Below are 273,349 nucleotides of genomic sequence, written 5' to 3' on the forward strand. Positions count from 1 at the left end.
TTTATTTTCGTTACACTTACTTCTCGTATGTGCCAAATTGGAGTAAATTGCTAACCAAAAATATATTTACAAAAAAAAATTGAATTATTCAGTATCTTACGATTTTTTTTTTTTTTTTTTTTTTTTTTTTTAAAATAAGCAGAACGCATTTACATTCAGAAATAAGATTACATTTCAAATACAGTTATAATAGTCAAAGACCCAAAGTCAGTATGAAGTAATTTGCTTTACTACATGATACCCGTCACAATGATTATTATTCATCATCGTCGTCCCTATTAATTGTTATAGTTAATAAATATCTACTACAATTTTATTTATAGTGTTGTATGTCAGGTAACTTCTATATTACATTATTTATATTAGTATAATAACTAGCAGTTACCCACAGCTCTGCTCGCATAGAAATTGATTACTTTACAAAGTGAAATATGTATGCTGAAATAGTGTATAATCATTATATTACACCGTTTATAACCTTTTTGTAGATTGTTTTCCAGATATTCAAAAAAACTTCAGCTTTACATAACAAATCAGAAATACAATTAAAAACAAAAAGCCATTTAGAAGTTTTTACAATTAACAACTAAAGATTGCTATATTATTTAAGAGTTCGAGAGTAAAAAAATTAACCTAAGGATGGTTCGAGATCTTAACTGGATCATTAAACTGGTTAGACATTATAAGCTATCGGAAGATCAATATTCCGTGGTCACCAACCATCTTATATCAAATATTGAGGTTTAAAATTTACATTAAAACTTGACTAATTATTTAATTATTGAAGTTAAACTTCTTTACGCTTGACTTGTGGAGTAAGCTGGTGAATGCGTGAAGAGAGCGTTACGAAAAGTGTGAGAGAGGTGCGAGTACACATTTCACCTGACCTACACTAAGTCTAGCCCTGTCACAAAATTCTTTCTAAATAAACTCAAATCTTATTACGTTCTGTAGTACAAAAAACGCTGTTCGCTGTTCGCTGTGTGGCTACGCTAGTAAAAAATATAGCCACCCTTCTCTTCCTGTAGGTGTCGTTGGAGGCGACTAAGGGATAACACAGTTCCACTACCACCTTGGAACTTAAAAAGTCAACCGAAGGCGGGATAACCATCCGACTGCTGGCTTTGAAATACACAGACCGAAGACGGGCAGCAGCCTCTTCGGTGCGACAAACCCAGCCCTGCGGTCACCAACCCGCCTTCCCAGCGTGGTGACTATGGGCAAAACACATGGATTCACGTTCACATCTTCGGCGTGAACTTGTGGAGGCCTACGTCCAGCAATGGACTGTGAAAGGCTGAAATGATGGTGTTGATGATGAGTACAAAAAAATTAGAAACCTTCTAACTTTTAACTCCGTTACCGCTTTATAAAATTATGAACAGCATACTCTGTAGATTTAAACCGCCTAAAGCCGAATTGCATATCTGATAACAGATTATTTTTCCCAAATAATTTATGAGCTTGTTATTTATAATCTTCTTAAATATATTTTATAACGCGGTATAATCGAAATTGGTCTGTAATTGTTTACCAGAGATTTGTCACCGTCCTTATAAATAGGATGTATGACGGGTTTTATTACTATGTTTAAGTTTTTATTGAAATATTCCCCGTTTCCGAGATTAGTTAAATATGTATTTTAATGGAGGTATTAAAAATGTTTGCAATCTTGATCAATTTATTTGAAATTTCATCCCACCCTGTAGAAAAGTCTGTTTTTAAGTCACCAATACTCGACACAGCAAGAGATGGTCTCTTGATCCGTGTCCAAAAAATGAATTTAAAAATTTGATTGTGATCTGACGAGTACTTTTTAAAATATCCCTAATACAATGCGTATTGAATTGACTTTTGTTTGATGTATTGATGTACATTAATGTCGAGGTTCTTTGTCGTTTGCGATCAAACCCAACATACAGGATTTTAAAGTATTTTTTTACAAATTGTAAACTTAAATGCGTTTATGATAAATGAATGTTTGCAACTTTTGTTTCACCCTAAATTAATATTTTAATGTACTGTCAGCTACTAAGTAAACCTAAAATTTTGTTCGGGATGTGCTCATGGGTACACATAGCAGGGCAAGGCAAGGCATTTGACCCACCTTGACGAAGCTAATAATAGGATTTTTAGAATAATAATAGAAGTAACAAAATTAGGTATTCGTGTACTTAGGTAGTAACGTTCAAAATCAAAAGTACCACGCGAAACGTTCCAACAACAAAACAAATACCCATTGTAGTCGAGCTATTTTCCAACGAAGATTGAAGTTTCTCTGCTCGCTCAAACTAAAATTCTTAAGGAAAGTTTATGTAGATTTACCCTAAACCTCACCTTACCTAATTTTCTACTACTCATCGAGTATTTACAGTTTTCTTCTGCCTCACACTTAATAAAAGCGCTGGGTACGCTCATGAATGTACCTATAGGTACGTTTTACTTCACGGAACAGTAAAGAATTTTAATAATATCTGTGTTATAACCTCGTTTTATTTCATATTAATATACTTAAATATAACGTACTTCATACTACACAACAGTCTAGAAACGATAACCTCAGATAAAAGTAAGTACATTCTAAAGAGCACTTTATAAGCGCAGTTAGAAAACATCTCGTTAAGATAAGGGAATAAATAACTTTGTGTTTCATCTGTTCATACAGATAAATATTATGATTAATTAACTTCTAGTAAATTAATATTTTATCTTAAACATTTTGGTTGATAAAATATTCCTAAAAGTATCGAATATAAAGTAATTACGCTTTATTTTTTATTTAAACGTTTACGATGAAAGTTTTTATGAATACCACCGAAATAATAGTTGCCTAATAATACCTAACACCTACAATTTATTAATTTTTCGAAATGATTGTTACTGTTGGCCCGGCTCTACTGGCCTTTATAGCGTCACCGGTAAGAGGGACCAGGTACTATAGACACCGGTCACGTAGGAAGATGTGAACCCTTTTAGAGGGCTCGTCCTCAAGGTGTCTCCTAACGAGATCGCACATTGGCTTAGCACGTCGTCGGAATGGAGGAGGCGCTATACGGACCGCTGTGACGAGTTGTCAACGGTCGATGCGCCTAAAGGCTGTTTTACGATGAGGCAACAATATGCGGCATGCTACATATTGTGGCGTACGCCATCTTGTGGCATGCTACAAATTGCGGCAATCGGGGCATGTAGTAGAGTATTTTACACGGAGGTAACAGTTTTAAGCGTCGTGCTGTCAGTGTTTCTGGAAACTTTTGCCCATCTGCTCGACACAGCAGGGCTATTCTGTAAATAACCATTTCGATATCGAGCTTCACCTGAGTGACAGCGCTCACTTCGAAAGTGAACCCACTTGACCTTGGTTTGGAATTCTGTAAACATTCCGTACGCACAAGCGATGTGAAGTGAGTGTCGAATCGAAGAGCGGCAATTTAGAGCTGTGTTTATTTTATCGATATTCTTTTCTTATGACTTTATTTTAGAATATGTGCATGAAGTCAAGTGTCGAATCAAGTCTCGAATTGTGATGTATGAAGCGGTAAATCCCCTTACAGAATACCGAATTCATACTATTATATGTCAACGTTCTCACGCAAAAGGGTTCGACTCGTCGCCGCACTCACAAGTGTGGCGCTATGGGACTGTCGAGTTTCAATGAATACGAATTTGATATCTCACCGCGGATTCCGCTGTCGAGACACGAAAATGTTCTTACAGAATAGCACTACAGTACTGTGAAGTTATCGTGTTTTCGAAACAATTATCGTACGTACTCCCTAAAAAATTCAAATTCAAGGTTTTAAGTAAATTTACTGAACAACTATTTTCGAATTACAGTCGGCCAAAAAAAAAGTGCTGAACCATGCAGCAAAAAAATACTAAATAAATATGTAGGAAGAATATGTAGGAAGATAACACTGGTTAATTGCAATGTAAGGTAACACAAGATAGTTATTAGTTAACGGGGGGGAGATGAGCTTTTTAGCATTCGATGGATCCACCGTGCGTGTGCCGGAACCATCGTGTGGCAGAGGAAGAAACTCAGAGCAATTCCCAGGACAAGGTTTAAGGAGGCCCCCTTTTAAGCCCCCACAAATTAATTATTGAAAGATTCTAGGTTGAGCTACTAGCAGGCCTTAACCGCGGTTGCACCGGGCGTTTTATATAAGTCAGAATAACTCGAGTGATAGAATGAGTGAGTAGAGGTGTAGGTGGGTGTGGTAGGTGAGTATCGAACGATGTGCTAGGTGGCGTGATCGGTGCATCTATTGTTTATAAATTCCTTGCTAATTACGTACGACAGCGAAAGTTTCGACAAATATATATATTCAAAAAAAACATGTGGTGTCGTGGGTCACCAGATAGCAACGAAGTTCCTTATTATAAAATACTAATTTCAAGTTCTATTGAGGGATAAAGAAAATAATTTTTCGGCTATATATTTTTTATTGCGATCTTTTTATCGATAAAAAAAAAACTACTTAAAAATTATTTTATCACCTTTGTTTTATTTACAATCATTTATAAAAATATATAATAACTATCGAATGATATAATTATAATAGTAAACTGCAATAATAATAATAACTGTTAGCATTTAAATTTGTAATTCTGGCTATTATTAAAATATTGGATTTTGTGTCGATATTACCTACTCTAATTATTCGCTTAATATCAGAACAGTACAAGGATGGTGATGCCATCTTCCGAATCGTTAATACCTATTAATTTACAATTAGTCAGTCACTATCTTTGTTATCTGTTTTGCAGGGTAGTTACACAACAAATACTGTTATAGTTTATGTGAGCTTCTAATAATTTTATACGAGTGTATCGTTCTTATTTTGATTATTATTTGTTGAAATACCAGAAGAGCATAAAGATGAGGACACCATCTTCCGAATAGTTAATACTGATTTTCTGATTGGTCAGTCGCCATCTTTGTCATGTATCATTAAATTTACGTTGTACCAAAATTTTAGGAACCATTTCATTTAGTAGTTTTTTATATGTTTAAACACATACTGCTACATTGTTTTCAGATCTTTAGTCCTTGCAGTGCTTCTTGCTGCCAGCTCGTATACGAAGGAGATGACAGATATTGAAGCTTTGGCGTCATTACCAAAGCGATGCACCTACGAATACGCATACGATATGTATGGTGCGCATTGCGGTGGGTTGCGACTCAGCAAAATACCAAATCTTAAAGGAGGAATTGAGGTAAGTATGTTAAGAAAGTTTCTTCGTTTATTTTTTGTCCGAAGATGTTATTATGTGTACCAACCTACCAACTTGTGCTTGAAGACTCATTTTTGTCATTTTATCACATATGTAAAAACTTTAATTCTTTTATTATTATCACCTAGTTTTTCTATTTGGCCTAAAGGTTGACTGGTATGGACAGACAGACCGATATTTAACACAAGAAATTATGTGCGCGTTTCGTTTTCATTTATTTAGGCTCATAAAAAATAATAGTAAGTATAGTAGTTTGGATTATATTTGTACTTTTTCTTATGTTAATAACCATGCTATATAAGCTAGCTTCACACTATAAAAATCACGCAATATAAGTAACTAAGCCGATAAACATAATTCAATGAATATATAATATAAGTAGACAAGACAATTTTAAAGCAGCGCTATCTATGAGATTTTCCTGTAGATATGAAATGTAAAGGTATAATGGTATGTAAAAGTATAATGTAAAAGGTATAATCGTAGGTATTTTTGGTGCTGTATAGCGATCACGCAGACGACGTCGCGGGCAGCAGCTAGTAGATTAATATTGTTTTTCTTTACTGAATATCAAACATAGCCGTTATAAATTCATTAAAACCTTAATAATGTTCAAACTTATAATTTAAATTAATTGTAGTCGAATTTCGGCCACTGGGCGACCGCTAGTAAAAGTAATTTGTCATTGGTATATGAAGAGTCAATGAATCATTCAATCAATTTCACGGAATAAATTTATAATCATCTATATAAATAAAATCGTTAGGTCATTGACTTATCACGAAATCTAAAAAACCGCTCTAGACGCATAAAGAGGAAATTGAGCAGGGAGGTAGATTATAGTTAGTAGATATCCGCTAAGAACAGATTTTTTTCTTATAAGTATGTATGAAAGACCTTCATTTTTGTACTATGAGCTCGAATTTTGACGGAAAGATAGTTAATAATATAGTTATTATAGTTAGTACATGTTCTCTAAGAACAGATTTCGTGACGAGGACCTCATTAAAAACCCCTAAGGGCTCTCACAATTTCTTACAGAAGTCCTTATTCAAAAGCTTACAAATATCATAGAAAAGTAAAGATAAAATAGGTAATTAATCAAAATAGAGGTGAAGCTATTATGTGAATGTTCCCCGCTGGAACGGTCGGTATTCTTGATGTGATGTTAAAAAAAATGTTAATAAAAAATTACTACCCTTAAACTTTTACTTTTTTCATGAGTTTGGAATAGGTACAGTTATTTAAAAACGCAGAGTAAATGTTATTTACATTTATTATCATATGTTTTGATAAGAATCGCTCAGGTCAGAACAAATATAGAAAATTAGATTCAGAAAAAAATATTTCCTGTGTCGATTACGGGGAATCGAAGCCACAGTTGTTTACATGAAAGCACTTGTACGTATTTAGTACGCAGGAACCATGCTTTTTGAATTATCTAGTTTGGTTTGTTATTAATATAAATTCAAAAAATGAATTATTTATTCACGTATTTACATACTTACAATATCTATTCGAGTGTTTCATATAGCATAATGTTATTTGCTTTTAATATTGTTCATTATTGAGTCAATATTATTTATCGGGTACTTGTGCATTATTTTCAAGACGTAACGTATATTATTATATACGTATTTTAAAACAAAGTCTATATATCTAATCTAGATTTTATTATCTTATCCACATTTTTTATCTCATGCGCGACTTAATTAGCTCTTACATAGGTCGGTACATATCTTTTATGACAATACGATTATTTTTTAAATAAATCGTTGTTTTACTTATGATTATATTTTATCCGTGTTAAAAGATAGTAAGTTGTAGTTGTGATTTAGCTTAGATTTACCCCTAGACCAATGAAATCCATGTAAATTAGCACGCCTGTTTGAAGGGCTTACTCCAACTTGTCATACAACACAATTCTATCCATGAGAAGAAAAACAAGTAGTCCCTCTTTATAAAATTACATTTATTGATTTCAAACAGTACTTTAGTAAGTTATTGAACTTACATATTTATTAAAATGTAATTCTACTACGACTATATCTATAATCATTTAACTATACTATTTTTTTTTTCAGATTCTCGACTTTAGCGATAATAAGTTGCAAGAAATTCATGATGACACATTATCATACTACACGAGTATCAAACATTTATATCTATCAGAAAATCAGATATATTCAATCGACAAAGATGCTTTTGCGTATTTAACTTATCTGCAGACTCTCGACCTCTCGAAAAATGTCATTTTTCAACTACCAGAAACAATATTTCATTTGCCTTCGTTACGAAAGTTATATCTAAATGGGAATCCCCTGTTACACTTGAGTTTGAGTAGCATGGTAATAAGAAAACCTATAAAGGCACCCTTGCAACTCTTGGATTTATCTGAGTGTAAGATCAGAGAACTGCCAGATTTGGGTATACTTCCATACCTGATATTGTATAATATTTCTCACAATCCGTTGACGTCGCTTGATGCACAATCGTTCAGTGGCATGTGTAAACTAGCGAAGGTAGATCTGACGGAATCTATTAATAACATTCAAGTGTGCGATATGAGATTGAGTATCACCTGGTTTCAGGAGAAGCGAATATATTTCCAACTGGATAATTATGAAAAACTTAACTCTCGAGGTAAGTCTCATTAAACAAAAAACGGAACATTTTCAAATCTTGTAAAATTACCATTTTTTAAATAAAAATTAGAAGCATCGCAAACGCGTTACCGACCCAATCCCCAATCTCCCCAGGAGCTCTGGTCACCTTACTCACCAACAGGAACACAATACTGCTTGAAAACAGTATTATTTTGCTGTGATCTTCTGTAAGGTCGAGGTTATTACCCCAGTCAGGCTGCTCTATATTTTGAGCAGGAAGTTCCTGCTGTGCCCTACCTCAGTTCTAGTGTCTTGGTATAAATACAAGTATACCTATTTACTAAATTAATGTTGTACTGTGTGAGTGTGAGTCCCATCTTATATATAAAATTCTCGTGTCACAATATTAGTTACCATACGCACTCTTCCGAAACGGCTGGACCGATTTTTAAGAAATTTTGTGTGCATATCGGGTAGGTCTGAGAATCGTTTAACATTTATGTTTTATACCTTTAATTTATAAGGGGGAGATGAAGGGGGTTAATAACATATATGGCAAAACAACGTTTGCTTGGTCAGTTAGTAATATATAAAAAATTGTAGGTATGTGTTAGCTTCGACCCGCGTCTGGACTTTTCTCCTTAAGAACGATTACCGTGATAATTAAAAATTAGATTATTTTATAAAATTAATCAAATTATAATTCATTAAAAAAAATAAAACTCTAAAATCATATAAATCTATAGCCATAAGGCTTATAATTATGTCATGTTTCTACATGTATTTTTGAGTGCAATAAATATATATATTATATATATCAAAACATAAATTAGCGTTTACTATTCGTATCAGTAGATTAAATGTTAGTATACGCTGGTAAAAGCGCTCTAAAGCATCGTTCTCAGCGATACTGTACAGCGATGTTTCACGCGATTTTACTTCACATATTTTGTTCGTACCGCGCGCCTTATATATTTATATATCGTTATCGTTTAAAGTAGTAAACTCGAAAATTACAGAAAGAATATTGTCAAGTAACTATTATAACAAATTAAATGTTACTTATCCTATATTTATTAACTTGAAAAATAAATTTTAAATTTTACAGAATACGAAAACTGCCCCAGACCTGAGATACCAGAAAGTCTCAATGCTACATACAACCGATGTCGCATGGAATATACTGAGGTAAAATTAGATATAGATCAAGATCCCGCCACAGCAAGACCTTTATCATTTAATATAGGCTGAAAGTTTCTTACCGTCCGCTTCCAACACTGGTAGAAGCAAGGGCCAAATATGAATTTTGACTCATACTAGCTTTGCCAGATACCAGGCAAAGGTATAAAAAATGCCAACAAACTTTCGTCATTTCTTAAAGCGTAAATTGTTATTATTTTGTTTAAAATACTCTTAAAATCACGTCAACCATTGCTAGACACTCCGCATTGTGAAAACGGCTATCCAGACACCTACTAAACGTTTGTAACTTAACTTGCGTCATAATATAAAAGCCAAATTTCATATTTATTACTTAGCTATTTATTATGAGATATTTTCTCAGCAGCCAGACAGTTTTAACAGTTCCAACACCTGGCCAGACAAACATTTAGTTTGGCTGTAAGTGCAAGCGCGAAGCAAGCTGTGAGTGCCTACGTATAACGAGTAGATGGAAGTGGAATAGTGATTTGGATAAATTAAATAATTTGTTTAAATTTTTATTGATGATTTAAAATATTGTACGAAAAATAATAATTATAATCAATCATATTTCATAATGGATATTCATTTTTTTTTATTAAGCTTAAAGATTAAAGTTTATTTGTTGCTATACAGAATAATATAAATTGACTGACTCTCATATTTTGTAGCATGTGTAATTAAAACACTAATACATATCAATTATTTTTGTTACAACTTTTTTATTAAATTCCACGCGAACGAAGTCTGTGAATACATATGAATTTAGTAAAAAGCAGCTATTTTAATATTACTAACAGACCCTCCAATTTTATTTATTTGTATAGATATTCTCTAAATGATGCTGATTTAACAGATCATTTTGTTTCAGATACAAAACATTAAAACAGCACGTCGTACGTGGTTGACCATCGGTGGTGGCCTTGTCGGATTTCTTGTGGGTTTTGTTCTGCTTTTATATATTATGCATCGACACAATGTAGCTCAGACGAAGAAAATTACTAAAGAAGTGAAAAAAGTTTCACCTATTGACGAGAAAGCTGTAACTGCAGTACTCCTTAATAACAAATCTTGAGAATTGACGAAGTTTGAGGATTTGCTTCTATCTATTATTAACCTCATTTTGTATATTGTGCTATTATATTATATATAATATATATAATTATATAATATATATAATATAATATATATATTATATTATTATATTTATATTAATAATGGTTGTTTTGTAAAATTATATTGCGAATTTAGAAATTAAGAATTTAGTCGAGTAAATCAAGAAATTAGTTTTGTTGATGTCTCTAAATCAGGGCAATAGATCTCAAGAAGACAAGTTGTTCAGCCAAAGAAAATCTATGGCATTAATGGGACTTACCCTCGACAAAGTTAGGTTAGTTTTGATAAGCTCGCGTGGCTGAAGTCATTTTTTCGATACAGTAGGTATATGTGCCTACCACTAAATACGTTAATAATATAATATGCGTGTTAGTTGTCTAACACGTGAGCTCACTGTCACTTATTGTATATTTAAGTATCAATGGCTTATTACAGTGATGAGATGACCACTGGTGGGAAACATCCGAAGTGGTCCGCTAAGGCGAGATGCAAAGTAAGCGATTTTCACTATGCTATAACTACAATATACTATACCCCAAGAACAGTTGCAAAACGTACATTTTGACAAATGGTTCGTTATCATTAAAAGCTTAAGAACCACTGGCTTAGTAGGTAAGCTAAGCAGGTAGGTTTACTTTAATACAATTTAATTTTTTTTTTTTACACGCGTTTGATGACACATCTGGTTTATGTAGCAAAAATTTTATAGCTTCAATTTTACTAAAATATTCTACGAATGGCACTTTAACTGTTAAACTATAAAAAGATTTTTTAAATACCTTTATAATCAAATGACTATGTTTTAAAAATCTTAATGTTACCATAGATATTTATTTTATTGAAATACTAATTGCAAACAATTTTACTATTACGATGTTATTATAGCTATGTTATATACTAATAAATATGTTAAGAGGCGTCGAAAGGCTGATTAGATATACAATGAATAAAAGTTTTCTGGAGGTCCATTTTTTAAATTTTATGTTAATTTCATTTGACCATTTTCATAATAACTTATAAACGGTTCATTAAGATGTTCTTCACCCATTTGTAACAATTTTATTTAAACACTAAAGGTTTTCATTACAATTTTTGTTTAGAATGTTATTTTGAGAATAATAGGTACATTGTTATGTCGAAAGAATAAATAAGAATATATTGTTATTACTCTAGTTTAAGAAAATATATAACTAATTACTTGTCTATTAATTAAAACCTGCGGTTTGAGTGATGATTAGAGTGTTGGTGATTATATAATCATAAAAATATTACCAAAGATAGTGAATATGGTTAAGTTAAAAAATCACTACTAACCAGTTTATCAGGTAGCTTTTATAACTGAAACTAATTTCGAAATATTAAGATGACCAAAGTTGATTTTAAGTATTTAGAAATTTGTATCGTGATTCGTGAGTTTTTAGCTGTAGGTATGTAAGATTTTTAGAATAGATTAAAAATATTTTTATACAAATTGTAAGAATATAAATGTTGACTATCTTTTGCACTGTGATACAAAAATTACGAGACAGAATTAAATGTTTAAAACATACAGCAAAATGTTTCATTTAAAAATCTAATTTTGTCATGTTCGTTTTAGCCGACGTATAGACACCGCGCTGTTGTAGTGGTGGGTGTGTAGCGGGTTCGATTCTCGGGATGAATATTTGTATTCCTACAAATATTTCCTTCCGTTCTGGGTGCTTGTCCTTTTGGATCTTGGATCTGGTCCCGATTGCTATCATAAACGCCTAATATTGATCGTTATTACTCATAGTGGGAAATGCAAATATTCGCAAACTTAGCAATGGAGCAGCGTTGTGGATTAAACTCCGACACTTATCCTACAAAGAGAAACAAGCCAATGCCCAACAGTGGGTCGTTACAGGCTGAGTAAATCAATTTGAACCGAAGTGGTCAGAACGTGTTTCGTAACCAATTTCCATGCATAAAATCAGTATTAACTCGTTAACGTAACTCAATATAGAAAAAAAAAACTCAAACGCGCTCGGCCTACGTACTTACCTACCCTAAGAGTAACTAAAATAATTTTATTTTTGCTTTGTACATATTTGAGTATCTAAGAAACATGTTGTCTTGTTTATTAGTTTTCTTTCGTGTACTTATACAAAGTATTTTAAACAATGAAAAATATTTAGTTACAGATCTAATGCTGCTAGATGTTAGAAATTGTTAATTTTCTCTTCATTATAAATTCTTTTTTTTTTTTTTTTTTATAAATATTTACACAATACACACACGGTCGTCTGTTCCTAAAGTAAGCAACTTAATGCTTGTGTTATAGGTAACAGCCGACTGGTATATAGCTACATATTTTTTTTTTTCGATAAACATACTTATAAATAATACATATATAAATATATAAATAAATATGTATATTACACCCAGACTCGGGGTGGGAATCGAACCCACAACCCTCGGAGCAGAAAGCAGGGTCACTACAAACTGCGCCAACGGGCTAGTCTTTAATTAATTTTTAATTAATTACACTATTGCTTATATTTATCCATAGGTATATATTAAAAAATATAAGATATTAAAAAATTACGTTTTCAGTGGCTCTACCATTAATTAGGTACTTTCGCTTTACATCACCTACAATTTAAAATAAATAATATAATTGTTTGCAGTGCATTTATTACTGGCAATTTTATAACAAATAAGGGTCTTTTATGTGACGACGCGTTGGCGCAACAATCACAGCACTGGTTTGTGGCTGTTGCGCTGGCGGTTGCGGGTTTGATCCCCACACATGACAATTGACCATACTTTTTTTTTTGTTTGCCATGGTCTGGCTGTTTGTGCAGTTCTTGTGGGTCTCCCCAGAGAGGAATCCTCTCCCAGGAGAGCACGTTAAGCCGTCGGTCCCGGTTATCATGTACACCTGATAGTGATGTTGATAAATATATCCGCCAATTCGCATTGGAGGAGCGTGATGGATTAAGCTCTGATCTTTCTCCTACATAGGGAAAAGAAGCCTATGCCCAGAAGTGGGATATTACAGACTGAAGCGTAACGGTCTTTACTCTTTTGTGTAGAAAACTATTTAGTAGTTCGTGAAATCTGCTCAATTACATGTTTCTTTATAAATGCGGCAAGTGTAAGTATTGGTATTACATTAGATTTTAAAAAAAAGCTGTTCCTTGTGAATATATTTATACGAGCGAGTATACACGTGTATATTTGAAATGTTTTTAAGAATTGATGATTTAAATAAAAAACCAAATACCCTTTTAAAAGAATTAAGTATATTTAAATGAAATAAAACAAACTGAACTTAATGGTCACAAGCTAAAAATATAGAACAATGTATGCCTTTACACTGATTTTTAAACAAAAAAAAAAAGAACAATTATTTTGCACGTAAATAATTAAAACGACAGGATTGAGTAAAAACAGTTCCCTCAGGTGGCACGTTCAAGTGTCCCCTTCTACTATCTGCGAGGACGTGTTAATGCCAGCTTTAGGGTAATTCCGTTGATTGTTGTCCGAATATTGGGTGTCACAGTAGTTATCTCAAGTGTCTTTCTTCTCGCTGTCGTTTACAGATTTTCCAACGGCTGGCTGCGAATCCTTCTCCTTTGCTAGACGTTGCTTGCTAAATTTACCCATACCCGGTTGATAAATGACGAGACTCGGACGGTCCTGGAATTATATATAAATAAATAATTAATAAATATAAATAAACATATTATATTTTAACTAGCAAATACGTGCAGTTTAAATTATCATTACGTTTCCTAAAATTTTCCGATTTCCTCAATTTTATGTTCCTTAAGAACTTTCTACTTAAGTATTAGAAAATCTTAAAAAATAAATATTATGCTAATTGGTGAAGACGATCACGTGTTTTGCGCGTAGCGAAACATTTAGGAAGTAATTTTTATATATAAATGTATACATAGATTAGAATTTAAAAAAAATCTCTAATCCAAATACGTTTATCACAGAAATTGTATAAGCATTACATGAAGAGACATAAACTCCTAATCAAACAACTAATCATAAACATTTTACAAGCGAGAGACACCTAATACATTACATGGAGCACTCATACACAGGTCTAGTATTTTATATTCGAATATTTGGCTAATTTTACGTTGGAAAGTTATTAGGTAGCATCATTGCTCAATGAGAGGAACACATAATCAAACAGTTATTTAAACTGTATGGTGAAAATTTAAAAAGAGATAAAACACTTTTGATATTATTTGACCTTATACTATAAAACTAACCTTATTTCTTATTCTCCTTTCCGCGCGACGTTCTGAGCTCTCACTCTTTTCTTTTTCTTCTGAACCTTCTCTTTCACTTGATTTGCTTCTATCATCAAGAGAATTCTGCCTTTTGAGTATTGGCTCTTCTTTGAAAGGTATATCACCTGAATCCATACTATTTCTTCTTATTTTAGTGATTTCTACTGAATCATTTTTGGTGTCAAATTTGAATTTGGTTCGAATTGAGTCCTTATTTTTATTATCGTCATCCATTTTCACTTTACGATCCATATCCTCAATCAGTTTAGTCAAATCTTCAGTCTTCACTTGAGGTAATTGAGTGAATGGTTTGATATCATCATGATTTAAAGATTTTGATTTCCCTTCTGCAGACATTATTTTACTAATTACAGACTGCTTATCTGATTTTCCTTGTTCAACTTGTTTCAATCTCTCTTTCCTTGTGTCGCTATATTTTTTACTCTTCTGCTCGCGCGGAGGTTCCTTAAATTGATCACGCCTTTCTTTTTTCAGAAGCTTGTCATCATCACCTTCATCTTCTTTAGTCAAACACTCTTTTTTGTCTCCGTCTATTTTTTTCTTTTTATCAGCAAGATTTATACCAATTTTCCTTTGGTCTTTATATGTTTTTGATTCAAATACAGTAGCATCCTTATCAATAACTTTAGAGTCTTCATCTCTCAAATCATTACTTATCTTTTCCTTATCTCCATCCCGTGGCTTTATTTTCCTTACATCACTTTCAGCATCTTCTTCTTCCTGCAATGTTTAGTCTTGTTTAATATATATTTAAAAATACCAATACAAGTTCAAGAACATCATAAATTTACTACTTATTTATAAATTTTACAGAACTATTACTAAGGGCTACAATAATACAACCAGTCTATGACATAATATGAATAGCAAAATTCATATTACAGGTTTACATAATTAAGACTTTATTAAAACCTTTGAATGCGTGTCACCGCCACTTTTCAAAATTGTTTCCCTATTATTTTTTTTACTGCATTCACTACTAGTAGAAATAGTGAATGTATTATGTGTTTTTATGCTCAGTGCAGGATAAGAAATTTCCCAATCCGAATCAGTACTTGTTATTTCATCAGAGCCAATGTTTGAATTTGTGTCCATATTGATCACAGAAAATTCTTTACTTTTGTGATAAATTCTTTGTTCTCCGTACCAAAGATTTTGTCTTCTAAATTTATAGTTACATTCATCATAATTTTCATCATCGGATAATTCACCTGATCTCTGAATTTATTTAAATATATTATTATATTTGATTAACTATATAAGATATGTATCTACACTCATATTAAACTGAAGAGAGGTTCATGTGTTTAAACTAATTATTTCTTAGTGATCAAGATCAACAAGGAATAAATTTATTGAAGAAGGTTGTAAGCAATAAGACATCACATCAAAGTAAGTTTATCTAGTTTGATTATTATGAAACCATGGTGCCATACCTTTAATTTATTCCAAAATAAACAAACATTGATAACTACATTTTTATAATTAACAAATAGTTTACACCAGTAGGATGTGAATCCTATATTGGCGGTCCAGAAACATACTTATACAATCAGAAACACCGAGACCACAACAGACATATGTGTGGCGATTAAAACATTAGTCAAATTAATCACTGCTAGCACATACTCTTGGCTGTGACAACTGAGCTGTCAATAGAAGTTATTAATATCATATTCAGATAAACATAAAAAGTTATTAATGTACCTTTATAGGAAGATCTTTAGTTTTCCTTTCAATTCTCATCTTACGCTTATCATTTTCCCTCCTCCGACGTTCATCTCGTCCTCTTTTATCTAACTTTCGAGCGGCCAGATATTCTAATAAAGGTGTCGACTGTACTTTTTTGTCGTTTGCTGAAAAAAAGACAAAATAAATTTACTATGAGACGCATGCATAGTTATACAAATTTTTAATTAATTATTTTTATACACAATAGGCAAGTTATTATTGAACAAAATTTATATTAACCTTTATTTAAGTGATGAGAAAAGAAACCTTAAATTATCATAAGTTAGTCATAAGTTTGTACATTTATTTATATATTTTATATTAACACCAACAAGGCATACATACACTAACAAGATCAGAAAAAGAACGTATTTTTACAAGAATATTAAGTATAAGTGATGTCTTAATTATAGGTATTACAGACATTTCGGAAAAAGAAAACAGACGCACAATATACAAATAAAGTTATACATAAAAAATTCATATTAAATGAAATCACCAAAAAATTTTTTTTACTATATCTATACTAATATTATGAAGCTGAAGGAGTTTGTTTATTTATTTGTTTGTTTGAACGCGCTCAGGAACTACTAGTCCGATTTGAAAAATTCTTTCTGTGTTAGATAGCCCATTTACCGACGAAGGTTACAGGCTATATATCATTACGCTAAGATCAATAGGAGCGGAGCACTAATGAATAATGTTTCAAAATTGGGGGGTTTTTTCAAGTAACTTAATCAACGCGGACAAAATCGCGGGCATAAATCATAAAAATATAACACAGTTAAATTTAACATTAAAATTTACCACAACACACTGAAAAATTAATAAGGAATTCCAAGGACATTAATTAATAATCACAATATTAGTTAACAAAGCAATATTCATTCATATACACAATATATAATAACAATAAAAATCATCATCATGCTTAATCATGTAGCATAAATGAACCACAATACAAACATAATCAAGAAACATTGGAATTATAAAATTTTAACAAATTGTAATCAAATTTAAAAAAGATTGTATGAATAAAATATAATATAGATAATGTTATCAACGTGAATATTGAAACGGAGTGTATCATCGAGCGTAACTCCTAGATCACGTATTTAAGAGACTTCCGACAGTGCACTATTACCAATAAAACATGTTCTCGCAACAGATGTATTTTTCCTAGAATATCTTATAACGCGACATTTACCAATGTTTGAAATCATTCTGTTATCACACCTGCATAAAATCAAGATATTCAAATCCGCTTGGAGTAATTCAGCATCAGAGTCTCAGGTAACTTGTCGAAAGATTTTAAGATCATCGGCAAACAAATAACATCTTAAGTATTTAATGCAACTACTGACATCGTTGATGAAAATGTTAAACAGCAAGGGCCCAAGATTTGAGCCCTGGGGCACTCCTGAAATGGCTTAAAACGGATCAGATGTATAACCATCAACGACAACCGTAGAAGATCGCATAGTAAGATATGACTTGAACTAATCCAGTAACGGACCCGCTACACACATTACCTCACTTTTTCAAAATGAAAATGAAAATCAAAAAGAACTTTATCCAAATAGGCGTCCTTCGTCATTTTACAAATTAAAATTTTAACGTGTTTATTATTTTTGTAAAAGTAAAGCTGTGGTAGCTTTACTTCGGAATGTAGATTCTGCAGAGAAGAATCGGCAAGAAACTCCGCAGTTACTCTTTTGAAAATAATATACAAACTGTGTTTTAGTACAAAATTGTAATATCTTGTATGAAATACAGCATCGCACATCTTTATCAACTATGTAATCCTGCACCGAATAAATATATTTTATGTATTAATCTCTTTTTGATACAAACTTTAAATTTGAGTAAAAGGACTTACTTCAAGTCTGTATAAATTGTGTCAACGGAATTACCAGTATCAAGAATTTCAGTAATGGCTTCAACAAAGGAAACGAGGTTAGTGACTGTTGATCGGGCTTTCACAAACTCATGCTGTTTTAGAGCCACGAATTGTTTAAAGTGCCATGAAACAACAGGACAAATAAGCAACTCAAACCTAAGGAGGAAACAGATCATGGAGTTCCTGCGCACACTCTCCGAAGTGTATCCGATAAAAAACCGACAGGCCAGTCATACTACGCCGATTATGCAAGCTTTGCAGCTTTGGGGCGACCAAAGAACCATCACTGATGAGCCTCCTGGCTCGTCTCTCAATTAACTCAAGAAGCTCCAGCTGCTACTTGGCTGCGCCATCCCAAAGATGAGAGCAGTACTCCATGCGTGATCGAACTTGCGCTTGACATAAATTTAGAAGCTGTTCCAGAGTGAAGTACTGTCTCACCTTCGAGAGGACTGTTTGATGTTCTATGTATGAACCAAAATTGAGGGTGGATGACAAAGTAACGCAAAGAAGCTCCAGGTGGCCGGTTATGTGCCTGTGCACACCTCGGAAAAACGGAGTCAGATGGAAAAGACTTTAGCACAAGTCTATGACTATTTATTATATTATTATTTAGTTTATGATTATTTAGTGTCATGATTCCATATGTGTACGTAGTTTGATCCTCCAGATTTTTGGGCAAAAAACCTTTCCATCACAAATTCATACAAACTGGAAACCTAACTCTTAAGCCTTACGACAAGTTGCAGCATAAAGAATTTTCCCTTCAGACTTGAAATTTTCCACAACATTTATTGGAGTTTTGTTATCACTTCCAATTCCCAAATGGCCAGTAGTAGTAATCTTATCAGTTGCTGCTAAGGACTCATCACGCAGCCTAGGACTACTAATCTTAACTAGTGGAGATAGCTTGGTTGGCTGCACCCAGAGGATCATTCTCTTTCCTTATACCCTGTATTTGTGCAGAATGGATAGCATTATCAGATTTAACCTTGTCCATGTCCTGACTCGAAAATGACAATAATGCTTCATAGGATGCAATTGTGTTTTTAATTTTCTGAATTCTAGGATTCAAATCATTGTCAAAAATGTTATGCAGGTCTTTTCTAATTATTTCACGCACGCTGACAACTAGGAACTAGCTGACAAACCGGAACAAGTGGAGTGACCCTTCACACGCTGTGTGACAAACCCCACGTCAACTGGTGAACTGCAAACCACTATTTTTATTGGAATGTTCACCCCTTGGTTGTTTACACCTGCATCACATATCCACAACTTTCTGATTTCTAAACTCATTAAATTAAAGTCTTTCAGATATTCTTGTGCATACAATAGGTTATTTATCATTACATAGATGACATTGCAAAACAGGGGCATCATCCAGTGCGCCTGGGCATCCAGCGTGTTCAAAGTCCGACATGATCAGATTACAATAAAAAAATAATATGATGAAAATATTGCACAGAGTTGACATTTGAACCATGACCAATGTTTTCATTTCTGTCGTTATTCGAGCATTCAAACTGTTACACAATGAGTACTTTGCCGTAAAACGTACCTATTTTAGTGTTTATAATATGTAACAATTTTATTCAAGAGTTTATGCTTGTAATGAATAATATGTGGGTACTTGCATTTACACATATTTTTATAAACCTTAAAAGTTGTAATACGTATGTTCAACTCACTTTTACCTTTTGGGGTAAAGCTTTAGATTAGGTAAAACCGAATTTCGGGACCGTGGGGGGTTGGGGGGGGGGAGAGGGTGGGGAACGCTACCCCTGGTACCACTGTAACACCTCGGAACCCCATGGTTATGGAGATATCCATGGTTAAAGTTTTGAGGTTAGAAGAAGAATTTCGAAAGTTAGAGGAACGCTTGTCTCCGGCGCTGCGGGAAGTGCAGCCCTTCCGCCCTTGCGTGCGAAAGCACGCTAACTCATGCTCCGTTCCGCAGCGGAGGCTGATCGCCTTCGGCGACCAGCCTCAGCCGCTCCTCTACGCATTCGTTCGCGCGCTTTCGCACGGCGGGCGAGGGCTGCCCTCCCTCCCCGCCTCCGCGGCACAAAAAAAACACTCTAGGGGTAGGACAGACCAAGACCACGTGGACAGTGGGGTGCTCCGATTCGGTTTTGGGTATTTTTCGAATTTCTAAACCTATATTCTAGCACGCAATGTCACTAATTTTATTAGAATATTATGTCTGACGCGTTATTTTGTTTAAAAGTGTCGATTTGTCACACAATGCAAACGGTATGAGCTCAAAGCTTTTTCTAACCTCAAAACTTTAACCATGGATATCTCCATAACCATGGGGTTTTGAGGTGTGACAGTGTTACCTTGTATAGATTCCCCTACACCCTCCACCCTCCACACCCAAAAACCCCATAATTCGGTTTTTCTAATTCGGTTTTACCTAATCTAGATCTTAGCCTTTGAATAAGATTTGAGACTATTAGTCTCTATTGCTATTTACCACATTATTTCTATGCTACTTAGAAATATTATAACTTACTGTCATTTACAGGATATGAGTATTCAAGTTTTGGTTGATTCTCAGGTTCCTGGTCCTTAGTAAGGCTTTCTAAAAATTCCTGATATATAGGGTCACTTTCAATTGTACCACACTTAGGGTCTTTCTTTTTCTTCTTCTTAGGTATCCTTTGAAATGGTGCATATTCAACAATACCGACATATTCAACACCTGAAATAATTTTTATTAATATTAATTTCCGTATGGTAGAGAATAATGTAGAAGAAGTTTATAGAAACAATAATGACACAATTGATATTACCTCTTTCATCTAAAAAAACATATCCATCAAATTTATCTCTAAATAGATATATATCATCAACATTGACGAAATTAATATACGCTCTTGAATAAACGTTATTTCCTAGGGATGGGTCAGGTTTTGCAAAATAAAAATGATCATGTTCTGGTATTGGAGCAACCTGTTCTAAAAATGCTTCTTCAGTCATTGTAGGTGGTAAACGACGAAGTATTATCTGAAAGAAAAGAATAACTACAATACTAAACATTTTCAATAATTTATACAAAAATAATAATATTATGAGGATGTCATATTACTTTTGTCAGTGGCCGATGGGGTTTGGCCTTTTTATCCGTGTTTTTATTGATAAAAGTTTTACTGCCTGAATCAGACTGAGAATCTTTAACATCTTGGTCTTCAGTCATTGTTCTCCCTTTTATTTAATTGTTCAATTATTCGACATTACCAAAAAATCTCAGTTCAGTTCTTTGCTTAATGGCCAAAAAATCTCAATTCTATTCAATTTGTATGACACCAAAAAACTCTGTGTCGTTTTCATTGCGTGTTGATAAAATGACATAAGGAATGCTGACACTGACATTAGAAGTACAGATCTAGTACGATCTACACTTATTATTATTTATATGACTTATTAAAATAATACTTACACTTATCTGGGGGCACGGTAGTGCCCCCGCCAAGACGAACCAAAAAAAAAAAAAAAAAAACGAAAAGCACTACCTATCTTTTCTCGAAGTGCTTCGTCGTTTTTTTGAACCCTCATAACTTGGGTTTGGATTATACTAGATAAACAAAATTCTAGGGATATGATTTCAATAGTGAACTTATTAAACATATAAAGTTTCAATTGCATAGCTCTTATACTTTAGATTTTATTGATATCTAAAAAACCCCGATTTCGTCACTCACTGATGATCATCAAAATTCTTAGAGTACTTCCTGAAGTCCCAGAAAGCTGAAATTTGGTATGTAAGCTAGTATTAGTACATAAACAACAAAAAAATTCTAAAACTTGGAACTTTTACCCCCCAACCCCTTAAACTAGGGCATGGAAGTTTGTATGAGACTTCCGCAAATTTTGATGCTAGAGGTCTGAAAATTGAGGGACTCCTTGTTATTCGGCTGCCTGGTGACGGTAGCGAAACGGCCAAGACACATATTTTGACTAAGGTGTAGAGTTTGTGAAGTTAGGGCTTGTAGAGTTAGGGCGTGTAGAGTTAGAAGCTTGGCTCTACATGAGATCTGATAATTTTTTGACAGTGCGAGCCATGTGATCTCGTCTTGGCAACATTTTACATGAAAATGTTTTTGGCGGGATTATTAATGTTTCTACCAGGGCTTGGAATACCGTTAAAAATTCGGTAGGTAGCGTTTCTTTATCTTCGCAGACTTAAAGTAATTTATGGACTAAAGATAATTTAAATAAGGTTATTTTAAGGCCATAATACCTTTAATTTTTTTTCTCGATATTAACTCATGCGTCATAATTAACTTTACATTATTTAATATACCGTTAGCGATAATTGTTATCGTTACGGTCACTCGGGGTAACTTTGATTGACAAGGTAACTTTGACAGTCAAATCACAAAATTATTTTTTATTTTTTACGTGGTTCACATTTAGTGCATACAAATAAATTTATAAAATTTGTTTAAATCACAAACTTCGTTAATCAACTCTCTGAAAAAAAGAAGCTTATAAATGAAGTTTATGTCAAAAAGTTTGCTAAAAGTTCCGCGCTCAATTTTTGTATTTTTTTCAGTGGTAAACTTTTTAGATAACTCGATAATTTTCCTACTATCAAGATATGTAAAAACATAATCCATCCTTTAATATTTTTTACGTGGCATTGACGAAATCATCTGTACTCATTTGGCACTATTAATCCTAAAGAAGAAGAAGAAGAACCTATAATATGTCTATCTTAAAATCTTTTCTGTGTCAAAGTTACCCTTATGGGTACCCTTAGGGGTCCTTATAACTTTACAACAAAATTGCTAGTTTTTGATACATATTATGATTTTTATAGACGTTAAATAACTTGAAAGTATGAAAACCAACCTGAGAGCACATATTAAATTAACTCTTGTGTCTCATATTTAATATTGTCAAAGTTAGCTAAAAAAATATAGTAATAATATATTAAAGTTACCCCGATTGACAGTACCGTTAATTGCTATCTTTAAAGGAAACGAAATTATTATGCTCGTAAATTTTAATATGAAAGAGGTAGATTAAATTTGTAATTTAGGAACGTTTTATTGGTTTTGAAATTATTATTGAACGTGCCTTACTTTTTTATTTTAGTGTGCACATTTGTACTCTATTTTGGAATACAATGATGGAATATGAAATAAGCTCGTAAAGTTCGTTGTTTATTGTTATTGGACTACTTATTATTATTTATTTATCAAAATGATCTCTTGAAATAAGTTTTTTTTATTGCTAACGGAATTCGAGTATAGCGCAACAGTCACAAACTAGTATTATGGCCGTTGCGCAAACGTTTCATCTGTTCAATTATTATTACGTAACGCATTTATGTTTTACAATATAACCAATAACGATGAAACGACACTCAATATGACATTATCGTACTAATCTCTCACCATTAAAATTGGGCTTAGTTTCATGACCTTTAACAGACCGTGCTTCCCACAGTGCCAAATTAGCACAGATGATTTCGCCAATGCTACGTGTAACGAGGGCTTGGTAACGTTACCATTTCCTATTATAAAATATCGATCAATAGTGTTTAATAGATCTTACCTTTACCTTTTGTTACAACCCATTGTTTCATACCCGTCACACAATCCCGTCACAAATTCCATCTATTAAAATAAAATCACCCTGACCGGACGGAATTTTTATGGTCAGCTATACTGTTATTTAAAATTTGGAGACAATTTATAAAATAAAATAAAATGATACCTTCGAAATTATTTAATTAGTGATCCTATGAGCTTCGTTTTGACTCATTAAAACATGGATCGTCATAACTAAAATATGTTTTCTCATCTAAATTAAAAATATCTGAATATGTAAATAAATTTTTATCGTTCAGAGATGTCTAATGAATATTAAATAAAATTGAAACTTAACAAAATTATTAGACTAGTATGAAAAGCCAATAATCCTCAGTTGTTAATTTATACTGTGCGATAGCCGTAAACGTTTGTCTTTGTCATTTTAACACTTTTTGACTTTGATAGAGATTATAACCTCATCCTCATAATATTATCATTAAAATATATTCAAAATAAATTAAATACTAGATTAGTTAAAATAAGAAGTCATCATGTTTAACTGTGTATCTTTATGTAGAAATTTGAAACATCACAATGTTATGTTTTATACAAGAAATATTAGTACTTCAACAAATTTTTTTAACACAAACTCTGAATCTTCGAGCATATCTGAAAAGGGTAGCTTTGCGAAATCATTTGAAAAACAAACACAATTACTTCAAGAGCCAGAACAAAAACAAACCTTTGCTTCATTACTTCGGAATTCAAAACTTATCGATGTCAGTTTTTCTGTTATAATGTAATTTATACTTTGCTACCTAAATTTGTAATACCTTATAACTAGTATTATTTTCAGCTTGGAGATCCAGTAAATAAAATCGTTATAGGAAAAATATTTCATGTCGTAGAAGATGATTTATATATAGATTTTGGTTGGAAATTTCATTGTGTTTGCACGAGACCTACAAGCAGAAAAGATGAATATGTTAGAGGAGCAAGAGTTAGAATACAAATTAAAGATCTGGAGCTTTCGTCAAGGTTTCTCGGTTCCAGCACAGATCTTACGCTATTGGAGGCTGATTGTAAATTATTAGGTATTGTATCTTCACCTGTTAGAACAACCCCAAGTGAAAAAACAAATTAGTTAGTACAGTATGAATACTTAGTAAACAAAACAATAAAGAAATTAGCTTTTAGTGTTTTTTATTTTTATTTTTTATTTCTGGTAATATAAGAAAAGCAGTCATTAAGTCAATAACGATATATTAAATGAATTATGTTTCATTATAGAATATTTTATCCAATTGTGTGTCCACTTAAACATCGGCATTTATGGGTTCAATTGCCATTCTTAACTGAAGCGTGAAGATGTTTGTCGTAATTGTTATCAGATTTGATTGTGATCATTACCAACATTAGGGAAATTATCCGCTGCTCCACTATGGGCTGGCAGATATATTCCCTACTTCGAGAAGCAATCTCTATCAGGTGTATATGATAACAACTGAGACCGATAACCTGCTCTCTGAGGCACAGTGGGGAGACCCACAGAACAGACAGACAAACCAGATGAAATATCTGTACAAATACAAATATCCATCCCAAACAGGAATCAAAACTGCAAATTGCCAGTGATTTTAACGCATACATGGCACATGCACCACTAAAGCGGTAGTTGCACAGTGGAGCAGTGTGTAAGCTTATCCGATATGGACAAAGAAGCTTTTGATCACCAATGGGATGTTAGTCTGAGTATGGTCTTATGCAGAGTAATTATCCCAAGTATCAATATATAATAATAACTTCCTTTTAAATAGATAACATAATTATATGTACGGTGGCTGCTTGGATTAGTTTGTTTATTATTCTTCAACTAGCTGTAACCAATACTTCGTTCGCGTGGGAGATTCTATCTAAATACTCATTATTTTTAGCGGTGTGATCCTGATCCCATAGGAATTCTGGGACAAAAGGTATATGTTGCCATGTAACCTCCCTAATCTTATTATAGCTGTTTTAAAGACAGATGTACAGACAGACAGACAGGCAAACATTTAAAAACCTTTCTAATTTATCATGCAAATAAAAAAATATCTTTTTTTATACAACTAGGTCAGCAAAAAAGCGTATAGCTCACCTGATAGTAAGCAATTTCCGTAGCTTATAGACACCTGCAACACCAAAAGCATAGCAAGCACTTTGTACTGGTATTTCCCCAGTCGGGGTGCTCTAGAATTTGAGCAGTATATTTCCTGTTGTGCCGCCCTACCTCAGTTATTTCAGTATTATAATAACTATAAAAACTTGACAAAACAGTACATTTTTTGGTATGCAGAATGAAGTATTTTAATTTATTGTTTATTTACTATTTATATATTTTTTTTATAATTTAACCCTTTTGAGATTTAAGTTGTTTTTACTCGCAAAAATTGTCGTATTTAATAGAAAAACGTTTGGTTATTTCATATCTATCTGGGTACTCGCGCGCAGTAAACGCGTATATTTCGATAAAAAGTAGCCTATATGTGGCTCGACTACCTCGTCTATTTTCCAGGTATAGTCCCTTAAAAATTAGTTTAGCCATTCCGGAGATTAGCCCGGACAAACAGAAAGAAAGACAGACGGACAAAATTTTAAAATTGTTTGTGTTTTAGTGTCATGTAATATGCACTTGAAAAAACACAGTTACGTTAGTATTACGCTTCAGCCTGTAATATCTTACTGCTGGGTGTATGTCGCTTTCCCCGTGTAGGAGGAAGATCAGAGCTTAATTCAACACACTGTTCCAATGGGGGTTGGCGAATATATTCCCTACTATGAGTAACGATCGCTATCAGGTGTACGACGCGTTGGCGCAACGATCGCAGAGCTGGTTTGTAGCTGTTGCGCTGGTGGTTGCGGTTTCGATACCTGCGCGAATTTACTCGACCATTTTTTCGTCGACCTACGTTGTACTATAATACCGCATAACTTTTCACTGTGTGTATCGATTTTGATAATTCCTTATTTAATCGAAAGCTGATGCTTTGTTTTGTAGTCATTTAAATTTGATCGAGGTCTGATGACTACCTTTTAAGTAGTCTCTGATAACGCGTATTTGCTTACTATTTCTTCGTTACCCGACGTTGTTTTATTTATCGATGTAATTGAAGTCGGTTTTTCTTTCGTTTAGAGAGCAAAGAAATGCTAAAACTATTGTATCGCATAATTTCAGTAAAATCACGCCTACACACAGTGCTGGAGAAAATGATGTCCTCACTTGTTGTTCCACAAATTGGAAGTAACTTTTTTTTTGTACCACTAGCGTTGCAAGGCGATCCATCCTAAAATAAGTGGTCACGTAGGCTATGAACGTCTAGAAATATCGCGAGCACTTTGGGGACCCTATCCATCTCTGAGTAGTTCTGCTACCGTACTCACCAGAGGCAAAGAACAATATTTGATTCCAGCTTTATTTGGTTCTGATCTTGGTTGAGGTACTTCTCTAGTCGGGGTTCTACAGATTTTGAGCAAGATATTCCTACCTCAATACCTCCCTACCTCATCTGGAAATTGAAATATTCTTTCTTGTGTGTGAGTATAAAGGTCGGTTGTTAGATTTCGCTTGGAGATAGTTTGGACTATGATTTTCTTTCATGTGTTAAATTAACTCCGAAACAAGACTGATAGTGCCTAGTGCAAGCACAAAGTGTGTGATCTCAAATAATGTCTCGCAAAAATCTCGGAGTCTTCTTTATTCTACGAGCATAGACGAAATAATCTGTGCTATCTTGGGATTAGTGAAAGCCATTAATTTCAAATACTAATAATAATAATTAGGGGTGTTTTATATAAAACAAATTATTTCAGTTCAACAATTTAATTGACATACATAAATACAGACAAAAATACTTTTGTAATCTACCACACAGTTTCAATATTTTATTGTCACATCGAGATAAAACAGGTGTTACAGCATTTTACTTTATATTTAAACGTTAACAAGCTTAAATATAATTCAACTTTTTTAACGAGTTGCCGTTGTTGTGTTATTAAAATATGCGAAGGAAAGTTTTGGTTACGAATTACATAGAGGAACGTTGATTATGGAATGTTATAAATTCAAGACTTCGTTTCGATTTATAATTACTGTGATATTGCATTCAGTCTGTAACATCCCACTGCTGGGCAGAGGCCTCTTCTTCCACGTAGGAGAAGGATTGGAGATTAATCCACCACGCTGTTCCACTGCGGGTTGGCGGATTGTGACATTGTGATATATTCGTAAAAAAATTGTTTCCTTCTTTAAGTACATGAAAATTGAATGTAACCTTGAAAAAATAGTTTTAATTTTAAATGTTATCAACGAGTGTGAAGGTAACCAAAAACATCCCATGTAAGTATTCGAAAATATAGTTGCTAAATTTGTAAGGAAAATTAATCGTATTTTTAATTATTACTAGGGTATTGTCTGGTAGATAATCACAACTTAATATATACTTTAAATTACTGAGAAAAAAAGGAAAGTAAAAGTATGCTTAGTTTAATGCGACTTAAAAATATCACAGCCCCTATTCTTTTTATAACTTTCATTCTGTTAAATAAATATAATATTGCAAGTATCTTATAATTTAGATCAAAAATCATGAGATTCACGTCAATATTAGTATATCATACCTCATGAAGAGAAAGCTTTTTTTCTTATTATAGATGTTTTATACATCATAGAGAGTCGAATAATTATTTGGTAGAATAATTTATAGTAATTTGGTCAGCATAGCAAAATTTTTATTTAATGTTTTGGATATTAACGGCATCAGTTTTATGTTTATCCCTACTTGTACTTATATGTTTTGAATGTCATCTATCATAATCGTCGTTCTCACAAGTCACAAGAAATAGTTTGTTTACAGTTTTGAAACTAAACATAGATTTCATTTGATTAACAAGTTGTTTTGTCAACTCATGACAGAAAGGCACGATCTTGCCTGTTCGAGTGTCTATAGATTGTTTTTCTTACAATTAAGATATAATCCTGCTAATTGTTAACATACATACACTACAATAATATTTGAAGATTTAACACACCTACCTAATAAATAATAAGATTTAAATATTTACTGAATTTTGTCACCATTTCTGGACACTATTTCTTGTGTGCTAGGGTCTTTGACTTCTATATCTTCAGCCTCACGTTTTACGTCAAGAATCTCATCTACTCTATCAGTGCTTTGTTCGATTTGCTTGATCTGACTTGGATGGGTACGTTCCCATTCCTTTAAATACTGAACAACTGCTGTATGATTGAAAGTCTCAGCCTCGTTCAGAGGTCGACTTCCCCAGCGATCTTGTGGGTCATGGGGTACGCCGCATTGCGCCAGTAAAAAGTCTACACAAGATAGATGTCCTTCTGCAGCTGCAAGATGTAATGCTGTACGTCCATCGTAATCTGATAGAGTCATATCCATTCCAGATAAATGGTGCCTAAAACATCAAATCAATTATAATGTAACGAGGCATTATCAAACTACAAGAGAATCAATCTACGACAGCTTGCAACGGAAATAAAAAGGCATTTTTTATTAAATAAACGTAACTGCAAAATAAATCAATTGTTGTTCATAAAATTTATATGATATGAGTCAATACAACAGCGAAAAGTATATTAATTACATAGTGACTTGATTTAAAATAATGTGTATCTGGTGAGTTTTTGAAATGTAAAATTTAAATATGTGAAATCAGCTTAAATTAGATCGAGCTATGTTTAGCAATACGTGAAAATTGAAATTAATTTATTTAGCAGCAGTTTTACTTGAATAATAATTTCTATTCTGTTGATGAAGATTTTTCTTTCGTTTCTTGTTTAGATTCCTCGGGAGAATCCGAAGTACTGACAACACATACAAAATGATATATATTTTTTGTTTGAAGAATTTTTATTACATATTCTTGTTTACGTGATTTATTCAAAAGCTTTGGACATGTAATAAAATGTTTTGAAGACAAAAAATGATCAATGAATTACCTTCGTAGAGCGCTTAAATCTCCACTAGCGGCTGAGAACAAAAGGTTTACAATACTGAGACCCGTGGATTCGAATTTGTAACGACGAGGATCCTTTTTGTGACTTGCATAGCGAATATTATCATATTTATGGAAATTGAAACGCTTGATTAATTCCTGAAATATACCAATTAAAATTTGAGTAATTATAAACAATTAATGAATAAATTAACAAAAAGACAACATTATTTACATCGCAAAATTGGAGACCTCTGCAGCTATTTCCAAGAGGATCCAGTGGAGGAGACCATGTGCAAATGCCCATGACATTTGGAACAACAATGAGCATAGCGCCTGATACTCCTGACTTTGCTGGTAGACCTACTTTAAAGGCAAACTGGCCGGAATAGTCATACATTCCACAGCTATGCATTAATGACAAAACATTGCGAACGGAATCAGGACGAAGAACTTTTTCATCGGTGATTGGACAAATACCACCATTCGCCAGTGTAGCACCCATGATTGACATAATGTCACAGTTAGCTTCCATCGAACAGCACTGAAAAAGTTTTTCAAATCTGTAATATACGTATCATTTGAAAAAATCAATAATACATAGATTTTACCAAATAAAAATACCTGAAAGTAAAAGTCCATACATTCTCGCAGATTAGTTTTTTCTGGGTAGCATTTATGCTCCCGCATGTAAAATCCTAAAGCATAATTTCTATCCGCAGCTTCACGTTCAGATAAAAATACCGCGTTATTGAAACCCAATACTTCGTTCCCGGCGAGACGACTAAAGAATGACATAACGTAGTCGAATTTTTCTGCCAGAGTCATCTCTGGTTTATCTAACGTCTTCAATAACGAGCAAACCAAGATTGCACCGGCGTTAATCATAGGGTTGTGAGGTTTCACTGGAAGATGAATTAAGTCGGAAACATTTTTAATTTTTTTTTAAAGAGCAAGTACAGTACCAAGGTTTTTAAAAAATGGTGGTAAGATAGATTGTAAATAAACTTATGAATTTATTCATATACAAAACATTACACAACGATACATTTACAAAATATTAAAAAATATTTATAGTAATACTAGCTGACTCGGCAAACGTTGTCTTGCCGCTAAACGCTATTTAAAAATAGGGGTTGAACGTAGAGGGTTGAAAATTTAGGGTTGTATGTATTTTTTAATGTTGTATCATAAAAAAAATTAAAAAAAAAAAAATTTATTTAAAAATTAAAAAGAAAATTAGGGGTGGACTACCCTTAATATTTAGGGGGATGAAAAATAGATATTGTTCGATTCTCAGACCTACCCAATATGCATACAAAATTTTATGAGAATGGGTCAAGCCATTTCGGAGGAGTTTAACTACAAACACCGCGACACGAGAATTTTATATACTAAATTTTAATTTAGAAATCGATGTTAATTATAAAATCGTATCGTTCGTAGTGAGAACGACCATGACATTCGAGTGGGGAGAATGACAGACAGAATGACCGTGACCGTTTAATTTAAGTTTAAAATTAAGCGTTGGATTGTTGCTATGCTTTGAAATACGTAGGTATATATAATATATTATGTTGTAAATTTTTCCTTATATTAAAAGCGTTATAATAGCTTAAACTGAAAGAAATTAACCGTTTTAGAAACAAATAAAACATTTATATGTGAAGATTTTCATTTTATATTAAGTTAGAGACTTATTAAGTAATTTAATAATGCTATACAACAACAACAACACCAACCACTCTTGTAGTTTTGCGTGTAGTCGCCTAAAACACCGACTGTTTGCGGGTTCGATTCCCACTCGGGGTAGATATTTGTATTTGTATAAATATTTCTTTCCGGTTTAGGTGTCTGTCCATGTGGGTCTCCCCACCGTGCCTCGGAGTGTACGTTAAGCCGTCGGTCCCGGTTGTTATCATGTACACCTGATAGCGATCGTTACTCGTAGTAGGGAACTTATCCGCCAACTCTCAGTGGAGTGGCATGGTGGATTAAGCTCCAAACCTTCTTCTTCATGGAGAATGAGGCCTAGCAGTGGAATGCTAGTAGCTGAGTTGTTATAATGTATATAACGACTATATATATGTCGATATAATGTGTTATAATGTATTACAACTGTACAAACATATAATGTAACATACGCTTCAGCCTATAATATCCCACTACTGGGCATATGCCTCTTTCACCATGTAGGAGAAGGATCAGAGCTAATGTAATATAGGTAAGATACGGTAAAGTACGGTAAGTTTACGGTTAAAGTGACATTATTATCTCGATATAAATATACTACAATACCCACTGTTGTGATCTAAGACGAGTTCATTGAAGTTACGTCCGCTAGGCTCGGTGCCAATGTACTTATGCACCACGTCAGGGCCTAAAGTTTCGAGTGCCATCGCATATGTCAACGGTTTACTTGTAGACTGTAGAGTGAAAGGCACATTAACGTCACCTGTGAAACAAACGTGGGTTAAATAATTACGCAAATGTTTTTAAAAAATAGTAATTCATCTAAAAAGGTGTGTAATTTACCAATAGAAAAGCGTTGTCCATCGATAGTGCAAACACTAACGCCCCAACTTTCTGAGCTAGCTCGAGCTAATTGCGGAATGTAGCTAGCCACTTTACCATCCGTGTTGCTTTTAGCCGCCCAATACATTTCTTCAATATCTTTAATGAAATCTTGAAAATCTGGTATAACAAATTGACTGCGAAAAGCTCTCGTAATCAATACGATGTTAGGAGAAATGACTTCTTTAAACGTTTTCCTGTCTAATTTAAGTGTTTCTGGTGATCCGCTTTCAAAGTTTGATTCTTTGTGTACCTTGTACAAATTTTGCATGACTTCCTTCACCCTAGGATCGTTTTTTCTGATTCCAGTCGTTCTTAACGCCTATAATGTAAATTAGGTTAATTTTATTTCAATTTTAAATACACATATAATGTAGTACCTACAACAGTACTTACAGCTAGAAACTTTCCCACTGGAAGTAGTCCTGTATCTTCATTTTTAAACATGTCAAACAGAACATCATCTGCGTTTTTGTGTGAGCCTTCACGTACTCTAAACAATAAGAATAAAATCCACTTATTTAAATTAATGACCTGCATATGCATATAATTATAGTAACATGACATGCAATCATACAAGATATTTCAGCCAAGTAGCACAAAAACGATAATAAAGATTTGATTGATTAGTCACATAAACTACATTCATATTTACTGATTTAGATAGTGCAAAGTGATTTCGTCACAACTTATTTGTGCGTCAACTTATTGTCTCGAGATTAAAAGCGTCAGGCGGGTGTGTCGGAGACGTAGTAAATACCACGATAATAAGTCAACAATCACCTGACGTTGATATTTTTGGATAGCGACCAAGGCAGTAAAAAAAAACAAGGATAATTAGTGTAAAATATGCTAGAACAGTTTGAAAACATTCAACGTTTTCTTTTCTATTAATACATCAAACGCTGTAAATTATGCAGAATTTTTCAATTTAATTTTTTTATTTGCTTAATTTTTTTTTTTTACTTTGCATAACTAAAACAGCTAGCGTATTTCTAAAAATTAATTAAATATAGAGCGCTTATTTTTTTTTTTAATTATTCTACTTCGGACTAAAATGCAATGCCAGCGGGACGCTCAAACAAACAATTTACTGTGATTGTGCCCGTAAGCAATGCTTCAAAAAATGAAATTGTATTCCAGGATAAGACTTAATGATTATTTATTTTAAAATTTAATTAAAATTGTTATCATTATACAGTATCGTAATAATCGCCACAACTCTACAATTAATATTTAAGCTATACTCACTTACACTTAAACTAAAAACACAGCATCTCAACTACTACGAAAAAATTATAAGCAACACATTCTGTGGAAAAAAAACCAAACTGGAAATGTAATCAGCTTCAACTAAAATTTAAATTTGCCAATCTTGAACCACTCGTCCATTGCACCATGCTTGATGTCAGATCGTTTCAGCATGAGTTACTACTAATAAAAGCGTAGACGAAGCTTTAAAAACTACGACATAGTGCTTGGGAGTTGTAAAAATCTAAATCTATTGAATACGAAAAAACATTTTAAAATAAGCATGCAGTGTCCCGTGTTTGAAGGTACTCACGCTGGATCTAAGTTGTGCACGAATGAGTAGTGTCTGCACCATGAAATGGGAACAATAATGTTCTATTAGATGGTTACTATATTAAACACTGACTTCTTATATTTATAGACGGCGTTTCTATTTCAGGATTTATTATTCAGTCTTTTTATTACTCTTTATGGTGTGCACTTGAAATGTCAGGGGTGAATTGACAAGGCCTTTGCGCACGACGTATACGATAAAATTATTCCGTCCGAAGTCCCGACATTATTACAGATCAATAGAAGTTGATACGTGTGATTGAAACAATTGATTTTCAATAAAACACTTCTCACATTACTGTACATATATAAAATATCCTAACGTACTGTTCTGTTGAAAATTTTAAAACTATATTCAGACAGCTATGTAATATGCACATATCCTTACCTCATGTCGATAGACTGAGCGGCATAGAAATTCGGTGCTGAATTACGCCATTTCTGAAATAAAATTACATTTGAAACTTCTGACTAAAATAGATGATTAATTTTACCGGTCCGTTACAAGTTAAGATATCACGGTCACATAGCCCCAATATTTTAATGGAACGATTTAAAGCGTAACATAATGGACACTCACAGGTCTTTGTATAACATATACGGGTCTCACTTGACTATAATGTCGATAGCAGATGCATGTCGCCGGCTGTTTGTAAAGGGGGCTGATGGCAGCGAGCCTACGGAGCTGACGGCTATTCATATCGGCGGACGACGGGCTAAAATGAACAGATGAGTGTTCGTTCTACAGCCCACCTTCAACGCGCACGCGCTAACTGTCGCGCCGGCCCCTCGAGCGCTGCACGTTTATCTATCTAAGTAACGTTATTTACTTCGTCGGTGACGCGACGTTACGTGAAATGCAAACATTCGTGAAAATGTTAAATTTTATAATTTTATTTCGCTCTGAATTATGTGAATTCCCGTTACGTACTTGCGGAAATAATGGTGTATAATGTTAGTTATCTCATATTACAGTACTAACCAACGCAATTTTCAGCTTAGCTTAAGTACTTATACCTATCGCTTAGATTCTGCTGATTTTTTGAAATAAAATAAAAGCTATTCAGCGTGATGGTAACAGTAGACTTCTGTTATAATTATTTACGTACTTACATAATTGTCGTTGAGTGTCGTCATATTATCTTTCTTACATTTAGCAGATCGTTATGCAAATGAATAAAACAATCACTGTAATATCACGATTAAAATGTCGTCACAAGGATTTTACTTGAGTCATATCCGTACATTACTGTGAAATATACTCCTATTCGTGTGATTGAATTCAGGCGTGTCTTCGAGGAAAATTACAAATTTTAATTCAACAACTATATAATGAGATACTAAAAAACTTTGAATATATACAAAAATAAGTAACTAATTGCCTTAAAAACAATATAGAAACGGATGTAATGCCATTTGGGTCAATATTCATTGTAGTTATTATAATAAAGCTAAAATCTAGCCTTGATTTTAATCATGCGAAGCGATTAGTTTTAACAATATGCTGTATGCTAAACGATATATTTTTTGGTATAACCTTTTATAGTATTTCAACATTAAAATGTATGACCATGAAGACAATATTTTGTATTAATTTGGTACATGTAAGCATATAGAGGAAAAATATGCATTACCATATAAACAGGCAAAATCATGTTAATAATGAGAAACTCAAAAATCAAATGTATCATTTCAAAGTCTGACACATTGTTCATATATAGTTTTCGACAGAGTTAATCTATTTTTTGTATGATTTTTTAACGTAGTTTTGTAAGAAAGCGAATCAGTTGAATTGAAATTATTGTAACTTAATAAGTTGTTTAGTTCTCTTGTTAAATACTAAACTTAAAACGCCTATAAATTTATTTGAAATAATTTATTCGGCCAATAAGATTCCATAAAAATTATAATTGTATTTTTAATCTTAAAATTTTAGAACCAATCAATTATGTGGTTGATTACAATCTTGACTATACTTTCTATTTTATTTTTCAAGCCCTACGTTAAACCAATAATTGATTCGCTTCAGCCTGTAATATCCCACTACTGGGCATAGGCCTCTTTCCCCATGTACGAAAAGGATCAGAGCTTAATCCACCACGCTGCTCCAATGCGGGTTGGCAGATATATTCCCTACTACGAGTAACGATCGCTATTAGGTGTACATGATAACAACCGGGACCGACGGCTTAACGTGTTCTCCGAGGCACGGTGGGGAGACCCACAAGGACTGCACAAACACCCAGACCACGGCAAACACCTGTATGGCCAATACAAATGTTTGTCATGTGCGGGGATCGAACCCGTAACCCCCAGCGCAACAGGCACAATCCATAGCTGTGACCGTTGCGCCAACGCGGCGTAATAATTGATTCAGAACTCAGAATTTCAACATAGGCATATAAATATATTCTTTTAATAAATTTGTTTTATGACACAATCAGAAAAGTCAAAAAAGTTTACAAATAGGTCGAAAAAGTATACATCTAGGTATACAATTAATAAAATTGGAGTGTCTGTTTGCAATATTAAAATAACCGCTTTTTACTAAATATATATGGATGTATATACAGTACATATACCAAAATATTTTTTTTTACAATTGTTGTCTGTCTGTTCCGGCTAATCTCTGAAACGGTTCGACCGATTTTGACGGGACTTTCACTGGTGGATATCTGATGTAGTAAGAAGTAACTTAGGCTATTTTTATTTCAGAAATTTATTTATTTTATTACTCTGAGAACAGAACAAAAACTTTTTTGTTAAATTCCATGCAGACGAAGTCGCAGGCGCAGCTTTTACAAAAAAAAAATGTAGCTAAGTTGGGGAAAACAATAATTTTTAATTTAATTTATATAATATTATCAAAATTACACTCGGGCTTGCTTTTGTACGTTGTTAAATGCAATAATTTTGTGTTTGCTCGCGAACAAAAAATATCTGACCTCATTTACATCGACAAGTTTTACGATCTAGGTAGTTGATAAAACAGTCAATTTAATACATTGGAGCAGCGTGGTGGATTAAGCTCTGATCCTTCTCCTACACGGGGAAAGAGGCCTATGCCAAGTAGTAGGATACTACAGACTGAAGCGTGTTAATACATATTATTAGGGGTCACTCGAAAAGTACTCGCTATAAATCGACCAAATTTAATAAGACCACCCATAAAACTAATCAATAAATTAAATAGGAGCACATGACAAACATCAGCTTTCAATTAAAAAGGGGATTACCGAAGTCGGTAGGTACACCCAGTAAAAAGTTAAGAGTGTCATCATCATCATTACAGCCTATACAGTCCACTGCTGGACATAGGCCTCCACAAGTTTACGCCAAAAATAACGTGAACTCATGTGTTTTGCCCATAGTCACCACGCTGGGCAGGCGGGTTGGTGACCGCAGTATTGGCTTTGTCGCACCGAAGACGCTGCTGCCCGTCTTCGGCCTGTGTATTCCAAAGCCAGCAGTTGGATGGTTATCCCGCCATCGGTCGGCTTCTTAAGTTCCAAGATGGTTGTGGAACCTTAGTCGCCTCTTACGACACCCACGGGAAGAGAGGGTATACGTATATAAGTAATGATATTTAATTTTTGAGTTGAATATCGATGTAATGTTATAAAGTATCAAAATAAATTATATTTAATATAACATTAAGTCTAAAACATCTATAAAAATAAATAAAATTGGAGTGTCTGTTTGTAATATTAAAATAACCGCTCTTTACTAAATGCATGATTTATATGCGTTTTGAAAATATATATGCATATACCAAAGTAGCATTTTTTACAATTTTTGTCTGCTTGTCTGTCTGTCTGTTTGTTCCGGATAAAACGGCTGGACAGATTTTGACGGGACTTTCACTATAGCAGATAGCTTTTGTAATAAGGGGTAACTTAAGCTACTTTTATTATAGAAATTTATTTATTTTATAACTCTACAAACTGAACAATAACTTTTATGTTAAATTCCACTCGGGCGAAGTCGCGGGCACGGCTAGTTAATAATATAAAGCAAACAATCTATAATTTACCTCAAATTCATTACCACTTTCCATTACGAAATCTTCAAAACTGCACTTAGATTCCAAACGCATACGAAATTCGAAGTGATTATTAAAAAAAGAGGAGAATGAGACCAAGCTGTGCGAATCAGGCGCCGTCTTCGCTCAAACTGTACTGATCCATTATTTCAGCATGTCGCTTATAAATACTACTTCAAGGAGTGCCAAGAACTGCGTCGGGAATCAACTTATATTTAGATTGTATATGATTGTAATCATTTTGTTTGAAAGAAGTTTAGTTATTATGTTTTTAGGACATCTTTACCGGAGCATACAAATAATTGTACTTTCTAGAATTTAAAGACGAAAAATTCGTATTTTTTGGAAATAATATTTATAAAAAATATACTGAAATACGAATTATGCGTTGATAAAGGGCTCTCAATTTTTCAGTTAAACGACGATGTAAGTTACCTAAGGAGATCTCTTGTGTATAGGTTAGATAAATTGAAAGGTTATCCCAAAAAATCATTAAAGTTTTATAGTATATAATGAATATCATTAATATTTAGTAATTGATTTCCAGACATTATTAACTTGCTAACTAAATTGTTTTAATATTTATATTTTTCAAAAAAAAATATATATCAGAAGAGATTGTGTCGCACTCATTCTCAAAACATCCAAAAGCACAAAAAAGGTCAATTCAAAACTAAACACACATCCACTCACGCAATACCTGTTTTATTTGCACAAAAAGTACTAAATTATACGGTAAGTATCTTCGGTCTCTTTAATGAGCGTAACTTGATATTAAATTAGCTTTGTCATAAATAACGTTAGGAGACATTGACGTTGTGTAGGTACATAGGGTCATTGCGCCTGTTCGCGTCCACCGCCCAATTCGCGTCCATTTTACGGATCTCACTTTGAAAAGTCTCGAAATTAAGTATACTAAGACGCCAATAAGTCGAAAAATAATTACCGGCTAATACCTCAATGTATAAGAGGCACGTACGCATAGACAAAAGTTCTGTGCATCCAAGCAATCCTGGGTAAAAAAAAATAGTTAGTGAGGGCTGTTCAACAAGAGAGCGCGAAGGCACGGAATAATGAGAAGAAAATAGTGGGCAGCGGTTCGTTTGAAGGTGAGTCTTTTATTGTTTTATGTCTATTTTGGATACATAGCTGTTTCTAGGCGTTGGTTATGATAAAAGGAATTATAATAATTATGAATTTGCTTATTTTTTTTATAGTTAATAGTTAAAATAAGGTGGACGCAAACTGCTACACCGAATTTATAAAACTTCCACTTTGCGTCCGCAGTAGACGCAAACTATACCTAAAGGGATTAATAAGAAAACTAAATCGCGTCCATTTTTTAAATTAATTCTATAAGTTTAATACATAAAACTAAAAGTTTAATACCTATTCTACTTTGAATGAAATAAGTAATTTCTTTCTTATTTTTTTCTATTTAAGATGAGTTCTTTGCAGATAAGAAAGAAGAAGGAAAAAAGAACATACACAAAGGAAGATTTAAGGGAAGATTTCCATGAGATCCAAGAGAAGAAGAAATCGGTAAGACAAGCACCTATGCAAAAAATATGCTATTTCGATATTGGACAAAATCAGTGGGTGCAGACCAAGAGGGTACAAAACTTATCTACACAAAGAAATAAAATTGGAGTGTCTGTTTGTAATATTAAAATAACACCTTTTTACTAAATGTATATTGATTTATACACGGTACATATACCAAAATAAGCAATCTCTTTACTGTATGATGCCCTAATAAGAAGTCAGCTTGAGTATAATGCGGTAGTATGGTCTCCACATGAAGTCAAATACAGTCTCATACTGGAACGTGTTCAAAATAAATTCACCAGGTTTCTTTACCATAGTCTTTATGGCGTGTATCCCTTGATGTATCCAACATTGTTTGTATTGGGCATGGTTGGATACAACAAGTTGGAGACTAAGAGAGAGCTGGCTCTGGCAACTTATATTTTAAATTATTCCGCGTTGTTGTCAATAATCCAGGGGTACTGCAGTGGATAGGTTTGAGCGTACCCGATAGGTATCATCTACAACGAAGACAGCGACCGAGCTTATTTGCAGTACCCCACGGCAGAACCGAGCTAGTGCGCAACGGCCCCCTTGCTCGTTCAGTCAGAACGCTAAACTTGATGGCTGAAACACTAGAGACCTTTTTTCTTGTTCGTGGAATGAATTCGCAAAAGTTACTTTGTATATAATATGTTATGAGAAATGAATTTAATATTTTTATATTTATTATTGTTTTGTTTTTAGTATTATGTTCAAATCAGCCAATTATTTTTTAATTATAGTTTACATTTTTTTCCGTTCGCTTTTTGTCTCCTTTACTATGTCTAATGAATTGGGTTATGCCTGTAATATTAGATGTAAGAAAATAAATAAATAAATAAATAAATAAAAACATTTTTTAGAATTTTTGTCTGTCTGTCTGTTTGCTCCGGCTAATCACTGAAACGACTGGACTGATTTTGACGTTACCATCTAGATAGCTAATGAAATAAGGAGTAAATTAGGCTACTATTATTTTAGAAATTTATTTATTTTGTAATTCTACGAACAGAACAATATTTTTTTTATTATAATTATAATTATAATTCCACGCGGATGAAGTCGCGAGCACAGCTAGTACCAAATAAAACCAAGTAAAGAAGAAGAAAACAGCGGTATTATTAATATTTAATGCGAATGGAGATATGTGTGCACCTCGTATTTGGTTTCCATAATTATTATTAATCAAGGCTGATCTTTGTGGTGCTGTGTGCTTACGGCATCAAAGAATATAAACACCCCCTCTCTTCCCGTGGGTGTCGTAAGAGGCGATTAAGTTCCTCTACTACCTCGGAACTTAAAAAGCCGACCGATGGCGGGATATCCATCCAACTGCTGGCTTTGAAATACACAGGACGAAGACGGGCAGCAGCGTCTTCGGTACGATAATGCCAGACCTGTGGTCACCAACCCGTCAGCCCAGCGTGGTGACTATGAGCAAAACACAGGAGTGAACTTGTCAAGGCCTATGTCCAGTAGTCGACTGCGAAAGGCTGCTATGATTGTAATTGCAGGCTGATCTTTAGCTTGCTTACATTCCTTTAAAATTCACAGAACAGATAATTGTTGAATTTTAAAGGTGGAATTACTATTTACTGACTACATAGGGTGTACACAGGTTAATTTGTTTTTTAATTTTAAGTTCTATCAATGTTTAGAAGAATAAATAGGTGTATTATTTTCTTTATAGTGATTTATTAATGTTAATGTGTTGATTTTTAAATAACTATAATTCTTCAATAAATAAATTATTAAAATCCAATGTCTCTTTAGATTATCATAAAAATATCATCTCTTTATTCCTTTTCTAAGCTGGTGGACGCGAAGTGGTCCAGCGGGTGGACGCAAATTGGATTTTATGGACGCAAACTGGGTAAATCGCCTAATTCTGACGTTTGTATTTAAATAAAATAATAACAAGATGTTTCGAACAAAACTGAAAATTAATCTTTAAATAGACTATATAATGAACACAGTAAATAAATTTTTCATAGAAATTAGTGCGGGGACATTTTTATTTTCTTCTTCAAACTTGCCAACTGCACTAAGTGGACGCGAACAGGCGCAATGACCCTATAAGGAAGTTTTTTAAACGCTGCAAATTCGTATTTTGAGTTCATTGATTGAATTAAGTAAAACTACTGGAATATAATTTATAATTTATCTGTGTTTTTGTTTAACTTATAATGAGTAGGAAAAGCAAATATGAAAAGCAGAATTAGTAGTAGAAGTAGTAGGTGTATATCTATAATATAAAAATGAGTCGCTGAATGTGTTGCTAAGCGCAAAACTCGAGAACGGTTGGACCGATTTCGCTAATTCTTTTTTTTAAATATTCCTTGAAGTACGAGGATGGTTCTTACGGAGAGAAAAATTCTAAAAAAAAAAATTTTAAATTTCCTGAAAAAGTCTAAAAACAACACTTTTCTATACTCCCATACAAAAGATTTGTGATAATACTTAAAAGTCAATTTGAACTTTAATACCATACGATAAACTTTGTGTTAGGCGATACGAAGTTCGCCGGGTCAGCTAGTTGTAATATAATAATTGTCTGTATAAACTGTTATCTATATATTCTACAAAACATGGTATCTAGTCAATAATTAGTTCTATGATTTTGTTGATAAGAACATAAAAACTAAATAAAAAAATCGTAGACTTGGCAACAGTGGATGTGAAGACTGGAATATTGACTTGATAAGAGTGTAGCAAAGCATCGGATGATCTTAGGTATATCTATATTATATTGTTAAAAAAATGGATGATGTTTAATGGATCTGATTAGAGTTATTATACTAATGTCACATCTAGGGTACTGACTGGAGAAGTACCTTAACCTTATAGAAGACCGCATTTAATAATACTGCTCCCCAGTAATGCTGTGTTCCTTTGATATGTTAGGCAGCTATAGTTCCTCGAGGGAATTGGTGCTATGATCGAGTACGCGTTTGCTCTCCATAGGCTACGGTATCCACTTAACGTGAGTCGGTCTCGCGTTGGCTTATTAACCGCCGTTATAGATAATAATCAAAGAAATTAAATTTATGTATAAATAAATGTGCTAACTTACCTTCATCCAATCACTCCGCTCTAAAGTATAATACTATCAGGTTTGTTATTATTCAGTCAGTCAGTCAGTTTAGCCTGTCGCAGTCCACTGCTGGACATACGTCTCTCTAAGTTCACGCCAGAAATCCTACATAACTACATAACAATAAATTGAACACATTAAACCTACAAGAAGAAACCAATGCTTGGACCTTATAATCAGCAATTTTAATTGCGTAAATGCCGGCTCACACGCTCTCACGCTATCATTATCAGATCGCTTTAAGTACAGCTCAAACTTTGACAGTTACCTACTATAGAAGTTAATTCTAAATGTAAACCACCACCGATATACTCTAAATTCGGTTCTAATTTAAAAAAGTTTTTGGTTCCGACAATTTAGGGAAATTCCGTGATTGTCAGCCCTATCTTTTAGTAATGTTTTTGATGAAATCTGATTTTGACACTGAATTTAAGAAATTACACGAATTACTCATATTGTTCTTTAAATTATGCCTGTATATTCTGCCTTTTTGCCGACCTAGTTATATATATACATATGCCACAAAAACGAATGAAGTTAGAATATGTAAATAATAAAAAATGGAGCGAAGTTTGTGAATCATTACATAGTATAAAACAAAGTCGCTTCCCGCTGTCTCTATGCTTAGATCTTTAAAAATACGCAACGAATTTCGATGCGGTTTTCTTTACTAAATAGAGTGATTCTAAAGGAAAGCTTATATGTATAAGACATGCATAATATATTAGACGAACACAGATAGTGTTAGAAGTTTTTTTTTAATGAAACAAACACTACCATAATACAAGGAAAAAATCTTATACACCTGATACAAAAACCAATAAAGTTTCCAATAGTAAATAATTCATCAATGAGCTAAAAAGAACACATTAATAAGAAATAATCGATAAATTACACACTGAACATATAAATAATTCAAACAGTAGTAAATTGAATAATTAGGTAAACAAATACGAATAGAAACATTTTATATAATTATCAATTGAATAATAAATAATTAAAAAATAACAAATTCAGTTACATACAACATTAAAAATCAATCATACCAAATACAATACAATTATAATTAAGTTAATTTAAAACAAAATCAAACTAACCTACTAAAAATTTATGAATTATGTAAGTAATTAATAATTAATTAAAAATTTATTGCATATCGTAATTCACTCCTTAAAGATTGCACTGAACAAGTAGCAAAGTCAATGTGATGAAAACATAGGTTACAACCTACATTTTACATTCTCAGAAAGTAAAATTATTTTGGACATATTTGGTCCTAGTTTTAGGCACATAAAATAGGGATTGACTACGTGTGTTTTTTTTTGGGACATCTAAATAATATCTTACTTAGTAGATAAGGGGAATCAATTAAATTACGAAGTAACTTAAATAAAAATATTTGGTCTTTCTCTAATCGACGATTTTCTAAAGAAGAAATATACGGGGTATCTTGAAGATCCCGCGAAGCTTTGTAACTTAAAAATTTTATAAATTTATAATTAATTTTTTTGCAATTGAGCAACATGACATTTGTAAAATGGATTCCATACAGTTGAGCAGTATTCCAAAATAGATCTTACAAAAGAGTTATAAAGAAGAATGATTGTACCAACATTTTTAAAATCACGTCCCACTCTCAACACAAAGCCAAGCATTCGGAATGCTTTAGCAGTAACAAAATTAATATGTGACTTAAAAGTTAATTTGCTATCGATGTAAATACCCAAGTCTCGCCTTGGTAACTCGTGTTATAATCTCCTAAATAAGTCGATAATTAAAATTAATTGTGTTAGTCTTACGAGAAAAGGATATCACGTAGCATTTTTTTTATGTTCAGATACATGTAATTCATCATTATCATCATTACAGCCTATACAGTCCACTGTTGGACATAGGCCTCCACATGTTCACGCCAAAAACAACGTGAACTCATGTGTTTTGCTCATAGTCACCACGCTGGGCAGGCGGGTTGGTGACCGCAGGGCTGGCTTTGTCGCACCGAAGACACTACTGCCCATCTTCGGCCTGTGTATTTCAAAGCCAGCATTTGGATGGTTATCCCGCCACCGGTCGGCTTTTTAAGTTCCAAGGTGGTAGCGGAACTGTGTTATCCCTTAGTCGCCTCTTACGACACCCACGGGAAGAGAGGAGGTGGCTATATTCTTTAGTACCGTAGCCACACAGTACACATGGAATTCACTGAGCAGTAATCGCACAATTGTTTAAGTCATTCTGAAGTAGTAAGCAGTCAGAATTATTAGATACACACCTAAAAATTTTCATGTCATGTCAAGGATATCTTTTATCGCCTTTTAAACTTTTGATAGGAACCTATTGCGAAATTATGGAGTTAATAGTATCATAAAATAAATTAACAGCATCAGAGATATCACAGTTACTCAGCAAATGACACCAATCAATACCAGATATTACTTCATTTATTTCATTATAATTAGCATTTCGAAATAACCGTACCCTACGAGGAATGGAAAAAGTAGATCTATTAAAAGCAATAGTTAATTTCACATTAAGTGTAGGATGATGGACATCTTCTTTTGTTAGAGGAGAATCATTGCGACTCACAACACAGTGATAGTTGCTAATGACTAAATCAAAATATCGCCCATTTGCATTAGGGACACTATTAAATTGTTTTAGGTCTATAATATTTAAAAAACTGAACAAAGACTCAACTCCACTATCATCGAAGCTGCACATACTCATAAATTTCCTATCCCAAGTTCGAAATGTTAAAATTTCCAATTATGAAAAAAATATTATCGGGATGCATTAAAACTTCATTTGTAATATGTTCAAAACAGTCACTGAGAGATTCATGATGGAATCTACTGTGAGGAAAATAGCAACAATTGGTACAATAGGTTTCTAATTTGAGGTCGTAAAAACACCTTTTTTGCGCTTACATTGCAAATATTTAGTTTATATTTTATATTTAAACGGGGTTGCTAGTATTTTTTAAAATTGACAAATTACAAAAAGAGTAATTTGACAAATTTTACAAAATTTCTATTTAATAATAATTTAACATCTAATAATAAATTCTACTTATAGACTTATATTTTGACATACAATGATAATGTTCCATTTAATAAGTTTATATATTTTTTTCAATAATTTGACATAGAATAAGTAACATTTCATTTATTAATAATACTATTTTCGTGAATGAATATGACATTTTAAAAATAATATCTTCATTAAAAACACGAGAACAGAATTTGATTTAATAAATACATAACTTATAAAGTTTTAAAATTCCGCTCTTGACAATTCCCCGAACGCATTTAATTAACACCTCGTTAATACTGTAAAATATTTTTGATAACGTATGCTTTAAACAATTTCAGTTAGGCTTAGTGTATATAAATTACTATAAAGTCCATTTTTAAGTTTTGAAAAGCTTATTAGTTTCTTTTTACAAATTTCACGTAAATGGGTCCAGAATTTCTCAATACTAAATCCGACACGAATTGAAGATCAGTGGGTTTGGTCACTGGAATTAATTTGAAATTTCTCAAAATAGTTGAAACCGCCGATTTCAGCTCCATCATAGCGAATTTTTGACCTGTAATGTTAATTTTTTTTAAGTCTAAAAGCTTACACTGGTAATTTTTATTGCAATAATTATTAACTAAGCCGCATGTGATGAATAATGACTACTACTTGTAAGATTTAATTACCTAGGCTACGGATCTTTACTAAGTTTGACCTTTAACCACAAAGAAAACTAACTTTGTAAATGATAACACAAAGATTATTCTATTATGTGTTACTATTTCTTACTTTGTAACAGAAAACTTCTTTTCTATACAAACAATTGTGTTAGATCGTAAACGGAAAAAAAAACATTTCAATTACATCCAAAAGTAGTAATCAGCGTAAGTAGATGAAAAACTAGGGTACTAAATCTCAATCAAATTTTAATAGGACTACAAGACAAGCATCGCCTTTCGATCAAAACAAAAATCATCAAAATCGGTATATCCAGTGTAACTTTACACGGTATGCAGTATAACAGAACGTAGGTCGACGAAAAAATAGTCAAGTAAATACGCATTATTACATAAAACTCGAAAAATACTTGTTAGATCTCAATAACATTTAAATGGGACCAATGACAAATAAAAATTATCAAAATCGGTTCACCCTGTCAAAAGTTCTGAGGTAACACACATAAATGGCTGATGCTTTAGCGGTCGTGTCTTCTATCCCCACGGATGGCAAATTAAAGCAGGCTGGTGTCGTTTGTTTGTGTTGTGGATGTTTCAAATCTCACAATTCACATCCTACTATATTGAGTGTTGAGTATGGGCGTACTCATAATTTTGTAATGGTGAGGCAAAAAAATATATGTAAAATTCGATAATGGTAAATAAACGAATCAAATAACGCCATCTATCTGGCGTTATTAGAAATCTTCGTTACACTATTAGTAGGAACCCTATTGGTTCCGATAGATGGCGTTACGAGAAACGTAATGAGGTCATTCGCTCAGTAGATTTTACTACTCATATTTTTTTCATACTGGGGGCCTTATATGAAAATCGATTCCTGAGGAGTAGACTCCAATAAACTTCAAAAAGAAACATAACAGTACATATTAAATACCTATACAGTTTCGAGGGCCAGCACTGAATGGTATGTAAGCGTAATTGTGTCGCCCTACACTATTTTCGGGAAGGAAGCGATCAGGGTCAAATTTAAGAGCATTATCAAACAAATCCTCCTGCCGATGTAAATGAAAAATATGTATATGACAACTTGTTCCAGCTGGCACTTTATAACCACCTGAAAAAAAACATGAATGTTTTCGAATAAAAATTAAAAGTAGAATATTTATTAAAATTTATTCTATTAAATAATGAGTAAACATAAAGTAGTTTTGATGAAAAAGAAACAAAACAACCCCGTTTTATCATCATTTAAACTCGTCAATTATGTTTATATCATATGAAACAACTTTTTCGGATTTTATCAGGGTATATTAGGTTTTTTACATCCCGAAAAAGTTGTTTCATTATAATGAGTAAAATTGGAGTAAAAATTAGAAAACAATATGTTTACATAGTAATATATAGAACATACTTAAAATTGTTTCAGTTGGTATTTTTCGACTTATAAACGGCACCGGCGGATAAAGCCGAAGGGACTCTTTGATGCAACGTTCTAGATAACGCATTTTGCTCAGATCGTCCATGGTGGCTGGTCGAGTATCCTCTCCAAATATACTGATCAGTTCTTCCACAACTTTGGCCTGCCCGTTGTTTTAAATATTACTCTTAACATATTTGATAAGTGTCGTTGCATGTTTAACTTAGTAAAAAACCTTATTCTTCTTTTTTTTTCTTATCTTTATGTAATACTTGTACTAAAAAGTGTTTTGATAACTTTAATAATTTAATCCATAAAGAAAACAATTATGAATTACCTGAATTTCTTTTTCGTACGCTAATGACATCAAGCAATAATTTAATCCAGCCGCTGTTGTGTCGTGTCCCTAAAACAAAGTATGATATTAAAAGAATTATTTTTTATAAAAGTTAGAACACGGCTAGACTCTACAATGACCGTGTATGTATGATAGAAAAAGTAAAACATCGAAGCGAAATTGAGTTAGGGCACAGCAGAAAATATCCTACTCAAAATCTGGAACAGCCCGTCTGGGTAGAGTCTATAGGCTACGGTAACCGCTTTCTATCTGGTACGCTTAATTGTTTAACCTTAGTCGTACAAAGAAAAAATAAATAAAAATAAAGGAACATACCTCAAACATAAATGTATCCACTTCTTCTTGAATGCCAGCGTCATCAATAATTCCGTCTCGTTCATCCGAAATCAACAGATCTAACATAGCGTTCTTTCTTTTTGTACTCGTATTGCTGACATAGTAATCTTGCTTATTCGATTTCATATCGAAAGCATTATCAGTTTCAACCGTTCTTTTATTTATAACATTCATTTTCCTTTCCTTGATAATATTTTTAGTAAATTTACGAATAATCCCCAAACAGTTTTTTTGTTTTCTTCCTATTGTTGTTAGATTAAAAATGAAATCAGGATGCAGCAATATATTTCTAAACCTTTTTACTATTAGTGGTCCTAGTGCATAAATAGCGTTTTTATACGATTTTCCTGCACTAGTTATATCGTTATCCAATCTTGTTCCCATTGCAGTTTCTGCTCATAAAATATTATATTTACTTTTTTAGTTTACTTTATTAGTTGTTTTTTTAAAAACTGGTAGATTAAAATAACTTTCTTCTGGATCTCATTATAGATACCAAAAGCATCATTACAGGAAAATTTCTAATAATCTACGTGCAAATATATTACGTATATAAAAATACAATAAATTCTTAATTATTATTTACATCTTACCACATATAGTGTTCAGGGTGTATTCTGATATAATAGGAACAATGTCAATAGCTTCTCCGTTTGTCTTTTCCAGAACTTTTATTAGACGTACACTATTTTCTTCTAATGCTGGATAATACTTTTGTAAAACATTAAAATGAAAGGCTGGTGTTAGTATTTTCCTCCTATGTTGCCACTTTAAACCTAAAGATAATTAATAACAAAATATTACCTTGTTTTTAATTAGATAAAATTCACAGTATTCTATATAATAACTTTACCATTACTCAATAAAAGTCCTTCGTGGAGCCAAGGTTGCAAAAATTTATATACACTACTTTTCTCGTGATATTTCATACTTGAAACTATTACCTGAAATAATTTTTACTGCTCGTTATCCGTAAGCGTTGTACAATAGACTTTTTCTAAAAAGTTATACGATAGACTTGTTTTATTTATAGTACATTATTATTTATTACATTTAATACATTTAGAGTGTACAACTTTTAAACTAATTATATACAGATAATATTATAGTATTAATCATGTCCATTCGGAATGATGGCAAGAATGCTGGAAAAGCAGGACTTCTCTGTTAAATTGAATTTTCAATTCCCTGTGCAACAAATTAATCAGCCTTCCGGTCATCAGAGGCACTAAGACTAGACCGATTGGGATTAATTCTTATAGAATTTTGCTGATTTGCACATTTTTTTTTTGTCGAAGTGTTTCGATCTTGAACAGCCACAAAGATATAAATTAGATCCACAAGTTATATTGTTATTTTATGTGGGATCTGGCCCGCTGGACAAACGGTTAACGTAAGATTGCCGGTGGAGACTCGATGAGGACTGAAGAAGACCGGAATGTTTGGTAGGAACTTTGGGATCCCTATGTGGCCGTGGACTGCGATAGGCTGAAATTTTTTTTTATCTATATATAATATAATTACTTATTGATTCCATATATTTGATACTATAGCTTTTTCTCTAAAATACTTGAAATTCTCTCGTTCTGGTATGAAAACTTAGGACGTGATTCATAAATATTAGCTACTGCAAACAAATGTAGAGTGGTAGCCTGAATTCATCACACAACAACCATTACCGCCGTAAAGAAACACAAAGTTCCTGTAGAACCATAATAAATCACAATAAACTTCTGTACATGATTAAACAACTGCAGTTGTTACTTAATCCATTAATGGGCAATACAAGGGACGATAACAGTGAAACGTGCTTGTTTATATATTATGTTTAGAATATATTCGACAATCCTCAATAATTATGCCCAATGCTTCTAATTTCCATTTTATAGGAGAAATACTTCAGCTCCTAATTTCACTCTCGCATCTTCTCTCTCTCTAAATGCGTCAAAAAAGTATTAATTAGAAACTGATTAAAATTTTTAATTCATTGTTATATAGGAACACTATTCGATTTGGATTGTTTTTGAAATTTATTGTCTCAAAAATATATTTTAGAGAGCGTGTGGTAGATTTTTGTGTTCAGACAACAGTGAATGTACACTGAACAGTACTGATTTTTTTTTAATTTTGATACTTTTGTTATATTTTCAATACTCATTTTCTGGATGCATACATATTTTTTTCTGTATGACTACTACTACTTACTGATTACTACTAGTAAGAACGTAACATTGCTAACGTAAAATTGCTACTGCACTTCGACTTCATCTCGCATCCTCTCTTGTGTACCTTACGCTGTCGATAGACAGGATATAAATTTTGTATTTACTGAAAAAAAAATAAGTGTGGCGCCCGGTTTTATGTGCCACCCGGAACCATTACAACCCACCACCACCACACTGCGCCACTGCTCATAAAATAGTACTTTAATAAAATTGAATAGTTTTGCTCACTCTAAAGCGTAAAAGCAATAATAATTTTTCAAACAAAACATAAATATATATAACATAAATATATATATTTAAACAATAATCTACCACAAATCTACAGGTCAGTAGGACGTATCAAGTAAATTTGCATTTTACTTGGATATTGACATTATTAATAAAATCCAATAACTTTTGTAAAGTTGCTTTATAAAAAAGCTGAAAAATGTATATACAACTACCTTTTACCCGTGGCTTCGCTCGTAATGATTTTTTTTTAATAAAAAGTATCCTATGTTACTTCTAGTACCTCCAAGAATATGTATACAAAGTTACATGGTGATCGGTTAAGCAGTTTTCGCGTAAAAGCGTTACAAACAAACTTACATTTACATTTATAATATTAGTAGGGATTACGTCTTTGGAAACCTCGTACAGTATAATATTATATCTAATATTTTTAAACGAGCAATTCTTGTATATTCATTCTTGTATAATTTCAAACTCGAAAACTGCTCCAACGATTTTCATGAAATTTATTTATTTATTTTATACTTTATTGTACACCACAAATATATTACAAACAGAGCATAAAGATAGTAAATAGGAGGTTTCGGGGGCGATAAACCTATATAGCTAGGATATATTTTTAGAAAATGTTGTTTTATCCCTGTTTTTAGGCTATGAAAAAATGGTTACAATATCGTAAGAATAAGAAAGTAAATTTCGCGATTGTCAAGTTGTAATAGCTCAGGTGGGAAATTGGCCGATCGGAAACGACTGAGAAGACCACGGTTCAAATCCCCATGTCTCTAGGTCGATTTTTTTTCTAATTTCAGTCGTGATTTTTCATTTAAATAACCAGTTCATATTTTTTATTATTGTTGGTAAAATCGAAAAATATTATTCATATTTTATAAATGCTGTGTATGATATGTGCTGTGTGGCTACGGCACTAAACAATTTAGCCACCCCCTCTCTTCCCGTGGGCGTCGTAAGAGGCGACTAAGGGATAACAAGGTTCCACAACCATCTTGGAACTTAAGAAGCCGACCGATGGCGGGATAACCATCCAACTGCTGGCTTTGAAATACACAGGCCGAAGACGGGCAGCAGCGTCTTCGGTGCGACAAAGCCAGTACTGCGGTCACCAACCCGCCTGCCCAGCGTGGTGACTATGGGCAAAACACATGAGTTCACATTATTTTTGACGTAAACTTGTGGAGGCCTATGTCCAGCAGTGGACTGTATAGGCTGTAATGATGATGATAATGATTTTATAAATATGTAATTCGTATTTAAATATGATTTCCAGAAAACGCGAATTACTAAAAATACCGAGCTAAGCTTGGTCACCCAGGTACTTATATATTTATATAAAATATTTCCTACAGTTTAATTTTGCTATTATAGTGACGATACGTATCTTTTTAACCCCTGACGCAAAAAGAGGGGTGTTATAAGTTTGACGTATCTGTCTGTCTGTCTGTCTGTGGCTCCGTAGCTCGCGAACGGATGAAGCGATTTCAATTTAGTTTTTTTTTTTGTATGAAAGGTGAGTTACGGGCGAGTGTTTTTAGATATGTTTGATGAAAATCGGTTGAGTCGTTTAAAAGTTGTGGGGGTGAAAGTGGGGAAGAATAACCGAATGTCTGCAAATGTAATCTAGTGGGGTCTCAAATGAAAGCGCATCACATGCACATTACAAAATAATGTGTCCAATGAAAATCGGTTGAGCCCTGAAAAAACTCTGGGGGTAAAAGTGGGAAAAATACCCAATATCTGCAAATATATGTGGTGGGGAGAAAATGAAGATGGAAGTCCGAATGTCAGTAAATTTACCCAAGTACCAAATGAAATAGCATCATATGCACTTTACAAAATTAATAATAAAAATAAATGAAAAATATTAAAAAAAAATCGATTGAGCCGTTTGAAGTCAATGAGGATGGAAAACAGAATGTCTGTGAATGTATCCTAATGTTGTATCAAATGAAAGAGCACTGAAAAAGAATATTAATGACTTAACCGAGAGTGTCCTTAGTTACGTTTGATGAGAAAATTGGTGAAAAGCGGTTTTAAAGTTATGGTTATGCTGTCAGAAAATTGGGACATGGAAATACAATTGTCAAGTGAAAGTATCAATTACTACATCTCAGTATTTGTAATTATGCTAAAGATACAAAATCTACATTATAATAAGTGTACCTATAAAAAGTATAAAATAAAAAAAAATTAATTTAATTTTTTTCTTGTGAAAAATTCATTCTTCTACCTGTAACTGTTCCAAATATTTAGCATTGTTTGCTACGATACCCTAAAAACCTCCCTATTTGGTATTAGGTTCCTTTTTGTAAATACGATGTTTACTGCTACCACTTACATTACATAAAACTTATACCATAATGCATGCATAATGTATAAAATAATGTTAAAATTTTATTTAAATTGATTTTATTACCGCTCCGGTGTAGTGCGAGCAGTCGCCTAAAATACCGACGATTTGTGGTTTCGATTCTCGCTCGGGACGGATATTTGTATTTTTACTAATATCTCTTTCTGGTTTGGATGTCTGTCCTTGTGGGTCTCCCCACCGTGCCTCGGAGAACACGTTAAGCCGTCGATCCCGGCTGTCATCATAAATACCTGATAGCGATCATCACTCATAGTAGGGAACAAATCCGCCAACCCGCAGAGAAACAGCGTGGTGGATTAAGCTCCAATCCATTTTCTACTTGAAGAAAGAGGCTTATACGCAGCAGTAGAATGTTACAGGCTGGATGCAGATTTTACTAAATGAATGCCTACAAAGTACAAGACATATCAAGATCATGTACTCTCCCCTGGAATCGTCGTGATAAGGTAGAATAATAACGTAATCAGTTATGTTTGACATACATACTTATCAAATAGATGTGAGTTCAGAAAGTCAAGATTTTTCTTGATGAAGCCAAAATAATCTATATATTAATTAATACGTAAAGCAAAAACATTGTACACATTTTTACGAAAATTGCGTGGACTGAGTATTATGAAATTTCGTACACTTATAATTTATACAGAGAAGGAGCAATTCATTATGCATAAAAATATATTAAATCAATAAAAAAACATTACACACACTACCATGTATTTGACACACACACACACACACACACACACACAGACAGACACGCGCATAGTATATATTTTTTGTTGATTGTCAAAGTCTGTAGTCAAATTGAAAATCTTAAAAAAGGTTGTTTATTTTCATTATTTTTTCTTCTTTCGTTTTCTTTAATTTAAATTTTAAATTATGGTCGAATTTCGACCTCTGGGCGACTACTATTTAAAATAAAATCACAATAATAAGTCTAAAGATTATATTGTTATAAATTATGTTATTATTTACCTCGACGTCATCTGCATTGTAGATCATTACAGAACCATAAAAATATGCGCAGAACCGATGTATGCCTTTATATTTCGCAATCCACTTGTATGACAATGCAAATAATTCAACTATAAAATAGAGTTAGAAAAAAAATTAATGATTAAATATGTTGACCCAACTATAGGTTCACTGTTACAAAAATAATCTAAAAATTTAATCAATTGATTTTGATTAATAAACATAACCTATCTTAATATGTATAAATTACGCGTCACGTTGTTTGTCATCATCAAATCTTGGTGTCCTTATCATGATACAAAACTAGGGATATCTTCTTTCCAACAAAAAAAGAATTATCAAAATCGGTACATCCAGTAAAAAGATATGTGGTATAATACAACGTAGGTCGACGAAAAAAGCGTCAAGTAAAAACGCATTATTAGATATAACTCAAAAAGTTGTAGTTAGATCTCAAATAAATTTAAATGGGACCAATTGGCACACACCACCTTTCGATTAAAAAAAAATTGTCGAAATCGGTCCACACGGTCAAAAGTTCTGATGTAACATACATTAAAAAAAATACAGTCGAATTGAGAACTTCCTCCTTTTTTGGAAGTCGGTTAAAAACGGTGACATGAAGTTCGCCATGTCAGCTAGTAAAAAAGAAATTTAAAAAAAAGAATGAAACATACTTAGGTATATATTTTTATCGTTCCTCACACTTAATAGTAGCAGCTATAATTTTTCACTTCACGTCACTTTGGTTTTTACTACAAATACAAATACTTAAACTTTCTACATTACCTGGTGAAACTAAGACATCCAGAGAATTTCCGACAAAAAATTTAATTGGAGGTCCAGGAATAGCCAGCAATGTTTTCGCAAAAGTATTGTGATAAAATACATAATGAAGTAAACAAAAAATCACAATTACTAGTAAAATAAAAGTTAGCATTTTAACTCAATGAGCTAACAATACCGATGAACATAATTTATTTTAATAACCAGACACGTAAAGGTTAATTTTAAATCGTCCACACAGAACAGCTTTATACACTTAATGACTGTTGTAACTTGTACGGTAGGTATATTATGTATACAAAACCAGTTATGAGCTGATACGAATAAATAAATTATATATGAATAGGTATATTTATTTTTATTCTTAAAAGAATCTTGGTTAAAAATAATATCACATCAAACATTTTTTTTATTATTATTATTCTGCCTTTAGTTTAAATTATTTCTCAAATAACTCAAGAGATGGCACCACATATTCATCTTGTATTCAAAATAGGAATATCAAAGTCAACTCCAGCTGTATTTTTAACCGCTTCCAAAAATAGGAAGAGGTTCTCAATTCGATTGTATTTTAAATATTTCGATTGTATTTTAAACAATTCGATCGTATTTTTAAACGAAAAAATAGTCAAGTAAATACGCGTTATCTAAGATTACTCAAAAAGTAGTCATCAGATCTCGATGAAATTTAAATAGGACTACAAAACAAGCACCATCTTTCGATTAAAAGGTTAGAAGTTTGTATGAAAGTCCCATATTTTTGAAGTAAGAGACTTGAAACTTAAAATGTATACTCTATAGATGGTGAGGAGGTGTCCAAATAATGCATCGTAATCTATATAATTATATCTATCTATATATATAAAAGAGAAAGGTCACTCACTCATCACGAAATCTCCGAAACTATAACAGCTACAAACTTGAAATTTGGCAGGAAGGCTCCTTATAGGGTGTAAACATCCGCTAAGAACGGATTTTATGAAATTCGACCCCCAAGGGGATAAAACGGGGGTTGGAAGTTTGTGTGAATGTCCCATGTTTTTGAAGTAAGAGACTTGATATTTAAAATGTATCCCTTATAGATGATGAGAAGGTGTCCAAATAATGTGTCTTTAGAAATCCATTTCTTTTTGGGGTTAAAACGGGGGATGGTAGGTTTACTCACTCATCACGAAATCTCCGAAACTATAACACCTGCAAACTTGAAATTTGGCAGATAGGCTCCTTATAGGTCGTAGACATCCGTTAAGAACGGATATTACGAAATTCGATCCCTGAGGGAATAAAACGGGGGTCGGAAGTTTGTATGAAAGTCCTATGTTTTTGAAGTAAGAGACTTGAAATTTAAAATGTAAGCTTTAAAGCGTGTTTTTAAGCGTGCCTTTTAAAAAGTTACTAAGTGTGATAAGCATTTCAAGTGACTTAAATAAAAAAATAATTTGCGTTAAACATCTTAATAGTAATGCATATCTTCATAATCACGCGGACGTAGTCGCGGGCAACGGTTAGTGTATTATAAAAAAAAGTCCCCAAAAGTGTATGTGATCGATTCTCTCAAAACTACTGAACGGATTTTCATGCGGTTTCTTCAATGGAGAGAGGGCTTCAAAAGGAAAGTTTACGGAACGGCTAAGTCGATTTTGATGAGAGTTTTACTGAAAGTTTGCCGGGAAAACTTTGTGACACACTGATTTCAACGCGGGCGAAGCCGCGGGCACAGCAAGTATATATGAATTTTTCTATGTCGTTAGGAATGTTTAGTTGTCATTCATCATATTCTTGTCACATTCATTCGACACTTTTTTTTCTCTAAAATGTCTGCACGTGAGACCAACAAAATTTCATGGTTTCGTCATAAAGGTCACCTCACTCATAAAATGGTCTTGCAATATTTATGATTATTTTGTAGTAAGTATATTATTTTCAATTGTTTTAGAAATTAGCCGTTACATGCGACTTCACCTGCGTTGTTTGAGTCGAAATGAATTCGTTACGACTTCACTATAACTTCTAGATAGTGCACCAAAGAGAAAACTAACAGTAGACATATTTTAAGTGAAATCGCTAAAAGCAGAGAGAAGCACGACAGTGAAAAATACATCTAATTTGGTAAAACAAATTTTCCTTCATGTAAGAACTAACTCAGTCAGAAAAAAGCAAATAATCTAAAATATTTCAAAATTTCAAAGTTCCTATTTCATTTATAAAAACACCAATAATTAGTTCTACTAAATTACCTTTCATGTATGGAGAAGACAATAAGATTTGGTGTAGTGCTGAGTGTAGACGACTAAACACCGGCTTTTGCAGGTTCTATTTCCGTTCGGAATTGATAATTGTATTTGTACAAATATTTAATTTCTGTCTAGGTGTCAAACCTTCTTGCCTCGGAGAGCTATCGTTCCTGATTGTTATTATGTACACCTGATAGCGATCGTTACTCATATATGCGCCAACCCGCAGTGGACCAGCGTGGTTAATTAAACACTGAGCCTTCTCCTACATGGGTAAAGAAGTTATGCCCAGCAGTGGGATATTACAATGTTAAATGCTCTCTTACTAAATTTGCATTTTCAAATGTTCCTATACTACTTATATAGTCTACAAATTTTGCTAATTTACGCTGTAAGTACTAACGCTAAATAAATCAATATGTGTCCCGCCGAGCTGTTAGAAATGACCAAATGAGTACCCATAATGTTATTCAGTGATTTTTCACTGAATAGTGCGAGCATCGCGATAAATGTAGTTTGAGAAATGTATGCATAGGTAATAGAGATATTTGTAGTCTGAGCGTTTGTATATGCGCGTGTATGTTTTTAGACCTCCGACACTGATTTTTGATTCTATTTCATTCTCCATTGAGTGTAAAGCGTTTACTTATTATTATTGATTTATCGATTTCGCACCTATATCGTAACGAATGGTCAAGCTTATATAAATAAGAAACTTATCTAAAGCCGATTTACAAAAATAGGAGTTTTTAGAAATGATAGTTCAATTTGTCTATTAATATTATCTTATATATAATTAAATAATCTTTAAGTGTAAAATATCATTAATCTAAATATATTTAAGTTACACACGTTCGTCAGTCCCTACAGATTTAGTCACCATGCACAAGTAAAAACCACTGCAACCCATTGAGTAGAAAGCGGGATCACTACAAACTAAAAATAATGCATCAAAATATAATTTCCATGGAAAACTATCAATCTTACAGAAGTTTGAAGTCAAATTTAATTATTTTTTTATACATGATGAACAGGTGCCGTAATCGCTTGAGTGCTTAAAGAATATTTTCGTTGTTCAATTTTTACGTTCAAATTAAATGACTGCAAGAGTCGCTTAAATCTTTAATTGAACGTTTATAATAAAAAATAAAAAAAAAAACTAGCGATAATGTTGTTTTTATTTCGAAACGAAAACATTACGAAGCGGTCACAAATGTGTCACCGACTGTATTATTTATTACTATACTTAATGAGTTTGTAGTAATATTGTTTTGATAATTGTTAAATGTTTTTAGATGCTAATATTTCTATAACGCTTTACTAGTTCCATGGTTTGTAGTTTTTATTTAAAAAAATTAATTGACGTTTATATTTTTCTTTTAATATATTTGTTTATTGGTATACTGAAAAATAATGATTTTTTTTTAATTTAGAAATATATTTACAACACTGATTTTAAGTGTTATATGCTAGACACATTTTTGATGATTTTGAATCTTATATAATAAAAGGAATTTGAAAACAATAATGATAGATATTGGATTAATGTGTAATGTTTTTTTTCCGTAAATTTTACAGTTAAATATTAAAAATAACACAACAAATTTATTCTTACACAAGTATATTCACAAAATATGTCCCCAAAGATTACATATTATACTCGTAGGTTAGATAATTGTTTTGGTCGATAAGACTAGTATTTTAATTATGCTATTTTAATGAATTATAAAATTGTATTCACTAAGCATGTCTCTTTTCGAATTTTACATATATAGGATACTTTGACCGCAGTATCATATCCATATAAATAGTAACATCCTCTCGCCTAGTGACTGGCAAAACGCGGTATTCACGTAAAACTGCTAATATTGCAATTTTCATCTCTAACATAGCAAACTTCTGACCTGAAAACATAAAACTCTCTTTATATTTTTTTTTTTTTTGTTTAATTTATAAAAAAAAAGTTTTTTGTCTCGAGCAAACTATATTTTAAATTAAGTTATATATTGCAGTATATTAATTTTTTTTTTACGATAGTTGTTATGTTGTAAAAGTTGTGATGAAAATACAGTCATAAATAAGTAAGTACATTAAGTGGAATTTTAATATATTAAAATAATGACTGAAATTTACCTTAATTGAAGCTTTATGTAATAAGTAGTAGGGAGTAATTAGGGAGTAGAATCTAATGACCTTATGAATAGGATTTACGTATTTTTTTCCCTTTAACTTTACTTATTTAAATGATTATTATTGTTATTATTGTATTAATATCTTCATTGCGATATATCTAAATCCGTTACATCATAATTGATACATCTAATGATGTCATAATTAAATGAACTGTTACCTATACAATTCCTTGGTCCTGCGCTAAAAGGTATGTAACAGAATGGATGCCAAGTCGGCGGCTTCAGAAATCGCTCCGGTTTAAATTCCAAAGGATCTTCAAATTGATCGCCTCGTTGATGTAACATGCGTATTACAATAATATAATTAGTTCCAGGAGGACACAAATACTTTTCTGAAAATATTTAAAATATTTGTCTAATCTTAATGTATGTTTTTGTATACATCCATTTAATTGTCATATTTTCAACTATTACTTTGACCATCATTAAAATTTAATAATGAATTTATTCCATTTACAATTGTTTAAATGAAGGTTGTTTTTTTTGTTGGATAGTAAGCAAGTCATTAAAATCTACACGCATTGTTAAATTATAATTTAAAAATATTTACGTCACCTTAATTACGATTCTTTAATACGAATTGCATGAAAATAACAATTACGTGATAATGAATAAATCTTCAAAAGATAAACAACATTTTCGATAAAAACTTTGAATTCTTGACAAATAATATATTACGAATTGCTTCGCTTCAGCCTGTAATATAAGAGCTTAATCCACCACGCTGCTCCAATACGGGTTGGCGGATATATTACCTACTATGAGTAACGATCGCTATCAGGTGTACATGATAACAACCGGGACCGACGGCTTAACGTGCTCTCCGAGGCACGGTGGGGAGACCCACTAGGACTGCACAAACACCCAGACGACGGCAAACACCTGTATGGCCAATACAAATGTTTGTCATTTGCAGGGATCAAACCCGCGACTGCCAGCGCAACAGGTACAATCCATGGCTGTGACCGCTGCGCCAACGCGGCGTTACGGTGTGGATAAGCGTCTCCCAAAAAAAAAACAACAACTAAACAATAACAAAAGAAGCACATAAAACGGGGATCAGGGTTTGAATCCTGTGGCGAGGGTCCTAAAAACATGTTCTGTATAGGCTATGCAAATACTTATTTGTCATGTGCAGAGATCGAACCCAGTCGGGATCGAGTGCACCACAAAGTTTTGCCTCTACTGCACCAATATATTGTATGTAGAATTGCTTTCACTGTCTAACACGGATTAATTTTTGAAAGTAATCCGCTTCGTATAGGTACTACTACTGTTTGTATCTACGAATCAATTAACTTAAAAGTTATCTTACTGAATTGAACTGGCTCGTCGCTTCTTCTACTGATAAAGTGCACAGGTGGAAAGAGTCTTAATGTTTCCTTAATACAGGCTTCTAAGTATTTCATCTGTGACAAATCATCCATTGTTGGGTCGCGGTCAGAGGACATTAATACTTGATCATATTCTTCCACAACTTTATCCTATATAACAAACGTATATCTTTACATAAGGTATCAACTTATATATTTTCTTATGTGTAAATCCTCAAAATTTATTCGATCAAATGTAAAAGGTAAGCCGAATAATTTTAGAGCTATATACAAAATAGGCATATGCACAAGTAGGAAGTACTGTTTCTATTGTAAACGGTTTTTCATATTAAATGATAACTTGCAGAAACGGAACGGATTTTGGGGAGGGAATCTAGGGTTACAGCCTGGGGCCTCCACAAAAGAAGAACCCTCCACAAAAGAGAATTCTGAAAAAATTTTTCAAATTGCAACTATTAAACAAACTCTCTTAGACAATTTTTATTCGATGTTTTTATTCTTAAAGATAAAAAAGCGTTTTATATATTATCAAATAACTCCTGTAAAAGAAATTGTTCATTTAGTTTGAGAAATGGTAGGGGGTGGGAGAGCCTCCACTTCATTGTTGCCCCAATGCCTCCAGATGTCTAAATCCGGCCTCCGTAAGATCGTAATAAATTGTAATGTAAATATTTACATTATAAGTGCCTTGATTCAAAAAGCTAATTAATAATAAAATTAATTTTATGTGAACATGATACGTACCTGCACGTCTTTATGATTGGCTAACAACATAAAAGCATATTGTAGAGCTGTTTCAGTGGTGTCGTAACCCTGAAATAAAACAAATTATCTAATATATAAAATTTTCGTGTTTGTAGTTAAACTCCTCCGAAACAGCTTGACCGATTTTCTTGAAATTTTGTGTGCATATTGTGTAGGTCTGAGAATCGAGCAACATCTATTTTTCATCCCCCTAAATGTTAAGGGTAGTCCACCACTAATTTTTTTTTAATTTTATAGATAAATTATTTATTTTTTATTTTATTATATTTGGCGTTGAAAAATACATACAACGCTAAATTTTCACCCTTCTACCACAAACCCCTATTTTTAAATAGCGTTTAGCGGCAAGACGTTTGCCGAGTCAGCTAGTAGAAATATATAATGTTGATTGGAGATTTTAAACAAAAATAAATATAATACTAACCGCAAAAATAAATGTATCAACTTCCTCATGAATGCCTGAGCGGTCTATTAGACCTTCCTTTTCAGCTTCCAATAATAGGTCTAACATCGCCAATCTCTTCTTTTTAGTTAGAAATATATCATCGTCATTTTTTCCGTTTAATAAATCTGCGTTCATTTTTCGATCATGATAGGTCTCTATTCTCTTAGCAATTACTTTGTTTCGAAATGTTTTTATAAGATCAAGTAATTTTTTTTGATCACGCCCTATATTTGTTAGATTATAAATGATGTCAGGATGAAGCCAAATTCTTTGTGCTCTATAAAATAAATATGAACCCAGTTTATGTATTGCATTTTTGTACCTTTTTCCCACATCAGAGTCTTGGTTTTCAATGGCTGTACCCATTGCCGATTCTGCGATAGTAAATTTAACTTCGTTGAAAGTTTACATATAACATAGATATTTAAATAAATAAAAGTGTAAATAAAATGTGATTTGATAAATGTATTGTTAAGCGTAAAACTCGAGAGCTGGAAGACCAATTTAGAATAATTTTTTTAAACATTTCTTATACGTTATAATGATTTTTACGGTATAAAACACGTTGACATTCTCGTATATATATTTGAATGAAGTAGGACACATCAAAAAAATTTTCTGCTCGAAATATGGAGTAGGCCGACTGGGCTAGTACCTTGACATTACAGACGATAACAGCTAATTAAGACTGCTTTCAAGCACAGTTTTTTCTTGTTGGCGAGTAAGGTGACCAGAGCTCCTGGGGGGTATTGTGGATAGGGTCGGCAACGCGCTTGCGATGCTTCTGTGTCAATAAGATACGGTAATCGCTACCTCATGTGAGCCGTACGCTTGTTTGCCGACTTAGTTATGTAATAAAAAGTACACAATTGGTATTATTATGGAAACCGGCCAGTACTGAAAACCTAGTAACACTCTTATTTAAAAAAAAATCAAATCTATCTAACACTTAAAGATACCTCTACTCACCACATATTGAATATAATGTAAAATCAGTCACGTAAGGTCGAAGATCTGTTTTTAGTTCGTTTTCTTCATTTTTAAGTTTATTTACCAAATCTTTACTTTTCTCCAATAAAACAGGGTAGTAATGACGTAGAATGTTAAAATGAAAAGCCGGTGTGAGAATTTTTCTCCGTTGATGCCATTTTTCTCCTAATTTTTGCAAAAACAGAAATTATTATAAAAATCATTTGCCAGCTTATTTATCAAGTATCGTTAATTTGAGTTAGAGATAGTTAATAATTATTTAATGAATACCAATTACTTACATTTTATTCATTTTTATTTTTGTTCTCAAGTAAAATAATACAAAGTAATTAAAGATTTTTCTTATTTTTATCTCAATCTATACAAATAAATAAAATTGGAGTGACTGTTTGTAATATTATAATAACCGATTTTCACTAAATGCATATTATGGATGGACACGGTACATATACCAAAATAACATTTTTATGATTTTTGTCTGTCTGTCTGTTTGTTCCGGCTAATCTCTGAAACGGCTGGATCGATTTTGATGGGACTTCCACTGGCAGATAGATGATGTAATAAGGAGTAACTTAGGCTACTTTTACTTTAGAAATTAATTTATTCTATAACTATGCGAACTGAACAATAACTTTTTTGTTAAATTTCACGCAGACGAAGTTGCGGGCACAGATAGTATTAAATAAAATCATTTACCTCTCACATATTAAATAAAAAAAAATACTGGTACCTCCCTCCCTCATCCTGGTCCCTCTATACTTCTTTATAAATGATAAAGGAATTAATATCAATTACTCAAATTTCCCAAACATCAAACATAACGACATGAAACATGTACACGATAATGATGTAAAATGGTATGTTATTTTCTAGGCTAATGTATAATCGATACAAGATTCATTTATTTATTTTTAACTGACTTGAAAAAAAGGAAGAGGCTATTAATTCAACTGTATTTTTATGTGCGTTACCTCATACCTGTATACTGGAAATACAGGTTTGATGATTTTTTTTTTAATTTTAATTTATCAGTGAATGTATTCTTACTACCTAAATTTAAGACGTTTTTTTGCTGTCGTTTGCAAGCAAATACAATTATGGTATGGTATGGTATATTAATGGTATTATATGAAATAAAACACTTACCGTCACTTAGAGGTAATCCTTCATTTAGCCATGGTTTAAGGAATTTGTAAATAATACCTTTAGTATTGTATTTTGTACTATTCATCAAAATCTTAAATAATAATAAAGTAAATAGTTAAAGAGTAGAGTAAGGCTTATATAACTTTATTAAAATACTATTTACAGATAAGTGAAAACAAAAATCTTACCTCAGCATCTTCTGGGTTCGATATAAAAACAAATTTAAGTGGCCCCAGTTTTACCTTCATAAAATCTTTATACGTTTCGATCAACTTTTCCATATGTTTCATTGCGTCGACTAAAAAAAGGAATTTTTAACTTATTCTTGGAAAAACGATGTAACTAATAAATATTGTTTCATTCCTTGCAAGGTACACAAGTGGTCAATCAAACCTTTCATGGCAAAAAATTTCGTATGGCACATGGTAAACACATATATTTACTCAAATTATACTCGTAAAGCCTCTATTCTTCCCAAATCTTTCTACATACAAAAAATTAGGAAAACAGAGGCAGTAGCTTAAGTTCAGTTGTAAGCTTATCTTGAGCTTAAAGGTGTCATAAATTCGAATAAAAGACTAAGCGAAGCCTGCCAAATGCCACCAAGCTCAACTGAATTCTCTTATATATATGATATTATTTATAAATCTTCAAGAACGAAGGAGTATCAAGGTCACCAAGTAGCAATACAAGTTACAAAGAATAATAATTGTGTTTGCAGGCTAACGAAGAAAACCGCCTTCAATTATATCGATAAGTAATACAACGTAGGTAGACAAAAAAAATTTCGAGTACGCATTATCAAAGATAACTCCAAAAGTTGTAATCAGATCTCGATAAAATTTAAATGTGACCACATGATAAACATCGGCTTTCGATTAAATTAAAAATCATTAAAATCGGTACACCCAGTAAAAAGTTATGCGTCTTTTCGAGAGTTTCCCTCGATTTCTCTGGGATCCCATCATCAGGTCCTGGATTTCTTATCAGGGTACCAGACTAGGGATATCTCCTTTCCAACGAAACAAGAATTATCAAAATCGGTTCATAAACTACGAAGTTATCCCCGAACACATATATATATACGGTCGAATTGAGTAACCTCCTCCTTTTTTGAAGTCGGTTAAAAATATTCGACACGTGTATAAAAACACTGTATTATATAATGAAATACAATCGAACCTGAATTTAATAAGAAGTCAAAAGTATTTCCAAATAAAAATATTCCTTTTGGTCCCGGTAATTTTTCAAAATCTTCGTCCATTAATATTTGACGATATAAAATATACGCCAACGTTAGTAATAAAACAATACACAGTATCCAAAACATAATAACAAAGTAGTATCCAAAACGAAAATCACACAACAAACACACTCTGTTTGAATTTTAGTTATAAAATACGAGTCTATTAAGCGTACCAATTATTTTATACTATTAAGAATGACAACATATTTATGTAGGCAACACTAATATATATAATGGAACTGTTTTTTATAAAATTGTGATTGCTCATGTCATGTAATCATATGGTAATACATTTCAAAGAAATATAACTGTCAAAAATATTACATTTAATATTTGTTGACATTCAGGGTGTGAATAATTTTTTTTACTGTCGCGGGTTTGATTCCCGCTCGCAGCTAGTATAATATCGTTTGGTTTATATTATACTACAAAAAAAAAATAATAATAATACAAATTTTATAAGATATTATCAGAAGAACTAAAAAAAATAAAGGGATTTTTATGTAACTCCTAATAATACGAGCTTTTACTATAAAAAATAAATTCAAACACTGTTGAAAAGTATATAAATAATTTAATTCTAAGCACATTTACTATGTCAACAATAAGCTAAATGTATTTTATAACTGTTTTTATCGATTATATAAAACATTTGACACCCTCGACTACAATGTTTTAAATTATTCGATTAATGAATGTGGTATCAGAGACCCAATCTATCACTGGTTTATGAATTACCTATCCGATAGGACGCTTCGATTTTGAGTAAATTCTTTCGTTTAAACGGATTTAATAGGTGTTGTTTGATTGTTATCATGCCCTTGCTGACTCATTGTTTACTAAAAACTTTGAATGTATAACAAAATAGATTTTGTAAGAAATGTAAATCCAAACTCAAGTATTGTCACTCTGAAAATATAATTATAATTAATATTATAAACGCGAAAGTTTGTATGTATGGATGTATGGATGTATGGATTTTTTCTTCCTCTTTCACGCAAAACTACCGAATGGATTTTAATGAAAGCTTACAATAATATAGCTTAATTTAATAGGTGTTGTTTGTTCTTTATCATGCCCTTGATGACTCATTGTTTACTAAAAACTTTGAATGTATAACAAAATAGATTTTTTAAGAAATGTAAATACAAACATAAGTATTGTCACTCTAAAAATATAATATAATTATAATTAATATTATAAACGCGAAAGTTTGTATGTATGGATGAATGGATGTATGGATTTTTTGTTCCTCTTTCACGCAAAAACTACCGAATGGATTTTAATGAAAGTTTACAATAATATAGCTTACGCTTTAACCTGTAATATCCCACTACTGGGCATAGGCCTTTTCCCCATGTAGGAGAGGATCAGAGCTTAATCCACCACACTGCTCCAATGCGGGTTGGCGGATATATTCCCTACTATGAGTAACGATCGCTATCAGGTTTACATGATAACAACCGGGACCGACGGCTTAACGTGCTCTCCGAGGCACGGTGGGGAGACCCACAAGGACTGCACAAACATCCAGACCACGGCAAACACCTGTATGGCCAATACAAATATTTGTCATGTGCGGGGATCGAACCCGCAACCGCCAGCGCAACAGGTACAATCCATGGCTGTAACCGTTGCGCTAACGCGGCGTCATAAAAAATAATAATAGCCTATGTGTTATTCTAATGTATAAGATTAAAGGTAGTGTATGAATTATCCAAAATATAACTATAATTGTCAAGTAACTCAGAAAAAATCTGCCATCTGTGAGCTATTCTGGCGTGCGCTGCAAAAACTATAGAGTTGACATCCTTATAATGTATAAGAAAAATGTTTATCTTAATTATTCCTACAAAAAAGTCCGCGACAGCATATATCTATCTTTTATGAGTAAGCCCATATTACAAAAACAGTGAACCATAAATACAATAAAAATTGATAATATATTTCTAATGCACATTTGGTACCCTTCTTGAAGTTGTTCAGGATTATGTTTACCTGGGCCATACAATCCAACTAGGCCGCAACAACTTCGAGAAGGAGGCCGAAAGGAGGATTCAGTAGGGCTGGGCGGCGTTTGGCAGGCTTCGTCGAGTCTTCACTTCGAAGCTTCCGCAATGCTTGAAGATAAAAGTCTTTGAGAAATGCGTCCTGTCTGTGTTAACATACGGATCCGAGACGTGGACACTGACGAAGGGACTGATCCACAAGTTTAAAGTCGCACAACGTGCAATGGAACGAGCTATGCTTGGGGCTTCTCTCAAAGATAGGACTAGAAATGAGACTATTTGAGATAGAACGAAAGTAACCGACATAGCCCACAGAATTAGCAAGTTGAAGTGGCAGTGAGCTGATCATCTGTGTCGCAGGACCGATGGCCGTTGGAGCAGACGGGTCCTGGAGTGGAGACTGCGTCTTGGCAAACGCAGTGTGAGACGTCCTCCGACCCGTTGGACCGACGATCTACGTAAGATTGCCGGTGTAGGCTGGATGAGGATTGCAGAAAACCGGGATGTCTAACACGAAATTGGGGAAGCCTATGTCCAGCAGTGGACTCCAAAAAAGTAGTAAAAAATTGACGTTTATGTCTCAAAACCAATTTTGATGAATTTTGGTATAAGATAGATATTGAGAAGATAATAAGCTAGTAATCCTGCGCAGACGAAGTCGCGGGTACTAGCTAGTAAAATTAAAAAAGAATATGGTATTAGAATGTGACAACACTACAGTAAATTATTTACTATTTTAATTATTGTTATTGATTGCACACTATCTGTGCCATTATAACAAGAATTGATTTATATTATTATGTACATTTTTATTTATATGTATATAATGTGTATGTAAAAAATCCGAGCGCATTTTCGCGACCGAACTTTGTTGATAATTAGACAAATTTATAGTCAGCACAAAATTTGTAACATTTTTGAGTGAAAAAACAAAACAAAGTGTGTGTGTGCAACAGAGTTAAAACTTCGGAAAAGTCGTAGGAAGTTTTTATTTTTAAAAAATTGAGTCGCTGGTATTCGTTACGATTTGTAAAAAAAAATATTCACAGCCCGCTCAGCATATAAAGAATTATACCTATAGATATTTGAATAGTCATAGCGTTCACTGATATTACTTATATATTTTGAATCAGTAATTTTAATTATATATTTTTATGAAAAGGATAGTTGTAGCACAATTGTGTAAAAACTATGGAAAACAATTTTTAATTAACGTTTTTCAAATTTTACGTATATAGGATCTATTGGTCTTAAGATGATGTCGGCAGTGAAGACGACGTCCTTCGGCTTAGTAATGGGTAGCAAACGGTATTCACGAACTACAGCAGCTATAACCATCTTCATTTCCATCATAGCAAACTTTTGACCTGTTACATAAAAAAAAAAAGCATTACTATGATATTAGAAAAAAACAATAGACCCAACCGTTTATTAATAGTAAACTGTTTTTTTTTTATTTTTTTTATATCACTAGTTCGGCAACCAAGCGTACGGCTCACCTGATGGTAAGAGATTACCGTAGCTTATAAACGCCTTCAACACCAGAAGCATCGCAAGCGCGTTGCCGACCCAATCCCCAATCCCACCGGGAGCTCTGGTCACCTTACTCACCACAGGAACACAATACTGCTTGAGAGCAGTATTATTTAGCTGTGATCTTCTGTAAGGTCGAGGTACTACCCCAGTCGGACTGCTCCATATTTTGAGCAGGAAATTCCTGCTGTGCCCTACCTCAGTTTTCTATGTAATATCTATTATTAATCAGTAATAATACCATTTATTTCAAAAAATTACATCAACAAATCAAACAGGTAACCAAATGGATAAATGAAATAGTAAATTTTTGAAATTGAGACTGACAAAATCCAAACTAATATTATAAATGAAAAAGTGAAAGTGAAATTGTTTGTTTGTTTTTTCCACTTTCACGGATCAGCAGCTTGAACGATCGTCATTAAATTTGACAGCTTAGGTACCAAAAACCTTACGATTCTAACTAAAATTAGCAAAAGAATCACGAAAACATCACTAAAATTCACCAAAAGTTGATAATGTTACCTACTTATCTTTGTAATGTTAACTATAGGTTTTTACATTGTAACCTTATAAATTTTAGATATTACTTTCTCGCTTCAGCCTGCAATATCCCACTACTGGGCATAGGCCTCTTTCTCTATGTAGGAGAAGGATCAGAGCTTAATCCAACACGCTGCTCCAACGCGGGTTGGCGGATATATATATCCCTATTACGAGTAACGATCGCTATTAGGTGTACATGATAACAACCGGGACCGACGGTTTAACGTGCTCTCCGAGGCACGGTGGGGAGATCAACAAGTACTGCACAACCACGGCATACACCTATATGGCCAATACAAATGTTTGTCATGTGCGGGGATCGAACCCGCAACCGCCAACGCAACAGGTACAATCCATGGCTGTAACCGTTGCGCCAACGCGGCGTCAACGATATTAGTTTAACGTAAATAAAATAAAAATAAACATACATTAAATTTAAAAAAAGTGCCTTTTTACTGAGTGAACCGATTTCGATGATTGTCTTTTTAATCGAAAGATGATGGAAGTCATGCGATCCCATTTAAATGTCATTGCGCAGACCACGACAAACATCTATATGGCAAATACAAATATCTGTCGTGAGCGGGGATCGAACCCGCGACCGCCAGCGCAACGGTCAGTACGCTATAGTGCAGCGGTTACATCTCATTTTTTATTTAAAGAAAAACTTTTTGACTGATAGAATACTATTTACCTACAGTCGTACTACACAAATTTGGAGAGTTTACAGTAACAACACAACCCTACGTACTTTTTATATACACAGTAAGTAAAGCCTTATTACCTATACAGTTTCGAGGTCCAGCGCTGAATGGTATGTATGCAAAAGGATGCCACGTGGGTGCTCTCTGAAACCTCTCCGGCCGAAACCGGAGTGGCTCGGAAAACTGATCTTTACTTCTATGTAAATCAAAGATAAGAATAGAACAATCCGTTCCAGCCGGGCATTTGTAGTTTTCTAAAATAATACGTTCCTATTAAAAATAGTAATTAATATTACTGTTAACTCCCTAAAATTGCAATATTTTTCTAGTATATCTGGTTTCTGATAAAAATTCAGAAGAGACTAAGACAGTACTTTTTAGGTTGATCAAACTAGCCTGATGATTTCAGATTTGCTTATACAATTCTGTACAAAAGTTATGCTCACTCAATTGTAATTCTTGCTTGCAACTCCTAATAATGAAGTACACCGACGGATACAGCCTCAGCGTCTCTTTGATGCAACACTCTATATACTTCATCTCCGCCAGGTCGTTCATAGTAGGCTTCCGACCGGATGTGCCAAAAATTTGTTGGCACTCTTCGAATACTTTGTCCTAGAGCATTTTAAAAATTTAATGTAACTTTTTTTCTTTATCTGAACTAACACTTTCAGTGAAAACTCGTTTGTTTTATATAATAGAAAAGAAACAATTTTAGATGTATACTAGCTGACCCCGCAAACGTTTCTTTGCCATATATGTTATTAACCCGCTTAATCCCCCCCTTATAACTTAGGGGTATGAAAAATAGATGTTGGCCGATTCTCAGACCTACCCGATATGCCCACAAAATTTTATTAAAATCGGTCGAGCCGTTTCGGAGGAGTTCAATGTTATTATTGTATATTAGATTTGTTTCTTAAAACTTATATGAAAGGATGAAACTAAAAAAAATTGGAATAATTAAAATCTGTACTGAACTTGTATTTCTGGATTGTTGGCGAGCTCCATGAAAGCAAACTGAAGAGCCGTCGCGGTTGTATCGTGACCCTGAAATACAAGGCATTGACGTTTAATAAAAAGTCAAAACATGTGATTTGTAAATCATTATTCACAAACCTCAAACATAAACGTGTCAACTTCCTCATTGATACCCTCAACATCTATTTTCCCTTGTTCCTCTGTCTCTAGTAACAGATCCAACATCGCCAAACGTTTCTTTCCACCTAATAAATAGTAATCATTCTCTTGCTCATTCATAACCTCTTGGTACAAATTTTTGTAACTGCCACTTTTTCGTCTTTGATTAATTACATGATCACGAAATGATCCGATCTCTTTTAATAGTGTTTTTTGTTTCCGCCCAACGGTGCTCAAATTGAAAAATATCGTCGGATAAAGCCAAGTTCGCTGTCCTCTATGAACTAAGTATGACCCAAGAGTATGTATAGCATCTTTATATTTTGTCCCGTTATCCACTGCTTCTTTATCTAAAGCTGTACCCATTGCAGTTTCTGAAAGAGTGTTAGTAGTAATAGTTATTAAACTAAATTATATTTGTTAATTTTTTTATTCTTGATATGACAAAATATTTATCGGTCGATGGCTTTATATGACATGTATTTAGAAAAAAACGATTGCTATGGATCTTTCTTAGAGCAATAGATACCAAAATATATAGTTTTAGTAGTTTGTCTATCTGTATATTCTGATGCTCATTCATTGTGCAACCTGTTGGATGAAATTGGATGAAGTTCACGGTGACCTAGACTTCTAACATAAGATTTGGTGTAGGATTCATTGTGCTACATCCTCTAAACGTTTCTACTGTAGTGTTACTACTTCCTAAATACGCTTCAACCTGTAATATCCCACTACTAGGCATAGGCCTCTTTCCCCATGTAGGAGAAGGATTAGAGCTTAATCCACCACGCTGCTCCAATGTGGGTTGGCGGATATATTCCCTACTATGAGTAACGATAGCTATCAGGTATATATGATAACAACAGGGATTGGCGGTTTAACGTGCTTTCTGAGGCATGTGGGGAGACCGAGAAGGACTGCACAAATACCCAGACCACGGCAAATATCTATATGACAGATGCAAACGTTTGTCACGTGCGGGGATCGAACCCGCCAGCGCAACAGGTAGATACAATCCATGGCTGTAACCGTTGCGCCAACGCGGCGTCGTTTACTCTCTAAATAATTGCAGTGAAATCGACTGGTGTCCTTTCTATGAACATAAAGAGTAAATGACAATTTAGAAATTGTCTGTTCATTTGTGCGCACATCGAGTTCAATGAAACTTATTACAGATTACAGACCGATACAGCAATATTAACATTTTTTAACTATTTATATATTTTTTGTCAAATGTTACACTTAGCTAGTACCCGATACAGAACTTTTGGCATTTCACTGTAGGTCTGTATAACAAATAATAACCCGGAGGTCACTGCAAACGGCGTCACTGGGCTAGTAGTAGTAAGTAACACCAGAAGTATCGCAAGTGCGTTGCTAACCCTACCCTTAATTCTCCCCAGAAACACTTACTATCTTACTCACTACAGAAACACAAAAGCACTTGAGAAATTATAAATAGTATGTATATAATATTTAGCTATGATCTTCTCTAAGGTTAGGTATTTTCCACGATCGGCTACTCCAGAATATACACATCAGTTCGATTATTCCGATCTTAAATTTTCTTTGAAGTACCCGAGTCTATCATCTTATATATACAATTCTCGCGTCACAATGTTAGTTACAATACTCCTCCGCAGTGGCGTGCATAAAGTTTTTAAACACAACACTTTCTCGCAAATTTTTCCTAATTTATTTTAATTTTGTTGGGAATAGAGGCTTTTAGATAATTTCAAGAACAGACAAGTAAATTATTGGACACGTAAAGTGCATTTATACTAATAATGCAGGCATACAAATACACGTACAGCAACCAACTGATTCCTATTAGACTTGGGTAACTCATGAGTAAGTGATATTAATAAAACATCAAACAAATCAGTTACTGGATAGACACAGTGACCTCTAGGGCAGGCACTCTGATAATTTCGTTTGTGTCAATTAGTTACGAAATTGTATTCTTAATGAAAGTACTTGTTTATTTATTAATAAATGAAAAATTATAACGTCATTGTTATTTATGTGTTAAATCAATACGTCTGAACAATTTTTAATTTATCTGTACAATCGAATGTGTTGAATTTCGATGCACTATTTAATTTCATCAAACACACGTCTCCGTTACATATTTCACAAGTAAACTTATTCATCACTAATATATTAATATTTTCACTAATAACAAGAACGCACAAACGAAAAATTAAAAGTGAATTGTCATAATATTACTCTGTGGAATGTTGCGATTACGCGACCGTGTCAAAAATCATAATTATTAGTACAAACGGTATCGAATTCAAGACAATTTAATTTGACAGGTTATTCTTAGGCAGTGCCAGATTTCGTTGTTAAACCGACCAATTTTAAAAACATCATATGACGCGCTCGACATTATTAAATTATAGGAGTGTATAATGTCTTATTGTCATTGCTAACATTATTTGTTATGCGATTATAGGCAGAAGTTTCATAAAAGGCCCGTCGACGCTGCGCACGAAGCGCTGATATCGCATATATGACGGCGGGTTTTTTGAAACGGATTTAAATTGCATTATGATTTATGTCTTTTTCAAAAATATGTATTCAAAAATAATTTTGATGTTCATATTTTATATATCATTTTTAGTAAGATACCAGGGTAGGCAGTGCCTTTCTGCCTATATGAAATGCACGCTACGGCTCCTCCGAAACGGCTGAACCGCTTTTTATGAAATTTTGTTTGCATATGAGGTAGGTGTGAGAATCAGCTAACATCTATTTTTCATACCCTTAAGTTATAAGGCGGGGGTTAAGGGGGTTAATAACATATATGGCAAAATAACGTTTGTGGGGCCAGCTAGTATTTATATAATTATCATCTAAGTAAATAAGATATTAATATCTAACAATATAAAGGCTGACAAGGTGTTACTATTTTTATTTAGATCAGCGTCTTTTGATAAAGTAAAATATTTTTAACTAGCGACCCGCGCCGGCTTCGCACGGGTGCAATGCTGATACTAAATATACTACAGAATGTCTTTATTTATAGTGTGAAGCTAGCTTATGACATGGTTATTAACATAATAACAACAACATTCAAATATGCGTCGTTAGATTACACGTTGTTACAGAATGCGTTGAAGAAATAAAGGTTTACTGCTCGTTCTCCGTAGGCGATAGCGTGATAATATGTAGCCTATATGTTGACCCGACATCTTAATAATATTCGTGCCAAATTTGAAGTAAATCCATGGAGTACTTTTTGAGTTTATCCCGGACATACAGACAAACAGACAAAAATCCTAAAAACTATATTTTTGGCTTCGGTATCGATTGTACATCCACCCCAAGTATTCTTTAAAAAAAATATTCAATGTACAGTTTTGACTTTCCTACCATTTTATTATATGTATAGATACCACTCGAAAGAAGTCGCGATAAAGCTACATACAATAATGATAAAATGTACTTAACATTTTTTTTAAAGTTAGATCGGAATATATGAAAAATAAGTCGGCAAACTAGTTATTTCTTTCTTGACTGTTCATTAGTTATTTAAAAATCAGAAACAGGAAAAACTTAAAATAAATCTACGAACCTAACGTTGAATCACATAACATAATTCAAACAAATGTAATGTATTCAGAAGAGTAAAAAATCGTTATTTATGTTAAATGAATAAAATTGTAAAACTAATAAATGGCATTTAAGAATAATCGGTGATACCTGACAAAGAATTAGGCGAATTATTACTGTTTATTTATTCTTTTATACTTCATTTGAAAATCTTTTGAAAATCACCTCAACAAACTAAATAATGGTAGCCTACAAATTCGTTATTATTTATCTCAAAAATGTTTATGTAATGTTTGGAATTTTAGAAGCTCCTATAAAATTGGTTATACTATTAGTTCTGCCAATTTCTCCAGAAGATACTAAAGATAAGACATACACACAAAATATTTATATACACATCGGGACGTCGCTATTTACTTGTCTGGTATACACTAATAATTTAAATTATTTTTCTTAATATAAGTAGGCACTGAGCCGGTTACCGGGACTTTTATTAACATTTTATTTTTGCTTGAAATCTTGATATTTTAACAAACCTTACGAGTATATTTTGTGCGAACGCAAACGTCACGAAAGCATAGAATATTTTTCATCGTTATTAAGGACTTTAATTTGGCAATTTACTTAGATAAAAACTCTGTACGACTTATATACAATCGCTTCAGCCTGTAATATCCTACTGCTAGGCTTAAGCTTCTTTCCCCATGTACGAGAAGGATCGAAGCTTAATCCACTACGCTGCTCCAGTGCGGGTTGGCGGATATATTCCCTACTATGAGTAACGATCGCTATCAGATGTACATGATAACAAACGGGACCGACGGCTTAACGTGTTCTCCGAGGCACGGGGAGACCCACAAGGACTGCACAAACACCCAGACCACGGCAAACATCTGTATGTCCAATAAAAATAATTGTCATGTGCGGGGATCTAACCCGCAAGCGCCAGCGCAACAGCCACAAACTAATTAACATTAGTGCTTTTTCAACTACATAAAATACCTTTACACAAACTTTCACAGCTTACATCACAGCTTTAGACCATGCATTTAGAAAAAAAGTGCTTTAGACCACACGACTGAAGTAAGACTTCTTTAGTTGCCTATGAAACGTAATTATATCTATGAAACGTAACTCTCTCTATTTCTATCTTCACTAACTTATATGTATCTCCCTCTCAACTTCCGTTCGCCTCGCCTGATCACATTTTTCGTAACGCTCTCGTCACACATTCACCAGCTTACTCCCCAAGTCAAGTATGCATAAAAAAGTTTTAGATACGACAATTTGTCTTCTATTATTACAAGTTTAAGCTTAGCGATTAGATTTTATCTTTTATATGCATAAATAACCTTTTGCAAGCAGTTTCGTTTCGTTGCCTCTTTGTATCTGTAGAAGGCCTAAATAATTTTTCACGCTTCTAACTTTTGTAATTCGTTTTTAAAAACATCAATTGTCTTATACATCTAGGGCAGCAATCAAGCGTACCGCCAATTAAGTCTGAAAACAGATGTTATCTTACCTCCTAAGGAAATGTTTACGTTCAGGTCAAAGATATTTATTCTCATAAGAATTAACAATTCACTTATATGAGAAATACATTAGAAAGAATACATTTTTAAATATCTATAAGTTTACAATAATTCTAGCCGAGCGTGTCGGTAATAAACAAAGTTCATTATACAATATCGTTAAAAAAAAAACAAAAAGTGGGTAGAAACGCATTACATCAATGGTAAGACCGGTCACTATGCATTAAAAAAAAAAGCAACAAAAGCAGCAAGCGACGAAACACAAACAAATACATAGATCTTCAAATGTTAAACTAGATGCGGCCATGCGAAATATATATTTACTCGTATGTGTGTGATTTTAAAATTATATAATTAAGCTTTTTATTTATTAATTACTTTATTTGTTATTGAGATTTTGTAACCTATTTCCTAGTTATTTTAACGTTATTACTTTGATTTAAAGTGAGTGTCATTTTAAACATATAAATATGTAAATAATATTAAATTGACGTTTTTTTTTTTTTTTTTTTTTAATATTTTTTTTTCAGACTAAGAATTTTATTTTGATATTTTGTAGGTATATTTTTTTTTATGTATAAATCTGTAGTTCTTTTTTTTTATTGTTTTGCAACCTATTTCTTAATTATTATTATTTATTTATTTATTTCATTTACTTCCACTCATTATTTTAGATGATAATTTTTGTTTGTAGTTGTGATAATTGTTTTTATTATATTTTTAGATTTTGTAAATAATTTTTTAGCAAATTTTTTAAACTTCAGGATGCTTTTAGCTTCTTTAATAACTGTGGGCATTTTATTATATATTTGTACACTTTCATATGTAATGTTCCTTTTCCCGTAATTTGTTCTCGGTGGGCGTAGAACTAGGTCATTAGAACTTCTTAACATTTTTGTTTGTATATTTTTCTTTTTAGTAAAAGTTAAAGTGTAGTACATCTTTATTTATAATTTTTCTTATAAGTATGCAAAAATAGTATTTGTATGATTGTTCAATGTTAAGTATTTTCGTATCTTTATATATTTTAGTTGAAGGTGTTAGGAAATCGTAATGAAATAGTAATTTAACCAGTTTGTTTTGAGCGACTTGAAGAGTGTTAAGATTAGTTTTAGCAGCTGATCCCCAGATCTCTATCAAATAGTCTATGTGCGGCTTTGCCAAAGAGTTATAAATAAAGTGGCGTACTTTTTGTGGTAGACAGTGAACAATTCCGCGTAGTGCTCCAGTAAGTGATGTTAACTTTGATTTTACTTTTTCCAATTGTAATTTCCAAGTCAGTTGATTATCCAAAATTAGCCCTAGATACTTTTCACTAGTAACTCTTTTTATTTCAAAATCATCAATTTTCAAAGGTGCGAAATTAGGTATTATTTTATTTTTTGCTGTAAAAATGACATAGTTTGTTTTCGATAGGTTTATTGTTAGTAGGTTAGACTGAAACCACGTTTTTAATATATTAAGATCACCTTGCGCGTCTTGAATGATTGGTTCAATTTCGCCACCGAAATAAAACAGGCTTGTATCATCCGCATATAGTGATAGATCACCTTTGAGTCTCAATCTACTTAGGGAGTTAATATAAATTAGAAAGAGCAACGGGCCCAAAACTGACCCTTGTGGCACACCGCACGTTACGTTACCATGTATTTCCATGAATAAGTATTCGGGTTTGGTTCGCGTTAGTGGCTCTATACGGGGTACGTCGAAAAACGAATATTATTTAATGCCGGGTGAGTACGATATAGATTGCGGCGAGGGTAAAATTTTGGCGCAAAACTTTAGTGATAATACGATTCATTTAAGACAGGGTTCACTTGTTACACGAGCTGTTTGTACCGGAGATCACTTGAACATAAATTTATTAGACTTTGATAATTCTGAGACTAGCTTAACAATTAATTATGGTAAACAACTTAACGAGGATGAAGTTAACAGACTTAAAGGGGTACTTAAAAGTTATGATACACTTAATGGTAAGTGATTATCATAACTAATTTCTGCCTACAACGTCAGGAGCACTACGAGCGCTTTGCTGACCTTACCTCTGACTCCCCCCGGGAGTTTAATATTTTCAGCATTGCAAATAAATAGAGGTGGGGCGATAGATGGAATAGAAATATTACAGACATACAAAACAATAGACTTATACGATATTGTCTTTTTCGAGTTCAGTTTTCTAGGTAAAAAAAATTACTTACCACATATTGAATTCAATGTCATATTCGCTATAAAGGAATAAATCTTCGTTTTTGACTTTTTCGTCTCCGACTGAAGGTTTTCCACCAACCTTTCGCTGTTTTCCAACAATATAGAGCTAAAGTGGCGCAATATATTAAAATGAAACGCAGGAGTCAGTATTTTTCTTCGCTGATGCCATTTAGCTCCTTAATAAATGAAACATAATTAAATATTTTGAATAGTAGGTAGGAGTAATATTTATCGAATCAAACCTATTTTACCTTTGCTAAGGAGAAGCCCGTCGTTCAACCAAGGCCGCAGGAGAAAATACATGAAACCTTTGTCATTGTATTTCGTATTTGTTAAAACTGTCTGAAAGTAGAAATTATAACCTACTTGTTACTAAGCAGGTGTCGACTTGAAATAAAACACCCAAAAAAAATCTATAAAAATTTCCTAATTAATGCTATGTTCACATAAGTTTTATATTCTAATGATTTAAAACAAATGGTAACTTCAGTTATATAAAACTACACAAAGGTCCTCTTATAATTTTCAAATTACATGTTCTAAAAATTTCTGTAAGAGGCGAATAATTGGAGGGATGGTATGGATAGTTGAGTGATAACATAATATCCTTGCTTGTCTAAATTATCACTAATAATAAGTCGAATTACACTCGCCCAGAGATACTCGAGATCATATTTAAATAACAAAATATGTTTGGAAACTTACTATCACGAATACAAAAAATAGTGCCTGCTTTATATAGCTCTTACTCACCTCAACATCCTCAGGGTTATATATCAGGACAATCTTTAAATTAAATATTTTTAATTTATATAAATTCTTGTACTTATTTGCCAAATTGCGAAAGTATAGAAACAGTTGAGCTGAAAAAATATTGGATAAAATTACAAAATTTGTAAAATAAAATTAAAAGGTACCCCTTAGTACCTACAAGCGCCAAGGAAATATTGTGAACTCAAATTTTCCAACAACATAATTATATTATTCTACATGCATACTAAAGTTAGTGACGGTAAAATTTGAAAGCATCATAGGATATTTATTGCCTAATTGATTTACTCAAAATAGTAATAGTGAAAAGAGCTACAAAAATGAAATATCTTTTAAATTCTTTTAAGTCGAATTTATCTACATATGAAAATTTATTCTCCACTTGTACGGAAAACGTGCATTTCTTTATAGATACAATTACAATATACATACATACATACAATTCAAATCAAATACAAAATAACTTTATTCAAATGGGCTTTAAAAGCACTTAGAAATCATCATTTTGCAATTTAAAATTTCAAAGTGATTATTATTTTTAAAAGTGCAGCTATCACTGATTCAGAATGTAAATTCTGCAGAGAAGAACCAGAAAGAAACTTCGCAGTACACTTTAAAAAATAATATGTAAATTGTGTTTAGTGCAAAATTAGTAACATCGCGCATGAAATACAGCTTCACTAAGTCTACACATCTTTATCATCTTTGTAATCCTGCACCGAATAATTACATTTATCCCATCCAATAACCCAGAACAGAGTCGCTTACTTGACTTACGCTCACTGACATACATATCTAGGAAGCAAGCATATATAGGAAGAATTCATTAATAGATGATCAATGACATTCTTTTAAAAGCATATTAAGCATTTTAATAATCAAATCATATTCGCAAATACTCCATCGATATCCATATTTGTGTAGATAAAACCAAATATCATAATTAGCCTATAGTATCATAACTTGTATTTATTTCAATTTAAAAATAAGTTGAAATCAATAATACATAGAAATGAGCGTTCATTGTTGTCGTTGTCAAACATTGTGTCGTATACATTTCGGTTAAACACAATGCAATTGTTACTCTACCCACGCATTAATTATTATTGTTATTTGTTAACGTGTTATAACGTGTAACGAAAGAGACTGACATCTAACGTATAGACTATGCCTAGCTTAAAAAAAAAATGTAATGTAAAGGTATTAAGCTACATAAATAAATAAATTAATAAATGTATTACTTGGCGACAGAAAAATAATCCTTAACAGTCAAGAAATATTATCTAGTTATTTTATTTTAGATTGTCATTATTTAAAGGTGACCTTGTACATATTTATACTTTTAGGTATATAATTGTAAATGTGAATCTGATATTAAAACAAGATGCAAAATTACAAATTTATTTCTTTATCTGTTCAATTAATTTTGATTTCGAGAAGATAAATTTAATTTAATAAAACTGTTTCTTACCGAAGTCCTGAAAAAAGTCCATGCCGTTTTCGATTAAAAATGATCCTTTTGGTCCTGGAATCTTATCAAATTCTTCATCTTTATACAAATACTCAATTGAAAAATATAGCAGTAATAATAGCACTCCTAATAAAGTAAGAGTCAACAGCATTTTTTTAACTCTACGAATTATATTAAATTTTTTATTAATTGAGCTAATTTAAGAGCAAACTGGTCAACCTGCTCCAGCGACAGCGAATTAGATAATAAGTAATTATTGTAAACACACAAGTTGTTATCTCAGTAGCCATGATAATTATGTTTAGTTTCTTAAATCATCGAGTGTAGAATATTATATGTAGATTTTAATTAAATTATAATCTTTTATTTATTTATTAATTTATTATACGTATAGAATTGTATAAAATATTTCTCATTGAGACTCACGTATAATGGGTATACTTATTCCTAAATAATTGTGTTTGCTCACAAACGAAAAAAAACCGACTTCAATTACATCGACGAGTAATACAACGTAGATCGACGAAAAAATACTCAAGTAACTGCGCGTTATCAAAGATTACTCAGAAAGTAGTTATCAGATCTCAATGAAATTTATATGTGACCACATGACAAACATCAGCTTTCGATTAAATTAAAAATTATTAAAATCGGTACACCCAGTAAAAAGTTATTGCGGATTTTCAAGAAGTTCCCTTGATTTCTCTGGAATCCCATCATCAGATCCTGGTTTCCTTATCATGGTACTAAACTAAGGATATCTTCTTTCCAACAAAAAAAGAATTATCAAAATCGGTACACCCAGTAAAAAGTTATTGCGGATTTTCAAGAATTTCCATCAATTTCTCTGGGATTCCATCATCAGATCCTGGTTTCCTTATCATGATACCAAACTAGGGATATCTCCTTTCCAACAAAAAAAGAATTATCAAAATCGGTACATCCAGTAGAAAGTTATGCGGTATAATACAACTTAGGTCGACGAAAAAAGCGTCAAGTAAAAACGCATTATTAGATATAGCTCGAAAAGTAGTTGTTAGATCTCAAATAAATTTAAATGGGACCAATAGGCACACACTACCTTTCGATTAAAAAAAAAATTGTCGAAATCGGTCCACACGGTCAAAAGTTCTGATGTAACATACATAAATAAAATTAAAAAATACAGTCGAATTGAGAACCTCCTCCTTTTTTGGAAGTCGGTTAAAAAAGATTTATTCCAGCACACCTGAAAAAGAACGGGTGCAGACAGAAATTAAAGGAGGTAGGCATACAATAAGGAAATTTTAAATCATTAAAACACATATTTAGAAAAAGTCACCGACACACGAATTAATCTATAATATATATAAACGCGAAAGGTCACTCATCACGAAATCTCCGAAACTATAACACCTACAAACTTGAAATTTGGCAGGTAGGCTCCTTATAAGACGCAGGCATCCGCTAAGAACGGATTTTACGAAACTCGACCCCTAAGGGGGTAAAACGGGGGTTGGAAGTTTGTACGAAAGTCCGATGTTTTTGAAGTAAGAGACTTGAAATTTAAAATGTATGCTCCATAGATGGTGAAAAGGTGTCCAAATATTGTATATTTAGAAATCAACTAATTTTTGGGGTTAAAACGGGGGTTCGTAGGTTGACTCACTGATCACGAAATTTCCGAAACTATAATGCTTACAAACTTGAAATTTAGCAGGTAGGCTCCTTATAGGGCTTAATCTATTGCTAAGAATGGATTTGACGAAACTCGACCCCTAAGGGGGTAAAACGGGAGTTGGAAGTTTGTATGAAAGTCCCATGTTTTTGAAGTAAGAGACTTGAAATTTAAAATGTATGCTCTATAGATGATGAAAAGGTGCCCAAATAATGTTTCTTAGAAATCAACTCCCTTTTGGGGTTAAAACGGGGGATGTTACGTTGACCCACTCATCACGAAATCTCCGAAACTATAACAGCTACAAATTTGACATTTGGCTGGTAAGTTCCATATAAAGCGTAGTCATATGCTAAGAACTGATTTAACGTAACTCGACACATGAAGGGGTAAAACGGGGGTTGGAACTTTGTATGAAAGTCCTATGTTTTTGAAGTAAGAGATTTGAAATTTAAAATGTATGTATAGATAGTAAATAATTGTGTTTGCTCGCAAACGAAAAAAAAACCGACTTCAATTACATCGACGAGTAATACAACGTAGATCGACTAAAAAATAGTCAAGTAACAACGCATTATCAAAGATTACTCAAAAAGTAGTTATCAGATCTCGATGAAATTTAAATGTGACCACATGATAAATATTGGCTTTTGATTAAATTAAAAATCATCAAAATCGGTACACCTAATAAAAAGTCATTGTGGATTTTCAAGAAGTTCCCTCGATTTCTCTGGGATCCCATCATCAGATCCTGGTTTCCTTATCATGGTACTAAACTAGGGATATCTTCTTTCTAACAAAAAAAGAATTATCAAAATCGGTACATGCAGTAGAAAGTTATGCAGTATAATACAACGTAGGTCGACGAAAAAAGCGTCAAGTAAAAACGCATTATTAGATATAGCTCGAAAAGTAGTTGTTAGATCTCAAATAAATTTAAATGGGACCAATTGGCACACACCACCTTTCGATTAAAAGAAAATTTGTCGAAATCGTTCCACCCAGTCAAAAGTTCTGATGTAACCATAGATCAAGTAAAAAAAGGTAGATAACGCACCTAGAACAGAAAACTGAAGCCACTTTTTTAAAGATGTGTGAGTGAGTGAAGTGTTGACACCTTTTAAAAAAGTCCCAAAATTTTTATTAAACAATTAATTTAATATAGGTAAAATGGGTATGTGAAAATAAAAACCTGTTTATAGTTTTAAATAAATTTACTAAAAATAAAACAAAAAATCGGTAGAATAATAAAAAATATATTCGTAAGATAATCGTATGAATGGACACTTCCTATCCCCTCTGTTTATCTCTTTTCAATTTGCAGTCGGTTTTTTTTAACTATTTTTCTTAAACCTAGAATCCTTTATGTTGTATAAGTTTTTTAAATTTTTGTCGCTTAGAACTCAGAATCATCGTCATTGTTTGCATTTTACTAATATGATGTAGTTTTATGTTCAAATATTTTTCAATCACTAATCGTATTAAATTGACTTTATGCGCATGGCCAGCATAATCGTGGTCATTTTCTCAGTCTTACAGCCGCTACCCATTCACCTCTTATTAAAATATTCGTTGGAAACCTAAAACCATGAAATTTGATAGTAAAATATGGGTACCTAGTTTACTCAAAAATTGTAAAAAGTTAAAACATAAAACAAACGAGTTAATAATTCATAAATATATTTTGATTTTTTTATTTTCAATTTATGTAACATAAAATAACACGAGAAAAAAAACAATAACTGTGTCTACTTTTTACTTAATTATTTTTCTGATTGCGTACAATTTACTTACCCACATTTTGGGGTATTGAAAAAAAAGAACTACTGGCAACACTCCCGTGGTACGTCATTTCGTGACATTGAAATTATAAGTTCCGAATAACCTCAATATTATTTTGGAATAACAATAAATTTAAAGTTTTATATGTACTTACGTGTGAAACGATATTCCTTCAGATTTTTTGTTTACTTTGGTATTGTTTTTGCACCATTTAATCACACAAGACGGCATTTTATAAGCAAAGTTACTGTATGAAGCCTCGTGACATACTAACGAAAATGAGCGTAGTTTGATGCATATGTGTGCGTGAGCGCGTGTATTTACTTGAAGGAGCCGAGTTTTGTGGCTTCACTAACAACAAAGGCCGCGCATTATCTACTTTTTTTTACTATATCTATGGATGTAACATACATTAAAAAAAAATACAGTCGAATTGAGAACCTCCTCCTTTTTTGGTAGTCGTTTAAAAGGTATCCAAATAATGTATCTTTAGAAATCAACTCCTTTTTGGGATTAAAACGGGGGATGGTAGGTTGACTCACTCATCACGAAATCTCCGAAACTATAACAGTTATAAACTTAAAATTTGTCAGGTAGGTTTCTTATAAGGCGTAGACATCTGCTAAGAACTAATTTTACGAAACTCGACCCTTAAAAGGGTAAAACGGGGCTTGGGAGTTTATATAGTCCTATGTTTTTGAAGTAAGAGACTTGAAATTTAAAATGTATGCTCTATATATGGTGAGAAGGTGTTCAAATAATGCATTATAATCTATATATATAAAAGAGAAAGATCACTGACTCACTCATCACGAGAACTCAAAAACTGCTGGATGGTCCATTCATCCAGGATGGACAAAGATGAAATTTGGCAGGGAGGTAGATTATAATTAATAGACGTCCGCTAAGAACGGATTTTGCGATATTCCACCGCTAAGGGGGTTTAATTGGGGTTGATAGTTTGTATGAAACTTATACAGCAGGGTCGGTTTAAAGCAAAATAACCGCGTTGCAACCCTATGTGTTCAAGAAACATTTATATTGATCACTTATAAGTAGTACAAAAAAATATATTTTTTACAATATCCAACCTTTACGTTACTAGAATACTTTTTATTTACCCCTGTCTTCACGGAGTCACGGAGGAGCGTGCGTTACGCTATTCTGTGACATATAGTTACGTAGAACCATATTAAAAACTGAATTGCATGCAGTATAGTTAAACATATTTACACTACAATACTACATTATTACTACATTATTTCATACCACAATTCTGACGAATTCAACGAACCATTTTGTTAAACGCGACGCGCGCTTCACGCGCACGTAGTCGCGGGCAACAGTTAGTGTATTATAAAACAAAGTCCCCAAAAGTGTATGTGATCGATTCCCTCAAAATCTACGGAACGGATTTTCATGCGGTTTCATCAATGGAGAGAGGGCTTCAAGAGGAAGGCTCATGGAACAGCTAAACCGATTATGATGAGAGTTTCACTGGAAGTTTGCCGGAAAAACTTTGTGTCACACTGATTTCAACGCGGGCGAAGCCGCGGGCACAGCTAGTAATATATAAATATGCATACATATCCCTACACAATAAAAATTATGTTAAGGAAAAATACTGCTCTATTATTATTATTTTTTTGTACACATAGTTGTACAAATGCGTAAGGGTGACGGCAACGAATTGCACAGCCCAGCTGCGTGGGCGGTATAGGAATTAGAATCTCTTCTACTGGAACTGGAAGAGCTTGAAGGAATACGTAATAGAAGTCGGACGTTGGAAACTTATGTAACAATTTAATTTAAAAAATGAAAAGGAAATATGAAAAGGAATTAATAGCTGAATCGACGAAAAACAATAAACTATTTTGGAAAAACATAAAAAATATAACATACACAAATAATATCAAAAATCAGAATATGAAACTAATAAATATAAAACCTACGTCAACACAAGCGGCTAATGCAATTATTATATACATAAAATTTAATATTTATTTATTCAATATTATATATATACATAAAATTCAATCATGGCGCATTTAGTGACAAATAGTGAGCCTTAAGATACTTTTTGGTAAAGAGTGATTCAGCTTGTATTATAGAGGGAGGGAGAAAATTCTAAAGCTTAACAGTTGTTGCAGAGGAGTTAGAGTAAAACGAAAACGTGTGATGTGGAGTATTAAGAATGTTTCTTCATTGAGTTATATCAGATTCAAGATTTTGGATGAAATTTTGAACTGCTTCGTTGATTTCGTCGGCCAGAAGTGTGTGCGACCCAGTGTACGCACCGTCTTCAGCGCGTAGTCGGTCATCTCGTCCACATTACTAGTGGTTTCCAGCGAATCGTATCGGCTTTGGAGTTCCAGTTGGAACTGCTCGGAGCCACATATTATTTGGGGCAGCGTAGGTCGGAGAGTAAATTTAATCAAGCAGGCTCGCTCTTTTCAGAGGCATATATTTCAGAGTGTCCCGCAATAGGCTGTGGTCGATTCCAGTGTTAAACCTATTGATCCCTGAGACATCTCTGAATATATGCCTTTTATCTGCTATGATGAAATCTATCTCGTTCCTTGTCACAGTATCAGGGCTTTGCTATGTCTACTATACTACTATGAGATAGTTGAAATTTTTACAAATTATGTATTTCTTTTGCCGCTACAACAATTAATACTAAAAACAAAATAAAATAATTACTATAATACCATACTAAAAATACAATTTTGTGCCTATTTTTGCTCGAAATCAATAAATGGTAACAGGTAGGCACTTGCAATTTTCACAAAATACTTAATTTTATATTTACGTTAATAATAAAATAATAAAATTATAATAATAAAATATTTAAACAAAATTTTTTGTCTAAATATTTTACCTAGATAAGGGTACAAAACCCTTCGTGCGCGATTATGACTCGCATTTGGCTGGTTTTTTAAATATACATATCTTCCATGAGTAGATAGCTGCTACTTTCATTTTTATTATTTAATCATATTGATGATTATGAAAATGCTGTAATTTTAATTATACAATTTAAAACTACTTACCTGTTTTACAGTCGTTGCCTTTAGCTGTTTCAATTCAGAGTAAAATATTAAAACTAATAGGTAATCATTAGTTTTTATCAACTAACATATTAACATGTTAATAACGAGAAAGGGTACAAAAAATACTAAAAATTCACACATTAAATTAGGTACATTTGAAGTTTAAAACACATTCCATGATGATGATTTATTAGGTATAGAAATCTAGAATTTTAAGTGAAATTCAGGAGATAGTTTATATAACGCCTTTGCAATGCAATGATCTTCCAATTAAGGTTCTTTTTGCGATATTGCTATTTTGTCATATATCTGAGACTTTTATACAGCACATATGAGTTATAACGTCTTTACTTCCTTCTTCAACTAGCGTTTATATCATATAAATTGTTTAATACGTGACACAGAATGCCGGGTCAATTGGCATCACAAAAAAATTGGATAAAAAATTCGAATACTTCACAGCCACCCACCGTGCCTCGGAGAGCACGTTAAGCCGTCGGTCCCGGTTGTTATCATGTACACCTGATAACGATCGTTACTCATAGTAGAGAATATTTCCGCCAACCCGCATTGGAGCAGCGTGGTGGATTAAGCTCTGATCCTTCTCCTACATGGGGAAAGAGGCCTATGCCCAGTAGTGGGATATTACAGGCTGAAGCGATACAGCAACCATTGTCACGAGAAGACTGAGGTGGTCAGACGTCCTAACGTTACAAAGTTATTTAACTACCCTATATTACATCAATATTTTAATTAGTCCTTAACGCAGAAAGTTCTAACTGAGTCTTTAATCTGTAGCATATTGTGCTTGGTTTTTTTATTTACTTATTTTAATAATTTTATAAGTATCCGAAACGTCGAGCATTTAAAAAAACTTAATAAACCACCATAAAATCCGAAAAATTTGTTTCATTATAATGAGTGGAATTCGCGTAAACTTTAGAAAACAATAGGATTTGGATCAACTATTTTAATTTTTGTCGTATCCATTTTAATTTTGATAATTAATTTAAATTTGATTATTTTATTCCTAACTTTATTCTACCAGTTTTATTTTTATTCATTTAATTCTAGTTATATTCTTGTATTTATTTTAATTTTATTGCATTGATTTTTTTTCGTGTATCTATTTGACGTGTTTTTGAAATGAAATATTATCAAGTGCCTGGTGTTGTTATTGTGTATGTATTAGTGTCTATCTAGTTATGCGTGCATCCCAGCCCTCCATCTTAGATTAGTACTGAGCTTAGTGACTTTGCCACCGCGTGATTATTAGAATTAAGTACGGAGACAAAACATACATATTAATTAATTCTTGACTTTTGTTTTGAAGAGACATGAATGTATTAATATATTTTATTAGAGTCAGAAATCTAACAGCCTGCATATCGGCATAATGTTTCTCGTTTTATGTCTTTAATTTAAATATAAAATAGTTTTTAAAAACCCTTTTTAACCTACTTCCAAAAAAGGAGGAGGTTCTCAATTCGACTTTATTTTTTTTATGTATGTTACATCAGAACTTTTGACCGTGTGGACCGATTTCGACAATTTTTTTTTTAATCGAAAGGTGGTGTGTGCCAATTGGTCCCATTTAAATTTATTTGAGATCTAACAACTACTTTTCGAGTTATATCTAGTAATGCGTTTTTACTTGACGCTTTTTTCGTCGACCTACGTTGTATTATACCGCATAACTTTATACTGAGATGGATACTGGATCCCAGAGAAATCGAGGGAACTTCTTGAAAATCCGCAATAACTTTTTACTGGGTGTACAGATTTTAATAATTTTTAATTTAATCAAAAGCTGATGTTTGTCATGTGGTCACATATAAATTTTATTGAGATCTGATAACTACTTTTTGAGTAATCTTTGATAACGCGTAGTTACCTGACTATTTTTTCGTCGATCTACGTTGTATTACTCGTCGATGTAATTGAAGTCGGTTTTTGTTTCGTTTACGAGCAAACACAATTATTATTTATATACAAAGAGAAAGTTTGACTACCTTGTTGGCGCTTGATTATAAAAGAATAAATAAAATAAATAAATATATTTCGGATTCTGTTCCGTCTCTACGAAAAAAAATACCAAGCATACCTGTCTCCATCGCACACTGAGCGACTTTGAGCCTATGGAAAAGGCTGAAGGTAAAAGACCACATCTCAGCACTGTAGGTCATCACTGGGAACACACACTGATCAAACGCTTTTGACTTTAGGCACTGAGGTATACTGGACAAGAAAATATTTTGTAATTTCCCCAACACTGCACAACCGAGTTGGATTCTTCGAGTTACCTCTCTCTCAAAGTTGGACTTACCCATACGGATCAGTTGTCCTAGGTAAAGAAAGAAAAAAAGAAGAAAAGAAAACTTGTTGATTGGCAATTCACAGTTTACAAATGACAAAAGTGAACAGAAACATTAATAACAAAATGATACAATAAAAAAGAAAAAAGGGCAATGAAAACATACTTGTAGATAGCAATAGAAAAGAAAAAGCCAACAAGGTTACTGTGTCGCATTGTTTTTGACAGCAAAAATTTGCAGCCAAAAATATTGTTATTGTGGCCGAACCTATATCAGTAATATTACGGTATAATACAAAAGACAATGTGACAGACAACACAGATACAAATGAGAAGTAAAAGGTCGTAACAGATACTTACTATATACTTTATTATACTAGCTGAACTGGCGAACTTTGTATCGCCTTATTTTTTTTCTTAAATATAATAATTACATATATTAAAATAAAATATAGCCAATCTTTCAAGTTGGATCAAACTGCACACGGTGTGCATATTGGAATAAAATCGGTTTGTCGTTTAGGAGTCCATCGCAGACAACCAACGTGACGCGTAATTTATATATATATTACTAGCGACCCGCTATAAAATATAATTATAGCCTATGTCATTCACTGAAAAAATGATTAAAATCAATCCAGTAGTTTTGATTTATTCATTACTGCCCGTGGCCCGCACGCGTTAACTTTAGAGTAGAAGCCGGCCGGAACCGCCGCAAACGCTACGTACCGCAATTTTTAAATCTGTAATATCTTCGAAAATATTAATTTAAATCATATTCTGTAAGGGGCCATATAAATCTATATTAAATCAACGATGTATTTAAGGTATTTAAGGTATTTAATTGGGTAAGGATTAATGCTGTATTGGTTAAAATCGCTTTGAAAATTAGCCATTATTTGTCGTAAAAAGTAAATGACAAAAAAATGTTATTGTGGGATATCCATAAGACATAGACATATACCATAGCGGAGTTTTCTGTAGAACTTTTCAATATGTACAATACTTAGTACATTATTTTGATAAATCTCGTAGGGTTCAGGCTGCGTTTGCAATGTAAGCGGAAAAAATGTAATTTTTTACGACATCACATTAGAAACCTCAAAAATTAACATTATTTCTCCACTATTTAATGCACGTTATTATACATATAAACTTTCATCTTCAATTACTCTATCTATTAAAAAAAACCGCATCAAAATCCGTTGCGTAGTTTTAAAGATTTAAGCATACATAAGGACATAGGGACAGAGAAAGCGACTTTGTTTTATACTATGTAGTGAAGATATGCGAGTGTTTAAAGATAAGAAAAAAGTAAAAATAAGAAAATTGTAAATATATAAATGTAATTAATTGCATTAATAAATAAATGGAGTATAAACTAAATCACTACGTGACCAAATAAATATATAAAGATCCAAGGCCACAAGCCAACATCGCAAAAGGACTGTCAAATATAAAATAGAGGTTATAATACGCATAGGTAGAACTATTTGACATTATAGTTATTAGTCGACATTTATATCACGCTATTCAGCATGGTCGTGACGTGAATAAATTAAAGTCTTAGATGTATAATAAATTTTATTACACGGTTTGTGAATGAAAAAAAGAAAAAAAGAAAAATATTTATTGTTCACAGTTAAAAAAAAAAAAAAAAAAAAATGTAGTTTCACAGAGATTGCGAGCAATAGAGGTTCTCCTGAAGGGAACTGGGGTTAGGGTTGGCAACGCGCTTGCGATACTTCTGGTGTTGCAGACGTCTATAAGCTACAGTAATCGCTTACCATCAGTCGAGCCGTACGCTTGTTTGTCAACAGAATCAGACCAAGAATAAATATTTTCCAAGTTACTGTTAAACTTGAATGACACCACCAACTCGCTAACACTCTCACAGTCTTCCAGCAATTCCCATTTAACTGTGCTCAAGTTGCTACTAAATTGATCGATAGCGATGTCCCTCAGCAACCCGAGCGATTTACATGTGCTTCTAACTCTGGAATATGCTACACATCAACATGGCTCGCTGGAATGTCTGAGCATATCAAAGTCTTTCAGATTGCAGCTATGTGTGGTGAACTACGTAGATTCGGTATTAATTGCTTTAATGTATACGTAATTAATGTGTACGTAATACTCAAGTTTACTTTAAAAAATCCTGCTGTCTACGCAATCAAATGCTTTTGATAAGTCACGAAATACACCAATAGCATTTTGCGACCTCTACCATGCATGATATATATGTTTGAAAAGTGCACCAGCATCTGTCGTAGAGCGACCTGTAGCTAGCGTAACCATATTGTTCACTGTGAAAAATTCCATTAACTTGAAAATGGAAAAGAAGTTGATTTAGTATAATTTTTTCAAAAGTTTTAATTAAATACGGTAGGATCGATATGGTTCTATAATAACTAGGATCACTTCGATATCCTTTTTTAAAAAGTGGTAAAACTTTACTATATTTTAGCAAATCTGGAAATGAACCCAGTTTGATGATATTGTTAAAAGTTAAAGCTAAATACGGAGCGAGGTCATCAATGATAGTACTAGTTAATTTAACAGAAATATACTGATCATTTTTTTATATTAAGACTCTTAAATGCGTTTAGAATATCTAAAGAATCAACTTGCGAGAATGAAAAATCAACATTACATTTGTTAACGTCATTTTTAAGAAGTTGGGTAGAGTTTATTGATGATGAATTGAGTCGAGAAGTTAAGTCAATGGGTATTTTATCGAAAAAGGCTTCAAAGACGTTTTTTGTCATCCGAGGTTACAACTGCACCATTAATATTTAATTCAATCGGTATAGTTTGCTTATTACGTTTCCACAGACTATTAATTATATTCCATGTGCACTTGATTTTATCATTAGAATTAATAATTTTATCTTTGATATATTTTGATTTAGTAGCAATACAAACTAATCATATATCATATACGTACTTCCCGACCTTCTCCGAAACACGATGCATGTTATGATATAAGTATTATTCCGATCGGTTCAGTAATTTTTGCAGTATAGAGAACAAAAACCCGGCTCTCCATTTATTAGTATAGATATTATCGTAAAAGTAAAAAAAATGCATTGCTGTATTTAAGTAACATATTGGTGTGTTGATATCACATTGATAAAAAAATACATAAATATCCGCTCATGAATTATTATGATTAGCAGACTATGAAATATTACAGAAAAGTGTAAATGGTTGCAAAAGGTGTCCGATAAGATTTTAAGAGTCTTGCAATATCTTGATAAAATTACATTTTGACAGGTATATCTTGTCACCCAATTTTACACCCAATCATACTCTAAAATCAAGTATCATTAAATCACAAAGTAGAATTGAAATGTACATTATTTTTATAAAATTAATTAAGTATATATAATTGTAATTTATTAGAAAATATTTATAGAAATCAAGTACTAATAAGAGTATTAGACATATCATGATATAGCCACATTAATAAAATTTCAAAGCAATTAATGAAACCGGTTAAAGGAGAATGATGCGATTCCACACATTCTTGGGCCAAAATGTAATAAAATGAAAATTGTATAAATTAATGCATTTAGGCTTATTGATCCCTCGCTGAAAATTATCTATATTTTGGCTATCTGAGAGAGTGGAGTTATTAGACTTTTTGTAAAAGTGAGGTTATGTTACAATGTCTATAAAAAACCCGATCACTAAGTTCTTGTAGCATTAATGTTTGTTATATTTAGTAAAGACTGTTTGAAAACTCATTACAAATATTGATATACACTTGAAACCATAAATAAATATCAGGAATGGACTCGGAATGCATCGGAAAACAGTAAACACTAAACGAGTGACGGACACAGTATTACTGTTAGTAAGCTGTCAAAGCTGTCATTAAAAATATGATTTATTTTAAATCGATACGAAATCGATAATCATTTTGGTTTATCAAATATTAATTGATATTTTCGATATTAATGTAACTTTATTTAAATACACGTTATTGTTTACAGCTTTAATTATGCATCTAAATATCTTGAGTTAAATAACTAGTGCAAACATTTTCTTTTTGAATTCTGTAATCGATTATAGTGGAATCGATACCCAAATAATTTGATGAAAACTATCTTTCTCAATTTTCTCCGCTTCTAGATTCAGAATTGAGGTGATATTTTATATTTTTAAATAAAAAAATATGACCAATTTTTTAAACAATATCTCTACTCATTACATTTTGGCCCAAAAGTCGCATTCTCCTTTGCATTACACTTATTTTTCAACTAGCTTCACAAAAATGAGGAAGCTATCAATCAATTGTATTTTTTTATGTATGTTACCTCAGAACTTCTTACTGGATAGACTGATTTTAATTATTCTTTTTTTAATTGAAGCATTTAAATTTAATTGAGATCTGAGAAGAACTTTTTGAGTTATCTCTAAAAATGCGTATTTACTTACTACTACTTTTTTCGTATACATACGACGAATTACTTGTCGATGTCATTTCGGTTTTTTTTTTTCATTTGCGAGCAAACACTATAGATAGTATCACTCAAGATTACAAATAACGGTAAGTACTGCTTAAAATAGAAGTACTACACAACGTCACTAACAGTAAGCCGCAGTAAGTCGCCTTCGCTACACGACACAATGGCGACCGGCACAAAGGGATCTGCAACTATTATCGCCCTGTTAGCTATTACCCATTCGTAAGTACATAATTTGTTTATTTCAACAATCTAACACCATAATTCTTTTGTTATACCGTTTCAACGTTATACCGTTCAAACTTTTTTTGTATAAAACTAGTTTCATTACAAAATAAAAAAGTTGAAATACTAGTTTTTTTACAAGCGAGAAATTATGCGAAGTAGGTTTATAAAGTAAAAAATATTTAAGTAAAATTAGTTTTGTTACTATTTATTATTTTCGAAACATTTAATTATAGGCTTTTAATTTGTATTAAATTAAAATCCATAAAAATATATTAATTACAAAAAAAACTTAAATAATTCAATACACATAAAAAAAATTATGATATTAACAACATCCACTGTCGCTTGTTGCCCATGCCGTTTGTACTACATAAAATAATTGTTTTATTATCGCCGTGCGTTTTGTTTATTTACAATAGTTTAATTTTCACTTAAATTTTAAAACTACCATGATTACAAGAAAATGGAAATAAATCAATATTTTTAATATACACATACCGTTGTCTGTTCCAAAGGTAAGCATCTTAATGCTAGTATTAAAGGTAATGGTTTGAAAAAGCAGACATTGAACCGCAACCGACAATTTAGAAAATTTTAGTTTGTTCAGTAGTTCCTGAGTGTTTATACACGTATGTTAATATTATTTCTAATAAAAAAAGTATTAAAAAACTATTTAAATAAAAGATTTTATTCCGATACACTGAAAAGACGATACACTGCACTATTATAAATATTGCTAGATATACACGTGCGAATAATTCACACTAAATAAGTATAACAATTATCAGTTATTATACTTATCTAATACTATTAAACTAATACTATTAAACTTTAATAAGTAATACAATGTAGGTACACGAAAAAATAGTCAAGAAATACGCATTATCAAAGATTACTCCAAAAGTTGTAATCAGATCTCGATGAAATACGACCACATAATAAACATCGACTTTCGATTAAGTTAAAAATCATCAAAATCGGCACACCCTACTGGGTTAAGTTATGCGGATTTTCGAGAGTTTCCCTCGATTTCTCTGGCATCTCATCATCAGATCCTGGTTTCCTTATCATGGTACCACAACAGGGATATCTCCTTTCCAACAAAAAAAGAATTATCAAAATCTTTTCATAAACGACGAAGCTATCCCCGAACATACATTAAAAAAAATATTCATCCAAACCGGCAGCGAATCATTTTAATTCTCTTTTCTACTACTAATTCTTCACGATTTACTAAAAATACCTCGGAGCTCGGTCACCCAGGTACTTATACTTAAGAGTTGATTTGAAATTGAACAAATAATTTACTGACCGTCAATCGTGGCAGGATTGCTGTATATATACAGCGCCGCGTTGGCGCAAAGGTCACAGCACTGGTTTGTGGCTGTTGCGCTGGCGGTTGCGAGTTCGATCCCCGCACATAACAAACATTTGCATCGGTCATAGAGATATTTGCCGTGGTCTGGGTGTTTGTGCAGTCCTTGTCGGTCTCTCCACCGTGCCTTAAACCGCCAGTTCCGGTTGTTATCATGTATACCTGAACGATCGCTTCGTTACTCATAGTAGGGAATATATCCGCCAACCCACACATTGGAGCAGCGTGATGGATTAAGCTCTAATCTTTCTCCTACATGGGTAAAAAGGCCTATCCCCAGCAGTGGAGTATTACAGGCTGAAACGTAGGAATAACTCAAAAAGTACCCTTCCAATCTCGATCGAATTGAAATGGGACTATATGACAAACACCTACAATCGATTAAAAAAAATAATCATTAAAATCGGTGCATCCAGTTAAAAGGTTTGAGGTAACACACATTAAAAATACAATCGAATTGAGAACCACCTCCTTTTTTGAAGTCGGTACTTTTACCTACGATGCATCGAATTTGACGGTATCGATGTTTTCTTTTTTGTAAATCTCTATCCCAAATAATTGTGTTGTGTTAAAACGAAAAAAAACCGACTTCAATTACATCGACAAGTCCACGTAGATCGACGAAAAAATAGTCAAGCAACTACGCGTTATCAAAGATTATACAAAAAGTAGTTATCAGATCTCGATAAAATTTATATGTGACCAAATGATAAACATCAGCTTTCGATTAAATCAAAAATTATCAAAATTGGTACACTCAGTAAAAAGTTTATCGGATCGGATTTTCGAGAGTATCCCTCGATTTCTCTGAGATCCCATCATCAGATCCTGGTTCCCTTTCGAACAAAAAAAGAATTATAAAAATCGGTACATCCAGTAGAAAGTTATGCGGTAATAATACAACGTAGGTCGACGAAAAAAGCGTCAAGTATAAACGCATTATTAGATATAACTCGAAAAGTGGTTGTTAGATCTCAAATAAATTTAAATGGGACCAATTGACACACACTACCTTTCGATTAAAACAAAATTTGTCGTAATCGGTCTACCCGGTCAAAAGTTCTGATGTAACAACATACATTAAAAAAAAAATACAGTCGAATTAAGAACCTCCTCCTTTTTTGGAAGACGGTTAAAAATTAATTATTTACTACAACGTACCTACTGTTTTTTGTGATAGCACCATGTCAGACGATATTTTAGTACTTATTACACGTAAACTTAGCTTGTAAGTAATATTAGAACAAGAATAACGATGCATTTCATATCTTGTTACTAGAGGAATTGCGCAGTACACAAAATTTCCGGAAGGATTTACTTTTGGTGTAGCAACAGCTGCTCATCAAATTGAGGGTGCATGGAATGTCAGTGGTAAGTGAAATATACCTCATTTTATTTATGACAAAACGCACAGTATCAGTATCATATCACATACTTGAACCAGTCTGTCAATCAAATTTTTATCTTAGCTCAACTTAAAAAAGTAATCTTGGTACTTATCTTCGGTTCAATAAGTAAACAGGATGTTGTTACGAAATTATAATGTGATAATTTCTATATTTATCTTTAATCATAAAAAAAATCTTATAACATTCACACACGGTCGTCTGTTCCTAAGGTAAGCAACTTAATGCTTGTGTTATAAATAACAGCCGACTGCTCTACTTAGCATTTTTTTTTTTATGAATATACGTGGAAATAATAAATATATAAATACAAGTATTACACCCAGACTCAGGCGGGCATCGAACCCACTACCCGAGGAGCAGAAAGCAGGGCCACTACAAATAGTGCCAACGGACTAGTTGAATAAAATGTTCTTAAAAAAAGTGTTTTGAAACAGGAAAATCAGAAAATGTTTGGGATCGTTTGTCACACTCGAATCCCTGGATGATCGCTGATGGAACAAATGGAGACATTGCATGCGACTCTTATAACAAATATCAAGAGGACGTAGACGCACTCGCCTACCTCGGCGTGGACTTTTACAGGTTCTCTCTCTCCTGGGCAAGAATTCTGCCAAGCGGCCGTATTGATAACATAAATCCAGATGGAATTCGATACTACAATGACTTACTTAATGCTTTGGCCGAGAAGAATATTGAACCATTGGTAAAATGACATAACTTTGATTATGACTTTATATGTCCATAGCGTATTTACTTACAAATAACATTGCTTTATGGTTTTGCTTAAAAAAATCGTAAGTATGCCACATCTATTGTTGAACAAAATAGTAATCCTGTCCTTTTATGAAGGAAAATAGCTAGAGCTTAATACGTAGACGCCACTGCGAGTTATCTGATATATCTACATATCTCCTTTTCATGGAACTTTATATGTTTTTGCAGTAGTATTTTTTAACACTTATTTAATGTTTTTATGCAGGTCACCTTATTCCACTGGGATTTGCCGCAATCCCTTCAAGATCTTGGTGGATGGGCCAATCCTAAAATGATCGATTACTTCCGTGATTATGCCGACGTATGCTTCAGAGAATTTGGCGACAGAATAAAGTCTTGGATTACTATTAATGAGCCATACGAAATTTGTGAAGATGCTTATGGTGACGAAAAAAAAGCTCCAGCTATTTTAAGCCATGGTGTTGGAAACTATTTATGTAGTGACACACTTCTCAAGGCCCATGCTGAAGTGTACCATTTGTATAATGACACCTATAGGCCACAACAAAATGGAAGGATAATGATCTCAATCAACTCTATATGGTACGAGCCAGAAAACCCGGACAATGCCGAACAAGTTGCCCTTGCAGAAGTGGCGAACCAGTTCAAAGTATGTCAGAATATCATTAGATAAGGTGATGGTTTAACGCAGTGGCCATAGCCCATGGATGTTGCACTAACGGTCACGGTTTCGATCCCGCACATGACGTTTTATTATAGACCATACATGTGTTTATGCGATTGCATTACATACATGATATATTTATTCCGCTATTGTATAGTTTGAAGCGCTGATTGTTAAAGTTATAATTATCATTTATCTTCAGTACTTGTTGATTTTATACTAAGTTTTCTCCCTTTTATAGTTCGGATGGTTTGCGCATCCCATTTTCACTGAAAAAGGCGGATACCCAGATGTTATGGTCGAAAACGTAGCACAGCAAAGCCAAGTTGAAGGTCTTACTAAGCCTCGTCTGGAACAATTTGATAACTATTGGATCGAAAGAATTAAGGGTACTTCCGATTTTTTGGGTATTAATCACTATACGACACATTTGGTAACTGGACCAGGCGTAGACCCTACTGCTAGATCTCCTTCCTGGTTGAAAGATATTGGCGCGGTTACCTCATTAGAAGTCGGTGGTGACTCAGCTTCAGAGTGGCTACGAGTAAGTATTTTACGTTATGCCTGTTTTACTTATACGTTTTTATCCAATAAATAAAATAGTAATCATGAACTTGTTAAACGTCAGGTTGTTCCGACTGGTTTTGCAAACTTGCTACGTTGGTGTAAGAGCTCTTACAATGATCCACCAATTTATATCACCGAAAATGGATTTTCAGACCGTGGTACTTTAGAAGACTATGGACGCATTCAGTATTTTAATGTAAGTCTTTGCTCGTAAATAAACTACAAACACTTTCACAACAACTAAGTATTAATACGATGTCTTTATGCCGTTTTAGGACTACCTTTCAGCAATTCTGCAGGTGATTTACGAGGACAATGTCAAAGTCCTCGGTTATACTGTGTGGACTCTTATGGATAATTTTGAATGGCGCGCCGGGTTTTCGTAAGTACTTAAAGAAATTTACTTAAAAACATTTACGTAAACACTCAACATAACTTATAATTTAATATTATTTTATTGGCTCGACAAATTATCTAATAAGCTTTAACACATTTTACGCTGGTAAACTGTTAAACTATATTACTATTATTTTATTTCTTTTCTTAGTATTGCGTTATACAGTCGCATGTTTCTACCTAATTAGCTTTTTTTTAACGTGGGGAAAATCCATCATGGAGACCCTCCGGCGCGGGGGTGCCAGAGGGTTATGTCAGACTCCTACTGACTGAAAAAACCACCACGTATGAGCAGTCGTCCGCCTGGGTGGGGCGAGATGGGGTCGCGTTAGCATTCGCCACCTAATTAGCTATTAAGTAGCCTAGCTTATATATGACGCACCGCTCTATACCATATTTTATTGCATTTGTGATACATTAATGCATACTTATCCAAGTCTCATGCCTTTAGGTTAATTACTAAAGCAATTTTACAACCTGAACACCAAAGTGTCGAAACGTAGTGTAACTAACTTCCTAAGCTATAACATGCTACACGTTATCGGGAGAATCTCTCTATTTTAACCTTAATGCAGTGTCCTTATAAATAAATAAATATTTTATCATACACACACGGTCATCTGTTCCTATGGTACGCAACTTGATGCTTGTGTCAAAGGTAACAGCCAAGTATTATAGCTAAATACCTATATTTTTTTTAATTATACATAGACTTTTTACATATTATAAATATGAAAATAAAAATAAACTACAGACTCGGCGGGAATCATTACCAACGCACTTTATGCATAAACTATCCAAGTTAAAATGATATTAAATGGGTAAATATTTAAATAAATTACCGGTTCTTCACGATTTTCTTCACGCAGAAGTAAATCTTGTACACAATACTGATGATTGATAAAATTCTTCCTTATTTTGTTCCACTTCTCAGGGTCAATTTTAAAACAAAATTAAATACGTGCTTCAGTGTTCTTCGTTTCAACGAGCACTAATTCTTTTCTCATAAAAATAATCCCTTCGGCCATTAAATTCTCTATATTACACATTACTATCTGTTCAACATACACACAGTTATTTGTTACTAAATTATAAAACTTAATGCCTGCGTTTTAGATACCAATTGACTGAAACAGATATTTATCAACGGATCATATTTGTGCCAATGGGCCAATCTATTCACTTCACACAAACAGTCACTCCTGTAGACCTTACGAAACTAATTGAAACAAACCTTGGCATAAAATGTATAAATTACCTTTGAACCATGAAATATAAGCCTAATAATCATTATATTTCAGAGAACGCTTTGGTCTCTACTATGTGGACATTAACGACCCGGAGCGGCCGAGAACACCTAAACTGTCCGTCGAATACTACAAACAGCTGGTGGCTAACCGTGAACTACCTCAAGATGAACGCTTTAAAGATCCTGCTGTAAGTGTGAAGCAAACATTACACTGAACAATTTTATACTGTCATTTCGTAGTATTGAAAATGGTTTTTTTTCAAAGTCTTACTTATACTGCAACTTTAAATTTCTATAAAAGGCTTGACAAAAATTCATTTTCCAACAAACAGTAGTATATCGGGTATAAGATACTTTACTGCACAAAGGCTTAGAATTTCCTCCGAAATATAGATTTCATCCAGAAGTTTATCATCCAGACCTTTATAAAAAACTTCTAAACCTATTTTTAACTTGCGATCGTTTGTTTCTATCCATATATTGTTCATCAATTAAAAATGCTTACGATTCAGCCTGTAACATCCCACTGCTGGTATAGGCCCCATCCTCCAAAGATCGGAACTTGATTCAACACGCTGCTTCATTGCAGTGTGGTAGATATATTCGCATTCTATAAGTTACGAACGCTATCAGGTGTACATGATAATAACCGGGACCGACAGCTTAACGTGCTCTCCAAGGCACGGTGGGGAGACCCACAAGGATGGACGTACAAAGTAGAAAAAAATATTTGTAAAATATCTATCAAGAAAGGGAATCAAATCCGCAAACAGGTGATGTTTAAGCGCATACATGGCACGCAACCACAACAACAGAGCGGCTGTTAATGAACAATGTTTAATATACACTTAATTGTGTCAAATAACTAATATACTGCTAAATAATACTGCTTTATACCGCTTTAACTAATAATAAGCTGATGTAATTTTCTTTGATTAAAACGATAAAACAATGCATCTTTATCTAAACAAGAAATCACGCCATTTATATTTAATATTTTTATATCTAACATACAAACTAAACTAATTTTATTGGTGGATTATAAAAATGTTTTATAAATTTCTTCAAAAGCTGTAGACCCAGATTACGAACCCGTCGAACACGCGAATTTCAAGGCATTGTTAGTGAATATTGTCTGCGAGAACCGATTTTTTAGTTATAAAAATATTTCAATACTTATTATTTGTGTATATTATAATTATATACATTTTACATCTTCTAAACTATAGACAATGCGACTTATATTAGTCCAATACACTTAGTCGTCTTTCTACCCTTCCAAATCCTTCGATTTCATCACCTTTTACTTTTTCTGTATACGTTTTTAGTGATGTTGAGAAAAGTATGAATTCAAATGCCTAATTGCCTACCGCATTTTACTAGTCTCGATTCTATTAGCCGTAATATTACGGCCATATATATGGTCGTCCTTATTACAGATTCTATCCTGCCTGGCTTAATCAATATGTTCAACGAATCCTTTACTTCCAATACATTTAATACGTGCTAGAAAGATGTTGAAATTACTCATATACTAAAGAAACCATTCTACTGTGTTTTCTAATTTTCTTTCTATTGCAATCCTTATTGCAATATTTCTTTTTTTTGTGTCTAAAATTCTCGAACGTATTGTCCACCAGCAACTTTCATTATTCCTTGCCTAAAATAATCTCCATATAAAATAATTTACAATAAATATAAAATAATCTTTGTTAGTGGATATCTTGTCAAAGTCTTTAATGATATTACACTTGTAATTAAATATTATTCTAGTGAATATCGTTATTAATAGTTGGAATTTAGTAGTTATATTTTTACTTATATTTTGTACATTACATTGGACTTTTAGCATGATATACAAAGCTTTTAATTTCAACAGGTGAGGGGACGCAACTAAAGCATGGTAGAGTTAACAAAAAATACTTAATATGCATGTTATATTTATGAATAAAATTATTTATTAATATGTTTTTGTGTTTATTTTATCTTATATAAAAAAACCTCTGACTAGCAGATAGAAATAATACTTACATAATTTTTCATTAATTTGTTTAATTAATATGTATTAAGTAGCTCTTTTCAAATAATATTGTTTTTTTTTTTTGTTATACAGCTAAGATTCTTTTTGTTTTCCTACAGCTTACGAAAACCAAAAGAACAGAACTATAAGGAATTAAGCTGGTGATAAAAACGACACTGGATCTTAAACAAATAATTATTTGTTTCATATAAGAATATCAAATTATTTACAATGAAATTATGGCGAATTCGAACGATTACACTTTTCTCGTTATAAAATTGATTTATACTACAGAAAATATAATACTAGAGAAAAAGATTTGCATATGTAAGTCTGAAAATGAATGAACTGAATGGTTATGAGTCTCACAATCTTGTCCTAGTGACGTGCTGCCGGCGACACGCAAACGATTAGCAAACATGAAACGTTATCACTATGTCTTTTTAGTGAAAACATAGTATGTATTCTTTAACTTTAAGGAAAAAAATAAGCTGAAAATAATTTAAAAAAAAAACTTTGTTATGAAACATACATTCCAAATACAGAATCAACGCACCAGTAACTTTTTATTAATATTATCGAAAAGATTTCTAATTGATTTGGTCGATGTCCATCTTTGATCGTTTATGTTAGTATTTCTATACTTATATTATAAAGAGCAAAGATTTGATTGTTTTTTACATAGGCTATATTTTCAAAAATATTATTAAAAAAAATATTTTGAAATTTTTGTTAAAGTGCGAAGCCGGGGGGGATACTAGTTTTAAATAAAACGAAGTATTAATTTACATATAAAAACTTTATTATTTAGCTGTGATCTACTGTAAGTTCGAGGTACCTCTCCGAGTCGGGCTACATATTTCGAGCTCACAATATAAAACAAAATACTTCAAACGTAGTAGCATTTGTGAATTTTGACAATGTATTTCTTAATGTAAAGGTAATTTTAATGTTTCGTTCACCAAACATAAAGGTGTTTACGACACATAATAATAGGTATATAAAATATTACCATATAACTAAAAAACCCTTTATAAATTATACAGCGTCTTTGAATGTTGAACAATTAAAATGAATTGAATTTATTTAGGTCATCGTTTAACGTTTGAAGTCGCGTGAACGGACAAACGTCTAGAAAAACAATATTTTAAAGGCACAAAAAACATCATATATCTACAATTTGCCAGTTTCAATGGGTAAATCTAACTGAGGTAGGGCACAGCAGGAATTTCCTGCTCAAAATATGTAGCAGCCCGACTGGGGTAGTACCTCGACCTTACAGAAGATCACAGCTAAATAATACTGCTCTCAAGCAGTATTGTGTTCCTGTGGTGAGTAAGGTGACCAGGGCTCCTGGGGGGATTGGGGATTGGGTCGGCAACGCGCTTGCGATGCCTCTGGTGTTGCTGGCGTCTATAAGCTACGGTAATCTCTTACCATCAGGTGAGCCGTACGTTTGTTTGTCAACATTTTTTTTTTTTTATGTCACTAGGTCAACAAACAAGCTGACCTAGTGATATAAAAAATTAATTAAGAAACTGAAAGACTGACCTAGTTGTAATCGCCTGTAAAAATCCCATTGCTGAGTCTTTATATAGAAGAAGGACTGGGGTTTAAAACATCACGCTGCACCACTGTAGGTAATCGGTATTCCTTAATACAGGCAACGTTCGTTAATAACAACCGGACCTTACTTACGTTACGACCGTGCTTTACGTGATCTCCAAGACAACGTAATGAGACCCGTAAGGATACCACCACACTATAAATTAAAATATAATTGATTAAGTACAAATATCTGTTCTGAACGTAAATTTATCTCTTCATCATTTAAACTATCAAGTCTTCGCCATAAAGCGTAAAGTGTAAAAGGTATAAGTCAAGAAGTCGTGAGATTTTTTTTTTAATAGGTAAGTACAATGTTGATGTAGATTTCAAATATAAATAGCTTTAAAGTTATTCACAGCATAACCGTAGGAATACCACTACAAATTTAGAATGACAACTACTACAGGTAACTTTTGTTTGAATAGTAAGAAAGCATCCCGAATTCCCATGTAGGCTTCGTCTCCAATTTATCCAATCCTTATTTTTCTTTTAAGTACCTACCATCTATACAAATAAATAAAATTGGAGTCTCTGTTTGTAATATTAAAATAACTGCTTTTTACTAAATGCATATGGATGTATGTATACACGGTACATATTATACCCAACTTACATTTTTTATAATTTTTGTTTGTCTTTCTGTCTGTTTATTGCGGCTAATCTCCGAAAAAGCCGGACCGATTTTGACGAGACTTTCACTGACAGATGTAATGTAGTACTATTATTTTACTTTTATTTTAGTAATTTGTTTATTTTATAACTCACTTAGTTAATATCAACGTGTTTTATGAATAACAAAATTTTTTGCCGATTCTTCTCTGTAGAATCTGCATTCCAAACCGGTGCTAACTTTACTTTTGAAAACGATTAAAATTTTGATTTGTAAAATGAAGATTCGAAGGTGCTTTTGAAGCTTAGTTGATTTTTTTTTTCTTTTTTTATTTAGGACAACTTACAAAACATACACTAATAAATATCATTTACAGACGTGTTTTACAATATTTTGATAAGTGCTGCTTTATTCACAAATTGTCACAGCATACTATATTTAAACATTTAAAGCAAAGAAAAAAGAAAGTAAAAATATACTTTATACACTTAAAAAAAGGAAAAACAATAACAGAATGCTTATACGTAAAGAAAAAAAAAATAAACAAGATTCAAAATATTCTGTAAATCAAGGGCAACTACAATCGACTACCTACAAATAAATCCATTTCAAAGTAAAAATATCATTCAGAATTTATTCAAAATAATGTTTCTAAAATAATACGTTTAAAATTGCTGAGACCGATATGCAAGGTATCCAAGTCCTTATTGGTTTGAGACAAAAGGTTATAAGTATGTGTTATTCTGTTTACTGGAGAATGCTTTCCCAACTGGGTCTTTGTTTTAGGAATAAAAAATAGTGTTATATGTTTTCTAGGCATTCTAACAGGAATATTAAAGAAAATCAAAGCAAGAAGCTTGGGACAATCGATTGCGTTGTTCAAAATTTTCTGTAGAAAAGACATGTCCATGAATTGTCTCCGACCGGCCAACGGTAGCATTCGATACTCTCTCAACCTATTCGAGTAATCATTCCTATCAGAGGTATTGCCAAAACGGAAAGAAAAGAATTTCGTAATTTTTTTTGAACCCTTTCAACCCTATCAACGTGTACTTTGTAATGTGGTGACCAAACAATTGAACAGTATTCAAGTTTACTTCGGACGTAACTGTTGTAAAGAGTGATAGCTGTTGAGGTCTTACGAAATTCCTTTCCCCTTCTCATTACAAAACCGAGAGATTTTAAAGCTGCTTTAACGATATGGTTTGTGTTCTGTAAATTGCATTTTTGAATCTAAAATTACGCCGAGATCACGAACAGTGTAAACCCTTTTAATTGCAACATTAAATATTTTGTATTCGCTCTCTATAGCGCGCTTCTTCCTTGTGAATTTCATGTGGAGGCATTTATTTATATTTAATTTCATGCTGTTAGTTTTACACCAATCAACGAGAGAATCAATATCTTTTTGAAGTAGTGATACATCAGATTGAGAACTTATTGTGCGAATTAACTTCAGATCATCGGCATTGAGAAAATTTTTAGAATATTTAAATTTAGAGCATAAACTATCTATAAATATATTGAAAAACATGGGACCTAGAATAGACCCTTGTGGTACGCCCGAGTGCGCACAGAATGGTTCAGATTGGAATCCATCAATAACAACGCGTGACGGTCTCATTCGAAAGTATGAGCTACACCATTCCAATAGATTATCCGTTATGCCCAAGGATCTAAGTCTATCCAATAACATATTATGGTTGACTTTGTCAAAGGCCTTCGAAAAGTTTGTGTATATTGCGTCTATCTGCGCACCTTTATCTAAGTTCAGGATTATTTCATTGACATATGTTATTAAATTTGTATTCGTAGATCTTCCGGATATAAAACCATGCTGATGTATACTGAGATACGGCTTGACATAGGTAAAAAGTTTATGGTAAACTAGGGATTTGAAGACCTTTGACATAGCCGACAAAATAGAGATTGGGCGATAATTGTCTGCCAACTCCACTCTACCGCCCTTGTGAATAGGAACAATCCTGGCTTCCTTCCATTTTTCAGGAAAGATGCCTATTTTTAGAGATACGTTGTAGATGACATATAGAGGAAAAGACAGTACTGCAGCACAACGAACAAGAAAAACTGGAGGAATATCGTCAGGTCCAGAACCTTTACTAGTGTCAAGTCTTTTTAATTTCTTTTCAACATCTTCCTGCGATAGATAAATATTCCCTATGTATGTCTAAGGTTCATGTTATTCATGACTGATAATATTATTATCTTCGTATACAGAAGAAAACTGAGCAGCAAATAAGTTTGAAATGTCCCTCTTATTTTCGGCTATCAAATCACCTAATATCATTGTGTTTGGATATAAACTATTTCTATTGCGTGTATTTTTTATGTGAGTCCAAAAATATTTAGGGTTTTTAGAAATGGCGTCCTCGACAGATTCTATGTAATTGTTATAGCATTGTTTTATTAATCTATCATAGTCTTTTTTTAAGATATTTAAATTCAATTAAATCGAGAGGATTGTTGTATTTTTTTACTTTAATTCGGTATTTGTTTTTCCTTTTCAAGGCAGAAATTAGTTTGTAAGAGAACCAGGCCGGAAACAACGATTTTGATTTGTGTTTTTTTTTGGACATGAAGTTCGATAATATTTGAAAGTATTTGAAGAAAAAGTTTAAGCATATCATTAACATTGCTAAAAGAGACCCGAAATTCATATAACCAGTTTATATTATCAAGGGACATTATTATTTTATCATAATCCGCTTGAAAAAAATTGTATTTGTTCTTTGATGAATTACGAGAGGTGGACGACTTATGAGAAGTTTTGATACTTACCTCAATATTCAAAGCAGGATGCAAAGACTCAATTTTACGAATGGGTGACGTGCATTCTTCGACCTTGATGCTGTTATCATTTTTATTATAAAGTACCAAGTCAAGAAATTTATTTTTAATATTTTTACGCTATTAAATTGAAACAATGAATTGAAGTCCAAAAAATCAATAAACATGTTATTTAGAGCGCTATTATTGCTACTAATACAATTGACAGAATCCGACCAGATTAAATTAGGTAAATTAAAGTCACCAACCATTAAGACAGAACTGTTATCATTTCGAAAGAAAGGTATGGTACTGTTTACATTGTTAACAAATGTCTCAAGAAGTGACATATTTACAGGAGGTGGCAGATAGACAGTGCACACGTGTAAAGTCTGTCTACATCTGCCGATCCCCATCTGTATCGAGACCCATAGATGATTTTAACATAAACCTCCGTTGATACCTAAAGAAAACAACGCCCTAATGTTATAAGTGATTCCATATTGACACAGCTGATTGTAATTTTATTATTTATAAAATGATTTTAACTAATACTTATTAGCTATTAGCTTCTTACACTATTAATTATAATTACGATATAAACCTTACTCGTATTTTGATTTTAAAAAATCGCCCATTACAGAATATGAAGTAATTATTTAGTTTCTGCCCCTACACGTAGGTGTGTAATTTTAGAGTACAATCTAAAAGTAAAAAAAAACAAGTAGAAATACTCGTCTACAATTAGTATTACTATAGCTGACCAGTACTGAATATTTAGTAAAATGCTTTTTTTATAATTGTATTTACTTGCAAACGAAAAAAAAAACAATTCTAATTACGTCAACAACTAATACAACGTAAGTAGACCCAAAATAGTCAAGTAAATCGGCGTTAAAAAATCGTATCGGTAATAATCGTAATCGGCGTCAAAGATTACTCAAAAAGTAGTTACCATGCCTGAATCAAATTTAAATTAGACCACAATAGATCAACTTTCGATTAAAACAATAATCATCAAAATTATTTATAAAGAATAAACTGCTTCTGCCCATTCTTCGCTGTAGTGGATAATGTAGCTCACTGCGTTACAGTATGCCAGGTCGAACAGATTGATACAGTATGCCAATCGAAGTAGTTTTACTGGATTCGGACAGATGGCGTTGCGTCAAAGTACGCACCGTCACATAAATACACGTCATCAAAGATTACTCAAAAATTACTTATGTTTGATAATGTTGGTATTTAGTCCCTATTGTACATTTTTGTGTAAATATTTTGAAATAAATAAAATTAAGTAAATAAATCATCTGTAATTAGTTTGTAATAGTTTAGTTACTAACAACTGTAGTTTTAGTTCCACATTAAATGTTTGTATTGTTTTAGGTTAAGATGTAACAATGAAAGTCTGACTATTTTGCCTGTTCAAAATTAAATTGAGACTGTTATCTCAACTGCACTGACCAATCAATCTCCTTCGTGTGTTTTCCACTCTACGTCACATTGGCGGAATCAACCGTGCTCCTCTGGCACAACTGAAGGCCATTAAACAAGTCATTCAATCAATCAATCAAAAGTACTCATTATATCTCGATCAAATTTAAATGGGACTGATGACTACTTTTGAATAATCTTTGATAACGCGTATTTACTTGATTATTTTTTTATCTACTTACGTTATTCGCATCTACTTGTATTACTTTTCGATTAATTAAAATAAATTATTTTTCTTTATTGTATCGGTTTATCTGCGTAACGGTTTTTGTTAGATTTGTAAATTAGGACACTGAATATCTTGAAACTTAGTTCGATGTCCGTGGGAGAGGAGATAAACTAAAGAGCAAGTGTATTTTTACGTTACAATGCATTTTCAAAGTCTATTAGTTCAGGAATTACAAACATCACGACACCCAAAATTAAGTCCAAAATAACCTGCAACGTACAAAAACCTTTAAAGTACCGGTGTCTTTTATACATTCTTTTTTTAATAAAGATGTACTTTAAAGACAGATCCGTTAATATTATAAGATCTTGTGTTTGGTATTTTAGAAGTTGACAGACATCAAATACCTTAGTAATAGCTCTCAACTTGGAAGCCGTAATGTACCTTTAACGTACGACTCAGCTTAAGAGGAAAGGGTACCGAAGAGACTTTTCAAAAATAGGTATTTGAATAAAATGTTTCTGTCGCGCTGCATGCCGCTACCGCGCCCCGCGCCATCTCCGCCCCGTTTTTTCTATGTGTGACTGTCGTGTGTTAGTGTGCGTGCGCCGGCTATTCAGCTATTAATTGTTGACGATATTTTAGTATTCGCATCTTTCGTTTGTGATTGACTACGAGTACATATAGCGCATAGTGCTATTTTTCTGAATTTGGCTTGTTTTATTGAATTTGTTCTGCATCGTATTGCTGTGACTCGGCTTACTATTATTGAATTTCGTAAACTACTTATTATTATGTTTTATTATTTTGACTTGGATACTCTTTGTGACTTGATACATGTCTATATTTTTGTGGGTAATTATCGAAATACTTGGTACTTTATTTATGAATTAGGTATGTACATGGTTGAGGTGTGTGTAAGAATGGGTAATGAAATACATACATAATTATAGTGTATACATGTAGTACATAGTATAAGTGTAAGTATAGTATATATATGTAATGTAGTACATACACAGTATAAAATGTTTGCCTTAGTACCTATATAATTTGTAATGTCTCATGTTTGTCGCAGTTATTAATACATAGGTATAGGTTATATATATTAATTAACATATAATTGCGGCGATATAACAATGGTTAAAAATAATATTATAATTAAAAAAAAACAAGAAAAGCCGCCTGCGTGAAGAATAACTATTAGAAAGTCAATTGAAAAAGCTGGAACAAGATAAAAATTCAATAATTACACAAAGATAGCTAAATAAATCACACCAATTTCAAACATTATGTACTGTACACTTACAAAAATCATGAAGGCGACTTTTTCAATTATTATTTTATTTATGTTTTTTTAGTTAGGCAAATTACGTAATCGATTGAATTTTTTTAAAAAGTGGTTGATTAACATGACATAACATAACAATACACTTTATTGAACACCAACAGAAAATAATAATACGTATTAAATTGATTTTTAACCGACTTCCAAAAAAGGAGGAGGTTCTTAATTCGACTGTATTTTCCTTTTTTTTATATATATATGTAACTTCAGAACTTTTGAGTGGGTGGACCGAGTTCGACTTGTACGCAAAGGAAAAAAAGCCGACTTCAATTACATCGACATGATGTAATACAACAAAGGTAGACGAAAATATAGTCAAGTAAATACGCGTTATTAAAGATTACTCAAAAATTTGTTATCAGATCTCGATGAAATTTAAATATGACTACACGATAATTATCAGCTTTCGATTAAATTAAAAATATGCGGTATAATACAACGTAGGTCGACGAAAATAGTCAAGTAAAAACGTAATATTTATATTACTCGAAAAGTTGTTGCTAGATCTCAAATAAACTCAAGTGAGACCAAATGACACACACCACCTTTCGATTAAAAAAAAATTGTAGAAATCGGTCCACTCAGTCAAAAGTTCTGAAGTAACATACATAAAAAATACAGTTAAATTGAGAGCTTCCTCCTTTTTTGGAAGTCGGTTAAAAATAGAAACCGAATTTACACGTCTATAGAATTCCTAAGTCGACAAGATTGAACAGTGAAAGATTTAGTATAAACGAAAGAGGAGTGAGAGGGAAATTCAAGAAGTAAGCTTTCCTCAGAACGAAAACTGCGTTCATTGGAATCACTAAGAAATTTAAATCGTCGTTTTAGATAAGCAGGTACAACAGGATTAAAAAGAATAGAGTAAAGTAAGTTGAGAATATACGTATTCCCGAAGTAGGGAATTGGGTGCCACTCAGGGCGTAACTACTGCCGTATCAGCCGTATCAATGATACGGGGCCCCCTATTTACAGGGCCCCTAAGGTGTGTAAGCAAAAATTAGTAAAATGTTATCCACAATGTCACTTAATCTTGTGCTTCCTGGAAAAAAGAATAAAAAAACTGTCATACATACCTATAGAGTTTTAACTTCAGAAATGACTGAAGTCTGAAAAGCAGTCCCCTTTTATCCGAGTCAAGCGTGCGCCCAATTGTTGATAACATTCTGTATCGTTTATTTCGGGATTCAGTTAATCATTATGAACAATGAATTAATCTTTTTTATATAAGAATGGGGCCCACAAGCAGACGAAGCCATCTGATTTATAACGGCTACCGTCGCCCATGGCCTTTAGAGAAAAGATGTAGATACTAGACGCTTTAAAACCCCCAAATTTTAGCAAGGTCATTCCACACTTTGAATGTACGCGGAAACATTGCGCACGAAGCTCGCACATTGGTTGCAAACCACTGGTGGATACAATTAGCACCACTAGACTTCTTGACATCGAAAGAATGCAGAACACGACAAACGACACTGCTCATAGTGCACATTACGCATCGCGTGTTCGCACCGTGGAACGCTCGGTGGTGCTTTTCCCTCATCGTCAAGAGTTGAATTCGACGCAAAAAGAGTGCAAAGAATTTCGCTTACTTTTTCGCATAATATGCCAGAGAGCCTTCAGGTTCGCGCAATGATGGAAGTGTAGACTAAAAAAAGTTACCTTCGACAGCTTTTGTAAGAAACAAAAGGCATGGGTTCCATTTGGAAAGCCCAATAGTCTCTCGCCAATTCTGCTGTGTTTGAACTTTGCCCTAGCGATTTACTACCTGTAAGACCTGGAGGCAGCATTGAATCTCTTCTTCAGGTTATGCGCCTGTGAATCCCCCATATAGATGCGGAAGATTCATAGGAATTCACTAATAGTATTGGCCTCACAGGATGAAGCGAACGATCCCCCGCATATATTGCTGCAGGTCAAGGCTAATAACTCTCCAGCTTGGAACTACAAGCTCTTTAAATTAGCTTAAAATCCGAAATTCAAAACATTCATTCCATTAAAGAACTCATGGAATTATTACTGATAAAATTCAATAGCCTTGCATCCAATTTTCCGGAGGTATTAACTTGATGTTTTTCAAAACTAAAACTGATAAAAAATTACCTGAGGATTTCGATGGAACAGGAACAGCTACAGCAGACTACACTCACTATTGTCTATTCTAGGAGGAAGTTATAACTTATAATCAACAAATATTTATTTTAATTCAATGCAAGCATTTTTTGTGAGAAATCTTTACCCATCATTTGCCTGCCCCCCCACTAATTTTAATACAGGGCCCCAAGGTTTCCGGGGTTCCAAGGAATGCTACGCTAGTGGGGCCACTTGAGTTTTTTACGCAATTCAGAAATATGATTCTATTTGCGAAGTCCAAATACGAATCGCATAGGTACATAGATTCGACCAAATTTAATAATCTGCTCCTCAGTAATGTCAAGATAACAGCTAAGCAATTTTTTACCAATGAAAAAAAAACAGAGGAGGTTCTAAAGTCGCTACGTACCTATATTTATTTATGTTTGACCATGCATAGCTTTTTACAGAGTATTCCGAAATTGATAAAAAAATATATTGGAAAGAGTAAACCCCGAAGTTGTTTTTCGCCTAGGAGGCGAGGAAGAAGCGCGGCTCGCAGCTTGCTTGGCATAGGCATGGGAAAGAGCAGTCCTAATTTTTTAAACTTTCTTATTGTATTTTTTATTAGTATTACGGTAATAATAATCATAATACACTTTTTTGAAATCCTTGTATTGAGCCCTTTCATTTGATACCAAAAACAAACAACACAGTTATTTACCATAATTATCATTGTTATTTGTTAGCAAAACCCTTCGTTAGTCCAGGTTTGCACAGTGTTACAATAAAAACAGCATATACAAATACGGTTTTATTGTAGTTATGAAAAGAGAAATTATTTAATTTTGTTAATACGAATTTTAGAAAATATCGACTAAAAATAACATCACTAGTGTATCGATATAATTGTCGACTATGAGGCATCACTTCGCTGGCGTATATACGTATTGCTTTGACCCTTCCCTCCCCCAGACCTATCCCCCAAAAAGCAAGAAAGGGACAACTGCAGCTCAGACCGTTTTAGGTATATAATTTTTGACCAAAACAGTGTTTCGTAGTCGACTGTTTTCTCCTCAAAACATGGCAATTTTTTTTAAATTTTTTTTTTTAGGAAATAAAAGAAGACTTCGGCTATGCCCCTATGTTTTCATTTTTTTGAAAATATGCATATATTTTTTTTAATGAGTGTCTGAAAATGTACAAAAAATTATGCAATATTTCGAGTTTTTGAAGTCTCCTAATTCCTATGATAATAAGAATATGAAAAAAATCAAAACATAGGGGCATGGTCATGGCAGCAAAGAGTTCTATGTCACAAAAATATTTGATCTAGTGTCATTATCCAGGGAGAAAACAGTCGACTACGTTTGTATGGAGAAAGACCCGGTACCCTTTCCTCTTAAGCTAGCATATTTACTTTGTCTTAAATGCTTAATTAAATACTAGCGTCTTATAAATATGCGACATAACCCGAAACAAAGCTCAAAGTCTCTGAGACTTGATAACCTAGAGGTTACCTATTATTTTATCTCTAATTACAAATTTAACTTACATATCAGACATTTGGTATTTTTGTTATCTTTATCAGGAGGTTATCACTTCGAATATATATTTTTAGTGTGTTACCTCATACATGGCGTTATACACACTTGGTATTCGGGTCACCTCATAACTTTATACTGGCTGTACCGGATTAGATAAGTTCTTTTTAACCCATAGCTGATGCTTATCATGTGGTCTCATTTAAATTTTAATGAGATCTGACGAGTAGTTTTTGAGTTATACTTAAATACCTAATGATGAATTTGATATATCAGCACTATTAGGAGCCATTAATCTTATAAATGAAAGCCGTGAATGATTGAATGAATTTTTCGGCTACCTATGCTCTATTACTTGACGATATAAATTGATGTTGACTACGTTGTGTTAATTTGTCGACGCGTTGGCGCAACAGTCACAGCACTGATTTGTGGCTGTTGCGCTGGCGGTTGCGGGTTCGAACCCGCACATGACAAACATATGTATTGGTGATACAGATATTAATGTCAAATGATTTGGTGACAAAAAATGTGAAATTCAGTAGGTAGGTTTGCACATAATTTAAAAAGAAATAATTAAATTTAATGTTGACATTCTCATTAACGGAATTCAATTACCAATTTACAACAACTAGTGGTAGCCAGTGTTCGAAATTCGACCATTTATTTATTTATTTTATTGATTTAATATATTTTTATGATTAATTTAAAAAAAATGTAGTATTCTCCAGTCCTTTTCTATAAGTGTGCGAAATTTCATACTCCCCCGTTCTTCTTGAAGCGAAGTGTTTTCGGTTCATAAACGACGAAGTAATCCGCGAACACACATTAAAAATATATCTACGGATGAATTGAGAAACCTTTACTTCTATGTAGCTCTAAAAATGACGATAGTTCCATAAAACTTTTCATCTCCACCTTTCAACCCTTTACACCCCTTTTTTCGCATTAAAAAGTAACCTATGTCCTTTCTCAGGCTCTATAGTATCTGTATAGACAGACAGAGTTACTTTCGTATTTATAATATTAGTAAAGACATTTACCTATAACAAATCATAATAGTTATATAAACATAAATATTGCCTTATTTATTATTTTTGTTACGTAGGAAATAGGTTATTTTGAAATTAGACACACAAAGAATTGATAATGAGTTCCAGAAATTGTGTAGAGGACCAAAATTACGATTATATTAGGAAACTAGCTGTGCCCACGACTTCGTCCGCGTGGAATTTTACAAAAATAATTCTTCAGTTCGCAGAGTTATAACTCTACTAATTTCTAAAATAAAAATAGCCTAAGTTATTCCTCACTACATCAGCTATCTACCAATCAAAGTTCTGTCAAAATTGGTCGAGCCGCTTCTAAGATTAGCCGGAATAAACAGACAGACGTGACATACATCCATATGCCATTAGTAAAAAGCCGTTATTTTAATATTACAAACAGACACTTCAATTTTATTTTATTGTATAGATATTTTTACTATCGTTTTTCAAATTTTACATATATAGGATCGATTGGTCTTAAGATGATGTCGGCAGTGAAGACGACGTCCTTCGGCTTAGTAATGGGTAGCAAACGGTATTCACGAACTACAGCAGCTATAACCATCTTCATTTCCATCATAGCAAACTTTTGACCTGTTATATTAAAAAAAATATTACAATGATGTTATAACAGGACAATAGACCTAAGCTTTTATAATTAGTAAACTATTTTCTATTTAAAATCTATTATCAGTCAGTAATGATACCATTTATTTCAAAAAATTACTTCAATAAATCAATTTTTTATTAATAGTAAACTGTTTTCTATGTAATATCTATTATTAATTAGTAATGATACCGTTTATTTCAAAAAATTACTTCAATAAATCAAACAGGTAACCAAATGGATAAATGAAATAGTAAAATTTTGGGGTGTAAGGAAGGAAAAATGTAAACAATGATTATTCAACCAGTACTAATATTATAATTGTGAAAGTGAGTTTGTTTTTGTTCAACTTTCACGCTCAGCGGGGTAACATGGATATCCGGAACGGACATAGGCTTTCGTCCAGGGAAAATACGTTACGAGCGCAACCGTCACCCTGCCGTCTTTCCTATGAACGTAAAGGCAAAAAGCTGATAATTTTAAGTCCTTACATATGCAATTGGCGTTTTGTCGTACTGGCTACTTTGATCTCAAATATTTCCTCTTCGGTTAAGAATTCAAAATTCAAATTTATACAGCTGTAGGCTACCTGACATTTATTATTCGTTTATGTATATTATATTAGTCTCTAGTTCGTCTGGAAAATCAATTGGATTGTATCAGTAATGCTATTTCTCAAATTGACAACTCTGATATATTGGTGGTTGGTGATTTTAATATTGGTCAAATTTCTTGGAACTTAATTCCTGATCAATTTGACTATACCTGTACTATACCCAATTGTGTGTCTACAAGTCTTACTCAGTGTTTTCTCGACTTTTTGGCCTTACATAACCTACAGCAGTTTAATGCTATTTTGAATGATGATAGTAAAATTTTAGACCTAATACTAAGTAATATGTCATGCGTGAAAACAGAACTCTCTCCTGTACCTTTGTCTAACGTGGATAAATTTCATCCCCCTTTAAATATTAGTATTGACTTTCCGATTTCACATTATTTAGAGAAAAAATACGTAACTAAGTATAATTTTTATAAAGCTAACTATATATCCATAAATAAAGAGATAGGCGACATACATTGGGAGGATACATTGGAGAACGCTGACACTGTCGACGAAATGGTTGTGATGTTTTACTCTATACTGAATGATATTATTAGCAAACATGTTCCAAAGGTACGAGCCAGCAGACGTGGACAGTATCCAATTTGGTACAATAAAAACTTAATAAATTTGTTGAAAGAAAAGGAAAAACTTCGCAAAAGGTACAAAAAGTATAAGAACCCTATTGACGGATACGAATTTTCATTGGCCAGGTCCAGATGTCATAATCAGATTAAAATATCGTATTCCATATATTTGGAAAATATTGAAAATTCTATTAATAATAATAACATTAAGGCATTTTGGTCCTTTATAACATCTAAACGTAAATCAAGGGGCCGAATACCATCCGAAATGCATTTAAATGGAACCACATATTCATCTCCCGTTTCTATTTGTGACGCTTTCGCTGATCAATTCTCACAGGTTTACAGAATCACAAGAGTGCCGTCTACCTTAAGTACTGCAAATTTACACACAGATATAAATAATCCGCATAACGCCCCTTGTCGTTGCATTTGTGATGTTACCATCAAACAAGATGCAATCGAAAAATTAATAAAAAAAATAAATAAAAATAAAAGCTCTGGCCCGGATCATATTCCGGCTATTTTTGTTGTAAACTGTGCGTCAAGTCTTTCCCGGCCCCTAAGCATTATTTTTAACAAATCCCTCTACAGTGGAATTTTTCCTTTAACATGGAAGAAAGCTAATGTCTCTCCAATCCCGAAAGGTGGGGATGCTAATAATATTCAAAACTACAGGCCTATTTCACTTTTACCCATTTTCGGTAAGTTGTTAGAGTCAGTTGTGTGTCCAATTTTAACCAATCATCTTAAACCTATATTAGTGTCGGAACAACATGGGTTTCGTGATAAAATGTCCACGATGACTAATCTCGCCACATACGTGACTGAAGTTACAGAAGCCATCGACAGAGGTGAACAAATTGATGCCATTTACGCTGATATTAGTAAGGCTTTTGATAGGGTAGACCATTCTTTACTTCTGAACAAATTAAGCCATGGGGGCATCCATGGAAACTTACTAAAATGGTTTTCATCATATCTGTCACCTAGGTTCCAAAAAGTTGTGGTTTGTGGCTATGAATCTAAGGAATTTGAAATAACATCTGGTGTTCCACAGGGCTCACATTTAGGTCCTATTCTTTTCTTGTTATTTATAAACGATTTGGCAAATGAAATTCGCCACTCAAATTTCTCTTTATTCGCGGATGATCTTAAAATTTTTAAAACGATTAAATGTGCATCTGACGCTGATTTGCTTCAAGAGGACTTGAGTCGTATTTCTGACTGGACATTAAATAATAAATTACCCCTTAATATTCAAAAGTGCAAGCATATTACATTCACTAAACAACGCAAACCTATTTTAACAAAATACCATGTCCAAAATGATTATTTAGACGTAGTCGATCAAATTCGGGATTTAGGAGTAATACTAGATAAAAAGTTATCCTTCACTGCTCACATTGATTCTATAGTCTCCAGGTCCTTTAAGATGCTAGGGTTTATATGGAGAAACTGTAAGAACTTTAAAAGTATATCTGCTCTAAAATGCACCTATAATGCCCTAGTTCGTTCCATCTTAGAATATTGTTCTAGTGTTTGGAACCCGCACTACCATTGTCATATTGGTCGAATTGAGTGTATACAGAAGAGATTTCTTTTCTACCTTGCGGTTCACCAAGGAAAAATAAGAGAACTGCATTCCTATGAGGATCGGTTAAAACACTTTAACATCACCACATTGGTCGATCGCCGTTGGATATCTGACCAAATCTTGTTGTACAAGATTTCTAGAGGCCTATTGGACTGTCCACGACTGTTGTCTCGGATTGGTTTTGTTGTTCCAAGGCGTAACTCTAGGATTGTTAACTTTAAGCCATTGTATGTCAAAGGATATAGAACCAACTTGGGCTTCAATAGCTTGTTGCCGAGAATCTGTCGGGATCATAACGTTTTTTATCAAAAAACAAAGATAGACATATTTCACAGTAGTTTTGGCGCATATAGAAAATTAGTCAAACATTTTAAAGCTCGTAACTTAACCTAAAAAATTATTCTCTAAACTTATCCTATAATTATTATTCTCTCGCTTTCATTATTTTGACTTAATGACTAAATGAGGAAGCTGTGTTTGCCTGTAATTGGATCTACATCCTAACATGACGATTTTTATATACTGTACTCTTAATACTATATTTGATGTATATCTGTTGGTAAACCATTAAATAAATAAAAATAAAAATAAAAATAAAAAATTAATTTGTATTACACATAAATTAACTTTTACTATTTAATTTATAAAATATTATTTTATATATATTTAATAAACAAGCATATCCGCACGATAGTATACGGCGTATTTGACATTACTTATCGTTCTGTCAAAAGTTAATAGTAAAAATTATTAGTTTTTTAATTTTTTTTTATTTTTATATTAAAGCCTTCCGTGGTCCTTAACCCTTAATTACTCGCATGGGGTCAAAGCATTTTCGGATTGAAAAAAGAAGCACTTGGCTCGCTAGCTTCATAACGCGCGTCTAAGTTTGTATTTTACCAGCAACCAAGTCACAGGAGTGGAAGGATGCGTCGCTGCACTCTTCAGTGGTGACCCCGTGCGAGTAATTACGTTACTTTTTTGAAAGAGGTAAGTTTTTTATTTTATGTATTTTTTTGTGAATAATGCATTATATTTGTATTATTGTATGTTCAGTGAATAAATGTTTGTTATAAATATGTTTTTTATATCTTTATACAATGAAATTATCAAAAGAATCCGTTTTACTACGAGTTTTGTCTTTTTGTCAGAGTTAGTCATGGATAGGAGAGAACAGGAAATTGCACAATGGTTGGTAGAGGATGAAGGAGATTCTGACGATGAAGAAGTTGGAGGGTCAGGTTTCTTATTTTCAAAAACCAAATAAAGCTGTTGTGTTGTTATCTTTTATGCATCATGTAACTCATATCGACCCAGCCTCAACTGACAAGCAGAGCCCTGAAATAATAACATTTTAAAACAGCACTAATGGAGGAATGGACACCAATAATCACTTGTGTGGTACATTCAACGTAGGGAGGTGAACCAAACGGTGGCCGTTAGCCATTTACTTCCACCAGATAAATGTTTCAGGCATAAATGCACTCATTGTACGTCGAGTAAATACCGAAAAATCCCGTACTCACACGAGGCGTAATTTCTTACGGCAAAAAACGATGACTTGAAGTCAGAGTAACTCCTAACAAGGTAAAAAAAACGTCTGATGGAAGTGCATGAGTTGGAAAGTCGCGTCCCGCCAACCACTGCAAAACGTGGACGTTGCAACAGCTGCCCGAGGAAATGCGATCGCAAAGTACCAACAAAATGCAATAAATGTAGAAGATTTGTTTGCTATGATCATTCTAACATATACTGTCAACAGTGTAACGAGAGTGATTCAGAGAGTTCCTAAAAATACGAGTATGTACAATGATCTCAGTATACCTAAGTACAAATTGTTGATTATTGATAATAATTTTCGTTTAACTTGTTTTTGTATAATTAGTTAGTAATTCATGTTATTACTTATAGATATTATAAAATAAACAAAGCACTTTAATAATAAAATAGTTTAATTTACTTATATATTTCAAAATATATTAAAAACTACTCATACTATTTGGGGTCATCTGTGACCCCATGCGAGCAGTAATGTAATTTTCTTTATGCGAGTAATTAAGGGTTAAGGAACATTAAAAAAATAAATTACGCGAATCGGTCGAGCCATTCTTGAGTTATGCGCTTAGCAACATACATTTTAACCATTCCGGTTCCGTACCGCATAAAGAAAAAAAACGGACAGAACTCTAATAGGATCACTTTGTTGTCCGTCTGTCTGTCAAGACCCTTTTTCGGGAACGCGTGGAGGCAACAATGCTGAAAATTATATCAAATACTTAAGTCTACTTCCCCTTGGAGCTGTGAAAAAATCAAACTTCTAACCTAACGCAATCAAAAGATACAGCCGTTTATGCTGCGAATTTTCGACAAGGGAATCATAACTACGTATACGGTGCGTCCCGTGAAAAATGAGTGTGCTTTAGACGACACGACCGAAGTAAAACTTCTTTAGTTCATGCCACTACAGTAATATACGAAACGTAACTAACTCTCTCTCCTTCTATCTTCACTAACTTATATCTCCCTCTCAACTTCCGTTCGCCTCGCCTGATAACACTTTTCATAACGCTCTCGTCACGCTTTCACCAGCTTATTCCCCAAGTCAAGCGTTTGTAAAGAAGTTTTACTTCAAAAATATTCTAATATACACAGTTAGTAAAGCCTTATTACCTATACAGTTTCGAGGTCCAGCGCTGAATGGTATGTATGCAAAAGGATGCCACGTGGGTGCTCTCTGAAACCTCTCCGGCCGAAACCGGAGTGGCTCGGAAAACTGATCTTTACTTCTATGTAAATCAAAGATAAGAATAGAACAATCCGTTCCAGCCGGGCATTTGTAGTTTTCTAAAATAATACGTTCCTCTTAAACATCTTAATTAATATTACTGTTAACTCCCTATAAATGCAATATTTTCTGGTATAATTGGTTTCTGATAAAAATTTAAAAAATGTAAAAGAAATAGAGAAGAGACAAATAAGACAGTACTTTTTAGGTTGATCAAACGATCCTGATGATTTCAGATTTACTTATACAATTCTGTACAAAAGTTATGCTCACTCAATTGTAATTCTTGCTTGCAACTTCTAATAATGAAGTACACCGACGGATACAGCCTCAGCGTCTCTTTGATGCAACACTCTATATACTTCATCTCCGCCAGGTCGTTCATCGTAGGCTTCCGACCAGATGTGCCGAAAATTTGTTGGCACTCTTCGAATACTTTGTCCTAGAGCATTTTAAAAATTTTATGTAACTTTTTTTCTTTATCTGAACTAACACTTTCAGTGAAAACTTATTTGTTTTATATAATAGAAAAGAAACAACTTTAGATGTATACTAGCTAACCCCGCAAACGTTTCTTTGTCATATATGTTATTAACCCGCTTAATCCCCCCCCCCCCTTATAACTTCGGGGTATGGAAAATAGATGTTGGCCGATTCTCAGACCTACCCGATATGCCCACAAAACTTTATTAAAATCGGTCGAGCCGTTTCGGAGGAGTTCAATGTTTAACACCATGACACGAGAATTTTATATATTAGATTTGTTTCTTAAAACTTCTATGAAAGGATGAAACTAAAAAAAAATTGAATAATCAAAATCTGTACTGAACTTGTATTTCTGGATTGTTAGCGAGCTCCATGAAAGCAAACTGAAGAGCCGTCGCCGTTGTATCGTGTCCCTGAAATACAAGGCATTGACGTTGTAATAAAAAGTCAAAACATGTGATGTGTAAATCATTATTCACAAACCTCAAACATAAACGTGTCAACTTCCTCATTGATACCCTCAACATCTATTTTCCCTTGTTCCTCTGTCTCTAGTAACAGATCCAACATCGCCAAACGTTTCTTTCCACCTAATAAATAGTAATCATTCTCTTGCTCATTCATAACCTCTTGGTACAAATTTTTGTAACTGCCACTTTTTCGTCTTTGATTAATTACATGATCACGAAATGATCCAATCTCTTTTAACAGTGTTTTTTGTTTCCGCCCAACGATGCTTAAATTGAAAAATATCGTCGGATAAAGCCAAAACCGCTGTCCTCTATAAAATAAGTATGACCCAAGAGTATGAATAGCATCTTTATATTTGGTTCCGATATCCGCCGCTTCTTTATCTAAAGCTGTACCCATTGCAGTTTCTAAAAGAGTGTTAGTAGTAATTAAACTAAATTATATTTGTTAATTTTTTTTATACTTGATATGACAAAATATTTATCAGCCAATGTCATAGTGTTAATACTTCCTAATAATAATAATAGTGAAATCGACTGGTGTCTTTTCTATAAACATAAAGACTAAATGACAATTTAGAAATTGTCTGTTCATTTGTGCGCACATCGAGTTAAATGAAACTTATTACAGATTGCAGACCGATACAGCAATATTAACATTTTTTTAACTATTTATATATATGTATTGTCAAATGTTAGCTAGTACCCGACACAACTGTTGGCATTTCACTGTAGGTCTGTATAACAAATAATACACCGGAGATGGGGTCACTGCAAACTGCGTCACTGGGCTAGTAGTAGTAAGTAACACCAGAAGTATCGTAAATGCGTTGCTTACCCTAACCTTAATTCTCCCCAGAAACACTTACTATCTTACTCACTACAGAAACACAAAAGTACTTGAGAACGGTATATTTAGCTGACACTTTCTGTAAGTTTGAGGTACTTCTCACGATCGGCTAGTCCAGAATATACACATAATATGATTATTTCGGTCTTAAATTTTCTTTAAAGTAGCCAAGTCTATCATATTTATACAATTATCATCTAAGTTAATTCGATATTAATATCTACCAATATAATAGTCTGACACGGTGTTTCTTTTTTTATTGAGATCGGCGTCTTTTGATGAAGAAAGAACTATAATGTGTGAATGGATAAAGATGTACAAAAGGCTGTGCAAGAAAAGAAGAAAGCGTGGTTGGATTGGTTAGCGACAAAAGCTAACCAAAAAGTTCAAAAGGCAACGGATGACGAGATAAAGGAAGCAAGAACAAAGTATAAAAGATTGAAATTAGCGGCGAGAGAAGTTGTGCCTAAAAAGAAAGAAGAACGAAAGGATGATTTTGATAGAAGGCTCACTGAAGATTTCCAGTCAAACATCAAGTTTTCTGGAAATCCATCAAAACTGCTAGAGGAAAAACCTCTACCTCAGAACTGAGTACAATCAGGAGTCAAGATGAGATCATTATAAAAGGAGAAGAATGTGTGCTAAAGAGATGGAAAGAGTATTTTGAAAGTTTGTTCGAAAGAGAGGAAGTGCAGGTACAACATACGGCACCTTCCATGGAAGAAAGTATAAATGGTGATGAAAGTGAGATAAGCATGGATGAAATAGTGAAAGCGTTGAAAAGTATGAGATTAGGTAAGGCTGCAAGGTATACCGTCGAAATGCTGAAGGCTGGACATGGCATAGTGGCTAGCCAACTGTACCGCCTTTTCAATTTGTGCCGGCGAAATGGGCAAGTACCGGGAGACTGGTGCAAAACCGTAATCGTCCCATTGTACAAGGGAAAAGGGTCACGGCAGGACTGCAGGAATTACCGCGGTATAAGCCTCCTCAGCGTCGTCGGTAAATTGTATGCAAAAGTGTTGATTGGGTTTGGGTTGTGAATGAAACAGACGATAAAGTATGGGATGTACAAGCGGGATTTAGAAAGGGAATGGGATGTGCGGATCAGATCTTTTCTTTGCGGCGCATAGCCGAAAAGTGTTTGGCTAACTACAAAAAAGTCTATTGCGCGTTCGTGGATTTAGAAAAGGCCTATGATAGAGTGATGAGAAATAAATTGTGGTCAGCATTGTCCGTGAATGGTGTGAGCAGTGTCCTCATACGAGCATTGTAATCTCTTTATAGGAATTCTAGTGCTTGTGTGAGGATAAATGGGGCATACACAGAATGGTTTAATATCGAATAAAAATAGGTAAAAAAACTTTTTAAGTTAAACGGTTTTATGTTAAACATACATTGCAATGTTTAAGATAAATGTACTAAAAACCAAAAAATAATAAAATAGATACAGTCGTGGGAATTATAAACATATGCATAGACTAGACTAAAATAAAACCGTGGGGCACGTCAATTGTCTACAAATTATCGACTTAATGTGCGATAGAAGAATCGTTTAATTCGTCGTTGGATTGATAAAACCTAAGTTATCCGCCATTTTGTAGAGGCCGCCATCTTGGATTTTAATTTTATATAGTACATTGATTATACTGGTTGAGCACTTTCATTTGATACCCATATTGATGGGATCGATAAAACCTACGTTATCCGCCATTTTGTAGCGGCCGCCATCTTGTATTTCAATTTTTTATAGTATATTGTATTCTGCTTGTTGAGCCCTTTCATTTGATACCCATATTGATGGGATTGATAAAACCTACGTTATCCGCCATTTTGTAGCGGCCGCCATCTTGGATTTCAATTTTTTATAGTATATTGTATTTTGCTTGTTGAGCCCTTTCATTTGATACCCATATTGATGGGATTAATAAAACATAAATTATCCGCCATTTTGTAGCGGCGGCCATCTTGAATTTATAATGATAATGAATAAACATAATTGTATTGTCACCAAAATCCAAAGTGTATACAAAATTTCAGATTAATCGGTTGACAGGAAGAGGGTGAAATTTGAATTACTAAATTTGACCCAAGAATAAATAATAAATAAATAAAAATAGGTAAAAAAACTTTTTAAGTTAAACGGTTTTATGTTAAACATACATTGCAATGTTTAAGATAAATGTACTAAAAACCAAAAAATAATAAAATAGATACAGTCGTGGGAATTATAAACATATGCATAGACTAGACTAAAATAAAACCGTGGGGCACGTCAATTGTCTACAATCGTTGATTAAAATGTTTGTTTTGTAATGTTACACTATAATTAGGCAGTTGTTCAACCGACAAAGATGGACGTGTGATAAGTAGGGCTAGAATGTGGAAACAAGCTAGCAAGCTCGATTATAAGCGAGTTTTAGGGTTTCATAGTGGTGAGCGAGTAGTACTTTTATCATATGTTTTGTCGATTAAAGACAAACTACGAGCAGTGAAACGATTCCTCGCCAGCCAGCAGTGTGAATGTCCAACGATAAACTAGTTGAAACATCTCTTTTATTTACATGGAGTGTATAACTATTGGAATTTCCATGAGCAAGAAAATAGTAAGTAATTTCCTCACCGTCTGCGGGCCAACTGCCTATTTTAACGACGAATTAAACGATTCTTCTATCGCACATTAAGTCGATAATTTGTAGACAATTGACGTGCCCCACGGTTTTATTTTAGTCTAGTCTATGCATATGTTTATAATTCCCACGACTGTATCTATTTTATTATTTTTTGGTTTTTAGTACATTTATCTTAAACATTGCAATGTATGTTTAACATAAAACCGTTTAACTTAAAAAGTTTTTTTACCTATTTTTATTTTCTAGTTTTTAGTTTTTATTTTGCATTCTGTTTAATTCATTTAGTGCTTCATTATTGCAAGGCCCATCTTAAATATTGAGGTTGTATAGTGCACTGTATTCTTCTTGTCAAGCCCTTTTATTTGATACCCATATTGGTGTGATTGATAAAAAATTGTTATCAGACATTTGGTAGCGGCGGCCAGCTTAGATTTCAATTTTGCATAGTAAATTGTATTCTACTTGTTGAGACCTTTCATTTGATACCCATGTTGATGGGATTGATAAAACCTAAGTTATCCGCCATTTTGTAGAGGCCGCCATCTTGGATTTTAATTTTATATAGTACATTGATTATACTGGTTGAGCACTTTCATTTGATACCCATATTGATGGGATCGATAAAACCTACGTTATCCGCCATTTTGTAGCGGCCGCCATCTTGTATTTCAATTTTTTATAGTATATTGTATTCTGCTTGTTGAGCCCTTTCATTTGATACCCATATTGATGGGATTGATAAAACCTACGTTATCCGCCATTTTGTAGCGGCCACCATCTTGGATTTCAATTTTTTATAGTATATTGTATTTTGCTTGTTGAGCCCTTTCATTTGATACCCATATTGATGGGATTAATAAAACATAAATTATCCGCCATTTTGTAGCGGCGGCCATCTTGAATTTATAATGATAATGAATAAACATAATTGTATTGTCACCAAAATCCAAAGTGTATACAAAATTTCAGATTAATCGGTTGACAGGAAGAGGGTGAAATTTGAATTACTAAATTTGACCCAAGAATAAATAATAAATAAAAAATAAAACAAACGGGGTGAGCTAAATAAAACCGTTTAAAAAATAAAACAAACGGGGTGAGCTAAATAAAACCGTTTAAAAATGTGTTAAACAGGGAAGTGTAGCGTCACCGTGGCTGTTTAATCTGTTCATGGACAATTGTTTGACAGATTTAAAAGAGAATGAAAATGGGGTAAAATGAATGAGTTACTCGTCAAATGTCTTCTCTATGCTGACGATCAAGTATTACTTGCGTCTTCGTCCGAGGAGTTGCAGGAGATGGTAACTGATATGAGAGGAGCTTTTGTAAGAAAGAGAATGAAGATGAATGTAAAGAAGACGAAAGTGATGGTGTTTGAAAGAGATGAGGCAGCGACAGACTGCAATATCGTAATTGGAGATGAAAAAATTGAACAGATCAATGAGTTAGTGTATATGGGTTCAAATTTTACAAGAGATAGAAAGTGTGGGAGTGTTATTGAAAAAAGAGTGAATGCAGGAAACAGGGTGAATGGAGATTTGCACTCCTTTATGAGCAGTCGGGAGGTGTCTAACAAGGCTCGTTTGGCTGTGCATGAGGGGGTGTTGTTCCGACACTCATGTATGGAAGTGAAAGTTGGGTATGGCAGAAGAAACATGAAAACAGAATAAATGCAGTTGAGATGATAGCAGGAAGTTTTTTTTTTTTTTTATGTCACTAGGTCGGCAAACAAGCGTACGGTTCACCTGATGGTAAGCGATTACCGTAGCTTATAGACGCCTGCAATACCGGAATCATTGCAAGCGCGTTGCCGACCCAATCCCCAATCCCCCCAGGAGCATGATAGGAGTTAAACTGAGTGACAGGATAAGAAATAGTGAGATAAGGAAACGTTGTGGTCTGAAAGAAGATGTAGTGACAAAAATTGAGAAAGGTATGCTCAGATGGTTTGGTCATGTCGAGAAAATGAGTGAAGAACGATTGACGAAAAAAGGCGAGTGTGGATGGAAGGGTTGAAGGGGCGGACGTTCCGAGACCAAATAAGGGTCGTCTTGAAAAAAGGCCAGATCAAGAGTACCCTAAACCGAAGAGAATGTATGAAAGGAATAATTGGACGAAGAAAGTGGACGAAGCGAAAGATCGTAAGGATTGTAAGGATCGTAGCAAGTGGAAAGAATTGGTCTCTGCCTACCCCTACGGGAAAGAGGCGTGATTATATTTATGTATGTATGTATGTCTTTTGATGAAAAAAATATTTTTAGCTAGCTGCCCGGACAGACTTCGTTCTGTCAAAAGTTAATAGTAAAATTAATTTTATTGTTCTTGTTCTTTTAGTATTAAAACCTTCCGTGTTCCTTAAAGAACATACAAAAAATAAATTAACCGAATTGGTCGAGCCATTCACGAGTTATGCGCTTAGCAACATTCATTTTTATTTATGTAGATTAATAATGATAAAATGTAGTTTACAATTATTTTAAAGTTTGACAGAAATATATGTAAAATAAGTCGGCAAACTAGTTATTTCTTTCTTGACTTTTTTTACATTTTATATAACTCAGAAACAGGAAAAACTGAACATAAATCTACGAACCTAACCTTGAATAATACAACCTCACTCAAACAAATTTAATGTATTCGGAAGAGGATAAAATAATCATTTTTAAATGCATAGAATCGATGATAATTATTAAAGAAATAGGTGAATTATTATTATTATTATTTTTGTTTTATATTACACGTGAAAAGCTTTCGCAAACCACCATAACAAACTAAATGATGGAAGCCTACACTTATGTACATTATTATTTATCGTAAAAATGTTTAAGTTAATGGTTGTTGGAATTTTAGAAGCTCACAAATTTTTTATTTTTTGTTTCTTGTATTTATATTTTTCTTAATATAGGTACCCGGATACCAGGTTTTTTATGAACATTTTATTTTTGCTTGAAATTTTGATATTTTGTACGAACGCAAATGTCACAGAACCAAAATATTTTTCGTCGTTATTAACGACTTAAATTTGACAATTTTATAAATACATAGATAAAAACTCTGTACGACTTACTTATACACAACAATAAATTATATTAACAGTAGAAAATATCAATAACTAACTTCTGACTGCAACTTAGTTCGCTTATAAACTTTGTTGCTATTTCATATGTTATGTTATGTTACGTCATCTTGTGTTATGTTATTTTATGTCATAGAAATCGTGCATTTACAAACTACATAACGTTGACATTAAAAATAGCAGATATACTAACTCTGCTTACACTGCCCTGAAGTGTGAAATTCAAAAGGTCTTTAAAGTTGTAAAAATATTACTTTGGTATATGTACCGTGTATACCACATGCATTTAGTAAAAAGCAGTTATTTTAATATTACAAACAGGCACTCCAATTTTATTTATTTGTATAGATAAGCCGTGGCTTTATTTCGGGGCATCTTTGTATCCGTCACTCACTTCAGCCTATCACAGTCCACTGATGGATATAGGCCTTCACAAGTTCGCGCCAAAAATGGCATGAACACATGCGTTTTGCCCATAGTCACCACGCTGGGCAGGCAAGTTAGTGACGTTGCTGTCCGTTTTGGCTTGTGTATTTCAAAGCCAACAGTTGGATGGTTATCCCGCCATCGGTCGGCTTTTTAAGTTCCAAGGTGGTAATGCAACTGTGTTATCCCTTAGTCGCCTCTTACGACACCCACGGGAAAAAAAGGGAGAGGCTATATTTTTTACTGATGTAACCTATTTCTTTGTATCCGTAGAAGACCAAAAATAATCTTTCACACTTCTATCTTTTGTAATTCGTTTTTAAAAACATCAATTGTCTTATACCTTTAGGGCAGCAAGCAAGCGTACTGCCTACTTAATGGTAAGTCATTACCATAACTAATTGATGCCTACAACGTCAGGAAAACTACAAGCGTTTTGCTGACCTTACCCCGACTCTCCCCAGGAGTTTAATATTTTCAGCATTGCAAATAAATAGAGGTGGGGCGATAGATGGAATATGGCATAGGTAAGTGTACACTTATACGATATTGTCTTTTTCGAGTTCAGTTTTCTAGGTTTCTCTTCTAAAAAAAAATTACTTACCACATATTGAATTCAATGTCATATTCGCTATAAAGGAATAAATCTTCGTTTTTGACTTTTTCGTCTCCGACTGAAGGTTTTCCACCAACCTTTCGCTGTTTTCGATCAACATAGAGCTGAAGTGGCGCAATATATTAAAATGAAACGCAGGAGTCAGTATTTTTCTTCGGTGATGCCATTTAGATCCTTTATAAATGAATAATAATTAAATATTTTGAATAGTAGGTAGTAGTAATATTTATCGAATGAAACCTATTTTACCTTTGCTAACGAGAAGCCCATCGTTCAACCAAGGCCGCAGGAAGAAATACATGAAACCTTTGTCATTGTATTTTGTATTTGTTAAAACTGTCTGAAAGTAGAAATTAATAACCTACTTGTTACTAAGCAGGTGTCGACTTGAAATAAAACACCCAAAAAAATCTATAAAAATTTCCTAATTAATGCTATGTTCACATAAGTTTTATATTCTAATGATTTAAAACAAATGGTAACTTCAGTTATATAAAACTACACAAAGTTATAATTTTTAAATTACATGTTCTAAAAATTTCTGTAAGAGGCGGATAATTGGAGGGATGGTATATAGTTGAGTCACGACATAATATCCTTGCTTGTCTAAATGATCACTATAATAAATCGTATTACACTCACCCAGAGATACTCGAGATCATATTTAAATAACAAAATATGTTAGACAAATTACTATCACGAATACAAAAAAAAAGTGCTTTTTTTATATAGCTCTTACTCACCTCAACATCCTCAGGGTTATATATCAGGACAAACTTGAAATTAAATAATTTTAATTTATATAAATCCTTGTATTTATTTGCTAAATTGCGAAAGTATACAAACAGTTGAGCTGGAAAAAATACAAAAAATTGTATAATAAAAATTACAGGTACCTTGGCGGCGCTTGCAGGTAAAAATTACCTGCAAGCGCCGCCAAGGTCCACGAGAAAATTGTAAACTCAAAATTTCCTACAACAAACATACTTATATCACGCTACATACATACTAGTATAAACCATAAAGTTAATGACAGGAAAATTTAAAAGCTTATAGGATATTTATTGCCAAATTGATTTTATTAACTCAAAATAGTAATAGTAAAAGGAGCTATGAAAATGAAATATCTTTCATATTAAGTCAAATTTATCTACATATGAAAATTTATTCTCCACTTGTACAAAAAACACGCATTTCTTTATTACAATATACATACCATTCAAATCAAATCAAACTAACATAATTTAAATAGGCTTAAAATTTTAAAATTAATGAATGTATGTTGATGAAGTTCTAACTTCTAAAAGTTAATCTACAATCGATTCGGAATGTAGATTCTGCAGAAATTAATCTGAATGTAGATTCTGCAGAAAAGAATCGGAAAAAAACTCCGCTCTTTTAAAAATAATAGGTAAACTGTGTTTTATAGTTCAAAATTAGTAGTAGGTATTTTGCATGATATACGGCTTCACTAAGTCCACACATCTTTATCATTTATGTAATCCTGCACCGAATAATGAGATTTATCTATTAATTTATTTTTAATAAACACTTTAAATTCATGTTGAAACAATTACAAAACTTTTATTATACATGCGAATATAATAACCCAGAACAGAGTCGTTTACTTGACTTACGCTCACTGATATGCATATCAATAACATGTTTCTTCACCATTTAGGTATGTATGCGTCTAAATAAAAACAAAAAAAAAAATATAAGAAACTGTCAAACTACTAAACAACGAAGAATTCATCAATAGATGATTAGTGAATTTCTTTTAAAAGACACTATTTTAATAATCAAATCACATTCGCTATACTCCATCGATATTCATATCGTATAATAATTATTTGTGTAGATAAAACCAAATGTGATAATTAGCCTTTAGTATGACAATAATTTTTGATTGCAAGAAGATAAATAGTTTACCAAAACTGTTTCTTACCAAAATCCTGAAAAAAGTCCAAGCCGTTTTCGATTAAAAATGTTCCTTTTGGTCCTGGAATCTTATCAAATTCTTCATCTTCATACAAATACTTAACTAAAAAATACAGCAGTAATAGGAACACTCCTAATAACGCAAGAGTCAACAGCATTTTTTTTAATTCTACGAATTATATTAAAGTTTTTATTAATTGAGATAATTTAAGAGCAAACTCGTCAACCTGCTCTAGCGACAGCGAATTAGATAATAATTAAGTAATTATTGTAAACACACAAGTTGTTATCTCAGTAGCCATGATAATTATATGCAGGTTTTTTTAATCATCGAGTGTGGAATATTATCTGTAGATTTTAATTAAATTATAATCTTTTATTTATTTATCAATTTATTATACGTACAGATTTGTATAAAATATTTCCCATTTTCTCAAAAAAAAAAAAAAACGGTTACAGACAAAAATTAAAGGAGGTAGGCGTACAATAAAGAAATATTAAATCATTGAAACATATATTTAGCAAAAGCTACTGACACACGAACTAACATACTATATATTAATATGTGAAGCAATGCATAAAAATACGTTCAATCAACTTTAACTTATATCTTGCTTATAACTATAGTGCTTTAAAGATCCTGTTGTAAGTGTGAAGCAAACATTACACTAAACAACTTTATATTTTCATTTCGTAGTATCGAAAATTATCATGTAGCATTTTGTTTTGTCCAAAAAATTGGAGTATTTTTCAAAGTCCAACTTCCAGTAATAGCAACTCTAAATGTCTATAAATAGGTCGACAGAGGTTTATTTTCCAATAAATAGAAGTATTTTGGGTATAAGATACTTTAGATTTCATCCAGAATTTTTCATTCGCCTTTCCAAAAAATTTCTAACCCAATTTTTATCTTGCGATCGTTGGTTTCAAATCGTGTATTCATAATCAATTGAAAATGCTTACGGTTCAGCCTGTAATATCCTACTGCGGGCATACAATACAATACATATACAATATTCTAATAAATAAAACTGTATTGGCCACAAACATTTTTACAAATACCCTAGTAACAAAACGCCTGCAAAATAAATTTAGCAATTACGCTAGATATTATTAGTGCTCTCTTAACACCGTTAGTTATTGTGTTGTCATCAGTGTTGCCAACGCAGTGTCAGGTTTTGGGGCTAAATGAAGTTCAAAAAGGACTCGATGGGGGCTAGATTTGGCCAAAAAAATCAAAATAGAAAAAGTTCGTTTTTTTATTGAAATCAAATAAAATCAGTAATTTTTTAACAATTATTTACTATTAATATTAATATTAAACAAAATAAATTTACAATACTACCGAATAAAATGCGGGAAACAACATTGAAACACAATGTGGGGAAACAACATTGAAGTACAACGTTGAAATACAATATGTGCCCGAACGAAAAACAAAAAACTTAGTCCATATTGTGAGTCAACTGAGTACAGGAGTCCGATATGCTATTCGCAGGAACAAATAGTACATTGTAATCTTATCACTAAAATGAAATGCAACAGCTCACGACCGAAAACGATTGTAGTTGAGTTCGCCAGCAAGAAAATCCGCGATGAGTTCCTAGCTGCCTCGATTAACTTCAACCGAAAAAAGACAAAACAAGAAAAGCTCAACAGCTCAAGCACCTTGGCTTCAATGGCAAAAAACCGCGATATACATCATTGGTCACTAGTCCCTCATGAATAAGATGCTACATATGATGCTAGAGAGAAAGGCTACAAGCACGTATAGGTGGAAAATGGCCGCATTTTTATGCGAAAGACGGATGGCTCCGATTACATTCTTGTTCGCGATTTAGACTCATTGAATAACCCTCAATAAGGGTACAGTACTCGTAATTAAAGAAATCAATGTTGGTATTTCGCATGAATCTGGCTATGAAATTTTAAAATTCAATTATTTATCGGTATATTATCAGAATGGACAATACCTGCGTACCAAAACATCAATACAGAATTAAGCTCTGATCCTTCTCCTACATGGGGAAAGAGACCTATGCCCAGCAGTGGGATTTTATAGGCTGAAGAGAGCAATATTTAGGAGAAATATTTTTGCTTATATTTTATACATTGTATTGCACTTTCAGCATGATAAACAAAGCTCTTAATTTCAACAGGTGAGGGGACGCAACTAAAAAATGGTAGAGTGAATAAAAAATACTTAATAATGTATGTTATACAACAAATAAATAAAATTGGAGTATCTGTTTGTAATATTAAAAGAACCGCTTTTTACCAAATGCATATGGATATGTATACACGATACATATACCAAAATAACATTATTAAAAAAAATTGTCTGTCTGTCTGTCTGTCCCGGCTAATCTCTGAAACGGCTGAACCGATTTTGACGGGACTTTCACTGGCAGATAACTGGTATCATCATTACAGCCTATACAGTCCACTGCTGGACATAGGCCTCCACAAGTTCACGCCAAAAATAACGTGAACTCATGTGTTTTGCCCATAGTCACCACGCTGGGCAGGTGGGTTGGTGACCGCAGTACGGGCTTTGTCGCACCGAAGACGCTGCTGCCCGTCTTCGGCCTGTGTATTTCAAAGCCAGCAGTTGGATGGTTATCCCGCCATCGGTCGACTTCTTAAGTTCCAAGGTGGTTGTGGAACCTTGTTATCCCTTAGTCGCCTCTTACGACACCCACGGGAAGAGAGGGGGTGGCTAAATTCTTTGGTGCCGTAGCCACACAGCACTGTGTGATAACTGGTATGGTAAGGAGTAACTTAGGCTACTTTTATTTTAGAAATTTATTAATTTTATAACTCTGCGAAGTGAACAATAACTTTTTGTTAAATTCCACGCGGACGAAATCGCGGGCACAGCTAGTTTATGAATATAATTATTTATTATAATATTTTTAGTAGTTATTTTATATTATATAACAAAACCTTTGAATAGCAGATAGAAATAATACATAATATTTCATTAATTCGTTAAGATTAATATGTACCTATAAAGTCACTTTTTTTATATAGGTAATACTGTTTTTTTTTTTTTTTTTTTGTTATAAAGCTAAGATTCTTTTTCTTTTTTTCTACAGCTTACGAGAGGCAAAAAAACAGAATTATAAGGAATAAAGCTGGTGATAAAAACGACACTGGATCCTAAACAAATATTTGTTTGTTTCATATAAGAATATCAAATTATTTACAATGAAATTATTGTGAATTGGCTAGAATGAGAATTACACTTTCATCGTTATAACAGTGATACACAGTTAGTTTATAAACTACAGAAAATGACTTGTTTATGTAAGTCTGAAAATGAATTAACTGAATGGTTATCGTGAATATAAAAAAATGTAGCTATACATGCCGCAGGACCGTTGGCCGTTGGAGCAAACGTGTCCTAGAGTGGAGACCGTGTCTTAGCAAACGCAGTGTAGGACGTTCTCCGGCCCGCTGGATCGACGATCTACGTAAGATTGCCAGTGTAGGCTGGATGAGGATTGCGAAAAACCGGGATTGCTGGCGCGAACTTAGGGAGGCCTATGTCCAGCAGCGAACTACAATAGGCTGATCTGACTGACTTTGACTGACTGAAAAATTAATTGAATTCGTTGTGTTATTGTTAACGTTAAAATTTGCGTGAACGGAATTAACGCTTATGAAAAATATATTTTTTACAAGCACAACACAAATCACACATCCACAATTTGACAGTTTTAATGAGTAAATTAAGAAACTGACAGACTGAACTAAGCTGAAATCGCCTGTATACATCCCATTGCTGAGTGAAAGCCTAGTCTTTATATAGAAGAAGGCTTAAAACACCGCGTAGGTAACCGGATTTTCTTACTCTAAGCAACGTTTTATTTATTTATAAAGTGCTCAAAACATTATTTGATACCGTAATTGAAATAAAACTTATTAGTAAGTTTATTCACGTAAATGGTACAAGATCGTTGTGTTTAATCCAAACATATGAGCTTAATATTTTTAACCGACTTCCAAAAAAGGAGAAGGTTCTTTTTTTAAATGTATTTTACATCAGAACTTTTGACCGGGTGGACCGATTTCGAAGTTTTTTTTTTATCGAAAGGTGGTGTGTGTCAATTGGTCCCATTTAAATTTATTTGAGATCTAACAACTACTTTTCGAGTTGTATCTAATAATGCGTTTTTACTTGACGCTTTTTTCGTCGACCTACGTTGTATTGTACCGCATAACTTTCTACAGGATATACCGATTTGGATAATTCTTTTTTTTTGTTAGAAAGGGGATATCCCTAGTTTAGTACCGTGATAAGGAAACCAAGATCTGATGATGGGATCCCAGAGAAATCGAGGGAAACTCTCGAAAATATGCAATAACTTTTTACTGGGTGTACCGATTTTGATAATTTTTAATTTAATCGAAAGCTGGTGTTTACCATGTGGTCACATATAAATTTTATCGAGATCTGATAACTACTTTTTGAGTAATATTTGATAACGTGTAGTTACTTGACTATTTTTTCGTCGATCCACGTTGTATTACTCGTCGATGTAATTAAGGTCGGTTTTTTTTTCGTTTGCGAGCAAACACAATTATTAACAAGCTGCTTTTCCCACTGAAATAAAATGAAATGAAAATATTTATTTCGCCATAAGCTACACATGTACACACACAATACACACTTAACGAACGTCAAAATCATCTAAATTAAAAAAATCTAAATAGGTTAAATAAGATAGATAGTAATGAATCTTAATGATTTTTAATCTATTTTACGTTTCCAAGCACGTCAATTTTTTACATCAATATCAAAATCACTTTTGGATACAAACTATAAAATTTAATGTCAAAAATACAAAATATGACGTAAAATGATAAAATAAACGAGTTTTTTTTATATATTACTACATACAATGAGCAAGAAAAGCTACATAAAAAATACAAATAGCCTAAACCACATGAAAAGTTCTCTTGAATAAGTTCATCAATGAAACCTTATCGTCGAACAAATAAAGTATTTATGCTACAAGTAAGTTTTTGATTATAATTAGACGATATAGAAGACTTCGCTGATATATGTATGTACGTGTATGTATGTACGTGTATGTATGTACATATATATATATTATTATTATTTTTTTAATTGTAAAAGTGTAAAAAGTAAAGTGTGTAAAATTAATTAAACATTTTTGAAAAATTAAAAATATATATTATAAGAAACTCTATAAGTAGACTGTTCATTAAGATTGATGTCTTTATTTAAAATAAAACAAAGAGCCTGTGTGAGAAAGCATACGCACTATTTATATATTTATTTTACCTATCTAACCATCAAATTTTTAAGCAAATACGTAAAGAGCAGAATTAGAGAATAATAAAATCCGAAAGTGTCCTTGAACCCACTTATTTGTAAGAACGTAAATAAAATTAAGTAATTAGGGTAGATGGTAACAATATAATTCTTTTAACAGTTACGTTCAACTAGTGGTCTTGGAAGAGTTCGTCTGCTAATTTTAGAGTTCGCTAAAGATGTTCGATCGCTATGGCGTTATGGAGCACCGTTTCCTACATTTTTAAAACTAATCGGAACTCTGTTGCTGAGCTTAATAGCCATTATGCCACTGCTGTATCCATTATTTGTCATGGTGATTACATTTTTCGTATACGAGAGCCTTTTTCTAAGGTAATTAAGTATTTTTTCGAAATTAACACTCTTAAAAAACCTTTAGGTATGGTAAGGTATTTTAATACCAAAATATTGCAATATGCATTAAGGAACAGATAAAATAATTATAAACCATAACTAAGTCTAACTAATTTTACTTTACGTTCAATCTATGAAGACATTTTCTTTAGGAAACATCGAACGATATTTATGTTTTAAAAAATCCATACATCTATACAAATAAAATTGGAGTGTCTGTTTGTAATATTAAAATAGCCGCTTTTTACTAAATCCATATAAATGTATTCACGGTATATATACCAAAATATCATTTTTTAAAATGTTTCTGTCCGTCTGTTTGTCTGTTTATTCCGGCTAATCTCTGAAACGGCTGGACCGTTTTAGACGGGACTATAACTGGCAGATAACTGATGTAATAAGAAATAACTTAGGCTACTTTTATTTTAGAAATTTATTTATTTTGTAACTTTGCGAACTGAACATAATTTGTTTAAATTTCAAGCAGACGAAGTCGAGGTCACAGCTAGTAATAAATAAGGCAAAACGTTAATATACTATAAACAAATTAAAGCATAAACACAGCACTTTATTATATCAAAATTAATACAAATATTTAACTATTATAATGGTACAGTTATTTTGCCTAATTCAATTATGGTATCGCTTTTATGGCAGCTGGTTAAACTATTATCGTAAACTATTATATTATTTTTTATCAAAATGAATAATATATTTGAAAAATTTAATAGATATATTATTTTTATCAAACATATTATTAAGAAATTTAGTAATAATAAAATACATTGAATGATGATTATTTATTCACTATTGAAATTTTACAAACATAAACCTACTGAATTTTTAAGACATTTTGGTCGTAAGTTTTGAAAGTAACACGGCCGCTTCTTCACAATTCCAGTTTTACCACTACATTTAAAAGTTTTGTTTTTGTAATAAATAGGTTTATGTTTTATATATAACATAGAACAGTTATCGAATTATTTTTGGAATCAGGTATACTAGCTGACCCCGCAAACGTTGTTTTGCCATATATGTTAATAACACCCCCTTAATCTCCCTTAGAATTAACTTAGGGGTATGAAAAATTAATGTTTGCAACAAAATTTCATAAAAATCTGTTCACACGTTTTGGAGGAGTATTTTAACTAACACACGAGGATTTTATATATAAGATTAGACATGGTTTTTGCAGGAATTACAGTGGCTCCAATACTCAATAAAAGCTTCTAGAAAACGTTTAAAAAAATTTATTAGAACCAATCATTTTTTAATGAATTTGAGTCTTTAGCTACTTGTTTACATTCCAGTTGGTGGCGAGACCAGCCTTGGCTCTTTCAACCAAAGAGCATCTTCCGAAGAATATCTTTCCTGGCATTTCAACCCTGTAGTCCCATAGAAATATGGAAGGTTAGAGAAGTTCTGACTAGAGGCATTCTTCTCATACATTCCCTTGCCACATCTGTGGACTACCTATGCGTGATGCAAGGACTGCTCGATGAGAGTTGATTTACCGTAATACATAGTAAGTAAACCAATAGCTACGCAGTGTATATTATATTAACATTTAATACAAGAATAGTGATATAATTCTGCATTTAGGATCATTGCTTTACCTATTTGTCACGATTTTTATTTTCGAAGATTTTAATGAGTCGACTAGTAGAATCGTGCCTCAGAACTTAAGGATGCGAAACTTATTATATTTTATATGTTAATATCTACTTTTCATTTCGCCTTTTATAGTACTTTGAATATACCAAAGAATGGTAAGCGTTTTTTTTGGTATCGCAGGGGAACCCATTTACGGGTGATATCCAGGACGCCCGGGTAGGCAGTCCTAGACCGTATGTCGGCTTCAGCACTTGGGGGTGCAGTACCGACCAAACCCCTGCGGGAGCCTTCAGCCGCTTTTATTGGAGGGTCCTGGATCTGCAGGCAACAGGATCCCTCCAGCGACCGGCTGGCCTCGGCGAAAAGGCCAGACTTCTCCTCCATGGGGCCTATCTGGCTCAGCTCTGAATAATCCCGACGACGCCGTGTCTAGCAGGACCGGGTTTCCATCCCGGCCCGACACGAGCACAGGGGCGTTACTGGAGGCGAATTAAGTAACGCCTCCTACGCACCCCCGTTCGTCTCCTGCGGACGGAGGCCTCGTCGGTGGCCTCCTCTCTCATCCGCTCGTCGTTCTCCTTCTGGAAATTACTATCTCGCAGAATCCATCGCCGTCCAGGACTCGTCATCGCCGAGCATCGCACTGATGACGCTAGGCAGTGACAAGTCCCCTTCGAGGACTGTCGTCAGATCGCGACGCAGTGCCGCCCATCTCAGGCACACCTCGAGGGTGTGCTGGGCAGAGTTCACCGCTGCGCCACAATCGTGACATCCAGTCGTCCGCTCCTTTTGGGCCGTTCGACACATGTATTCACCAAAGCAGCCGTGCCCGGTGAGAACTGTGGTAAGCGTTACTCAAGGGTGTTGGAAGTTGACTTTATGTGGACGAATGTACCTAATTAAATCTAAAGAGGCACTACTAATTATTCGTTTTTGAAGTAGACATAACCTCTCGCACTTTAGACTCGCTGGACTTGTTTTCTAGAGTCATAGACATATTAAATATAATAAATAAACTGCACAAATAGTCATATAAAAATAATAATTTCATTTCATTTCATATCACCTTGGAACTTAAAAAGTCGACTGATGGCGGGATAGCCATCCAACTGCTGGCTTTGAAATATACAGGCCGAAGACGGGCAGCAGCGTCTTCGGTGCGACAAAGCCAGCCCTGCGGTCACCAACCCAGTGCCCAGCGTGGTGACTATGGGCAACACACATGAGTTCACGCCATTTTTGGCACAAAATTGTGGAGGCCTATGTCCAGCTGTGGACTGTATTAGGCTGAAGTGTGTAAAGTGAAGGTCTACAATTCAAATATTACGGAAAAATTTATTTGTATTTATTATATCTATTATAAGTTAACTCGACTCAAACAGCTTTTGCCAAAATATAACATTATTTGTCTTTATTCGAATAAATAGTTGATATCTATTTCGTAATGTCCTCCATTCATTGATAGCCAAACATAATATTATTGTTTTTAACTTTTTTGTACTTTACAAATACACTTATGATGTCAATGATAATAATAATGTGATACTTATTACGCGATGACGATGTGTTTCGTAGTAGTGCTACGCACATATTTTGCGATAATATCGTAAATATAACAAACAAGTTGTTGAATGAATTTAATTTTGGATTTCATAAAAAAAATGTTGGAATTACTACAAAACAAGTGCGATAAGATACTAAGAGTCTTTCAGTAAGTTGTTATTTAACTTTAATTATTCCAATACTAGCTGTGCCCGCGACTACAACCGAAAATAAAATTGTAAAAAATGTTATTTTGGTATACCGTGTATACATCCATATGCATTTAGAAAAAAGCGGTTATTTTAATATTACAAACAGACACTCCAATTTTATTTATTTGTATACATTATTGCTCGGAAATGATAACGCAGATACGCAGATATAATAATTAATATTGTTTGCGTAAAACAAATTATAGTCTAGGAGGCGCCATCAGTTTTTTTTTCAGTTATAATAACAGACTGAATCTTTTTAAATAGGATTAGCTCTACTAGATTCTAAAGTTTTTCCTTGTGTAAATTCTCAATACAGGTAGCTATTGTGGTGTGCAGGCTTCAAATATGTCGAATCGGTGGGGTGTTGAAATTGTCTGAACAACAAAAAGTTTTTTATTTAAATATTGAGAAAATTAGATTATGAATTCTTAAAATTCTTTCATCCTACAAACGACTTCGTTCTTACTGGAGCGTCCTTCACTTCGATTATGTTGAAATAAATAGATCACAAAAATTATTTACTTTTTTCGCGTTGAAAATACTATCTGATAAATGTTAAATTTATTACTTACTCTTAAAAATTTACATTAAATTAAATTTACCTCGCCTGTTGAATGACCTCGCGGAGGTGATACGGTCGGCCACGGTCGGCGCAACACTCGTGGTTGGCCGTATACGAGCCCTGGTCGCCCTGAGAAAGACCGAGGCTCTGCTGTTCTATGGGCCTGGGGGGGGACTCCATCCAGGTACGCAGATTACTCTGGATGGGTTGCCGGTCCGGGTGGGGGCCCAGATGAGGTACCTGGGTCTCACCCTGGACGGGTGTGGGCGTCGTGGGCTTTCGGGGATCATTTTTCCCAGCAAGCCCCAAGAGTCGTGGGAGCCGCCGCCTCACTGGGGAGGCTACTGCCGAACGTGGATGGTTCGAGTGCCCATTGCCGTCGACTGTACTCCGGGGTCATCCGGAGTATGGCCATGTACGGGGCACCCGTCTGGGCGGACGCCCTCGGTCGCGCCAACAAGACCCTGCTGTGACATCCGCAGCGGGTCATCGCTACGAGGGCGATACGTAGTTACCGGATGGCGTCCTGGACGGTGGCGTCCGTGCTAGCCGGCAATCCGCCCTGGAAATTGCAAGCTGAGATCCTCGCCGAAATTTACCACTTCGTAGCGGCGAGAAGATCCCGGGGGGAGCCGCCGACGTTGGAGGAGATAGTACACATGCGAAGGCAGGCGCAGGATACCCTGTTGCGGCGGTGGACAGAGGACCTCTCCCCGCCGGTCCCCGGGTAGTGGACGGTTGACGCGGTCAGGCCGGTCCTTCGGAAGTGGGTGAGGCGGCAGTTTGGGCCGCTGACCTTCCGTTTGGTGCAGGTATTTTCCGGACACGGGTGCTTCGGTAAGTACCTGCACCAAATCACGAGACAGAAGGCGACTCCAGCCTGCCACAAGTTTGGGGTGCCAGAAGATACGGCGCTCCACACGCTGGAGGTGTGCGCCGCGTGGGACTCGCAACGGCGCGCGCTTTCGGCGGTCCTCGGACGGGATCTCTCACTGCCTAGCATCGTCGCTAAGCCATGCTCGACAGCAAGAGATCGTGGCAAGCGGCGGTCTCCTTCTGCGAAGAGGTAATGACGCAGAAGGAGGCCGCGGAGCGGGTCAGAGAGAACGATGTCTCCGCTGACCCACTCCGGCGCAGAGGGAGAAACTCAGAGCAGTTCCTAGGACTTGCGACCTAGGTGTAGGTTTAAGGAGGTCCTCTTTGAAATGCACATCAACGCTGTACAACGTGTAAATAAATATGTAATAATTAATTCGTTAACACAAATTAATTATTGATAGAGTCTAGGTTAAGCTACTAGCAGGATACAACAAGTGCACCGTGCCAAACCAGAGCCAAGACTGGCTTAGCCGCGGTTGCACCTATCGTTTTATACACGTCAGAATAACACGAGTAATATAATGAGTGAGGGTAGGTGACTATCGAACGCTGGCTAGGCTAGCGTGATCAGTGCATATGTTGTTTATAAATTCCTTGCTAATTGCGTACGACGGCGCAAGTGCCGACAAATATATATTGGTATGACTTCTTGATTGAACTTAACTTTCCTCTTATCCAAATGCATGCGGAGACCTCGTCGGGTCGAGATTCGTCGGGAGAACTCATTGAGGTCAACCCGCATTTGACCTAGCTCCTCCAGCTTCTCCTCAAAGAGGATAATATCGTCGGTGAAACGAAGGTGACAGATATATTCACCGTTGACATTCATGCCTCGTCCCCAAATCTAAGGTCTTAACCTCCATCGCGTTGGTAAATAATTTCGAGGACACTTCATCTCTTTGTCTCACTCCGCAACGAAGGAAAATGGGTCTCGTTTGTACGATATGATGTATGTGCGTCTCGTTGATACGACACGGCGACGATAAATTTCCAAATCCAAGACCAACAAATGATTGTGTATATACCACCCTGTCATTGGATATATTTAGTTTTCAATATTATAAGCAGGTGGCATATGGTGGTTTTGGCTGACGGTCATTTCATAGTCATACTGTGGATTTTGTTTACTTTTTTGTATACCAACAACCTTAAATTTGGAAAAGAATACGGAGAGTTTTTTCCTCCGGCTTTTTTCCTCTCAGCCAAAACTAGGCTCCGTTAGGTTAGATATATTGTTGTAAAAATTCATGCCGATGACATAATAGATAAGTGATGTTTGTCGAGACACTAGAGATTAATACAAAATAAAAAAAAAAAAATTATTGTATAACACCGGGTACATTACCTAAGTTTTTATATAATGTAAATAATGTTATTATCATAGCGATTTTGTAATTGTAGCTACCAAGACTTATTTATTTTTTGATACGTAAAATTTTTATTTATGGCAAAATACTTAAATATTTTCATTGGACTATAGCTTTGCGGTAGTGGCACTGAACGCGGCGCTAGCCCTGATATTATATATGGATACTTCCCACGGTATGGGGTAATTTAGTTTAAATAAAGGCAAGAATGACAGTCGATTCATATATATATATATATATTTGTGTGTGTGTTTGTGTGTGTGTGTGTGTGTACATATATAAGATGCGTAAGATTCCTCTGAATTATTATTAAGAATTTTAATTTGAATCTTGCTTAAAATGAATATCTTGTCGATTGTATTTTAAACAGGACAATCTAAGAAAATAAAAACCAAATTCGATTATAGTGCTATCACTATTTTGGAATTGTTACCACAATTGCCAGATATTAATCCAACACAAAATGTATAGGTATAAAAAAATCGACATCGCTCTAACAAAACTTAAATAGCTACATAGTCCTACAAATACTATACCACTACGGTACGTTTGTCTAGACTTATGCTTAAAAGTTGTCTGTTTTATTGTGACACTTTTTTGTGTAAATAATAAAAACTTATTTTTAAAATTTCAACGCCCCACCAATTCGTTATGTTTTATGCCAGCGCTATGTAATATCTACTTCTATCAAGAGTTTTCACAGAGGAAAGACGATGGTCGTCTTGTCGAACCGAACCTACTCACGAAGTTTCAGCCTATTATTAATCACTGGGAAAAAAAACAAGTGTCAGCTGCTGGACTAGTAAATATATAATTGTACTTTACTTGAAATGTTTATATAAATCTACTATTAGAACGTATATTAAGATAATCATGATAAAGCTATATTAATAATAATTTATCAAAACAAGTGATGAAATCAGTTAAATTCGCGCGACATTGATCTTTCAGATATTATCACTCTAGATTACAGCTAACGGAACGTACTTCTTAAAATAAAAGGACCACAAACCGTCAGGCTATCAACAGTAAGCTTCAAAAAGTTGCCTTCGCTACACGACACAATTGTGACCGTTACAATGGGATCTGCAACTACGAGTTTTATAACATTGTTAGCTATTACCAATTCGTAAGTACAAGTTATGTTTTTGTAACAATCTAATACCATGAATCATTTGTTAGACTAGAGGTTTTAATTGATATTTTTAAAAAATAATTTTGAGTTGACGTAAAAAAAAACTGGAATACCAATTATTATTTGTATGCGAAAAATTTATATGAAGACGAAAGTCGTCTAAGTAAAAATATTTATGTAAAATAAATTTTATTACTAGTTTTTTTATTTGCGTAAGTAATCGCAATCTAATCTAATTGATATACATTTAATTTTTAATTTGTATTAAATTATTATTAATAAAAATATCTCTTACAAAGTAAAGTGATTTAAAAATATATTATTAATATTAATTACCATCAATTCATTTATATTGTTAGTATGAGATACTTGATTTATCACATCGATTGTTCCTTTTGTCTATATAAAATTAATTCAACTAGCCCGTTGGCGCAGTTTGTAGTGCTTTGCTTTCTGCTCCGCGGGTTAAGGGTTCGATTCCCGCCTGAGTCTGGGTGTAATATTTGTATTTTATCTATTTATATATTAGCAAAAAAATATTTAGGTATAACAGTCGGCTGTTACCTATAACAAAAGCAGACGACCATGTGTGTACGTTATAAGATATTTATTTATTTATTTATTTAAAATTTTGCATGGCCTTTTATTAAAAACATAACAATTTAATTTGTCTTACGGTCTGTGAATGTGGGGTATATCGAAAGCGGGTATGTGTCATGTGGTTTAATTTAATTGAGATCTGATAAATACGACTACTTTTCGAGTTATCTCTACTAATATTATAAATGTGAGTGTAAGTTTGTTTGTTACGCTTTCACGCGAAAACTACTTAACCGATCATTATAATACTTTGTACACATATTCTTGGAGGTATTATAAGTAACATAGGATACTTTTTAACCGACCTCCTCCTTTTTGAAAATATATATATATATATATATCTAATATAAAATATATATATCTAATATATAAAGTTCTCGTGTCGCGGTGTTTGTAGTGAAACTCCTCCGAAACGGCTTGACCGGTTCTCATGAAATTTTGTGTGCATATTGGGTAGGTCTGAGAATCGAACATCTATTTTTCATCCCTCTAAATGTTAAGGGTAGTCAACCCCAAATTTTTTTTTTAATTTTTAGATTAATTATTTATTTTTTATTTTTTTATGATACAACATTAAAAAATACATACAACCCTTAATTTTCAAGCCTCTACGATCAACCCCTATATTTTATTTGTTAATTATAAACTTTAATTTTTTTGGCAAGATTTTTTTTGTCATGACTTAGAATTAAAAAAAATTATATTACTCTTAATTTTCCACCTCTCTACGATCAACCCCTATTTTTTGTGAAATTTTGTGTGCATATCGGGTAGGTCTGAGAATCAGCCAACTTCTGTTTTTCATACAGCTAACTTTTAACGGGGGAGGGGGGATTAAGGGGGGTTGATAACATATATGGCAAAACAACGTTTGCAGGGTTAGCTAGTATATATATAATTTTTTTTTATATGCATGTTCGGAGATAACTTCGTCGTTTATTAACTGAATTTGATAATGCTTTTTTTGTTGGAAAGGAGATATCCCAGGTGTAGTATTATGATAAGGAAACTACGATCTGATGATGGGATCCCAGAGAAATCGAGGGAAAGAGGGAAACCCTTGAAAATCCACATAAATATTTACTGGGTGTACTGATTTTGATGATTTTTAATTTAATCGAAAGCCGATGTTTATCATGTGGTCACATTTAAATTTCATCGAGATCTGATTACAACTTTTGGAGTAATCTTTGATAATGCGTATTTACTTGACTATTTTTTCGTCTATATGTAATAATTAATTTATATTAACGATGTCAAGAAGAAAAAGTTATAGTTCAAATAGCAAATTTAATATATATATCTACCATTTTTGGCCTATATATATCGACGAGCTCTATTATGAGTTATCAAAGTCTGTGTCCCGGCATTTTCGTTTTCGACTCCTAAAGTGGCAAGTGTGTCAATCTAGATTGCATATAGCGATATAAGTTTTTATCAGATTAAACATAGAAAAACCCCTTTCCCCAACAAGCGTTTTAGGTAAAAGTAAAACAAGCTATCCATACATTTGAATCTAATTCATGTACGATGATGTTGCGATGGTTCATGAAATTTAAAATAAATGTAATAGCCATATTCTGGCCAGTAAAAAAGATTTCAGACTTACGGGTTCATCACACAACATACAAATATCTATATTATCTTATTTAGCGTCTACAATATTAATTCCAAAAGGACATCACTGGCTTATGGAATCTATTTTATATTGCAGGCATAAAAAAAAATATTCCTAGTAGGTAATAATTTGACAGTTCAAATCTCTGAGTAAGTTAGAAGCTTATCGCGTTTAGCTTAACAGCTTAATGCCTATCAAATCAAATAATTTTTTGTCTGTAAAGTTTTTTTTTAATATATTTTTGGTCGGCAAACAAGCGTACGGCTCACCTGATGGTAAGCGATTGCCGTAGCCCATAGACGCCTGCAACACTAGAAACATCGTAAGTGCGTTGCCGACCCTATCCCCTATTCACCCCAGGAGCTCTGGTCACCTTACTCATCAACAGGAACACGACACTGCTTGAAAACAATATTCTTTAACTGTGATCTTTTGTAAGGTCGAAGTACTACCCCAGTCGGGCTGCTCCATATTTTGAGCAGGAAATTTCCTGCTGTGCCCTACCTCAGTTAAAAAGATTTAGGTACTAACGACATTACTTTGAAAAAATACGTTATACTAAAAAACCAATGAACCTATGAGGCTGATTTTTTTAGTATTCGGCTAAAGTGGTTACCTCATAAAAGACTTGAACATCAGTGTTCTGTTTGTCGCTAGCCAAAGCTTAGGATACCACAAATTTGATATGACGAACTGCTTTAATCATTGTTATTCTTGCTTCTCAGCGTGTGTCGCTGCTTTGTATAATATAACATCCAAAGTGATCGTTTAGAATTTTCTGTGGAGTACTCTAGGAGTCTATTTATGCGCCGACAGTAGATCAGAGTAAAGTCACCTAGAATTTGTATTTACCGTACATCAATAGAATCATCCTGAGTAGTACATGTTATATTAGTCTCCTCACTTTGAGATAATTTGTTCACAATCTCTTCTACAGCTATTCAATCTAAGTTATCAGAGTCTGAGCCTTTGTAATAATTTTATCAACCTAATTCAGGAAAGGGGGGTTTTCAATTCGACTGTATTTTATAGTTTTTTGTATATTACCTCATACTGGATCTTCTTACTGGTGGTATTTAAATAATTATTAATAGTTATTTCTTAGTGATTGTATTTTCTTGCGAACAAAAAAAATCCAACTTCAATTATATCGTCAAGTAATACAACGTAGTTAGTCATTTTTTCGACTACGTAGGTGGGTAGGTAGTCGAAAATATTGTCAATTAAATACGCATTATTAGCGATAACACAAAATCAATCTCATCAATATCTAAATCAAATTAAATTGTACCACATGAAAATAGCTAGTTTTCGATTAAAAAATAACCATCAAAATCGGTACACCCAGCAAACAGTTATGAGGTAAAACAAAAAAGCTCAGGTTATCTACTGACATAAAAAAATAACTTCTTAAACTATATGAAAAATAGGAAATTGTTATAAATTTAACATTATACCTACTTATATTATTATGACGTACGTATACTCCGATAAAAAGACTAATAATAGAACATTTTGATGATAAGTTTTGTGGCACAGAGATCAGTAGTTCACATATACATAAATATTTTTATATTTATGACGTCATTATAATGTGTACTACATAAAGTATGACTATGAAATCTTTATGACGTTTTTACAATGTGTACAAAATAAAGTATGACTATGAAATATTATTACGTATTACCGATTTCAAAATAATCTTTATATTTCATCTAAAGTAAATGTAATGATTTCAAGATATTTCATTTTAATATACTAAATTATAATGGCTATCACCTGATATCAATAGAGTCATGGTCAAACGAGATAAGGAATTTAGGAACTAAAGGGAACCATCGGCCGAGAACCTTGACGGCTATAAAAACAATATACACAGTATACACGTGTATATATTCTTACATAAGTGGTGATGTGTATATTTGTATGTAGTATGTATTGTATGATGTTATGAATATTATTTATTTAGCTTTTTATTTTTAAGAATCTGGATCGTAACTATATTACTGCATTTTCTTAGCCTGCTTTATTACATTAGTTATTATTACTATCATAGGTTGGCTGGAAGAGGTCTATTCTAGAGATAAGTCCACCGTTGCTAATTAAATTTGTATACAAATAACTGTATAAACATTTTAAGTGCAATAAAGAATATAATATATATTATTATAAAGCTTGTATTGTCTGTTAGCTTGTAAATGGATAGTTTACGTTAATCCGTACGCTCCACATTTAACAGTTAAACAATACGTCATCAGTTGAGTTGGCTTAAGATGTCAATTTTTTTTTTAAAAGGGTGAAATAGCAATTTAAAAATTATATTTTGTAAAAACTAAATTGATTTATAATAAGAAAATGTTTAAATAGAAATTAATAGCCAGCAAACATTTAAGAATTCAATCAACTTTTTAATCTTTCGTTTAATCACATAGATCTTAACCCAATTAAAAATATAAGTACAAATAAGAGGCAATATTTCACATAACAAGAAATGATAATTGTGTTTGCTAGCAAACCGACTTCAATTACATCGACAAGTAATACTACGTAAGCAGACGAAAAAAAAATTTACAAACGCACTAATTGCCACTACGATTTCCAAAGGATCCCCTCGATTTCTCCGGGATGCCATCATCAGATCCCGGTTTCCTTATTATGGTACCATTCTTGGGATATCCCCCTTCCAACAAGAAAAGAATCAGTAAAATTATATCATAAACGACGAAGTTATCCGCGAAAACACACACGTTATCTACGGTCGAATTGAGAAGCCTTCTTTTTTTTGAAGTCGGTCAAAACACCAAATAAGGATTAATGACTTGACCGAGAAACTTTTTGTTTTAATGATAGGGAAAAACAATAAATGAAAGTTACAATTACAATATTTATGAAAATGTAACTTTCATTTGTTTTTTTTTTTCCTTGTTGTGAAATTAGATACAATTTTTATACTAGGGTATGTCAACGAAAGGCAATTTATTTATTTTATACCAACGAACAATTAGAAGAATTAGATATATGGACGAATCATAGAAAAATTCAAAACGTTCGACTTATCAAACGATGCATCGAATGTAACTAATTAATTAATTATAATTAATTAATTAATATTATAAAGCTGAAGAGTTTGTTTGTTTGTTTTTTTTTTTGTTTGTTTGTTTGAACGCGCTAATCTCAGAAACTACTGGTCCGATTTGAAAAATTCTTTTAGTGTTAAATAGCCCATTTATCGAGGAAGGTTATAGGCTATATATCATCACGAAAGAAAAAACCCTTCTCCCTTCCATGGGTCACGTAATATGGGTCCGTTCCCTCATAGCAATTTTTTCTATTGTGCTAATTTTAGGTTTTAAAATTAAAGTATAAGTCCATCTCAATGGGACTAAATTATTGACTATAACGTACTACTTTTTGTTATAGCTCTATGTTTATCTATATTGTTATATAAAAAATATAAATTTACTTTTAATTTAAAATACAAGAACAAAAATAATATTAAGTATATCTTATACCTTGTTATCAGAGTAATTGCGCAGTACACAAAGTTTCCGCAAGATTTTACTTTCGGAGTAGCAACATCTGCTCCTCAAATTGAGGGTGCATGGAATGTCAGTGGTAAGTAAAACATAATTAATTTAATTTATAACATAATAAAGATCGAATTTTTATCTTTAGGTATACCATATTCAAAAATCAAATGAAAGTAATTTTTATACTTTATCTACATATAGACTCGCTCAAAACTACAAATAGAAACATAAAATAATAGTAAGATTTATGGCAAAAGTGGACTTATCTCTGAAAGAGATTTCTTCCAGTCAACCCGTGGTCATGAGTAAGTGTTTATATAGCGAGTCAAACAGTGCAAGAAGTATTTATTAAGAAGAAAAGAAAAAAAAAACACCCAGAAGTTAATAAATAAAAGATAATAAAATTTATATATATTTAAAAAATGAAATATACTACAAACTAAACAAATACATATAAAGATACATACCGAAATAAACACAAAAATAAATATACATAAATATACATATACATAAAAAAAACTTATACATACTCACTATAATATATAAGTAAATACAGACATATTCTATACAGATGATTACAGATGAACTAGTGAAAGCAAGTGTTTATTATAGTTTCAGTAAGCGAACAGCATGTTGTACATACTAACTGATATAGTAACTATAATTTTTGGTTCTACGTAGAGTCAAGTGTTCATAGTGATCTTAAAAGTTTATAAACTTGTTGGTAGCAATAATTTTTGTATCTTTACCTAAAGAAAGTCTCTTAAACAGGAAAATCAGAAAACGTTTGGGATCGTTTGACACACTCGCATCCTTGGGCGATCGCTGATGGAACAAATGGAGACATTGCATGCGACTCTTACAACAAATATCAAGAGGACGTAGACGCACTCGCCTACCTCGGCGTGGACTTTTACAGGTTCTCTCTCTCCTGGGCAAGAATTCTGCCCAGCGGCCGTATTGATAAAATAAACCCAGATGGAATTCGATACTACAATGACTTACTTAATGCTTTGGCAGAGAAGAAAATTGAACCATTGGTAAAATAACATAATTTTGATTTTGACTTTGTAAATAACAAATTATCTAACAAATATGTATTTGACCTGTTGACTTATAGATATTATTGCTGTATGGCCTTGCTCACTAGTCTCCTTGCGAGATGTGTTTCATTAAAATTTAATATATGTTCACAAGAATATCTATTTTTAGTAATAATTACAGTATCAACACGAGAAAGAATGACAGAATTGTAGCTGCAAGTTTCCAACTGCGCAAAGTAAACATTTCCTTTCTGGGCTATGATATTCGCATGTGCATTCAGTCTTCAACATCCCACTGTGGGGCATAGACTTCTTTTTCCTCTGCTTCTTTTTTCTACTGCTCATAACAAACGGGAACCACTGCTTAATGTGCTCTTTGAGGCATGGTGGGGGGACCCACAAGGACCGACATCAAAACCGGAAAGCAATATTTGTACAGATATCAATATCCATTCCGGGCGGGAATCGAACCCACAAACCGTCGGTGTTTTAGGCGACTACTCACACCACTACGCATGAGGGTTTGGCAAACGATTTCGCAATAGCCTGAAAATAAATTTAAGTTCCTGTTAAAAAGAAATTAATACCTAAAGCTTATTATTCGGTTCAGTATTATATTTATGATAAAGATAATTTAGTGACGCTGTATATCATGCAATCCAAATTCCGAATCGTTGTTAGCTTCACTTCAAATTATAATTAAAATTGTATGTATTATATTTGTAGACGAAGCGCAACGGGCACAGCACTGGTTGTGGCTGTTACGCTGGCGGATGCGAGTGCAATCCCCGAACATGACAAAATCTGTATTGGACATACAGATGTTTGCCGTCGTCTGGGTGTTTGTGCAATCCGTGTGGGTCTCCCCACCGTGCCTCGGAGAAGTCGGAGAGCACGTTAAGCCGTCGGTCCCGGTTGTTATCGTGTACACCTGATAGCGTTCGATACTCATAGTAGGGAATATATCCGCCAACCCGCATTAGAGCAGCGTGAGCATTTGAGGAAACGTACTGAGGAATCTAGCATCCTATATATAATATTTTAAAGGTATAAAACGGGTTTTATGTTTTTACTCAGGTCACTATATACCACTGGGATTTGCCGCAATCACTTCAAGATCTTGGCGGATGGGCCAATCCTAAAATGATAGATTACTTCCGTGATTACGCCAACTTATGCTTCAAAGTATTTGGTGACAGGGTCAAGTTCTGGGTCACTATTAATGAACCATACGAAATTTGTGAACAAGGTTATGGTGATGACAAAAAAGCTCCAGCTATTTTAAGCCATGGTGTTGGAAATTATTTATGTAGTGACACACTTCTCAAGGCCCATGCTGAAGTGTACCATTTGTATAATGACACCTATAGGCCACAACAGAAGGGAAAAATAATAATCACAATCAACTCTATATGGTACGAGCCACAAAACCCAGATAATGCCGAACAAGTTGCCCTTGCAGAAGTGGCCAACCAGTTCAAAGTATGTTATATTATTTTATTTTTGTATAACATAGATAAAAGGATGGTGTACAAGCGGTCAAAGATTCGATCCCCTTTTGACATTTTACATTATTTTTTGCCACACACGTTTTGGCGTTTATGTAGAGTGGGTTTTCAAACCCTTGACATAGATTTTCTTTCTTCTGATGGCGAAGATTTTTAAGCGTTACGTTTTCAAATTATTATTTATATTTATCTTCGGTACTTATTATTTTTCTAATACCCAGTTTTTCCCCTTTTTATAGTTTGGATGGTTTGCGCACCCTATTTTTACTGAAAAAGGTGGATACCCAGACGTTCTGATCAAAAACGTTGCGCAGCAAAGCCAAGTTGAAGGTCTGACTAAGCCCCGTCTGGAACAATTTGATAACTATTGGATCGAAAGAATTAAGGGTACCTCCGACTTTTTGGGTATTAATCACTATACGACACATTTGGTAACTGGACCCGGCGTAGACCCTACTGTAAAATCTCCTTCCTTGTGGAAAGATAGTGGAGCGGTTACCTCATTTAAATTCGGTGTTGAGTCAGCTTCAGAGTGGCTACGAGTAAGTATTTTAAGTTATGCCTGTTTTTCTCATATATTTCTATTCAATATATAAAATATTATTCATGAACTTATTAAACGTCAGGTTGTTCCGTCTGGCTTTGCAAACTTTCTACGTTGGTGTAAGAGCTCTTACAATGACCCACCAATTTATATCACCGAAAATGGAGTTTCTGACCGTGGTACTTTAGAAGATTATGGACGCATTCAGTATTTAAATGTAAGGCTTTGGATTTAAATAAACAACAAACACTTCACATCAACTACGTATTAACACGATGTCTTTATGCCGTTTTAGGACTACCTTTCAGCAATGCTGCGGGTTATTTACGAGGATAATGTCAGAATCTTCGGCTATACTGTGTGGAGTCTTATAGATAATTTTGAATGGCACTCCGGATTCACGTAAGTATTTAAAAAATAATAAATTTACCAATAACATTCACGTAAACTTTCTAGAGGGCTGAATCCGCAGCTAATTGTACTCCTACTAGGAAATAGTGTCTCGAGTTTCAGAAGTCACTACGTGCGGCAAAATAGGAATTTACAACTACTCTACAACTAACTTACAATTACTACTTACAATTTACTCTAGTTTCTACGTCACTAGCAATATGGTCCCAAAATTAATTCGCCGCTTCACTGTCCCACTTTAGCATTGAACCATGACAACAGTTAAGTGAGTCTTGGTAGTATCATGTATAGCCTTCGTTACATCCTCGAATAAGAACTCAACCTTTTTCATGTGAGCTGCTTGCTCGAAGTCGGCGCATATACCTGTAAATACTTGAGAGAGTATATCTCGGTCAATTTTAGTACAAGGTACGCTACCCGGGTTGAGACGCTTCAAATCTTCATCACGCTATAGGTACAGCAACCTTGTAGACCAGGAACCTTACTCCACCCTATGATTGTTTGCTTCCTTCCTTGAAGTAGAATATGTGGCCCGATTCCAAGATAACCGGATCCTCACCCTCTCGTCGAACTTCGGATAAATCTAGAATGTGCCACCTTATGTTACTTAAATCTACCTCAAGAATTGGGAGACTTTCGACCAATCTGCCATTTGTAGCTACGTCCTGGCGTTACCGGAATAGTATCATCAGTAACTGGAGCCTTCCTTTTTGTGACCATTGTTAATTCTATTATGCCGGCACCACACGAGTAGAACAAACTTAATTACCATAGAAAAGACTATCATGAGTCAGTGTTAAAAGATAGACATATGCTAACGCAGACTTTTTTTCACTTTTAATGGTTATCAATTCCGCCCTACGTGATTTTTGCGTAACTTTAACCGTTTATGCAGCGCACACAATGGAACCTTTCAAAAAAATCCTGATCTGTAACATTTTCTTATTAATACTCAGCTTATATTAACCATAGCTTGATATTATATTGCCTTGACGACGCGTTGGCGCAACGGTCACAGCACTGGTTGGTCGCTGTTGCGCTGGCGGTTGCGGGTTCGATCCCCGCACATGACAAACATTTGTATTGGCTATGCAGATGTTTGCCGTGGTCTGGGTGTTTGTGCAGTCCTTGTAGGACTCCCCACCTTGCCTCGGAGAACACGTTAAGCCGTCGGTCTCGGTTTTTATCATATACACCTGATAGCGATTGTTACTCATAATAGAGAATATGTCCGCCAACCCACATTGGAACAGTGTGGTGGATTAAGCTCTAGTCCTTCTCCTACATGGGGAAACAGGCCTATGCCCAGCAGTAAATTATTACAGACTAACACGTATAGCCTTCCTCTCTAAATAAATTACCCAACACAATAAGAATTCTTTCATTTGGCCTTCTTTAATTCTTTTATTACGATTAATTGAAACAAATCATGGCATAAAAACCGGCAGGACTATACACACAATGATATAGTTTCCTTTAACACGTGAAATATTAAACTAATAATAATCATCTCATTTTAGTGAACGCTTTGGTCTCTACTATGTGGACATTAACGACCCCGAGCGGCCGAGGACGGCTAAACTGTCCGCCGAATACTACAAACAGCTGATCGCTAATCGTGAACTACCACAAGATGACCGCTTCAAAAACCCTGCAGTGAGTGTGTAGTAAACTAAAATTTTATGTCATTTCGTAGTATTGAAAATGATCGTAGGTATAGCATTTTTTTTAACTGTCGAATCAAAACTGCAATATTTTTAAATTCTAACTTTAAGTACCTGTAACTCCATTGCTAACCGACTTCAAAAAAGGAGGAGGTTACTCAATTCGACCGTATATATACATATATTCGGGGATAACTTTGTCGTTTATGAACTGATTTTGATAATTCTTTTTTTGTTGGAAAGGAGGTATCCCAGGTGTGGTACCATAATAAGGAAACTAGGATCTGATGATGGGATCCCAGAGAAATCGAGGGACAGAGGGAATCCACATAACTTTTTACTGGGTGTACCGATTTTAATGATTTTTAATTTAAGCCGATGTTTATCATGTGGTCACATTTAAATTTCATCGAGATCTGATTACAACTTTTGGAGTAATCTTTGATAGTGCGTATTTACTTGACTATTTTTTCGTCTACCTACGTTGTATTACTTGTCGATATAATTGAAGTCGGTTTTTCTTCGTTTGCCTGCAAACACAATTATCTATAAATATATCGACAAACGTTTCTTCGAATAAACAGACGTTTTTGAAGGCTATAAAGCCAAAATATGAACCGAATTAGTACTCACAGGTACATCAACCCGTCAAACACGAGAATTATGTGTGACTGCCATAAATAGAAATTTTTCGCTCATATCTACGCTCTAGCGTAGATAGCAATTTATAATTTGTATTAAAGAGTAAAATTTTTACGTATATTTTATACATTGCCAGCTTTGGTCCTTCAGCATGATAAACGAATCTATTAATTTCAACAGGCGAGGGGACGCAGCTAAAGCATGGTAGAATTAACATCCGCCAACCCGCAGTGGAGCAGCGTGGTGGATTAAACTCCAATCCTTCTCCATAATGGAGATAAGAGGCCTATGCCCAGCAGTGGAATGTTACAGGCTGAATCGTATATTTAACAGAAAATACTTATTATGCAGGTCATATTTTTAAATAAAGTTATTTATTAATATTTTTAGTTTTATTTTTTCTGTATAACAAAACCTTTGAACAGTAAATAGAAATAATATATAATACCAAAAATTAATGCATATGACACCTATTTTTACGATTTAAGATTATTTTTATATAGCTAACGAAAGTCAAACTAAAAACTATAAGGAATTAAGCTTGTAATAAAAACGACAATGGATATTAAAACAAATATTTATTTAATTCATATAAGAATATCAAATTATTTACAATGAAATTATTGCAAATGAGTTGTAACAACAATTATAATTTCATTGTTATAACATTGATACACATGTTTTATATACACTACAGAGAAAACTTGCATGAGTCAGACTGAAAAGATATGTTTGTAAAATATATGCTATACTTAAGAAATAAAGCGTACTATAGATTACACTTAGAATATTGTTCAGAATATTATTCGGTTATGAGTCCCAGAGACCTGTCCTAGCGACGCGGCGCTGGCGACGCTCAAACGGTTAGCAAACATGGAATGTTTCTCATTATGACATGTCAGTGAGAACATAGTACGTATTCGTAGTTATTACGATAAGTCGACAACTTTAAGGAATGAAAGCAACAATCAAAAACTAAGTAAAAACAATAAAAGAAAACTTTGGTATGAAACATATATAAGAAATAACAACTAAAGCAAGAGTAATTTTTCATGAGCATTACTGAAATGATTATTAATTGATTAGGTCGACGTCAATCTTTGGTCATCTAAGTTAGTATTTTTTAATAAAACGAAAAAGTAACTTATATACAAAAATATGTCATATTTTATCCCTAAAATCTTAGAGGTGTCGACGTATCGTCAGTATAATAAATTTAACACAGTTAATTCCTACTATGTTTTCACGAATGTTTACATAATGTCGTGCATGTTTTGTTTATTACTTACAAATAAATACAAAATAGACGCAGCCACATTAAAATATAAACGACGCTACAGTCCATTACAAATTAATATCTAAAGGTAAAAAAGGATAAAGCAAATATAGAATAATGAACCGAACAATATAAAAAGTATCGATACATACATAGTACAAGAACAATACTGTGGTTTCAAAGAAAAATGAGATTAGTTATAAATTTGAAAAATGAAATTTTTGCTCTGATTTGTTCAAAATATTGTGTCTCAAGGCAAAAAGAAGTTAAGTCACTAATATATTGAACATTAAATAAATTACAATTTTAACATTTAAAAACTGCTTTCTTATAATTTGCATTGTGAAAAATTCAAATAATATTTATCCCCTTTTCCTTAATACCACAGAAACATAAAATAAAGTACGACGAATGATCCACAGAATACAAAATAAAATGTATTAAAAACCCAGCACCGTTACACCTAATTATAATAGTTACAGTTGCTATTTATATAGCAGAAAATTACAATAAATTCTTACAAGAATAAAGTACTTTTACTAATATGGCAAAGTTTTCAATGTAGTATTTTTAATTAAATTTCAAGGCCTAATTTCAACATTATTTGCAAATAATCTAACTGAATTCGTTCAAATTCTAAAGACTAGGTGGGCTAAAATGCAATTTTGAAAAATTTATTACGATTAAATTTATAAAAAGTATTGGAGGAAAGAAGATTATACATTTCAATAAAAGTAGTTTTAAAAATTTTAATTTTAGATTGGTTGTTGAGGCAGCAAAAAAATAATTGAACTGTTACAGCCAACCCACAAATGAACTAACACGCTCTTAAAATATAAAATACAGCTTAGAATATAAAAGCACTCCATTGCGGCATCTACATGAGTACTGTTTATTTTCTAATGGTTACTACCTAACGGCACCCATGCGCACGCAAATTACACCGAACATTTCGAACAAACATCTTATGTAATAATTAAACTTAAAAGTTGCCAAAATATCTAACTAGGTCACAATAACCTATAACTATCCTAACATAATCTCGTAAAATACACAAGGACGGTGTAAGTAGACAAAACACATTACTACAAAAAGTACATAAGTAGTTTTATTTGTTTCAGTATTAATACATATATCAGTAGTCCATTCATAAAAGTGTAGAATTATATCAACCTTAATTTTAACACAATAAATAAATTGTATAAAGGCACAATAAGGCACGTATAAGTCAAGATGTTATCACAATCTAATTTATATTAGTAAAATATACAAATCGTCCCCATCAGTAAACATCGAAATGTAGTTCATTAGAATATAGGATTTCCGATAGTCTAGTTTAAAGAATATGGGAAACCTCCCTCTCATGCATGTTTATTGCAATTTTACTTCTTTCATCTACGAAAGAAGGTTTGCAACGATTACTTCTGCTACATGAGCTCCGTTACCCAGAGTTAGAACTTCTTCTTACTTTAAGACTCGCCAATGAAATAGTCATTGCTGTAAATATCGTATTGTCCATTTTTTACATATATTTATATCAACTAAAATTAATTAAATTTATTAAAATAAATTTGTTTGAATAAGAATCTGTTTATATATGTATAAGTCGAGGTATATACTATTAAATAAAGAAAAATGTTACGATTTTGAATGAGTGGACGTTAAGATATATTTAATGCCCGAATATCTTCAGAAACGTTTAAGGTACACGATATTTGTATGTATTAACCAACGCATAATATGGTTATTTTAAACGAGCGAACGAGCCGTACAAATAAACACATTTATGGAATACTTATCATGGAGAACTTCGCATTCATATCTCATTCGATAAATGCCGAGATACGAAAGCCAATTCTGAACAATAAGAGAGCGTGGATCCCTTCGTATATGTGTACGCGATTAATGTTTACGAGTTTGAACAAAAATTACTCTAATCGACTCGGCCAGGTGACAAATATCGCATAAACTTCATACAAAGCACACATAATTCTCCCAACCACCCGATCATAATCACTTACATACGTTCCTATTAACTGTCATTGCTTAGTGAAATATACACCAATACCGTTCGGTCACCGACACTGATGGGATTGGTGTCGATAGTATGATGCGGTAAGTACTCTATGTTTAAAAAGTAATACATATTGTAGACTTTGTAAGCAGCTCCTACAGCCAAGTCAACACGTTTTCTGGCTTGCTGGGTGTCGAGTTTATCAGCGACTGCACGTCGTCCAGTAGTATATCGTTGGTGAATTCTCCCAACTGAAATATAATTTACAGTCTATTATTAATCTCATACAACATTTTAACCACATTAAACTAATATAGGAACTCTAGTAGAGAAGATTTATTTATAAATTATATTTAAAATATAAACCAAACGACGACATTCATACAAATAGTATACGCCGCGCCGGCGGCTAATGTGATTCGCTAGAGCATCACACAAAAGCACTATTTACTTGTAATGAAGGTACCAAGTCGTCGGTGTCGCCTAACGCGATGTCGGCGTCGATGGGGGCGCCGGCCTCGCTGGTGCAGTCCATGCGGTCGTCCATGCCGGCGAGGAAGTCTTCGGGAGTGTGCGGCATGGAGTAGGAGGGCTGCGAGACCGCCATGCCGAGCCCGCTGTCGGCCGACTCCTGCCGCTGGTGGTCCGCGAGGCCCGACAGGAAGGGGTCGAGCGGCAGCTCCGTGCCCGCGCCCGCGCCCGCGCTGCTCGCCAGCGACGACACGATCGACGACGACTGCCGCGCCATCAGTTCTTGCTGGAATTTTAACGCTCACTCATAAACTTCGTATTCGTATGATAATAAATTTCTTTCATTTAACACCACTGGGTACTTATTGCATAATGATGTTGAGAAATATATGAAACCAATTCAGGAAATATAAAGAACAACTATTTGTGTTTGTTGTTCTGTAAGAAATTCTTGTTTTTTTATATAAAAAAAAAAAGTTTATTTATTTTAATACATAGTCTTGCCCTTAAGTATTGTTACAAAGAAAAAACATTTTTTCTATTAAACGTAATATACGTGCTAATATGCTTGTAGTTCATATAGAGAATGAGTGCAGAATGTTAATTTCTTTTTATTATGCATAAAAAAATACATTAAATCAATAAAAAAACATTACACACTACTGTGTATATTTGACACTCTATATTAAATATATTTGACTATTGTCTTTACTAAATGTCAAACACAATAACTAATATGTTCAAACTTATAATTGAAATTAATTATGGTCGAATTTCGACCACTGGGCGACCACTAGTACATATAAAACCATTAAAAATATATAAAGCTTATTCGAAGTGGTCTCCATTGGCTGCATTACAGTCCTTTAAACGTCGAGGCCAGTTATCAATATAAGCACGCCCTCTTTCCTTGAGAAAATTCTTCACTGCCAATCGTATGCATTGTTTTAGGGATTCCAAATTATCAAGGCATTTAGAGAAAGCCATACTCTCTAAAACTGACCGTAAATCATAATCCAGCGGATTAAGATCGAGAGTAGATGACGGCCAGCCTTCAGCTCTGATGAAGTCCGGAACGTTGGTTTCTAACCAAGACTGGGTGGACCGAGCTTTATGACCCGGTGCAGAGTCTTGCTGAAAGAACCATTCTTGGTTATTGAACATGGTGTTGTTGAGTGGCTTAACTTCCGTCTCAAGAATGTTGTCTTGATACACTTGTGTTTGTCTTGATGTTTTGATACCTTTTTCACAAAAATATGGCTCAGCCACTCTTTCATAGCTAACACCCCACCAAACCATCACTGAAGTCGGATAATGGCCACGTTATACTCTGTGGACTAATTGGGAAGCTTGCTTTGAGCATAAATACGGTCATTTTGTTTGTTAAAATATTGCTCAACTGTAAAACACTTCTCATCCGTAAACAAAAATTTTCCGTGACCCTTTGCGTACCGCTTAAGTAGTTGTTTTGGTTTTACCACCGTATTATTTATAAATTATCAGTTAAGAAATGACCAATGTGTCTCTTATTGGCTGCAAGTCCTAAGTCACCTTTCAAAATATGCGACATGGTTCAAAAATTTTTGCTTTCGGACAGGACTTCTTCGAATTATTTCCCTTAATGCCTTGATCGCTTTTTTCGTACAAACACAACGTGTATGGCCATATCTTTTTCTGTCACAAGCATAGGAGGTTTCATTGTACCTATCAATAGCCCGGTACACAAAAATTTGACTAATAGCAAGCGTATGGAGTTTTTAAAAATTGTATTTAGCTCCATGCCCTACTTTGTGTAATGCAATCACAGCGATTCGGTTCTCTTTATCACAATGTATTGGCGCAAAAATAAGAAAACAAATGAACAATTATATAAAATCGACAGATTCCAAATTCAAATGTAATATTTTGTTTATTTTTCATTTTAACAGTATTTATGGCCATATTATGTATAAAAAAAGTGCTAATATACTCCAAATAAAGTTTACTAGGGAAGGTTACATGGTTTATAAAGTTCACACTGCTATTCAGCAGAGCAGGAACCTTAAATTATATCTCATATCTCAGCCGCCTCAGCCTGTAATATCCCACTACTGGACATAGGCCTCTTTCCCCATGTAGGAGAAGGATCAGAGCTTAATCCACCACGCTGCTCCAATGCGGGTTCGCCATATTCCATTCCATTTTGATTAGAAAAAAAAGACTTAAGAACGTTACAATCGCATTACGCTCATGTGTGGATATATCAGAAAAACGTATATCTACGAGTATTATTTTGTATCCCGACTAGCTCTAGCAATTAATAGCGCAAGCAATAATAAAGTACCTGGAGCCGTATCTCCTGCTGGCGTTGCTTGAGCCGCTCACGCTCGAGCTGGAGGGACTGCAGGCGCAACTTCTGCTGGCACACTTGTATTGAAGCGTTGGCCCAGCCACCGCCCGCCGCGCCCGTTGATGGGGTGCGCTGCAAGTGTTGCGCTGAAAATAGAAAGACACGTGTCATCCCACCGCGACCCACGAGCTTCATTTATACACATCCCTATCCTTAAATAAGTTAGAATACTTACGTATTCGAGGATCGAACCAAGACGTCGTCCGCGCGGCGTGGTTGATAAAGTATATTTCCCCCTCTGGCGTCGTGGCCTGTTCCCAGCCGTCTGGCAACGGCCCGAGGGGATCTGTCGTCGTGTTAGTGCTTGTACTCTTCGCTGCTGAAATTAATTAGACGCGTTTGAGTTTTGTAATTAATTGATATAATAATTCTTATTGACAAACGGTATGTAATTTACTCAACAGCGACTAGTTGCAAGCTAGCGGGGAAGAGTTAACTAGCCGCGTATTAGATTCTCGAAGGTAAATTATATGTAGCGACCATCACTACGTGAGATTGTGATATTAAGAATAGTATGATTATAGGAATAACCCTATTAGTAGGAATTAACAAGTGTCAACACTCATTTCCTCGAAGACTTTGTCAATGTACTATAAAGAGTAGTTTTAGTTGCAACCGCGAACACTTTCATTCTAACGATGTAAGGAGAATACAATGAATCACCACGTGCAACGGTTGCAAGGCCAACTCACCCTCGCACATTCACGATCATCTCGCGCTGAGAAGGTATGCAACACGTAACAAATATACGGCCATTCGTAAACAACGACCATTACATAATTAATACACATGGTATATATAGACAATACCGAAAATACAGTGCTAGTAAAAATATGAATTGGTATATAGATTAGAACATAATTATATCATATCGAAATTAATATTTCTTTAAAATAATTAATTCGATAATTTCTTATCCAAAAATGATATTTTAGTTAATGAAATATGTAATAATATTCGACACCATTATAATACAATAATAAATTCAAATACATTGCAGTAAAAATCATACATAAATATTTTAAGAACATTCGCCTACATCACGTACCTAATGTATAAATAATAGCCTTATGTGTAATTAACGATAATTTGTAGTAATTGTTACTCAACGCTGCACTATAACGAGCAATAATAATACTAAGTAAGGCAATATTCAGTGTATTTCGATTACTTTCAAAAAAATGCATAAATAAATGGGGGGGGGACACGTGAACATATAATGCATATTTATCGAATGTTGTATAATTAAGCTGGAATCACAGTAATGATAACGAGTGAAAGATGAAACATTTTATACAAAACATTAACTATAAAGCGTATTGTATCATGAGAAAACTATTTCATATTTGAAAGGTAATATTTTATCGCGACATCAGATTATAAAGAGGAATGCGCTTATAAAAACAGTATTCGCATGTCAGGTGATCTACATACTGGGATTGTTTGCGTATGTAATAAAATGTAGATAAGAGCGTCTCAACAGAAACTCCGTAACTTACTCTATTTAGATCTGGCAGAAGCGCACGCTGCTTTAAAACGTGACTAGAGCACGTATTGAGGTAAACTATCACAAGACAACGCATAAATAAGTCTCCACACGTGACAGTATGGCGTCTTTGATTTAGCTGTCCTTGTTCAGTGTTCGAAGGTGGTTTTGTTTTCGACATATTCAACGGAAATTAAAATTTATTGCAGAGAAAGATAAAGAATAGAGCAAAAACAATTGAAGTTTGTTTTTGTAAGTAGTCGTCTTGAGAATATGAGCCGTGTTTCATTTCATTGCTGCGCTTAAATAATCGTTATACCTTAATGCTATATAATATGTATTCGCGTTCTTTAGTTGTAGTGGGTTCCCGAGGCTTTCTTAGCAAATAACTAAAAATAGATGTGACTTCTTGCCAAAACGACTACGAAAGCAAACCTATTTTTCTTAATTATTTGGACAAAATAAAAAAAATTAAATATTACGTAAACTGTTTACGTGATTGTACGATTTGTAAGAATAAAAGCAAATTATATGCTCTAATTCTAGAGATTATAGTCCTAATATATAAAAAAACAAAAGTTTTAACGCAATTTGTACACCTAGTATAGCAGAAAACGACAAAACAATGATGAAAAAATAAGTAATAGTAGTATGTAAACCATTTAAAGGCAAACGTGTCGCAAGAGCGCTGAAAGCCGCTTGCTGGCGCCGTCAGGGCCGCTGCGCTGGCGCCGACACACCAATGTATTTTCCGAACACCTTTCAACGCTCGTCTCGCATCGACCGACGGAAACAACGCGTTAATTCCCGTCATAAAATCAGTTTTAGAATTCGGGTTATTTACTTGTTTTTATTTTAGTCCCATGATAATTTTAAACGTCTCTTTAAAGCCAATTAGATCACGTGGAAGCAAAATCGAGTAATACTTTTGCTTCTAAAACGTAATTACGTTACGCTCCTTGCACTTATTTTGCTTGAAAAAAGTAACGAGCGAGATAATAATTATCTGCACGATGCAGGATTAATATTAATTAGACGTACTTCACTAGATGATGCATCGCATTCAGCGTGTAACATCCCACAGCTTGGGCATAGGCCTCTTTCTCCATGAAGGAGAACTGGAGCAGGAGGTAATGCATAAGGAAGTAATATTATTTGAGTTTTTAATACATTATTACATATTATGTCGTTATTTAATTGAACTTGGTATTCATAAAAGTTATTACGTAATCCGATATACCGTACTACTTTGGTTTTTCATTATTTGGCTAAAATTATTCAATGTAATCTTATAAATATTATCTTGACTACAATAAATACTCTTATAAAACTAAAACCTTAAAAACCACAAGTAAAATTTGTTACGTTCTTTTAGTTAGTGCATACATATATTATAAGTTTTCTTGATGCTCAAAACTTAGCAATCACAAGTATCAATTGACACTTTTCATTAAGGGAAAGTGTGTACTTATGTACGCACGTAAAAAGTTATACTTCATTGGCTAATTAGCTTCACGTTGCTAACTTCTTCTCCGTTGACTAGCTAACTTCAGGGGTTGTCCGTTTTAAGTGATGGTGTGCGCGCGCATCGTAAAAAAATACCCTCATGATTTTTCCCTAACACGCTAAAAGAAGTATAACTTCAATAAGTTTTCCTTACTCTAATCTTTCATTTCGATAAATTAAAAAGGTACCTGGTGTCGCAGCAGCTATAGTCTGTGGTGCAGCTGACTGCGTGAGTAACGCTTCAGCGCTCTGGTGCTGGACTCCAGCTGTAACTGTCTGGGCTGCTAGAGTTTTACGAGGATCCTCCCACGTTGTCGTCTTTGTTATGTGACTACAAATGAAAAAAAAAAAAACAATTAGTCAAACCTACTTGCAACGAAAGCCTCAATTAAATCTCTACGCATTAAAAACTTTTCTATTTTACAGTTCTTTTGTTCATTCGTATTATTTATGGCATCTTTTGTTTATGTTTTTCATCAATTCTACCAAATGAACCTCATTTTGTACAACTTATGAGCAGCTGAAGTATTGCATAATATTAATGTGCTCCTTAAAATGGTTGTTCAGACGATCGAGACCAATCTTTAAAGACATTACCCAGATAAAAATTTGTATATAAAGTAGGTACATAATCTTACGAAGTCGAGTTTTTATCCGTTATAAAAAAGTACCACATTTGAAAAATGTAAGTTTAACACATCATTATTTAATTTTTATTAGTAACAACTAATAAGTCCTTGATTTATGTGAAGTGCGTTTAAAGAGTCGTTGACTTTATGATGGTGTGAAGTATATTGACAAAACAATAAACAAACCAACTTAACGAACAGCGAAAATACTACAATGTTCAAGGGATCACTAAAACAATGAGAGAAAAAAACAGAACATTTAGATTAAAACAAAGACAAATACTTTACAAACTGAAGGACAAAATATAAAGATCAACAATAACCATACAAATTAAAGCAACAACAAAAAATTGAAAAACATTATTGTTAATTTATTACTAAAGCAGTAAATATGTCAGTTAATGTACCTTCGTCAGTTTGTATATTGTCCATCAACTTAGGTAAGTTGTCTTTGTTTACAACGTAACCATAAAATTTTAAAAATTGTAACTTTCACCGAATAAGCAAGTTTTCAAAGGATCCAGTTATAAACATTGCTCATTTATACCTCATTTTGTCGAAACGAAATTGATATGTTGTTCTTTTAAATAGTTTTATTCACTTTCAATTATTTCTTATTTGGTTTTATAACAAAAATCGCTCTATTAAATGACCTTGTAAACTGAAAGTCCAAGCAATTCAAAGAATTACTAAAATTATATATTTAAAATCTTAATTCAAAGAATATTCGATTTTTTTTTCTAAGGCAGCGAGATAAGGTGTTACGTACATACATTATTTTTTTTCAAAAACGATTTTTTTCTTAATGTATATATTTAAGTACCCTCGTATAAAATTCAAGTCAACCCGGTGATTATTTTAGTGGTTACACGCATATTTTTAAAGACGTGTGCATTTGAAGGTAAAGACCGTAACCTTTACGCTTGCCTAGGACGCTGTCCCATTTATTGTATTTTACCTATGTAAAGTAACAATGCTGTGGGTGTCGTAAGAGGCGACTAAGGGATAACACAGTTCCACTACTACCTTAGCCGACCAATGGCCGGGTAAGCAACCAACTACTGGCTTTGAAATACACAGGCCGAAGACGGACAGCAGCGTCTTCGGTGCGACAAAGCCAGCCCTGCGGTCACCAACCCGCCTGCCCAGCGTGGTGACTATGGGCAAAACACATGAGTTTACGCCATTTTTGGCGTGAACTTATGGAGGCCTATGTCCAGTAGTGGACTGCGAAAAGCTGCTGTGATGATGATGATGAAAGTAAAAATACATTGTTATGGATAAGTCAAAAGGTATCTAGTCAGAACTCATTCAAATTTGAATGGGACTACATGTCAAGCACCAGCTTTCGATTTAAAAAAAAAAGTACAGTACAGTCGAATCTAAACCTAGTCCGTTTTTAAAGTCGGTTAAAAATTAAAGGCCTTTATTTTATCTTTTATTATTTATCTATTACTTCAGTTTAAAAAAATCGTGGATGTAGTAAAGTAACAAAACTTAATTTTTAATAACGGAGAGGCAAACGAACTAGATTTATGACAGGAACTTTTACTTTTGTGAACAAATAAGTACAGTTGCTCATTAAAATATCACGAAAGACGACCGGTCCTACGTACCTGCGTAGCACCGTAAGGTAGCCTCCGGGTGTTCAACGCAGGCAACTTACAATTAAAAGTCTGTTGGTAACAAGCATCATGCGAGTCAAGTCTCCCTACTTAGCGGTCGATGTAACCAATTTGTAGGTAAACCGGACGCGGTGTATGCGCTGTGCGACCTAGTAAATAAACAGTCAGTCCGTGATGAATGACTCTTTTACTTTCTTTCCTCAAAATTAAAGCATTCAAAACCAGAGTTCGCATATTTGGTTTATTATTTTTGTAAAAATTGTAAATTCGTTATTTAAAGGCATGTATAAAAACGCAAATCATATTAGAAAGCAAAGCGCAACTTAGAATGATAAATTTTTATTTATTTAAAAGAATAATAACCCAAAATTTGCACCTGAATAACATAATACCCAGTATACAATTAACTATCACCAAGCACATTAGATATAAAATACATTAAAAGAGAAATGTCTAAAAAGAGAAAGCACTTTTATTGAGACCTCCACATCTCTAGTAAAGAATAGTAATGAATAAAGGTTTATAACATAACAAAAACCAAAGATAAGGAAATTATTTAGCAATAGAAAGCGGACGAGGGCACGACCACGATGAATCGATTTGCTCGGAGCGTTAATGAACTTGGCCGCGCTATCAGCTGTTGTCGATGTCGCGCTAACAAACCGTATTTGCTATTATAAATTTGCACCTGCAACCATACTTTACTTTTTTTTATATTCTTGGCTTTATTGTTCTCTATTAGCAAAATTACCGATTAGTTTATATTTATTACAATAATTTTACATAGTAAAAGACTCGTTTGAGTTTGAAATTAAAGATATATTCGTTACATAATTATATTTTGCGTTAAAAGAAGAAAACATTACATAAATGTATATTGAATAAGTACATGCTAATTACTCTTATTATCTTATCCTACCATATATATTTTAAGCGAACACCAAAGAAGGAATCTCTAGTATATATCGGACCTATGTAATTTGTATTCATAGACCCAAGCAATCATCCCTTCACGTGGTATGATGATAATTATTATTGACGGCGACCACTAACTTGAAGAACAAATCATTGTTTGACGCAACATGTATAGAAAATATGGTACAAAAATAATAGGATAACAAAGAATGACCTTGAGTAAATCTATAAGTGAGATATTTCTTTTTTGTTTTATAACGTAATTTGATTTGGAGGACGTTGTAGACTATAAAATATTACGATTCAACGACTAAAAGGGCAGCAATAATATAAACACTGTCAACATAGGTACCTATTGTTAGAGCAGTGCAGGAAATCAATTCGTTTCGTAATTTAAGAGCATAATAATATCATATTATGAAGATATTACAAACTGCATAATAACGAACGTAATTAATATTCCATCTAAGAGTGATTATTGCGTTTCCACGAAGTAGTTGCTACCACAAGTATGTAAGTACAATTAATAATAATCATTTATAAATTATTCAATTTTACCTTTAACCAAATTATGTCATTTTATAATACGATAATTTATTTCTTTTTACGTGGTTTTGTCTTATTTAAAAGTATGTAAGACCTTATAAAACCCGTCTTTTGGAAAGAAGAATGTTTAATTGATTAATTGAAAACTCTTGTAACAACCCATGGTAAGATGAAAATCTCTTGATGGGTTGAATTGATTCGGAACTTGGACAAATAGGTTGGTTGGCTTAGATGGGAGAAAGCAAAATAGAGCTGGCCGTAAGAGAAACAGCTGACGCTAAGGTCCACGCCCGCATCACGCAGCGTCTGCCCTTGAGCTTTGTTTTTGTCACGAACGAAATACCAAACGACAACCCTTACACAACAACTTTTTTTCATAGAATCAGAATACTGCCAACGCCATCTAGTTTATTTAATACGAATTAGAGTCGGTAATTTTTTTTTTTACTATTGAGTGCTGTTATCGGCCTTTACAGCGTCATCGGGTGGGGTGGCCAAGTACTGAGACCTAGCCGTGAAAGAAAAGGGGAAGATCTTTAGGAGGGCTCGGGATGTCCGTTCGTCCTAAGGATGTCCCCTAGCGCGATCGCACCTCAGCTTAGGACGAAGTCGGTGTGGAGGAAGTTAATATTATTTTTGAAGCGTTGGTTATTGCAGTGATTTGTTATATTTCACCATCGCGATGTAGAATACTATCAGCGCCATCTAGTTTATTTAACCCTTAATTAGGCGCATTAAGAAAATCACACAATTAGTCGCATGGGGTCTCGAGTGACCCCAAAAACAAGATTGATAAAGGAGTGTATGAAATAAATAAAACAATGATTGGATTATATAAAATATTAGTGTTCTTTATTATCTTTAACTTTAATAAACACAAATATAGCTCTGACTTAAAATTTAAACAAAAAATGACAAACTTCTAACTACTCCTAAAACTACATAATTTTTGACTTAGCCGATTCGCTTATTTAAAAAAATAATAATAAGTCTCATTAGCCGATTATTTTTATCTGCAATCGACGCAGTATACTCAAAGTGTTGTTGCGAAACAAATTTACAACACTTATAACATTTGGTTGGCACTTTTTTGTCGTTCTTCCTAGGATACAATGAGCAACGTCCGCGCTTAGATATTGACTGATGCACCGTCTTTTTCATATCATGTGCTTCACGGAGCCATTTTTTTGCTGACGCAGGGACAGAAAGCTGCTAATACGATGCTTTTAGTGACTTTCTATAAGTGCTGCTGCCAATTTAAAAAAAAATCTGTCTTGCATGTGTAATATTCTTATTAGCATTCGATCTGAGTATGATAAATGCGTTGATGCCAGATAACTTTAGAAGATGACAAAATATAGCCAGATTTCTACTTCTCTTCCAAAATTATAACCAGTGCAAAGTTGTTCATTGTATTCGACATCACTTTTGCCACCGATGATTTAGATGATATAACTTGACTATCTGCGAACTCTTCAATTTTACTACCAGAATCATATGGGAACTATTCACAGCGTTGCCGTTTACTAATTTGTTTTCCGAAGCAGAACTAGCAACATCTTGCTCATCGTCGGCTACCTCCAGCCATTCCAATAACTGCCTATTATTAGCCACTTAAAAAATCAATAAACTGAAAATAAAAGAAAAAGTCTGTGAAAATAAACATAAAAATAGGTAAATTAAATAGCCGGTATATAAATACATATATACTAATATAAAAAATTACCAATTTACGAATATAAACGAAGTAAAAACATAAAAATAAAAACTTACCTCCGCAAAAAAAAAACACGTAAGTGGTCGCATGGGGTCCGCGCTCTAGAGAAAAGCGACCAGTGCATATGCTTAGATGTTCTGGAAGCGACTGATTTGCGTACCCTGAGGGAAGTTACGAAGCTAGAGTGAGCATGGGCGCGCTCAAATCTCTCAAAGATATATATTTTTCAATTTGAAATGGCCGTGACCCCATGCGCCTAATTAAGGGTTAATATGATGATAAAATACGCTATGCTAGACACTGTTTTTGTAAAGTTGTACTTTTTGGCGAAATCTCGTGTTTTTAATGTATAAATTGTTTTATGGTATGATAATACCGGCAACATAAATACTAAATTAGGTGCATAAGTTGTTTAAGTAATAATTTTTTTTAACTATCCCACTGCAACTCGGAATTTTTCGGGATCAAAAGTATTCTATATGTCGACCAAGGATATAGGCCACCATACCAAATTTCACTTAAATCGGTCCAGTTGCTTCTAAGATTAGTCCGTACAAACAGAAAGACAAACAGACAAAAAAAAAATTGAAAAAACATCTAAATTAGTTCTATTTCACTTCTTACATCCCCTGAGTCGGTTTTTAGCAATTTTTTTTTTCTTGTACAGAAATTCGACCTCTACAGATTTATTATATGTATAGACTAGCTGTGTCCGCGACTTCGTCCACGTGGAATTTAACAAAAAGTTATCGTAGTCATAAAATAAATAAATTTCTAAAATAAAAGTAGCCTAAGTTTTTCCAGCCGTTTCAGAGATTAGCCGGAACAGACAGACAAAAATTGCAAAAAAAAAATATTTTAGTATATGTACCGTTTATACATCAATATGCATTTAGTAAAAAGCGGTTATTTTAATATTACAAACACTCCCAAATTTTATTTATTTGTATAGACATAACATCCTTTTTTATCACATAACAACTTAAAACCATAATTACCATAGTAGCTCAAACAGTTAAACCCGCGCAGGATAAACCTATATTTTTAAAACTTTCAATAATTTTATGGTCAACCAACTTCCAAAAAATGAGGACGTTCTCAATTCGACTGTTTTTTTTTTAATGTATTCTCTATGTTACCTCAGAACATTTACTTGGAAGACCGATTTCAATGATTCTTGTTTTACTCGAAACCTGATACTTGTCTTGCAGTCCCATTTAAATTTGTACGAGATCTGATCACTGCTTTTTGAACAATCTTTGATAACGCGTATTTATTTGACTAATTTTTCGTCTACCTACGTTGTATTACTTGTCGATGTAATTAGTCGGTTAACAAAATTATATATTTACATTTTTTGCTCGATATAATTTTGTAACTTTACGAAAATGGTAATGACATCAAATTTTATTAAGTTGACGTAGATTGAACACGAGTATCGCATCAAATCTTCGTATCGGAAATGGCTGAATAGTATGCATTTTGCATGTCATTGTTGCCTGAATGTAAGTATAAATTTCCACGTTCAATTCATGCTTGAATAATATATAAACTACAATAACCAAATAGATAGACCTAGTACAAGTACCTAAATTAAAAAAAAAACTTAAGAAGTTTTTTCGAATAAATTACTCTTATTTTTCGAAAGCAATTAAAAAAAAAACAAGCCTAAGCCGGTTTGGAATTATTGCCACGGCCATGATACTCATAGCTAAGTAATGTTATAAGTAGTAGTATACATACTTAACTAACCTTAATATGAAAATACATAATATAAATGTTTGTGAAGACACTTGAAGCGAGGCTGGCCAGGGTGATAGTCGCGGTACGCGAGGTGTGGAGGGGTGTCCTGGTAATGCGGGGTGCGGGGCTCAAGCGTGTGAAATTACAGCGCAGCCTACCGCTACCGACGCGGCGCCCGCACCGATGCCCGTGTTGTGTTGCATAACGTCAGCCACACTGTTATACAAGCCTCGCTCGCGTCGTGTTTGTACACAATCATGACAATCACAATCACCCTGAGCGTAACTTAAGCGCTTCTCGGAAAACTCTTTACGCAGTTTACTTTGTACGCAGTTTACTCAAATCGCTATCAATTTTATCGATTCCTTTGATTGCGAAGTTAAATAAAATAATTATTTTTTAAGATCTCAATATATCAATACTGATTGTTAAAATGATGCACACACAACAAAGCATAATAATAGATTTATCAATAGCTTTCCAATTATAGATAACATAGTGCGCCAGATATAATGTGCATATACTTATATGACGTGTATACTTATACATAAAGAACAAGAATATAAAAAATCATCTACAACATAAGTATTAAAGTAACTTTCTGTTTACTTTGTGCAAATATTATCAATGAAAATTTGACTGTAATATTTTTATTTATTTACTTTACACTTTATATCTACACACAAAACAAAAAATAAAATAAACATGCTTGATATATTAAATGTAACAATTATTCTACTTGCAACTATCTATGTGCGGAGAGTTATAAAAACATAGTAAAAAGTTATGAAAATATAGTAAAATGCACCCCACGTTTTTTACTCTGAATTGAATTATTCTTTTAATAACTTAAATTTTATTATAAATTTTATTTTGAAGTAATTAATTATGACTGATTGTTCGATCTTTAACTACTGTAATATAAATTATAAACTCTTTGTAATTGGAAATTATTTTCTACTTTTTCATTCGATTAGCTATAAAAGCGTGGTTTATTTATTTATTTTTAACTATATTTCCTATTTAGATAATCGTCATAATTTAAATATTAGACAAGAAGGCTTTCGTGAACAGAACATATTATAACACAAATAAATATGCATCTCCCATGACATACGTGTAGAGAAATTAGAATATAAATAGATGTAATGAATAATCACCGAGTGACAAGGAGTATTAAGAAACAAAATGTCTTTCTCTCTTGAAGGCCTTCCACTCTTACACAATTGCGCTTGCAGTATCTCCATACTTGTAGGCTTGTTAGCGAACAAAGAGCGCCTATAATTTTTTTCCCTCTCAATATTATTAAATAATTTACATAAAATTTCTAAAAATTGTATGAATATTTTTAACTTGTAGTACCTATCAAATGTACAATGATGTAGCGAGCTTAACTCCACCGGGAGTACGGATCCGGGGCACAATACCTTTCAGCCAAATTCGAACGCCATATAATATGTCCAGCAATTTTTTGTTTTGCGGAACATTAGACCCTTCTGTGAGTAGCGCCCAAGGCATGAGGCCCTTGCCCCCCGTTTATGAAAGAATTGTTTATTTATGTAAATAAGTAATAACTTACAAAAATAAACAATTTAAAATGTTTACTATAACATTAAATTTACTCTCGTGATACATAAACAGTAAAACAATGTTTAATTAAAGCATATACTGTCTCATCTGACTGACTGATCTCTTACGATGGCGCTGAGTTATAGCGGATGCACGTCACGTCGGACGTACATCCTTATTCGTCTTAAACATTATTTTCCCCCTTTTACATGACTTACAATATATATTAAAAATAGATGAATAACATAATGTAACGTTGATTTTTCATTCTTGCAGGTTGATTCATTAGATATTCTAAAAGCATTTAAGAGTTTTATACTTAAAAAAATGATCTATGGGGCAATCCAGTTAAATTAAATAGTACTATCATTGATAGCCTCGCTTCGTACTTAGCTTTAATTTTTAACAATGCTATTAAAGTCTTTTCCAGATTTGTTAAAAGTTGTACCAATTTTTTAAAAAAGGGACATCGAAGGGATCCCAGTAATTATAGACCCATTTTAATCCTGCCGTTCTTAAGAAGGTTGTGTAGTGTGAAGGCTATTTTTAGTGCTTTTTTGGGGATTTTTTTTTGGACAAATCATTAAAATGAAAAAAAAATCTAAATGTACTTCATTTTTTAATATTTGAACAAAATTTTGTATTTTTTAAACTATATAATAAGTACGATAATATTTAACACAATCGGAGATACATCGTGCAAAAGGAACACATATGAAAAAAAGGTGCTCCACTGCAACAATGACTCCGACCGTTCTGCTTAAAAAAATATTTTTTAGGCTTTTGAAGAAAAAAAAAATTCTCGCATTTTTTGGGGGGCTATTTAGCTGGTTAAAGAAAACTAATGAAGCAATCTTAATTATTTTAGATCAACATATAGTTATATATGTATGTACTAAAAATGCTGTATAAATTTGAGCAAAAACATTAACTAGTTTTTGAAATATTACGGCAGCAGTTTGAAAAAAATCGTGTTTCGAAAATAACTCGTTGTGTTGTATATAATTCATAATAAATAAAAAAATGGTCTCACCATCAATTTGCTGTGTGGTTACGTCAGTAAAGAATATAGCCACCCACTCTCTTCCCGTGGATGTCGTAAGAGGCGAATAAGGGATAACAAAGTTCCAATACCACCTTGGAACTTAAAAAGTCGACCGATGGCGGGATGACCATCCAACTGCTGGCTTTGAAATACACAAACCAAAGACAGGCAGCAGCGTTTTCGGTGTGACAACACCAGCCCTGCGGTCACCAAACCACCTGCCCAGCATGGTGACTATGGACAACACACATGAGTTTAGGCAATTTTTGGCGTGAACTTGTGAAGCCTATATCCAGCAGTAGACTGCGATAGGCTGAAGTGGTGATGATGATGATGATGATGATGATGATGATGATGATGATGATGATGATGATGATGATGATGATGATGATGATGATGATGATGATGATGATGATGATGATGATGATGACGATGATGACGATGATGATGACGATGATGATGATGGTGATAGTGACGATGACGATGATGATGATGATGATAATGATGATGATGACCATCAATATGCCTGGACTATAGGAGGTCACAAAATGCTATCGGTGCATTTTGTGACTTATCATAGGCATTTGATTGCATGGACCACAAGATTGTATTAATTAAACTTGAGTATTACGGTGTTAATGTTTAATATATTTTAGCTATTTCCATAGTGTTATGTCTTACGGTTTGTTACTGTGGGCTTATTCTACAGATATTGAGACTGTATTTATTTAGCAAAAAGGGCTATTCGGCATATAATTATTATGATCTCGGAGCTTGAGTCTTCCTGCGGGATGTTTTTCATAAGACATATTTACAGTTGTGTCACATTATATTAATAACAATTATATATATTTACAAGAATATCAATTGTTTGGTAGATATAAATAGTAATAAAGGTAGTGTATACACGAAAAAGAATAACAAAATTGTAAGTTTCCGACTGGGCAAAGTAAACGTTTCCTTTCTGGTTATGGTATTCGCATATATAATTAAATCCCACAAACAATTTTGAAATTGTCTCAACATCAATTTAAAGTGTTTATTAAAAAGAAATTAATAGATAAAGCGTATTATTCGGTGCAAAATTACATCGTTGATAAAGATGAGTGGAGTTAGTGACGCTGTATTTCATGCAAGACATTGCTAATTTTGTACAACACACAGTTTATATATTATTTTCAACAGAGTAACTGCGGAGTTTCTTGCCGATTCTTTTCTGCAGAATCTACACTGCGAATAGGTGGTAGTTACACTTTTAAAAATAATAACCACTTTATAATTTTGATTTGTAAAAATGTCGATTCGAAAGTGCTTTTGAAGCCTCTTTGAATAAACTAATTTTTGATTTAGATTTTGCTAAGTACAATAAATAATACGATAAAAAGACCACCGCCTAACCTCGAAACAAAGCTTATTTATTTCTCCAGATTGATTACGTAACCGAATAAGTTGTTACAGCACATCATTTTGAGCCCCGGAAGATAAAAATAATCAGGACGAAACTTTCAATGTGGTTTAAGAAAAGTTATTTTACGAACTATGACGATACGACTTTATGTGTAAAATTGAATAATCTATAATTAGTACGAGAAAGAAAAATTTTGATTAATCGCGATAATTTTGGGAACTCATGTTTTGAAAATATCTTTTCGACTTAGCCTGGAAGATGGGCTATAATTGATATCGCTATGATTCATATGCGGAAAAGAGACTAAAAACATTCAGTAGTACAACAAATATCATTATAGAAGCGGGTTATCTAGTCGTACGTACTATAGAAATAAACCAAAAAAAAAAATGTTACTGTCTACATGGCAGAATTTTTTTGTTAATTCAAAATTTTATAATATAATTATTATTGCTTATATAAGGTAAAAAATATAAGTAATCCGTATGAAAACATAAATGAACTCTTTTTAAGTTATATAATGTCTTTTAGCGAGCAGATCAAACAAGTTGAAATGAACGATGATAGTACTTCGTAACAATCTGGTGGATAAATGAACCAATTCTGGCCGTGACTCATTCATTCACATGAATACGTTTTACTAACCAACAAAATTTATTTACGCTAACAGCATTGAGGATCATGTCAGAGTGGTGATATTCCATTAAACAAAAGCTACTTTATATATTACATCTTACAATTAAAAACAAATTCGTATAATTTCTACTTTACTTGTAAAAGGAAATATATTTAGCTAAACATTTAATAGCCGTATTTTGTTTTTAATTAATTTTTTGTTTCCAAATTTTGCTAACTTAATTATTAGAAAATTTAATCTACGTTATGCTTCGACATCTTCTACGAGATGGATCGTAGGTTTTTCACCGAGAGCAACATGGCGCAGACGGCATTCTAAATTTGAATCTCGGACGAGACGGCGCTCGCGTACGTAAATAAACGCACACACAAGTAATAATCAGTAAGACTATACAAACGACAGCTACGTGTAACACCATATTATACAAATTTTACCTAATTAATTTCTGTTAACTGTGAAGTGGTTATGTCATTTTAATTATGAGTTATGCTCAAACCTCTACTGGGTAAGGTTTATTTTTATAACTAGATATTGTCCTCTTTGCTCACAATTATAAACATATTATAGCAACCCACACAAACAGAAGTGGACGAAAACGGCTGAATGACGCATCGACTTCCGGCCGATGATTTTATTACGGGATCTACTGTTCCAGCAAACTGCATATATATTTTAACGTAGTTTCACAAGAATTATTTTCATAATTATTAAAATCAATTTACTATTAATTGTACTCATACTATGAATATTTAAGAATCTTTGTCGTCAATTTAAAAGGTGATGAACTTATAAATAAATGTGATGTATAAAAAAATCTTTTATTACTAAATTTATGCAATTTAAATTTTAGATTAGCCAAAATGTCCGCAAGATATTATGGAAATAGTTTAGTTAGTGAAGGTAAATAAAAAAGCGTTTTAATTTTTCTAATAAGTACTTAATGAATTTTAGTGGCAATGGGCTGGTCATCTGTGTCGCAGGACCGATGGCCGTTGAAGTAGACGGGTCCTAGAGTGGAGACCGCGTCTTGGCAAACGCAGTGTGGGACGTCCTCCGGCCCGTTGGACAGACGATCTACGTAAGATTGCCGGTGTAGGCTGGATGAGGATTGCGGAAGACCGGGATGTGTGGCGCGAACTTGGGGAGGCCTATGTCCAGCAGTGGACTGCGATAAGCTGAAGTGAAGTGAGAATATTATTGACATTTATTATCTGGATACGTCCATAGTACAAGCATACATTTATAAGAATATTTAACGAATTTATTATCTTGAAATAAATGTTTAACACATCCACGAGCAAACAAAAGGTTACATCTACGATTCTGTGGCGCCAGATCGCTCTTACTCGGGACAAAGGAGCGATTGATTTATTTATATCTCTGTTACAGCAGTATCAATACAAACTGTGTCTTAAATATATTTATACTAACGTTAACCATTTTTCGATCATCGTTATGCCATGAAAATGCGTATTCACTTATCTATACATATAATAAAATGGTAGGAAAATCAAAACTATACATTGAATATTTCTTTAAAAGAATACTTTTTTTTTTTTTTTTTTATAAAGTTATGTCCACAGGCTTAAAGTGCCCATGCTTTTGTTATTCCGATTTTAAGTTTTATTACTGATCGTTTACTTGTTACACTACTGCAGCTTACACTAAGAGACCTAATTATTCTATCTTAGTATCCCTAATGCAGACGTGAGTCCACCGACCAAAATTATGCTAAACTTAATTGATATCTTACATGCAAAAAGACATAGAATTATATTGCGCCTTACTTTAATTATTGTTGTCACTATTATAATAATTATTATTATCTATGTTTATATATACACTTACTTGCTATCTATAATATATGTACACTTATTGTCTAGCTAACGTATATGTACACTTATGGCCTACTTGGCCTACTTACAATATACACTTAACCTATGTTATTATTAGTAATTTTTTTTTTTTTTTTTTTTTTTTTTTTTTTTTTTTTTTTTTTTTTTTTTTTTTCTTACTCCTAAGTTTTTTCCTTATACAATTTATTCCTACAAGTAAGGTGTGCTACAATTTTAACATTTCGAGCACACCCTCAATGACGGCGGCATCCCTGTGGTGAATCGCCATCCTGAGGCTGTGCTCGAGGATATCTTTTTCAGAAGTTTCCGCTGCCTTCGTCACAAAGCGACCAATTGCGTCGTCACGGTCGTCGGTGTAATAGACACAGGTGTTGGTATGCCTAGTCACCGCGACTACAGCGTGCGAGACGCTGTCGTGAATCTTGAGCCTCCTTGTCTTCGTCTGGAGGACAACGACGTCCTCATAGGTCTGGCCCTGCGCCTCATGGATGGTTAAGACGCGCGATCCCTCACCAGACCCGTATCCCTGGTCAGTCAGCAATCTCTTCTCCTCTTGCGTAAAGACCAGGTACAAGGTCCGGTCCCTTCCTACAGGAATGCGCGCGCCCGTGAGGCTCTCCACTCGCAAAGATCGGATCTTTGTGCTTGAGCTGTACACGGTCTTGTAAACCTCACTGATGGCAAAGGCGACGTCTTTGGGGTTACGATGCGTGCATGACAACTCACATGAGATGGTTGTTAACAGGTTTGGTCTGCGGTACCGCATTTCGAACAGGTTGTCCCTGTCGATGTACGGCAGCTGATTTATATCTCCAATGAGGACTACCTTCTCTGCTCCCGATAGTCGGGCGGCCATTACTATGGCTCCGAAATGGTTCATGAGGGCTTCGTCCACCGTTAGGCGTTTGATTTTTGAGCCCTCACGGAAACCATTTACCAGCACGGATGCCATAGTGCGCACCTTTTGCTTGGCCTTGTTGCCATAGCGGTGCGCCAGTTTTTCCTTTAGGTCTTTGGCCGCCTCGACTGTGGTCGTAATCACGACCTCCGTGTCCTCATCGAAGTCCCTGACTATGCGAGTTGTCTTACCGCATCCCGGTACACCGTTTATCCACTCCAGCGATGGTAGCCCCCAGGTCACGGACGGTAAACCGGCTTCCCGGTCGCCCGAGATGGTTTTCGCCATCCGCAGCATCCGGTCGCCCAGCATTACTTTCGTGCATCTGGCCACTACCACCACCGGGTCCCCTTCAGGTGTGTCGAAGGTTTGAGACTCCTCGTCACTCCCCTCAGACTCGACCGCGCTCACAAAACCTGCTGTGGTGTTATATGCAGCCATATACCTACCCGACATCTTGCCCTTGAGTATTTGTCGGGTTTTGCTGTTGTATATGGCTGCTTCGGCTTCCTCGAGTTCCACCTCCAGTAGCCTTTGGTGATCGTACTGGTAGGCCTGCATGATCTTTTTGCAGGTGGCCAGGCTTACCTCGCGGTTTGCCTTTATTATGGCCAGGAACTCGATTAGGGCGTTCTCTGCATGTTGAAACGGTGTGGACGCAGGTCGAAGTCTTGGTGGTTCTACTTGTCCCATATCGGCCCTAGTTCGAGCGGCGAGTGACGCCTCCGGGTGCCTCGGACTGTCGTCTTTGGTGAACCCGCTCAGCGTCCCCGATAGTCGCTCTCCCTGTCCAGCCTTTTTGGGAGAGGGGTGATGCGGGAGCTTACCTTGTTTCGGGGAGATGGTTGCCTGGATAAAGGTCGCCAATGACATCGAGCTCGGCTTAGACTCAGGTGCGGCCCTTGCTTTGCGTTGTTCAACCTTCTGGTTCTCGATCTTTTGTTGTAGGCGCTCCGAGCCACTAGGTGCGGGTTCGCTGACAGTCGGCAATGCAGGGGATGAAGGTGTTTTGGATTTCGGTCTTAAGTAACCAAGATCCTCCCCCCTGTCTTCGTAAACAATGACCTCACTGTTCTTAGAAGCCATTAGGCAACCGTACCTATCCGATACGTTGCCTCTATCATAACCGACTCTCATCGAATCGACACTGATTCTTCCGGGGATTCCCCCGGGGATCTCGCCCAAGCGCTGTAGCCACAAGCTGGACTGCGCGAAGGCGGACGTCTCTCCCCATTCGAAAAGTGCGATCTCTTTGTTTTTCAACCGCAATAAACGATAGGTCGGGTCGCCCTCCTGCTCTTGCGCTAGCGCTGTGATTTTTGTGCGCTTTATGCTTGTCTTTTGGGTGCTACCGTTTATCAGTAAGGCGAGCCCCGGCGAAATCGCCAGCTGATTGCGTTCTTCAGAGCGACAGAAGCTTATTCCCATCCTCTCCGTTTCGCTGTCCATGAATAGAGCCACGCATCTGGTCCTAATACCAACTTCTCCACTTCCGTTCACTTCACTGGGCGAGGATTGTGTCATCCTGCTCTGAGTCGGTTGCGGAGGTGCGTTTTGGTTGGCTCTATTCCTGAACAGGTTCTGCAGTGAGGAAGACATGGTCCTAGTTATTTGGCCCAGAAGGGTGCGGCCAGGAGACATCCGCGGAGCCGTGATGTTGTCCTGCTGAGTTACTTGTTGGACACGGTTTTGTTCTATTTGTGTTTGTGTGTTGTGTGTCTGAGTGTGTGTTGTAAGAACGACGGTGTTGGCATTCTGCGTAGGTGTTAAAGCCGGTGGTGGAGAAAGCGTGTTGTTCCTCTTTGCGGCTGTATTGACGGCCTTTCTCGCGAATGTGAGGAAGGACGTTCTGCTAGTCTCGCTCTCCAGGATGGTATGGAGCGATGGCTGGTCTAATTTAATCTGGAGTTTGAGTTCCAGATCCAGCCTTTCCTTACTGAACCTCGGGCAGCTCAGTATAATATGCAGAACTGTCTCCTCACAATTCGGGTCGCAGACGCACGAAGGACTGTCAGTGATGTGGAATCTGTGAAGATACGCCGCAAATCCTCCGTGGCCGGTCAGAATTTGTGTGTCGACAGATGTTGGTGCCGATTTCCTTACCAGTCTGCGAGCGGTCTTTACATCCGGTAAGAATATTTTCGTGACCGAGCCAGTCTCCGAAGAATTGTATCTGTCTTGCCACACCCTGGCAGACGCTTCCCGTATCTGCCTTTTGACATACGAGAGTGGTACTCTGTCGTAGTCAGGTGCCGTCTTTTTCGTTAAAGCCGCCCTTTTGGCTAGTTCGTCCGCTCTCTCATTGCCCGGTGTTCCAACATGGGCCCTCAACCAAAAGAACCGTACTGTCTTATTCTCCTCCCGGAGCTGTCTGATTTGACTCTTCATTTCCACGGCCAGAGGGTGAGTTACTGAGGGGCTCCTCATCAGATCTAAAGATGACCTCGAGTCGCTCAGGATGTTGATGGAGCGTGACTTTGAGGTTTTTGCCATTTCCACTGCTCTGAAGAGTGCGTACATCTCGGATTGAAAGACAGTGTTGTGCGGCTCTAACCGAAAAGTGGAGTATCTTACTTCCCTGTCTTGATCCCAGCATGTGAGGGCAGCTCCTACTTTACCCTCTATTTTGCTTCCGTCGGTAAAGATGAGAGGTCCGACGATGCTGTGTTCCTCAAGGACTTCGGGGTTCAGACTCTCTAAGCGCTCGTACTCTGTTGGCATGAGTAGAGAAGGGTGGGGGTTTTGCATTGGTCCCACCCTGCGCTCCAGTTCTCTTCCCGGTGGAAGAAGGTCCGTGCTGTAACCTTTTTTTGTCTCAAAAAGTAAGGCCGCCTCTCGAACGCGAAGGTCTAACGGGAGTAAGCCTGTGAGGACTAGTGCCGATGTAAGCGACACCGTTCTGTACGCCCTGCACATTTTCAGTGCAAATCCTCTCTGCAGGGAGTTTAGTTGCTTTCGTATGGTTAACTTCTCTGCTGCAGAGGACCATACGCTCGCTGCGTACAGAACGATGGGCTCTATTACCGCCACATATATGGTCCGTACGATCTCTCCATTCAGACCCCAAGTTACTCTCGCCGCGCGCGCAAGCTGTTTATAAATGTCCGCAGCTTTTTTGCATACGGCGGATACGTGCGCGTTAAAAGTGAGCTTCGAGTCCAAAATGAGCCCCAGCAGTTTAATTTGATCTACAAGCCTCAGTCGGGTGCCGGACATATGGATTATGGGGGTATCGTATTTCAGCTTTTTAGTGAGCACCATCGCGTTGGTCTTATGCGCGGCGAAGCTCAGTTTGTTATGTATACCCCACTCTTGTACGGCAGCTAAGGTGGTTTCGGCTGAGGTCTGTAGGTTGCCGGATTTTTGGCTGGAGAAGACGAGGACCACGTCGTCCGCAAAGGCCTGGCAATACACTCCCATATCGCTGATCTTTCTCAGCAGCGAATCCAGTATGAGGTTCCAAAAGGTTGGCCCGCCAATGGATCCTTGGACGCAACCCTTCGTGGTCTCCTTCTCACTGGTCGCTCTGGCGTAGTTAACAATGACCTTTCGATCCTGGAGGTATGAGGCGACCATAGTAAATAGGTTTCTCGGGCAATGCTTGTCCACCAGCTGTTTTTTGAGAGCCGGCCACCATGCATTATCGAAAGCGCCCTCTATGTCAAGCGATACCAGAAGTACTATCTTCTTAGAGTCCATTTCCTGCCTGATATGCTTGACGAGATCGTAGAGGGCGTCTTCCGTTCCCCTCTGTGGCATGAATCCGTACTGGCTTCGGTGCAGCGTAGGGAAGAGCCTCCACTGAAGTCTACCTACCATCATTTTCTCAACTGTCTTTCCTAGGATCGACAGGAGTCCGATAGGTCTATAGGACTTCGGGTGAGTATAGTCCTCTTTGGCTGGTTTGCGGAGGATGCATACGTGGGCGACCTTCCACTGCTTGGGGAAGTAGGATAGCAATAGGCATTTGTTCGCCAAAGCTAGGAATAACTCCCTGTCGCAGTTTATTGCCGCCGCGCATATATCCGACGTCAACCCGTCTGGGCCTGGAGCTTTTTTGGGATTTTGGCTCAAAAGAACCTGTTCCAGCTCCGCGGCCGTAAACGGCGGGTCGTCGTCGGACAGATCTTCTAACTCCGCGGGAGTTTTGCTTTCTACGGCTTCTCGGATCTGTTTGTGATAGATGGTTTCGGTGTCTACAGAGTCGTCTGGGTAGAACGTTTTGGCCAGAAGTTTTGCCGACTGTTCTGGTGACAGCGTTTCGCCGGATTCGTTTCTTAGCAGTACGTCCTCGTGCCTACGAGAGGTCTTTCTGATAACTCTGTAGATACCGTCCCATACGCTTTCACGGTCCTGTGCCGTACAGAACTCCTTCCAGCTCCGAGTGGCTGCTTCGTCTGCTGCCTTTTTGTATTTCTCCTTGGCCCGTACGTACTCTTCGATGACGCCAGGCCTTCTGCAGGGTGCAGCGTTTCTTATGCGACGTTTGGCTCTTAATTGCTCCCTTTTCAGGGAGTCTAGCTCAGACGACCACCAGGGCGGTCGGGGGTCGCCTTTCCACGGTTTTATCCTCGGAATGGTCCTCTCACATGTGCGGTGAATAATCGTGACATATTTTGCGATCATTCCCTCCAGCTCATCCTTGTTCGAGACTTTATGGACGGCACTCAGAGTGACGCTTTCTTCTGCGAGGCTGGATGTTAGGGTCGCGGTGAAATCGGTCCATCTCGCTTTTTTAGTGTTGTATCTGCGCGTCGAGATTGGGACCAATGGTTTTAAGGGCCCCTCAGTGCGCAGTCTAAACGTTATGGCGTTGTGATCAGATGTGATCAGATTTCGTTCCACTTGCCAGGTTTCCAGTCTCGCGAGAAGTGACTGACTGGTTAGGGTCAAGTCCACGCAGCTCGAGTATAACCTGTCTCCTCTGTATGTCTCGAACGTGGGTACATCCCCATTGTTATGAATGTGGAGGTCCATTTCAGTGATAAATCCGTGGAGTTGTGCTCCTCGCTGGTCTTCGGAGCTGCTGCCCCACCAGTGACTCCAGGCGTTGACGTCACCGGCCACTATGTGATGGTGTGTGGGAAACTTCGCGGTAGCCGTTCTCACCTGTTTGAGATATGGTTCTATATCTTGGTCCCTTGGTTCGAAGTAGACGGACAGTATGCCAAGCTCGAGTCGGCCGGCCTTTACGAAGACGGCGGCCACGTTCTCGGTGACAATTTGGGGATCATGAATGACTTCCACGTTGTCACCGAACACGATAATCGCCGCCTTTACTGGTTTCTGGCGGCCCAGGGTGCACTGAATGATCTTCGTGCCTGGGTATTGTCTCATTTCGCCTGTTCTACCGGTATACGGTTCTTGTACTAGGGCGAAAGAGATCCCCTTTTTCTGGGCCACCTGAAGTAGTTCACTAGTTGCCAACTTTGAGCGCTGCAGGTTTGCTTGTATAAAGCGCATAGCGCATCCTGCACCGTCCGCCTCTTTGTTAGGGACCAAAACTTTGGCTCCCGGGTCGCCCTTAGCAATATTGCACCCGTGATCTCGCTATATTATCCCATTTTATTCGTTCTGGGCACTCCGCGCTGTATGCAGTGTGTCCCAGGTCATGACCAGATCTTTTGGCTCTGAGACAGTTTATACACTGGGGCAGGTCACTCTTCGCTTTCGAGGGGCAGTTCCCCCCCGTGTGTTCACCAGCGCAGTAATTGCAGGCGTCTTTGTCCTGTTTGCAGAGTGCTTTGGTATGTCCGAATCCAAGGCACCTCATGCACTGGATGAGGGGGGACTGATCCTCGACTGCGCATCTACCGAATCCTATATATATCTTGCCCCTGTCTATAAACTTTTTCCAGAGTACCGGGGAAAGCTCGATCACAGGGTGGCACTCGTGGGGGTTTCGGGCGCGCTTCCTAAACCGCACCTTCATTTTAAGTGCCTTCTCGTCTACTCCTTCGAGGATGTGGCCATTTTGGGCCTTGATGAGGTCTACTATCTCCTCGTTGGTGTAACTTGAAAGCACTCCCCGCACGCAAACCAGGGGGTCCTGGTTTGTGGGCTCCCGCACCGTCAAGTCTGCGTTCTTTTGGACTTGACCCCTTATTTTGACCATATCCTCTTTTGAGGCGCACCTCACTACAATTTTTTGGTCGCGAGCTTTCCGGACCCTTTCCATCCTTGCCCCGGACTTCGTTAGGTCCAGCGAGTCTTTGATTTTGTTTAGTACTTGCTCGCCAGTTTCCTGCGGGTTCCGGGACGAGATGATGAGAGTGTGGTTGGGTCTTTGCTCCGCACTCTCTTGTTTGGGTCGAGCTGCGACCTGGGCGTAGGTAGTCGGCGCCCGAGGAGCCAGTTTGGTGACGCCTTCTTTAATTGTATTGAGGGTCTCTTTGACTTCCCGAACCGCCATCTCTGTCTCCAGTGACGGTTTCTTTGGGGAGGTCGTGATCTTGTTCGAGTCCCTCAAGGTGCGCACCTCCGAGGACATGATCTCCACTTTTTCGTTAAGCGTTTCGAATAAAGGGGTCAGATCCAGTTCTGGGTGTGTTTGGGGATTGGATAGTTGAATGTTGGTAATTTTTGTTTGGTGTAAAATTTCTTCAATTTGGTTTTTCCACACCGTGTCCATATTTGATTGTGTGCGGCTTTCGTCGTCCAAAGCCAACGGAATGTTGTCTATTTTCGCAGTGAGAAGGGTTCTGGTCTCTGCTAAGTCACCCTTGAGCTTCTCTAGAAAGCTTGAGATCGAACCTATCTTTTTCCCCACCGCCTCTAGCGCCTCCTGAGACACGAAGTTGGTCTGTGGGGGCACTTCACTGCCGGCCTTGGCCAACGAAATTGCCCTCCAGATCTCATTTTGTTTCTCCTGGAGCTCCACTTGTATCTCCCGGAGTTCGCGTATCTGATGAAAGGGCTCAACCGTCTCGTAGCCCAGCCAGGAACGCACGGCTCGAGTCTCCCTTAATGACTCTGCAACGTCTGTCTGCACTGTTTGTATCCCCGAGAGGAGCGTCTTTTTCATTTCTGTGAGCTCCTTTGTATGGGCTCTTTCAACCCTCACTAGCTCTTGGGCGTGACGGGCGCGCTCCTTCTCGAGGGCACATTTATGCCGATTTCGTGAGTCCGAGAGCGACAGGACCGTTTCATACAACCCCTGTAGGCTCTCGTAGACGGTGATCTTTAACTCCCGTTTCATTTTTTCGGCACTCTCCAGTGCTTCCTTTCCGCGTTGCAGAAGTTTGTTGGCCACACCCGTGACCATGTCCATCTCAACGCCTGTGCCTCTCCTTGGAGTGGTATATAGCAGGGAGGTTCTCCTGCTGCTCGCCGATGCGAGCGAGCCCTCCGGGGACGCCTCGCCGTCCTCCAAATCCGACATTGGAGGCTCAGATGCTGTATCGGTATGGACCATTACTATTTCGGCCACGTTTTTATATTGTTGCTGTGTCAGTTGGTCGCTTGATGTCGACGGCAACGGATCAGCAGATGCGCCTGTTACGGTAGCAAGCTTTTTTAAGACTCTTTTCCGGAGCGACACCGATGACTTTGAGGTCACCGATGACGCCTCGGTTGTTTTCTTGGTGTTTTGGGTTGAAGACATTTTTTTTTTTTTTTTTTTTTTTTTTTTTTTTTTTTTTTTTCTACAACTTACTAACTACTATTTGTACTGTACTTAATACTACTTACAATTTAAGCTTAACAGTAATGTATACTAAGACTAATTTGGTCGGTCAGTTGGACTCACGTGGCGCAAGGTGTTACGTCGCCGATGTTGCAGTAGCACGAGGTCGCCGGTGTTGATGCTTCCCCGTGGAGTACCAAGCTCGATCTAGTGGTGACCGGTGGTGATGGTAGTTGGTGTGATGAATGTTAGTGTCCGCTCCTGAGGTTGTTAATCCGGGATTTCTGTTGGAGCCAAGTTTTCTCCGACTTTATTCGCGAGCTAATCCTCTTCAGAGCTGGTCCGAAGGTGGCCGGGCCGAGTCCTCGACAGATCGGTTGTCGTCGGTGGAGCGCCGGGTACGACAGACGCGTATCTATGCGGCGTACGTGATGTACGTGACGTACGTGCCTTCGTCTCTAAATAATGTTGTTACTAGGTCTTGACGGCGCCGGTCTGGCGGGCACGTGGATCCTATTCCTCTATAGAGAGGCTATATGTACCCACTCTGGATGATTATATACCTGGATCCAAGACCTATATAGAGACAACAAAGATGTCAAACGGCGGGCTTCTTTGGTGTCTCCGAACCGTCAATTTTTCAACTCCGTGCCTGCAGTTCTTCCGCTCTTTTCAGGGCTCTGAAGTTTTGATGGCAATATTTCGGGAACCAAGGACTCCACAGGCTTGCGAACACTTTTACTATTATGTTACAGCTTAAGCTGTTACGGTCACCACTTTTTTTACACGTGCGGCTCAAAAATCCTATTTTTAAGAATTTTTTTCACGGAGCCGATGTTGTTGATGCGAGTTTTAGACTTGTACTTTAAAAGAATACTTGGGGTACCTTTAAATTATGCTATGAATTTAATATATTTTAGGTTGGACAAAGTTACATATCTGTGCAACATCTCACTGAATCGACACAAGTCGTTACATGAGAATTTTTAATACATACGAGATATACATTGCAGAGAATAAAAAAAACATATTATAGAATTACAGCTCAAACAGAAACTGTTTGATTGTTTATTGTTTTTTTTTTTGTGTAGGTAATTTACTTTATAGTTGTATTTGTGCGATTGGTCAATACATTTTTAATTATGCAAACGTATCATCAATTTACATAATTATTTTTGTGTACCTATTATTGTGGTGAGCCATGTTTAGAACTGCTTACCCTATGTTTATCCCTCATCCGTAGTTCCCTCCCACTTTTCTTAATCCCTTACGGCTAACTTTTTCTACATAAGCTTGTTTTTGTAAAATACTACAGTATTTTTTTATAAACAAACTCCTTTAAAGTTCAAAAGTCAGGATACATAGTATAAAAGAAAATAAAATGTCGATATATTCACGAAAATCAAAGAAGAGACTTAAGTACTTTACAAATCTGGCGACTTTAATTCTATTAGTACTTCTTTAAGTGTTATTAATTGGACTGAAAGTCTGTATAATAAGTCGTTAGATGACGCTGTGAAATACTTTTAAGACACAATATACGATCTTCGTAATACCTATGTTCCTCATAAATTTCATCATCATCATCATCATTACAGCCTATACAATCCACTGCTGGACATAGGCCTCCACAAGTTTACGCCAAAAATAACGTGAACTCATGTGTTTTGCCCATAGTCACCACGCTGGGCAGGCGGGTTGGTGACCGCAGTACTACTGGCTTTGTCGCACCGAAGACGCTGCTGCCCGTCTTCGGCCTGTGTATTTCAAAGCCAGCAGTTGGATGGCTATCCCGCCACCAGTCGGCTTTTTAAGTTCCAAGGTGGTAGCGGAACTGTGTTATCCCTTAGTCGCCTCTTACGACACCCACGGGAAGAGAGGGGGTGGCTATATTCTTGAGTACCGTAGCCACACAGTAAATCCTCATAAATTTATCCAGCCGAATTCTTACCCTCCATGGTACAAGTTTGGCTCTTATTAACGTATTAAAAGAAAAACACAAATTTTTCCGAAACTTTAAACTTTATGGAAACCAAAGTGATTATTTATGTGACTTTTTCACTGCCATAACTACTAATCCTAGAGCTTTTTGGTCCTTTATTTATAACAATTTATGTACACTAGAATAGCAAAAGGAAATAGCTCTTATAAACAATGCTGATACAAAGGCACTACTTATCCCATGACGGAATCTCTTCCAGTAGTCCTGCCACAGGAAACTTATAAAACAGTCGCAATATTAGCGTGTACAATCTAAACATATTGAGAATAAAAATATAATATATAATAAATAGATAATTATACAATATGTAAATGCACATATACATAATAATGTATACACACTTAGATATAAATAATACGATACTTATACATACACGCATACACATATATGATACATAATATAATACATACGATAATATATTCCAATACGCATAAGTACACTTAATTAAACTGATTTTAGACTAGGATTGATTAAGGTAGAATTTTCTCACTCGATAGTGTTTTGCAATTCCAAAGTCTAACGGAATGTACAGTAAAGGAGTAAGAATAAAAATCGGTACGGTGGGTGGGCATCTGAAGAAGAGAACGTTTAAGAGATCTGCACGGAGAATCATCATCGTGAGACAAAGAAAAGCGGTCCCGTAGATACGAAGGAGAACGAGGATTAAAAAGTCTTAAAAAGGAAACAAAGTATTCTAAAATTTCTACGATGGCGGATAAGTAGCCATTGAAGCTGCTTACGAAAGTGACTTACATGATCATATTTTTTTAAGCCGAAAATGAAATGCAAGAATAAATTTTGTAGTCGCTCAAGCCTGTTAAGTAATTCTTCGGTGGCATCTAAACAAGTGACAATGGCGTAATCAATGATCGAATGTATGAGAGTTTGCACAAGAGCAACTTTAGTCTTGAAGGGTAAAAAATGTTATAGTGCTTTTAGAGAATTGAGCGAAAAGTATACCTTACGACATTTACATGACTTTATAAAGTATAATAGCAAAACATCTTCCACCTTTTCCCTCCTACATGTCTTATAATAGTGAAACTGCTTCCGCCGGTGACAAAATTTGTAATTTGTTTTCAAATTATTTCCATGCTAACTTTCTTGAATCTAGCCCGAAGTCCAACTTTACCTACCCCGTGACGCAGAAAATAAATAACTATAATATTGGAGACATTCATATCGATTATGACGAGCTCCTCAAGCTCCTGGAATCTATTAACTTAAATAAGGGTGCGGGCCCCGATGACATTCCTCCTGTAATGATTTTAAAATGTGCTAAAAGCGTTGTTACTCCTTTGAGTATACTTTTTAGACGATCGTTGGATGAAGACTATGTCCCAAACATATGGAAGCGTATTTAACTCTCATATATAAAAATGGCGATAAAACTAATATAAAAATTATGTGGTGTCATGGGACACCAGGTACGAACGAAGTTCCTTCGGATAGTATAGAAGCAACACAATTTGAAAAAAAAATGTTGACTTTTATGTATATTTTCTAGTTCTTGATTTTTTTTAATTTTGTTGATTGGTTTTTATTAAGTACGTAAAAGTATTTAGGACATTTAGTATTTTAAAAAATAACAAATACCGTAAAATAAAATAAATCAAACAAAATAATAATAATAATTCAAACTCTTAAGTGAAGTAAAAAAAACATGTCTTTATTTATTTTTGTCGACAGTATAAAATTACATAAATAATTTTAAAAAAAGTTTACTAGTAATATTTTAGTTTTACAAACTTCATATCATACAGTCGTGTGACTGATATTACGTCACTTCCGTTATATATTTTTCTTACGGTTTTAGTATCATATTTTTTTCAGTTCGATCGCCCAGCCAAATATAAGCCTGCCGTAAGGAACTTCGTTCCAAAAATTATAGAGCAATTTCAAAACTTTGTATTTTTGCCAAAATCTTTGAGAACATCGTTTATCAACAGGTTTATACTACAATTCAGGCTTGGTTCATTCGAGAACAGCATAGTTTTTTGAAGGGTCGCTCGACCAGATCTAATCTTCTTCTTACATATGACTATGTTAGCTCATCAATGGACTCGAGTGTACACGTCGACATAACATATATTAATATAAAAATTTAGATCCACGGGCTCAAAATGCCCATGCCTTTTGTTAAACATGCATTTATAAATATATTAATACCACAGGCGATTTGTCATACGAGCTACAGATCGACAGTCCCGTGACTGCCTAGTAAAACTAGGTCGTGGTCCGACGCTGACGGTTTTTTTTCCCTTACTCTTTGATCACTCATTATTCATTCATTCATAATTTCCGAACATTTTATTCATTTTCTTATCTACGAGTATGTCTATATCTACACTTATGTGCTACTTATCATATATGTACACTTATTTCCTAGTGGCCATATATTTATACTTATGTTCTACTTACAATATACACTTAGCCTATGTTACTGTTAGTAAGGGTTTTTTTTTAATATATTTATTTATATATAGTTAGTATTAATATTTATCTATTTATTATTTATTTCTGCTATTTACTTACATTCCGCTACATTAAATACACCTATATAATTATATATCTATATCTACTTTATTTTTACATCAAACGCCGCACTGTGTCACTAATTCATATACACGGACCCTACGCCTGCCCCCAGCATCTTGAGCAGAGCCCTTGCCAGCGACATATCACGCTTGTGGATAGTTCTTTTAAGGTTGTGCTCCAAGATTGTTTTCGTCGAGGCACCCAGTGCTCGGCTATCAAACCTGCCGATTGCGTCATCACCGTCGTCAGTTTAGTAGACACAGGTGTTAGTGTGTCTTGTCAACGCTACTACCGCATGAGGCACACTGTCGTGGATCTGTAGCCTCTCGGTCTTTGTCTGGACGATCATGACCTCACCGTAGGTTTGCCCTTGTACTTCATGAATTGTCATGACGATCCCTCTCCAGTGCCGTATCAGTGGTGTATCAGGATTTTTTTATCTTCTTGTGTATAGGACCAAGTATAGGGTGCCCATTTGAAGTTTTGTTATCGACGCGCCAGTGTATCCATTCATTCTGAGGAAGTGGATGGTGGGATTTGACGAGTAAATACGTATACCTCGCAGATGGCATATACAACGTCCATGGAACTCTGGTATGTGCAGGACAACTCACGTGAGATGTTGATTGTCAGATAAGGTCTACAGTACCTCATTTCGAACAGATTTTCTCAGTCTATATAAGGCAACTGGTTGACATCTCCAATGCGAACAACTTCGTTTGCCCCCGAAAGTCGTGCCGCCATTACTATAGCTCCAAAATGGTTCAGAAGAGCTTCGTCCACCGTTAAACGGTTACATTTCGTGCCCCTTTTGAATCCATTTGTTAAAATGGAGGCCATAGTACGTACCCTAGACCTGAATTTGTCGCCAAAGCGGCAGGCTAGTTTCTCTTTAAGATCTTTGGCAGCTTCGACGGTCGTCTTAACTACTACTTCTTCATTCTCATCGAAGTTTCTGACTATGTGTGTCGTTTTTCCGCACCCAGGTACCCCATTTATCCACTCCAGCTTTGGCAATTGCCAGCCCACGAGGCCCGCGTCGACATCAAGATGAAATGGTTTTTGCCATCTCAAGAATCCTGTCATCCACCATTACTCTCGTGCACTTGGCAACCACCAAAACCGGGTCCCTCACAGGTGTTAAAAATTTTGGTTACGTGTTTTCTCGCCCCACAGCCTCAACCGGGCCCAGGAAACCGCCCATGCCGCTATATGCTGCCATATATTTTCCTGACATGTGTCCTTTGATAATCTGGGACGTATCGTTATTATATATGGCTGCCTCTGCCTCACCGAGCAGCACCATTAGCAGATTTTCGCTAGCTCGCTATTCAACCAATGCGTTAACAGCATGGTCTAGCGGGCTCGATGCCGGTCTTAGCCTGGGTGGAATCACTTGTCCCTTATCGGCCCTAGTTCGAGGAGTTTTCGGCTTAACCGGTTTTCCTAGATGATCAACCCTTAAAAACTCCCTTACAGCCATAGCCTGTCGGTCAGTCGATGTTGAAGGTCGAGGCGCACGGCGAGACGAATTAAATGTCGTCTTTATTGGAGAGACCAATCTGTGGATGGAATTTGCAGTGCCACCAAGCAGATATCGGGAGTTTGCCTATTGTTATTGGTCATGGAAGTGGTGGTGTGTGATCTCTGTGCTGCTATTTTCAGTTGTAGGTGTTCGGATTCGCTCAGTGGCGACTCACTGAGAACCGGTCCCATAACTGGGAATGATGGCTTAATTTCTGCTTTCAAAACTCAGATATTCCCCCCTGTCTTCGTATACTATGATCTCGTGCCTTCCTGATGCTATTAGGCATCCATAGTAAATTGTTACGTCCCCTTTAAAGAAGCCGGTCCTCATGGCATCCACACTAATTTTTCGCGAGCCACTGTCTTGGCCTTCTCCACAGAGTTTTGAGAGTATTGTGCATGCCCACGCGAATGGGGCCTCCTCGCCCCGTTCGAACAGTACAATAATCTTTTCTTGTAGCTGCACGCATCGATAGCTCGAGCCAATCACTATCCGCAAGTGCAGAGTATCAATCTTGTCGCGCTTAATGCTTGTTTTTGCGGTACTCCCTTTTAAGAGCAGGGCGAGTCCCGGCTACACCGTCACTCGATCCGAACTCTCCGAGCGACAGAAGTTGATACCCATTTTTCTGCGGTGTCACTCATGAAAAGGGCTACACCCCGCGTCCTTATACTTGGTTCGCCACGTTCTCCTCCTTCTCTAATTAGCTCTTCAAACGTGGTGTACAGGATGGTGTGTTGAGACGTTGTCGGTGTTTTTGCCCTCCCAAGAAGTCTCCGCAGTATTTTAGGGTCAGCTCGCAGTGACCTCGCAGTTGGATTTTGGGGAATGCTGGATTGTGCAGCTGCTGCATTCTGTAGTGTGGGCTGTATTGTGTGGACGGTAAATAGGGCGGCGACCGAACCATTTGCCTTGGCAGCCATTTAAGCGACCATTCTCGCGAATTTGAGAAAAGGCGATCTTGTAGTCTCTCTAAGATGGTGTGGAAAATAAATTGGTCTAGTTTTATCTGTAGCTGGGTTTCCAATTCCAGTCTTCTTTGGCTAAGCCGTGGATATTCCAAAAGAATATGGGTCACCGTTTTCCGGCCGGCTATTTCTCTTTGCCATATTTTTGAACCATGTATCATCATGTTTTCATCATTCTCTTTGCTTATTGTATGCTGATGATGCTAAAATAATGAAACGTATTTGGATGGAAAATGGACGATTGTCGATTTCTGCAGGATGGCCTAAACAGATTCAATAATTATTGCCAAGTTGATAAATGAGACCTTAGGGTCTCGAAATGTCACATTATGAATTTAACTCGCAAATTAAACACTGTTAGATACAATTACACTCTAAGAGATCAAACAATGGTACATATAAATAAAATTAAAGACCTAGGTAAAGTTGTAGACTGTCAATTGTTATTCAATGAGCATGTCGAATATATCGTAAAAAAGGCCTCAAGGGCTAAGGTATTTGTTATCAGGTCTTGCAAATACTTTAGACCGCTTAAGCCTATAAAAATTCTATACTGCTCATACGTCCGGAACCCAGCATATAATACGTATGTAAATAGAATCGAATGTCTCCAGAAACGGTTTTTAAGATACTTGCAGTATAAATGTGGTGATAATTTGGTTGACTACAAAAGCAGATGTAAAAAATACCATTTCCTTCCCCCTGAGACTTCGTCGAAATGTCTCTGATTTAGTATATCTAAATTGTCAAAAATATTTTAGAAAACCCAGACTTACACAACAGAATTAAATTTAATGTACCCACTAGGTTCTTTCGTAATTTTGCATTTTATATCTCACCTTGTAATAGTAATTATCGTCGAAATTCCTTTATTTGTAGATCTATTACACGATTTAATGACTTTTTGTGCGATCATCGTGATGTTGATGTTTTTCTGATTAAACCTTACGCTATTAGACGATTGGTGACCAGGGAATATTTTTCTTCTGGTAGCTTATAATATCTAAGCAGTTTAATGATCCAGCTAAGTTCTCGAACCACCCTTAGTTTAATTTTGTTTTACTCTCAAACCGTTAAATAATATAGCACTCTTAATTTATTAATTGTAAAAAACTTCTAAATGTCTTTTAGTTTTTAATTGGATTTCTAATTTGTTATGTATAGCTGTAAGTTTTTCTGAATTAATAAAATAAAAATAAATAAAATAAAAAATAAGGCTGTACTCCAGGTCATCTGATAATAAATTATAAAAAAATATATAAATTTTATATACACTACAATAAAACAATGAATCAAATCATAACCTTTACCTTAACCTCGACTTCCTTTTAATAATAGAACAGTTCGTAATTTTACGGAAATTTACCTAATAATAAAAAAAATAGTTATTTAAAATGGCTCTATTACAATTTGATTAAGCATTGCCCATAAACAACTTCTTGTAGTCTATAACTGAACAAATGCGTAAATAAAATAAATGATTATTTACTATTCAAAAAATAATCTTTTTTTTTAATTATTGGACCATATTTTATTATCATGTTATTGTATAACAAAAAAAAAAAACTCATATTTTTTACCTAGATATTGACACATAATACTTATTCTACTTAACCATTAAACATTTGTTTAAAAAAAAAAGTATTTTCAAGTAGGTATATTTTTTTTCACAAAATTAGGTCACTAAGAAAATATGAATGTGGACACGCTTTTATAGCAATGTTCTACGACAATATTAAAGATTGTATTGTATATGTTACAGAATTTTCCTTTGAAAATTCCTCTTCATTAAAAAAGTATATAACGTTATAGGGTTATAGGATTCAAAAAACCAAGGTGCTTACCAAGACTTTATGCAAGAAGACTGTCGCTAATACTTTATTTTAAGAATAGATTCATAAAGACTAGTATTCTATCGCTATCTTTGCGATATAATCATATCTACAATAATTAAACAATACTACTAATCAGTCTTACATAAAGTTAACTAATATCATAGATATCGTTGTCATCTAATATTTTAAAAGTGTTATAGAGTCGTGTGAACAAAGTCAAAGTCGGTCGCTAGTGATAAATATAAATGTGTACGTGTAGTAGTGACTAGTGGACGGCAGGCAGCGTGACGAGGCAGTGCCAGTGCGAGCGGGCGCGGACTAGTCGGCCTTGCGGCTAGGTGGTCCGCCGCTCGCTGCCAGAGGTTAACAACATGTTTCCCATCTGACTTTAGAAAGTAACCAGATAACATGCTCGCGTTATCTTAGAGAAATAACGCACTCTTGTAAACTGAAGCGACTATCAACATCCTTCTCATCATTCCCAAATTACAAAACGACTTATATTGCAAAGTATTCTACTAGTTATTATATTCTATCTTATCTTTCTATATTATCTGAATGAATACTTAAGTGTATATTCGATAGAATAATTAACGATCTTAACATATTTACCACTTCTGAGATTACGAGACTTAATCGAATGCGAAATATCAAAGGTATTGGTTGCGTGGGACAAGGATGACGGAGAGTCGTGACTCGTGACCTGCCTTTGTGTTCACGAGCCGAGTAGACCCGGTAATATACAGCATCCGGGTTGACAGAACGTGTTATCTACAAAACAGACGAACGATTTCCAAAATGTAAATCTTGAATACTCTGTTTTACACCGGTTTTAAGGTCATTTAGAGAATATCTTTATTATTTAACTAACATATTTAAATAAGATTTACATCTGCTTAAATAAATATATGTACCTATAGATATTTGTAACCATAAAGTTACTTCATACATAATTTATACATAATAAATGCCCTTTTGACCTTTTTCTAGGGTGCCTATCCATAAATTAAAACTTTTGCTGCTAATCTTATTTATCATTCAATAGTAAGGATGATTTTTGTACAAAGAAACACTTGTAATTACTTTTATTTACGTTCAAAACAAATGAATTAGTATAAATGTTGAATACTTAATTGTCGGTCTCCATGTGTTTTTGTCTTTGACAACTATACATTTCCGTTATATTGACGCAGATAGGTAATTTAAATATTGAATCAGATAGTTTAAAAAATAATATCCGCTCACACGTTTTAATTTTTATTTTTAATTTAAAAATTAACATCCACGGGCTCAAAATGTCCATGCCTTTTGTTATACATGCATATTATAATAATAATACCACAGACGATTTTTCATTAAAACTACAAATCGACAGACCTGTCTGTGACTGTCTAGTAAAACTAGGACGTGATCCGATGCTGACGGTTTTTTTTTTCTTTACAATTATTCTTTGATGGAAAAGTATACAGATCATTCATTCATTCGTAGTTTCTGAACATATTATTATTTTTATTATCTATGTCTATATTTACACTTATTTGCTTATTATCATATATGTACACTTATTTCCTAGTTACCTGTGTACATTTATGTTCTACTTACAATATATACTTAACCTATGTTACTGTTACTGTTTTTTTTTTGTTATAAATTTATTTTATTTATTATTTATTTATTTCTGCTGTTGCATATTCACAGAAAGTATATTTGAATTACGACACAGTTTTGAATGTTTCCTAAAAAGTACTTTGAATAGAAAAACTAATGAGAAATTGTGATTGTGATGAAAACAATTATATATTAAGTGATCTATAGATAACATGATATTTCAACGGTATTGTACAGCTATTAAGGTAGATTGAGTCACTGAGAATCATATGGAGCTATGCCCTATAATTAGACGTTAATCAGAAAAAGGCAGAACACGGAGCATGTGTCCGGCGCCAACGGAAGCCGGTCTGGCACGAATAATTCATTGTGTATTACGCGCTACTCATTCATATGGCTTCCACTAGCCAGGTTGCGGATAGTGCGCCCATTCACAGTGAAGCAAACGCACAGGATGTTCTAATGGTTGTGACCACTTGTTCGGTGCTACTGCACCGGATTCGCAACTGTCAGGAACTAAACAGTTATGGCACTGTGGATGTTTGTTTTCCCTTTTTTTTTTTACTCTTCTTATAAGTTAATCGTACTGATTTATTTGTCATTTTGAATTGACTCTGATAAACAACATATATAGTGGAATCACTCCGACTTTTATATGTGGAACATGTTAGTTATTTAATAACAAATTAAAACGCAACAGGTTTAAAGCTAGAAAGAGTAGGCACATTGCAAGTTGCACCGCCGAGGCTACTGTCCTGCTGCGGCCGCGGACTTTGGACCCAAGTGTTTATATGCACGTCTCATTCCCTCTCACGAGCGACCGCTTTGTACCACTCGCTCCTCCCGCACCACCATCATTAACCTCACGTAGATTCGTTTCGATGTCTTTTTCTGTCTTTGGTAACCTGTCTTAAACAATATTTGCATGGAATCGAATTTTTTAATATTTACCGCCTTTAGTTTTAACTCTTGTGTGATTAAATATATACATATGTATATTAATTAAAAGTTATTTAAACTTCGACACTACTGTGATATATGAAAGATAAACATACAAATACTCTATCTAGATATAAATGACTATTACCCTTAATTATATATTTAAATTAATTTAAAACTTCGTTTTCCTGTTCACAAGAGTAACAAATCATTATTTCGCAAGGTACTGCAGCGAAGCATTTCCATCAGCTTGCAAGACTGGTTTACCTTTATGCCTTTCTAAATAAGTTTAGTATTTTAGATAAATCTATTCTTCGCTATTATAACGGAATAACTGAAAAATTAATACCAAATTTGGAAGGAAGGCGATTGCGAAAACGTGTGGGTGGTACCAATTTCTAATGCAAGATGTATAATGTCACACGTAATAGGTAATTTAAATATCACTTGCGCAAGATACAATTGTTGAATATATCAAGGTCGGGTGAAGTGTTTCGAGTGTTTCGACGCTCTTAGCTCCTATTGACACTAGATTTAGATTTACAGACCCTCTAACATTGATATTTCTTAGCGTCTATATCATAGGTTCGATACTACATTTTATTTAACACAACAGTGGCCGCAACACAGCCGCAACAGCTATCACCTTATTGTGACTAGCTCGTAGCTGCAGTTTATAGTGGCCCTGCTTTCTGCTCCGCGGGTTGTGGTTTCAATTCCCGAGTCTCGATGTAATATTTGTATTTATATATGTATCATTTCAGTGCACATTTCATCACATCATCACATCAGCCTTTCGCAGTCCACTACTGGACATAGGCCTCCATAAGTTCACGCCAAAAATGGCGTGCTCATGTGTTTTGCCCATAGTCACCACGCTGGGTAGTTGGGTTGATGACCGCAGGACTGACTGAGGCTTTGTATATTTATTTTAAAAAAAATATTTTGCTATATCAGCCGGCTATTACCTCTAACCAGGTTGCTTATTTTAGGAACACACGACTATGTGTTAATGTTATAAGATATTTATTTATTTATTATTTTTACTAGCTTTGTCTAGCGGTTAAAGCCGCAATAAAGCCTGTAGCCTTCCTCGGTAAATGGGCTATCTAATACAAAAATATTTTTTCAATTCGAACCAGTACTTCCTGAGATTGGCGAGTTTAAACAAACAAACTTTTCAGCTATAGATAGTATAATATATAAGATATTAAGAGTTATTCAGAACTATTTTACCGAAATCAAAAACTAATATAGCACAGTATTATGTTAATATTGTCGAGAAACCATTATTTAATTTATATTAATATATCGGAAATACATATTTGGACATAAATATTTAATGTAGTGAACGAGCCTCTTGGATAGCTATCGATAAACTATCGGAGATTACTGAATGATCACCGCTGGTTCTGAGAATTGCGGCAAGGCGCTCAAAAGGCGAAGCGAAGCCAAGAAAAAAATCAATCCCTTTGTTACTAACAACTCAGGTGTACCAAATAAAATAAAATAAGCTCAACACGAACTGACAGTGCACTAGCAGGGAGGCGCCGAACATAATTTATCGATAAAAATAATGAGGTGTGCTGTATTTTATCAGACACCCTTTTATATGGTTATTATTATTGTTTGCCATTTCTTAATTTTACTTTAAGATTTCAAAACCTATTTTAGAATACATATTGCTATTTAATATTTAAAAATAGTTATTTAATAAATCCAATGTCACAGACTAAAAAATATGATATTATACTATACTTGACTATACTATAAAACATATATGTAAAATTGCTTTGTATAAACAATGTTAAAATGTTTGTACTATAATTTATTATCTGCCATCTATACAATCCACAGTAAGATGAACGATGTCGATAATCGATAGTTGTGGACGGAGTTAAGTTCGGTCTTCGTACCGGCATAAAGAGTCCTGATGGAGAGACGATTACCGGGAGACGCGGGAAAGGGGGACGGGGACAGCGCTGGTAGGGACGATTCCAAGAAAATGAATCGAGCCTCGAAGGCAAGTTGCGGCAACATCACAGGAGGCAATCTTGTTAACTCCGCCAGGAGGTGAAAAATGGACGCATGGCGAATGCACCGCGAACGTTGTATTATACCTACTCATTTAAAACTTAGAGACCATCTATTTTGTTACTTATACTTATCGATTGTTTGAATTTATCACAGGAACTTTTCATTTCAATCTCATGCATTTTATTTACAAGGTCTTAATTATAAAATATACAAATGGTAATAATAATAGTGTTAAAATCGGTTAATTAGTTAATTGATACTCCTACAACTAAATTTAGAAGAATTTATCGATTTGAAACGAACGAATCTACAAACATCTCTTTGTAATTTAAATATTAGCACCACTGCTGGGCATAGGCCTCTTTCCCCATGTAGGAGACGGATCAGAGCTTAATCCACCACGCTGCTCCAATGCAGGTTAGCGGATATATTCCCTACTACAAGTAACTATCGCAATCACGTGTACATCATAACAACCGGGACCAACGGCTTAACGTGCTCTCCGGCGCACGGTGGGAAGACCCACAAAGACTGCACAAACACCCAGACCACGACAACTGCTACAGACTGCACTACGTGACTCGACTATGACGAAGCGTTGGCGCAACGGTTACAGCACTGGTTTGTGGCTGCTGCGCTAGCGGTTGCAGGTTCAATCCCCGTACATGACAAATATTTGTATTGGCCAATGGCCATACAGATGTGTGCCGTAGTCTGGATGTTTGTACCTGCACTTTATTCGCGTGGAAATAATTTTTGCTTTTTTTTTTCAAATAATAAAAAAATGTGGTGGTGGAGGACATTTGATTTCCAGTGAGAATGTAGTGGTAAGGTTGAGGAAGCTTTATTTTATAATAGCTTATCACCCAGGTACACATTTCATCCGTTCTCTTGTTAGAACTTTTCTTGCAGCATATCAATTATTTACTGAAACTCTTTGGGCATCCAACCGTAAATCTGACAATACTTGAAGAGAAATGAATTAGTAAATATCAAACTCAATTCTTAAGAAAGTGTCTGACTTAAGTGACGTGACGTGAGCTTTTTTATTTTCGCCTTAACGCCTAATCCTAATTAGGATCGTCAGGATTAAATGATTTTTCTTTTTAGGTTGGTTTATTTATAAAGGCGTGTTTTTTTTTTCAAACTATTTTTATAATATGGCCGCACATTTAAAACGTAATGATAAGCGCACAGTAAACGTGTTGCTTCATTTTTTGATAAAACAAGGGTTCTATTTTTAATGACATGCTGCAATTTTCATCAAGTGGAACGGCATTGTATTTGAAAAAATAATTTTAATTTTAAATAATTATTTCATTTTGAAATCAACTATCAATTATAAAATACCATAGAAATAGTGAGAAACTTTCACTTATCTATAATATATTTGAATTGTAAGAGCAGGTTTTGCTTTAATAGGACGTCCAAGCCTCTTTTTTCTTTGCTCAATGATATACTTGCATATAGTGATACGGTGCAAGGATATTTTTTTAAAGAATTGGGTAAGTTTTCTATTCATCCTGGCAATTATTATTAGCGTGAACGTGGGGTGCATTTTACTATATTTTCATATCTTTTTACTATGTTTTTACAACTCTCCGCACATAGATAGTTGCAAGTAGAATAATTGTTACATTTAATATATCAAGCACCCCACGCTTTTTACTCTGAATTGAATTATTCTCTTAATAACTTAAATTTTATTATAATTTTATTTTGAAGTAATTAATTATGATTGATTGTTCGACCTCCTACTATTGTAATATAAACTCTTGTAATTAAAAATTATTTTCTACTACGATTAGCTATAAAAGCGGGGTTTTTTAGTTTTATTAAACTATAATTTATTTTTTATTTTTTAGTTCGATTTTTCAATTAATTATTTGCGGACATGTGATAGTATTGAAATGCCTTACGAACTATTTCGTAATCTAGCCATTTCGTCTAAAGCTTCATTGTTGCATGGGGTTTTTCCTGTTAACTTAGAGGAATCAAGTTCTTTTTCAATCCGAATAGAATAACTATTCCGCGCGGAGCGAAACCGCGAACTTACGCCACGCAAAGCGGGCGGGAAACAGCTAGTAAGGAATAAACAAGGTAAAAATGCAACTAGCCTGAAAAAGTATCTGCCTCCGTTGTGCTGTGCCGAGTGCCCGAGCGAAAGAGTAAGTCTGAAATTGCAGGCATTCGAAGATCGCGCGCTAGCTTTATCTGTCTTACTTCTTCACAGAGGATCCACGAAAGAATTTATTAATCCTGGCGGTCCTTATAAGGATATTGGGAAACTGTTATTGAATTATTGTATTGTCATCGGTCCTTGTTACTTGTGCAAAGTTTCAAATTAACCAAACTTCTGGAAATTGGTAAAAATTATGCTCAAAGATTCCATTACATACATACATACATACAACACAAGCTAATAAAAGCGTGGTAAAAAAAAACAACTAACCTAAACCAACGAAATAAATTTCTAATTACAAAATAACAATTGCTGTGCCATATACCTTGTGTATTAGGTCTTTATCAGATTGACTAAAATCCACATGGCGATATTCACAATGTCGAGGCAATGTGATAAGGATAATATGTGTGTGGATAATAAGTGTATAAGATATTTATTTATTTATTTTATGAGATAAGGAAGTTCTAATTATTACTTGGGGTGTGACATCTATAAGAAATAGTGCTATATAAAAACATATATGAATATAATTTGCATAAGTATTTTCTCTCAAGCAAGTTTTGTGACAGGAAATATACGGTAAGAATAGTTATTTCTACAGCAACTATAGGTAATTTGCTGTGAAATCAGAATGTTTGTCAAGAAAATAGTTCATTTGTTTACAAAACAATTTTATAGTCTTAAATCTGAGAAAAATACGATAAACTAGTGATGCTCTTTGTCGAAATATTTGTAATGCTAGTTTTAATAATCAATTGGTTTACTTGCTATAAAATAATATATTTGATTTTTGATGTGCATTTTAAAATATCCATTTTTAAATTACAACTAGACAATTCAATTTTCTTGACATACTTTTTATTTCCTTTGTCGGAGAATTTAAAAAATCGATTGGACATCGTAAAAATGTAATGCGTCGTTGTCAAAAGTTATCTGTAGCATGATAGCATCGCATCGTGTTGGTGTGGCGGGTTCGCCATGCCGAAATAACCACATGCGTAGTGTTCAATGGACACGGCGCGGGGGGCGCGGGGGCGGACGTCGCGGCGCTCGCGCCAAAATTAGACGTAAACAAGACGAGGAACGAGGCGCCGCTGTCGACAACGAAACGCGTTGCTCTATAATACGAGTATGGCTTTTCTTTACAATTCTTCTGCTCCAGCTAATCAAATATCGTACGAAATAAATTGTAAAGTTTACTACACCTTTGAAAAAATCTGATCTTAAGCAAACGCCCATGTCATCTACACCTGTATGCGTCACGATTTTAAACCGATAAAAATTTTACCGGATGTCGTATAAATATAGAACTAATATTGCGTGTTACATGAAACCCAAAATGAAATAATAAATTGAGAATCGATTTAGATTGGAAAATTTAGGTCGTTCATACAATAATCATTGCTGAGAATTATATGGTATAGCGTGTCCGTACGATTGGAGCTGCCGGCTTTATTTTCTTCTCAGTTAAGATTCGAGATGACAGCGTCATTTCGTTTAACGATTATGCACCACTTGTGTGCGCGCGTTTTTTCAACTTCGCACGCAAGAAGCCTAATAACCGCTAAAAATAAATATATATACGCCTTAAATAAATACTTAATTTTTGGTTGTAAATTCGGTTTTTAAATAGACACATGATCTTTATTTATATTTTTTATTAATGAAAACTGCAAATACTGTTAAAGTATGAATGATCTCCTTCAAAGTACATTTAAATTATATCATAAATTTGTACAGTACTTTTAATTTTAGTTATCGTTTATATAAAAACTGTATTTATACTGTATTGCATAACTGTTATCTAATCAAATGTACTCGTAATTAGACCGAACGAAACTTGCAGAAAATCTATTTGAAAAAACTGATTCCAACGGAATACAGCAACGGAAACAAATAAAAACAAAATATAATTCATGAGGGGCATTTGGAAAATTCGTGTTCAAACTTGAGATACACTATTCTAATAGTACCTGCATAAAATCTTATACCGTGTACTTTTGCATTCATTGTGATATCTCACGCAACAATTTTGTACAAATGGAGATTTTAAAGTGGTCTTACATTATGATTAGTGATTTATTTGAATAACGGCTTAACACCACAGGGTATTAACAAGGAAATGTTGACCTCTTAAGATAAAATAACGCCATGATATACTATTATAAAAAAAAAAGTTTATGTCAGAGTTCAAACGTGGTTAAGAGAGTAATGGAGATGATCCGCGTAATGCCTACGACCCAAACAACCTATTACGTCAACGTCAACTCGAAAGCCATTGACCAGTACGGAGGCCATAGTGCGCACCTTAGATTTGGCTTTAACGCCATAGCGGTGCGCCAGCTTCTCCTTAAGTTCTTTGGCAGCCTCGACTGTGGTCGTGATGACGACTTCCTCGTCCTCATCGAATTCCCCGACTGTGTGAGTTGTCTTGCCACATCCTGGAACCCCATTTATCCATTCCAGTGATGGTAGCCCCCAGACCACGAAGGAGCCATCGGCGTCACGGTCCCCCGTGATGATTTGAGCCATCCGGAGTATCCGATCATCCAGCATCGCTCTCGTGCATCTGGCCACTACCACCACCGAGTCCCCTGGTGGTGTATTGAAAATCTGAAGCTCTTGTTCCTGCCCCTCAGACTCGACCGGGCTCACGAAGCCTGCTGCGTTGTTATATGCAGCCATATACCTTCCCGACATGTTTCCTTTGAGTACCTGTCGGGTGTCGTTGTTGTAAATGGCTGCTTCGACTTCATCGAGTTCCACCTCCAGTAACTTTAGGTGGTTGTACTGGTAGATCTGCATGATCTTATTGCATGTGGCCAGGTTCACCTCTCGGTTTGCCTTTGTTATGGCCAGGAACTCGGTAAAGGCATTTAGCGCGTGTTCAGACGGTGTGGACGCTGGTCGAAATCTTGGCGGTGTTACTTGCCCCATATCGGCCCTTGTTCGAACAGTTGGTGGCGCTTGCAGGTGCTTCGGACTGTCGTCCTCGGTGAACCTTTTCAACGCCTCAATTTGCCGCTCTCTTGTATCGACCTGATTGGGGGACAAGTGGGGTTGCAAGGTGGTTTGCCTCGTTTTGGGGAGATCGTCGATTGGATAAACTTCGCCATCGACATCAGACTCGGTTTCGGTGTGGCCTTTGTCAGATTGCTTAACTCAGCCTTTTGGGCCTCGACCTTTTTTTGTAGGCGCTCCGACCTGCTGGGTGTGGGCTCTTCAAAAGCCGGGGATGGGGGGGGGGGGTTAGATGTCCTCATCGTGGGTTTTAAGTAGCCTAGATCCTCCCCCCTGTCTTCGTATATAATGACCTCGTTGTTCAGTGAGGGCTTTAGACACCCGTACCTGTCTGGTACGTTGCCTTTGTCATATCCGACTCTCATTGAATCCACACTGATCCTTCCGGGGGCCCCTCCGGAGGCCTCGTCTAGCCGCTGTAGCCACAAGCTTGACTGCGCGAAGGCAGACCTTTCTCCTTCCTCGAAAAGCACGATTGTTTTATTTTTCAACCGCACCAGACGGTAAGTTATGTCGTCCTTCGGTTTTTGCGCAAGCGCCTCGATCTTAGAGCGCTTTATGCTTGTGTTTTGCGTGCTACCTGACATCACCAGGGCAAGCCCCGGCGAGACCACCAGACGATCCAGACGTTCGGAGCAACAAAAACTCATGCTGACTCTCTCCACTTCGCTGTCCATGAACAGAGCCACGCATCTGGTCTTTATTCCCACTTCACCGCTTCCTTTCCATTCTTTGAGCAAAGCCACTGGTGTTTTGCTGTGGGTAGGTTGCGGAGGTACGTTTTTATTGTCTCTCTTCTGGAACAAACTCTGCAGAGAAGACGGTATGGTCTGTGTTATTTGGCCCCACGGCGTTCGGGTATTCAAGGGCAGAGAGGCAGTTGCCCCAGGCTGGTAAACGGTATATGGGACACGGACCTGAACGGATGTCGGTGTATGTGTGATTGTGTTTATGTTGGTAGTTGTTGTGACGATACTGGCACTATGTGGTATAGATGCAGCCTGTGGTAGAGCGGTCGTGCTATTTCTTTTTGCAGCCAAGGAAGCGGCTTTTCTCGCGAATGCCAGGAAAGACATTTGGCCGTTTGTTTTCCAAGATGGTGTGGAGCGTGGTCTGGTCTAGTTTTGTCTGGAGTTTAAGTTCAAGATCCAGCCTTTCTCTGTCGAACCTCGGACATTTCAGCAGAATGTGCAGAACTGTCTCCTGACAGTTTGAGTCGCAGACGACGAGACACGAAGGGCTGTCCTTAAGGTGGAATCTGTGTAGATACGCCGCAAATCCTCCGTGACCGGTCAGTACTTGTGTGTCAACAGATGTTAGTGCCGATATTCTTACCAGTTTGCAAGCGGTCTTTACGTCTGGTAGAAAGATTTTCGTGATCGAACCAGTTACCGAAGAATTGTATCTTTCTTGCCACAACTCGACAGTCTCTTCACGTATCCGCCTTCTGACATACGACACTGGAACTTTGTCGTAGTCGGGTGTCGGGGTCGGGTCGGGTTTTCGTTAGGGCCGCCTTTTTCGCCAGTTCGTCCGCTCTTTCATTTCCCCGTGTACCGTTCTATTGTCTTCTCGGATTTGCCTGATGCGACTCTTCATCTCAATGTCCAGGGGTGGGTGACCGAAGGACTCCTTAATAGATCAGTACCTCATGCTGCTACTCCCCCTAAAGTATTACGATTGTAAAGGATTATTTGAAAGCCGAAGTCCAAAATAGAAGACATTTAGGGAAAGAGGGAAAATTTATTTCGAAAGAGAATGAGTTGAAAAATGTATCATTTCGTTTCTTGTTAGATTCCTTACAGATCAAAATCCTTTTATAAATCATAAATAAATAAATATTAATAATAAAATAAAATACAATGTTAACAGTTTATAACACGTTTGTGTTGCCATACTGTCACGTCTTCTTGCGGTCCACGGTAAATAATAGAAACATCTCCGCCTTTCGTTCCCAAACACTTATTTGAACTGAATAGCTGCTGAATGAACCGCAAAATTACTCTGTGCCAAAACATAAGCATTAGAAGTAAATTTAAGTAATAAAATAAAATTATATTTTCAAATGACTGAAATGGACTTACAATGAGAAAACGACTGATCTTACAATTTCTGTTATAAAAAATAATATATGTTATAATATATAATATATATAGCAAACAAGCGTAAGGCTCACCTGATGGTAAGCGATTACCATAGCTTATATTCTATTATATTATCTGCAACATCAGTAGCATCGCAAGCGCGTTGTCGATCCTATCCTCAATTCCCCCCAGGAGCTCTGGTCACCTTACTCACCAAGAGGAATACAACACTTCTTAAAAACAGTATTATTTAGCTGTGATCTTCTGTGAGTACGTTTCATTTGAATAAGGCTCGATAAAAACATCTCGATAAAAAATAATAGTTTAATTTAGTAGATATTAATGACAAATTGACATTAATACCTATGCTGGTAAAAATCGCCCTAGTATTTTTAACATCGCTGTAGCTTATATTATAATAGTCACGATCAAAACCATAGTTTTTAACATATCATACACTAGCCGACCCGTGCGCACTTCGTTGGGCGTTAATTATTTTTGTGATGCAATATATGTATGTATAGTAAAGTTGTCATCTCGGTCCTGTTTCCGACTTGATTTACATAATTATACAATTATTTTTCACTGGTTTTTTTTTTTTTGTTATAAATGTTATAATGTAGCTTTCTGTTATTGAAAGAATTTTCGTCGAAAAAGTTGATCGTATCAGTATTTGCAAAGATTACCCCCTACAAACAAACATACTTACAAATTTTACCTCTTTATAATATTAGTATAGATTAGCGCCTTCTTGTATAGAATTACATTTTATAATGGAATGGGTTATATGACATCATCGCGTAGATAGTCTTTAAAGTTCAACATCAGTAGATGACGTTGGGCCTAAAGCGCCCGTCAATGTACACACTTGACCCCTTTTGATCTTACAATTAGGCGTGGCAATACTCCCAGCATATCGAGATATGTACTACTTATAGTGACTAAGCATTGATATTGCAGAATATGGCATAATTATGGCGTATCACTGTAGCAACAGTAGGTTTCACCTGTCGCGCGAATTATTTTACATCCTACTTGATATTCCCGATAGTATGTGCTGCCAATATCTTATTTCCAACGGCTTTAACTGAGAGATATATCTCATTATACATTAGTTTTTCGAATTTTCGTTGTTACAGCAGGCAGTAACATTGAGAGTTAATAAATTTTATTTCCTTTGGAACAAACCATTCCTTAACATGCTTATCCCTATTTCTAGCTTATTTAAGTACCAATTAATGAATTTTATAAATGATGTAGAATTACTTAAAAAACGTTGGAAAACTTTGGGAACTTACCTACAAGTTTAGAAATTTCTATCATATTAAGGAATCTACTTAGCAGGCAGCTACTACTTTTAAGGTGACCAGAGCTCTTGGGGGGATTGGGGATTGGGTCGGCAACGCGCTTGCGATGCTTCTGGTGTTGCAGGAGTCTATAAGCCACGGTAATCGCTTACCATCAGGTGAGCCGTACGCTTGTTTGCCAACCTAGTGACAAAAAAAAAAAAACGGCACTTACTAGCAATTTTTGTGGACTTGAAAAGTTGAGGAACATCGTAATTTTAAATACTAGAAATACCTCACTTCACGGCAGATACTCTGGTATGAATTCTTACGTTACTACTAGATAATGCCTAATCTTTTAAACATTTTTAGAATTTAACAAGTACATACCAGCAAAAAGAAAGTTCTTTATATTATAAGAGATTTATAAAATATTTCAATAAAAAGAAAACATAAATATAATTGATATTTACCCATACTTTTACTCGGAAGGACTATTTATAAGATAATAATTATTAATTTCCGATTAAAAATAAATACAAAATTCAAAGTTATGAGTAATACTCGTACATAAATATTTCTTGAAATGATCTCGTTAAGAAATCTTCTGTCGATGTTAATGTGTTCTAAATAAAATTAATACGTTAATATTCGAATAGCTTCTTTTCATTTAAGATTTGAAATTGATTTTCAACCACAAAATTTATTATTTCATTATAATGGGAGCCCAAACTTATATCACATAAATATTACTTTAATTTTCGTTTCGTTACTTTATACTTGCCAGTTTTAAAATGTCTTTCTTAAACGTTTTGAACACGATTTTAAAAGTGATGTGTTGAAAAATATTGTACGTCGGTAAACCAATCTTGAAATCCGATTCTATAAAGTCAATATACAACTTTATACAAATATATAAGGTACTTTTGATAGTATACCATCTAGAATTCTACTGTGTAATAAAAATCATTAAATACTTTATAAACAGTCATTGATATACAAAATTACAAAAGATATCATAATTATTATACATAGCCTTGACCTAAATATTGTTAAAAAGAAAAGACATTTTTCTTCTATTGCACGTAACATTTATTTCTACTACAGTGTGTTAGTTTAATACATTAATATAAAGCCAATAAATATAAATGAAGTTTATTCGAAGTGGTCTCCATTGGCTGCAATATAGTTATCAATAGAAGCGCGGGCTCTTTCCATGGGAAAATTCTTCAAGCCAATCGTATGGATTGTTTTAGGGACTCCAAATTATCATTGCATTAAGAGCAAGCCATACTATCTAAAACTGACCATAAATCATAATCCAGCGCATTAAGATCGGGAGTAGATGACGGCCAGTCTTCAGCTCTGATAAAGTCCGGAATGTTGGTCTGAGTCAACCAAGACTGGGTGGATCGAGCTTTATGACCCGGTGCCGAGTCTTGCTGAAAGGACCATTCTTGGTTATTGAACATGGTGTTGTTAAGGGGCTTGTGGCGACATCTATCGCGCGAAATACGAACGACTACGAACTACGTAATTAGAGAAAACTGACGTATGCTACATCGCGCTATCAAAGTTTTCAAAGTGATTAAGTATATATACAAGATCCCGACAACAACCGTTGGGGCGGTAGCCCGCCAGACACAACACCCGTCTGGTTGGAGGATCCTCCCTTTTCGATGGCGGACGCGATTCTTCACACTAAACTTCCGTCTCAAGAACGTTGTTTGATACACTTGTGCCGATGTTTTGATACCTTTTTCACAAAAATATGGCTCAGTCACTCCTTCATAGCTAACATCCCACCATACCATCACTGAAGTCGGATAATGGCCACGTTGTACTCTGTTGACTAATTGGAAAGCTTCCTTAGAGCTTTGAGCATAAAAACGGTCATTTTTTGTTAAAATATTGCTCAACTGTAAAACATTTCTCATCCGTAAACAAAATTTCTGTGACCCTTTGCGAACCACTTAAATAGTTGTTTTGGTTTTACTACCCTATTCTTTTTTAAATTATCAGTTAAGAAATGACCAGTGCGTCTCTTTTAGGCTGCAAGTCCCAAGTCATCTTCTAAAATAAGCGACATGGTTCTAGGTGCTATCTTCATCTTCCGAGGTAAAATCTTTTGCTTTCGGGCAGGATTTTTTCGAATTCATTCCCTTACTGCTTTGATCGCCTTTTTCGTACGAACACTACGAGGACGGCTACATCTTTTCTCTCACAAACAGAAGAGGTTTCATTGTGCCTATCACTAAATAGCCCGGTACACAAAAATTTGACTAATACCAAGCGTGTGGAGTTTTATAAATTGTATTTAGCTCCATACCTACTTAGTGTAATGCAATCACAGCCTTTCGGCTCTCTTTATCACTCCACTTCATTTCAATATCACAAAATATTTTACAATGTATTGGCGCGAAAATGAGAAAACACAATGAACAATCATATAAAAATGACAGAATCCAAATTCAAATGTAATATTTTGTTTATTTTTAACATAGTCTAGGTATAGTTTTGTAACAGTATTTATGGCCAGCCTATGTACTCAGCTAATATATCACAAATATATTATTAGAAACACAAAGCATGCCATTTTCATCTAATTATATTATCAATGATAGATTTTTACATTGAAAGGCACATTCAACTTGTGTGTGGTGTGTGGTCTTTGAACACACCGTCTCAGGTTTATCGTTACAACAACTTGGTTGATCACAAGTATTATTGGAATACATTAATACCGATGACACAACACGATGAAAAACATCTGAGTCAACAAAACTCGATAACATGGCATACCAATGAAGATCTACCCTTGAAAAGACAGCTTAAGGAAACTAAATGTGATAGAAAACTTTGACCATCTTTCGTAAGAAAACATTTTCAGTATAGGTTTGTTACAAAATTGCTAATTTTATAATGATATTACGATAACACAAAGCAGACATAATACATACTTTGTTCGATAATCTAGTTTTTTGTATTACATTATGACAGAATCGAACTCTTTTAATAAGACTCCATATAACCATCTATCACTTGGCTTTTCTCTATAACATTAACGGCATAATATTTTTTACTATAGTATAAAGAAAGATAGTAAACATGCATACATACAAAAATGTATGTATGTATGTATGTAGGCATGTATGTATTTATGTGTGTATGTATGTATGCATGTGTGTATCTGTTTATGTATGTTTATATTTTTATAGTATTTATACATGAATTATTTGCTCATGTATATACTAAGAAACTAACGTTACTCTATATGTCTTCCCTTTTCTCCTTCTTTATTTGAATTTTACTGGTAATCGATTTTGCACAACTACAAACGTCTGCTCTTGTACGTCCTAAGATTGGCTGGTATATAGAGAATGCCGCCTTTAGTACAATTCTATAATGTATTTTGCAATAAAGTATTAATAAATAAATAATAAAGTATTAATTTCCCTCCGGCGTGGGGTAAGACAGGGGGATGTAATATCACCGAAACTGTTTACCACTGCGCTAGAGGATGTTTTTAAGACCTTGGATTGGGGGGAACGAGGCATCAACGTCAACGGTGAATTCATCTCTCACCTTCGTTTCGCCGACGATATTGTCTTCTTTGCGGAGACGCTGAATGAGTTAGGCCAAATGCTGGCCGGCCTAAACGAGTCCTCCCAACGGTGTCGGTCTCTGTATGAACTTGGATAAGACGAAAGTTATGTTTAACAATTAAGTCATACCGATACCGGTATCTGTCGATAGTACCTTTCTCGAAGTTGTTCGGGATTATATTTACCTAGGCCATACTATCCAACTAGGCCGCAACAACTTCGAGAAAGAGGCCGATAGAAGGATTCGGTTGGGCTGGACGGCGTTTGGCAGACTTCGTCGAGTCTTCACTTCGAAGATTCCGCAATGCTTGAAGACAAAAGTCTTCGAGCAATGCGTCCTGCCTTTTTTAACATACGGAGCAGAGACGTGGACACTGACGAAGGGACTGGTCCACAAGTTTAAAGTCGCTCAACGTGCAATGGAACGGGCTATGCTTGGGGTCTCTCTCAAAGATAGGATTAGAAATGAGACTATCCGCGAGAGAACGAAAGTAACCGACATAGCCCACAGAATTAGCAAGTTGAAGTGGCAGTGGACTGGCCATCTGTTTTGCAGGACCGATGGTCGTTGGAGCGGACGGGTCCTGGAGTGGAGAGCGCGTCTTGGCAAACGCAGTGTGGGACGTCCCGTTGGATCGACGATCTACGTAAGATTGGATTGCGGAAAACTGGGATGTTTGGCGCGAACTTGGGGGGACCTATGTCCAGCAGTGGACTGCAATAGGCTGAGCTGACAGACTGACTGACTGAAATAAATAATAAATAAACAAATAAAAAAAAACTAAAAGGTGAGTCCCCATACATGTTTGATCAATGTGTTTCCCGTAATTTAAAATATACAGCACTTTCGTACAATAAGGTAATATGCAACCGGTAATTTGCTAGTTCGAATCGTACACATATATTTATCATATTTTAGTATATAATATTGTTTTTGGTTCGGTCTTTTTTGTAAAGAGCTATCTTTGTTTTTTTATTCCTGGTACTTAATAGTTTCTGATTAATTCCGATAAAGACGATGTCTAGAGCCAACATCCAGTAATCAGAGCGTGGAAACTGAGTACCATGTTTTTGCTACAATAACTCGACAAATAATAATACGTCTTAACACTGAGGAACTAAGAACTAGATTGGTTTATGAACTGTACAAAATATGACTTAACGCTGTCGTACACGCAAAAGGATGCTTAAAGATTAAAAAATAATAACAAAAGTGCATTTGTTGACATATGTAGAACGACATTTAAACAACGTTTCTTTATTTACTTTGCGTAAACAATTTCTACATTTTGGATTTCTACATTTTGTGTAAAATTTAAATTGTATCTATTGCTGAGATTAGTAATAGTAGAATAAAGCAAGTTAATAAATAATATTTAGTTAAGGTAAGAGACTATTGTTATATTAGGTATTATTATAGACACTTTAAGGACAGCCAAACTTCAAAATAAGCGAATAAATTCTTCTTTTTCTTCAATTCAATTTGAACGCAAACGCGCACGTGTCACCCTGCTCACATTTTTTGTTGTAATTTGTACTATTTATTTTGTGTTACCCACACAGAGAATTCTAAACAATTTTTAATATCATACCAAAAATCAACCATTCCAGCGGTGATCGAACCTGCATCTCCGACTGACCGTGCCTTAGCCAATTAAGCTATATATGATATGATATTAAAAATTGTTTGTTGTAGATTGATTCTATTTTTAGCTTATGAATATACGAGTTTTAGAACACGTATCATAGATGAAATAGGGTGTCTTTAACATTAGTTGTGATGTTAGTTAAATGATATTTCTTAATAAAAAAGACTTTTTTTCGAAAGTGTCATCCTTTAAATCAATGTCGAGCATTAGTGCTTTTACTTTAAATAGCACGTTTTTTTTTTTTTTTTTTGTCAACCTCGCACTAAATTTCCGATCCAATTTTTTTTAAATAAAGTATAGTAAATTAATAAATAGTAATAAGTAATTTAATAAAGTATAGTAAGTAATATATCCCTTGCTGTTAATCACATAATGCTGGCAGATTCCGGTGGAGCTTCAAGCGCAATCTTGAAAGTACTTTTTTGGCTGATATCTCAGAAACTATACACTTTAGACGAAAAGTTATTGAAACTATTATTGTAAAGAATAAAATTTCGCATCTTATGTTTTGTAGATTTTTTTTGTAAACTTTTGTAAAACATTTAAGTTATTCTACCTAATCCGATAACTATTAAAACTATCTCTTCTACCGATTCATTACAATGGTCTCAGTAATCTGTACCCTAAAGTGCATAGTTTCCAAGATATCACGCAAAATGTTTTTTAAAGATGGCGTTTAAAGCTCCACTTGAATCTCTCAGAAATATGTGATTTTATATTTATTAAGTGATCCTAAAACCTTATAAAAATTGGATCAAAAATTTAGTGCGAGGTAAAATTCTATTTTTACTAGCCTATTAATAATATAATTACTATCGACGGTTTGTTTTCTAAGAAGACAAATTTGAATGAAAAACTTATCGGCCCCTTATCACAGGTGAAGATTGTAACATCAAAATATTGTTCTGCGTTAAATAAAACATGTTTTAATATTACGTGTAATTATTCGATATTATGAATTTATTAGTGAATGACGCCTGTCATTCATCAATAAATTATATAGTTGCATGAAATTTCCGTTTACAGACTTAAGGAAATAACAAAAAACTATTGCGTCAATAACTGTTCAACTTAATTAATAACCTCATTTACGCAATTAATTAAACTTTAAATTGATCATCGTTACGACAATACGACGACGCGCTATTAAAATATAAAAATACTTATATTGAGTTTAAAACCTTATTGTCGACAGAGTTCCGTTAGCTACCTGTCGCGTCCAAGTTTCTGGGAAGGCGATAGTATGCTTGCTGTATTTGAAACGTTATCGCTTTGAATATACTACGATAAGTTCACTTGCTGAGCATGTGACTACTTTACCGTACTTCTTAGTAATACTCGTAAAGTTAAATTAGTAAACTTTTTATAATTAGTTAATATCACTATCGCTATTTTACATTAAGACATTTAAATTAATTATATCTCCAACAAATGTATTTGTAATGGTTATAAAAATCCTTGTTTTAAAGTTTTAGGTTTAATGTATATACCTATTGGAATCTTAAAAAATCGGCAAATATCTACCAATTTAGTCACGTCGAAGGAAATTATTTTTGCTTTTACAGTTCAGCTTTAATAGCATAGAGTTGAACGAACTTATGTTTTTCGAAATAAGTTTGTACCTTTGTATTCAGAAGCGGAGGTTTCTCTGATTAAAGATTCAAAGGACGACACTTTAAAGGAAATATTGTTCGATGTCAAATAAATTTGTTAGTTTATGAACAACAAAATTTTATTTCGTGGCAATAACGACCCGGTAGGCTATTATCATATACAATTACATTACATGTCACGACTTAGTCTGTAACATCCCACTGATGGGCATAGGCTTCTTTCTCCATGCAGAAGGATCAGAGTTTAATATACCACGTTGCTCCACTGCGGATTGGCGGATATATTCCCTACTATGAGTGACGATCGCTATCAGATGAATATGATAACAACCGAGACCGACAGCTTAACGTGATCCCGAGGCACGGTGGGGAGACCCACAAGGACATACATCCAAACCAAATACAAATATGCATCCCGAGCGGGAACGAACCCGCAAAACCAACGCGGTTCTTTATAAAATTTTTAGACAAAAATAAAATAATTTTATAATTAAAAAAATATTTTTTTACAATCTAACGGACTAATAATACTTGGCATATTAATTATAAGTATCTTTATATTCCTGAATAATGTTAATGGGATTGAAGTGTAGCGCAGATAATATTTAAAAGAAGTTGAGGTCAAGAGTCATCTGTAACAGTGAGGTGTTACGCTAAAGCTACCGTCCTGATAGCGCCGCGTTGGGCGTCCGCCAAGGCAATTTGCATCGCTACCCATTTCGGAACATCGCCAAGTCTAGCCGAACAAAACCACAGAGAATTACCCTCCATTCCAATAATAATTAAAGCAAACATTTCACATCCGAGACACGCTGGCCGTTATGGAGCTTATAAAGCATCGGCCCAACTTGCAATTAAGAAACGATGCGAACGTCTATTTGCTGACACGGAAGAGATGCACCACTTGCAATGGTCCATCTCCGCGACGACGCGCGACTAAAGCTAAGCATCCATCTGAACTATACCTTATGTTATTTGCTTACAATAATATTTTTGATATGATAATAAAATTAACATTTACCGCAAGATAAAAACTACTTTATTAAGGAAAATAAAATGTTTTTCTCATCTTCATTATGACAACATCATATAACAAAGTCGTAAATTAAGATTTGTTTGAAACAATATTTCTAATTGTCAATGTGCTAAAATAAATGTTATTTTATTCAATTGTTTTTGATATATAATTACACGTTATGTCGGTAGAATTTATTTACGAGGTGGCAAAAGCTTTGATGTAGCATTGGCTGCCGTCCACCAACGAAACGAACGGCGTGGCATCGAGAGACGACGTGAAACTACCTCTGTTACCAAACAAACGAGATTATTATAGGCCTACAAACACACTGCTTATTATGTCACAATAAATTTACCGACATCATTAAGATGATTCATATATACTAACTAACATTTAGCAAACGCTAAAACTGATGACAAAGATATTATAGATGAGATGTCGCGTCCTTATTTATAAAAAACAAACAATACAATACCCAATGATGATGTATGATTATTTACGGCCTATATACATGTTTAGAATGATAAAAGTTCTTATACTATAAAAATAGTATTTAATGTAGATACTTAAGACTGCAGCAACAGAGAATCCCGCCCACGTTATACGATATGATCCTAGACTACGTAAGTGAGACGTAACCTAATAATGGCAACGGCGCCAGCCTTACAGCCATTACAGATTATAGTTATAATTAATGGGGATAAACACATGATTTCAGAGTTTCTGACTGTCTTCAAATCCACATTTTAAAACTCTTTGTCTATACTATAACTGAGTTGTTTAAATTTAATATCGTTATTTGATGAAACGAGTTTCATATGGTACTTATGATAATAGCTATTTTCCTAATCATCTTGAGTAATGCTCTTTCATTACACGATTTACACGATACTCACATAAAAATTACAAAGGACAAATTAAAGTACATGCTCATTTGTCCTGTTTTCTTCGTGATTCATTTTCGCTTAGTTTATCTTTTATTACAAAGTACTTTTTGACGTTAGATATACGATAAAGATAAAGTATACGATAAGATAGGATGACGACGACGTTGTGTTAGGATAGGGAATGTGATAATTATGAAAGGTTGTTTGACAGATATAAAGAAACATCGGACCTTTTTTTGGACCTCTAATTACTACTTATCGCGTTTAATACTAGCTGACCATTGCAACTTTACCTGCATTGATTTTAGCGATGACTGGATGCTTTTATGAGTCATGACGTGACTTTTGAGCCAAGTTACGGTAATTTATTTAAGTATCCTGAATAAAAGCTACAATTGTGTAGATAGCTCAAAGCAAGGAACACGTGAAATAACTTCCAAAGTTTTTCAAATGCTCAATTTCCGTTTAAAATTTATCTCGTGCTCGTTGGTGAATGAACATAATTATAATATCAATAGTGTGAAGCTTCCAAGAACATTTTTCTCTACAAATCATATTAAATCATATCATATTAAATTGTGTAGTGGAAATTAGTTTTTTTTTTTTTTTTTTTTTTGTTTTTTCTCTAGAAACCAAAATTAGGTAATAAAGTTGTTTGGCATATTAATCTTAAAAATTCTTGATTTTTGTAAACTACCTTCAATAAGTAGAAACGTTCCACTGTATTTACGTAAATGCAACAGTCAAGTGCTAAAGCTCATAGGATACCCAAGCATTCATGCTGTCTTTGGCGCTCTTAAAATAGTGTCATCTGTATTAATGCCAAGATTAAAAAAAAATGATATAGAGAACAGAAATGGCATAAGTAGAGAAATGGGAAATAAAAACTTTTTTTATATAAGTAGTGCCGAAGATCACGCGAAATGGACCCATTTAGATATAAAGAACAAAATATGAGGGAGAAAGAGTAGAAATATTATTATTTTTTTAAATCGAATATATTTACATGTCATTATATATTTTTCATAGCTAATATATTTGTAATACGTCCAAGACGAGAAAGTTTTGTTGTTTTTGCATCCTTTACTGTACATGCTTCATCAGTAAATTTTGGATGATATGACGTCATATTTATTGGTAACGTAAAAATAATTGCGGATTCAAGATTTTCCTCAATGAGATTGTTCAGAGGAGAACAAAAGTCCTTCTTGTCTTGATTATCAAGGTATGTAATTTTTTTCTTAGTCCATTTTTTTTTAACACTGTGTGACTTTTTATTATTAGGAGACCATGATTCAAGTTTTAATTTTAACTATTCATTATTAGCGCTCTTATTTTTTCATCCTTTAAAAATACAAAGATGTGTTATAAATCTGAATCATAACAATGAATCTTTAAAGACCAATATTAGTTTAGAAAGTCGTAATAAGTTGGCCTGTGGAAACCCTACTAATGCTTTCCCTAAGTGGATGTCTAGTGTAGTTAGTAGAATAAACCTACTTTATCAATGTAACGAGTGCACAATTTAGATGTAATCGAAGTTCATTTTAATTTTATGACTAGGTATTGTCATAGAAATATATAGGCAAAATCATCCTGTATTAAGTAAAAAGAATATTAATGAGTTGTAAGAAACATTAAAATAAACTGAAAGGTGAAACCTGAAACAAACTTTTATTGAAGAAAATAAAACGTCGATTTTGTGCGTTTTAACGAAAATTATGGAGTACCTAATATGTCACAACCATTCTTAACTTTATAAAAATGTAATAAATAAATAGGTAATTAAAAACTGATGACTTTGATATTTTATTATAAAATTCGCACAGAAATTTGTAGACAAAGGCCACCACCTCTGTGATTATGCTCGGCGACGGTAAACATAATTAAAATAGGTACTAATAAAAAAGTATAAATACTACCTACCTCTATGCTAGATCATTCATTGTATTGTGATATAAAAAAATTTGAACTTAGTACAATTCTCAAATGTACATATTACGTTTGTAAATAAACTTATTTTACCCTGCAAGATATTTTAGCAATACCTAGCTCAATGGAACAAATCGAGCCTTGTAAACAAAAATTTAGAATGAGTAAAACCGTATAAATTGGAGGAAAATAAAAATTACCTTATATTTTTTTAAACTTACTTGAGATAATATATCTGTCCCTCTGGCGTTCGAGCTTGTTCCCAACCAGCTGGTAGAGGACCAAGTTCATCCGGAATATGTGACCCCACATCGTAAGATCTTTGCTTAGCATGCTGATGTGGTAGCGGTGGTTGCTGACTTTGCTGTCCCGCTGCGTATGTTTGTTGCAAACTTGCCGGCGAAGAATGTGCTCGGGAGTGGGAAACAGGAGCAGCACCGGTGGCGGATGACGATCCAAATGCCGAATCAGCCGAGTTTTCTCGTGAGTGAGACACAGATGGCGATTTTGAACCGGTCGACGGCGGGTTAAAGAACGACTTTGGAAGCTGTCGCATACGCAGAGGCACCTGTAGCGGTCGTTTAGAGTCGGGCTTAAGCACTGTGTCGAATAATGATTGTAAAACCGAATCAGAATCCTGGTCTACGCGGAGGACCAGGTTCGATTTCTGTTCACCGTCCGAGTTAAGAGCCATGTTTGTGTCGGAACGAATAAATCTCGAAACCGACCTGGCCCACCGCTATGACACAACACTAGCACGCGACGGGTTGGCGCGACGCCACCCGACGTATTCGTAATATAGCGCTCGCTGCGCGACTGACGCATGCCCCGCCCGCACCGCTCGACTCTCGCTGCCTGCCCACGCGCACCCGCGCACCACCCGCTACACCCGCGCAGACCGGTCTTCGAGAACGATGCCCCTCAACCCGCTAAACTCACCTACCTCACCTACCTAACAACTATCCTTCACTTGCATTTACATTTTACACCGTCACTAAAGTTCAATAAAAAAATAACTTGTTGAAAAGTTTTATATTTATTTTCATACACCTGTTAAAAAGCAACATATCTAGCTAGCAGTAAAAGTTTTAACTTTTACGTTAACATCTTTCAAACTAAAGGTACATGTACTTAAATTAACCTAACTGGTCATACTAATTAGGTATATTGACAGTTTGATTGTACTAAATTTGACCATTATTTTTGTAACGGTATTATTTCTAGAACATTTAATCTTTTATGTTTGAGTTTAATTTAATGAGTATATATTTTGGTTCATAACTTATAAAAATATAATAATATTATCTACATATTTAGTTATAAAAGTTAATTAAAAATAATAACTATATTTGACGCAACAATAGTTTATCATCAAAATGAACAACTTCGTCGTCGGTACTTTTACATTTATGGTCATTTTTAAATCTAAGTAATAACGGTTATTATATTTTGTTACTGTAACTAGTATTGCCCGTAAAAATAATAAGTTGTAACATGCACGTTTTTTTTTTTTTTAATCTACTCTACTAGTGTCAAAAATGTGTCAAAAATAATTAAAATTGTTTCAATTAACAATACGATATTCATTTAACTACGATTATATCTAAGTACCACAAAAGTATTTTGTCCCTATCGATAAATTTTAAAGCGTATTAAAATAATTATCAGATAAAATAAATAAAATTGGAAGTAATCTTATTAAAAAGTAAAAAAAAGATTAAAACTTCTATATAACGTAATATGAGATCGTAAATTTTTTATTTTACTTCAAGTTTGTGAGACACACGAACATTACAATAATTCACTCAATAAATAACGTTGTTGATTTCTTTGTATATTAGTACGGGATAATGACTTGCAATGAAATCTAATTACACTTGCTATGTTTTACTTTCTACGAGCACAGACAAAATAATTTAATACTACGGTTAGCCCTTAAGAAAGCAAATATTTATATAGCGCCTTTGTTACACAAAGGTGAAAACTAAAGAGATGAAAATTTAAAATATGTAAAGATTTTATGTCTATTAATATACACTCAATAAATCTAAAACCTATTATTCGACTTTAGAGTATAATTGTCATCCTTTAAAGTTAAAATGTTCTCATGGTCATTTTCAGGTTTCCTCCTATGACTATATAATCGAATAAACGAACCCCAAAGAAAAGAAAGGCAATTCAATCAGCTGGCAAGGTAATTGCATCAGTTTTTTGGGATGCTCGTAGAATCGTAATAGTGGTATATTATTAAAATGACCAACCAATATTATTGCACTCTATTACGTCTATTGCATATATACTATTTGTTTGGTTTTACCCATTAGAAAAAAAGGTTCAGAATTACTAAGACAAGAAAGAAAATGTTTCACCAAAATAATGTAAGATTACGGTAACATGACTTCAACTCATAATCGTGGTTTTGAGCTGCTGCACCATCTGGCTTATGTGCCTGATTTAGCACATTCTGGCTCTTATATTTTTTCCTAACTTAAAAAAAAAACACCTCCGTGACCAAAATTCTCGTCACGTAAAGGTTATATTGAAAACCTTCAAGAATTATTTTTTTAACCCGGTATCAAAACTTTGCACTACAGACAGAAAAAATGCTTTGAAATAGGTGGACATTATGTTGAGAAATAAAAATAATTTTGTTTAAAATTTATTTTGTGTTATTGTTTGAGATTGCAAACATTTCAATTAAACCTCGTGGGCTCGTAGCTATTTATTGGGAGCTGCCACATCTAGATTATTTTTAATTTCCCGTGAGTAGTCGTAGAGTAAGAAATATTAATACAAAAAGAATTTAAAAACTGCCAACTATTTTTTTTAACATTTCCAACATAATATTAAAACTCAATGTTCATTATATATTTATAATATGTATATATATATATATATATATATATATATATATATATAAAATTAATTATTGATAAATGAATATTTTTCAACACTTTTTTTATTTTTAATCAAATAATTTAAGGTGAGCAATTTAAAAGGACAACGTTGTTGAATTGAGCTATTGAAAATCAATCGATTATTATGTTTTTTTTATTACAAGTATCATTATTTTGCAGGCTGGGGTGGGGTAGGTGTATACCTATTTGTATTTATCATTGACAGACAAAACCAATGAGTATCTCTATGCTCCATGGACAAAACACCCACCTTATAATATTTATTCTACTCTATGTTTTATTATTATACTCTTTGGAATATATAGTCATGTTTTTTTGGGGACTTTGGCGGGAACCTTGAAAAAGCGCGGTTGACTTTAAAATTTAATTTTAAAAATTTTCTGATAAGTGATTTTTTTTATAGCTAAAGTGTATTTAAAATATTGCTATTAGCTGCTGAAAAGCACAATAGCAATGGAGGTAAACGAGGGGGGCGGGTCTCACCCGCCCGCCTCAAAAAAACGGCCACGGCCTACGGATGAAGGAGGAGGCGTATCATCTGGCTGCGGTGATGAGCGAGATGCGTATTTACCGTACTACAAACCGAATTACAAAAGACTGTATCCGGAAAACTCACTAAACACAGATTTTAAAGTATATGTAGAATCCACAAATGACGATAGATTGGGTAACAAGAGCCCTATATACTTAAATCATATTTTCGCAATGGATGTAAAAGGTGTGACGGGTATTCAGAGGGTGAATGCAAATAAAATAGCAGTTATTTTTAAGCAATATAATACGGCCAATAACTTTATTAATAACACTACTTTCCTCACAAAATATAACATGAAGGCGTTCATACCGGCAGCGCAAATTGAAAAAACTGGCATCATTAGATTCGTTCCAGCGAATATATCTAACAAAGAACTTTACACAAGACTTTCTTCAATTTATGAAATAGTGGCAATAAGAAGGTTTTCAAAGAAAGTAGGACAAGAGCGCATTCCATTACAGACTGTAAGCATAACCTTTTTATCTAATGTACTGCCTAGTAATGTACAATATGATCTATTCTCGTACAGAGTTTTCGAATACATTCCACCATTATTACAGTGTTATAAGTGTTTTAAATTTAATCATTCAGCAAAGATTTGTAACGGTAAACAAAGATGTAGTATTTGCGGAGGTGAGCACTTGTATAAGGAATGTGATAAACCAACAGAAATCAGCTGCATAAATTGCAGTGGACCTCATCTTGCGATATCTAGATTATGTCCTATTAAAACAAAGAAGATTATCGAAAAGAAAAACAACATATCTTATGCAAGTGTCGCCTTTACAAAACAAGTCACCACAAATGAAACAGATTTCCCTCCACTCCCATCACCAAAATCACAACCTGTAAAAAGTAATGTTATTGTAAATAAGTCTGTAAATATCTCTGCAAATAAGTCTGTACAAGATGTAAATAAAGTTAAAACAGTCCATTCTAAAGACCTTAAAAGTCAAATAATTTCCAACAACGATGTACTTATGGCCCTAGTGCAGACGTTGGTGGAATTAGCCAATAAAGATGACAGTATACCTACTAATTTTAAAACTATTAAAGATGCATTATTAAAAAACTTAACATAATGGATTGTGTAGGGCCTAGTTCTACACAATCCAAGTTACGTATTGCGCAGTATAACATTCAAAGTGCAAATAGTAAAAAACCTTTATTGATACAATTTTTAAAACAACAAAATATTGATATTTGCCTTCTTAATGAGACATGGTTAAAAGATAATAATTTTAAAATACCAGGGTATAATATTTACAACATAAATTCAAACAATTCACATAATGGAGTTGCAATACTGATAAAACCATACCTTAAGTATAATATATTAAATACCAGATTTTATGAAGACATTCAAACAGTTGCTGTATCTGTATCAACAGGACATAGTAGTTTAACAATTCTCTGTGTATACTGTCCACCTTCAAGTGGGCGTATACGAATTAATAGACTCCGTTACATTATTAATGATCTACCAAAACCCATATTTATGAGTGGTGACTTTAATGCTCATCATATTGCATTTGGTTGTCAGTCAACGAAAGGTAGAGGTCAGGAGTTATTTAATTTAATTGATGACTTAGATTTGTGTATTTTAAATGATGGTAGACCTACAACTATAAATCGCCCTAGACAAACTTCTTCTGCCATTGATGTAAGCTTCATCAGTGGCAGCCTCGCACCACTATGTGAATGGTCTGTACATGATGATACAATGGGAAGTTACCATTATCCAACAATAACAGAGATTTTATTACATGTAGATAAATATCATCTCAATTCCCCTGTAGATAGGTTCATATATAAAAAAGCTGACTGGGCAACATACACAGCTCTTTCAAAAACAATGTTTAATGATCTCATACTTCAATCACATGATCCTATTTCAACCTATAATAATTTCTGTCTTCATTTAGATACTCTTAAAGAAATGTCAATTCCAAAGCTCACTAAAACAAACACTTTCATAAGCAGGCCACCATCTCCCTGGTGGAATAGTATATGTGAACAAAGTGTTATTGCTTCATATAATGCACTAAAACTATATAGAAAAGAGCCTACTATTGAAAATTATATTAATTACAAAAGAAAAGATGCCCAGAAAAAGAGAACAATTTCAGAACAGAAAAAAATTGGATGGAATAATTTATGTAACACTTTTAATAGAAATACTCACATAAGTAAAATTTGGAATTTATTAAAAATGTTTAAAGGCATAAGACCTAAGAATAAATCATAAACAAATGAGTTTATATCTCCACTCTTGGATAAATTATCAGATAATAGCAACTTAATTGAGGTAGATCAACTGAACGTTCTTTTTGAAATCAACAATCACAACCCAAATTCTAAATTTTTACTGGATCCATTTTCATGGTCTGAATTTTTAACAAGCTTGCACTCTAGACGAAATACAACTCCTGGCTTAGATGATTATCCTTACATAGTAATTAAAAAGTTAGATGTATCTGCCCAAAAGTTGTTTCTTAGCATCCTCAATTTGCTTTGGCGTAATAAATCTATTCCACAGTCATGGAAAACACAGTGTGTTGTCCCAATACTTAAGCCCGACAAATCTCCTGAGTTTGCTAGTTCTTATAGACCAATTTCCTTGTCATCCTGTCTTGGTAAAATATTCGAAAATATGGTGAAAGTCCGTCTTGACTGGTATGTTGAATCCAAGTGTTTCATTCCACATATACAATATGGCTTCCGTAGAGGGCGTAGTAGTGCAGACAGTTTCACCTCTTTAATCTCTGACCTGAAAAATGCAAAACATAGAAAATTAAACACTGTTTGCGTATTCCTAGATGTTCAAAGTGCTTTTGATAGTGTTGATCCTGGTATACTAGTTCAAATCATGTCTAGGTTGGGTGTGCCCGGGCACTTATGTAAGTGGATTTTTAATTTTTTGAACAACAGAACAATCTATGCTAGGCATAACAATATTTTATATGGACCCAAATGTGCCTCAAAAGGCACAATGCAGGGTGCCACGCTATCTCCACTACTATACAATATATACACAAGTGAAATTTGTAAATATGTAAATAATAAGAATGTAAATATTTTACAATTTGCTGATGACATTGTATTATATAGCAGTAATTACAACTTAGAGATTGCAATAGATAATATGAACAAATCCTTATTTCAACTATTACAATATTATAATGATCGTTTACATTTAAAAATTAACCCCTCTAAAAGTAGTGTTATGTTTTTTGGCAATGAAACCTCAAATTCGAATGTTATTTACAATAATGAAATTATAAATAGAGTCACTTCAAAGAAGTTTTTAGGAATAATACTGGACCCAAAACTAACTTTTGAAGAACATATTAAATATGTATCCAAAAATGCTCACACAGGACTAAATGTTATCAGATCACTTTGTGGCGTAACATGGGGTGCAGACCCTAAAATATTGTCAATATTGTATAAAAGTATTGTTAGAAGTCACTTAGATTATAGCTCACTCGCTTATATGAATAGTTCTCATGTAAATAAATTAGACATATTGCAGAATAAGGCTTTAAGAATAATATCTGGTGCTATGTGCTCAACTCCCATAAGGGCCATGGAAGTTGAGACAAAAGTGATGCCTTTGATTTTGAGGCGAATATTACTTGCTGAAAGATACTGTCTCAAACTAATAGCATCAAACAATACTCAAGTAATAAATAAAATTGTACCTTATATAGATAGAACACCAAGAAGACCATTAATAACAGCACAAGGTCTATTATGTGGTAATTCTCCAACACTGTCCGATATACTCCTGGAAATAGACAATAGCTTTTCTAAAATTAGAAAACAGTTTCCATGGCCATGTTACTCTTTCTCTTATCAATGTATTTCACATCCAATTAATATAGTTCAACAGACAATAAACAATAATTCAGAAATGCTTAAATTTTTGGAGGAAAATTCAATGTACTATGTTATCTACACTGATGGGAGCAAAGCAAGTGATTATGTACATGCTGCTCTATATGATCCACAAGCAAAATTTTCTTCAAGTTTTATTCTGCATGAACCCTGCTCTATATTTACGGCAGAGGCATATGCAGTGTATCAGGCATTAATGCGTATTCGCGAAATCAATAACATTAAATATTTTTTAATAATTTCTGATTCCTTGAGTTTGATAACAGCTTTAAGTACCCTCACAGTTAAATACAAGTCTAATTATATACTTTATTTCATTAAACAAATAATTCACCAATACCATAATAAAAATATTCAAATTTTCTTTCTATGGGTGCCTTCCCACAAAGGTATCTCTGGCAATGAAATGGCTGATAAAACTGCATCTGAAGGAGTTAATGCTGTTGACGTTAGAAATGCAATGAATGTTCCTATGTCCGATTACTTGCAATGTATTGACCAGAATACTCAAAAGTTGTGGTTAGAAATGTGGAAGAAAGATCAAGATACGAAAGGAAAATGGTATGGGAGCATACAAGAAAGTTTACCTGCAAGACCTTGGTATCATCGTATGCAAGATGCTACTAGAGACTTTATTACTATCATAAATAGACTACGTTTTGGTCATAATACTGCACCGTCACACCTTGCTCGACTCGGCATTATTGCGAATAAAACTTGTCCACATTGTAATTCAAGTGATGGAACTGTGGAACACATTATTTTCGATTGTCAAAAATTTTTGATTGACAGACTAGTGTTGGCCAGTGAACTTAGTGATGTTGAAAATAAGTGTCATTTATTGTCCCGCCCGCCGCCATTAAAACAATTATTACAAGACGAACATACTTACAAGCACATCTACAAATACATAAAGAATACAATTAAAACAATTTAATGAAATGTGCTCATAGCCGTATTATTACATATATGAAGAATAAGAGTTGACCTAAAGGTTATAGATACCAGGTCATAAAATCCCAAAAAAAAAAAAAAAAAATCATGTTTTTTGGTCTTTATTTTTATTTACCTCTATTATAACAGCTCGTTTTACCGCATTTATGTGATATTTCTTTTCGCAAAATTGAATCTTAAAGCTGTAGTTTATCATTGAAAGTGAAACATATCCTAATGGCTTATTCTACCTCGTGCTGTTAAAAGTCTAATCGTAACTTAGTTCTTAGTTGCAAGATAAACTTTATTCAGAATTCGTGAAACAGATCTTATCCTAAGTAGAATAAACTACAGTTTTTGCCTTATTTCTGCTACGCATAACTATACGTTTTTACAAAGGAATTATTTGAGTTTGCGCACTGGAGAAATAGCATACCTTTGAATATCAATAACAATGAAGTATACAGAATTAAACATCGCTATTTTAAAACGCGCATGCGTTGTAAACGTACTAAATAAAGAAGCAAAAAAATCATTACTAACAACCCATTTTACTAGATTCCTAGACAGCATTGTACCTAGAGTTACGGGATTCTACACTAAAACCAGCATAAAAAAGTATGTTTATATTGTTTGAACATGGCGGTGTCTTTAGAAACTTTTGAAAGATGCTGTCGACTTTGTGCAGAAGAACAAGAAGTAACAATAATGATATTTAGTGAAGAAGCTGAAGCTATGCTACTTCAAAATAAACTAAATAAATATCTACTGATTGAGGAAAGTTATATTTATTATATCTTTTATTTTCATTGTAAATTCGTTTAAATATTCTTATTCTATGAATATATGTTTTTTATTTATAGGTGGATGAAGATGACAGGCTACCAAAAAACATTTGCATAAAGTGTTGTTCTAAGTTACAAACTGTGTGCGAGTTTATTGACACAGCACGAAAAGCACAGGATGTTTTACAGAATAGGAGTCTTATTCTAGAACAAAATGTGGATAATATTAAAAATTCCAAAACCAAAATAAAAGAGGAGACGGATTGTAGTGATGAGATTAAATTTACTTCTATGGAAGTAAGCGTAGATCCTATGATGGTCTTACAAAGCTCCGAAGATTCTATATTACCTGATGTTGAAGATAATTCAGAATCCGTAGAACAAGATGTCACATACCTTCATGGAGTGGATGGTGAAGATGTAACTATAAAATTGATAAAGAAGGGAGACAAATCCTGCGATCCAAGTGACGATAAAAAAGATCTCTCAAAACCTTTTCAATGTAAAACTTGCAACCGAGGATTCTTTACTGAGTTAGCTTTAAAAAATCATTTCTGGACACATTATAATGATAATAGAGTTATCAAATCGCAAAAGTGTGCTACGTGTGGAGATACTTTTGAGTACAAAAGTGAACTAATGTTGCATTTAAAAAAACATAGGACTGCAGGAATGTGCAAAATATGTGGTAGAGTGTAAGTACTTTTTTCTTTATATATGAACACAAATATACCCAATATAGTGCAGTCATCCTTAAGGTGTGTACATATTTATGTTCTCATAAAACGTCAAAAATTGGCAATCTTTTTTTATTTATATAGATTTTACTATGACATAGTTTTGTTTTTGTCTGGGTGAACTATATACAGTAAACTCAAACTTATACTTAACAATCAGCTGCTTTATATTTAATACTAATATACTGATTGGGACTTTTTACAGCTAGGTTGAAACTGACAGTCCCATTATGCCCTTTACAACAATCAATAATTAAACTATTTTATTTGTTTAGATGCTTACAATGTTTTTTTTTTACATTTCTTTTTACATTCTTTTTTTTTACATTTTTTCTTGTTAGGAGAGAAGTAGCTCTATTTACCTAAATACTCCTAATATTCATTCTGATGTTTAATTGTCATCACTGTATATAAACATATATTTTGTTAGCATTATAATATTGAAATATATTTTATATTATTATTTATTACTGCAGGTATGTAAAATAAAATAACATTTAGACATCAGAGAATATTGTGAAATTGCATCACTTTTCTTCCAAGCTATCTCTCAAATACCGTATTTGTGAACTAGTATATATTATAAATGCATAAGTAGAATAATATTGTTTGAAATCAAAAATGATTAAAAATTTATTATGTCTTTACTTAATATTTGTATTGATTTATTTGGCTCATCAGTTTAAATTTCTTATTACAAATTAATTTACATTAATTCATAGTTAAATTTTTTAAAATATGTTTAATATCTATTTCTAGGTTCAGAACTGAAAGAAATCTAGCTGCACACTTAGCAGCGCATACATCCTCTAGCAGTAAATCATACACTTGCAAAGTTTGTGGACGATCCTACAATACAAGCAGTAATTTGAAAACTCACAGTGTAACTCATAGTAGTGAAAGGCCATACAAATGTCCCTATTGCAAGAAATGTTTCAAACGTAACCAAGATTTAAAGGTATTTATTATGTGTATTATTTACAACATATTTCATAATTGTTGTTCAATTTATATGCCACCTTTAGATGAATCATATAATTCAAAGATTTTGAAGCACTCCAGCTTTCTAGTTATATGACCTTTTATCTCAGTAGTTTTTGAACCAACCAATCAATAACTTAAACTATCAAGAGGTCAATGTTTAAAATACCTTCTTTGTATGAAAAAAAAAGGAATTAAAATGAAATCAGATTGTTATAAAATTACAACCATACATATTGACTTTAATCCATTATATCGTTATTATATTGGTAATGGCATAATGGATGAAAGACTGAGATATAATTATCGAGTGTAAAGGTACCGAGATACAGACAGAACAAATTATTTAAAAAAAAAACTAAAAATAATAATGTATTTTAGGTTTCTGTATCGATTATAGATACGGTCTTATATAGGTCATGCAACTAAGCACCATTTTCAATGATGAGATTGATGATGAGAGATTAGTACGTTAGTGACAACTTTTCGTTCGCGTCAACGTCGATGTACGTTACTGCTATCGATGTGCGTGAACGCACTGCGCACGCCGGTTGAGTGACGTCTCATTGCAATTGGTTATATTTCAAAACATAAATGTGTTACGTGTGATAGAAAAAGAGACAAAATGTAATTTTGTCTTCGTTGCACAGCATATCCATCGATCGTCATGCCTCTGGCGGCCGTAAATTGAAAAGAAAAGCGCAACCATTAAGCCGACGTATCCCCTACTACTGTAGTTGCACGACCTGTTTATAAGACCGTGATTATAAGGTACCTTCAAAAAATACACTATTTAGCATAGATCAAGTAAAAAATATAGATAACGCACTTAGAACAAAAAAGTGAAGCCACTTTTTTAAATATGTGTGAGTGAGTGAAGTGTTGACACTTTTTAAAAAAAGTCCCTAAAATTTTTATTAAACAATTAATTTAATATAGGTAAAATGGGTATGTGAAAATAAAAACCTGTTTATAGTTTTAAATATATTTACTCCTTTTTTCGCTTCAAATTGTTAAATAAATGTATTGCAGCCATGTTTTGATTTAATGAATTATATAAATCTGTGTCAATGAAAATTGTGTTTTTAAGTAATTGATGATTTCTCTGAAGGGCAAGTTCCTGTTTTAAAGACGTCTAACTCTTTGCTGTAATGATTTAATTTTTTTTTTTAAATAAGTTCCTGTTTTTTTAACTTTTCTCTTAGTTTATGTTTTCTAGGTGTATTAAAGATTGAATCTTGGTTATTGACTGATTTTAGACTCATCCGGTAGGTCCTAGAACAAAAAATACAACATTAAAATACGTAGTAGTAAGTAGTAGTATATACGTGATGATACTCTGCCAAGTCCACGTTTTGTACCGTACATGTCAGCTTCATCAAAATGGTTTGAACAAACCACATTAGATGAGGATGGCTGTCGTTATAGTTCATTTCGGCTCAGTCGTATAGCATCTACCTATTCTATCTATCTCCTATTAAAATATTCGTTGGAAACCTAAAATCATGATATTTAGTAGTATAATATGAGTAGTTAATTCACAAATTTAAACAGACACAAACGAGTTAAAAATTCATATTGACTTCAATTTAAATAAAACATAAAATCACACGATAAAAAAAAAAACACAATAATGATGTCCACTTTCTACTTAATTATTTTTCTGTGATTGCCTACAATTTACTTACCCGCATTTTGGGCTAATGGAAACAAAAATTACTGGTAACACTCCCTCGGTACGTCATTTCGGGACATCGAAATTATAAGTTCCGAATAACCTCAATATTATTTTGGAATAACAAGAAATATAAAGTTTTGTATGTACTTACGTGTGAAACGATATTTCTTGAGACTTTTTATTCACTTTGGTATTGTTTTTACACCATTTAATTACATAAGAACGGCATTTTGACGGCAAAGTTACTGTACGAGGCCCCGTGAGATACTAACAAAAATGAGCGTAGTTTGATGCATATGTGTGCGTGAGCGCGTGTGTTTACTTGAAGGAGCCGAGTTTTGTGGCTTCAGTAACAACATAGGCCGCGCATTATCTACTTTTTTTTACTTCATCTATGCTGTTTAGTTACTGTTTTAATGGCTACGTTCCACTTAAGGCCCGCACCGCCATCAACCACGACCGCTGAAATTGCCGTTCAATTAAAATACATTTATTGTATTTTAACTATACATTAACTGATTGAGCATGTTGAACTAAGATTTTTTAGGATAAAGTATATAAATTATATTGATCTGTTGTTGTTTTGCAGTTTCACATCAACCAGCACACAGGTGCAAAGCCATATAAATGTCCATTCTGTGAAAAAAGCTTTGCAAGCTCTGGTAACTGTTACTCTCATAAAAACAGAATGCATCCTGGCCGCAGGGTTGAAGGGAAGAAAAGGCGTCCTGTTGTTTCTCGTGAAAATAAATCCCTACAACTAGCATCTCTTGTCCCAAAGGCTCCACTTACATCTATAAAAGCATGCCTAAAATACCAGTGCACACTGTGTGACCACAGTTTTGTTAGAAGGGATAATTATACAGTAAGTTTTTTTTTTTGATATATTTGATTGGATTGATTAGAACAGAATATCAAGGTATACAAGAACTAATTCTAAAAAGAATAGTGAACATTCACATTATATTCTTATAATTTTATATACTAGTAATATTGTGATCAATCAAAAAAAGAGTGTGATTTAGACCACATGACTGAAGTAAAACTTCTTTAACTCCATCTAACTTATATCTCCCTCTCAACCTCCGTCCGCCTCGCCCGATCACACTTTTTGTAACACTCGTCACGCTTTCACCAGCTTACTCCTCAAGTCAAGCATGGATAAAGTTTTACTTCAAAAACTAACATGCTTAGTCCTAGATGTATGAAATGTAATGTATGTATATTTTATTTGCAGTACCACATGTATCAGCATACGGGAGAAAAGCCATTTCAGTGTTCATTCTGTAGTGAAAAATTCGTAACTAGAAGAGGTCTTTTATTGCACCATGATAAAACACATCCTGGAAAAGATCGTCCACTAGCATTATTATCAAGAAATGCTTTACTGAAATAAATGTTATTAAGGCAATTTTAATCCAGCAATTAATTCGTTTATATAAAATGCCTTGTTTATTAATAAAACAAAATATTTCGTATTCAAACCGATCTATAATGGGTATGGATAATTGAGTTAACCTCTACAATAGCAATAATTTACAGAATTTTTCAACAAAATCTTATTTTCGTTAGTATTAACTAAATTACTATCAACTAATCTAAAGTTTTTATTGACTACAGTTTTTAAAAAAAATAAATAAAATTTTTAATAAAATTGAACAAAATATAGCACATAATTTTTTTTTTACTAACATATACTTTATTGCATTCAAAAATACATATAAAACATAAAATAATGGTAAGGTTTATGGCAAAGGTGGACTGGTAGTGATTGCTATAACTTAATCTATAAGAAATGACCAACTTTAATAAAAACTAATGTTGCATATAAATTTTCTTAGAAAATGTAACCATTTACATATTTTGAAAAAACATACACAATCTGTTTTATTAAAGCCTCCATGCTATTGCTACGCTTCAGCCTGTAATATCCCACTGCTGGGCAAAGGCCTCTTTTTTTTCATGTAGGAAAAGGATCAGAGCTTAATCCACCACACTGCTCCAATGCGGGTTGGCGCATATATCCCTACTATGAGTAACGATCGCTATCAGGTGTACATGATAACAACTGGGACCGACGGCTTAACGTGCTTTCCGAGGTACGGCGAGGAGACCCACTAGGATTACACAAGCACCCAGACCACGGCAAACGTCTGTATGGCCAATACAAATGGTTATTATGTACGGAGATCGAACCCGCAACCGCCAGCGGAACAGCCACAATCCAGTACTGTGACTGTTGCATCAACGCACGGTGCTATGGTATTGCTAACAAGGAGCCAATTCTAGGAAGTTATGTTACTGATGTTAATAAAAAAAGAAAGATTTTAAATGCACATCATTTTTAATTTTACGAGTATGTTACAGGGACCGTTATTATCTCTACGTTCTTATTATAATCTGCATTCCGAAACGGTGCTACGAGTAGTTTGCACGTTCAAAAGTAATTAAAACTAATTTGTAAAATGACGATTCGAAGTTGCTTTTGAAGCCTATTTGAATAAAGATATTTTTGATTTAGATTTTGATTTGTTTAATTTTATTCAACTTAATTTAAAATTCAGTTGTAAGTAGGTACGAACTAGAGATATAAACGTTATCGATAAAAGTGAATTTTTACGCCATTACTATTTATTAAGCACTATCACCCTGCCACCCGGTAAACTTCGCATAGCTAACGACACGGATATTGAGCGCTGACCTAAACAGTCGCAGTCACACTTCGCGCCAAATGTGCGCCTTCCTTAGCTTAGCTTGAGCTTTAAATTTTTGGTACAAATTAGTATGTAGTAAATTCATTTGTATTTTTATACTGAAAAAAAACATAACAGATTAAAAATAAGACTGGACTGAGACTTTAACCCAGGTATAGATGCGAAGCCCGTTAATAACGATTTTAACCAAGGAGTTAAAAATGCATTTTTCGTTATTGACGGTTAGTTATCCGCATTTTATGCTTGTTACGGTTAAATAACGGTTAATAACCACCGCTAAATGCCGCTAGTGGCTTCTAATACGTATTGCGAGTTGCGCGATGTTGCCAGCTTGTCGACTGGCGACAAGGGGATGAGTAACGGGACGAAGTGCCGCGGGTGATCGGCTTATATCGAGTTTAGAACTTTGAAAACGTCTTTCCAATATTGACTCTCTAGCAGCGACAACGGAACCCCACTAGCATAATAATTGGTGGCTAGTGTTAATGTCTCCATAGCTAACAGAAACAACTTCGCGCTTGGAGGAAAGTCGGATAGTGTCGGTATATTGTTTATGGTGTATGTGGTGATTGCATTTTATGTGCTCTCTAATAAGACTTTCGTTGTCGAGGTGGATGATCTTTTTTTTGGTATCGCTGGGGATCCCATTTACGGGTGATATCCAGGATGCCCGGGTAGGCATTCCTAGACCGTATGTCGGCTTCAGCACTTGGGGGTGCAATACCGACCAAAACCTTCCTTTCTGAGCCTTCAGCCACTTTAATTGGAGGGTCGCGGATCTGCCGGCAACAGGATCCCTCCAGCGATAGGCTGGCCTCGGCGAAAAGGCCAGACTTCTCCTCCATGGGGACTGTCCGGCTCACCTCTGAACAATCCCGACGACGGCATGTCTAGCAGGACTGGGTTCCCATCCCGGCCCGACACGGGCACAGGGGCGTTACTGGTAGCATTAAGTAGCGCCTCCAATGCACCCCCGTTTGCCGCCTGCGGACGGAGGCCTCATCGGCAGCCTCCTCTCTTATCCGCTCGTAATTTTTCTTCTGGGACATTACTGTCTCGCAGAAGGAGACCATCGCCTTCCAGGACTCGTCGTCGCCGAGCATCGCGGTGATGACGCAAGGCAGTGATAAGTCCCCTCCAAGGACGGTCGTCAGATCACGACGCAGCGCCGCCCACCTCGGGCACAGCTCGAGGGTGTGCTGGGCCGAGATCCAGTCGTCGGCTCACTTTGGGCCGTCCGACACAAGTATTCACCAAAGCAGTCGTGCCCGGTGAGAACTTGCGTCAGACGGAAGTTGAGGGATTTGCGCTTAAGGCGCATAAGGTGGATGATCGAACGAAATGCCGACTTTATCACTTGCATCAAAGTGATAAAGTCGGCATTTCGTCCACGTGAAATTTAAAAAAATTATGTTCTGTTCGCAGAGTTACAAAATAAATAAATTTTTAAAATAAAAGTAGCCTAATTTACTCCTTATTACACCACCTATCTGCTAGTGAAAGCCCCGTCAAAATCGATCCAGCCGTTTCAGAGATTAACCGAAACAAACAAAAAAATGTTAGTTTGGTATATGTAGGTACCGTGTATACAACCATATGCATTTAGTAAAAAGCGGTTATTTTATTATTACAAACAGACTCCAATTTTATTTATTTGTATTTTGTATAGATTTTGTTACCATATGTAACAAAATGATACATTTTTTTTGGAGTATAGGCATAGCAATTTTATTGTTATAATCATGGAGCATAGAGAAAATTTTTGTTGTAGTCTTGGGCTTAATCGGACATTGTCAGGTGCGCACTCTCAAAATCAAAATCAAAAATAGCTTTAATCAAATAGGCTCACAAGAGCACTTTCGAATCGTCATTTTACAAATTAAAACTTTAAAAATAAATTATTATTTTTGTAAAAGTGAAGCTACCACCGATTCGGAATGTAGATTCTGCAGAGAAGAATCGGCAAGAAACTCCGCAGTTACTCTTTTGAAAATAATATATACACTGTGTTTTAGTACAAAATTAGAAATATATGTTGCATGAAATACAGCGTCACTAAGTCCACACATCTTTATCAACTATGTAATCCTGCACCGAGTTATTACTCTAGCTAGCTTTATCTATTAATTTTTTTTTATATAAAAACTTTAAATTTATGTTGAGACAATTCCAAAATCGTTTGTGGTATTTTATTATACATGCGAATACCATGACCCAGAAAGGAAACGTTTACATTGCGCAGTCGCAAACTTGGAGTTACAATTTTGTTATTCCTTCTCGTGTTCTCTATTCGTACAATTCGAAAAATGTACTAGTACACCTTATTAGTACTATTAGTACTTATAGTACCTGGCTACAAAACAGTGTACAGGTCGAAATACTTTTTTTTCTTCTTCATTATTTCGATATATTTTTTTGTCTTTTACGTAAAAGTGTATTTAAAAGGATTTTTAAATCACTAAAATTCTCAATTCTTACTTACCTACGTTAAACAAAAACTATAACAAAAAAATACTTTTATGTAAAAGGAATTAGTTTATGTATGTTCATAAAACTTTGATTAAAAAGGGGACATTAAAACGCGAAATGAATAAAATGCGCTACGCGATGTAACTCGTACGGTCTTAACAAATTCAACATTGATCGTTCGTTCGTACCATTCTGCTGTATAGCTCAGTTTTATTTCAGAACTAACGAACGCCGTACGAATAACATCATCTCGGATAGTCGGACAGTCGGACAGTCGGACAGTCGGACAGTCGGACAGCAATCGGACAGTCAGACAGTGTGATACTCGGACCCATAGACGTACGATACAAACTCGTCGGACCGCGGTGAACTGTGATAGTTGATAGTACTGTTACAGTGTACGACTAGTCCGATTAGGTCCGAATAGCGATTGACGTTTGGTAAATTGGTACTATTACATTTCGTACCTTACTAAGTAACGTAACCTTTTAGTACATCGTACATGTGCTACCAAGACTACTTTGTTGTTGGTTGTACATATTTTAGGTTTTAGGGTGGGTAATAGGTATATGTATGTGTTCTGTGTTTTAGGGTAAATGAAAAAATATAAAGAATTGAGAACAATGTGTATGTAATATTAGTTTGATATTAAAAAAAACTAAATATTTTTTATTTATTACATTTTTCCAAATATGACCTCATGATATGTATACAAGAATGACCTCTTAAAAATTAATCTAATGTAATCAGTGTCATTGATGTCTTTTATGTCTAATAATTCTAATATTCGACCTTTTTAAATGACCTCAAGGTTAAATGGTATATAAAAAATTTAATACGCAATTACGCATGCGTATAATAAAGACGTACTCCGTCAAAGAGAGTTTCGCATTTGGCGCGCTGATAAGTCGAGGTTGGTCACGATGAAATTATTTCTCTCATTAGTCGTCAGTCAGTTATCAAACATTGTTTGCGTTAACTATTACTGCTACTTCTTTACCTATATCGAAAATGTCTAGTGATAAACAGAATAATATTAGAGTAATGGCTCGTCAAAATGGAATTGTTCAACCCCTATTAACTGGTAAGTAAAATGTAAAACATTTTGGAGCGAATTTCAAAATTGTTCTTGTCTGGCAATATTATGACTAGAGATTATGTGATATTTTGATAGATACAATTGACCTATTTGCATAAATAAAAAGATAAAAATCGAAATGTGTTTGCAAATCATAATAATGTGTAAAACACGAAATTTTAAACATAAAAGAAATTGCGCCAAAGATTTAATAAAATATTTAATCCAAAAATATATATTCTTTTATTTTTGATTATTAAATACAGTGAATAAGTCTTTTTGCAGATTTGTACCAGATTACAATGGCATATGCTTATTGGAAGTCAGGGAAAATTAATGATACAGCTGTCTTTGATTTGTTTTTTCGTACAAATCCATTTCAAGGAGAGTTTACAGTTTTTGCTGGTCTTGAAGAATGTTTAAAGTTCTTTGAAAACTTTCATTATTCAGACAGTGGTATGTAGAATTGAGAATCTTATGTATCTCACTATATATTTTGTAACATATAACCTATAACAGTTATTATATTTTCAGACATAGAATATTTAAAAGAAACATTACCCCCAACTATTGAACCTGAATTTTATGATTATCTTAAGGATTTAACATGTAAGGACATTAAATTAAGTGCAATTGAAGAAGGTTCAGTTGTTTTCCCCAGGTAAGTAATGTAAAAATAATTTTAAAATCATATTAAGATTTTTTTATCATATAAGATAACCCGTTGGCAAAATGGTCACAGCACTGGTTTGCAGCTGTTGCACTGGTGGTTGCGGATTCGATCCTGCACATGACAAACATTTGTATTGACCATACAGATGTTTGTCGTGGTCTGGGTGTTTCTGCAGTCCTTGTGGGTCTACCTACCTTGCCTCGAAGAGCATGTTAAGCCGTCGGTACCAGTTGCTATCATGTACACCCGACAGCGATAGTTACTCATAGTAGAAAGAAAAGAAAGAAAAAATGTTTATTTGATCACACAATAGTAGGGAATATATCCGCCAAACCGCATTGGAGCAGTGTGGTGGGTTAAGCTCTGATCATTACATGGGCAAAGAGCCTATGCCCAGCCGTGAGACATTACAGGCTGAAGTACATAATAGTAATTTTTTCACAGCTTTGATAGAAATTAATATTTTTAAAGTATTAAAAATCTCTTTAATTACAGATGAAAATAAATTATAAGTTTAAGAAATTGTATCAATATGCAATTTAACTTAAAAATTTACCTTATTTTTTTTAAATGCTATATGTATTTCTAAAGTTATTTCAAACATCTTTATTATTAGTCAATATAATTTGAAACACTTTTTCTTATATCATAATACCTACTTTATTAATGATTGATGTATTGATTTTATGCTAAATCTTATACAAATTACAATATTATAATAATCTCTGTATATTATAAAAAAAAAAACGAGTGTGCTTTACATCAAACGACTGAAGTAAAACTTCATTAGCTCCATCTAATATATCTCCCTCTCAACTTCCGTTCGCCTTGCTCGATGACACTTTTTGTAACGCTTTCGTCACGCATTCACCAGTTTACTCCCCAAGTCAAGCATGTGTAAAAAAGTTTTACTTAAAAAAGCATGTAAAGAATTAGATACGGTTGTAGCTGAATGACAAGGAAACTATAAATTCTATTTAACTAATTTATCACTAAACTGTAATATTTATAAATACTGACTTTACTCATTATTTACAGTCTATGTTGGTGGATCTGATTCGAGTCTTTTTTGGTTAGGATTAACTTTGATGGGGGCTAGTTAACTGTTAAATATACAATGTGTTATTTATACATTTACATATTGTATCCTTCCGTTCAGAGGCATATAGAGATACATATAGGCATATAGATCACAGCAAAATAATACTGTTTTCAAGCAGTATTGTGTTCCTGTTGGTGAGTAAGGTGACCATAGCTACTGGGGGGATTGGGGATTGGGTCTGCAACGCGCTTGCGATGCTTCTGGTGTTGCAGGTGTCTATATGCTACGGTAATCGCTTACCATCAGGTGAGCCGTACGCTTGTTTGCCGACCTAGTGACATAAAAAAAATATACTATAGCAAAAAATTATAATTGAAAAAATTAAAGTCATTGTTAAGTAAGTAAATTTTGTCTAGCCGGTTGGCGCAGTTTGTAGTGCTTTCTGCTCCGCGGGTCGCGGGTTCGATTCCCGCCTGTGTGTAATTATTTCAATGCATATTTATCAAATAAAATAAAAAAAAACAGTTAAGTTACAACAGTCGGCTGTGACCTACCTATATAACACAGGCATAAAGTTGCTTACCATAGGAACAGACGATCGTGTGTGTATGTTATAAGAAATTTATTTTTATTTATTTATTATTTATTTATAATTTGACATATTTGAAAAAAAATGTTGGAAAGGCATACATAGGACAGGCTAGGAAGGTATATGAATTATGTAAATAAAACTTAGGTGATTCCGTCAGTGACTCAATTCTCAAATTATGTTACTATGAAAAATTAAAAAAAAAGAACAGTTTTACTAAAGTTACTTAATGAGCTGTTATTTTTTATATTTTCATTATTTTCACCCATAATTTCGGCTATGCCTACATGTATCTCTATATTCTCCTAAATGGAAGAATACCTGTTGGAAACACGTATATACAGTGCACTTATTTAATAAACTTAACTTAAAACTTGATAGTGGATTTGACTAGTCCGTTGACGCAGTTTCTGTTGATACATATACAAAAACATATAAATAAATACAAATATTACACCCAGACTTAGGCGGGAATCGAACTCCGCAACCCGCGGAACAGAAAGCAGGGCCACTACAAACTGTGCGTAAGAGCTAGTCATGATAATGACGTCACATAGCTTACCAGGCATTGTTAAAGTAAACATGTATACAAAATTTCAGCTCAATCGTTCGAAGGGATATAGTATTCTTCAAAATTGAGTTACAAAATTCCACCACATACATCGCAAGTTAAATCAAAACATTAACAATGAAAAAAGAGAACAATAATTACTAGTCATCATGTAATATGATTCTGTAGTATGTAGTTCTGTAGATGTTATTGCGTAGTCATTGTTTTAATAGGTTTTACAATGTCATGAAACAATTATGTGTTGTAGGTATACATCCTGTTACTTATATTTTATACTATAGCTGCCCGGACAGACTTAGTTCTGTCAAAGCATCATTCATTTTTATTTATATAGATTTATATTATGATATAAAGAAATGTTTAATTCATGTAATATTAGTGGAAGGGAAATCGAGACTAAATAAAGTATACCTTAGTAAGAAAATTACAATTCTATTTTTTTTTTATAAAAACTCAATAAAGCTAAATATAATTATGTATATATATATACGTGTAGTTGAATTCGGATTTCCATTTCAGAGTACCCCTCTTAAGAGTGGAAGGACCGTTGATAATTGCGCAACTGTTGGAAACGACGCTGTTGACTCTAGTTAACTTCGCAAGGTAAGCTACTTTTTAATATCGACATATTTGCCTACTTCAATCCATCCATATTGTTCATAAAATACAATATTTCTTTTATATCTTATAAAGATAGTTTAGAATTTTATAAAATTACTTTTGAACGTCATTAATAAGGAAGTTAAGAGTAAAAGAAGGCTAGAGAACAAGTTTTGACTTATCTGATATCGATTTGAGTTTCTAAACTTTACGACTACTTAACTATACTTAACTTACGACCGAGCGCAATAGATATTTTTAGAAATATTATCTAAATCATTTTATTCGGTTCAGGATTATATCAGTGATCAAGGTGTGTGGTGTCGGTATAGTGGCGCTGTATTTCATATAAGATATGACTAAAATAGCAAAAGGCAGTTTAAAAAAAGAAGAACTGTTGAGTATCTTGCCGATTTTTCGCTATAGAATCTACACTCCGTATCTTTTTACTTTTCTGAATTTTGAAAGCTTACTTGAATAAAGTAATTTATGATTTTGGTTATGGTTTTAAACTCGAAATGCAACATGTTTCTCTTGGGAAGGGGGTTAAAGTTAAAATGTTTATACGTACATAGTTGTAATTCTTGTTTTTTTCTTAAATTACCGTGTAAGTAATTCAAGGTCTCAGTTTTCTTAGTTAAGATATTACAGTTTAATTTATTTAGAGTTCGTAACCCTAGTATATCTAGGCCAAACAACTTGAATCCCAAAATATACAGAAACCTTTGACCGCATGGTTTATCTTAAGCCGGCGCAAATATATCATGCCCTTAGTCGTAAGATAAAAAATTTCGAAATTAATGGGAGATGGCGATCGCGAACTAAGTCGCGGGTACAGGTACGGTGAATCTTGGACTGACTGTGTTTATTGATTATTGTTTCACACAAAACTTCTGCATGCGATTAGATACGATGTTCCATTCTACTTTAAATTTTTGTAAAGATCATGTAGGCAGCATGTAGACAGTAGACACACTGTTATTACTCTATAAATAATTATAGTAAAATGGTTTTGTACATTATTTATTTATACTTTAAATCGAATGCGCTGGTTCTGGGTCAAATAATATCTCTAATTTATTTAAAATTAGTCGCAGTTCGGAAGTTATGCGCGTACATTTCGGCGATTTATTTTTTCTTGATGAATTTTATTAATTCCTTTCTTAACAAAAAAAAAAAAACTTTGTATGTAATGTATTAAATCTATACAAATAAATAAAATTGGAGTGTCTTTTTGTAAAATTAAAATAACTGCTTTTCACTAAATGCATATGGATACACATCCATGTTATTTTTATGTTATTTTTCTATGTGTATTGTGTATACACACGGTACATTTACCAAAATAACATTTTTAACGATTTTTGTCTGTCTGTCTGTCTGTTTGTTCTTAATCTCTAAAATGGCTGGGCCATCTCTGACGGGACTTTCACTGACAGACAGCTTATGCGATATGGAGTAAATTAGGCTACTATTGTTTTTAACTTTTTTTTTATGACTGCGAATTAAACAATATCTATTTTGTTAAATTCTACGCGGACGAAGTCCCGGGCACAGCTAGTTTCCTAATATAATAGTAATTTTTGTCCTCTATACAATTAAATGCCTAATTTCAAAAAATGTATTCCGTATTCTGTGGCGTTATTATGTCTCTAAATATAAAACACAACTTTCAAGACCTTTTGAATTTCACACTTCAGGGCTGTAAGCAGAGTTAGTATATCTGCTATTTTTAATGTCAACGTTATGTAGTTTGAACATGCACGATTTCTATGACATAAAATAATTTAACATAAGATAATATAGCATAACATATGAAATAGCAACAAAGTTTTTAAGCAAACTAAGTTGCAGTAAGAAGCTAGTTATTGATATTTTCTACTTTTAATATAATTTAGTGTTGTGTATAAGTCGTACAGAGCTAACAACACTAGTGTGTTAGTAGTGTTGTTATATTTTTAAATTGTCAAAGGTAAAACAGATAAATTTAGTCTGACATTTAGTTTCGATGCCACACCAATCATTGATATCGTTGTTGAATGTATATCGCGTAATTTTGCAGCAAATCTATATAAATAAAACTACTACCAGCCTATGTGTATACATAAAATTATAGGAAAACATATAGAAAAAGATATTAAGAAAAACGAATTTTTGGCGTTTTTATTAGAGCGCTTATCATTACAGCCTATACAGTCCACTGCTGGACATAGGCCTCCACAAGTTTACGCCAAAAATAACGTGAACTCATGTGTTTTGCCCATAGTCACCACGCTGGGCAGGCGGGTTGGTGACCGCAGTACTGGCTTTGTCGCACCGAAGACGCTGCTGCCCATCTTCGGCCTGTGTATTTCAAAGCCAGCAGTTTGATGGTTATCCCGCCATCGGTCGGCTTCTTAAGTTCCGAGGTGGTTGTGGAACCTTGTTATCCCTTAGTCGCCTCTTACGACACCCACGGGAAGAGAGGGGGTGGCTAAATTCTTTAGTGCCGTAGCCACACAGCACATTAGAGCGCTTAATGTCAAAACAATTATTTTTCGAATTTTTATCTGCCTGTTCATCCTCGTGTTTGTTTCGCGTGATGTGAGAATCTGCAGCACGAAATTAAAAGCCGCTAGAACAGTTGTAATTCTAAAGGTCTAACTTAAAATCTGACATAGGTACATGGCATACATTTCATATTGATACATCATGTGTAAGAAAGCTATTACTCTATAAAACAATTGTATGGAAATCTTACGAAGTTAGTTTTGTACATGTATAATAATCGTAAACGCATTTGCGGTTATCAGCTTCTTTGAGATTTTAATCAGACATGGGTATCTCAATTCATCATTTCGGCTATTTGACATTTTCAAATATTTAAAGTACTTGAATTTAGAACCAAATGAGATAAGCGATATCAATTCGCAATTTTGAATCTTGAAATTATGAATTGGTTTAAAATGCTAAAAACGCTAAACAACATGATATTGGCAATTGATGTTTGATTAAAGTTGGTTTTGATATTATTACTGTGTAGATTTTGATATTAACTCGATCATACAATTAGACAAAAGATCTAAAATGCTAAAAAGGAGTGTATCATTTAATTAATAGTTAGATTACACAACACAATGATTGTTATTTTAAAAATAATTATAATTCACGGAATTGACCTCGTTGTGATTTAATTTGTAATTGCTTACCATGTACCCGACTATTTTCGTGGTGTTATCGAATATTTTAAAATTTTATTTCATACAATTCTTGTCCTGAAAACAATGAATACAAATTTGTTTAGTCGTTCGGAAGTTATATGCGTTCTTTGGCGATTCATTTTTATTTATATGTACATGATCTCTAGCTCATTCGACTTAAAATCTAAGTAGTCACCAAAAATCATTTAGTGAGTAACATAGACACTAAATAATTATACTACGTTTATATATTTGCTTTTTGTATATGCGCATATTTGTAATATAATGCGCAAACGAGCTAGTCGATTGACTAGCTCGTTGGCGCAGTTTGTAGTGGCCCTGCTTTCTGTTCCGCGGGTTGCGTGTTCGATTCCCGCCTGAGTCTGAGTGTAATATTTGTATTTATATATGTATTATTTCTATGTATATTTATAAAAAATAAAAATAGTTATAACAGTCGACTGTTACTTGTAACACAAGCATTAAGCTGCTTAAGTTGCTCACCATAACAACAGACGAACTGACGATCGTGTGTATGTTATAAGATATTTATTTATTTAATTATTTATTATAATACGTTTGCACGCATATATATTTCCCTATATTCATATTAAATAACATATTTATAGGTCAAAAACATAACCCTTATTTCGCTCGACACAGTCGTATAAACCTAAACAATTCCAAACTACGATACCGCGAATGTCGGAGAGTGTGTATCATAATTTATAAAATTTATTCACTGTTTTTGGATATCTGAAACTTCTTTAGTTCACGATATTTTGTTATGAATCTATCCTAAGCTTTACGTATTTATTAAACTACTTACATGAATAACTCCTAACATCATTACAGCTACATTTTAATGTTTATAAAAATAGAAAATTTTCAGTAACGTATTATTTACAGTAGATACCTACATACGGTAACGTATTATTTACATTAGATACCTACATACGGTAACGTATTATTTACAGTACATACCTACATACGAGAACTTCACTCTGTATCGGAAGGTGTCAAGGTTCTCGGTTACTCGATATTCTCAAACACGGTTATTGTAAACGTTTTAACATTATATTTCCATTAATGAATTATTTTGTGACAATGTACATTGTTTGCCGATGTATATTACCACAGTTAAGCTCTGTTTGTTTTGCTCAGCGCTATCTACAATTATCAGTCAAGCTTCACTAGGTGATTTAATTTCACTAAAACAATGGTGACGATAAAATATACGTTACACAAAACGTTAATATTTAATAACCTTCTTTGCTACAACATGAATATAATCAATAAATTTAAAAACCATAGTCACTGCGTAAGTGTTTAAACGTATTATTGGTATGAAAAAAATATGAGGAGAAAAATCCTACTGAACAAATGACCTTGTTACGGTTCTCGTAACGCCATCTATATCAGAACCGATTGCTAACTTTTTGTGACGCTTGATACTGCTATACGTGCATTACGCTGTAAATAATATGTATATAAATCGATAGTGTATCTAATGATAAAATTAATTGTCTTTAACACTTGAGCATTCTTTCTCCATAAATGTAATCCAATATACCTATATGCTTATTAATTTGTTGTTTGACTACGACGAAAATTATTATGTTATATATACATATATCACTACATAGTATAAAACAAAGTCGCTTTCTCTGTCCCTATATTCCTATGTATGCTTAAATCTTTAAAACTACGCAACGGATTTTGATGCGGTTTTTTTCAATAGATAGAGTGATTGAAGAGGAAGGTTTATATGTATAATAACATTCATTAAATAGTGGAGAAATACTGTTATTTTTGAGGTTTCTAATGTGATGTCGTAAATAATTACATTTTTTCCGCTAACATTGCAAACGCAGCCTGAACCCCTACGACATTTACCAAAATAATGTACTAAGTATTGTACACATTGAAAAGGTCTACAGAAAACTCCGCTATATATCTCTTATGGATATCCCACAATAACATTTTTCTGTCATTTACTTTTTACGACAAATAATGGCTAATTTTAAAAGCGATTTTAACCAATACAGCCTTAATCCTTATCCAATTAAATACCTTAAATATATTTTTTATTTAATATAGATCTATATGGCCCTTTACAGCATATGATTTAAATGAATATTTTCGAAGATATTACAGATTTAAAAATCGCGGTACGTAGCGTTTGCGGCGGTTCCGGCCGGCTTTTACTCTTAAGTTAACGCGTGCGGACCACGGGCAGTAATGAATAAATCAAAAATACTGGATCGATTTTAATCATTTTTTCAGTGAAGGGAATAGGCTATAATTATATTTCTATATCCGTGCGAAGCCGGAGCGGGTCGCTAGTATATATATAAAATTCTCGTGTCGCGGTGTTTGTAGTTAAACTCCTCCGAAACCGACCGATTCTCATGAAAATTTGTGTGCATATTAGGTAGGTCTGAGAATCGAATAACATCTACTTTTTATCCCGCTAAATGTTAAGGGTAGTCCACACATTAAAAAATACATACAACCCTAAATTTTCAACCCTCTACAATCAATCACTATATTAGTTACTTTAATAAAGATTAATTTATTAAACTAAATAACGCATGCTTTCACTGTCTATAACGCTTTCGATTATAATTAAATCCCCGCACACTTATAGTAGATAGTTTATGGGCAAAACAACGTTTGCCGGGTCAGCTAGTTTAATATATATTTATTTAATTTTAATTTATTATTTTAAATTATCAAATTTTTGCAGATGCGAATTATGCAGATAAAATAATGACTTATAAGTTAATAATTAAGTTAATACTTATCAGCTTAATTACTATAACAGCCTATCTTATTTTCGGTGTTTTGTTGTTACTAACCGACGAGTCGAATTTCTTTTTATAACTTTACAGGTTTGAATTTCTTGAACAACTTTAGTTTTATAGCAGTAGTACCTACAACAAAAAGTACAAAACCTTACAATATTTTTGCCCAATAGCGGACTTGTCTGTAAAAGAGATATCTTCCAGATTACCAGAAATAGCGCGATCCCGAAAACAGAAAAAGCCAGTTCGAATCCAGATGTCTCCATTTCGATATATTTTTTTTTCCTTTTTTTCAAATTCCTTCTTTTGTGAGAAAAACTATTATTGAAGCCCTTTATCAATGCATAATTCGTTTCTAAGTAGGTATATATTTTCAATGATGGTGATGGTGTTTGAAAGAGATGAGGCAGTGACAGACTGCAATATCGTGATTGGAGATGAACAAATTGAACAGGTGAATGAGTTTGTGTATCTGGGTTCAAAGTTTACTAGAGATGGAAAGTGTGAGAGTGATATTGAAAGAAGAGTGAATGCAGGAAACAGGGTGAATGGAGCTTTGCACTCATTTATGAGCAGTCAGAAGGTGTCTAACAAAGCTCGTTTGGCTGTGCATGAGGGGGTGTTGGTTCCGACAATCATGTACGGAAGTGAAACTTGGGTATGGCAGAAGAAACATGAAAGCAGAATAAATACAGTTGAGATGAGAGCGTTGAGAAGTATGATAGGAGTTAAACTGAGTGACAGGATAAGAAATAGTGAGATAAGGAAACGTTGTGTGTGTCGAGAGAATGAGTGAAGAAAGATTGACGAAAAAAGTGTATAAGGCGAGTGTGGATGGAACGGTTGGAAGGGGTAGACCTAGGCGGACGTTCCGAGACCAAATAAGGGACGTCTTGAAAAAAGGCCAGGTCAAGAGTACCCTAAACCGAAGAGCATGTATGAAAGGAATAATAAAAGTGGACGAAGCGAAAAAAGTATGTAAGGATCGTAGCAAATGGAAAGAAGGGGTCTCTGCCTACCCCTACGGGCAAGAGGCGTGATTATATGTATGTATGTATATTTTCAAGATAACTTTATATATTTTTTTATTATGTCGGTAAGATCGAAAAATACTATTCATATGTTATCAGTATGTTATTCGTATTTAAATATAAATTCCCAAAACACAAGATTTACCAAAAAAAAAACTTACCGAACTAAGCTCGGTCATCCAGGTAGTAATGTCATAAAGCAGGCTTAAAAGTGCGGTAGTGCTGTTATTTGTAGTTTACAAGTATTAAATAATTGAAATACATAATATATATAATACATTAATATGGATAAAGTAAACTCACTACTACGACTCTCGAAAATTGCCTGGAATAAATTGACTATGGCACAAAATCGTCTTTTGTTGTACTTTTATTGTTTTTGTGGTTTCTTTCTTGTGTACAATAAATCAATATATTATAATAATATATAATGTAAATACGTGATAAATATTTTTTATTGTCAAATCCATGTCTTCAAATCATATCCCAAATCGTCTGTTTCAGTCTCATGGCGACAAATGCAGCGAGGTATCGCATGGTCGCCGGCAAAAACGTCTCACTGCTCGAATTTGGTTTGCGAAGGGCCCAAGGACCGGATGGCGGCCTCTCAGCCTCTAAATATTCATATATTGGTTAGATTTTATTATCTAATTAAATCTCAATATTTCATCAAATTAAAAATGGTGGTTCTCAGCTCAACTCGTATATACATATATGAAAAGTATATTTTAAAGATTGACTCGTTGTCCCATACTTTATTGAACTAGCGTCAAATTTGCGAGTATACATGTCAATTTGAACTGCTTGCGTAGTTGTTATTGCTAAAATATTATATACGTGTGTCCCCATTCTCTTTTAAATTTTTTGAACATACATAACATATTGTGTAAGTAATTGCGTAAGTTATTTGTCAATAATAATCAGCGACATAGACAAAAATTAGATTAGAAAACAGACAGGTAGTCCTACATCACTCGTAATATTGATTCAAACCATTATAAGTGTCGTAATAGTTGAAAATGAAAATAATTTTCCTTAGCTGTCGCGGTTTTATGTTACACTAGAAAACTCAAGTTATTGATTGTATTAGCGTAATCCTGCAGCTTATATTGCTGTGAAACCAAACCTTTCGGTGCCAGGCACGAGCTTTCAAAACTTATACATAACAACGCCCTACGCGCCATTGACTCATAATAAGCCCCGAATAAGTTTCTTTAATTTGTTACTATCATGAAAGCACCTTGACATTGAACACTTTACCCATTACTGACAACCAAGGGTAATGAATTTTCGATTGTGGCAATTAAGACTTACTGCAAAAGTTTAGGTAGCAAAATTGTTCAAGTTTAACAAAGACAATCAAAATAGTTTATCAAAGAAATGGTTAAACTTTACTATTGAATTTATATAAAATAAAAGAAAGTACTAGACTATCCTATTGACTGACTATTAAAGAGGGTAGCTGGTAGTGACTGGATGGCGAAAGCGAGAGATCGTTGCTTGTGGCGAACCCTGGGGGAGACTTACATCCAGCAGTAAACTGAGATAGGCCGATGTTGATGATGATGAAAAGAAACTAACATAAATATTAGAAAAGGAAAATCTTTAACGACATCAAAAATCTTTTTATAATTTAGTAGTCAACAAGAGGTTGTTGCAGTTTCGTCATAACCCTTCCTTTGTCTGCGGCTTTGGTTAGAAGCTTAGTTCTATCTCGATTAATCTAACCGATAAAAGAATAAAATGTAGCTATCACTGTCGGAAAGATTTAAATAGACCTAAGCGATAGCTATGGAAACTTACAGTACATATTATACGACATTCATCTAGTTTATTTATTTAAACGCACGAGTCTTCATCAACAAATACTTTATTAGAAACTATAATTGTTAATTTTTATTCGTAGCAGTCCAGAGCTTCAAATATTTGATAACGCAATTTTGACGTCGAAGAATTAATTATTTTGATAGATACTACCCTTGTCTAATTTCGCATGTCGTTCTGTATTTTTTCACCCTTATTACAAAATTTAGAACAAATAATCTAAAATACAATAGCGCAACAAATTGCAAATTGCAAACAAACAAATTGGTATATTCACGCCTTAGTTACAATAGATTACAATAGATATTCCACTGCTGGGCATAGGCAGTGGCGTAGCGAGCTGTACCAGAGCGGTTGTTGTTTGATATATTGATATGTGTTTTAATTTTTTTTGAATGTACATAGGTACATTGTAATAACTAGCAGTGAAAAGACTTCACTACCAGTCCAACTAATAGTGGCCTTATTTTAATTTGCGTTTTCTTAATAAATAGATAGAATAGAAAAAACATCTTAATATATATAAATTACGCGTCACGTTGTTTGTCCGTGATGGACTCCTAAACTACTTAACCGATTTTAATCAAATTTGCACACCATGTGCAATTTGATCCAACTTGAAAGATAGGCTATATTTTATTTCGATATATAGGTATAGTTATTATATTGAAGAAAAACATATAAGGATGTACGAAGTTCGCCAGGTCGACTAGTAGTATATATAATAGAAAGAAACGATGTCGCAGGCGGCTTCGACGGGACGAGCAACGTGCTAGCGGGCAAGATGTTCAAGATCCCGGTGCGCGGCACGCACGCGCACTCGTTCGTGACGTCGTACGGCTCGCTGGCGGACGTGCGCTCGCGCCAGCTGGGCGGCCGCGACTTCCTGGGCGCCGCGCTGGCGGGCCGCGCCGCCGCCGCGCGCGCGCTGGCCGCGGCGCCCGCCGAGGCCAGCGACGGCGAGCTGGCCGCGCTCGTGTCCTACGCCCAGGCCTTCCCCTCCGGCTTCCTCGCCCTCGTCGACACCTACGACGTCAAGAGGTATAGCCCCCGGGCCCGCCGGAACGGCCGCGCCGGCTACAATAGCAACTGTGGATCCAATGCTCGTAGTATTCGCGACCTCTCGCCCGCCCGTGGCGCGCGCGGATGTAGCACGTCCGAAAGCACAGTGAGGTAAACACGAGTCCGTATATTGACCTTCGCTGTCCGATAAACTTGTACTCTCATACTCGAATTTGGTTCATTTCGATTTGGGTATTAACCGTCCAGTCACATACGTACAGTCGCCCACACGGCGCTCGGCGCCCCACAGTAGCCGCACGCTCGCTGGGAGGCCGCTGGACGGCGCCTCGCTGCGCCCGGCGTACGGTATACTATGTACGTCGCAGGTACACGTCCGTCGAGGGCTTACATTTTGCTTCAGTGTGACGTATTGTCCCAGTCTTGCGAGAACGAGGACAATGTTAGTCATTGGGCACAGTTGCATTGTATAGGGATTGCACACGTTCACAGAACATTAACATCTATGCATGACTTTCATTACACGGTTTCATTTGGGTAGCATATAGTTTTTATAATTTAGAATAGTATGTAATCGTTACATGTTCATATCATATAATATGTGTTTCTTAACAAAACGCAGAGAAATGCTAGGAAGATACACGACAGTAACATAGTTGACATAAATATTTGTTATTTGTATGCAGAGTGTATTATAACAACTCATCCGACCTTGATTCGATTACGTCATGATGTTTTATCTCAAATTGTGTTAATGTGTTGCCAATATACTCGTATGTTTTGTAAATTTAAAAAAGTTTCCTTGACATGGTATTAATTTTATCAAGACTGGTTGTAATGTTTACATTCAAAAAGATATAATTCTGATAATAAACTTGAATGTCCGCTCGGTGACGACCCGTTTATTTATTTATACAAAGACAAAGTAATTGTGTTTAATATATTTATAACGAATAATTATAGAACACACAATTATGTAAAGTAACAACAAAATACCATTTTCCGAGACGAAATAAAATTAGAGTTATTTGTTAGCAATACATACCCTATTATTATAGAAATTTATTATAGATCTCTATAAAGATTAAATTTCCTACAGGAGTGGCCTTTTAAATTTCTGCGGAGTAGCGATAGCTCTAAACGAATGTGGATACAGAGCGGTCGGGATTCGCATTGACAGCGGTGACTTAGCTTACTTGTCAGTACTGGCCAGGGAAACTTTCAACCGAGTTGCAAAGGAGTTAGACCTGCCATGGTTCTCTAAATTGACGATTGTTGCATCGAATGATATTAACGAAGAAACAATATTGAGCCTTAACGAACAAGGACACTCCATCGACTGTTTTGGAATTGGCACACACTTAGGTATGTTCTGTCATGGTTATGATCTCTACCGGATGTACGAATTGTGCAAACCAACGAGGGCGATTTCCAGATAAAAAATATTTTATAAAAAAATCTCTATTTAGTCTTTTAGTTACAGTAATCGCTCAGGCATCTTGAAAATGTTTTCGTTATAGTTTTTTTAATTATATATAATACTAGCTGCGATTGCCTGCGATTTCGTCCACGTGGAAATTTAAAGAAAATTATTAATCTCTTCGCGAAGTTACATAATAAATAAAGGAGAATGATGCGATTCCATACATTCTTGGGCCAAAATGTAATGAAATGAAAATGGTATAAATTAATGCATTTAGGCTTATTGATCCCTCGCTGAAAATTATCTATATTTTTGCTATCTGAGAGTGGAGTTATTAGACTTTTAGTAAAAGTGAGGTTATGTTACAATGTCTATAAAAAACCCGATCACTAAGTTCTTGTAGCATTAATGCTTGTTATATTTAGTAAAGACTGTTTGAAAACTCATTACAAATATTGATATACACTTGAAACCATAAATAAATATCAGGAATGGACTCAGAATGCATCGGAAAACAGTAAACACTAAACAAGTGACGGACACAGTATTACTGTTAGTAAGCTGTCAAAGCTGTCGTTAAAAATATGATTTATTTTAAATCGATACGAAATCGATAATCATTTTGGTTTATCAAGTATTAATTGATATTTTCGATATTAATGTAACTTTATTTAAATACACGTTATTGTTTACAGCTTTAATTATGCATCTAAATATCTTGAGTTAATTAACTAGTGCAAACATTTTCTTTTTGAATTCTGTAATCGATTATAGTGGAATCGATACCCAAATAATTTGATGAAAACTGTCTTTCTCAATTTTCTCCGCTTCTAGATTCAGAATTGAGGTGATATTTTATATTTTAAAATAAAAAAATATGACCAATTTTTTAAACAATATCTCTACTCATTACATTTTGGCCCAAAAGTCGCATTCTCCTTTCTAAAATAAAAGTAGCTTAAGTTACTCCTTATTACATCAGCTATCTAGCCAGCGAAAGTCCCGTGAAAATGTCTATACATCCACATGCATTTAGTAAAAAGCAGTTATTTTATTATTACAAACAGACACTTCAATTCTATTTATTTGTATAGATTAAAACATTTTTTGTTATTCGGTAAAGTTATATTAAAATATTACGTTCTCAAATGTCATATAGGTACGTATATTTTAAGTTTCTACAGGAAAATAGTGATTCATTGTTATAACTGGCTTAGCCAAATCCCATGACCAATTAAATCGCAGTAAATTCAAACGTCACATCCTAATTTTCCAATTGAAGTAAGCCCTCAGACAAGCCATTGTTTGACTACACAAAATTTAATGTGCTTTTCTCGGTTTTGTCTTAGCAATATAAATTAAAAAAATTTGATTAGATTGATTAAATAATCTTAAACTAGGTATCTAATCAAAGGCCTATAGGTATAGCTAATATATTATATAGTGTTTATTTACGGCTTATCGTATATTCGAATATAATTTACTTCCTTTTTTTTTAATTTAATATCATTGTTTTAGTTACTTGTCAGCGTCAGCCAGCCTTGGGTTGTGTGTACAAATTAGTTGAGATAAATGGTCAGCCTCGAATTAAACTCAGTCAAGATGTCGGCAAAGTGACGATTCCTGGTCATAAAGAGGTATGTTAAGGGTAAAAGAAAATTAATGTTCACTTTCTCGTACTTACTCGTACATTATTTAAAAATATGCGATGAATAAAAATAATTATGATTAAAGTATACACACAAAAGTTCAAATCACTAACAATGCAATTGGACAAAATAAATATAATATTGAATAATTCATTCGAAATTTACATGGATGGAATAAGTTTTAATTTCGGTACTAAATATAATTCAAAACGTAAGTTACCTTACCATTAACTTATTTTTTATATTATGTATTTATGTTTTTACATAAGTATAAATGTAAAATCATACTTTCTTTCAAATTTTTACCATAAAATAATAAAGCATCGCTTTTTACATTAGTGAATTGAAGCCCCCTTCCTCTTTTTTTTTGACTCCCAAAAGTTTACTTTTTTTCCCACCAAAGTACCAATAAGCTATTCATATAGCTAGAGAAGTATATGAGTAGAGTCATAAATTTCTAGAAATCAAAAATAACTTTTTGCTGTTTTTTTCAAGGCTTATAGATTATTCGGGGCAGACGGACACGCTTTGATAGATTTACTGCAGCGCTCATCAGAACCGGCGCCTGAAGTCGGTCAGAAAGTTTTGTGCCGACACCCCTTCCAGGAATCGAAACGTGCCTACGTGATACCCAGTAAAGTGGAACATCTTTATAAGGTATTATCTCCTGTCCTCACCTTGAATCTTATCACAATAATTCATTAACTTTATGTACGTCTATGTATGTCTATTACAACTTTCCATTTATATATGCCATGTACGTATATATACTTTATTTTAATTTTTTTTACATTATTTATTTGTCCTAACCTAAACTGTATACATATATACCATTTCCTTTACCAAAAGTTTGCCTGGAAGAGATCGCTCATTAGTGACAAGGCTGCCTTTTGTACTTATCTCCGGTTTTTATTTTTGTAATTATGCTCACTCTTGGTGTACAATAAAGAGTTTTTATTATTATTATTACTTACAAAATCTTATCAAGCCATTTCACAACTCTTACTTCATAAAAATAAGTTACCTAATATAATTTCTATGGTTTCGTAAAAAAATCTGTTTATTTATAATTTTATTAAAAACTACTGATTCCGGCTGCATGTTTTCCTGGAAAACTAATGTATAAATATCGAAATGAAATGAAATTCATAGCTTATCTACCTATATACCTTCAAAAATTAAATCAAAGTAAATTAGAACGACTTATTCAACTGAACGACTTGTTCTGACTAGCCCGTTGGCGCAGTTTGTAGTGACCCTACTTTCTGCTTCGGGGGTTGTGGGTTCCCACCCCGATCCTGGGTGTAATATATGTATTCATTTATATATGTATTACTAGCTGACCCCGCAAACGTTGCTTTGCCATATATGTTATTAACCCGCTTAATCCCCCCCCCCCCCCCCTTATAACTTATGAGTATGAAAAATAGATGTTGACCGATTCTCAGACCTACCCGATATGCCCACAAAATTTTATTAAAATCGGTCGAGCCGTTTCGGAGGAGTTCAATGTTTAACACCATGACACGAGAATTTTATATATTAGAAGATTTATAAGTATGTTTATCGAAAAAAAAAAATGTAGCTATACTAGTCTGCTGCTACCTATAACACAAGCATTAAGTTGCTTACTTTAGGAACAGACGACCGTGTGTGTATTTTATAGATATTTATTTATTATTTATTATTATTATTATTATAAAAAATTGGACAGTTGAAGTATTAGCTTATTTTTTTATTATTAGCTTATTTTCTTTTCTAGGTGTACTGGAATGAAGGACGCGTATGTGTGGCTCCTAAACCCTTATCAGAAGTACGGGACCGAGTACAGTCATCGTTGAAAACGTTACGACAGGATATTAAAAGAAATTTAAATCCTACGCCGTACAAGGTACGTAAAAATGGGACACCGATAGATAAAGAGAATTTGCTAACTAATTTTTTATTTTTGGTTTTCATTTGGTACTGTTATTGATAATGTAAGTAATTATAGGGTGTCTTATTAAGAATGCACTTTATCATTTTAAAATAAAAACACGCCTTTTTTTAAAATATACTTTTTATTGGATTATAAAGAAAACGTGTTCCGATTAATTATGGAATAAAATATCCGTCAAATGTCCCACGGCTCTGATAGTGGCCATTACTCTTTTCATGACATTTTCCATAACTTTTTCACAGAGATGTGGCTGTATCTCACCGATGACGCGTGGGATCTAGAATCTGTGCTCAGAAATTATTTCTGGTTTAATCGCGTTAACCCGAGATTTCACAAAACCGTTAAATCGCATGATCTTGGTGGCCAGTTGACATTAGAATTTCTTGAGATAATTTGTTCTGGAAATCGTTGCTGTAATAAATCCTGTTGTACATTTCTTTTTGTGAATCGCTTTGTAAATTATAAACTTCTTTTTATGTGTACAATAAAGAGTAAATTAAATCAATAGCTTAACGTGTCGTTCAGATCTGTGCCGTCTAGTTGAGGTCACAAGAACTATGTTATCATGTTCCTGTAACGAATGCCGTTCACAGTCACTGCAATTTCGGCCTCATCTTCAAAAAAGTAAGGTACAATCACGATGCCTGATCAAATCCACACCAGACAGTTGCTCGTTGTGGGTGCATTTGTTTCTCATTGATTGCATGAGGATTTTCTGAATCCCAAATTCGACAATTGTGTATTCAAATGGTAATGCGCTTCATCAGATATGGAATAGATTTAACTTTGATTACTTTCCATTACCCATTGAACGAATTGCCGGCGCTTTCCATGGTATGTTGGGTTGAGCTGCAGAGTAAGCTGAATTTTGTACGTATAAAGGTAGTCTTTGGTCAAAATTCGTTGCAATTTATAGCAGCAATGTTTTCAAGAAACCGACCGGTACGTTGACGCACAGGAGTCTTACACTCCATAACCGACCCAGTGTCTTGACCACTCTCCGAATGGTTGCACGTTCGGTGCACTTTCTTGACTGAAAGTTTTTCGACGTTTGCGAGCGGTTTCAGCATAATTTCCCAAATTTTTGTAATAAGTTTTTACAATTACAACACGTTGTTTTTTTTTTTGTAAAGCGTTCCATTTTTAATTATCCGATTATTCTGTGCCTGCCAAATTTCAGAGTTATCATTTGCACAAAAAAAGGCACTAAGTTTAAAAAGTGCATTCTTACAGAGATACCCGTTATAATAAATGTCCAGTATCGCTTAGAGTTTCGTAAATTTGATAAGACTTCTTTAAAGTTCTCTAATTTAAAATAATTGTTGCCAAGCCACAAAGCCTAACTAGTACTGATTATGTAATAATAATAATTGTGTTTACACGCAAACGAAAAACAACCGACTTCAATTACATCGACAAGTAATACAACGTAAGTAGACGAAAAAAATTAACAAACGCACTAACGGGAATAATCTTGGTCGTTTATGAACCGATTTTGATAATTCTTTTTTTGTTGGAAAGGAGATATCCTAATTGTGGTACAATGATAAGGAAACCAGGATCTGATGATGGAATCCCAGAGAAATCGAGGGAAACCCTCAAAAATCGTAGTGATGACTAGTGCGTTTGTTAATTTTTTTCGTCTACTTACGTTGTATTACTTGTCGATGTAATTGAAGTCGGTTGTTTTTCGTTTGCCAGCAAACACAATTACGTAACATAATTACGCCTTTAAATATGGATAAACGAAGCATTTTTTAAGTCAATGTATTTACTTGTTATAACATATAACATTATGATTTAAAATTAATGAGAATGAGTGTAACTATAATAATTTTAGTATTTTCCACAGGTGGCTGTAAGCGACAATCTCTATAACTTCATACACGACCTGTGGCTACAAAATGCACCTATTGGCGAATTGTTTTAATGGGGTTAATGATATAATTTTTATTATATGCTTGAAATATGCATTTATATATATATATGACTGCACGATGTAATTAAGTATGGGAAATTGAGGTGTCTGGAAACACAAACACTTTATTACTGACTAATGTCATAAAAAACTAATTTTATTGTTCCTGTATTCAATAAAATTATTACAGGATGAAAATTAATATTCCTGTATTACAGGAAAATTTTATTTTTTCGTCACTACACATATGTATCTTGAATAAGATACATAAAAATAAATAAACTACGTTAATGTACTATGTTATGCGGCTTACCGCGTATGAATGGAGTGCACTGCACAGAATGTTAGCTTTAAATATACATAATGTGTAGAATGGACGTAACGACGTTTAAAAGAATACTTTGAGAAAATTGGAAAATTCATAATTGATTCCACATTAGTTTTGTAATTTTTAAATGTGTCAGACACGTTTGTAATCTACAAAGAGCAAAATTATATTTTTTGAGTGGAAGGTACGTCAACGAATTTGGTCCTGTTAAATAATTTTTAATAGAAATTAGTAAATCCTCCAATAAATATGTATGTGGTGTCTATATACTCACTCTGCAGGAAATACAAAACTGTACTAACAAATTCATTTATTTATTTCTCAGTAAGGTTTGCCCTAACCTTTCATATTTTGTGACAAAATGTGACGTAATTTATAGATATAGCTTAAAATCCGATATAATAAATTATCTATCTGTGATAACTTATCCAAACAAAAACTACACCGGCGTTGCGATAGCCTTAACATGTTTGCTAGTCAAAATTGTTTCAAAAGTATGCTATTAAATAATCAGTCGCCGTTATATATGTATTATATACAAGTTATAGTATTTTTATGTAATATATAGAACTATAGAGCATAACCTATTTTTGCAGTTTTAATATAAAATATTTGTATTCGATACTTTTTGTTATTAAAACTGTACCAGATAAGATAATCAGTATTAATTGTTTAATTAAATATCTTATCTCCCAGCAGTTTTTGATGCTAGCGATAGAATTTGGTACAATTTGTAAGCAGAATATGTCAAGATTCTCTAACCCTCACACATAGTTGAAAACATAGTTGTAGATATTAGATTCACAAATTTAAAGTAAGTAGCATTTACAATTAAATGGAATTATAGTGAAACAGCACAAGATTTTATGACTTACGGTCTGACAATGTATACAACAAAAGTGAAGAAATGTTATCACTGGACTACATGGAATCATTGGAACTAAAATAGAACAACTATTCATTAATATATTATTAACTTTTTTAAAGTTTCTATAAACTGAATTTTCAGTTACTAGGTTTTATGCCAATATTTATATATTTTTAAATACTTTAGAATCTAATGTTATTTTAATGTTTAGTGTAATTTCGTAACAGACCATATGAAAACGATATATTAAAAAAAAAGATATGTATTCTATTATACAAAGGGATTTTTGGACACAGCTCCTTAAAATTTATTAACCGTGATTTATATTTAGCAATTTATTTTCTATTTATAGTTAGCTTCGTTTAAAATATATTTCGACACACGACAGTTGAATCTGACTTAATTTTTTGAAATTTTCATGGCGACATTAGTTATAGTGGATTGTATTGCGGTAAAACACTAAACTTTTTTATCCATTTTGGACTTTAATTTTGCTTAAAATATACATAAAATCATTGGTTAACGAAAAAAAAAATTTTTTTTTAAAACCACCACCTATATTGTATTGAAGAAGCCGTGAGATAAAAGGTAAACAAAGCATAAAACGGGTACTTTAAAGGTCGCGATTGATGAAGTAAATATATGGTATTAAAAAAACTACGGGAGTAATACTGTGACAACACTAAATGATATTTTAGAACGATATTTGTAGAACTTATGTAAACCATTCAGACTTATTTGAACTCGAACATCATAAATGCCTGAAATTATTTTCTTAATTTGAATCAATAATTTATTAAATCACCATACATGTAAAAACACCCGAAAAAAACCCAAATTAATAGCTTATAAGGCTAACGTAGAATTTTTTAAATAATTTTTATTAATTTTCCGCGCTTTTCAGATTCAACTTGTATGTGCCGATAATGTATGTTGTGTCTGTGAGGTACATACAGGTGGAACCGAAAAGAGCAATAGGCCCGAGACTATTTGCCACCCATTGTTAATCATAATTTTTCAATATAGTTTTCTACTTAGTTATAATTAATTAATTTAGTATATAAGTATTTAAAATTAAGGAGAAAATAAATATGAACGAATAAATAGATCGATTCTCAAATTTTGTTAACAAAGTGCATGCTATTAAAACAATAATACATAATACCTACTAGCTGACCCGGCGAAGTGTTGCTGTAGCTTTATCGAAATAAAATATAGTCGATATTTTAAGTTGGACAAAGCTATATACATATCGCTGCAAAATTTAATTAAAATCGGTCCAGTAGTTTCGCAAATTAGTCCGGTCAAACACCGTGACATGAGACATATATATACCTATATATTATTGTTTTAAGGTAAACCTAGTTTTGTTTGATATATGAAATAATATGGTATACCTTTTAAATATATTCTTAGATTTTTCTCTTACCATAATGGTATTATTATAAAACTGAAGACAAAAGGTATAGTCATCATTACAGCCTATACAGTCCACTGCTGGACGTAGGCCTCCACAAGTTTACGCCAAAAATAACGTGAACTCATGTGTTTTGCCCATAGTCACCATGCTGGGCAGGCGGGTTGGTGACCGCAGTATTGGCTTTGTCCCACCGAAGACGCTAGTGTAGCGTGTGTAAGTGTACTGTGTGGCTACGGTACTAAAGAATTTAGCCACCCCCTCTCTTCCCGTGGGTGTCGTAAGAGGCGACTAAGGAATAACAAGGTTCCACAACCATCTTGGAACTTAAGAAGCCGACCGATGGCGGGATAACCATCCAACTGCTGGCTTTGAAATACACAGGCCGAAGACGGACAGCAGCGTCTTCGGTGGGACAAAAGGTATAGTATTAAAGATAAAAAAAACAACAATTTCTTAAAACGCTAATCATAATCTAAGTATTTAAAGTAAAAAATTGAAATAAAAGGATACATTTATTTTTAATCATTAGTAATATAACAGAGCACAAAACTGTATATTTCATTATTATTAATGTTATCATAACATAAACACACTTAGTCAAGAATGTTTTTTTTTATGTTTTTAATATATAATAGTTTGTTATTTTGAAGATTCGAAATTAAAATTTATGGTATACTCCAAATGAAATCCCGCAAAAACAACAATGACCATTCAAATAAGGTTATGTTGATAAATATTCGTCTTAAGATCGGACCATTTTTCAATGAGTAATAGAATTTTTTATTTTATTTTATAGAATTTAAATATTAATTAGTTGTGTTATTTTAATTCAATACATGCTATATGAATACTTTAACTTAATTGAATTTTACATTTTTAGTTTATTGTTGGAATAAAAATCGTAAAATTATAAAAAAAGATAAGTATATGATAAAGATAAGAGATCTTGTATTAAATTAAATTTTAGCTAGCCTCTTTCAGTCCTATTGCTTTTAGATTTATTGATACTTATCATATACGAGACAAAGATTTATACTAAAATATAGTATACGGCGGAGGTATCTCAGAAAAGATACTGTACTAGACAAAATATTACCATTAAAATTGTTATTGAAATTTTTTTTATTGAAAACATTCTACTGTAACTGTTACTGAATCTATGTATACTTTCTGTTTAGAAGTATTTATAGTTTATTTGCCGAATAAAATTTTGAAGGATAACCTTAATTAAAAAATAATAATATTTTGTCTTTTTAATTTGCCATGGCATTATAAATGCACCGTGCTGTGTAACAACCTCAAGATCCAATGTATATATATATATATATATATATATATATATACACATACATACATACATACATACATATACATTAATTCAAAAGTGAAAATAATACTGTATGTAATAAAATGTACTATAAAATAAACAGTGGTAACACTGTAGTACATTATACATTTTTACAGAACGGGAACTTGATCTACAAAGTAAGAGATCTAATACTTGATATAAAAATATTCAGCTGTCGTGTATTCTTAAAAATAATTTAAAAATGTTTACTTGCTTAAAATGTTATATTTCAAATCATTTTAGATATGGTTGTTGCCATGTAAAATAATTTTTGTAATTTTTATTTCAATGATAATGTTTTTTGATTGTTTAGTTTTATACACATTTTTTTTTTTTCAACTTATTATGACTAAGTTAACAGTGTATTGTAATGGCGGTTCTCATCACTTTTTTGGTAATTTTTTTACATGTTTTTAAAGATTATAAACAACTTTGTGCCTTTAATGCAGTAATAGTGTAATCACATCTATACGTAGAAAATAAAGCTATTGATTAGTTATTAGTAAAATAATTGCACTGAAATTTATAAAAATGTTAATTAAATAGTTTATTATTCAAAATAAGTCTTTATTTGTATCTGTAAAATGTTCTTTATACTACAACCATGGCGTGGTTGTAGTATAAAGAACATTTTTTTCACACATTATAAAGAATAAAATTGACATTGGATTTAGTAAAAATGTTTTTTATTACAAATTCTTATAGTAAAATCTAAGTACTTAGAATATTTTCTTTGGCACAGAGGCGAAGAAAGTTTCTTATTCTTTTTCACCTAAATCGTTGAAATTACTAGCCATAAACAAAACGTATTTTATATTATTTTTCGAAGGCAACAAATATTTTTAAATTAACATTAATGACGTGGTTTAAAATTTTAAACTTTAAAATCTTGAAAAGTTAACGTGACTAAACCTAATAATATTTTATTATGGCAATAATTGCGTTTTTTTTTTTTATAACTAGGCTGTAAATTTTGACAAGTAATCACAGATTACTATAATATGTAGCTAAGTAACCTATTAAATCTATTAAAGACTGATTTTTAAAGAATATTTTAGCTAAATATTAGTAAATAATTAAGTGGTAAGAGACTCGACAGGCTGCGAAATAGGCTTTTTCACAATATCCGTAAGTACATATCTCTTTTTAACTCATGACTATAAAAGGAAATGAATTTTTTATTGACATCACCGCTTATGTATAATTTCGTATAAGACAAAAGTTTAAAATAAATAAAATGTTTTATTACGTATTTCTTCTTTTCGATTTAAAGTCTATAACCAAAGTATCAATAAGTTTTATATTAGGGATGTTATTATTAGAATTTAATTGTTTTTGTTAGATTTTCTTCGTAACTAAATAATACTTAATAAACGTATATAACTGGTTTCCTTGAAGCGGTTTTTGATGATACTTGTAACGGTAACAAATGTTCAAGAAGCATATGAATCGGTTGTTTCTTTTGAAAATGTTTAGATGGTTTTAATTTAATATCTAGTCAAGCACTTAAATGTAAATATAATAGGTAAATTAAAAAAAAAAACTATTTCTGGGTAGGACCATCACATAGAATATAGTGTAAGCGGTTTTTGCTGGTATATCGTCATCAAATGTATCATCATCTATTGTAGTAGGTGATGTTTATATAGAATGATGCCTAAAGAAAACCTATGAAAGCAAATAGTGTAATATAAGCATTCAATTTTTACTTCATTTTGCTTGAAAAAAGCGTGGTATCATATAAAATTAATTTTTAACTATATTTACACTTATTAAAAATTGTTTCAACATTTTAGATGTACATATTGTATAGGTATTTATATAAATTTATATTTTAATATTTAAATTTATTTTTAGTATGTTGATAATGTTTTGTTAATCATCAACTGAGTCTGCAGTCTTGGATAAGGATAAAATAATAAATTTTGAAAACAACGGAGTCAATAGCTCTACAAGAACAGTATTTTTACTAATATTTAAGCAATAGAAACTAAATACTCTGAATATATTAGATAATAGTCTGTAATGTCTCAACAGAAATAGTATGTGAATTCCTTTAAAAGGTGCAATGTTGTGCTATTTTTTAAGATAGTCAGAACTTTTTTCGATTTATGATAATGTAAAGGTTTCCTTAAGAATATATTTAATATTTATTTATTTTTCAATAAATTTAAAAACAAATATTGCCTTAGTAAAATTAAGAATAATACTTATGTAGTAAAATAAAAATAGCTATGTGCGAGTTGGATTAATGTCACATGACAATGAAGAGTTTGGCATAGGGCATATCTTTTATGGGCATATCAAGGTCTATTGGCATCCTTCGATTAATGAGCCTTAAAAAACTATTAGAAAATATTATGTAAATGGAAGTAACACATCTTTCTTTTATAATATTGTTGTAGGTTGTATAAGAAATGGGTTACTCTGAATCTAATATAGATACACTTGTTATCTACACTAATATTATAAAGAGGTAAAGTTTCTAACTTTGTTTGTTTGTAGGGTAATAATCCTCGCAAATACTGATCCAATCATAAAAATTCTTTCACTAACAGAAAGCTACACAATTCAGGAGTGATATAGACTATATTTTATTGTTATTGAGCAAAAAATCCAGTGAAAAATAATAGTATATGTAAATCAAGTCTGAGAAATGCAAGCGAGATGAAAACTTTACTATATATATGTATCACAAAAGTAATAATTAATGTCCAACAAAGTGGGCACGGCTCAGCTAGTTAATTAATAAATATTATCACTCTGTGCAGGGTTACATTTTATTGATAATAATAATAATATTCTTCATTGCACACCATTAAAAGATACAAACAAAAGTAGTACAATTAGGGGAAGTTGTACAAAGGCGGTCTTATCGCTAAAAGAACGATTCTTCCAGACAACCTTTGGGTATAGGACAGGGCATAGAAAAGATTACTAAGTTTATATGTGTTAAAAGTTTTCAACACAGATGCACGTCTAGCAAGTTGTCCTTCATAACTCTTATATTAGGACATGAATAGGTACGACACACATGGGCACATCTATATGGCTAATAGAACTATTTACCGCTTGTGCAAAATTAAATCTTTTTAGGTTGTAAAACCTAAGGTTACCTGTTAGGTTGTAATTTTTTTACAGTTATTTCAGAAAGTAAGTACTAAAAATGTATTTTCTTTTGAATGTCAGATAAATTCATATAAAATAGTATGAAAAAATATCAGTAAGCGGAATTATAGTATACTCGTTTAGCTTTAATCTAGAAAGCCATTAAACCCAAAAATTAATTATTCTTTAATCTTTTTTATTTTTAACCGACTTCCAATAAAGCAGGTTCTCAATTTGACTCTTTTTTTCCTTTCGAATGATGTTTATTTTCCAAGAACATTTATATTTTTCTCCGTCCTGCATTCCAATATAATATATATGTTTGTATCTCAAATGGAAATTACTGCCTTCATTACGAATATTTCTTGAATATTTCCTTTTCTTCTAATGCAGTCACTATTCATTCACAGTTAGGACATTCTGTTAAAACATTAAGTTAGGTGTTTCCTTTATGAAGTTGTATATAATAAATTCATATAACATTTGTTTGTATGAAAATACTGAATAGATTAAACTTGTAATACAGTTTAAAAAACGAGTGTGCTTTAGACTACACGACTGTAGTGAAACTTATGAAAGGTAACTCTCACTCTTTCTATCGTCACTAACTTATATCTCCCTCTCAACTTCCGTCACACTTTTCGTAACGCTCTCATCACGCATTCACCAGCTTACTCCCCAAGTCAAGTGTGCGTAAAAAAGTTTTACTTCAAAAAGTGTAACTATGTATACGTTTTAAGATTTCCGTCACCATGAAAGCTTTGTTAAGCGTATAGAAATGTTGTAGCTAAGCAGTACGTAAGCTGTAAATGTTAATGCGAGTGAAACTGGAACTCCTGGCACTTGAACCGCCATACTTAATAACATGAATATTTAATGTTTTACATGTATAACAATATTTTAGATATTACGAGTACATTACTCCTATTAACGCAGGTTTTTGGTGTTTTTTCGGTTAATAAAGCCACATAAACTGCAATTTTAGCATATTTGTTAAAATTCATACGACTTTTTATTTAAAAAATAACACAGTTAACCTCATGAATAAAAATGCTTAAATTCAGTGTTCCGATAATATTTAGGTACGGTGCAGTACGAGTACAATGTTTACAAAATACAATTATGACGTATTTATTCCCGACTACTTATAAATAATAAACGACTCACTGACCGACGTATTACTTTTCATTAGGAGTAAATAATAGTAATATCTATACTAATATTATAAAGCTGAAGAGTTTGTTTGTTTGAAGGCGGTAATCTCAGCAACTACTGGTCCAATTTGAAAAATTCTATCTAAATATATCATAACGCCAAGACCAAAAGGAGCGGAGCACCAATTAAGAATGTTTCAAAATCGTTTTTTTCTTTTTGAGAGCTTCCGCTGCGTGCCCTGCGTAAACAGTAAAAGTTTTGCAAAAATCATGTATAACAGAGTTGTTCCAATTCCACGCGGACGAAGTCGTAAGCAGAAACTAGTATTAATATATGAGCGTACCCGGCAGACGTCCTGTCCGGATAAGTTGCTACCAAATTTAATTTGTTGACATTCCAACAGCATCGCCATCTACCGGGTTCAATTGTGTTTTCAAAACATCCATAAACCCATTCCAATTTACACACGAAATTTCAAACAAATTGGTCCAGCTGTTTAGAAGTAATTAGGTGACAAACACACGTACAGAAGAATTATAATTATATATATTGAGATAACGGTATTATTTTTCAAGTTTTTTTTTTATATACACAATATTTAATAGGGCATTGCTTAAAAACCCAAAATACGCTGTAAAATTTTAAATATGTACCTAAATCTATTTGTTCCAAAAAAAAAAACAAAACGAAAAATTAAATTTTAAAATTGCTTTTATTCATTCTGTTCATTATAAATTTACAGTTGTTACTAAGAATAATTAAATTACGATTTTTGTATCTTTAGTTCTGTGAAATTGTTTTAATTAATGGTTACTTGATTATTACGCATTTATTTAATTTTTAATGTTTTCTTACTTAATGTTTAATCTAATCAAATTAAATTAAAACCGTAGCATAATATATTATGCTTTGATCCCTCAATGCGGTAAAAATTAATTACCAAATTGTGTATAAAAGTTTAGTAGCCTTCATAATTGTGTTTGCTCGCAAACGAAAATAAACCGATTTCAATTACATCCACAAGTACGTAGACGTAGGTAGACGAAAAATTTGTCAAGTAAATACGCGTTATCAGAGATTACTCAAAAATTCGTCTTCATATCTCGATGAAATTAAAAATAGGACCACAAGACAAGCATCAGCTTTCGATTTAAATAAAAATCATCAAAATCGGTACATCCCGTAAAAAGTCATGAAGTATAATACAATGAAGGTCGATGAAAAAATAGTCAATATGCATTATTAGATATAACTTGAGAAGTGCTTGTCAGATCTCAATTTTTAAATAAAATAAAAATCATCGGTATCGGTCCATCCAGTCAAAAGTTTATACATAAAAAAATACAGTCGAATTGAGAACCTCGCGCTTTTTTGAAATCGGTTAATAATTTAAAATACATAGTAATACTACTAGGTATTAGACAACTCGTATGGATTTACTTGTGTTTATATTTACTACCTCATTGTGTTTTAGAAGCCTATAACGTTCCCTGATATACAAACATACTTTCTAACGCAACAATTGAATTTGAGCCGTGCGCTGGGTTAACTTGCAGTAATGTATAATTCTTACCAAACCAAATATACGTATAAGCGCTCATATTATTTGCTTTGTTAGTTTTTACTAAAGTTTTTAATAAACGGTCGTTTTAATATTAATTAGTAATGATATAAATTACTAAAATAAAATAAATGTGGTTAAGTTTTAAGTTTTTTAATAAATAATTTATGTTAAAGTATTACATATAGTGTGTGTTATTTGAATAGAAGCTTGTAGATGCTGCTAAGCATAGCTAAGGGCTCTAGAAAAGCTTTATGAAATGGGCGCGGGAGGCAGGATGCGCCAGGCGGGCGGCGCATCCGCCCTGCGTCAGTGTTGCCAGTCGCCCGCCGCCGTGCGCTCGGCCGGCCGCCGACCCTACTAACTCGAACATCGAACAATACTTTGTTACGCCATACACGCTTTTATCACACGGAAATATTAATAATTTATGTTTAAGCGTTGTCAACATATAAAAAATACTTTAAATATTTATTACTCGTAGAGTTTTCTTATTCAATGTTATAGCATTAAAGAGTTTTAATTAATGTTATATAAGGAAAATAAAGGATATACATTATTAAATACAATAGTTTGAAAATTATGTTTAAAAGTTGTTGTGCACGGCCAAGTAAAAAAGTTAATAAAAATAAATTTAAATCCGAAAACATGGATCCAATCATGGACGCAGCACAAGAAAAAGGAAACTTAAAAGTAAGCACTTACGGAAATACCAATAATAAGGATATTCCTGAAATTACGTGTACCTTACCCTCAGAAACTTCCCATGAAGATGATGAAGCAAAAGACGATAACATTGAGGTGCCGAATATTATTTCTTCTGAACAAAATTTAAATAAGCAAACTCATGATTATATAGACGAAGAAACGGAAGAAGATGAGAACGAGGTGTTCACAAAGCCCGAGTTAATAAAAAAACGATTTTCATTTGACTTTAAGAAAAGCCGTATAGACTTCAAACGTTTTTCAGTCGATTTCGGTAGAAACACAACTACGTTACAAGAGCTAGCTAATTTGGAGAAAGAATTGGCAAGAACAAACGTGGACGTACGTATTGGCAGACGTAAATCCAGTGGAATACTTAAATCCTCATCAGATAGCGGGGAATTTAGTGAGAAGCGTCCAAAACCGCGGCAAGAATCATGTTCAGACGATGATGATGTTTTCGAGAAAGTGACAGAGCCAAGCGATGCGGATGGCACTAGAGAACCTCCAGCTACACCTGTCGGCAGAGATGAATTAGCTTTGCGAAGGCACCGATTCTTTTCGGATCTGGTTTGTGCTGCTAGAGCTGCAGTCGAACATCGCGTACGCTTCGATCCTCTAGGGCCAGTCGTAGCTGAATCAGGTATATCAAATTGTAAAATCATTAAAAAATATTTTTGAGAAATATTCGTAATGTATATACTACGAGTGGTGAATATTAAGTTTGTTCCCGGGAAATGAATTACAGTGTACATATTTAAAATGTTTTCAGCTGTACCTAGTAGCAAATTGTGTAATCTGTTCTGATATGATACTATGATGTATGATCTTTAAATGTATTTTTTATAAAACATACTTAAAAAGTCGCTGGTCGTTACAGCATTTCAGTTTTGGTAAACTATCTTCCCTGTTTTGGGGTCGGAAAAAATCAATGCGGTTGGCTGATGCCCAAGTAAGTTGCTCCGCTTTCATATCTCCAATGATGCAGCATCCGTTTTACTTAAAATTACGTGTTCCTTATAATAATTACGTAGCTTTTATTGTAATTATTAAAAGTGAATTAGTAAATAAGTGTCATGTTGATTATTATAAAGTCCGATATATGTAGAAAACACGAATTTTAATAAGACATTTTGTTAAATATAAGATAAAGCTAGTTATTACCACTCTTTAAAACAATTTCGTTAAATACTTTTTAACTAATATTATATATTTCATCCGTCTTTCTGAGTCTGATTTTTAAAAATTAAAAATAATCGATGTCAATACCAATATAAATTTTTTTATCTATGTAAATAAAATTGGAGTGTCTGTGTCTTACATTTATTGTAGATTTTATTTGATTTTATACGATGGATGATGTCGTAGGCTCAACTAGTTTAATAATATAGTTCTGTACAACTTCTTATATCTCAAACAATTAATGAACCATGATCCTGTGAGGATGATGATGATGTCGAGAGTGCCAAGATTCTTAATCGAAAAACATCCCTAATTACTTATTTATTTCATAATAATGTAACAATTTTCTCCAGATTAAAAAAACTAAAAAAATTAAAATAAAAAAATTAAATAAAAATAAATAACAACAATAGCGTTTTTTTTTTGTTCACGAATAAAATGTATATCAAAAATAATTATTCGTGTAGCTTTTATATCTTGGCACTAGATAACGACATTAACTATTATAGTATGTTTATATACTATTCGTGTATCGTTTATATCTTGGCACTAGAGAACGACATTAACTATCATAGTATAAAACAAAGTCGCTTCCCGCTATCTGTATGCTTAGATCTTTAAAACTACGCAACGGATTTAGATACGGTTTTCTTTAATACAGTGATTCCAGAGGAAGGTTTATATGCATAATATAAGTAGAGGAACACTGATAGCTTTAGAGGTTTCTAATGTGATGTCGTAAATAAACATTTTTTTTTGCGCTTACATTGCAAATATTTAGTATCAGCATTGCACCCGTGCGAAGCCGTTGCTAGTTAATAATAATATACGGTCTGTAGGGAACGTCTTACATACGAGAAATATTTGAAAATTGTTAAAATAATAAATAAAAGTAGGACAGATTTTTAATTACTAACCAGAAATAAGTAAATAGTAGTTTTGGCATCATTAAAACCTATTAAACCGATTAAATGAATGAAATATTAATTATGTACTACAAGTCACAACAGTTTGACGACGACACATTGGCGCATTGGTCACAGGGACTGGCTGAAGCGCCAGCGGTCGTGGGTTCGATAACTGCTCATGATAAAAAAAAATTAAAACCCATGTAAATGTTTGTTGAGGTCTAGACGTTTGTGCTTGTGCCTTGTACGTGTTTCTGGACCTCGGAGATAATCCTAAACTCTTTGAGTGTGAATATAAGTTTTTTTGAAATTTATATTTTTGTAAAGTAACAGAATCTAGTATGACCAATTAAATAGATCTGATGTGTCCGACTTATAGTCTTGTTTTGCTAATTTAAGGCTGTGTAGCAAAAATTTTATCTTAAAAATCTAAAGCCTAATTCGATAAAATGTTCTAAGATATATACACGACATATACGGCAGGGATTAGAAGATGTAAGCAATGCGATAGACTGCGTACGAACCTGCTCTTAAATAGGGAAAATGTTGTGTTTTGCACCGATAGATCAGGTGAATGCTTACTAGTCGGATATTTAGAGGCTGTTACAGACTATTATATAAAAGAATAAAATATCTTAAACCAGATTACCAATATAAATCATACTATCTCATCTCTTTAATATCATCAAACATCTTCAAGTCATCGACGAAAATAGAACACATTTGTTTTGTTCTTTCTAAATATATTTCTAAACTTATTAATATTTTTGTAAAGAGCGCGGATTTCGGTTATTTCGTCTTTCAGAATTATGAAAGTAGTTGCTAATCGAAAAAAATCTCGTAACAAACGGTATTAATGCATTAATTAGTGAAAAAGCAACGTTAGGTGAATAACATCTTGTTATATATGGTACTTGATTAGGCGGAATCGCCGGAGCGGGATATCCTATGTAATTAGTGCGAAGAAATTACTACAAATGCAGTATCCAGGTTTTTGATTATCAGTTCTAGAAAAAATGTATCGATCTCGTCAATAGTATCTGTATTTTTATCTTTTGCATTAAGGTAATATAAAAATTTGTCTGATTATACTA

The 273,349-nt window shown here is 34.1% G+C and overlaps 14 protein-coding genes and 1 pseudogene across 15 annotated transcripts; 8 read left to right on the forward strand and 7 right to left on the reverse strand.

Annotated features, from left to right (window-relative positions):
- Positions 1-3,562: 3,562 nt before the first annotated feature.
- Positions 3,563-10,165, forward strand: LOC123669716 (tsukushi; the record flags this gene model as incomplete). Its single annotated transcript, XM_045603310.1, has 5 exons — positions 3,563-3,578; positions 5,051-5,220; positions 7,323-7,881; positions 8,953-9,032; positions 9,916-10,165. Coding segments are annotated over 5 exons (1,029 nt in total), but the record flags the coding sequence as incomplete, so codon positions are not given.
- Positions 10,166-13,404: 3,239 nt separating this feature from the next.
- LOC123669727 (regulator of nonsense transcripts 3B) lies at positions 13,405-21,447 on the reverse strand. Its single transcript, XM_045603321.1, has 6 exons — positions 21,181-21,447; positions 20,885-21,098; positions 20,605-20,793; positions 16,163-16,311; positions 14,414-15,175; positions 13,405-13,823 (listed from the first exon to the last, which is right to left on the reverse strand). Exons 1-6 carry the CDS (start codon positions 21,286-21,288, stop codon positions 13,695-13,697), a joined length of 1,551 nt encoding a protein of 516 aa, XP_045459277.1. The 5' UTR covers positions 21,289-21,447; the 3' UTR covers positions 13,405-13,694.
- A 2,583-nt stretch (positions 21,448-24,030) lies between these two features.
- On the forward strand, positions 24,031-24,828 carry LOC123669737 (28S ribosomal protein S28, mitochondrial). Its single transcript, XM_045603331.1, has 2 exons — positions 24,031-24,411; positions 24,489-24,828. The coding sequence occupies exons 1-2, from the start codon at positions 24,184-24,186 to the stop codon at positions 24,774-24,776; spliced, it is 516 nt and encodes a 171-aa protein (XP_045459287.1). The 5' UTR covers positions 24,031-24,183; the 3' UTR covers positions 24,777-24,828.
- A 2,700-nt stretch (positions 24,829-27,528) lies between these two features.
- Positions 27,529-37,968, reverse strand: LOC123657040 (glutaminase liver isoform, mitochondrial). 2 transcript variants are annotated; one of them, XM_045592648.1, is made up of 10 exons: positions 37,827-37,968; positions 34,182-34,234; positions 33,774-33,806; positions 32,606-32,702; positions 32,171-32,531; positions 31,938-32,090; positions 30,260-30,540; positions 29,871-30,179; positions 29,640-29,794; positions 27,529-29,095 (listed from the first exon to the last, which is right to left on the reverse strand). In XM_045592648.1, exons 1-10 carry the CDS (start codon positions 37,887-37,889, stop codon positions 28,729-28,731), a joined length of 1,872 nt encoding a protein of 623 aa, XP_045448604.1. In that variant the 5' UTR covers positions 37,890-37,968; the 3' UTR covers positions 27,529-28,728. The 2 variants fall into 2 exon arrangements, with proteins under 2 accessions (XP_045448604.1, XP_045448598.1); XM_045592642.1 differs by lacking the exons at positions 33,774-33,806; positions 37,827-37,968 and adding an exon at positions 34,374-34,562.
- Positions 37,969-45,716: 7,748 nt separating this feature from the next.
- On the reverse strand, positions 45,717-62,227 carry LOC123653834 (cytochrome P450 4C1-like). The gene is made up of 15 exons (XM_045589817.1): positions 61,857-62,227; positions 61,412-61,480; positions 60,649-60,817; positions 59,492-59,665; positions 58,883-59,045; positions 57,145-57,197; positions 54,911-55,066; positions 54,122-54,231; positions 49,158-49,248; positions 48,898-49,080; positions 48,284-48,696; positions 47,948-48,016; positions 47,605-47,773; positions 47,128-47,307; positions 45,717-46,084 (listed from the first exon to the last, which is right to left on the reverse strand). Exons 1-15 carry the CDS (start codon positions 62,010-62,012, stop codon positions 45,924-45,926), a joined length of 2,316 nt encoding a protein of 771 aa, XP_045445773.1. The 5' UTR covers positions 62,013-62,227; the 3' UTR covers positions 45,717-45,923.
- A 611-nt stretch (positions 62,228-62,838) lies between these two features.
- Positions 62,839-65,571, reverse strand: LOC123653846 (cytochrome P450 4C1-like). Its single transcript, XM_045589827.1, has 4 exons — positions 65,196-65,571; positions 64,202-64,311; positions 63,846-64,104; positions 62,839-63,032 (listed from the first exon to the last, which is right to left on the reverse strand). The coding sequence occupies exons 1-4, from the start codon at positions 65,341-65,343 to the stop codon at positions 62,839-62,841; spliced, it is 711 nt and encodes a 236-aa protein (XP_045445783.1). The 5' UTR covers positions 65,344-65,571.
- A 2,887-nt stretch (positions 65,572-68,458) lies between these two features.
- LOC123657057 (cytochrome P450 4C1-like) lies at positions 68,459-73,097 on the reverse strand. The gene is made up of 5 exons (XM_045592658.1): positions 73,006-73,097; positions 71,171-71,565; positions 71,033-71,101; positions 70,498-70,666; positions 68,459-68,635 (listed from the first exon to the last, which is right to left on the reverse strand). The coding sequence occupies exons 2-5, from the start codon at positions 71,555-71,557 to the stop codon at positions 68,478-68,480; spliced, it is 783 nt and encodes a 260-aa protein (XP_045448614.1). The 5' UTR covers positions 71,558-71,565; positions 73,006-73,097; the 3' UTR covers positions 68,459-68,477.
- Positions 73,098-94,178: 21,081 nt separating this feature from the next.
- Positions 94,179-102,604, forward strand: LOC123653854 (myrosinase 1-like). Its single transcript, XM_045589834.1, has 9 exons — positions 94,179-94,237; positions 96,898-96,989; positions 97,462-97,730; positions 98,007-98,411; positions 98,668-98,970; positions 99,055-99,189; positions 99,269-99,375; positions 100,691-100,826; positions 102,518-102,604. Exons 1-9 carry the CDS (start codon positions 94,179-94,181, stop codon positions 102,533-102,535), a joined length of 1,524 nt encoding a protein of 507 aa, XP_045445790.1. The 3' UTR covers positions 102,536-102,604.
- A 13,158-nt stretch (positions 102,605-115,762) lies between these two features.
- LOC123653860 (cytochrome P450 4C1-like) lies at positions 115,763-132,176 on the reverse strand. The gene is made up of 9 exons (XM_045589840.1): positions 132,026-132,176; positions 130,817-130,930; positions 130,327-130,413; positions 130,066-130,251; positions 122,490-122,884; positions 122,351-122,419; positions 121,794-121,962; positions 121,406-121,579; positions 115,763-115,934 (listed from the first exon to the last, which is right to left on the reverse strand). Exons 1-9 carry the CDS (start codon positions 132,174-132,176, stop codon positions 115,777-115,779), a joined length of 1,503 nt encoding a protein of 500 aa, XP_045445796.1. The 3' UTR covers positions 115,763-115,776.
- Positions 132,177-136,999: 4,823 nt separating this feature from the next.
- Positions 137,000-139,225, forward strand: LOC123653402. The gene is made up of 3 exons (XM_045589392.1): positions 137,000-137,041; positions 137,484-137,695; positions 139,027-139,225. Exons 1-3 carry the CDS (start codon positions 137,000-137,002, stop codon positions 139,223-139,225), a joined length of 453 nt encoding a protein of 150 aa, XP_045445348.1.
- Positions 139,226-142,167: 2,942 nt separating this feature from the next.
- Positions 142,168-142,719, forward strand: LOC123653867. Its single transcript, XM_045589847.1, has 2 exons — positions 142,168-142,368; positions 142,462-142,719. Exons 1-2 carry the CDS (start codon positions 142,168-142,170, stop codon positions 142,717-142,719), a joined length of 459 nt encoding a protein of 152 aa, XP_045445803.1.
- Positions 142,720-144,917: 2,198 nt separating this feature from the next.
- On the forward strand, positions 144,918-156,874 carry LOC123657070 (annotated as a pseudogene).
- A 2,895-nt stretch (positions 156,875-159,769) lies between these two features.
- LOC123653875 (transcriptional coactivator YAP1) lies at positions 159,770-221,591 on the reverse strand. Its single transcript, XM_045589855.1, has 7 exons — positions 220,901-221,591; positions 165,887-166,063; positions 163,789-163,856; positions 162,916-163,059; positions 162,675-162,826; positions 160,332-160,637; positions 159,770-160,131 (listed from the first exon to the last, which is right to left on the reverse strand). Exons 1-7 carry the CDS (start codon positions 221,371-221,373, stop codon positions 160,036-160,038), a joined length of 1,416 nt encoding a protein of 471 aa, XP_045445811.1. The 5' UTR covers positions 221,374-221,591; the 3' UTR covers positions 159,770-160,035.
- A 7,486-nt stretch (positions 221,592-229,077) lies between these two features.
- Positions 229,078-234,814, forward strand: LOC123657081 (zinc finger protein 266-like). Its single transcript, XM_045592672.1, has 5 exons — positions 229,078-229,740; positions 229,827-230,445; positions 231,247-231,445; positions 233,736-234,011; positions 234,384-234,814. The coding sequence occupies exons 1-5, from the start codon at positions 229,605-229,607 to the stop codon at positions 234,540-234,542; spliced, it is 1,389 nt and encodes a 462-aa protein (XP_045448628.1). The 5' UTR covers positions 229,078-229,604; the 3' UTR covers positions 234,543-234,814.
- Positions 234,815-239,003: 4,189 nt separating this feature from the next.
- On the forward strand, positions 239,004-261,988 carry LOC123657093 (nicotinate phosphoribosyltransferase). Its single transcript, XM_045592683.1, has 11 exons — positions 239,004-239,413; positions 239,693-239,863; positions 239,942-240,068; positions 242,802-242,885; positions 250,404-250,531; positions 252,470-252,896; positions 253,843-254,108; positions 255,685-255,803; positions 256,311-256,472; positions 257,578-257,706; positions 259,607-261,988. The coding sequence occupies exons 1-11, from the start codon at positions 239,341-239,343 to the stop codon at positions 259,682-259,684; spliced, it is 1,764 nt and encodes a 587-aa protein (XP_045448639.1). The 5' UTR covers positions 239,004-239,340; the 3' UTR covers positions 259,685-261,988.
- The last annotated feature ends 11,361 nt before the right edge of the window (positions 261,989-273,349 follow it).

Source organism: Melitaea cinxia, chromosome 1 (assembly GCF_905220565.1).
Source record: "Melitaea cinxia chromosome 1, ilMelCinx1.1, whole genome shotgun sequence".
NCBI classification, from domain to species: Eukaryota; Metazoa; Arthropoda; class Insecta; order Lepidoptera; family Nymphalidae; genus Melitaea; species Melitaea cinxia.

Bases quoted from the DNA above. Each gene is read 5' to 3' on its own strand.
- LOC123669737 (XM_045603331.1), top strand. From the start codon at position 24,184: ATGTTTAACTGTGTATCTTTATGTAGAAATTTGAAACATCACAATGTT. The intron at 24,412-24,488 runs GTCAGTTTTTCT...TATTATTTTCAG, and splicing joins GGAATTCAAAACTTATCGAT to CTTGGAGATCCAGTAAATAA.
- LOC123653834 (XM_045589817.1), bottom strand. From the start codon at position 62,012: ATGAACGCAGATTTATTAAACGGAAAAAATGACGATGATATATTTCTA. The intron at 47,774-47,947 runs GTAATTCATAAT...AACAACGGGCAG, and splicing joins CGTACGAAAAAGAAATTCAG to GCCAAAGTTGTGGAAGAACT. The intron at 47,308-47,604 runs GTATGTTCTATA...GTTTTTTTTCAG, and splicing joins ACCAACTGAAACAATTTTAA to GTGGTTATAAAGTGCCAGCT.
- LOC123657057 (XM_045592658.1), bottom strand. From the start codon at position 71,557: ATGGGTACAGCTTTAGATAAAGAAGCAGTGGATAACGGGACAAAATAT. The intron at 70,667-71,032 runs GTTCAGTACAGA...AAAATGCTCTAG, and splicing joins CCAACAATCCAGAAATACAA to GACAAAGTATTCGAAGAGTG. The intron at 68,636-70,497 runs GTGAGCATAACT...TTTATGTAACAG, and splicing joins CAAGCAAGAATTACAATTGA to GTCAAAAGTTTGCTATGATG.
- LOC123653875 (XM_045589855.1), bottom strand. From the start codon at position 221,373: ATGGCTCTTAACTCGGACGGTGAACAGAAATCGAACCTGGTCCTCCGC. The intron at 166,064-220,900 runs GTAAGTTTAAAA...TTTCATTTGTAG, and splicing joins GGACAGATATATTATCTCAA to TCACATAACAAAGACGACAA. The intron at 160,132-160,331 runs GTAAATAGTGCT...ATTATATTTCAG, and splicing joins ACTTGGTACCTTCATTACAA to TTGGGAGAATTCACCAACGA.
- LOC123653854 (XM_045589834.1), top strand. From the start codon at position 94,179: ATGGCGACCGGCACAAAGGGATCTGCAACTATTATCGCCCTGTTAGCT. The intron at 94,238-96,897 runs GTAAGTACATAA...TCTTGTTACTAG, and splicing joins CTGTTAGCTATTACCCATTC to AGGAATTGCGCAGTACACAA. The intron at 99,376-100,690 runs GTAAGTACTTAA...ATTATATTTCAG, and splicing joins GAATGGCGCGCCGGGTTTTC to AGAACGCTTTGGTCTCTACT.
- LOC123657040 (XM_045592642.1), bottom strand. From the start codon at position 34,493: ATGAATAGCCGTCAGCTCCGTAGGCTCGCTGCCATCAGCCCCCTTTAC. The intron at 32,703-34,181 runs GTAAGGATATGT...CTTATTGTTTAG, and splicing joins GCTCAGTCTATCGACATGAG to AGTACGTGAAGGCTCACACA. The intron at 29,096-29,639 runs GTAATTCATTGA...TTGATGTTTTAG, and splicing joins GATTTAAGCGCTCTACGAAG to GCACCATTTATCTGGAATGG.
- LOC123657081 (XM_045592672.1), top strand. From the start codon at position 229,605: ATGGCGGTGTCTTTAGAAACTTTTGAAAGATGCTGTCGACTTTGTGCA. The intron at 229,741-229,826 runs AGGAAAGTTATA...TTTTTTATTTAT, and splicing joins AAATAAATATCTACTGATTG to AGGTGGATGAAGATGACAGG. The intron at 234,012-234,383 runs GTAAGTTTTTTT...TTTTATTTGCAG, and splicing joins TTAGAAGGGATAATTATACA to TACCACATGTATCAGCATAC.
- LOC123653846 (XM_045589827.1), bottom strand. From the start codon at position 65,343: ATGTTTTGGATACTGTGTATTGTTTTATTACTAACGTTGGCGTATATT. The intron at 64,312-65,195 runs GTTCGATTGTAT...TCCTTTTTTTAG, and splicing joins TGACTTCTTATTAAATTCAG to TCGACGCAATGAAACATATG. The intron at 64,105-64,201 runs GTAAGATTTTTG...TTATTATTTAAG, and splicing joins CGAACCCAGAAGATGCTGAG to ATTTTGATGAATAGTACAAA.
- LOC123653402 (XM_045589392.1), top strand. From the start codon at position 137,000: ATGAAACCTTATCGTCGAACAAATAAAGTATTTATGCTACAA. The intron at 137,042-137,483 runs GTAAGTTTTTGA...TTCTTTTAACAG, and splicing joins ATAAAGTATTTATGCTACAA to TTACGTTCAACTAGTGGTCT. The intron at 137,696-139,026 runs GTAATTAAGTAT...TTTACATTCCAG, and splicing joins TACGAGAGCCTTTTTCTAAG to TTGGTGGCGAGACCAGCCTT.
- LOC123653860 (XM_045589840.1), bottom strand. From the start codon at position 132,176: ATGCTGTTGACTCTTGCGTTATTAGGAGTGTTCCTATTACTGCTGTAT. The intron at 130,414-130,816 runs GTAAGAGCTATA...ACTTTCAGACAG, and splicing joins CCCTGAGGATGTTGAGGTGA to TTTTAACAAATACAAAATAC. The intron at 121,580-121,793 runs GTGAGCATAACT...GTATTATTTTAG, and splicing joins CAAGCAAGAATTACAATTGA to AAAACTACAAATGCCCGGCT.
- LOC123653867 (XM_045589847.1), top strand. From the start codon at position 142,168: ATGGCGTCCTGGACGGTGGCGTCCGTGCTAGCCGGCAATCCGCCCTGG. The intron at 142,369-142,461 runs GTCCCCGGGTAG...CGTTTGGTGCAG, and splicing joins CAGAGGACCTCTCCCCGCCG to GTATTTTCCGGACACGGGTG.
- LOC123669727 (XM_045603321.1), bottom strand. From the start codon at position 21,288: ATGACTGAAGACCAAGATGTTAAAGATTCTCAGTCTGATTCAGGCAGT. The intron at 21,099-21,180 runs GTAATATGACAT...CTTTTCTTTCAG, and splicing joins CCCATCGGCCACTGACAAAA to ATAATACTTCGTCGTTTACC. The intron at 16,312-20,604 runs GTAAGTTATAAT...TCTTTTTTTCAG, and splicing joins CTCATATCCTGTAAATGACA to CAAACGACAAAAAAGTACAG.
- LOC123657093 (XM_045592683.1), top strand. From the start codon at position 239,341: ATGTCTAGTGATAAACAGAATAATATTAGAGTAATGGCTCGTCAAAAT. The intron at 254,109-255,684 runs GTATGTTCTGTC...TCATTGTTTTAG, and splicing joins TGGAATTGGCACACACTTAG to TTACTTGTCAGCGTCAGCCA. The intron at 257,707-259,606 runs GTACGTAAAAAT...TATTTTCCACAG, and splicing joins TAAATCCTACGCCGTACAAG to GTGGCTGTAAGCGACAATCT.